The sequence below is a fragment of the Syngnathus floridae genome, chromosome 13, assembly GCF_059516105.1.
Source record: "Syngnathus floridae isolate MCC-2025c chromosome 13, RoL_Sflo_1.0, whole genome shotgun sequence".
In the NCBI taxonomy this organism is placed as follows: Eukaryota; Metazoa; Chordata; class Actinopteri; order Syngnathiformes; family Syngnathidae; genus Syngnathus; species Syngnathus floridae.
The window spans coordinates 13,532,666-13,814,086 of NC_142425.1; the positions used below are offsets into that span (position 1 = coordinate 13,532,666).

The 281,421-nt window shown below is 45.0% G+C and overlaps 19 protein-coding genes and 2 long non-coding RNA genes across 40 annotated transcripts in view; 11 read left to right on the forward strand and 10 right to left on the reverse strand.

Annotated features, from left to right (window-relative positions):
• Positions 1-1,213: 1,213 nt before the first annotated feature.
• On the reverse strand, positions 1,214-4,837 carry ptgs2b (prostaglandin-endoperoxide synthase 2b). The gene is made up of 10 exons (XM_088393830.1): positions 4,666-4,837; positions 4,466-4,582; positions 4,243-4,386; positions 4,020-4,163; positions 3,599-3,780; positions 3,433-3,516; positions 3,110-3,356; positions 2,680-2,966; positions 2,445-2,592; positions 1,214-1,979 (listed from the first exon to the last, which is right to left on the reverse strand). The coding sequence occupies exons 1-10, from the start codon at positions 4,742-4,744 to the stop codon at positions 1,567-1,569; spliced, it is 1,845 nt and encodes a 614-aa protein (XP_088249956.1). The 5' UTR covers positions 4,745-4,837; the 3' UTR covers positions 1,214-1,566.
• Positions 4,838-5,267: 430 nt separating this feature from the next.
• pla2g4ab (phospholipase A2, group IVAb (cytosolic, calcium-dependent)) lies at positions 5,268-16,987 on the forward strand. The gene is made up of 19 exons (XM_088393829.1): positions 5,268-5,551; positions 7,145-7,245; positions 7,456-7,537; positions 7,801-7,949; positions 8,036-8,149; positions 8,266-8,303; positions 8,449-8,593; positions 9,086-9,222; positions 9,383-9,605; positions 9,684-9,798; positions 10,727-10,864; positions 10,944-11,033; positions 12,899-12,964; positions 13,419-13,549; positions 13,631-13,742; positions 14,014-14,198; positions 14,355-14,544; positions 15,547-15,704; positions 16,563-16,987. Exons 2-19 carry the CDS (start codon positions 7,228-7,230, stop codon positions 16,719-16,721), a joined length of 2,250 nt encoding a protein of 749 aa, XP_088249955.1. The 5' UTR covers positions 5,268-5,551; positions 7,145-7,227; the 3' UTR covers positions 16,722-16,987.
• On the reverse strand, positions 11,053-23,571 carry LOC148389052 (uncharacterized). The gene is made up of 3 exons (XR_015862064.1): positions 23,542-23,571; positions 16,454-16,556; positions 11,053-11,526 (listed from the first exon to the last, which is right to left on the reverse strand). It is a non-coding gene; the product is annotated as an uncharacterized LOC148389052 (long non-coding RNA).
• Positions 20,812-23,228, forward strand: arpc5b (actin related protein 2/3 complex, subunit 5B). The gene is made up of 4 exons (XM_088394955.1): positions 20,812-21,086; positions 21,658-21,730; positions 21,807-21,983; positions 22,094-23,228. The coding sequence occupies exons 1-4, from the start codon at positions 20,947-20,949 to the stop codon at positions 22,154-22,156; spliced, it is 453 nt and encodes a 150-aa protein (XP_088251081.1). The 5' UTR covers positions 20,812-20,946; the 3' UTR covers positions 22,157-23,228.
• Positions 23,572-24,115: 544 nt separating the features above from the next.
• On the reverse strand, positions 24,116-74,822 carry hmcn1 (hemicentin 1). 11 transcript variants are annotated; one of them, XM_088393285.1, is made up of 110 exons: positions 74,632-74,822; positions 72,083-72,188; positions 66,301-66,377; positions 65,181-65,396; positions 59,837-59,907; positions 59,219-59,377; positions 59,032-59,154; positions 58,455-58,626; positions 58,218-58,324; positions 56,292-56,412; positions 55,626-55,889; positions 55,401-55,545; positions 55,204-55,325; positions 54,675-54,944; positions 53,494-53,635; positions 53,290-53,417; positions 53,099-53,212; positions 52,876-53,034; positions 52,100-52,291; positions 51,933-52,028; positions 50,752-50,879; positions 50,540-50,684; positions 50,130-50,242; positions 49,370-49,529; positions 48,933-49,098; positions 48,666-48,793; positions 48,341-48,592; positions 48,109-48,204; positions 47,854-48,048; positions 47,652-47,782; positions 47,353-47,500; positions 47,021-47,147; positions 46,794-46,948; positions 46,406-46,684; positions 45,952-46,233; positions 45,767-45,875; positions 45,539-45,708; positions 45,206-45,360; positions 44,965-45,088; positions 44,779-44,880; positions 44,131-44,307; positions 43,838-43,989; positions 43,628-43,751; positions 42,311-42,486; positions 42,139-42,235; positions 41,906-42,028; positions 41,680-41,835; positions 41,154-41,435; positions 40,917-41,084; positions 40,735-40,848; positions 40,571-40,657; positions 40,285-40,476; positions 40,043-40,216; positions 39,825-39,938; positions 39,598-39,743; positions 39,358-39,508; positions 38,994-39,182; positions 38,818-38,931; positions 38,555-38,742; positions 38,376-38,472; positions 38,138-38,299; positions 37,957-38,070; positions 37,683-37,885; positions 37,529-37,610; positions 37,318-37,449; positions 37,067-37,216; positions 36,830-36,989; positions 36,628-36,752; positions 36,370-36,553; positions 36,206-36,303; positions 35,849-36,127; positions 35,582-35,778; positions 35,372-35,453; positions 35,152-35,288; positions 34,924-35,065; positions 34,715-34,859; positions 34,509-34,636; positions 34,265-34,421; positions 33,989-34,110; positions 33,744-33,908; positions 33,531-33,638; positions 33,314-33,451; positions 33,112-33,246; positions 32,766-33,035; positions 32,496-32,686; positions 32,205-32,418; positions 31,774-31,908; positions 31,510-31,700; positions 31,324-31,405; positions 30,983-31,252; positions 30,755-30,925; positions 30,508-30,678; positions 30,267-30,437; positions 30,007-30,177; positions 29,770-29,940; positions 29,529-29,699; positions 29,315-29,461; positions 28,916-29,053; positions 28,637-28,758; positions 28,264-28,501; positions 28,064-28,126; positions 27,875-27,994; positions 27,673-27,807; positions 27,295-27,408; positions 27,058-27,183; positions 26,852-26,980; positions 25,802-26,128; positions 25,391-25,510; positions 25,182-25,308; positions 24,116-25,074 (listed from the first exon to the last, which is right to left on the reverse strand). In XM_088393285.1, the coding sequence occupies exons 4-110, from the start codon at positions 65,293-65,295 to the stop codon at positions 24,708-24,710; spliced, it is 16,683 nt and encodes a 5,560-aa protein (XP_088249411.1). In that variant the 5' UTR covers positions 65,296-65,396; positions 66,301-66,377; positions 72,083-72,188; positions 74,632-74,822; the 3' UTR covers positions 24,116-24,707. The 11 variants fall into 11 exon arrangements, with proteins under 11 accessions (XP_088249411.1, XP_088249412.1, XP_088249410.1 ...); XM_088393286.1 differs by lacking the exon at positions 72,083-72,188; XM_088393284.1 differs by lacking the exons at positions 72,083-72,188; positions 74,632-74,822 and adding an exon at positions 67,209-67,453.
• ivns1abpa (influenza virus NS1A binding protein a) lies at positions 73,044-81,884 on the forward strand. The gene is made up of 14 exons (XM_088393298.1): positions 73,044-73,275; positions 75,375-75,665; positions 75,782-75,916; positions 76,069-76,238; positions 76,334-76,409; positions 76,507-76,680; positions 77,466-77,591; positions 79,015-79,125; positions 79,461-79,602; positions 79,677-79,901; positions 79,993-80,114; positions 80,224-80,482; positions 80,555-80,728; positions 80,817-81,884. Exons 3-14 carry the CDS (start codon positions 75,806-75,808, stop codon positions 81,077-81,079), a joined length of 1,953 nt encoding a protein of 650 aa, XP_088249424.1. The 5' UTR covers positions 73,044-73,275; positions 75,375-75,665; positions 75,782-75,805; the 3' UTR covers positions 81,080-81,884.
• swt1 (SWT1 RNA endoribonuclease homolog) lies at positions 81,677-91,634 on the reverse strand. Of its 3 annotated transcripts, none has more exons than XM_088393295.1 (17): positions 91,569-91,634; positions 91,094-91,150; positions 90,833-90,885; positions 89,844-90,735; positions 89,652-89,781; positions 89,299-89,400; positions 88,971-89,162; positions 88,678-88,771; positions 88,329-88,564; positions 87,723-87,859; positions 87,413-87,551; positions 85,944-86,083; positions 85,733-85,863; positions 85,054-85,200; positions 84,701-84,767; positions 84,538-84,605; positions 81,677-82,805 (listed from the first exon to the last, which is right to left on the reverse strand). In XM_088393295.1, exons 2-17 carry the CDS (start codon positions 91,145-91,147, stop codon positions 82,706-82,708), a joined length of 2,682 nt encoding a protein of 893 aa, XP_088249421.1. In that variant the 5' UTR covers positions 91,148-91,150; positions 91,569-91,634; the 3' UTR covers positions 81,677-82,705. The 3 variants fall into 3 exon arrangements, with proteins under 3 accessions (XP_088249421.1, XP_088249422.1, XP_088249423.1); XM_088393296.1 differs by having other exon boundaries at positions 91,518-91,605; XM_088393297.1 differs by lacking the exon at positions 91,569-91,634 and adding an exon at positions 91,282-91,467.
• Positions 91,635-93,766: 2,132 nt separating this feature from the next.
• On the forward strand, positions 93,767-108,350 carry anos1b (anosmin 1b). The gene is made up of 15 exons (XM_088393994.1): positions 93,767-94,100; positions 98,642-98,689; positions 100,790-100,852; positions 100,980-101,187; positions 101,368-101,552; positions 102,543-102,672; positions 103,576-103,645; positions 103,798-103,999; positions 105,247-105,385; positions 105,479-105,709; positions 106,190-106,284; positions 106,790-106,952; positions 107,083-107,315; positions 107,406-107,535; positions 107,619-108,350. Exons 1-14 carry the CDS (start codon positions 93,924-93,926, stop codon positions 107,532-107,534), a joined length of 2,073 nt encoding a protein of 690 aa, XP_088250120.1. The 5' UTR covers positions 93,767-93,923; the 3' UTR covers position 107,535; positions 107,619-108,350.
• Positions 108,351-108,445: 95 nt separating this feature from the next.
• Positions 108,446-114,516, forward strand: LOC148389058 (uncharacterized). The gene is made up of 10 exons (XM_088393620.1): positions 108,446-108,569; positions 109,302-110,854; positions 111,005-111,113; positions 111,193-111,340; positions 111,659-111,706; positions 111,801-111,878; positions 112,020-112,157; positions 112,370-112,453; positions 112,591-112,641; positions 112,815-114,516. Exons 2-10 carry the CDS (start codon positions 109,570-109,572, stop codon positions 112,923-112,925), a joined length of 2,052 nt encoding a protein of 683 aa, XP_088249746.1. The 5' UTR covers positions 108,446-108,569; positions 109,302-109,569; the 3' UTR covers positions 112,926-114,516.
• On the reverse strand, positions 114,114-116,583 carry LOC148389059 (uncharacterized). The gene is made up of 3 exons (XR_015862016.1): positions 116,196-116,583; positions 115,573-115,689; positions 114,114-115,477 (listed from the first exon to the last, which is right to left on the reverse strand). It is a non-coding gene; the product is annotated as an uncharacterized LOC148389059 (long non-coding RNA).
• Positions 116,052-167,047, forward strand: pde4ba (phosphodiesterase 4B, cAMP-specific a). Of its 3 annotated transcripts, XM_088393616.1 has the most exons (16): positions 116,052-116,644; positions 120,272-120,352; positions 122,712-122,950; positions 143,441-143,635; positions 143,951-143,987; positions 144,450-144,520; positions 144,820-144,875; positions 154,575-154,687; positions 160,736-160,829; positions 162,123-162,406; positions 162,485-162,649; positions 162,859-162,958; positions 163,041-163,195; positions 163,279-163,401; positions 163,558-163,740; positions 163,819-167,047. In XM_088393616.1, the coding sequence occupies exons 2-16, from the start codon at positions 120,311-120,313 to the stop codon at positions 164,254-164,256; spliced, it is 2,295 nt and encodes a 764-aa protein (XP_088249742.1). In that variant the 5' UTR covers positions 116,052-116,644; positions 120,272-120,310; the 3' UTR covers positions 164,257-167,047. The 3 variants fall into 3 exon arrangements, with proteins under 3 accessions (XP_088249742.1, XP_088249743.1, XP_088249745.1); XM_088393617.1 differs by lacking the exons at positions 116,052-116,644; positions 120,272-120,352; positions 122,712-122,950 and adding an exon at positions 124,670-125,537; XM_088393619.1 differs by lacking the exons at positions 116,052-116,644; positions 120,272-120,352; positions 122,712-122,950 and adding an exon at positions 141,254-141,391.
• Positions 167,048-170,432: 3,385 nt separating this feature from the next.
• Positions 170,433-191,639, forward strand: sgip1a (SH3GL interacting endocytic adaptor 1a). Of its 3 annotated transcripts, XM_088394159.1 has the most exons (23): positions 170,433-170,940; positions 176,985-177,048; positions 177,265-177,289; positions 177,804-177,866; positions 177,978-178,041; positions 178,206-178,381; positions 180,070-180,081; positions 181,011-181,032; positions 181,139-181,214; positions 181,453-181,544; positions 181,995-182,075; positions 182,755-182,829; positions 183,020-183,745; positions 183,827-183,942; positions 184,345-184,495; positions 186,037-186,096; positions 186,849-186,960; positions 187,246-187,401; positions 187,815-187,950; positions 188,038-188,240; positions 188,317-188,381; positions 188,533-188,697; positions 188,785-191,639. In XM_088394159.1, the coding sequence occupies exons 1-23, from the start codon at positions 170,931-170,933 to the stop codon at positions 188,805-188,807; spliced, it is 2,673 nt and encodes an 890-aa protein (XP_088250285.1). In that variant the 5' UTR covers positions 170,433-170,930; the 3' UTR covers positions 188,808-191,639. The 3 variants fall into 3 exon arrangements, with proteins under 3 accessions (XP_088250285.1, XP_088250283.1, XP_088250284.1); XM_088394157.1 differs by lacking the exons at positions 170,433-170,940; positions 176,985-177,048; positions 177,265-177,289; ... (2 more) ...; positions 178,206-178,381; positions 186,037-186,096 and having other exon boundaries at positions 180,001-180,081; XM_088394158.1 differs by lacking the exons at positions 170,433-170,940; positions 176,985-177,048; positions 177,265-177,289; ... (2 more) ...; positions 178,206-178,381; positions 181,995-182,075 and having other exon boundaries at positions 180,001-180,081.
• Positions 191,640-191,753: 114 nt separating this feature from the next.
• insl5a (insulin-like 5a) lies at positions 191,754-193,537 on the reverse strand. Its single transcript, XM_088394160.1, has 2 exons — positions 193,245-193,537; positions 191,754-192,311 (listed from the first exon to the last, which is right to left on the reverse strand). Exons 1-2 carry the CDS (start codon positions 193,414-193,416, stop codon positions 192,157-192,159), a joined length of 327 nt encoding a protein of 108 aa, XP_088250286.1. The 5' UTR covers positions 193,417-193,537; the 3' UTR covers positions 191,754-192,156.
• Positions 193,538-195,277: 1,740 nt separating this feature from the next.
• pars2 (prolyl-tRNA synthetase 2, mitochondrial) lies at positions 195,278-197,613 on the forward strand. Its single transcript, XM_088394378.1, has 4 exons — positions 195,278-195,546; positions 195,711-196,062; positions 196,251-196,496; positions 196,636-197,613. Exons 2-4 carry the CDS (start codon positions 195,718-195,720, stop codon positions 197,515-197,517), a joined length of 1,473 nt encoding a protein of 490 aa, XP_088250504.1. The 5' UTR covers positions 195,278-195,546; positions 195,711-195,717; the 3' UTR covers positions 197,518-197,613.
• A 146-nt stretch (positions 197,614-197,759) lies between these two features.
• On the forward strand, positions 197,760-201,841 carry ttc4 (tetratricopeptide repeat domain 4). Its single transcript, XM_088394379.1, has 10 exons — positions 197,760-198,121; positions 198,495-198,612; positions 198,708-198,869; positions 198,961-199,038; positions 199,192-199,316; positions 199,394-199,480; positions 199,585-199,829; positions 199,931-200,015; positions 200,105-200,187; positions 201,284-201,841. The coding sequence occupies exons 1-10, from the start codon at positions 198,014-198,016 to the stop codon at positions 201,381-201,383; spliced, it is 1,191 nt and encodes a 396-aa protein (XP_088250505.1). The 5' UTR covers positions 197,760-198,013; the 3' UTR covers positions 201,384-201,841.
• LOC148389065 (cornifelin-like) lies at positions 201,802-203,851 on the reverse strand. Its single transcript, XM_088394385.1, has 4 exons — positions 203,482-203,851; positions 202,827-202,910; positions 202,565-202,752; positions 201,802-202,489 (listed from the first exon to the last, which is right to left on the reverse strand). The coding sequence occupies exons 1-4, from the start codon at positions 203,528-203,530 to the stop codon at positions 202,268-202,270; spliced, it is 543 nt and encodes a 180-aa protein (XP_088250511.1). The 5' UTR covers positions 203,531-203,851; the 3' UTR covers positions 201,802-202,267.
• A 143-nt stretch (positions 203,852-203,994) lies between these two features.
• Positions 203,995-205,402, reverse strand: LOC148389066 (cornifelin homolog B-like). Its single transcript, XM_088394386.1, has 4 exons — positions 205,311-205,402; positions 204,771-204,842; positions 204,515-204,702; positions 203,995-204,439 (listed from the first exon to the last, which is right to left on the reverse strand). Exons 2-4 carry the CDS (start codon positions 204,838-204,840, stop codon positions 204,230-204,232), a joined length of 468 nt encoding a protein of 155 aa, XP_088250512.1. The 5' UTR covers positions 204,841-204,842; positions 205,311-205,402; the 3' UTR covers positions 203,995-204,229.
• A 1,252-nt stretch (positions 205,403-206,654) lies between these two features.
• Positions 206,655-208,534, reverse strand: LOC148389067 (cornifelin homolog). Its single transcript, XM_088394387.1, has 4 exons — positions 208,399-208,534; positions 207,820-207,890; positions 207,429-207,616; positions 206,655-207,330 (listed from the first exon to the last, which is right to left on the reverse strand). Exons 2-4 carry the CDS (start codon positions 207,887-207,889, stop codon positions 207,202-207,204), a joined length of 387 nt encoding a protein of 128 aa, XP_088250513.1. The 5' UTR covers position 207,890; positions 208,399-208,534; the 3' UTR covers positions 206,655-207,201.
• A 156-nt stretch (positions 208,535-208,690) lies between these two features.
• Positions 208,691-211,996, reverse strand: ttc22 (tetratricopeptide repeat domain 22). Its single transcript, XM_088394377.1, has 8 exons — positions 211,553-211,996; positions 210,634-210,934; positions 210,474-210,529; positions 210,291-210,406; positions 210,086-210,204; positions 209,824-209,985; positions 209,484-209,636; positions 208,691-209,385 (listed from the first exon to the last, which is right to left on the reverse strand). The coding sequence occupies exons 1-8, from the start codon at positions 211,813-211,815 to the stop codon at positions 208,849-208,851; spliced, it is 1,707 nt and encodes a 568-aa protein (XP_088250503.1). The 5' UTR covers positions 211,816-211,996; the 3' UTR covers positions 208,691-208,848.
• A 796-nt stretch (positions 211,997-212,792) lies between these two features.
• Positions 212,793-218,221, forward strand: lurap1 (leucine rich adaptor protein 1). Its single transcript, XM_088394380.1, has 2 exons — positions 212,793-213,420; positions 216,458-218,221. The coding sequence occupies exons 1-2, from the start codon at positions 213,196-213,198 to the stop codon at positions 217,265-217,267; spliced, it is 1,035 nt and encodes a 344-aa protein (XP_088250506.1). The 5' UTR covers positions 212,793-213,195; the 3' UTR covers positions 217,268-218,221.
• A 5,677-nt stretch (positions 218,222-223,898) lies between these two features.
• LOC148389070 (dnaJ homolog subfamily B member 6-B-like) overlaps positions 223,899-281,421 on the forward strand; it is a 61,065-nt gene continuing 3,542 nt past the window's right edge. Inside the window, exons 1-17 of one of the 4 annotated variants that reach the window (XM_088394382.1) lie at positions 263,124-264,265; positions 264,337-264,420; positions 264,609-264,708; positions 265,538-265,663; positions 265,721-265,874; positions 265,946-269,800; positions 269,940-269,981; positions 270,062-270,502; positions 270,785-270,899; positions 271,000-272,279; positions 272,345-273,795; positions 274,443-274,512; positions 274,764-274,902; positions 275,685-277,065; positions 277,257-277,574; positions 277,772-277,826; positions 277,894-277,948. In XM_088394382.1, the coding sequence (XP_088250508.1) occupies positions 263,852-264,265; positions 264,337-264,420; positions 264,609-264,708; positions 265,538-265,663; positions 265,721-265,874; positions 265,946-266,054 (987 nt within the window). In that variant the 5' untranslated portion in view covers positions 263,124-263,851 and the 3' untranslated portion in view covers positions 266,055-269,800; positions 269,940-269,981; positions 270,062-270,502; ... (7 more) ...; positions 277,772-277,826; positions 277,894-277,948. Of the gene's footprint in view, positions 225,109-225,467; positions 225,673-227,147; positions 227,270-229,240; positions 229,365-263,123; positions 264,266-264,336; positions 264,421-264,608; positions 264,709-265,537; positions 265,664-265,720; positions 265,875-265,945; positions 269,801-269,939; positions 269,982-270,061; positions 270,503-270,784; positions 270,900-270,999; positions 272,280-272,344; positions 273,796-274,442; positions 274,513-274,763; positions 274,903-275,684; positions 277,066-277,256; positions 277,575-277,771; positions 277,827-277,893; positions 277,949-281,421 lie in introns of those variants that run through there. The other 3 variants (XM_088394381.1, XM_088394383.1, XM_088394384.1) reach the window with 3 other exon arrangements.

Below are 281,421 nucleotides of genomic sequence, written 5' to 3' on the forward strand. Positions count from 1 at the left end.
GAGATGTTGGTTAAGGGGTAAACTGGTCATCTCGAATCCCCTCAGTCCAATCCAAGTGACCAGTTACTCGCCATGCTGTCATGTTTTGTGAATTTCCCTACTGTGGGGTCATAATCATCCATGACTTTCATTTGACCTTTGCTATTTTCCAGAATCCAGATTGTATCGCTAACCTTAGAATGACTTTCTGGATGATTTGACATGGCTTGATCAACAAATTAGAGAGAATTGAGGTGTCACGCGATGTGGATGGGTCACTGCCAGAGCTTGGAGTGTTCACGGCAGCTGGCATGAGCTCAAAACCCATTGAAGACCACACCTGCAAGGCTTCACGTACTCTAACACCTTTTTGTGGCTCCTTCCCGCCATGCCTAATCTGGTTTCAGAGTTACAGAGAAACAAAATACTCGAGTTTCCTGAGAACCTTCAATTTACAGCCGGCATTTCCTGATCCTGTACCAGAATGCTACGTAACGCCGTGTAATGAAATAATAACACTCTTGGCCAAAGTGACAATCTGGAAAGCCAACAATGTGCACACACACAATTAGGTCATTTTCATGCCGTGATGGAGCAAGTATTTGTGAAAGGGAATCCTACGGAGGACAAAGACCTGCAGGCGGAGGAGGCCAGCGAGGCAGTTGAAAAGACAACCGATGCACATGACTTGATTATTGTCTTTTGTTTTTTTTGCCAAAGTAACAACCCGGAGTGAACGGGAGAAAGTCAAAGTGTTGTCCGTTTGTATTGATGGGAAAATGTGGCTGTCATCGTTTGTGTCGAAAGGAGGAGGCTGGGCCGTGGCCTGACTCACGACTCTGTGCCGACAGTCACGTCAACATACTTTGTTTAATTTGGAGCGAGACCCAAAAAAATAATTGTCTTATATTGCCAGCCCCTGTCGCTGACATACCATTTCCTCTTAGTTGCCGTTTCCTTTCACATCATGTCCAGTAAAAACGATGGAGCATCTTTCCCGGTCAAACGTTTGTCCAAACATGGACTTTTTCGGAAATGTTCCCGAAAGCCTGAATAAAAGGCGGTTTCTTGAAACGTAGTAAGTGCTCCTAAAAATTCAGATGAAATTTGTGTTAAATGCAAATGCATCTTATGTTCAATTAAATACACCACACTCAAAGTAAAAAATTGGATTGACCCACTAACTTGGGTCAATTCGACCCAACTTTGGATTATTATGAAATGTAACTCAAAATAACATCAGAAATATCATTTAATGATGAGAAATACTTTACATCACACGTGAGCCACATTAAAGTGCCACTATTTCATTGTCTACAGTAGCCTCGTGGTCCAGATCATAACATATATTATGGAACAGTAAAACAGAAGAAAAGTCATACAAGCAGCTCTCGGTCTTAAAATACAGTAAAAAACAAAACAAAACAAAACTATGATGGAATTGTAAACTAGCTTTCAAGTATCAGGTTGCAGTTCTTGAGGTCTTTCATTCATTATAAATAGTATAAATACTTTTTTTTTTTTTTTTTTAATTAAATAAATAAATAAATAAATAATTTGTTCAACCAAATACAAAAAATAGAGATGTTATAGTTCACTAGTCCTTTCTTTCAAAACGACTGTGGGGTTCAGGTCACCGCTTTGTGATGGGGATGAGCTGGAGTTGATGACGATGGCGCCTGTATCTTCAATGTCGGGCACGTGAAATGAGGCCACTGGGCAGGGACCCCGCACATTATTACACACAAGCCTCTGCAGAGATGCCGTGTTGACAATATCAAATCCTACACTGCCTCCAAAGGTGCTGGGCTTCCAGTATTCTGGGGAGCAGATGGGGTTCCCCATCAAGCCTTTGAGTGAGAAAGGAGCCCCCATCTCCACCATGGTCTCCCCAAAGATGGCATTGGCTCTGGGTTTTTCCACAAGTAGACCCGGGTAGAGCTCCACGGCGTCGACATCTCCGTACATCTCTTCGAGCACTGCTGCCATTTCTGTTTCCCCTGTAGGAGGCGCAAGGAGGAAATATTGGAATTTAGTAGTCGTCAATCTGGTTCATGGAAGATTGTCTGTTTCATTTTTAGACTGGATACATGTATTTATAGAAAGGAGTGGTCGATTTAGCATTCGGCGTTCCTCCTCCGTTCGTCAAATAACCATGTTAGGTTAATTGAGGAAAATAATCTTTCTGTCTTACTCATGCGTAGTTTTCGTTCCGCTCTAGCAAGTACCCACTTCCTTTTGTTTACATCTTGTTGTTAAATCTGTTTATCTCAATTTGAGATGAACACGGAACTGATAAAAATACTCGGCATACGTAAGACGATGTCGCTAAGCGCGTGGTATTTTCGACTTAGCAAGCGTGTAGTATTTTCAATGCGGCAATAATGTCACCTTGCTTAAGCTTCCTGTTGCTGTAGCGGTCACAGACAACGGTACTAAAAAAAAAAAAAAAAACCCAACCTCACCTGTCAAGTCCTCAAAAGACTTGTACGGAGTCATAGAGAATCTTTTCCTGTAGGCGTTCAAAGACTGGTAACGCATTTGTCTGCTGCCCTCAATGGATTTAACGGCCACGTACAGAATCGGTGCTGGGACGTTACGACCGCCGGCAACCTACAAAAATAGTAACAGAAAAGCTGTTATGCATAAAGTATCATCACTGTCGATAATGATGTCATTGTTGGGAATAAAAAAACCTACCCGTCCAGCTATCTGCTTGGTGAAGGACTCCACCAGGTTGGCAATGCCGTGCTCAGTCACTACCGAGGTGTTGAAGACAAACTGTTTGTAGTTGTAGTTTTTCTCCTCGATGTGGAAGGAGTCGGGCATCAGCGGGTGCCAGTGGTACAAGGTGTTGAACTCGGACGCAATTCGGTTCTGGTATTGGAAACGCTGGCTGAACAGCAGCTCGGGATCAAATTTCAGCTTGAAGTTATAGCCGCTCAGGTGCTGCACGTAGTCCTCGATCACAATCTTGATGGTTTCTCCTGTTGGCCGGACAATCGATTCAGGAAAATTAGATAACGAGGAACATTGTCAAGGTTAAAATAAAAAGCCCCATTGTATGCAACAGAGTCTGAGGTGGGTGATTGGTAAAACCCATTGTATAACTTCAGTTGAATGAGCTTACCTATCAGAATGAGCCGCGAGGTCTGAAAGAGTCTTTCGTCATCCCAATAAGGGTGGACTTGCTTCAAAACGTCACATACGCGGTTGTGTTCCCGCAGCCAAATGGTGGCGTACATCATCAGACCGGGGACCAGGCCGAAAGCCTCGTGACCCACGGCAAAGCGGTGAGAGTCGGGGACATGAGGAGGGTAGTGCATATCGACCCCCACGTCCTTTACTGTAGGAGGATACATCTCCCCATCCAAGATCTGTAGTTAGAGTCAATGAAACGTGAGACACTTGTGCAGTTAAGGGATTCTCGTGACACACCGGCTCCACATGTACCTGATGTTTCAGTTTGCCGTCCTTGAAGAGCCTCAGTTTGTGTTGCTTGTCCAGGGTGTCTCCATAAATGTGGCTGAGGTCCACCTGAAAAAAAAACCCATATAAATATAACATCTGAAACCTGAAGATATTCATCCCACGAGATAAAAGCAAGCTGTAGTCTTACCCCGTGACCTTTGGCCAGTGTGAAGGCAGGGCCTCTCTTCATGTCCGTTTTAAAGAACTGGTGTGTAAAGTGCTGCGCGAAGAATGCAAACATAAGGCTGCTGCCCTGTGGATCAGGGATGAAGTTTCTCCTCATCAGTAGCGTCTCGGCGAGAAGCTTCGCATCAGGGAGCTCCTTTTTACCTGGATGAAGCATGGACACCAGTCATTCAAAGATTCCACTCAAATGCTTTTTTGTTGAAAGAACCTCACTTGGCCAGTTTTTTTTTTTTTTAACCTAATCCCATTCAGAGAGCCCAATTCCCATTTTACAGGATGACTTCTTCTGATGTAATGGGACTCAGCCACCCACCCCTTGCCGAGTATTCAGGAATCTAAGAAAACAGGTTTTCGAGCCAGAGAAAAAAAAAAAAAACACTCACCAACGACTCCCATAGGAGTTGGGCAATCATTTGGAACCGGAGGGAGGGCTCTTGTATAGTAGGAAAGGTTGGAATAAGCTTCCCAGTTTTTATAATCGTAATCCGCGTTGTAGGTTGGAGGGCTGTCGATCATGTGGGAGCGAGCTAGAAGAAGAAGAAAAACAATGGCTGTTAGTCTTGATTTATCGCGATAGCGTCTCCTGGCTCTACTCAATAGACTTACATGTCAGAACATATTTCATGATGGCATTTCGGAGGAATGAGATGTTATTGATGATGTTCCAGAAGCCCTTGAAGTGGGTGAGAAGATAGTGGACTGTGTTGGGAGTAGGTTTCAGGAGCACCTTTAACCGGGTGAGGAATTCAGCTGTAAAGATCCGAGACAAACGTTAGTCAGTCGGAAAAGAAACGATTTCCAAGTCGATGAGATATCTTGATGTACTCACGTGTGGTGCAGTTTGGACCGTAATAGCCGGTACGTGTGCAGTCGCACTCATAAGCGTCAGATCCCAGGGCTGTGCAAACACCTCTGTTCTGGCATGGCTCTGAGCAGCATAGGTTACCTGAGAAACACCAAGAGGGAAAGTCAACCATGAAACCCACAGAAGCACACTCATGCGTTAAATCAAGTCGATTTATGACTTACCTCCTTCACATACAAGACAACCAAGAGACAAGAACACAAGCGTTAAAGTGGATTTGTTCATACTCCAAAGACTTTGCATGAACTTTTTTTTCTCTTCCTTGTCAGCAGCACTGCTCTCCACCTTCCCCGCTGTTCTTCCTCTCCGAGAGTTGAACGTTAGAACGTCCCATCCTGCGCACGGGAGCACCTTTATAGCGCTCGTGGGTGACGTCATTAAACGCTCATGCAGACATCCAAGTCAACCCACTCGTTTGATTTTCAATTGGTGTGAGTCATCTTATCGCATAGTATCGCCCCCTCACTATAATTGAATTATTCAGACAAATAACAATTGTTGTATTGTATTATATTGTGTTTTTCTTGTTTCTTAAAATAAATGGCAGATTTTTTTCTCTTTGCTTTTTTGGATGGCACTACAGATACGTTTGTGTACAATTATGAACTTTCACAGGACAAAAAAGAAACATAAGAAATGCTTGGTATGTGGTGAAAAAGACCTAAAGGCATAGTTGGAGGTGATAACCGTGAAAAGTTCACTAGGTTCGTGTTGAGGTAGTGAATTGATGGCTTTTGGAAGTAGTGAGTCGCGCCCCCAAGTGGATGCAGCAGCCAAGACGCATTGTGCGTAATTGGAGCGCTGCTGCGTACTAACTTTCTCTGTCTAAATTCACCTTTGTTGTCTCACGTCGACGACGCTAGCGTCTCTTTTTCATGATCAATGTTTTGTGTTTTTTGAAAAGTTTCCGTGTCGCTCCCGTTCAAGTGAACGCTGGTTCTCCGCGTCAAGCGCCGCCTCCCTCCATGACTACGGTGGAATGAGTGATCGCTCGATTGGCATGACACTACTGTTTTTCAGGCTTTATGAACTCGTAACATCTTATTTCAGGTATGTTTACTTTCTTTTCTCTCATACATTTATGTTTTTTTTTGGCCATTCATGAGACTGGCGCACTGGTAAAAAGTATATTTTGTGGTTGTAACTGCCGTTTACGCAATTTTGGATAACAAGGAAACTAAAGTTTAGTAACTTCAGCCCCGAATATTAAACCTTTGTTGTTGTTGCCGTGATCTATTTTAGCCCGGATCAGATGATATTAGATGATAAGTATGCACGTCGTTGTTCTTGTTATTTTGTCTAAGAAACTCTTCAACGTCATATGAAGCCGCGTTTTATTATGTAAATAATCTTACAATCTATGACATGTCCAGCCGGGGAAAAAAAGAATCAGACAGAACTTGTTAGAGTGGACTGCAACAGGCGTGAATGGAGTAGCTATGGATCACGAACTTGTACCGATGGCTCGAGGGAATTGCCCAATGCCCAGAACTTGTGTGAAAATGTCTATAATTCATTGCGTTTCTCTTTAATTCGATTTTATTTGCATTGAGCCAAATAAAAAAAAACAAGGTTGTTGTGCTGCTTTTTTTTTTTAAATTAATTAATTAATTTATTTATATGTATTTTTATTTTAGAATAATGACTCATGTTTAGTACCCCAGTGTTTATTTCGTATCAGTAGGCTACTTTGGGGAAAGGAATAATTTTTCCCCAACCTATAGAAACCTTTGAGTGAAGCAATATTTGGTGTTGGACAGCCATCTGCCTCAACTCTTGTGTTACAGAAGAAAAAAATGGAAAGGCATTGTGACGACTTCAACGAATACACACTGTAAATGATGCTTACAACCAATGATGTAGCTGTCAATCAACCAAATGATCAATCAATCAATAGACTCATCTGTACTATGATAAGCCACTAGAAAACATACAGGATTTAAAAAGTATCAGTGTTTGCTCACATCAACGAGCCATGAGTAACAAATGCAATGCGGATACTTTGTCACTTGAGGAAATCCTCGAAGTCGTTAGTGATGACATTTGGCTTGCACTCGCACTTGCTGTGTGGTCTCCTGCTTTAAAAAGCACGTGCTTCACATTTACGATGAGTTCACCACTATGATGGCAAGTGCATTTTTACACATTGTATCTTTAAACATCTTAAATGCTAGTGCATGCTGTTGAGTTTTCAAGATTTGAAGCACTACTGCAAATATTTGAAGAGATCCAAGTATAAATGTGATGCAGGGGACCGACGCTTTTGAAAATTGCCGACTGTGCATTTTTGTTGCCTCTTTTGCGTGATTACTGTGGCTTTTATTGACACACACGCACACGGAGCCCTGCATGCGCTCTTTGTATGCTGCTGAACAAGGGCCAGAATGACCTGGCACTTGTAGAATTTGGATCAGTGAGGCAAAGTACGTGACGGTTTGGATGACCACGGAATCTTCCTACGTGCTCCCAGTCTCATCACCCATGGCACTCTGCCGAATCGATGGGAACTGATGAGACAACACTGAATTTAATTCCCCAGACGCACATACAAATCTGAAATATTCAAATAAATATAACAACAACAAATATAACAAATAACATCTGATGTGTTAAAACATGAAACTGATTGGTTTCAATTTACAGGCTCAAACGGAGTAAACTGAGGACTGAGATGTTCTTCTCCTGAACTCCATCTTGATAAAGGCTTCCATCATTAACTTAAAACCATGGCATCTCATATAATTGTGGGTATTCGTGTTTTATTTACGTTTTTTGTTGTTGTTGTTGCATATGTGATAATATGTGAAATAGACAGACTAAGCTCCCTTAGCATTTTGGGGAATTTGGTAGCTTTTATTGAATGCTTTTTTCATCACTCTTTTCCCCATCTTATTTGATTTTCTTCTTGCTAAGCTGGTGGCATTATATAATATGACTTTGATCCTGCATTTCAGGTGGAGCAACAATTTTCCCACAAGTTCACGGTGACAGTTGTTGGAGCCGAGAGTGTCACTAAGGGAAAACTTGGGGACTTGTGTGAGTCTGCTATGTGTTTTTATGAAGTAACACTCATTCCGCAACAGATACAGTGTATACAGTAGTGAGCACATTTTGGACCAAGCGTCATAAATCCAAAAAAGAGACCACCCGGGATCATGATGTCTATCAATTTCGGTGCAGGCACAGCATTTCAAACCAAAAACACCTTCTCATACCTGCGAGTGAATCATTGTCATTTCACATCTCATTCATGCAATAACAATCTGCTTTACTATTTTCCCGTGTGTGTGTTTGCGCAGTGGACACACCAGATCCATATGTGGAGTTGTTCATCCCAACAACCCCAGGCAGCAGGAAGAAGACCAAGCACATAGACAACAATGTCAATCCAAAATGGAACGAGACGTTTCATTTCATACTAGACCCCAACCTGCAGAATGTCCTTGAGGTTGGAATTGTTTGATATTTTTTGGGAAACAGTCTTGCCATTAATGGTGATCTGAGATAATAATATACTTCGACTTGTTTACTCAGGTCACATTAATGGATGCCAATTATGTGGTGGACGAGACTCTCGGGACTGCCTCCTTTGACATCTCCAACCTCAAAGTTGGCCACAAACAAAAGGAGACCTTGCTCATTGGCAAAGTGAGCCTCAACACGTCAGACTGTCATGTTGGGTTTTGTACTTCTCAAATATGCGTGTTTAAACAACACTTGCACTTGGTGGAATTGAATGACATGTCTTGTTTTTGTTTTGATAGGCAACCAAGGTCTACTTAGAGATGTTCCTGGAGATATGGTAAGGTTTTTCCTTTCCTTTTTTTTTTTTTAGGTCTAGGCCATGCCCATTTCATAATCAATAAAGAGGTTCCAAATGTTGATTTATTTTTTTGACCACAAAAGCATCTTTAGTTTGAGTAAAATGCACGTCTCTGTGCCTCCAGCACCAAATTGGATCTACGGTTCAGCCTGGCTTTGTGTGACAAAGAGAAGCAGTTCCGACAGAGGCGGCGAGAAAGAGTCATGCTGGGCATCAAGAAGCTGCTCCACATGGAGAAGCCTCAATTCCTTCCCAGTTCACCGGAACAGGTGTTTAAAACTAGAATTTGTATCAATATGTCGGATTTTGGAAAGAGGAACAAAACATGACACTGTACAATAATTAACAATATTGCTAATGCCTTAAACATTGTGTTCTTGTTCCTTGCACAAAGTTGCTTGGCCCGTGTGTATTTTCTGTGATGCCCTTGAGGCCGCCTGTAATCTGCAAGTGTTCATCCTGTCCAGGAAGTTCTTGAGGAATGAGATAGCCCGCTGCTGTCTTCACTTGTAGCAATGTCACAACGTGACACCTTTTTTTTTCAGAAGGTTTCTCGGAATAATGTTGGACTTTTCAAACATCTGTTCATGACATCAGCACATTACTGGCACACCAAGCAATGGCCAATCCATCATGAGGAAATAGTGGAATATTTCTGACGGGATTTAGATTAGCTTTAGGTTATGAAGGCAGAGAAAAGAAGTTGTAAGGATGAGATTGTTTGACGCAAACTGATGACGCTCCTCTCGTGTGCGGGACAGGTACCCATCATCGCTGTCTCGGGTTCAGGAGGTGGCTTTCGCGCCATGGTCGGCTACTCGGGTGTGATGAAGGCCCTCTTTGAGTCTGGAGTTCTAGATTGTGCCACTTATATTGCCGGTCTTTCCGGATCCACCTGGTAGGTAGTCCAAAGATGGCCCAGATTTCAATAACAAGCTCACTGACATTTGTTGCCAATAATAACTTGTTTTGGAGCATTCTGGTAACTCAAAGCATCCCTATCTCTTTTGCAACTTTCATGTGTTATATTAAAATAAATGCATCTCAACTCTCTCTAGGTACATGTCCAGCCTCTACTCGCACCCTGACTTTCCAAACATAGGTCCAAAAGAGATCAACAAGGAGCTAATGAAGAGAGTTAGCAGTAACCCATTGAAGCTTTTGCTGCCCCAACACATAACCAACTACATCCAAGCCTTGTGGACCAAGAAGGCTTCTGGACAGCCAGTGACCTTCACCGATATCTTTGGTATGCTTATCGGGGAAACACTCATACCTGCGGTAAGAGTCAATGGATTTTTTTTCCTGGAATATATCATGAACTTCCACTACATCAGTCCATGTTTTTCTTCTCCTTAGAGGATGGACATCAAGCTAAGTGACATTAAGGAGAAAATAAACCAGGCCCAAAGTCCTCTTCCTCTCTTCACCTGTCTGCACGTTAAGCCTGATGTTTCCGAGCTCATGTTCGCAGGTAAATATTGTCTTCGGAGCATTATCAAACTTAATATCCCCTTCAGACATTTTCTTTCTAAAACGTGACGAGCACGCATTACGTCTCGACTCTTCTGACACAACCAAATAGCCTGGTGTCAACGGATGGCTTAGCAATTTTCCATAGCAATAATCACTATAACAATGGTGTCAGTGTACATTTGCGTGCATTTCTGTGTCTATTTTTAGTCACATGCATGCAACGCTTGTTGTATATCGTGCAAGCCTGAACAAATATGTCATGATAACAAGCCTCACTTGACTTTCATGTAACCTGTATGGAATAACCCTCTTTGTTGGCCCCGAGGCCCCTATCAACTAAGAGCCCAACATCAGACATCAAGTCTTCCTGGAAACCAGTGTTACCCACTATTATATTGTCCATTTTAATTCTAACGCAAGAGGCAAGCTCCATCCTTTACCATTCATACCTGTAGATAATTAAAAATCTTCAATTATAATGACGTGTCTTTGGAATGTGAGAGGAAACCGGAGAACCAAACCTTTCTGTTACCGGTACGTCTTCGGCTTCCTCCCACATTCCACAAACATATCTAATGGGCTAAGTATGTATGTGCTCCGTGATGGACTGGCAGTCAATCCAAGGGCGTCGGCTTGCTTTCGGCCGAAATCATCCGAGAGGCACGATAACCAAAAGCACGAAAGCCTCGGCCAGTCAATCGGGTCCAATTTGTAACGTTTCAAATCGGCCACAGTTGACAGAGCAGACGCACAGCCGCCAAACATTGAGACTATTTTGGGGGGGGAAGAGTCATTGAGTGTGCTTTGGCATTTGAACAGACAGTAGCGTTGCACGGTAGCAGCATTTGGGCTGAGTCAGCACTAGCAGACAAACGCGGAGTTCTAAACTGCCCCTTTGCCAAGTTAACTTGGGAATTGACTTGCAGACTGGGTGGAGTTCAGCCCGTATGAAATTGGAATGGCAAAATACGGCACCTTCATGGCACCTGACTTGTTCGGAAGCAAGTTCTTCATGGGGACAGTTGTGAAGAAATGCGAAGAAAACCCTCTTCACTTTCTAATGGGTGAGAAAAGTGTGATTGAGAGTATGCCATGGCCTTTATGACTGAAATTCCAAATAATTGTATGTTTGGATTGTGGCAGGTGTGTGGGGCAGCGCCTTTTCCATTCTTTTCAACAGAGTGCTTGGGGTCAAATACACACCAGGAGGCTCCACCATGGAGGAGGAGTTAGGTAAGCGTTTCCCCTCAGTTACGTCTTTCTCTACTCCTCTCCTGTTTCACTTGAATGCTTTGGCTAACTGCTAAGCAGCAATCCAGACTTTCCAGCTCATGCGAGAAGAAGTCTCAAAGCAGGAAAATAGTGGCGCTGATTTTTTTTTTAATCTTCCAAACAGCAACCAATTTTGTTTACTGCTAATCAGAAAAGCAGTGATCCAACTGTGACAATTATTTTCATTAAAGTAAATAACATTAAAGGGGGACATAAAAAAAAAAGAACATTGCAGCTTTCTAGACCATCTATGAAGATCCAATAGATCCATAATCCGATCTTGCGTTCCGTTCTGGCTCAGTGATGGTGTGAATGGTTGTCTGTCTTGACTGGCAACTAATCCAGGGGTTCACCCAAAATCATCTGGGATGGCTTCCAGCTTCCTACGACCCTGCAGTTGTTTTTTCAGCCATTCGGAGCTCGACTTTCTGGTATGTACGTTGGAGCGTTGAGCCTGTGAACAGATGGTCAGCAGCAGCAGCAGAAGCAGACATCACACTGCCGCCACCATGTTTGACTCTTGGCACAATGTTTCAAAGTCTTTGTTTGAAATGCTACGTTAGGTAGCAGGCCACACACCTTGCAAAATGTTCACATTTTGTCTTAGCAGCCCATCGAATATTTCCTCCAAACGTTTTGGGTATCGTCGTATCGTTTCTCGGAAAGTTCTTTTTCCCACCGTGCTGTTTTATTTGCCTTTGAACCGGCTGATCTTTGCTTTGCGTCACGACCACAGACCTCAAATGAGGTTAGTTGTGGGCGCTTTTTTTCACCTCCCTAATTTGGGATGGCTGACCACTTCTGGGAAGGTTCACCGCTGTTGACAGTTTTTTTCCCCCATGTGGATAAATGCTCTGATCATGGTTTCCTCAAGTCCCAAAACCTTGGAAATAGCTTTCCAAAGTTTTTCAGACTTACATTTGTTCTTGGATTTCTGTGGATCGTGGCATAATGTGATTCTTTTTGATAAATTAATGATAATAATAATAATTCCACTTCAATCCACAAAGCCAGAACATTTCATTCACCAAAATCATCCGAATGAACGATTGAGCGCATTTATGTTATATTTTCTTGTTTCTTCACGCAAGTATTTCCACACCTTTCCGGGGCCTTTGAATGTGTTTGTGTGTAGTGATGGTCTTTGTTGTTCCCACAACAGTTGCGAGGTATCAACTTCCAGGGGAATTTCTGATGTTTGTTTAGGTCCAATGCATTTGTTTAGGATGACCTTTGCATGGAGAGGCACAAAGCATTGATAGTGCCAAACGTGTGGAAACTTCTCCGCCCTGTTCAAGAATGGCTTGTATTACATTTCTGCTTTCGTCTATTTTGGGTGTGAGAAAGAATTGTCAAAGAAATGCCAAATCCTTTGGGCACAGTGTTGATGTGCGGAACAATAAGGACCTAATTTAGTCAAGATTTGCGTGTGCAAACTTGATGCCACTCCAAAGAAATACGAGGCTGATCTAATCCAGGGTTGTGAACATTTTTCAAATGCCAGAAACCTAAATGATTGCGACATCTCTTTTCCGCGATACAATTTGAAAGCTTGTAAAGGATCTAAGCACTGACTCGGCGCCAGGACTCCCACCTTATTGCCGATGACTAAACTCTATAGTTGGTCGTATTTCAACGCTCTTTGACAATTCGAGCTGGCCTCTCCCATAGTAGTTATTCAGGTTTGTTACTCAGAATGCATCCAATTTCATCAAACTAAAATGATCATTTCTTTTCAATTTGAACAATGTCTGTTTGCCTCCAATTGCCTTCATTCAAACGACGCCTGTGGTGCTTTTCCAAATGTTTCGTGTCTTCTTTTACAGAGCAGATCAAACCGCAGCACATCGTCGGAGATGACACCATGGACAACGAGGATGAAGTCCGCAGAGGTGAGCTACGATTTGCCATGCTATTTTTTACAGAGTCTGTTGACTTATTAAGATATAGTACGAGGAAAGTGGAAATCCTGACCGTGTGTTTTTCATATCTGTGGCCAACTTTCCATTTGCATGGATTATTACACTCAAAGGCCAATGTCCACACAACATTGTGTGCCATCTCACCATAAAAATGTGGCATGAATAATGAATAGAGCAAATGAGAAAGAACATTTGGCCTTTGCTCCAAATAGTCTCACTACATACATTGTACATTTCATCAAACCATTCAAATGTTTTGAAAAAGCCAATGAAATTTCTCCCCATATCTTTTGAATAATGGCCACGTTTCTTTGAAAATATCGACAAGCTTTTCAATTTTCTTCTCAAGCTCTCTGTTCTGTTCTGTTCTGTCTCCTGTGGATGTGCTATCTAACTTGACTTTGAAAAACATGCTGGCGGTCAGGTGGCACAGAGAACCAGGAGGCCGATGACGAGTATCATCGCACTGCTCAGGCCAGCTGGGTTCAACGGATGTTCACGTCGCTCTTCAGTGACTCCGCTTTGTTCAACACCAGAGAGGGCCGCGCCGGCAAGGTGACCCAAATCACAATATTGTCACCGTTCCGCCCACATGGCAATAGAAATTTCACCTCGTCACTTTTTTGTTTTCAACAGGTGCATAACTTTATGTTGGGTCTGAACCTGAACACCAGCATGCCTTTCTCTCCTCTCAACGGGCTCAACCGCTCTGCAGCTACACCCGACGAAGAGGTGGATGCTGTCACAGGTTATACAAACAAGCAATGTTTATTTTTCTTTCTTCTCTTTTACCACGCAAATGCGCACGTTCTACATTCCGGCCACATTCGAAATAACCACTCGCTATCTTATTCATTTGATTGGCGATCATTTAAGGGAAAAAAATCGAAAAATCCTTTTTTTAAATTCATAATAAGAGGCTGCTTGTTTTTCAAGTTTGTCCATGCCAACAAATGTGACACTCCTATCTATATTAGGCATTTATTCCAGTCTTGTTTGCCTTAATTGTACCTTTTCAGACCCGGATGAGTTTGACCGTATCTATGAGCCTCTGGATGTGAAAAGTAAGAAGATCCACGTGGTGGATAGCGGCCTGACGTACAACCTTCCCTACCCGCTCATCCTGCGGCCCCAACGTGGCGTCGACCTCATCATCTCCTTTGATTTCTCTGCACGACCGAGTGACTCCAGCCCCCCGTTTAAGGTCTGACTCCACACATTCAATTGATGTTTGTCATGAAACAAATACAGCTAGCTAGATACGCCTTTGGCAGTAAATACGTCATGCTAGCGGTTGCAGAATTTGTTTGATTTTAAATAAGCATGATTTATGATTGAATGTATTCAATGTGCACACCAGGAGATCCTGTTGGCTGAAAAGTGGGCTCGAATGAACAAGCTTCCATTCCCGAAAATCGATCCCAAAGTGTTCGACCGCGAGGGCCTCAAGGAATGCTACGTGTTCAAACCCAAGAAAGGCGAAAAGAACTGTCCGACTGTCATCCACTTTGTCCTGGTGAACATCAACTTCAGGCAGTTCAAAGCGCCGGGTAAGAGCCAGCGAGGGAGCCAGCGAGTCAGCGAGCCAGCGATCATACATATGGCGAGCGAAATTTCCACAGGGAAAACATTCTAACTGCACCCTTTATGCTATTTTACCGTAAGGGCACATGAGGCATGGCTTCCTTGAAGTTACGCGATACTTGTAGACCACCACTAATTATTTCTCGCCACTTGTGCCCCATTGCTCACCGCTGAAACGTGTACGCTCAGGGTCATTGCGGTCGGTTATCGATGGAAACGATGTGTTTTTAAAGCCACATCCATTTTTGCCGTCTGCCGTTTGCAAGAATGATGAGGAGCCAGGTAGGGTAGGGAATCTGTCAGAGCAGTGGGAGAGTTACGCTATGTGTAAACAGGTCATGTATCCTTATCCATTCTCACAAAGACATCCTAACACCTCATTTCCGTCTCCAGTGGCGCTTTACGTTCAGTCAGCCGTGGGCCCACATATTTCCGCTATCTGTTTATGGAAGTTATGTAAGTTTTTTTCTTTTCTTTTTTTTTCTTTTAACCAACGGCATATTCCATAAAAGGACTTCCAGTCGCTATCCAGACTGAATAGTCAATGAGTTTCCTACGGGTTGCTTCACTTTTCCGAATTGCAATTTTTTTTCCCCTCCATATTGCGTTTTGTCTGAGAATTTGTCCTCGAAAACTAGCTAATGCGTCCTGTGTGAATTTATTTGACACATGAATGCATGCTAGGCATCCATCCCATAATAGCAGCATACACTAGGTCATTGTCAGAGTAGAGGTTTACATTGCTGACTTTTGGGAAGCTGCTTTAGGATCAATTCCCAGTCACTGCACTCATAACACTGGATTGTTGAGTAGACCAGGCTGAACTACATAGATCAATAACAAATATCCATCTTTTTATGCAAGCGACTTATACTGACAACTCGTACGACTCAATTTAACAACAACAACAAAAAGTTCTGTTGAAATCTGCTGAGCTCATCACTCCTGATTTGATCATCTGATGACAGGTGTTCCAAGAGAGACTGAGGAGGAGAAAGAGTTTGCAGACTTCGACATCTTTGATGATCCCGAGTCGCCATTCTCCACTTTCAATTTTCAATACTCCAACGAGGCTTACACTCGCCTTCACGATCTGATGGAGTTCAACACCCTCAACAACTTGGAGGTCAGTTTGACATTCAATCCAAATATAAATCTTATATTTTCCTCCTCCTTCTTGTTGTTCTTGCTACAAAATGGTTGTGTACTTCCAGGTTCTTACTGTAGCCCTCTTTCTGTGTGGCCTTTGAATATTTGTACCCATAATCATCACATTGGTCATATTATGGTGCAACTTTAAAACTTTCTACTGTCACTACATGTTTTATCAAGCGTAGTAGTTGTATCACTATGAAAGAGCAGCCTGTAACTGAGTCACTTCCGGCCCGAGTGAGGAGTCAAATGTGACGCAATGGTCCTCTCGTGTGGATCACTCCCAAATCCCTCTGCACCTCCACATTTAAAGCAACATTCATTGTTTTCGATTCCCACGCTCCGCCCACAATTGTGACGTTGAAGCCTCTGATAAAAGTACGCATTTTGATAACCTCTTGCTTTGGGAAATGAGAAGCTTAGCAAGTGAAGATAGATGGCTATTTGGCTGCGGACCAGACAGATGTGCTATAAAGATGACCAATTCCTGCAAATGACCTTCTAGCTTGTCTGAAGACATTGCAAACATTTCAAATCTATTTGAATTGACATAACAAATAGTGAATTCTACTAGAGTGCCTCAGCTCCATTTAACTTTATTCCTAGAGTACCTTGAAGAACAAAAACAGCTGTTATAAAATAGGCTACTGTACACACGTACGGGACTGTAAGCAAATAAACAAACATAAATACAATAAAATAAAGTTTGCCAGCCCTACTTACGTATATCTCGATGGTGAATCAGGTCAGAGAAAGCTTCCATACATTCCAAGACAGACACGTCAAGAAGGCACGACTGTTGAAATGAATCCCCTCCACTTGCTTCCTGTAGGTGATTAAAGAAGCCATCAAAGATCGCATCGTGTCTCGGAAGGAGAATCCTTCAACCCTCACGTTGCCCTTCTCCCTCAGTGAAATCCCCAGAAAGAGGCTTCTCAAAAGGAAACTTCATGCCACATCCTGGGATGGGGACAATGACCAACAAGATTGACTTGCATTTTCTTTTTGGAAAATCATCTTGACTTTGTATCTCGTGTCACGACATTGATGCTGAAAGGGATTTCGGAAACAACTGTGATGTTTACTGGTCCGAATCACACTGACGTTTTTCACCTGGCTTCATTTGCACGTCGTGGGAAAACAGCTCATGGTTGCTTTCCCCCTCGCCGAAACTGGATGTCACCATTTTTATACTGTATGAGCAGCAAGATCTTGTTTCTGTCTCTGTACTTTTTAAAAAAACAACCAAGTCACATATCAATGTGTTTTTATTTCGGTTTTATTTCTGCGTCCTGCACCTTCCAACTGGCATCGATTCATGCTCGCTTGAGCCGACAGCATATGATCTCAAATTAGACTTCTGAACGCACTGTAAGAACTTTGCGTGTACGCTACCTGTTTATTCATCTTCATCACGCCATAACAATATAAAACACTTGCAACGGAACGACTCGTCCAAACGTGTCCTCAAGACTGAAATCATCCGAGTGAAGCTTGTAACCATTTGTTTGATGGTAATTGGTAAACACGCCGAGTGCTGTCCCTCAAACATTTCAATATTGTTTACTCACCCACCCACAGGGAGCGAGCGGGCAGGCGGGCGGGCGGGCGGGGAGTGCCTGATCTCAAAGCGGTCATTGTACATAAACAGCGCCTGTTACCATAGAAACGCCATGACACCTTCTCGACATCAGAACGAAAGGTGTGTTTATGAGCCTGACTGTGTTGTTTCAGGCTACCGTGTCAGATAAAGGCTAGCTTTGTCTTCCGGTGCTCGTTTCCTCCACCTGACTCCTAAAGTGGAGTTGAGGCCAGGTTGCCAAGTGGCATCATAAAAGCATAGTCAGTGGAATTTGCCACACCTACACCTCCAGCGGGGGAAGCCTGGAATCTGACACATTCCACCTCCACCTGCAGGGGCAGTGGAAATTGTTCAGATCCTGGCTCGTGTTACAGCGCTCTCTCTGCTTTGGAAGATATCCGCAAAACAAAACAACCACAAACATTTTTCAACTAAAGGTTCACTCAATGGGCTGTTGCGAAATTGTTTAACTTTTCATGTTTGCTCCGATTACATTTTTTATATTATTTTTTTTTTTTTGGACAAGTGAATGCATGGTTACACTGAAATGTAATTTTGACTGGTGATCGTACTCCCCCCCCCTTTCCGAATTCAAGGTCAGAAGTGTATAAACAAATGCACCTGAGACGACTGCGAATCACTTATTAACGATAGGTCACATTTTTAGATCTCTTTTAAAATGATGACGCTTTACATTGATGTTGAAGTATAAGGTGGAGAGAATGACTGGAATGGCTGGTGAATGACAACTATGTTTAAAGGAATCAAACAAAATAAATATAACGAAACAAAATAATGTTTGTTTCTGAGATATCTTTGCTGAGATTTCAAGTCAACATAAACCTGCTGAATAGAAGAAGCATCATGTCTTCAGATGACACCCTCGTTGTCATAGAGGGAATGGAGCTGGGCGACCAAATGCACCTTGGACGAGGGTTTTTCGGAGAACTCAAAAGACAGACTATAAGAAGCTCGACTAGGGATGAGAATAACTGAACAAAACGACAAGATAAAGACAGGAACGCGAACAACAGACAAGACGAGAGACGTGAACAACCCGAAAAGGGAGTGCCACGCAGACGGGACTTAAATACGGACAGCTAACGAGAGGTAGGTGACTGTAATTAGTACATTGATTGGGAGTAGACACAGGAAGGGAGGGGCGAGCACACGGACACTGACAGAAACCATGGTCAGTCGTGACGGTAGTGGTCAAGCACCACATTGGAAATATTGGATTACCTTCAAGCACACGTGATAAACGTTCTACAGGTCAGACTGTACAGAAAGGTGAAGAACTACAACAAACTATGAGGCTGATTTTAGCATCAGAGTGGAGTACAAAACAACTAACCACAGGAACAGTGACCACCAAACATTTAGAAAGCACCTTGAATGTCCCACCCAACATGTCAAGTCATTAAATTACTCCATTTAATAGGCTGTAATTCTCTATGTGGGAGAACAAATTAAGTGCTTAAGATACTTTAGAGCGGAATTCTTCCCTTCATCTTGCAGGAAGATCGTTTTCAAAGATGCCTTGCGGACACAGCTAGGCGTCTTTTTAGCTCTTCATTTGTCAGCTCATTTGTAGCCTGCTATGCACTTTACACGAGAGGAAATGATGGGGATCGTGCATCGCATTCCTTCGGGGCTTTCACGTGAAGGTCATGTATGCGCACGTCTCCTCACCTTTTGATGTGCTGATTCACACATAACGCTGATGGGCTGGGACACTCCCAAAAGCCCTCACGGTGGATACTCATGACCTATGCACGCAACACCGTGGGTGCGTGCGTGCGTGTGCGTGACTGCTCTATGAATACATCAAATAGTGTGTTGAAATTTATTTGAGTACCAGTACTGTACATGGAATTTTAAACTTTTACTCGCCCCGTGGCAGAAGGCCAACAGTCTAGACGGAGCAGAAAAGGAAATGAAACATTCTTTACTGAACAAGAAAAGTGAGGGAAAAAAAGCCTCGGCTTCAGTGCCCGTTGCCATAGCAACATCACAAGAGTCCCAGTCAATATGTGGGAGGGTCTTGGTGATCAAAAGAGTAAAGGTTCATTTATGTTCTGTCAAATACTCCTTGAGAGTTTTTTTTGGGAAATTCACTGGGCTGAAGTTCAACATGGAAAGTTTTCCCCACTTCCTGTGACAAATATTTTCACCCAGAGCAGGAAAATCCTAAAAGCTGTGGTGGGTGACGCGCAGCTTTCAGGAATCACCAGTGACCATCCACCTGCATGCAGCCAGATAAATACACATTTCTACACCATGAATCAGCAAGTATACACATTGCTTCTCCTACCATGGACAGACAGTATGTACACAGTTACATGATTAGCTGCAAGCGCTGGGGAAGGGCAAAGTGAATTTGAGGTCTGTTCACCTTGGGTACCCATTATACACCGAAAACCAAAGTGTGACATCATTTTTTTCAGCCCAAACTTTGGGTTTTCCCACTCTTCATCAGAATATATTTGAATATGTATGTGAGCACAAAAGAGCATTCACACATACAGTATGCTATTACTCACCCCAAATCTTGCACTATTATTGTTCCAGCAATTTTGGCTTTTCTAGCCCCCTCCCCCAATTCAAACCGTTCCAAACATATTAGCAGTCATTTTCCACAATTTACCAAATTCCGGCTTTTCCCAGAACTACACATTTTTACCACCCAAAGCCTCCAATGCAAGAGGATGAGACATTCATCCAGTAAGGTTCCCATCTTTCCCATTTCAACTACTGATAGATAGACAGATAGACAGATAGACAGATAGATAGATAGATAGATAGATAGATAGATAGATAGATAGATAGATAGATAGATAGATAGATAGATAGATAGATAGATAGATAGATAGATAGATAGATAGATAGATAGATAGATAGATAGATAGATAGATAGATAGAGATAGAGATAGAGATAGAGATAGAGATAGAGATAGAGAGAGATAGAGAGAGATAGAGAGAGATAGAGAGAGATAGAGAGAGATAGAGAGAGATAGAGAGATAGAGAGATAGAGAGATAGATAGAGAGATAGATAGATGGAGAGATAGATAGATGGAGAGATGGAGAGATGGATAGATGGATAGATAGATAGATAAATATCCTCATTTTCCTTTCCACATATCTTGACCGATTAAAATAGTTCAAACAATTCTCACATTCCATATTTCATAAAAGAATTAATTTTTGTGAGGAAAAAGAATTTCAGCTCAGCATTAACTTGCATTCTCTGTAGAAATTACATATCAGAATTTAAATAATGTGTAAAAAAAGTATTAATTGAATAATCAATTATAAAAATGAAAGGATGAGATGATACAACTTTTTTTTCAAAATATAGATATGAATGAATCCTTGAACCTTTGCGATTGCAATTTGAAAACATTTTCAAGGTGCGGTTGCCCTCTAGCGGCCACGTTCCAGACTGCTTGCAGTTCCATTGTTAGTCTCAGGGCGGCGATAGCGTACAATGCGGAACCAAAAGCCACACAAGGAAAGAGACGACGTCAGTCGCTTGGCTTCCTGCTTGTCACTTGACTGCGAAAAGGCCGGAAATTAAGCTTTAACCTTTGCGCTCTTTCATCCACTTCTTGGCACTTTTTTTCCATTCTCAAAATGTCAAAGAACGTCATGTCCGCCCGCTTCAGGCGAGTGGACGTGGATGAGTACGACGAGAACAAATTTGTGGACGAGGAGGACGGAGGGGAGAACCAGCTGGGTCCCGACGAGGCGGAGGTGGACTCCCTCATCAGACAATATCCTTTCCCCCACTCTATGCTAGCATGCGATGCATATTGTGAACATTTCTCGTGTAACATTTCATCGTAAAATAGTCCAAAATGATCTTATTAGAGTTTCCGTGGGCGTCTTTTTCTTGCTAATCGGGCGTTTGCAATGAGGCCAGTCACTGCCCAGACTTGCCTGATAGTCACATTCCAGGGGTTTCTGTTTTCAAGTCTTTCCTTGCTCTATGGCTCGAAGCGAGACCTCCCACCCCCCTTTTTTCCGCCCTTTTAAATGAGATACTTCTCTCTTTTATGCCAGTCATTGTTGACATGCGAGTGAATATTATTTGTTCATTGTGTCACCAATACTGCCGGGCGTGTTGCGATATGCTGCTGCAAAGCAAACGTCCATTCAGGTTGGGGTGGAACGCCTTATAAGGTCGAAAAGTGCGGAACTTCCTTATTGTAAGCTATATGCCACGCCCACCCCGACTTTCATCCAATCAGATGGAAGAATCTTGCATTTTAGTTTGCCATTAGTTTTGCTGATGATAATTTAACACAAAGCAGTGTATTTCACATCCTTAATCAAACCCTGCACAGGAGACAACATGGCAGCTCTACAAGCGGTCCTCAAGAACCCCCCCATCAACACCAAGAACCAGAACGTCAAGGTGGGGTTGGCTCTTTCTGCTATTTTGGCTTCTGTATCAATGTTTACATCTTCACAAGTGTCCAATTTGTCACCAGGACCGTGCGGAGGGTCTGGTGCTGAAGGTGCTCAGCGCCTTTAAGAACAGTGACATTGAGAAAGGAGTTCAGTCTCTGGACAAGAACGGCGTGGACCTGCTGATGAAGTATATCTACAAAGGGTTTGAGAGGCCATCAGAAAACAGCAGCGCTGTCCTCTTGCAGTGGCATGAAAAGGTACATTAAATTTTACATTATTTATGTACATTATTTATTAAATTATTAATTAATATTATAATTAATTTGAAATGTGCCAAGTCAATAAATGCATTTGTGTCCATTTGCAGGCGCTGGCCGCCGGAGGAGTGGGCAGTATCGTACGAGTGCTGACGGCCAGGAAGACGGTTTAAATGTGGAGCACATGTTTGACAGATACACACACACACACACACAATATAACAGATGGCATATGGATTACATACAAGGAAAATCAGTTGAGTGACGCCGGTGGGATTGTGCCCGATCAAATTGCTAGACAAAATCTTTGCTGGGTTCGAAAAGAATTTGGCACATTTATCTTCGTGCTCAAAGTCATGTTTGTTACTAAGTGCACACACGCATCCTCTGTCTCAAAGTGCTTCAGATAGGACTAATGACCCTAGGGACTTTTTTTTTTTTAATAAGGAATATTTTCTTGTCATGACCAAATCCCAACTTCATTCAAAAATTGAAAATGTTTTTGAGCAAAATCTGTCAGTTTTGTTTAATGAGAGAAACCAATAATAGGTGATGCATATTTGGTCTGTGTTTATGCACAGACTTGCCTCCAGGTTTTCTGTACCTGTCTTTTGCGTGCTCTGTACCTAAGTTCCAATATAAAGCACATTGATTTGTCATTCTCATCATTATCCCAAACATTTTGTATAACCAGATGAAACCTGTTGAGGTTTTGTCTGCCTTACGAGGTAGAGCTCATCTGTTGCCAAATAAAACAATTAGATTACTCGTGAGTTTATAGGAATGACTTAGATGCCCTTGTGTAATGGAGAAGAACAAATTAACGGTGTAAGAGCAGCAATCTTTTTCATAAACAACTCGTTTCCTTGGCAGTTTTATTTCCCTGCTTATTTCAGATCACGCGTGGGTGAAGTTTCCTCATTGTTTCACCAAAGCTTCACAACATTTGACTTTATTTTCATTTTCAGAAATGGAGTCATAAAGGTTCAATCTTGATATCTGGTTCTGCATCCTCGGATGCTCGATGTATTTTCTAATGCAGTATAGGCTGTTTTGACATGACCAGAAGAACTGTACAATTATCTTCTTCTGCTTCATGTATTTCTAGTTGCAGGGTAAGGAGTCAAGGAAACATACCAAACTGATGTACAAAAAAAAAACTGCCTTACGACATATTCCTTTTTTATGTTTGTGCTTTTTTTGACAAAAAAACAACAACAATAAATGGTATGAATGCTGGTTAAATATTCTTTTGTGGTCTTTGAGTCCATTTTCTAGCTGACTAGGAATGAGAGGCAAGGTACACGCTGATCGCAGGGTAAATATAAGATATACATACACACACTGCCATTCATAAATCACAGCTTGGGAAGTAGTGATGTGCATTCCAGTTCTTTTAAGTGAACTGAATCTTTAGAATCGGTTCACTCAATAGATTCCTTCAAACGAATCGCCACCCCCACACACATTGATCCTCTTTTTTGTTTTTTTCCTTATAAATCAAATAATCAAAAATCATGGTCAAAGCTTAAATGAAAGTGAAAAGTGCCACACTCACCCTCACTTGCTGATTGGCTGGTTGATCTGTGACGTCACTCGGAAACTCCATTAGGTACACCGCCATTTTCGCCAGCAATCCATTGTAAAATTGCACTAGATATATTGGATAACAATATTTAGGCGTATATATGCATATACGTTACTTTAAAACTACTGTGTTATAAAATCAAAATAACCCAAAGATAAGCATAATCTCCCCGTTTTTGCACAACGGCGCATCCCTTCATGCACTAAAGTTAGCTGTGAGCTTGGAGAAAGTTAGCCGCGCTCGGGAATCATTTGGTGATCTAGCGCCCCATTCCAACCCTTAATGCTGAGTGCCAAGCAGGGAGGCAATGGGTCCCATATTTATAGTCTTTGGTATGACCCGGAAGAGATGGCACCAGCTTCAATGCGCATTACCGACACCTACTGGTTGGAGTTGTATGAACTGAAAAATGAACGATTCACTTTAGGAAGTGATTCGTTCACTTTCGTTCACTGAAACGATCCGTTCCTTTGAACGAATCGTTCACCCACGATCCAACACTATTGGGAAGACATTGCAAGCACAGCAAGACATTGACGCTTAATTGCACCGTGATGCCATTTTATTTTAATTTTTTTTAAAAAAGAGAGAAAATAATGACAGTACATAGCAATACGTGTAACAAAAAAAACCAAAAAACACTTCTGTACAAATCCCCAAAAATAAAATACATCTCGGCATCAATTGGTGGATCACTCGAGGTTCTTATGATGTGTGGTTACAATGGATGATGATACCTGAGTGTGCCTTTGTGCCATGCAATCACATCTTATACATGCCACTTTTCCACAATGTCATTAGATTCAAGAACTTCCCAGTCAGTTAAAAGTTGGAATATTTGGACAAAAACCTTGTGATACACCTCCAAATAAATTAATCAACAGGGACTCAATGTAATTGCTCCTTAATTTTTAATTCTTTCCTGACGTGCTCCCAGACCTGAAGCCCGCTAAACAGCTTTGGAATAAACTATGATTAAATTAAAAGCAATAAATTGTCCTGGACTATTTCAATCCACGTTCCCAATAGCCCCTCACACACAAGATAATGTTCATATTCATTCTCTAAAAGTAAACTCAATGAATCCCAGTGGCGTCGGATGAAGAGGATACAACCTTTTGCCATGTTAAGTGCTCTCAGTAAGGGAAGGCCGAGACAGCGATGTAGACAATGAAGGTGGTCTGGTACTCGATGCCTCCGTCTTGGCTGTAGGAGAGGGCTCGCACCTTCATGCGGTACGTGTGAGGCTCTCGTAAGGGTCGAGTCGTAAACAGCACCCCTTTCAGGTTCTCGTCTCGAATAGCGAAAGGTAACGTGACGTCCTCATCCACCACAAGGAAGTTGGTCCGAGGGTGCATCACTCCATCCTGCGTGTAGGCCACCAATCGGATGAGGTCTTGGTTGGCGGCGATGCCGAACGGAAGAGACAGGAGCTTGTACTCCAGGGCGTAGGGGCTCAGAGCGCATTCCAGGTCATTTGGAGGACAGTTCTTCAGACAGAACCTGAAACATATACAATGAGTTGACCTAAGAATCCATTGAGCATGCTTATTTGCAATGTGAATTTGAAACACAACAACTGTAATGTAATTAATCTTATCTGCATTTACCCCGTGGTGGGCTCTCTCTGGTAGTTTGGTGGACAAGGTGTGTCAATGCATTGGTAACTTCCTCTCATGTTGAAGCACATGCGGTTGGCTCCACATTGGATGTTCTGCTCGAGACACTCGTCGATATCTGGAAATACAACGGGCAGCTTGCATCCAAATGTCTTTTCTATGCTCCAGTGAAGTGGCCCGGAGGCGAGGCGCTCGCTCACCTTGGCACGTCTTGCCGTTGGCCATGAGGTGGTAACCGGCCGGGCAAAGACACCTATGGCTTCCCGGTGTGTTCATACACTCGTGCTGGCAGGAATCCCTCACCTCGCACTCGTTGATATCTGCCACAGAGCGCACAATGCGAGCAGTGTATCATCAAGTTGCGGATTGGAAGGCATAACTCTATTCTGCCTCTTCCATGAGCCAAATCCTAGAAACACCTTTCAATATAATGCAATGGCATTTGACGCCAAAGCTCTCGATAAAGTTTAACTGAGGGGTAGATGAACTTTCCATGAAGAATTATAATCAGTAGCATAAAATAGCAACAGAACAAACATTTTACAGTCCACATTGAAGCAGGTGAACTGTTTTTTTTTTTCCGTGTGACCCTGCCTACTCTCCATAGTTACCTAAGCAGCGGCCATCCTTGGACACAAACCCCTCGCGACAAGCTTTGGGGCCCTGATTTATGGGCAGTCCTCTTCGGCTCCGCCCCCTTTTGTCGGCGGTGTACGAGTGATAGCTGTGCGAAGCCAAGTTGTGGTAGAGGCGCTCAGGAAAGGACGTTCGGAAGCCGTAAGAGTAACTCTCATAAGTCGGCAGGCGCTCGAGCCCGGCGCAAGACTTGCCGTCCCCCAGCAGGAAGCGCCCTGGTGGGCAGGTGCAGCGAAAGCTGCCCCGGGTGTTGACGCACTGGTGGGCGCAGGGCTGCGGAAGCCACTCGCATTCATTTATATCTGCCCAGCGCCGGGAGGACACAATAGAGACAGAGGCAAGTGGAGGAAAGAAAGCAGATGACCAGGAGAGAAAGAAAAGAAAAGAAAAGAAATGTGGTGCGGGGAGATGAGAATGGGGGGGAAAGGGGATACATCAGTTACCCCTATGTACAGCAATACATTTCTATTCCTCATGCAATGGATTGAGCCTTTTCTTCAACTTACAAAAAGATTGATATATCAAGTTTGCCACAGTGTGATTGAATGGTGATATTCAAGACGTGTTAATGATGTTACAGGCAGGAGTGTGCTGTTATGAAGCCCAGCTGGAAACAAAGATTGACAAGTGACAGCAATGTGAAATGAAAAGGTGCTGGTCTTGGTGTGCTTCAAGTTCAAGTCCTAACCACTGAGACGTGGAGAATGGAGCCACTGACTCTCTTCTTTGACTTCTTCTTATGCTGGAGCAAAAAAGACAAAGGCACGCTACCATGCAGTGCATCTTTAAAGGTAAGGCAGTTGGCAGCACTGGAGTTGCGTAAGCAAGCAGCCACCTTTAACAAGGTGGCAAAAAAACGTGTCTGTTTACAAGTAACAGGTGAGTTCGCTTGTAGACAGAAAGAAGCAACGAGCAGGTCCGATAAAAAAGATGAAGAATCATCCCTTTGAGATCTAGCAAATGAACGTAACATAAGCGAGAAAATGAGCTGCTCACTGTTTGAAAGCCAAAGGTGACGTACGTACCGAGACAAGGCCTGCCCACTCCTTGGGATCGGTAACCGCGTGGACACGTGCAGTGGTAACTCCCTCTGGTGTTTTCACAAATCTGGTTGTATCGGCACTGATGGGTGCCATCGCCGCACTCGTCGATATCTACCACAGCGTGTTGCCACTCAATGAACACTGCTAGGATGGATGGCGGACGAGCGCAATGGGCACACCGTACTGACCTACGCACGTCCCGTTGGCACCTTTGGTCATCCCAGCGGGGCACAGGTCGATGCAGTTGTACCCGCCACGGGTATTTTTACACTGCTGGTCGGATCGACAAACCCTCTGTCTGCACTCGTTTATATCTGAAGTGACAATTTGGTTTCATATATGGGAAGATACAAATAGGTGCAAAGCATTGGTAAACATGTTGCTTTTAGAATGCTTGAGTATTTTTTTCTTTTTTTTATGCTCACCAACACAGCGTCGATTCCTGAGCTGGAAGCCAGGCTCACAGGCGCAGCGATAACTACCGATGGTGTTCAGGCAAAGTTGATTGCATGGATTGGATTCCTGGCACTCATTTATATCTGAAAATTTAAAAACACCCGTCACTGGAGAGAAGCTAAATTGAATGATTTTGCTGAGGTGACAATGGCAACAAATCAATTTGACTCTGTCAATTACTTGCATACAATCAAATTCTGGATTCAGACATGTTTTAAAGTAATTGTCTAGTCTACTTAAAAAAAGATGTGATTCAATGTATAGTCTACTGAAGAATGTATCTCGATCATTTTATTTCACTCTACCGCAAGAAAATGGAGTAAATGCAACATTTGATTTAATTCTACCTGTGCAACCGTGGCCGGCAGTTGTTCTCCTGAAGCCGTGGCCGCAACGCATAACGCAGCGGTATGATCCAATAGTGTTCTCACATTCCTGTCCATCGTGACACATGGTCGCACCCAGCAAACACTCATCAACATCTAGCGGGGACCAACGTTTGTTGAGGTTAGGACAATAATGGACATTCAATGGATGAGCTGCGTTTACCTTGACAGGTCTTGCCGTCAGCTGAGATGGCGAGCCCTCGGGGACACGAGCAGTAGTAAGTGCCCATGGCGTTGTGGCATGCGTGAGAACACGGGTTTCCCACTTCACACTCATTCTCATCTGCAATGGATAAACCGTCCTTCAGCCCATCACTATACCGTAAAAAGAGCCACGGGCAAGAACACCAACCTGCACAGTAGGGCCCAGCAGAAACCAAAGTAAATCCATGAGGACACTGGTTACTGCGATCACCTGGAATGAAAACGAAAACTGGCATGAAGATGAGAAAACCATACAGAAGCGCCTGCAACCTACAGTAGGAAGTAAAAGTAAGAAAAGCAGCACACTTGGGTCCCTTCATCTGAAAATAGCACTGGCCTAGATCATACCCTTGGTGATACGAGCTTGGATGGTGTATTCCAGCGCCTCTTCCACGCTGTGATACTGAGCGCTGACGGCGGTGGCATGAAGCGTCTGCACCAAGTAGGGCATCTTGCCCCTGGACACGTCGTAGGAGATGGTGTGGTTCCAAGAGTAGGGCACGCTCTCCCCGTCGATGCTGAACATGCGGGTGGACAGAGCGTAGACCTGGCCCGGGCCTGTTTGGATGTAGTCCTCGGTGTAGTCCTGATAGGAACACAGCATACTTGAGTCATGCTTTATTTTGAGTGGACATCCCCATCTTATAAACTTCATTTGAAAGATAGAAACAATATCATTGTTACAAATGAAAATAAAGGGAATGTAAATTCATTTGTGTACCTTGATGCTGATCTCCGCATGTGAAGGCAGCTGAAGGATTTGTCCATTGATGATGATGTCCACCAACAATGCTCCATCTGCGTCTAAGCCCCGGGCAATGTGAGTCATCCTTAGAATCTCACCTAGGTTTGAGAAGAAACAATGGAGAGTTGAAGCGTTATGTCCTTTTGATCCCTGCTATATATTTTTTTTTATCAATTCTAGTTTCCAGACAGAAGCACATGAACTTTGTGGTTCTTTGCATAGCAGTGAAGTTCATGTAGGCAGCAGCATATCTACCTGTGGCAAATTCCACCTGAGTTTCTCGCCTGAAGATAGCGCCAGTTAACGTGTACCCGTTGACAGCTTCGCCGACTTCCTGAGCAGTGGTCCAGTAGATGGGATTCAGAATGGAAATGAGCTTCCTCATTGCAGGCCCTTCAATGAAAGTTAGAGGACACAGGGAGGGGTTTTAATAGGGCAGGTCCCAGGGAATGACAGTTGAGATTGTCAAGTTCTGGGTCAGGACCCAAAGGTGTATCGTGGGCAAATAGGAAAGTCGGATTATGTTAGAACAGTACTGAGGGATAGCAAGTTTCTACTGAGATCTTACAAGATTGTGTCAAAAATGATGATTCACTTGTTACTTGCTACTCAACTGAGAACCAATCATTCAAATATTTTTTTTCTGTAACTGACCTAATGATCTTGGTATATTTGATATTGATGCTTTGATGAGTTTGCCGCCAGACGTGGTGTCGACGGCAGTGGCATTCAATATGGCGATACCAAAGTCAATGTCATTGATATTCCCTATAATGCTTCCTCGTGCCATCTGCGGCCCACCTGGAAAACACACACAAGGTTTAAAAACGGCTTTTCATGCAAGAAATTGCATATGGGCATAGCTTACCTGGACAGGCCTCAAGGTTACACCTGGACAGTTGGGAGGAGTCTCCCGGGCACGAGCGGCCGCCGTTACTAGGTGACGGGTTGTTGCAGAGACGCACGCGTGTCCTTTGTCCACCCCCGCAGGAAGCAGAGCATTCTCCCCAAGACTGCCATTGTCCCCAGTTACCATCAGCTGCAATGGTGCAAAACACCCTCAAGACACCCTCACAAACAGCTCGAAGGACACAACTCAAGTTACGCACCGGGACATACGCCCGTGTTGCATCTTTGTATTTGCGCGTCTGCGCCTGCGCACGCTCTGCCACCATTGGCCGGCCCGGGGTTGTCACATGTCCTGTGGCGCCTCATCTGCCCTCCGTTGCATGTCTTGCTGCAACTGCCCCAACTGCTCCACGGACCCCAGTTCCCGTTGACTAATAGACAGAATAAAAAACGCTTAACCACAGGGAGTCACACTTAGCAAAGCGGTGAGGACTCACTTGGACAGGGCTCGCTATTACAAAAGTCAACGTGTACGTCGTTGCCTTCGCACTGCCTGCCGCCGTATTGCGGGCCAGGGCTGGCGCAGAGGCGTGTTCTCTGTCTGGTGCCACCCCCACAGGAAACACTGCAGGCTCCCCAGCTCACCCAGGATGACCACTTCCCATCAACTAGTGAACGGAATCATTTGTTGAGTTAGCAGCAGTACATGCCAGAAAAAGGATTTCACTAGGACAAATGAATTCCACGGGGTGCTTACCGGGACATGCTCTCTCTTTGCACACTTGAGTTTGTGTGTCTGTGCCATCGCACGGTGACCCATGGAATGCAGGCGGGGGGTTGTTGCACAGCCGGATTCTTGACTGCATCCCTTTTCCACAGGTCTCACTGCATGGGCTCCAAGGAAGCCAAGGCCCCCAGCCACCTGCCACTGCACAAGTCAAAACGGTATGGGAAAATAAGTAGCATGTTACCTTTGGCAAGATAAGATTAGCCATTACCTGGACAAGGTCGGATGCTACACATGATGACCTCCAGGGCCCTTCCCTCACACGGCCTGCCTCCATGCTGAGCCGGGGGCTTGCTGCAGCTCCGCACCCTGGTTCTGTTACCGTGTCCACATGTGCGAGAGCACTCCTCCCACGAAGACCACTCTGACCACTTACCATCAACTATAAATTGAAATGTACAAATCCTCAAGCCTCGCGTGTAACGTCCACCATCCCCAGCCGTTAACGGTACCCGTACCCGGACAAGGCTTCCCGTGACAACTGCGTGTCTCCGTATCCAATCCTGCACAGTGGCGTCCCCCGTTAGCAGGAAGTGGATTGTTACATTGCCGCTGTCTCTTCTGGGAACCGATTCCACATGTTGAACTGCAAGGGCCCCACTCGGCCCACTCAGAGAAGCCTCCGTGCACTGAGGAAAAATAAATTGTGAACTTTTTGTAATCATGTATGAGTATCGCAGACTTACCTCGAACAGTTAGCCCAACCCGAACCAGGACGGACCCAAGTAAGTTTCTCGCCACGCATTCATACTCAGCTGTGTCCTCCTTCTGGGCACTATTCACCCGGAGGGAGCCGTTTGATAGACTGGAGAAGTGGTCGTTGGCTAAAAGAGGGCGTCCTTGGCGAGACCATTCTATCACGGGGGTGGGCTCGCCCTCCGCCTGGCAATTGAGCATCAATGTAGTGCCGGCGTCCACCACCGTTGTTACGGGCTCTACTGTAAAGGTGGGCGCACCTGGGAAAAAATTTTTTTTAGCACGCTTGATTCTATTGGTCAGCCTGCAAAAATATTTTCACACAGCTTACTCTGTAGGGTCAGGGTGACACTTTTTTGCACAACGCCAGCAATATTTACTGCCACACAAACATAAGTGCCTGCATCTTCAACCTGTGGAAAAATTCAATTAAAACCCACAAGTGGTCAAAAAGAAGCAATTATCCGAGGCAATTTGATGTTGTATTAGACACGCACGATCGAAAGTTCTTTCCTACCACTGTGCCATAGACGGCCAGAGAACCGTTGTCCAGTTGACGGACGCGCTCGTTGATGTGTAAGTTGACTCCATTTTTGCTCCACTGGATGGTAGGAAGCGGGTCTCCTCGAACGTCACAGTTCAGGACGGCATCGCTGCCGAGAGGTTCGACACGATTGGAGTGAAGGTCCCCGTCAATGATGGGAGGCTCTGAATGGAGAACAAGTGGAGAGATGGCATGGGAATGGTTGAAGCTGCAAGTAAATGGGGGATGTCATCTTACCTTTGACATCTACAAAAGCCAAAGATTTGATGCTTCCAACTGTGTTTTCTGCCACACAGGTGTAAGTGCCAGCATCTTCTTTCCTCAATCGCTCAATCACCAACTCACTGTGGCCGCTCATGTGATCATAGTGAACTACAGCATCAAGAGATCAGACACAATGGTAGAAAATTGATCCTCCCCACCTCATGTAAGATCAGTCATATTTTTTTTTTAGTTTATTTCGTAACACAAGTCAACACAACTTAGCTTTAGTGGATTACATCTTAAACAAAATAAAAAGTATTGGGACACTGGGCTATCACAGTCACAATAACATTAGAAAAATATGGTGAAAAAAATATATAGTCACGGCGACTGTATACATTTTTCAAATGGTATAAAGTAAGAACATTTTCTGAAATACTTTTATGGTAGGATTTTGCATGCACCTGGAATGATGTTGTCGTTGAAGGCCCACGTGATCCTGGGCAGGGGGATCCCGCTGACTCCGCATTCCAGCCGGAGGCGCTCGCCCTTGTTGAGGGAGATGTCACCAAGCAATTCGGTGAAGACCGGCTGGGTATGAACAGACAGACTGACTGTCCGACTGTCTTGACCCAAATCATTGCTGGCAACACATGTGTAACTGCCTGCATCGCCAGGCTGATGTCAAAAGAAGGGAGATGATTATTTTTCACAAGAGACAGTACACACCCAATATACGAAGATGGAGTCCTCACCTGAGCGGTATCAATGACAAGCTCCCCAGATGGCAAAATGGTGTATTCCCCTGTTTGCACTCCTAACAGAACACCATCCTTCTCCCAGGACAGGGTGGGTTGTGGGACGCCCTTGGCCACACATGCCAGCTGGGCCTGCTTACCTTCCTCCACAACTACTTCCTGTTCTAAGTCAAGAATAGAGGGGGGGACTGCAAAGGGGACATTTTTTTGAATGAGGTGATTCCAAACAATCCGATAAGCTAACAGTTCAGTTTATGTTGAACTCACTCTGCACAGTCAGGCTCATCTCCAGGCTTGCGCTTCCCGCCAAATTGGCGGCAGTGCAAGTGTAAATTCCCGTATCGGCCGGGTGGATGAATGCAATTTGTAAGGAACCCGAAGCCAGCACCCGCTGACGTACGGACTCCCCGAGAGGCTGCCCGTCTTTGTGCCACGTAACGGAAGGTGGAGGGACGCCATCCGATTGACAATGCAGCGTCACCGAGGAGTCCACGGGAGCCAGGTACTTTTGCCTGTCTGATCTGATGACTGGAGGTACTGGGGAGGATAAAGATCAGATGTCCATCAAGTGAATATGATTTCAAATATTTTGAAGCAGTTATGTCTTACTTACCCTGGACTCTGAGTTTGGTCTTGCCCAAGGCTGTACCCGCTGGGTTTTGAGCCACGCATATATAAGTTCCAGAGTTGGACAGAGACGCCTTGATGATCTGGAGACTCCCGTTAGGTAGCACTGTGAAACTTCCACCTATCGGAGAACAAGACTTTTCTTTGACAATCCGTCACGTAAGAGTAATGGCTGACAAAGTGTTTACCTGCGGTGTGTATATTGATGCCCTCCTTCTGCCAAGTGATTGTCGGCCTTGGTGAGCCTGTGGCCCGGCAGGGGAGCACGATGGGATTATTGAGGATCACCTCCAGGGTGGATGGGTGGGAATGGATCTCGGGAAGCTCTAAGAAAATTGTGAAAAAAGAACATGTGGGTGCAAAGCAAGGCCAATTTGCTCAAACCTCCCTGAAAAGAAGTCTTACCCTGCACAGTGAGCTGCACGTGGCGTTGAGTAGAGCCTGCGGCGTTCTTCGCTGTGCAGGAATAGCGTCCTGCGTGACTCAGCTCAGCTGAGCTTATTTCAATTTGACCTGAACACAGCACAATAGACCAACATCACTGCAAAGTATAGACCAACCTTAAGGTGCATCATGAAATATAAAGGCAGTTCCAACAAATAGCATTAGAACACTGACCCGTGTGCAAGATCCTGTATCCTTGTCCCAGCTTGAGCAGCTCAACGCCATCTTTGCTCCAATGAATTGTGGGATCTGGGATGCCCGAGGCAGTACAGGCAATGACCACTGGAGAAAGTCTCGCTACAACGAGGTCTGTGGGTTCATCAGCTATGGATGGAGGAACTAGGAAGACGACAGTAGCCAAATGCTCACTTTTTGATTCACCCTGAGCAATACAAATGGAGAGTCGTGATGTTAGTCACCTTGGACAGTGAGATTGATGAATCTGGTATCTTCCCCCGCCTCATTGGAGACAAAACATTCATACAAAGCCGTGTCCTCCACTGTGGGTGCTATCACTACCAGTGAACCCGAACTGAGCAATCTACAAAGGACAAATCACAAAGTTCCGTTACGAGGTGAAAGACACTGGAGAGAATTACTGATTGACTTTGTGTAGCGCTTAGAATTTTCAAAATACAGTTTGAAATGACGAGAAGATGATGATAAAACAGAGGGGTAGAAAAACCTGAATCAACCTGTACATATTCTGGTTCTGGTCAGTATTGAGTTCTTGTCCGTTTTTCATCCAGACCACCGAGGGCTTGGGTATGCCACTGGCCTCACAAGCGAGGGTGGTCTGAACATTGACGGTAACCGTCACATTGGTGCGTCCATCAAGAATAGAGGGAGGCACTGAAAGGTGACAGCATATCAAAACAGTTTGGTGATGGACACATTATTTTTTCATGTCTTTGCATGTTTTCTTTTGTGTCCCCCCACCATATACTTCGAGGTCTACTCTCTTGCGTTGCGTCCCGGCCGGGTTCGTGGCCATACACAAATAGCGGCCGGTGTCGGTCACCTGTGCGGAGTGGATGTGTAACGAGCCATCATCCATAAAGGTATGCCTGCACACAAAATAGGAGCAAATATTGATGGAATGCTAGAAAATGCAGAAATCAGCTTTAGAGTTCATTTTTGTGTACCTGGGGTTATTTCCAGCCAATACGGCTCCGTGTTTCCTCCACGTGACCCGGGGTGCTGGCACACCGTTGACAATACACTCAAGCACAACTGGCTTATCGAGAAGAACAGACACGGTCTGAGGGCCGTCTTTGATTGTCGGTGCCACTGAAGAAGACACATTGTTACGTTAACATTGTGAATTGGCATCGACATTAATAAATCGATTTACCATTGACGTTCAGGTTAAACTCGCGTGTGGTCTTGCCAACGATGTTACTGGCCATGCACGTATATTGGGCCTTGTCACTCAGCTCAGCCATGTTGATCTGTAAGTAGCGGCCATCGGAGAGAACACGGACACGTGCAGACACCTACGCAATGGCAAAAAAATCATTCAGGCACACACCTCAGGAGAAGTCAGTGTATGGAAAAAAAATACTTGTGTGATTTTCTCTACCTGCAATGGTTGACCATCTTTAAGCCAGCTTAGAGTTGGAGGAGGAACAGCATCAGACTTGCATTCCAGAGTCACCTGTCTGTTCTGTAGCACGGACACATCCTGAGGAGTGCTCTCCCCCGCAATGTTAGGAGGAACTGAAACAAATAAAAAAAAAACATTTTACAGCCCATTTGAAGGGTGAACATAAAATTACAATGAATTTATTTCTGTTACTCACCATGCACTCGCACTAAGAATTCTTTGTCATCATCGCCTGCTGGACTGTTGGCTAAGCAGTTGTATCTGCCAGTGTCCTCCAACTGAATTAACATTTAAACATACGTCTTAGGTTATTAAATCCACGATGCACCACGCGTGGCATGTACTGCGCGGCGCTGTGAATCGTTTCGAATGATCCACACAAAGTACTCCGAATGGAATTTGCTACCTGTGCCGACGCGACGCGAAGCACTGTTCCTCCTTGAAGGAGTCGCAGGCTGTCTGTTTGTGGGATGGGACGTCCATCCTTCAGCCACGTCAAGGAGGGTGGAGGAATACCCGAGGCCTCACACTGAAGCTCCAGTACATTATTAACCACCACGGAAACTTCGGTTGCTGCATCAGATGCCTTGATTTGTGGAGGCTCTGAAAACAAACCGCACATCAGCACCACAAATCCAATCATAGTTAAACGGCCTTCTATGATTTAACCTACCAAGAACTTTCAAATGAAAATGACGGCTTGCTTGACCAGCGGTGTTGCTGACAATACAAGTGTAATGTCCTGCGTCACTGACTTGAGCCTGGAGGAACTGAATTGTTGTGTTTTGGTTGAGTAGTTTCAGTTGGGTGTCATACGAGAGATGTTCCCCCTCTTTGAGCCAGCTGACAGACGGGGTTGGGCTTCCATCGGCTAAACACAACAGAGAAGCCAGGTTCCCTCTAACTACAGTCACCTCATCCGTGCTCCCTGCTCCATCCAGAACTGGGGGGACTAAGAGAGAGGAGAAAAAACTACAGGTCAAGTCCCCAATCCTAATTCCTGTCCAACGTCATCACATGTCAGACTCACCATTCACATGTAGGTTGTAATGTCTGTTGTCAACTCCCGCTCTATTCGATGCCACGCAGGTGTAGGTGCCACCATCAGACACTTGAGTGCGTGTAATCCTGGTTGACACATCCCACATGTATGAATCATATCATTGACTCGTCATACTCTTTTTGAGTGCCTACCGGAGCAGCTGGCCAGCAGAGAGAAGACGTATGTGTGAAGACACTGGAAGGGGGAGGCCATTTCTGAGCCAATTAAGCTGGGGCGGAGGAGATCCTGTCGCTACGCATTCGATGCTGACCGAGGTGTCCAGGACTGCCGTCAATTCCTCGACTTTTTCGTCGTTGGCCTCAATCGCAGGAGGCACTGAGGGAGCAAGAGAAGCTAAAGGTTATTACCGGGGGAGCAAATACAGTGAGAAACATACGTATTTGACCAACCGTATATATTCAAATTGAATATCCGGTCTTCTTCTCCTGCACTGTTGGAGGCCACACAGGTATACTTGCCACTGTCAGTGGTGTAGGTAGCAGTCACTGTGAGAATGCTGCCATCTGGACTGATCCTAAGCAACACCACAACATCATTGGCATAGCATAGCATAGCAGCAATATCCACATCTTCTTGCTGGCAGTCATGTACCTGAAGTCCTTATTCCCTGTATTGTTAATAACTTGTCCATCTTTTAACCATTGGATGGTTGGAGTTGGCGATCCCTGGACATGGCATGCCAGCTGTATGCTTTCATTTAGCAGGACCCCAATCTCACTGGGTAACTCTGATCCAGAGATACTGGGAGGAACTTCAGAGAGTATTGTTGCTTTTAGCTCCAGTCAGCCAATGTGAATTAGGTGAGAAGATGTTCTTGTCTCCAGTTACCTTGTATGGCGAGGTGGTAGTTTTTCTGCGCTTTGCCTTGCACGTTGGAGGCCAAGCAAGTATAAGTGCCACTGTCAGACAACTGTGAGCGTGCAATCTGAAGCTTGCTGCCTCCAGAGAAGATGTGCATCTCCAAAGAAGCTGAGCTTTCTAAACAAATCACATAGCACATGAAATTGTCATTCTCTAAAAGGAATGGAACAATGCCATTTCATCCACCACGATAAAAGAAGGTCCCGGCATATGTTCACCTATCGGTTGTCCGTTCTTCAACCACGTGAGACTGGGGGGCGGGATCCCGGCAGCATCACAGGAAAAGGTGACTGGATTGCTGATGGTTTCGACAACCTTTTCCTCAGCAGGACCATCAATGTGAGGGGGAACTGCATATGACAGCAAAAGAAGTCTTTACTTCAGAAATTTAGGAATGGAAGAATTTCATCATCAGCTAAACCCGAATACCATAAATATTCAGATGGAAGTTCTTGTCCATCTGACCGGCAATGTTGGTTGCCTTGCACACGTATTGTCCAGTATCGGACACCTGAAAATAAAAGGAGATCAATTAGGAAAACGTAAAAATCAAGATTCTAACTCATTTATTATAAAGTCTCACTTCTGAGGCTCTGATCTGAAGCATCTGCCCTCCACCCAGAATGCTCAAGTTGACAGAGTCTGTCACCATCCTTCCATTCTTGTACCAGGTGATGATGGGAGGAGGAGCTGCATTGGATTCACACTCCAAAGTCACCGATTCCCCCGCAAGCACATTCACCACCACGGGAGAATCCCCGTTATTGTCCCGGATACTGGGAGGAACTGAGAAGAAAACAACTCTCAAATTTGATGCTTTCTTTCTTCCACTCGCTTGACATAAAGGGAGGACTGACCAAACACCGTGAGGTAAATGTTCTTGTAAGCCTCTCCTGCCGCATTCATGGCAACGCAAGTGTACTTCCCGCCGTCTGATACTTTGGCTTTCAAGATTTGTAAAGTACGACCACCTGCGGGCACAAATGAAGCTGCTAAACTAACCCATTCTCCGTCCACGTGATAATGATTATAACATACCCGGCATGATGAGTGCATTGGCGTTGGCCTGAAGTGGCCCCCTGTCATTTAACCAAGTCAAGGTAGGAGGGGGGAAACCCACGGCTTCGCATGACAGGAACACAAAGTTGTTCACCACCACTGTCACATTCTCTTGTTTTAGGCCTAAAATAGTAGGAGGCACTGGAAGAAGAGAGATACGGACATAAAGTTGTAGAAGAAAACTCAACAAATCTATATGATGTTTTTTATGCCTTACCGTGGACATTAAGATTGAAGGATTTCTCAACACTTCCAGCCACGTTGTCAGCCACACACACGTAGCGTCCAGTGTCAGACACTTGAGCTGCCAACAACTGACAGAGAAGGCACGCTTGGTAAGCATTCATTCGATGACATCGTACTCGATTATCTTAAAATTAGATCAGTAACATTCACCTGAAGTGTTCTGCCATTGGACAGAATTTTATGAGGTCCATCCGAGCTGATTGGCTGGTTGTCCTTCAACCAGGTGATCTTTGGGGCGGGGTTGCCATCCGCATGGCATTCCAACAAGCTTGTTTTATTGACCAAGACCGTCACCTCGTCAGGTAAATCGTTGTGTACCCCTCGTAGCGTGGGGGGCACTGATGGAACACACAAATACAGCGCAGTGAAGCAGAGGTTTCAAAATATTAAGTTGAGTCCAAGACCACACTCACATAATACTCGAACGTCATACTGAATCGAATCTTCTCCTGCTTCATTGACAGCCACACATGTGTACCTGCCCGAGTCCTCCGCCTGAGTCCTGGGGATTTGTAACACTCTTCCTCCTGACAGGAAAGCACGGACATGTTAGCACGCACTCGCTGGATCTTTCCATCTGCTCTCTTACCTGGCATGATCAAAATGTTGTCATTGGAGTTCAGGGCCTGGCCATTTTTGTACCAGGTGAGAGTTGGCGGCGGTACGGCATTGGTCTCACAATATAGAGAGATTGGATTGTTGAGAATCACATCACGGGCATCCACCCCAAAATCTGACGGGGACAGTGGATCACCAGTTCTGGTGAAACTGGGAGGAACTGAGAAAAAAGATGAGGAACAAAAACATCATGAACTGCAGATATTTTCAAAGAGATGCGTAGAAGAAGAATCTCATGATGATGAAAAAAACAAAATACAGCAATGATATCAACCCCATCAAATTCACTGTTGGTCTCAGGCACATGATCATCATCATCAGTCAACCCAGTTCACCTTGTATATTTACATCAAAGTCCTTCTCGTCCTCTCCAGCTACATTAGTGGCTATGCAAGTGTAACGGCCAGTGTGGGACACCTGAGCATGTCTGATCTGAACAATCCGACCGTTAGCTGTAATGGACACGTGCTCATCTGCCCGCAGAATCTATGAAGAAGATGAACAAGCATCAGCGAGAGGAAAGCCAGTTTCATTGACAGATATAAAAGCAAACAAGTGAAAAAGAGATGGTGTACCTTTCCGTCCATGTACCACTGCAATGCTGGGCTAGGAAAGGCCTGCGCTGCGCACTCCAACGTCAGCGTGCCATTGACCTTGATCTTGACTTCTTTAGGCGCTAGTCCATCACCCGGGATATCGTTTTTATCGATTTGCGGGGGAACTGGGGTGAAACCAGCATTATGGGTATTTGAATGCGGAGGTGTGAGACTGCTTTAGTGGATGACACACAACGTGAACTCACCGTATACTTTGACATCAAACAGCTTGAGTGTCTCTCCAGCCTCATTCGTGGCAACACAAGTATAACGTCCAGCATCCTCTTCTTTTGCGTTAAGAATCTGCAGGGTTCGCCCACCTGGGGAAGGCGAAACAAAAAGGTATCAATCCGTTTCAATGATACATTACTGACATCAAATTTATATTCTATAATATAGAATATAGAGATTCGATTAATATAACCTGGAAGAACTCTGGCATTAGGACCCGACTCAAATGAAAGGCCATCTTTGAGCCAGGTGATCAGTGCAGGAGGGAACGACTGAACTTCACACACCAGTGAGGTGGGGCTACTCAAGGTTACCGTCACCTCTTCGGCCGAACCGTCCGGTCCTGACCCGGCAATGGTGGGAGAAACTGAAGAGAATACAAGACAGTCAAATAATGGAACAATTTGAATTCATCCTGCGTATGTATGTACGTACCCAGGACATTGAGGTTGAAATGGCGACTGCGATCTCCTGCGTTGTTCGACGCGAGGCAGCTGTATCTGCCGGTGTCAGCCACTTGCACGCCGGAAATTACGAGGTAACGCCCATGAGACATGACATGGTGGCGTCTGTCAGGCAGTAATCGTTTTCCATCCTTTAGCCATGTTATTTCTGGAATTGGGTTTCCTAAAAAACACACACAAAAAACAGACTTGAGTATTTTACAAAGCTTGGTGTTGCAAAAACGTTCCAGGACTGGTAGGACAAAAGATATATATACCAGAGGCCTCACAGGTCAGCGTAACGTTGTGCCTTTCCTTCACTTTGGTGTCCGTGACACTTCCTTCTTCCACGATACTTGGTGGAACTGGTTGCGATGAGGTAGAAATGCATAAAAAGGTCATCAATGTCTTCAGTAACCAATTAGAAGGCCTATTCATTTACCAAGGATGTTTAGGTCAAAATGTTTCTTTTCTTCTCCAGCGCTGTTGGATGCGATGCAGGTGTACCTCCCGCCATCCTCGATGGCTGCATGCATTAGACGCAGGCTACGCCCTCCTAGACGTATTCAATTTTGTTATCATTATTTTGCAATGTTTATTCAGCATAAAATGTAAGAAGTTGACCTGAAAGAACACGAACAGAACTGCTCCCTCTGATGGGTCGACCATCCTTCAGCCAAGCGATGGTAGGAAGAGGAATGCCGGAGGCCTCGCAGCTCAGAGCCACAGGGTTCTTCACCACAACGCTGACATTTTCTGGGAACTGAACCTGGCCCACGATAGTTGGCGGGACTGGAAAAAGCAGGAAAAAGGTCAACTCAAACAAAGAGTGCAATTAGACTCCGGGTTCCTACTTCCTACCGTGCACGCTGATGTCGTGCTTGCTGTCGGCCTGCCCTGCCACATTAACGGCGATGCACGTGTAGCGTCCCGTGTCTGAAATCTTAGCATCTTGAATCTGAAGCAGCCTTCCCTCATTCAGAAGCTTAGCGCCACGCAGCCCTGTGACGGGGCGTCCGTCTTTCAGCCAGGTGAGCGCCGGCCGTGGCAGGCCATCCGCCGCGCACTGTAACGTCACGTTGCCTCCTTTTGTCACAACCACGGCATCGGCGTCACCCTCGCCGTGTCTGATGGAAGGGCGGACTAAAGTGAGAAGAGCATATAAGTTGATTTGAGCAATATGCGTGTTTCTCGGCAGTACAAAATTAAATCTTTTAATATTTATTTCAACCATTATTTAAATCATTCAGTGCCATTGACGGTTATAGACTTCAAAGATTTTAACTGGGCTGGCAGTGAACGAGTTAGATAGACTACAGACGCAGTTTGCAACACATGAATTTGACTCGACTGAAGCTGATAAATGGATGCCTCGGAGCGTACGAACCGTAAACCTGCAGGCTGTACTCCTTGGATGTGCTGCCAGCCGCACTGGAAGCCGTACAGACGTAGTTCGCTGCGTCCGCCTTCTCTGCATTGGAAATCTGCAGCTGACGACCTCCTGATAAAACCCTGAGCCGCTCATCAGACTGGAGCACCACACCTGGTGCGCAGGAAAAGGTGAAAATCACATGACTTTTAGGAGAGTAAAAGCATATAGCAGTTGTATTTACCATTCTTCCTCCAGCTTAGACTGGGAGGTGGTATGCCACTGGATTCGCACACCAGTGTGATGAGATTTCCTTCAACCACTGTGAGCGGTGACACCTCTTGTGAGCCTCGAATACTTGGAGAAACTGTCGTGGAGATAAATCAATTGCATTGGCTTCTAAAGATCTTTGCTTGGAATGGGAGATTTTTTTTTTTAATGATTTCCAAAACATTACGGATACAAAGCAGAACTCACCCCACACATTCACATTATAGTTCTTCTCTGTCTTGCCAGCAATGTTGGTGGCTTCACAGGTATAGCGGCCTGAGTCCTGCACCTGAGCACTGTCAACCTAGCAGAAGAATCAGCTCAATACCAACACAAATCCAAAGGGTCACTTATTTAATAATGAAGAGGTTGATTGAACCTTGAGCAAACTCCTATCCTCTGAGAGAGCCAGACCAGGTTTTCTAAACAGCGGGCGGCCATCTTTGCGCCACGACAGCGTGGGTGGGGGAATGGCATCGCTCAGGCAGTGCAGCTCCACAGGACTGCCGAGCATCACGGTGGCGTTCATCTCCTCCCCCTTGATGTTGGGCGGCACTGGGGAAGATATGGATATTTAGAAACAAAATTCACAATACAGGAGATTAGATCATTAAGTACTAACATTGTGCTCAAATAAAGATAATGATGATGAAGACAGAAAATATCTCACATTAATATAGACAGCTGTTAAGTAGCCCGTGGAGACCTACACGAGTATTTATTTATCTGAGGCCATGATCTAACGTGATACCTGATTGTCCAATTTGGGCATCTGCTTTATGTCTCGGGCTAAGCCGGCAGCAGCAATAACGTCATTCAACTAACATTTGCGTATTTTCGGTCAGGGCAGCCGTTTGACTATACGCCTTCACTATAATCATCATACATATTCCAGGTCATAGGGGGCTGGGGCAACTAAATTAAATAACCTTAAATGCATCTACAACTGCACTGGTACTTGTCTACATTCATGACTTCTTTTCACAAGAGCCTCTGCTTGTTTGTTTAAACGTGTCCTGATTGATAAAATGACTGCAAGGCAATTTCCTCTGTATTCTGTATGACAGAGAGAGAGCAAGTCAGGAAGCTGCTGAAGCATGGTAGCAATTACCGCAGCAAATCTGCCTTTATTTGGTCTTGATCTTTCAGAGGAAACGCACACTGTGTGGATGTTTGCATTGTGCATACATCCAGTGCCTGTTTAAACAGACATGGGGGAGACTTTGTGATTCCCTGCCTGCCTGTAAACTGGGCGCCAAAGTGACATCCGTTTCGATTGCGCTTGTATACGCCATCATGTTCGGCTCCCTGCAGGAAGCTGACAATGTTTATTGAAAAGCTAAGCTTGATCTGGCCGCACTTCCGTGCATTTCAAGACCCCCGTGATACGCCACCGGTGTGATCTGTCTGTCTGCTGGAAGACAAAGTGCAGTCTGAATTTGTCAGTAAAACAAAGAATGGAAGCTTGGAAAAGGAACAATGGAACACGCTGCCTGCTGCTCTCGGCTTGCCAACACATTTATCATCATCAATCATTTTTTTTACTACTTTGCACATTTTATGGCACAAAAAAAGATCAGATCAGGTTATTGTCAAATCCTAAATGAGAAAATGAATAAAGATTCTTAGACGCCACCACATGGGCCAAACTTTGATGGGCACTGTTCAAAAGTAACAAAAGGTACGATGGCCTCACCATAAACCCTCAGATCGTAATCTCGCTGTTGCTCTCCTCCAGCGTTGACAGCGACACAGGTATAGCGGCCCATGTCACTCACCTGTGCACTGCTCAGAGACAGCACCTTGCCACCGGACAACACCTGAGGGACAGCCACAGTAACCAACTCTTATGCGGGGATAATAATAATATTATTCAATTTATCACAAGATGATATGCAAAAATAACCTGTATTCCATGAGATACACTCGTCACTGGGCTTCCATCTTTGAGCCAGGTGAGACTCGGTAAGGGCACGCCAGTCGCCTCGCATTCCAGTCTGCCGGCCTCGTTCACGACGACTGTCACTGTGCCACCTCGGCTAGAGATGACTGGAGGCACTACAAAAGAAATGGGAGAAAAATGCTTTGATTTGATTTACTGCACAAAGCCACAACGGCAGTCTTGACATTCTTACTGATGCAGACAAAGGATAAAAAAAACATCTGTTGTAACTGGCAAAGAAAATAAAAGACACTGACCAAACACCTGCAAGCTGTGGGATGTCTCTGCAACTCCAGCCAAGTTGACTGCTACACATCTGTACAGCCCTGCGTCGGATAGCTGAGCTCTTTCGATCTCCAACACTTGGCCACGTTTCAGCAGAGTCACCCCGGCTGTGCTTGTCAGAGGTCGGCCGTCTTTGTACCACGTTATCGCTAGGACACCAAAGAGCTTGTGTCAATGTCAGGTGCTGATGATATTTTGCATCAACAATATTTCTTGTATGAAAGGGTGCATGCCTGTTTTGCAATTTCAATATTTGAGTTCTAGTTTAGTTCGAGCCAAAAACTTCTGGCATCTTGTTTTCAAAAGCCGAATCGAATCGAACGCGAAACCCGATATTTTTACATTTTCTCATTTGGCAAACCCTGGTCGATCTGGAATGCAACATTAGATCCAAACTACAAACACATCCCAGGAAAAGTCTTCAATTATGCTGGAATGTGCCTGCTTATCAGCACAGTGCACGCTACGGTGCATGGAAAGAATGGCGGTGGGAATCAAGTCGCCTGTAGGGAGTCATCTGAGATCAATTTTCTGCTAATACGTTCACGGAAAAGCGCGGGTCACTTGAGAGTCTTCCTTTGAACTGGTGAAGAAGACAGGAAGACGTTTGTGAGTCTCACCAGGTAACGGACTGCCTGTGGCCTTGCACTCGAGCTCAGTAGAGAAGCCTGACAAGATGGTCTGGTTGATGATTTCCCCAGAGGCTGAGATGGTGGGCGGCACTGCCAAACACACACAAGAGTTTTACAGAAGCTCAATGTATCAGATGAAACAAGAGGAAACAAGATGTGGTATTGTTTCGTTACCATGGACACTGAGCCGTAGGCTTTTTTGAGCTTCGCCCGCAGCGTTGGTGGCCAGGCAGGTGTATTTCCCAGAATCTTCTTGTCTTGCCCCTGTGATCTTCAGCACTCTGCCTGCTGACTCCAGCTGTTGTGCAAAAGCCATGCACAGAAACACAACAAACACGTCTCATTCACTTCCTGTTAAAGGGGATTTTTGTGGGTCAATGACTCTTTGTTGCACTCAAATAATCAATCAAGCCACCTTAAAGTGCTCCTGTGATGTATCGACGGGTCGGCCATCTTTAAGCCAGGTAAGAGTGGGCGCGGGGATGCCACTGGAGATGCACTCCAAATTGATTGCTTTGTGTAGGACGACCGCACGCTCAGTGGTGCCAGTGGAACGAATGGATGGAGGAACTGGAATAGTTCAGAGGGTAGACTCATTGTCTATTTTGCAGAACAGGAGAATAGGCAAAGTGGCAGAAAATAGAAATATTCACCCAAACATTTCCCGCAGCTTGCATTTAGAGAGGACATTTTTGCATTACAATACATATGCACAACAGCTACTAAAAATCTTTCTTTCTACTCTTACCTTGCACAAGCACATTGAAGTCCTTCTCGTGGTCTCCTCCTTCATTGGAGGCCACACATTGAAAGCGACCCGTGTCGGAGACCTGAGCGCGGGGGATGATCAGTCGCCATCCACTGGCCGCAAGTCGCAGCCCGTCTCCAGGTCTGACGACTTGCCCGTCTTTATACCACCTGAGGATGGCCAACGTCAAATTGACTTTCTTCATTCTGAGGTCAAACTAAATCTTACGTTATGGTAGGTGCCGGTGTCCCGGTGGCGTGGCACTCCAGCTCCAGAGGGTTGTGTATTATGACAGTGCTGTCAGTCATCTCATCTCCTCCATCAATTATGGGCGGCACTAAGGCAAAGAATCATTTTATAGATAGTTACAAATACTCTGCTATTTGGAATGGCAATTTGGAATTTGTGCGTACCCAAAACTATGACGTCATACGTGACTTCCGTCTCCCCGGCGATGCTCGTTGCCACGCAAACGTAGCGTCCCGAGTCCGACACCGTGGCTGACAGGATTTCTATTTTCCTCCCTTGGTCGAGGACTCGGACATTGTCTCCATGCTGGACTGGAACTCCGTCTCTCAGCCAGGTAAGGGAAGGGGGAGGGTAGCCACCAGCGTCACACTCCAAGATGAGAGGCGTACTGAGGACCACCTTTCTTTCAGATGATCCACTCTGTCCCCCTGCTATGGAAGGAGGCACTGCGGGTGGAGGACGAAAAATGAGAGACTACAGAAAACAACTCAGATGACCTGATATTATATTTCCACTTCAGCCTCACCAAACCAAAGTGTAAAATGACTTTAAATCTCACTCAAAATAGGCTTAGTCAACAGTTGAAGTAACTCAGCATAAGAAATATTGATATCTTACAGTAGACATCAAGCTCAAAGCTCTTTTCAGCAGTCCCGGCCACGTTGGTCACCTTGCAGGTGTACCGGCCGGCATCTGATGCCTGCGCCCGAGGGATCTTCAGGTAACGACCCTGCTCCACGTACTGCGACTGGCGGCTCGACAGGACGGCCTCTCCTTTTCGGTACCAGGTGACGACGGGGAGTGGGACTCCCCGCGCTTCGCACTCAAGCGTAACTACTGTGTCCAGCAGGGCGCTAACTTCTGTTGTTTGGTTACCGCCTCGGATAGATGGGGGAACTTGGAACACACAAAATGACATTTGACTTTTTAGTGTCTCATTCCTCTGCTGTTGAGTAACATTCCTGAAATGTTGTCCTGCCATCTGATAAAAAGAGATTGCCTTTACCATACACTTTGAGATTGAAGTCCTTGGACTGTTTCCCAGCCGTGTTCATGACACTACATTGATACCTCGCCTGGTCTCCAAGACGGGCACTCTTAATTCTTAAAACTTGACCATGGTCGAGGACCTCCAAGTTTGGATCCCCAAGAAAAACAACCCTGGAAACATGACAGAGAATAAGTGAAAGGGACTGATTGAAGAAGGACTTTCTAATATTCTTGGGTACTAACTTTCTGTCCTTGTACCACTGGATTGTGGGAAAGGGCACGCCTTTCACCTTGCACTCCAATCTGATCTCTTGTTTGAGAGTGCCAGACAGATCTTGAGGAGAGTCGGACCCTGCAATGCTGGGCGGGACTGTGGCACAGAGGGAATGTGGTTAATGAATCAGCCGTTCCTCCCATCGTGTATAATAAATCCTGTCCGGGACAATCACATGGACTGACACCTTCGGATGGACAACCATTTATAAGAACACAAAGTTGAAGTAGGTGGAGTGAGACAAAAACTCCACACAGGAATTCACAAGGCAAGATTTCTTCTCCTTTCTCTTTGGACTCACCCAATACATTGAGAAAGAAGTCTTTTTCTGTGCTGCCAGCAATGTTGATGGCTTTACAGGTGTAGCTGCCCGCTTCTGCTGTGGCAGCCTTCAGTAGTTTTAGGATTTTCCCCTTATCCACAATCTGGATACTGTTACTGGCTTCTACCTATTAAACAACATTAGGATGATTCAAAAAAGACATTTTCCAACATCTCAGACCATACTGATGGAATGCTCATAAAAGTCTGTTTCCAGTAAAAACCAAGACATACTCTTGAAATATAACAGATGAGTTTGTTCAGGTTGAGTTAACTTACGAGAATTCCATCTTTGTACCAAGTGATAACTGGGGTGGGGCTTCCTGTTATATCACAAACCAAACTGGTGGGCTGGCTCTGAACGACAGAAAGGTTTCCTGAAGCGTCACTGTCTCGAAATGTTGGGGGAACTGAAAAGCAATTGATTTGATTACAATAGGAGAGATGCAGTTTTAGTAGTATAGTGAACATGAATCGTCACCATTGACTTTGAGCTGGTACTTCTTCTCTGTCGAGCCGGCATCATTAGCAGCAGTGCAGACATACTCTCCGTCGTCCAGCGGTGATAAAGATGCGAGAATCAATAGAGTGCCATCCTCCAGGATAGACACGCCGGGCTCGTTGCCGGTCAGCTCCTGGCCGTTACGTAGCCATCGAATCACTGGCTTGGGAAGGCCTGCGGCAACAAAAAAAATATTTAGCAAAACGGATGATCAGTAAATGATGAGTGATGTACCTTTGGCTGGGCAGGGGAAGGCAATTTGTTGGTTTGCAACTCTCTCCTGTAAGGGGCTATTGAATGGGGGCTCCAAGATATCAACCACAGGGGGAACTGAAAATACAAAAGAATGAATCAGTGAGCGACCCTTACGACATGAGCAGAGTGTGAGATGGCCTTGAAAATGGAATTACCAAACAATAATGAATACAGTTTGAAAAGCAACATCCTCAGAATATTTGAAAGCAACCTTGGATTAGTAGTTGAATTTGAGCTTCATCGCTGCCTGCAATGTTGACTGCTGTACACGTGTAAGTTCCTTCATCGTCCAGGCCCACTGGGTCCAAAGTGAGAGTGCCATCAGGTGACATAGGATATGTCCGGCCATCTTTTGTCCAGGAAAGGGCGGGCTTCGGGACACCTTGGGCTATGCACAGAAGCTCCACAAGATGACCCATCTGGACTTTCATGACCTTGGGACCCGCCTGGATACTCGGGGGCACTGATGGGGAGAGGTTCACGATATAATATGCTTTATTTGCTCGTACTGTAGTTGAATGTTCATGCAAACTTACCCAGAACACTCAATTCTATGGATTGAGTTAGGTTGCCAGCAATGTTGGAGGCAAGACATACATAGAGGCCACTGTCTGACAATTTGGTCTCGAAGATTTTCAGTGACCCTGAGGAGAGCTGATGGTGCCTGGAAGAAACACATAGAATAAATATGAAAAGCTAGTGCAGTTGAATGGCAGTGACAATTCATAGTTTCTATCCTAGTCTGTCCCAATAGACACAGAGGTTTGGGACTGTTGAAATATTTTCCAAAATGAGTGTTTGACCTCGGGGAGTAAGGAGAGATGAGCTGCCTCTCCTTGGCCCAGCTAATGGAGGGTGGAGGGACACTCTGGACTTCACAGGGTAAAATTGCATCCTTGCCCTCAATCACCGACATCCTTGTTGGGTCAGAGGAGCCTCTGGCACCAGCAGCATTGGACCTCGGGCGAACTGGAAATGCAAAGGATAAATGGGAAAAGGTTTCAAGAAATCAAATAATGCTAATTCTCACAATTGGTTCTTCATCCCTTTTTTTAAAAATGTAAAAAAACTCTCCAGAGATGTACACGCATTGAAAAAAAAAAGAAAAAAATCTGTGATTCTATAGTTACATATATAGCTCACAAGAGCCATTCCAAGAAGACATTTAAAAAAATGATTTAAAACATATCATTGTGGGGTTTCCCAAAATGTAAGAAATCTCATTTTGCATATGCATTACCATAAACGGTAAGCTGAACTTTTCTTGAGGTGTGACCAGCAGCATTGGCAGCTGTGCAGAGGAACTCTCCCGTCTCATTTCCAGAGGGTGAGGCAATGAGCAAGCTGCCGTCAGAGTCCAAGGAGAAGGCTGGACCACCCAAGTTAATAAGCTCCCCGCCCTTCAAAACAGATCGCAAAGGGTGAATGGAAGCGGCAAAACACAAAGCATTATATGTTATTAGTAGTTAGGCAGTAGCATCTAACCCAACGCATAAAAGCAAAGGTCATTGTGGCGCCGACTGTACGAGCCAGTTCACACAGGTAGTTTAATGGCGCAAACACATGGAGGACAAACATGTGGCCTCACACAGACACGCACGGAATATTGAAATTCCAGAGTCCATTTACAATGTAACTTGATTTCCAGGCATGTGACACTAAACAACCCCTGGAATTCTTCAATCGTGGCTTGAGATATTCAACACACACAATATCCAAAAGCATATGAGTGTAACCTAGACAAAGCTCATCACATATAACAAGGAAATGGTATTACTCCCTAAGAGGTGTGCCTGCGTGACATGTGATTCCAATTGGGAAATGATGTGTCATAAAATGCTTCTGCTTGTGGATTCATGTTTTGGAAATGATTTCATGTGACTGAGTGTGTACACAGCCCAGCAAAGTCATATTAGAATTCATACTGGATGTATTCCTTTGCCTTATTTTGTTGAGCACAACTCTAACTTGAATATGTCATAATAACATGATCTACAGACCTTGGACCAGGTGATCTGAGGCGTCGGTATCCCACTGGCACGGCAGGGCAGAGCGATGGGCGTCCCCTCGATAGTGCTGAAGACTTGAGGGCCATGCTGAATGGATGGAATCACTAAAAGCCAAGACAAAGTTGGAAAGTCATTGCAAAAATGTGGTGGATGAACTATTTGAACATTACCGGGTTGTCTTGCATCTCAGAAGCATCTGGAGAATGTCTTTCCTTCACTCAAGACATACTATTGGCCAAGCTAATGCATTTTCCTGTTCTCTTCAGCTTGTTGCTATGCCATAAAGGCAACCTGTTTTATTTTTCTACACTCACAGGCCAACCAACATAAATGAGCCTCAAAACAATGCAATATAGAAAATACATATTTGTGTCGTTGTTTTTTTTATCTTGTCTATCTACCGTGGACGTTGACAGTGGTGGTGTGGTTGGTGGCCCCAACGAGGCTCTCAGCCAAGCAAGTGTAGTCGCCGGCATCGTTGAGCTGAACTCGCTCAATGTGCAGACTGCCATCCCTCCGCATGCTCACGTACTCATCTGAAGTCACCTGAAAAACGGCATCTTAAATTAAACTTCTGTTGAACTTCTATTTATCGAGGTTATGTTGTACTCACAAAGCCGTAGTTATGGAGCCATTGTCTCTCAGGCAGGGGATTGCCAGCCAATAGAACGCAGGGTAAAGTCACCTGCTGGTCCTTGATCACACTGATCACACTTGGGCTCATTGCAATGACAGGCGGCGCTGCAGATGACATTCATACGTTAAAGCCCTTGCTCATAAAAAATGTTTATTCCGTTCATTAGTGAAGCATTTTGGCACGCATCACATGGTGAGACCAACACCTCTAAAAACCATCAACGATTAGTTGCTGTAAACACAATGCAATATAAACATGTGCATTTTCCACATCTACTTTGGACACTCACCCTTTGTTTGTAATCATACGTAGTTGCAAGGAACACTTTGTGAACTGGCTAGAATTACCGAGATTTCGGGATAAATTAGTCACAAAATCTGATCTTCATTTTAGTCACAACAATAGATAAACAGTTTTCTAATCAAATGTTCCATACTTTTGCCAAACACAACCTTTAAAAATCACAGTGCATTTTTTTGGACAAAGCACAGTTTGTGAACTTTTGGCTTTAATGAGCAGTCCGGGCTCCTTTGGGAGCAATGACCTCAACCAAACGTTCTTGCAGTTGCACATCAAACATTTGCAATTGTCAGGAGGAATTTTGTACCATACCGCTTTAGAAAACTATTTCGCTTCAGTTTACTCACACATCACAACACATCGTTTACATGACATAGTTTACAACACGCTTGATCTATTTGGAGATTGTATATGATCACATTAACAGCAATGATGTCATCTGTGAAATTTAGATATACAAAAGGGTGTGGACAGAAGATGAGTCCTTGGCAATACAACCCCCCCCACACACAGATTGTGGCCACTGATGTCCAATCATTTTGGTAAAAAAAAAGAAAAGAAAAAACTCGGATGCTCAGGTTTTCTTATGCCTGTGTTTGTGTTTATACGTGTGAATGTACTTTTTGACCTGTGACCTACATATAGAATGTTTTCACACAGCCAAACGGAAACACTTGTTAACAAGGTACATGTGTTGGAGCACTAATGAAGTAGCGCATGAAAGCGACACATGAACAATTGTGGCATTCATTTTGTTGGTGTTCTTTTTGATTATAGTCATTATTCTCCGGAAACAATGAATGACATAAAACAAAAGTTACAGTATGAACATATTTCATATTGAATCTCGGACTTACCCAGTCCTGTCACAGTGATGCTGGCTTGGCTTTGGATCTTGCCAAAATGGTTTGATGCCTCGCAGACATATTCGGCCTCATCCTCAACCCACAGGTCTGACAAAGACAAAGAAACCGTATGTAAACCCAAAATAATATTTTTCTCAATAAGTAAATGTGACACTCACTAGCGATATGAAGACCTCTCTTGTCTTGAGTAATGATGCTATGTCCACGGTACTTATTGAAAAGGGGCAAAGCGTCCAGTCTCCTCCAGGTGACTTGAGGAGCTGGATAGCCTTGGGCTTGACACGCCAGTGTCACGTCGGAACCGATGTCCGCCGCCGTGTTTAATGGCTCCTGGGTGAACTTTGGTGCATCTGCAATAAAGTTGAAGAAGACAGAGGTCATTCAATGTCAGCCGCCCATAATGTAAAGATTGAAGCCACATGAAAGAGCGACTGATGCGTCACTTCTATGCCCTTATTTTTGTATTTGTGTGCAAAATATCCAAGTCAATTATCTTCCTCTGAAAGCTTACAGTGAACCACACAGCGAATTAAAATCATTATGTGTCCTTGATCTAACCAAATGTCTCATTGACTGCCAGGACAAAAAGACCTTTGTTTTATGCACCCACCCAGAAGTTGTGGGTGCTTCACTAACATGTCACACATTGCTAGCTGTCCCGACACCGTTTCCTCTGTCTGTCTGTCTGAGAACAAACCAAATGTTGTCTTTGATAACATTTGTCTAGCCCAGTCGGTTACCGTGAAGTCATCCAAATAATATCAAATAAGTGGAGCTTTTATTTTGAAAGTTGTGTTTGGTATCAAGACTGAGATTGTTGAAGAAAGACATTTACCGTTCTGGAAATATCAACAATAAAGTGGGCTAGTTGCAAGATCTGCATTCCTATTATTGTGATTTTATGACTTGACAAAAGAAATAATGCAGTACATACCTCCCACGTCAAGAGCAACCTTTCCCGTCGAAGTACCGGCAGTGTTGGTAGCCACACAGGTGTAGTCTCCGGCGTCAACTTCCTTAGTATTCTTGATGGTCATTGTACCTGCCAGTGCATCGATGTCTAGCGAAGATGTCGATTGCAATTGGAAGTCACCTGGACAGCAAGCCATTCATTAGCTTTACACTTTATAAATAATAAATGTGCTCTTTGTTGTTACCTTTGTACCACCAGATCTCCGGCCGAGGGATTCCAGATGCAGAACATGCCATCACGGTGGTTTCTCCGATACCACTGAGAATCTCATTAACAGCCACCGTCACCACAGGAGATTCTGCGGGTATGGTTCATGTTTTTATTGTAAACATCTCATACGTGTTTATTCAGAAAAACTCTGTGTGCATTAATCACCGATGTAAGCGAGGATAGAAACAGAGGAATCAGTTCCCGCTTGGTTGCTGGCCAAGCAGCCGTAGACGCCTTCATCCATCTTCTCCATGTTTCTTATTGATAGTGTGCCATCCCCAGTCATTCTGTGTCTGAAAAAAATATATTTATAGTTTAATAGAGCTCTAATAAAATACCAGGGCTTTTCAAAAGACTATTGAAGCAAACCTGCTTGATGCCATGATAAACATGCCGTTGTGCGTCCAGGCCAGGAGAGGTGGAGGGTAGCCGCTGGCCGAGCATTTGATCTTCACTTCTTCTCCTGATGTAAAGGTCTGGTTGCGAGGCGCCACTGAGACACGAGGCGTTTCTAAAAGAAAAATGAAATTCTGGATTTATAAAGCATACGAGTCCAAAAAGAGTTAGTCTGTTTCTAGTTCAGGCACTCATGAATTGAATCAAACTGGAACTCAACTAATAATCTTCCACAACCGGACCTGCTCAAAACTGTGCAATCTTCAGAGATGAGCCAATTGATTCATGCCGTGAGCGTCATCCCTTTAAGGGTGTGCTCCACTCTAGCTGCCAAATTCAGTCATTGAACATTGTTTGTAGAAACGTCAGCGTGGGAAACTGTGCTTCCAATTCCAGTGTGCATCAAAGATGTCAAAATGTCTTTTTTTTTTTTTTTTTCTTGAAGACAAACTAGGATCCAAACTGCAATAACATTCTGTCTGTGTGCACTTCAAGTATGTTTTGTCAACTTAATGTGAACCTACTGTCACATCAACTATATTCTGTCAGAGTGTTGTGGGTCATCAGACGTGCCCCTCTTCAAAGCCAGGCAAATGACTAGGATAGCAAAGACCAAGGCGTAATTACAACCCCCCAGGGCTTGCTAACAGCTGTTTGACAGAGTGAGTGGGAAGGAGATCAAGCACGCACACAAAATAGGTCACGACGGATGGATGGATCCATCCATCCATCCATCCACTGTAGAAGGAGGAATTTCGGTCATTGGATATGGCCTGGGAATTAACTTCTAACAAAGTAAACACGGTCGAGAGTCAGATTGTTTCTCTTTCTTGTTCTTTCTCGGCCTCCTGAGTCTGGGATTATCTGCTACTGGCAGATCTAATGGCTGTGCTGCATTAACATTTCCTGGCACGCACTGAGGTGCCACTGATCCTTTTCTATCATTAGTGCTACAAGCATTCTTGAAATGTGAAGAGCAGAACTCTCTAGGAATGTAAACTCCTGACTTTGGAGCCACCAAGGGAAGCATCAATCTTTCTCGTGTCTAATAAAGCATCAGCGTGAATTGTAGTGAGCCAAAGAGGGAAGTAGGGCAGGTGTCTCCATTTTGACAAAACCGAAAAAAGACATGGCTGTAGAAAGAACCTCGTTACCTTGCACAATGAGGTTGACCCGCTTTGCTGTCATCCCTCCTTCATTTACAGCGATACACTCATACCAGCCCGAGTGATGGGGCGTGACGGAAGATACTTGAAGTGAAAGGTTAGTCAAGACGCGTATCCGAGGGTCCAGACGGGCATCGAGACCCTCTCTCAACCAAGTCAGGTTGAAGCTGACTGTGCTGGCAACGTGGCAGGTGAGGACAGCTTGGGATCCGGGAGAACTTGTCACATTGCCTTCAACTGTGATGGCAGGAGGTGGCTCTGCAGAAGGACCAGGAGTTCATATGATCAAGTAGGAAACAAAAAGATGTTCTTGCAACATATATACGAATTATATTTACAGAATTATCTTGTATAATTAATTAAAATATGTTAAGGGTAACATTTTTCAAAAACACAACTGCACTGGGTTGTTGGGACTGAATACTGAAGTACTACTCCGCACCTTTCGGATATATACTCATTCATTCATTCATTCATTGACTGACTATAAAACTAAGAAATGAAAGTATGTGCTTACCCGATACATCCAGAAAGGTGCGAGCTCGTCCTGTTCCGGCGCTGTTGATAGCGATGCACTCATAGTAGCCTTCATCCTTTGAAGTTACCACTTGTATTTCCCATGAGCCTGTGTCAGACTCCCTGGAATTCAATTCTAATTTAATTCTAATTCAATTCTACAACGTCAAATTCCTTTTTGGCCTTTTCAGTTACTACCTGAATAGCTGATCCACCCCAAGTCGTCTTCCGTCACTGCTGAAGCGAAGAGTGAAGGGAATTAGACTTTCCACTTGACATGTAACAGTCCCTTTTTGGAGATAATAACCATGGGTAATGGCGGGCATCAGCACTTTGGGGGCATCTAAGAAGAAACATCAGAAAGAAAAGTCAGTTGTTGATGATGCCAATTTATGAAGAGCCCAGCATGGCTGCATCACCCACCTGGTATAATACTTGAGAAGGACACACTGGAGACTCTCTGGAAAACAAAACCATCCCGGTCATATCCCGTCACCCGCAGAAAGAACGCTTCATCGGGTGGAATAAAATCGGTGATGTTCCAGAGGCTGTATGGCTGGCGTTCAGGGTAGTAGCGGATGGGCAGAGTTTTAATAACTTTGCCCGTAATCGCCAAGAGCTCAAGCCTATCGGGCCGAGCAGGTGGAGAGAGTCCAGTTATGTTCAGCAGGATGTGGGTGGGAATACCTGCAAAAGTTCCAAAACTTGTGAGATGGTGGCACAAAATTGAAAATAATAAGTTAAAGTTAAAGTCCCAATGATCATCGTCACACACACATCTGGGTGTGGTGAAATTTGTCCTCTGCATTTAACCCATCCCCATGTGATTTTAATCCATCCCCTGGGGGAGAGGGGAGCAGTGAGCAGCAGCGGTGCCGCGCTCGGGAATCATTTGGTGATCTAACCCCCCATTTCCAACCCTTAATGCTGAGTGCCAAGCAGGGAGGCAATGGGTCCCATTTTTATAGTCTTTGGTATGACCCGGCCGGGGTTTGAACCCACAACCTTCCAGTCTCAGGGCGGACACTCTACTACTAGGCCACTGAGCTTAATACATGAAAGACTAAAGAAATATTTGCTCTCACGAACCTTGAACTGGACGACTCAACGTCTTTTTGAAATCCATTGTGGGCTTTCGGGAGAACCCGGCTCGGAAGTCTATGCTGCTGAGCCCGGAGATACGAACTGAGTGTCTTCCTTCGCTAGAAGTCTGCAATTAAAAGAGAGGATGGGACAAATATTATTTGTTGTTCCTTTGACTGACAACCAAAGCTGTACCGTGACGTGCAGAAGGTATAACCGAAACTAAGATTGATCAGCACTTCAACCTATCATTACAAATCCTCACACTAAGCATTTTAACAGTTGTTAGCGATGCCTTCATGATAACAAAACAGATTGGCAGTCTTCTGTGTGCCTGCAAGTGTAGACAAGCCAAAATGATTTAAGTGTGTGACATTCAAACATCTGATCTTATAAAACCTCACCAATTTGAAAATGACCCAATCGGTCTGACATTCATACTTTAATCAGACACACACAAGCACTATAATCAAAAGCGTCGCTCATAAAGTGTTTGATGTCTTGCCCACATGGAGGCCAAGTCATTACTACCAAAGTATAGCTTAGGGAAAACACCTTGGAGGTGTCACAATCTGTCAGAAGAATTTGCCCAACATGAAAGAGAGCACAACACATGCAAGATGATGAAAGTCCATCTCCAATGAATGCTAGTCCACCAAGTAGCTTCTACTTCTGGGCTAAGAGAACATCTGCTACAAATGATGAAATCTGCCATTTGAACAAAACGGCAAATATTCAAACCAAGCGCTACAAGCTGCAGTTTTGGAAGATAAAAAATAATACTAATCATCATATGAATGATTTCAGAGAGACATTCTACATGAAAGACAGCTGCTTAAGGACACGGCAACAACTGGGTGACACACTTTTCTCCATTGCGCTGTAAAATGTTTGATTAAAAGCAGATTAAAAAGGATCCAAGTCAAGTCCACTGTCACAGACTATTCGGATGATTGAAACTCAGCATGGCAGCAGAGTGAAATCCCCATGAAGTATGTTTCCACACTTCTTTTGAATGTCCTGAGAAACATATGGGAAAGACCTATTTTTAGTCTCGCTGTGGAGGAGTCGAATTTGGAAAACAGCTCCATTGTCAGCACCCTGGACAAGAAAGCATGGTGGGCTTATTCTTTATTATTACTGGAGGGGGATCAATGGGAATACAAGAAAGATACAGTAAGTGATCAAGTATGACAGAAGCCTTTGGATGAAAGAAATCAATGTGATTGTGTTTCCAAGATTGGACTCCTAGTGGATTACACATTTCTGTGGACACAGTAGTGCTGGAACAGAAAAGTTGAGCACAATAAATTGTCCAAAAAAAAAAAATCTTGGTCCGCTAAAGCGGTAAGATTTAGGAGCAACAGCAAGAGCTCGTTATTTATGAATTCATTGGCGTGGCTGGGTGTTCCAAATCCTTTTGTAAAACATTGAACTTGAAGAAAATGTTTGACTGGAGAACTTGAGTCATTTGGGACCAATCTTGAGTGATGCCACAGTCGTTCGGTTCGTACGTTTCCTGATAAATCAAGAGAGCGCTGACATCATGAAGCGTCACAGCAGAGACTGCACGGCTTCCTCCACAAATCATTCAGGTAAAAATGCTTGTCATGTCCCAACATCTGCACTTTAGCGTCCCGTTTGGCATTACTTTGACGGAAGTGAATTATGCAAGTGTGGTGCGATATGATGTCTGCACAAAAAAAAGAAAAGAAAAATGTCTGTGTTTCAGCGTATTGCCTCCATCTCTATCGACCTGGACTGTTTGCAGAGAACATGCATGTCAAATGGATTTATTATCACTGAACACAATGATATATTATTGCAGTAATTCAATTTAAGAACCTCTCTCAGATATGATTTGTGACCTCATCAGAAAGTTGCAGAATTGTTTAGTGCTGGGATTCAACATTTCCAGACTGTATTTTCTACCTTGATAACCCACAAGCCGGTCTGCGGGTCCTTGATGTTGACAACTTTGGCAGAGTTGGGAATGTGCAACAGCTCAGTCAGACCGTCACTCTTGCCCACCATCCTTCCTGAAATGAACATGGGGCAATGATTCAGCTTTTCCACCATCACACAAATTCATTTTACTCAGGTACTCAGGTTAAATAGTACTACAGTATTGCAGTAAATTATTTTAGGAGATCATAACAGTTATCCTACCCTGAGGGTTTATAATTTGGATGTCTGGATTGGGGCCACTGAGGGAAACAGTGACTTCCTTGAGACTGGGGTCAAAGGGGATCCGCCAGGTGTTGCTGACCCCATTGGAGTGATCGGTTGACAACAGGTGGACCTTGGAGGACTGCACAGCTTCTTCCACCCATTTCAAAACCTGTCACATAAAAAAAAAAAAAAAAAGACACTGTTACTGATGATGATTAATATCCATCTGCAATCTTTCTGTCCATCATCCATTGGCTGAATTTCGAAAGAACCATTCATCAATTATGTCCAATTTTAGTAAGAGTCCAAAAGCCATTTTGAACGCATTAAAATAATTTGTAAAGATTGACACTAACTACATGTCTAATAATTTATGAACTGACAGCATTGCAGTTCTGCTGCTTTTTAAATTCTGTAGCTCGACCATGACGGACTGCTTTTAGCACTGTAGCCAAGGCACGTGTTTGTGAATCCAAATATTTTACTCGTGACTCAGACAATTTGAAACTTGGACTTCAAAGTTGAGAGGAGTACAGAAATGCACTCCTGAATTTCTTTTTAGTAGCACCCTTACCTCATTGACCTGTTTCTTGTCTAGATGAAAAACCTGTCCAGAGCTGGTGGAAGCAATTTCCTCATATGCCTTGTAGCCAATGTGAGTCCTGTCATCGCAATCCCCCGTCAACACAAACACCACCTGCAGCCACACCGCAGAAAAGGCTCAGCAAATATTGATTGTGAAGAATATCAGCCGGCCAGACCTGGGACTGTTTCTGCTGAATGAGTTGAAGGACGTCGTAGGTGAGCTTGTAATCTTTGGAGCGGGCATCTGTGAAGACGTAAATGAAGGACCCGGGCAGTGAGATCTCCAGGGCAATTTTGATAGCGCCGATGCTCATCTCTGGACAGTCACCGCCACCCTGCCAATGAAAACAATTGCAAAAGTGTGCAGGGATGATAAACCAAAAACAACGGTATCCACCTAAATGTGGGTAACCCTTGACCTATGTGAAGCACAACACTGCCTCAAGACATTCTAACTGACTAATCACGTTTCAAATTGTTGCAGAGCTCAAATCTTGCGGAGCGTGCAGCCGGTCGTCACGTAACCGAGTGATAAGAAACAAAGCGAGTCGATTAGAAAAGCATGTGATTGCCCTTCTTGCTCATTATTCTTTGCTCATATCTGTGTCTGGCTGCCTGCTGAGGTCAAAGAGAAACATCCTCTCTCTGCAGGATTCCAAGGCATGAGACGGACAGACAGACAGACAGACTACTTTTGGACTTTGACATGGACATTTTGTTTTCTGCACATTGAAGAAATGTCTCAGCATGACATCAGTTCAAAGGTCTTTAAAGTTGATGCCTGCTCAACTCACCTGAACATACAGCTCCCTCAGCTCATACTGGAATTTCTTTGGATCTGTTGTGATTGTTACGGGTCCGATTTCTGCAAAGAAATATGGAAAATCAATCACACAGCTCAGTGAAAGTCACTCCATCTGAACATTTGTGACGATTTTCAGGGCCTTAACTCGATATACAGGTTGTTTGTGTTTGTAGATGAAAAACAATGAAATGATCTGAAGTTAATTATGATCCTCATCATCAACCTTTGTGGCTAATATTTAACAAATCAAATGAATGACCTTTTCATGACGCACGCCATGTGTGCATGACGACATACCGCAAAGGAGGAACCTGACTACAATCCTGGCTGGAGCCAAAAGGAAAGGACAGAAGGAAACGAAAAAGAACACATAATTGGCATGAACAAAGCGAAATGAATGAACTCAGAGTGAAAGAATGCTGGTAAAATTGTTAAGAGCGACGGAAAAGGAAAAAATGAGCAGCATAGATCAGACAAACAGATACATATAAAGATGTGCACCTCTTCCTTTTGCCTGACTTTACTGGTCATGCCAAGTTGACGTCAGTCATCAAAGCTTCAGGTACTCTTACAGCATCCTTCTGCAATGCTGCCAATGCAGCCCACATCTGCACATCACGTGCAAAATTAAAAACACTCCAATGGTCAGCTAACGAGGCAGAGCAAAATGTCCACTCGGGATCTCATTCCGACAAGCAGCCGGACGGAGTGGCCATCGGATTCAGTGGGGTGTGACTTTCTGCTTCCTTACAACATCAACGGCACACATTATTTTGTCAAGTGATAAAGTATGAAGATCATTTGGGGAAAATAAATCTTCTTTAAGTAAGCTATATGGCACAGCAGGCCAAGCCAACTGAAAACAGCAATATAAAACGTTTTTAAAGATAGAAAGGAGTTTTACACTTAGTATTATGATTTGGTCTTTGTTGTTCTGGAACTAAATGCGCACAAAAGAGTTCAACAAACAAAACAAAAAAACCCACAGTAACCTCTGAGATTGAACACTTTCAGTGCTGCTTGTCAATTGCCGGCAGTCAGGGTCTTTTTTTTTCTTTTCGCCCACACACTCGTATGTTCAGTTCTCAACAAGTAGCTGTTACAGCACTTAAAAGGGAGCAGATGCTATAAAGCCCTGCTGAGCACTGTCATTCTGCTAACTCAGGAGAAAATGTGCCAGTACAAGAGTGGCTGTCAGTGACCATCAGCTATAGGGTGGAATTCATTCCATCACTGGCTCGCTGGCTCACTCGCTCGGTCCCACTGTGAGAACACATGTGGAACTGCACACTGTTTAGCATGCATTAGTGAGCATGTCGTGTAAAATGTGCACATGTTCACGACTAGTATTTCACTTTGCGGATTCTTAAGTTTTCATCAGAGCCATCTATCAAACAGTAAAATCCCTAGATGTCGGAGTAAAAGAAAATTTCAACCCCACCTTGCCTTGGCTCTGATGCCTTCTTGTATTTTCCAGACCTACAGCACATCCTTAATCATCAAGTTAGGACTTTTTCCTTGGGGGACCAAATCAGAAAATACTGATAAAGATTCTTTATATGGGTGGGGAAAAAAATCCAGTCAAAATTGGAAAATACCCAAAATTATATTTTCGGGTCTGGCATATTTTATTCAGTGCCCCTAGGGCTCCGCCCCTCGCTCCGTCATTGCAGCAAAGTTAGTATAATTTTTCATCCCCTGTTGACCCATGTTTCCACAGCTGACCCTTGACCTTAATGGCTGTTCAAGCATGCACTTGAACTCCACAATCCGGGTATGGCCCACACATCTGGATCACATTATCACCATCAACTTTTATTTGTCCAAACTCATGCGTACGCAGGGGAAATTGCATTCAATTAACAAGCCTTCCAATTTTAATCAATATCAAAATGGATGGATAAATCATTCTGACGTGACTTTAATGACTGTTCTAACCATAAAAGGTTTGATGAGGCAATAACTACGCCGCTCTGATGAATTCCAGATGAACCTTCTTGGAGACAAGCAAATATAGATTTCTCCCTTGGCTCGCTCCGAAAATGAATATGAATTTGGTAGTATTAAGCTTTGCGGAAATCGAAGGTGCACATGAGCAAATACATAATCCAGGAAGAGCAATGTCCAACAAGCCAGAAAAAAAGTTCTGAGAAAGTTCATGACCCCGGCTGGGTCTTTGTGATAGTGTTGTTCCTTTCTCAGCACAACTCTATGAACTTTTCCAACCAAAGTTTAAAGACCTAAAAAGTGACAGCTTAATAAAGCGCCAGTGTTGCTCGCTTATCAAACGGCTTAAGGCTTCTCACCGAAAGGTCACAATGAGCGTCTGTGACTAAGCCTCAGCACCGTTTTATGAATCATTTGATTCGCTTAATTGCCCAAATTGCTTCGTTTAAGTTGAGGCTCTACACTAAGTGGCAACATGTCTGCAAATCTCCTGACTGAGCACTTTGTAACGAGCGCATTCAGCACTGACTATACGGCACAAAGTCTCTTGTTTGTTTTCAAAAGCAAAGCGTCATTATAAAACTGACAAAGAAAGCCAAGATGCAGCAGATTAGCAAAGTAGACCACACACACTGATACTTATTAAGAGATTTCCAGTCTGTGCTCCAGAGCTTACTAAAGCAACTCTTGGCTTTGCCTGACTGTGATGCAAAAAAAAAAGGACATTCATGAAATGGTGTTATCCTTTCCTGTTGCCCCCATGATGAAAATCGCTTCGGGTGGTCAGTCGTGACAAATAGACACATGGGAAGAGTTAGACGGCGCTCAGATCAACACGTCTGGCCCCAAGGCACAACATACCTCAAACAAATCAATTAACGCGGTCATTGGTTAGAGGTCACTGGAATTCTGACATCTAACCAAACGTCGCAAAACAGTTTAGGCTATTCGCTTACGGTTAACACAACACAACGCTTCATGTTGATTGTTCAATTTCCTCGCTGCAGTTTCACACACATTGGGCTCCATTTTTGTAGCTTGATTGTCAAGCAGATTTGCCAATTTGGAAGATCTGACAGAGCTTCGTGGTCTGGCACAGCAGAAGAAGTCTCGGTGAGAAACAGAAATATTTCATTCATAAATATGTCAACAATGGGGATCTAATTCTACATTTTGTTTTTAAGTCGGTCAGCTGTGACAACTTGCAGCCCACCCTCTAATAGAATTGCTGACATCGGGTCAATTTGACATATATTAAAGGTACACCTGAATATTTTCAGTCTATAGCATAAATAAAGAAATTACCCTAATTGTTTCATCTTTACTTCTCTGACTTCATCACAACTTTTTTTTCTTACTTAATCAGAATAGGATAGACATTCCCGTAAACCTCGGGTATGTTCCCTTCCAAAATAAGAGGGAGATAACCCTTGAGCCGGTGCTAATTACAAAGCTAGATGGAGTAGAAGGCACTTTGGGAAAGGCTGTAAGCCAATTGAAATCTACTGTAGCAGGTTAAAAGACTCACACACTGTTCTCCTCCAGCTCCTTGACTATCTTCTGGCATTCCTGTCTAATGGCATCATTATTATTAACTGGGTCCAGCTCCTTGTAATCTAAACGGCTGCTCTAAAATGAACAACACAAAGGGGATGGATGGATGGATGGTGGACAATGAAGAGCAACAAAGAGATGAGTGCCTTTGAGCTTTCAGCTAAACCATCATTTCATCGTTCCAAACTTGCACAGTCCTCTAACTAAAGAGAGCCAGTCGGTCAAGTCAGGTCAGGGCAGAACCAATCTCCAGAATGCACCCAAAGAAAAAGTGCCAAATGGCCGAATCTGAACTCTAGCGTTCGTTTTCAAGAGATTTCATTTTGCTTTCTCACTCTGCAGGATGGAAAGGTCAGGGGATTTGGGGGGTTTCCTGGCTAAACCAAATATCCACGCATCCTCTTGACACTCGCTTGACACACACACATATACACACACAGCAAAGCACACAACACAGGGCGAGTGAAACAAACACACTGTTGGATGTTTACCCTCTCTCTGATTTAAATGGAGCCAAGTCAAACAGGAGGGCCGCTTGTATCATACTGGGTCAGCATTGCAATCCAAAAGACACACTTTCTAATCATAAAAAAGATTCTTTGGGAAAGTCAAATTCAAATATACGGCCAAGGAAGAACAACAGACACTGGGGAAGAACGTTTGGGGAAATGTTCTGCTACTTTGGCTGCGCTCCTCATCCTCCACTTCCCCCAAGGTTTTGGAGAACACATTCGCATATCCTCGTAAAAGTTTTGGGAAAGAAAAAGATGTCATATGGCGGCGGGCGGGCGGGCGGGCGTGCGTGCGGACAAACGCCCAGACAACAATAGAGCTTTTGTCTGATCAAACAGTTGCTCAGCATTAAGCCTTAATACGCGACACTTGCCTCCCTCCTTTTATTATCTACTAATGATCTGACATTTTTGCCTTTCCCCAGGGCCACCAAATAATCAATTCATCATTTGTGTACACTGTGCATAGTTTCTTCCGGAAGATTATTATTCTAGGCAACACAACCGCTTGCTTAAATAAATGATTGCAAAAATGCGCTTCAATCAAATGTGTGTCATGCGGAAATTTTGTGGTGGAAAACAAACATCTGGAATAGGAATTCTATAGACTATCTCCTGGCTTACTGTTAAATGCATTAAACTAAAGTCTTGAAGCCAACATTTGATTTGATAGGAGACTATTGAAGATTTGATAAGAACAGTGTTCCATTAATAAAATAATTGAGAGGAACTTGGTTGGTTTGTCTTGAGGCAAAATGCAGTGACCTACTTTGCCGCAATCAAATCGAAACTCTTTTGCAGTTTGAGGAGCAGAAACAACTCCGCCCGGGACCGATTGGCTGAAGATCCAAAGCCACTTTCAAGCAATGGTCCAGACTACACTGTCAGACATTTTTCACTTCAACTTCTTATATCCAGATTGTCGCAGTAAACATAAACTCTTGTGATGCAGAAAACCTTCAGAATGTTTTGAAATTTCCACATATTAATAGTCGCAATGCGCTATCGTCCAATAATTAGCCTTATGGGGTATATTTGTTAACTGAGAGACATCCAATATATAATACAGCCCTATTTTTCTGACAGCTCAATTTTCTCATTACTTGTCTTCATGAGCAAGCACAGTGCACTAAAGCTGGCACAGTGTGAATGATGAACATCTGTGTAGACACCAAAGCTCATCTGGAGACTAGAGGTGTGAGCAACACAGGCTTGGGTGGATCGTGAGCAAACTATTAAATTTCTCACTTTCCCCTCTTTCCCAAATAATAAAGCAGCAGCCTTTAAATGCAAGATGAAGATGAACTTCATTTGTCAGACCTGGATCATGGAAGGGGACCAAAGCAAAATTGTAGAGCGGTCGAGTTGGTCTACTCAAGGATGTCTCCAGAATCTTGGACGCCCCCTCTATGACTTGGACTAGGTCGTCGTACATGGAGCCGGTCACGTCAAACACGAATGCGAGGGTGGATGCTCCCTCCGGGATGTCCTCTTCTGCGGCTTCGTTGCCCGTGTCCTGCCCGTATGAGAGCGCCACTGAAAGCGCAAAAAAGAACCACCCGAATCGGGTTCCCATTTCAAATCCTAAAATATCGCCTCTTAGAAAAAAATGTCAGTCTTGGTAGCAGGGCGCAGACATCGAGCGTTTAAGAAGACCCCAAAAAGATTGGCCAAATCAAAGTATTGCGCATTGAGGCAGCTTTGGTGCGCGTCCGTGCCTCCTCTTTTTACGCAGCGACCTGCGGGCTTCTTCCTCGCTCCAAGTCGCTCTTGTGTAGTGAGCAAAGTGTGCGGGGTCAGTGGTCTTTGCTGAACTCTTAAAGACCACCTCTCAGCTGAGCCTCCAAGACGCACACGAGCTCGAGAAGAACAAGCAGCAGCGCTCTGATTGGACGCGCTGCTGCTTTTTTGGATCAAGCTTGTGGAGGGGATCGCTGTGTGCACTCTTCTTAAACACGCATGCACACGATCATCACATGATCTGTAGTGATGTCTACTTTGCGATCTGATAATATCCAACTGTCAACACCACAATCAAAACGATTTAATATCGACTGCGGCACATTAATTTTGCATATGTATAAAACACGAGCACTGGCTTTTGCATGTCACAACTTTTGGCATTCAAAAAAGGAACTACTGCATATCAGAGTTTTTTTTTAAAGCACAGATCTGGCGCCATCTAGTGATCGCAAACTGAAACACAGGTGGGCTTACTGCCAGAGCCAAAACGGTTTTGAATTCGTTTTTATGTTCATGGTTTGTTTTTATATGGTTTATAAATTATATAATTATAATGATTCAACAAAATAACAGGGGATAATATTGTGAATAAAATGCAAATATTGATATGTTGCCCTAAATTTTTTATAATTGTTTTCATACAGCAAATAATATGGCCAACACAAGAATAAAGACTCATCAGTCCTCAGTGTCTTACCTTCATCCTTTAAAGTCCAGTGAATGAGCTCAGGCTCCAAACTCCTTCATGTGCTTTCATTGCTGTCCTTGCTTGACCTGCAAAAAAGGAGGAGAAATGCACATGTAATCATATTCTACAAATAATTATGATATAAAAAATTATTTTGTGAATATTTAAAGCCTATTCTTACGTCACACCTTGTCTTAAAATCACCAAAACTGCACAGCATTGTTAACTGATGACTGCAGCCATAATGACTGTTTATAGACGCTAGAGGGCGCAATTACCGTATTTTACAGGTATGTATCTCAAATAACATCAAGTCAAAACAACTCAAATTTGGAACTTTGTGCTGGAAAACCTTGGAAAAAGATTCACAAAACACAGTTTTACAATGAATCTGAGTATGATTAGGGTCTTTTTTGTGTTGCTCCTGCTTTACTACTTTGTTGCTTTTTAGGAGGAAAGCCAACAGCAGCAGAGGTCGCATAAATTTCCTCGCTGAAAGCAAGCTGGAAATGTCCATGGAAAGATTCAAATGGGAATCCAAAGCTCACTGACCAAAACGTTCAGACATTTTGCATGGCAAACAAATAAGGAAGGACAGGAAAAGGCAGAGTGAAACTTCACCTTGTTAAATGTGCCTTTCAGGATGTGATTGCATAAGAGATTTCTTAACATCAATAAGTCACATCACTTTCTCAACAAGAGCCAGAGGTACATCGAGTTCCCACCGAGCTTATACAAGACATATCACCAGATTTCACTTGCATGCTGAAAGATGAGCTTGATAGCCACCGTCTAAGAAAACATGAGTAATCTCAGAGAAATGTAGGTTGATCAAATAGTGTGGATCTGCGTTCCTGAAAATTGACTCAGAAAAAAAAGATGAAATGAATGAGGTTAACTGTTTTGGAGAATATTACTTGAAGAACATTTCGGAGGTCAAAGGTCACTGGCCTAGTTCCTTCCAAAGTTACAAAAATGTTTGCTCAAAGTACGGACACAATCATGCATCGAAATGAAAAAAAGGCTTCGATTCTTGGGTGCGGTGATACTAACATTCACCTCAATGAGTACAGCATGCAGCAGACTCACTGGTCCTACGTGACTCAAACAGCGGCCTGTTTGTGAGCCAGAGAACATGTGTGACATGTCATCCCTCCAGCTCCAGTTAGCAAGCACAACACCTGCCCTGCCCTGGAGCTTGGAGCCTGGCCCACATGATTAATCCCTGGAGTCATTTCCTCTTATCACTGGAAAGTTTGTCTTTTGTTATGAACACAACTAACTCATATGATGCACGCCACCAGCATGTCCTTGCTATTCTACCGTTTGACCCTTGGCTGCCACTCTTGCTTATGTCTCTATCAGTCTCTTTTCAATGTTAACGAGGGATTATTTTGAATATCAGATGAGAATAACACAATCTGTTGTGTTGTGTTGCACCTGTCTGGCTCAGTTTACCAGACACACAAATACAATTAGGGGAGTGTTGCTTAAAGAGACTCTAAATAACTAAATGGAAAACAAAAAACTTTTGCAACTTCCTCAAAGATGGGGTTTCATTCGCCAAGTTAAGGGCTGGGTCACGATTTGTTTGTACCAACCCAGAACACGGTGTGTTGCCAAAACAGTAAAGCAGTGTGGGTGCTGCGGGTGTGCCGGGTTTACGGAAATGTGTCAAGGTGACAGATCGAACGAGGGAGAAGAGCATGCACAAAGCCTTTCAATGGCCACCCACTGATTCTTCATTTACATTTGTCATACTTTTGTTTATAGTCATCCACTGCCTCAACCTGTCTGCCAAGTGGGTGGGTGGCATGGTTCACAGTTTTATTATTATTATTATTAAATAGTATATATTATTGCTACTATTAAATAATTTCATCCTTCTCTTCCTCACTGCCATTTTTTGCCACTGTTTTCTTTACCACCAAATTCAGCATCCATATTTTGCCAAGCGTGACTTATTGCAACCTGAGGGAAATCAAAAGCAGACTTCACCCATCCGTCACACTTTGCGGGCATGTTTGCACTGGTATGTCATTAGCACGATATCCTTTGTGAATAGAACGTTGACGGTGCAAATGAAATGCTATCTGCGGCTGCGGTTTATTCTTTGTCAATTTGATCCTCAGTGGTTGGCTCCTTTGCTTCAATTGAATTTACACTATGTTATCTGATGTCATTCTGTCTGGCACGTGGTTCTACGGAAGTGATCTCGTGTGTGTTTAATGGATTTTCTGTCCAAATCAAGTTTGAAGTGCTCATTGGGTGAAGAAGACTCAGCAGTAATAACAGCAACCACTAGTGATGTGGCAGAAATGATGACAAGCTTGTGGAACAGATGTTGGGATGATGGGGATTTGAGTGGAAGACTAGCACGTCATGGAGAATAGGGAAAAGGAGAGTGGGTGGACATGCATTACGCAACAATCTCAGTCGTCTTCTCCGAGCGAGCCTTTTATGTTAAGCCACGAAGCAGCAGATGCACAATCCTATTCAACGCACTGGAAACATGCAAGAACATCCCAAGACGACCCACACGTTGGAAATCGTTCCTACGCAAAGTATATCATGACTGTCAACCGGAATGAATTGACAAATGAAGAGTGGAGTTACCATCCATCCATTAACCAAAACCGCTTATCCTCACCAAGCATATATATGAAGCACACTGTGGATTAGTCAAAGCACTAAAGGTTCGAATGGGTGTGGCATTATAGAGATATAGCACTTAGTATAGTAGAATGTATATTTTTAAATGATACAATTTTGTATGTTGTTTTTCTATTTTATGCGACACTAGAGCAAAGACGATCTCACTCCAAAGTAAATAGGAAGGTAAATGCCTCCAGATCTATGCAGTTGCTGGCATAACAAAAGTACTTGCAGGAAAGAGAAGGTCACGGTCCCAAAAATAGCATGAAAACAAGATGATCATGTTTACATATTCCACATGATAAGCATTCAAACATTGCTTGAGGACAGAAAAGTCATGTTTTTGGCTGCGTCATGTTAAATGTGTGGCTTTGCATCACGGGTCTTGAATCGTAAATAATTTGTCAGTAAGCATGAAATGAAATGCAAATGGCTGTAAAAACTTAATGGGGTTTTTGAGCTACCAAAGTCCAGCCAACAATCATTCATTCGCATTCCAGTCTGCAGCCTAAATACTGCAAAGAACTGTTGCTTAGAAACACAAATAAATAAATGGCTGTTGTACTTTTAATCCCATAAAATATTTCAAGTTAAATTCGGGTTGACCTGCATTATTCACATTTGCTATACAAGAACCTACTGAGGAGGTCTGCGTTGCAACATCAGGAGCATTTTTGCTCTCTGAAGGTCGTCTGGAATTTGAGTCAAACAATTATTAACAATAATTGCCCTCATATAAATGGAAGGTGGACTTTGGCTACTGCTTCCACATTTTCAGTGTCACAAAGCTTGTCGTCTTTGGCAGTTCATAACATTTCTGCACACATTCCAAGGTTAACTTAATAATGTAAGGATTTCATTTGGGTATCTCAAGCAGGGATGCAAAATCCTTTTTTTTAAATACAGTCAAAATTGAAATCAATTTTGCTAGGCCGCAAATTACTGTTCAAAACAAAACTCTTCACAGCCATGGAAAAATATACGGAAAAGTATCACACACTCCAGAAGAGCCCCACTTTTGATAGTTTAAGGATTAGAGCCGTTTTGCAAACTCTGCATTTCCAGGCTCCATGAGCATGACACGCTTTTTGGGTTCATGTTAGATGATGCAGGACAGCACTTTTGTTTGTTATTTTTGATCTTCTGTTTTGTCGGCTTGCTCATGCAGAACAGAGGCTCTTTATGCTGGAACATTTTTTCAATTTGGGAGTATTGCCGCACCAAGCGACTAAATCCCACAGGCACGTACGTACGTGTCTGCTACGTGCGTGCGTGCGTGCATGCCTGTGGAGCATGAACATGGCCTATATGACATATTAAAGGTGGCATCATAAAAGGACAAAGCATATGATATTCAAAGAATCAGGCCGATATGACAGAATAAACACAAATTGAACTTTTGTTCTATACGCATGGTCACTATACGACAAAGACAAAGGAACTGTCGGGAACTGTATGTTCTCTTTCTCAAAGCAAAACCCCTGAGCAATGTGTGATGAATCGACAACTGTTTCTGCATTGAAGAAAGCGCAGCATTGTTATTTGGATTTTCTAATGAATAATTCAGCTCCACAGATGGTGTGCTGTAAACATCTTCAGTGACAAATTGCGGTTATTTCCATGTGACGATCACCATTGATGAAATTTGCTTATCTGTGGTCTGGTTATTTATATCGTATCATTTTTCCACAACTCGGGATTACATTACAGATTCCCAAGCAAGCAGGTTGCATAACAAGGAAAAGACAAATAAGAGTTGATAGCTGATTAAAATTACAGAGAGAGCCATGATGACTTGTGTTTTGGAAACGAGAGCATCCAAGGCAAGGAACGAGACGACGAGACTGATTCTCTCAAGTTTTCCAAAGATTGAGAATGTTGAAAAAAACCTATTGGTGAATTGATCTAAATCTTCTGGCTCGAGCTGTCAATTGATTAGGTGAGCACCTAAATTTGACATCTTGCGTTTGCATTTATGTCCATGTGGCACCTTGAAGTAAAACTTGAACAGAGTTGCTCTCTGTGAGGCTGACCATTTATTTCCATTTCCACCAAATATGGTTTGAGTGTGTCTGCGCAATTGCATATTTATTATTTCTACAATGATTCATTTCCAGCAGCAGTAAAACAGGAAGGGCCATTTTAAAAATAAGGGATGACAAATGTACTCAAGTATGAAGGGCCTTTTCTGTTTTTACATTAGACATATGCGTTCTTTTAAAAATCTTGTGACTTTCTCGTGACTCTTGAACACTCCTTTGTTCTCACAATAGTGTATGATAATTTATATAGAACAGTGAAAGAGAAAAAGGTGGGAAAATGCTTGAGTTTGCAGGCAGTTGAAAAGAAGCTACAGCAAAATTGGTTGTGATTGTAATGGCTTATTACTGTTAAACTACTCAGACATGAAAATAAATATTTCCTCGGAGAAACCATCCGCAGTGGGTGTATTGCCACATTTTTGTTCTGTCGTGGTGGGCGCCATGATTTTCCACACTGCAAAATAGCTTACCACCTACACAATGTTTGACAATGATGTCATTATAATATTCCCCGCAAGAGAAGAGGAATTTATTAATTCACTGGTTACAATAACATGTAATGTTATGAGAAAAAAATATTATTTTTATGGTGGAGCTACAGACTGCCATGCAAACAACTGGCCTCAGAGGGAAAACAATATCAGTTCAATTTGCTTTTCTTTTTTTTAAATGTTCATCTAAAAAAATAACAATTCAATACTACTAGGGAAAAAAGTATTGTTGTCCCAAGCAAAAATAAGAGTTGGCCTCACTATTCAAACACATTGGAGGGCAGCGCAGGTCAGTCAATCATGAGGTCAACTTAATCAATTTCGCAGCCTATCGGAAAATTGATTACCACATTCACGTGGCACGCATTCAGTTTTTTTTTTTTTACATGGTTCATCTCTTTGCTGAATAGTGGGGAAGCTCCAAATGGTTAAGAGCATTTAGAGAAACATTAAACTGAAAGGCCAACCTATCTGTTTTCCTTAATTAGAGGAACCTTTTCAGAACATCTTTAATGTTTAATACATATCCAATATTCTATTTGCTTCCAAGCTTATACACACGGACAGCAGTACTAGCCACATGTTACTGCTGGGCCCAGTTACCTGAAATATTCATAGCTTTCTTGTAGGAGCAGATTTTTGCAGCCTCACTGAACAAATCTTTGGAGAAGCGGTGGAGGGCAGAGGGGGACAGGCACGCTGCCAGAGTCTACAACACCACAGAGCAAAATAAAACATTTCAAAGCAGAGGGCAGTCTCAGATGTACACAAATGACACGCACTTTGGATTTATGACCATTTCAAATTTACAACATCGAGAAGCACTGCACCTTTTGGCCAATCTTGTTCTAGCATGGAGTTATTCTTGTAGCTATTTTACGTATAGACTACACATAAATGAAAGTTTCCAACCAGACCAACTCATCTTTGCATAAGAATTAATTTGTATTAGAGTGAGTCGTTCATTTTAATCTTATTAGTGATGCATGAACTTAAGACTGTTTAGTGGGGGTAATAGGATGTTCCTTCACAATGACGTTTGTGCACTTGTGTGCAGCTTGGGGCGTTCCTTCAAACATCAGCCTCAAGGTTGCTGCAATGGCGCTTCGTCACAAGTAGTAGAAGTGACAAAGGGAAAGTCATTTCAGTACAGTAGATTAAAGCAGCCAAGTGCGCTTATTAGTGAATAATAGAACTGCACTCTGGCATGAATTGCATTTTTTTTTTTTTTTATAGTGGGTAAAAAAAAAAAAGATAACTATCTTTTAAAGCAAAATGTGTTCTGCTGCTGATAAGTGAACGTTTGCTTTTGCTGCTGATAAGGGAAAGTTTCTTTTTACATTTTATATCGTTGATTACGTGCAATACGTGTAACGTTATCTCAGTCTTGGCAAGAGAAGACGTGTTTTCACCTGGTGGCGTTGCAAGATTACCTGGCTGTAATTCTAATCTTTGTCATACATTGGAAATTGCATCATTTACCATCCAGGGGGCGTGCGGAATATACACGCCCCTTTGTGACGTCACTTAGTACGTGTCTCCTACGTACAAGTCGGGAGCGCGCCTGGCTTACTGGCAGTCAGTCAGTCAGTCAGTCTGAGAGCGTGAGTGGACCAAGACTGGACGAGTCACCCCTGCAAACCGCAAAACGAAGCAACACCCAGCCGAGCCGAGCAGAGCAAGCAGCCGAACAAGCAGCTCCTGAAGCCGTCTTGCCTCCTTTCTTCAACCACAAACGACCAACTCTTTAATTCTCATTAAATATGTCTAATATCGTCTGCTGTCAAACACCTCAGGTAAGACAAAAGAAATTTTACTACTGTGACGTCATGGTTGCTTTTAAATTTAGATTTTTTTTTTTTTTAAATGAGCAGTGCTGTGCGTGTCATTTCTGAATATGTATCGCCACGCTTTAACGGATGGAAATGGCTGTCTTCAATTCTCTGCTGCTGGAAATGGCCGCCCCCCCCATCACCGACAATATCCCGCACTAAATAAAGGTTCATTTGTCCTTCGTCACCATCGCGAATTTTCTGGTGGCGCACATGGACAAAGGGTGCAATCATGCGCCGTCCGTTGTCTGCCTCTAAATCGATCCCTGTTAGCTAGCGCGTGAGTCTCGTGGCTGCCATCCCAGCTCAGCAGGTTGTAGCCACCGGAAAGCTAACAACTATGCGCTATTTGCGCGTCACGTTTCAACGGTGTCGTGTTGCGTCTGGATTTGGCGCCCGAACCGCTCCCCGGTGGCGGGTGAGCCGGGCGGGATGTATGCCGCGGCACAGGGCCAAGCGTCAGCAGGGTGTTACACATTCCGCGATCGAGATTAGGGGGAAGACGCACAAGGACATTTGTGGCTAAAACATAAAAGCTTTGACACGCGTGGCCTCCTTATAGTAAAAAAAAAATCTCACCATGCAACAGCATAATTTCCGGCTGAATATTGCCGTTCTACTGTAGGCCCATCACGACAATCGATCGCCTACTAAATGGGATTGTATTCAGGGTTAATGCGTCGAGGGTTGTCGAGTGGAGACTTCCTTTCGTGCCAAATCCGTCCTGCTGCGCTAATAATCCGTTACGGAAACCGGTGGCCAAAAAGAGCTTCCTAATTGGAGTAATTCTCTAACAACCTACCTAATTACTCATTACAAAGAGGGAACAAACGTTTTTTGTTTTTTTTTTGCTGCAGGCGAATAATATAAAAATAATCTATAATGCATAGCCTATAATTAATATGAACGGTTGTAATTGCAATCAATTTATAGAAAAAATGCAATGTAAGAAAAAGGAGATACTGCTACACTTGATTGAAGCCTTCGTTGAAAATTCCATTTGCTATAGGTAAATCGATGCAGTACATTTCCATCGGAACTGTGCGACACCTCTTGCAGTAGACTATCATCGCCACAAGAGGGCGCGCTAACGTGTTAAGCTTTTCGATGTCAGACGTGCACTCAACCGGTCACATGGAAACATTGAATTTCTGCTCTTTTTTCCTATGCTCCCTCCCTTCAGCATAATCGTCACTACTTCAACAAACCTCAATTGATTGCATAATTGCACAATGTAGATGTATTTCTGTGTCAAGTGGTAATGTGATACAATGCTGACATAACCCCATGGAGCTGTGGGTGGGGCTGGGGGCTACTTACTGGGTGGAGGGAGGCACGAGGGTAGTAAGTCAGCAGACAAAGTGCAGCTTAGACCATTCACTGGGAGTTGCGTAATCAGTCAAAAGTAGGTCAGTGTTCCCACCATCAACGCAAACTGGGAGATTTTGAACGCCAGTGCAGCTCTGCTTGTGCTTGAGTGGATTCTAGAAGGAATGCAGCAATGAAAACTCATTTCTTGAACACTTTTTAAAAAATTCTTATTCCTCTAAATTTTTGCCAACCCCAAAGAAACCCCGCCCCCCTCCCCATAATCATGTCCTGGTACACTTTGTCCTTTCCATGAATTTTTTTCAGTTGGGATGGTGTAGGTCTTGTTTTAGTCACATTGCACCGTGTGGTTTTGCTTTATTTCCATCTTTGGTCATCTACATAATTGGTTTCCCCATCTGACTAGTTCAAGTTCTGCATTTGTATATTTATGTATGTATACATTCTCAATTCCCGACACAGAAAATTATTTTTTTTAGTGTTGTGCTCAGGGTGAAGAGGGTATTTAAAGTACACTTAATATTGCTACTGCGCTGACTAGTACATTGCACACATAACGCATCGAATGTCAAGCGCTGAGAGTAAGTCTATTTGCGAAAGCGCGTTTTCTATTTCCGATTGAGCCAGCTGCCCTAGTCTATCTTCAGTCGGGTTTAAAATGTGGACTTCTTGATTGATGAGATCAAAAATTCAGCCTTTGTTCATTCATGGCTTTTTTTTTGTCCCTCCTCCAGGTTATGATGTACGACAAACACAGAATAAGTACAGCTCTATAGCCAACGGGTTCACGAGGACTTGATTACAGTCGCTTCAAGCCTGATAGTTTGCTGCCTCTGTCCCTTCTGCTGCCACCTGTGTCGTCCACTAGCATTTCTTCTCACAACTTCCCCATCCCACCCACTCTTTGGGTGAAGAAGACTGGAGTTTCCCCAGACACTCTTGCCTGCTTTGCCTGTTTGACTACCTTCAGCTCCCGTTCGACTCTTGGAGCGGCGTTTCCCCAGATTTGACTTATTCTTCATTAGGTAAGACGACATTCAAGTCATATATTTAGCTGCTAACAATGATATTAAAAATAACACTTGTGCTGTGTGGTTAATTGTTTTTAAACCGCCTGTAACACTTGTGAACTTTCCAACAGGCAGACAAACCAAATTGCGCTAAAATGATTCCAAACGGTTACCTGATCTTTGAGGACGAGAGTTTCCTGGATTCCACTGTGGCCAAAATGAATGCCCTGAGAAAGAGTGGGCAGTTCTGTGATGTTAGACTGCAGGTATGATCTAAATTCAAACACACACGTGCAAGCGCATCAAGTCAATGGTGCTTTCCAGAAAGAAACACAAATTCTGCTATGAAACAACAAAGCTTTGATGGGCCAAGAAAATGGAGACCATTTTTATTTTTTATTTTTTTTTGTGGGGACAGGTATGTGGCCATGAGTTGATGGCCCATCGTGCTGTGCTGGCTTGCTGCAGTCCATACCTGTTTGAAATCTTCAACAGTGACATTGAACCTCATGGAGTGTCTCATGTCACTTTTGAGGACTTGGACCCAGAGGCTGTGGAGATCTTGCTTAACTATGCCTACACTGCCCAGTAAGTACCAGTTGCTGACTTTTTATTGAGAGATGTTCTCCCATGAGAATAGTACTGCAGGATTGTTTACCAAACTTTGTTTTCTTGCATCCCAGGCTCAAGGCAGATAAGGAGCTAGTCAAGGACGTCTACTCTGCTGCCAAAAGGTTCAAGATGGAGCGAGTCAAGCAGGTCTGTTTTCCATCAAATACTTGAGATAACTTGTGTTTGGTGGAACCATACAAAGTGATATAATTCCACGTCTACATTTTTATTTATTTTTTATTAGATTTGCGGCGACTACCTGCTGTCTAAAATGGGTTCCCAGAACGCCATTTCTTTTCGGAACTTTGCCAGCTCAATGGGAGATGCCCGAGTTTTGGCCAAAGTGGATGCCTACATCCAAGACCATCTACTGGAGGTGTCTGAACAGGATGACTTTCTCAAACTACCCCGCCTCAAGGTGAAACATGTGACAACACATGCACGACTAATGTCAGACTTGGCATGTGCAACCAAGCTGGTCAAATATAGTTCCAAGATGACTGGCCTATTTCTGACTCTTTTAGTCTTGTCCATTAAGTACACTACTAGCCAGCAGCTGAGTCTTACTTGGACTAACACTGGATAAGATTAGTATTTACTGGCTACCCTTTTGACTTTTAACCAGATTACGTGTCAGTTGTATTTGCTAAGCGAGTAGATTTGGGCCAAGGCAGCTCACACATTTTTAAATAGCATGATGAATTGTCTTTGAACTGTTGCTGTACACACGAGTTAACCTTTTAATGCAACCTTACCCAGTACACCTAATGTATAATAGCACACAACAAAAGTATCCCGCAACAAAAGCCGTTCATTGCTTCTGTACTATCAGGGAGCGATGATGCGACACGGTCACGTTGCCAGGTGGCAGTTTGCCGCGCCTTGAGTTGGAAATATAAAAATGTTCTACTCGGAACCTGCTTTGCAGGGGCGTCAGATGACTTGCCCAATAGGAGACTGGGTTGGCCGGGTGATCTAATATTGAAGTTACGCTAATACAGCAAACATTGCGAAATGCATCCGTTTTACTTCCTGCTCGGCCGCTAACCAATCCCTTTCGGATAAGTGAAAGCGTGCCCTGGAGTGCCGTCGGCCATGCCCGAGAAAATTAAGCGCGGTACAAAAAGGCGTTTAGAATATTTCTAAATTGGCCTAATTAACTCCGGCGTGTGAACTAAACTCTCCTTTGCTGTTTGTCCACAGTTAGAAGTAATGCTAGAAGACAACCTGACTCTGCCCAGCAATGGCAAGCTTTACGCCAAGGTGCTCAACTGGGTGCAGCGTAGCCTTTGGGAGAATGGAGAGCAACTGGAACAACTCATGGAGGAGGTCAGTAGGCTGTGTGTGCCCTTTGAACTCTAAGCGCAATTGTCATCCTTCCCCTCCCTCCCTCCCTCCCTCCGTCCCCCCTTTGATTCCTCCTGTTTTTGACATTGAGAAGGCATGAAGGGGGCTCAAATAGAGCTAGCATGCTGTTGTCATGCTGCTATGTCAGGATTGTTCTTTTCCCTCTGATTTGTTGAGGTTTTGCAGTAAGAAACTGTATTCCTGAACCATGCCACAAATTAGAGGTGAGACCAAAAGAGCCCCTATTTGCTCTTGGTTCTTTTTTTTTTTTTTTTCTTTTGTTTGCTTTGTTTTCACTCTTCTCCTTTGGGTTGTGGTTGATTTTCTTATGATACCATCTAAGCATTACAGTGCTCTTCTGCTGTGAAACGCAGAGAAAAGATTCTTGAAGGTTTGACCCTTGATTCATCTGTTTACTGCCACTTGACTATCTGAACAGGAGCATATTTTTTGTGTTCCAGAACTAACAGGCACTCCTCCCCGTTGATTTATCTCTCCTGTAGGGTTATTTGCAGCAGCAAGGGACCAGACTGAGGAGCCGGGACTGAGCCGCCAGGGTAATGAGTCAGAGAATGGAGAAGCGCTACTGCCTCTTAGCAGCCTCTCTTTGCAGCCAAGCAACACTGCTACCATCTGTCTGTCCGTGCCTATGGCACACATGCGATTCTCACTACGGAGGAGAACCGATAGATTTGTTCCACTACTGCCGAAATGCAAGCTAATACAGGCTAACCATGCAGATCCCCGCAAAGGCAGCCAGCCAGCCATCCATCCATCCATTTGGCTACTGAGCCTTATTGCCTTTTACAGATATATTTTTCCACCACCCCTCACTACTTTTCCCCCCACAAAAACACTTTTTTTTTTTTTTTTTTTGCTAGATGTCCTTACTCATGTGGCAACAACAGAAAACACGCAGACCTTGAAATTTTTTTGTAACTGATAACGGCGCCCAGCGATTAGGCCACAAATGTTTTGCCTCGTGTGTTTGACTGCCTATTGTGACTTCCGTCACAATGAGCAGCTTCTTCAGCTGGGGGAAGCAGCAGCCTGGAAAATGTGGGGACAAATAGAGCTCCCGCTATTCTTCATCCTTCACAGAAGATCTCGCTGACCGGAGCGCATCGTTCTTCACCCGATCCCTTTTTTTTTTTGTTTGTTTTTAGATGCATTTTATAGGAAGAGTACTCTTGCCAGGCTCTTGGCATCTTCTTGAGCACAAACGTTGACGTCTATGTGCCGTGGATTCAGTTTGTCTTTTAAGGAAACTCCTCATCCCCTGAAGCTCCGTTTCAAGGACTTATCCCTCTCCGCTTTCCTCCTCTTATCCCCATTATGGCGGGGGGGTATACCGCGTTACCATGGAGACAGCCACATGGGTGTGTTGTTCCTGTTTGTCTTCCAGGTGCAAATGCTGTACTACTCATCTGACCACAAACTGGTGGATGGAGGGCTGGTGATTGAGGGGCATACTGAGGTGTTTGGTGGCGAGGAGGACCACCTTCAGTTTGTGCAGGTATTTAAGAAGCGTGCCTCGTCGGCTTCGCTGCAATGACTTCTCGACCACGTTTTGATCTGCAGAAGGCTAGAAGGATTTCGCATGTAGTGGGCGGGCTTAAAAAGTTGGTGGTTGTCAGTTTGAGTTAAGGTTCATCTGAAGACTGGACTCTGAATTGACTTAGGCAGCGTCTGTGTCAGAATTGAGGTCAGGTGTGAGATTATATGGGTCCACAGTAAAGCAACTGGAAGAGAAGGCAGGCTTAAGTCCGATTAGCCGGCATCAGTTGGCTTTTGGTGTCTGCGTGCGCGTGGAGCAGGCATGGCTTCTGTAGCTGCGCTATGCTCTTGCAGAAGAAGCCGGTCAGAGAGAGCACCCAGAGACCAATGAGCGCCAGTTCCTCAGGAAGCCTTTCACCCTCCAACCAAGCAGCAAATGCCCCCAAACAAACCACCGTGAGAGAGTGGAAGTATATCGCCTCTGAGAAGACAACAAGTAAGCCCATTTAGAAGAGAGTGGCGTGTACGCCATTCTGTCCTTGTCTCTAAGCACAATTTCTTTGCCCACAGACAACATCTACTTGTGTCTGGCTGTGCTGGACGGGGTGTTGTGCGTGATCTTCTTGCACGGCCGCAGCAGCCCCCAGACGTCTCCCACTGCCACCCCCTGCCTGTTGAAGAGCCTCAGCTTTGAGGCCCAACCCGAGGAGCTGGAGGAGCACCAACTACCCCCCATGAGTTACGCCCGCGCTGGACTGGGCACGGCCGCCATCAACTCGAGGCTTATTGCAGCAGGTTGGTACACACATGATCCCAAGGCTCATAGATATATTTTTTTTCTCCTTTCCGTTGATTGTCTTTGACTGTCTTTTTGACCTGGTTGCAGGGGGCTACAACAGAGAGGAATGTCTGAGGACTGTAGAGTGTTACGACCCCAAAGAGGACCGCTGGACCTTCATTGCGCCCATGCGAACTCCAAGGGCTCGTTTCCAAATGGCTGCGCTAATGGTACGCTGCTTGTCTTGATGCCGCTCGGGCTTCTCCGATGGGGAGCTCTTGTACTTAAGTCAGGGTACCTGTGCCTTGGAGCTAAATCTTCTCCATATGTACCTGACAGGGACGGCTTTACGTTATCGGAGGTTCAAATGGACATTCTGATGAGTTGAGCTGCGGGGAGATGTACGATCCAGTCGCTGATGAGTGGGTTCAGGTGCCTGAGCTCAGGACCAACCGCTGCAATGCAGGTGTCTGCTCCTTGAACAACAAACTCTACGTTGTGGGAGGGTCAGACCCCTGTGGGCAGAAAGGACTGAAGAACTGTGATGCCTTTGACCCCGTCACCAAAACTTGGGCTAGTTGCACTCCCCTCAACATGAGTAAGTATTATTTTACCCTCTTCTCCAGTTCTGGTGGTATCCAAGCTAAATGAGCGGTTGCTTCGTTTTCAGGACGGCACCAGGCTGCAGTGTGCGAGTTGGATGGTTTAATGTACGTGATCGGAGGTGCCGAGTCCTGGAATTGTCTGAACACCGTGGAACGCTACAACCCTCTTAACAACACCTGGGGCCTGATAGCACCCATGAATGTGGCCCGCAGGGGGGCCGGCGTGGCTGTCTGTGATGGTAAGCTCAAGTTGCACCCACCCCCCAATTCGATTTCCATTTGTTGCCTACTTTCTAAATGTAACCGATTCCCACCTGCGTTACCCAGGCAAACTGTTTGTCGTCGGCGGCTTCGACGGCTCCCACGCGCTCCGCTGCGTGGAGGTCTACGACCCAGCACGGAATGAGTGGAGGATGCTAGGCAGCATGACTACATCCCGCAGCAATCCGGGCGTGGTCATGCTGGGCGACAGCATCTACGCGGTGGGCGGCTTTGACGGCAACAACTTCCTGAACACAATGGAGGTGTACAACCCAGAGGCGGACGAGTGGAGCGACTGCATCAAGGCCCTCTTTCCATTCCCCGAGTGACACAGCGCTGCTGCACCTAAACCAAACTAACAGGCTTAGTGACATAATCGTGTTTCGTGATATCCTATATATATATATATATACGTGTGTGAGTGTATGTATGTATGTGTGTGTGTGTGTGAGCTGAGTGGATGTTGGGAGGGAGAATCTTTGACGAAGGGGTCTTCAGTGAAGACTGGCTTATATTAGGCGGGGCAGGGCAGGGCAGGGCTTGTTGCCCAAAGCAACACAAACAAAGCCTTTTCATATTGCGTACATTGTTCTACGTGCTGTACATATTGTTAGTCTGTCATATGCCAACATTTAATACACACATACACATAGTGCTTTTCTTTTTCCTCTTTAGACTTGAAACGTGAGGGTTTTCACAACTACTGGTTACTATGAAAGTACAAGTTTGATAAGAATTGAAGTTTTTTTGTTGGAATGTCATTTTACTCGGAAGCCTTATATGATTTAACACCGATCACGGATTCCCCCTCATTTTAAACAATTTGGTTTGTGTTTGGAATCTTAAATAATGGCCTTTTTATATTTTTATACACAGATTTCTCAAAAAGTTGATAGCAGACAGCTTAAGTCTTCAACCAGTGCCAGTTTTGATTTTTTTCTTTTTTTTTTTTTGTCTGCTCGTGTCATGCAGAGCCAAGCTTCTAACTTAGTTTTTGTGATTGTGGATGCAGTTACTGGAAAAATGTCTGCTTTGGCATTTGTCAAACCATGACAGTTTTTTTTTTCCTGGAAGGAGTGTTATGAAGACAGTTCTCACATTTATAATATTTCTTAATAAATCATTTCAATTTGATTTGTGTCCTAATTCATTTACTTTTGAGTTCAAATGGGAATCATGAGATGGAGATGGCATCAGACAAAGTTGCCAGACTTGATCAGTAACGGAACAAGACACTGCAAGCCTTGATTGTGGCTTACTGTATATTTAGCACCTTACTTCATCCACAGGAAAGGTCAAGTCTGATCTTTCATTGCCACCAATTTCTCAAGACAACCACAGATGTGCCTCCTACTTAGATGTCTTAGTTGACCTCAACAGAATGCCAGAGCAGACAGCAGATGCGTGACCTTAGGATTACGTGCGGAACAGGATGGCACTAGCAAATCGACCTCAATTCTCAATCTGTCAGATATGCAAGCATGTATGCTTGGTAGGTATTTCCCTACACGCTCGTATGCATGCTTCTGATTTTATGACACTTTCTAAATAACGCGCAAGCCAAATTTGGCATAAAATCGAGGTTCATCTGTATTTAAATCAACAAAAGCACATTCATAGTTCAAAAATACAAACTTCTTGGAAACTTTCCGGACTGCGTTTTTGTCCACATAACTGAAACAATCCAATGTAACTGATATTATTTTATGTACATTTTTTTAAAATAACTAATATAAACAAATATTGTGGATGGACAAGGAGGACAACAAAACCTGTAGCAGACTGGTTGCTATACACGTGAGTTATCCAGGTGTCCAGCTACAACAAGAACTGACTTTGGATTCCTTTTTGCATCCCTTTTTGAGCTCATTGCAAACACACCAAGCACTCCCACAGTTTCGCATATTCTTAACATTGGTCAGTCAAACCTGAGTGGTGAGCTGGTCCTGTGAAGGCTACATGTTTAGGTTGACGTGCTGAGCTGTGGTCTGAACACAGTGGTCCAAGGCTTCCTTTAGCTCTGTCAGTTGGTTCACACCAATGCTCAGCTTCTCTCTGGGGGTACAAAAGAATTCAAAAGAAAGTTAGCCAGAATCTCTTTTGCCACCCCCTGCATGAAGAAACAAACAGAAGGATTATACACGCTTGGCAAAGCGGAAACGGAAACCCCTAAATTCTTGACTGAAATGACTCACTAAGGTGCTGTAAAATGTATTCCTGTGATTATTGTTCGCCCATGTGTCAAAATGTGTTGCTCCACCGTTTGTGTTGATAAAAGTTAATCAAATCATCCATGAATGCAAGTGCTCTCATTGTGTTCAAAGTGGGAAAAAAAACACTGAGCTGTGGCACGTAATGGGAAGTTACTCATGAACCAATTTGAGGTTAGACATTGGCGCCCTACTGCCATAAGACAAAAGAGCGGCAATAAAAGGTCACCTTGGCTGCAGTTCAGTGTTGGCAACGGCTGCTGAGCAGCGGGCGCAGCGAGGGAACACGGTGTTTGTTTGCTTTCTGTCAAAGTACACCATTTCAGCTTGCCTTCCATTGTCAATTTATTTAGCCTTCCATTATATGCTTTAGTAAAATAGACCAATTTTGAGAGACCGGTTCTACAAGCAGAAGAGTGAAAGAATTCCCAACACAAGCAAAATGTCACTGTCACAGTCACTGGACTTGATCAACAGTGCGAGCGCACACAAAAAGCTGGAGTGCCTCGGAGCCTCTTGTGTTACGCAACAGCCCAAACGTGACAGGTAACCGTAATGACAGAACATTGAGCCGCATGAGACACCGGAGAGATGACGTAACTCATTCAAGTATCCCCCCCCACGGGGTAGGGTGATCATCTCCATGGCCACCATCTCTTCGTCAACACAAAGGACTGCTCCCTACCAACACCAAACACCACCATCAAATGTTCAACCAACCATGTTTTTTTAAACAGCGTCATTATTTACATTCATATTATTAGCCAACAACAATAATACAAATAAGCGATATACTATGATAAAGAAAATACTTTATCTCATTAGGCAAGCCTTGTTTCATTCTACTCCCCTTTCAGCCACTTTTGTGTCTATAAACTGCATTATTTTGTATGTGAGTTGTGAGAGTCAAATAAATGTGTTCAATTTTGGAATGAGGCTGTAACACAGCAAAATGTGGAAAAAGTGAAGCACTGTGAAGATTTTCCACATACACTGCACATTCGCTCAGGCTCAGTTACAACTTGACTTCTGGGCAAATGCCTAAATAAACAGGAGGCCTCCAATGCAACTCCAAAAGAGCCATCAACAGATATAATGGGTGATATAACTGCAGCTACTCATTCATCTATTTTTGTTTGTGCCAAAGTATAACACTTTAGTCATTGTTCATTAACCCCCTGCAAAGCTGCTTGTGGCTATGTGCTGTTTTGGGAAAAGAAGTAAATAAATGGAACTTTAGACCTTGAGTAAACAAGAACATGGTTTACTCAAGCTTGGTTCAACATGTTTTATTAGTCTGGTTCTGCTTAAATTACTCGGATTGTTTTCTTTGCTCAAACGTTCCCCCTAGTGTTGTGAAGTGTCATCTCTGTTCAAATTAACGAGTGCTTTCTTGCCTTGACGCTATTTTAGGCCGTCAACTATTCCGGGTCATTAAGAGAAAACAAACTTGTTTCACTGTGCATTTTCACGAGGTCTTTTGCTATAATTGTTGGGTAGCACAAAGCATGTTCATCCCTGGCTCACAGAACTCATCTCCTTCCTCAGTGATTTGATGAACGGTATTTGTGTCCTACCTATAGTCTGTTTGTGAGAAACAAGAGAGTAGGTCCGTGTCCGCCAGTGGGAAATTAACATCAACCATCTGAAACAAAATGCACAAGTATTCAAACTAACTTTAAAACTCAAGCCAGACCAAATCTAGACAACTTTGCAGTGACAACAAAAATAGGCACTGACCTTATTGGATCTGATAGTGCTGAGAAGCTCCTGCACTTCTCGCAAACCGGCAGAAGAGCACAGAACACTAAAAAAAAAATCAATGAAAATAAAAAAAACGTCCATGTGACATTCAGACTTTTACTATTACAAATTTTACATCACAATCTTAATTTAGCATAATTTGCACAACCACATTATCTCAGTCTGCCTTATTTTTCTTATTGAAAAGATTCTAACTATAGGCTATCGATCATCCTAATGGTGGAAAAATTAAAATAATTGATCCTGGTCTCGTGTTTTTGATCACAAAAATATGAATATAACGATTAGAGAATCTGGATTGTGACAGTGAGGCAGGTATGCGGAAATACCTGATAAAGGCTTGGAGCAGCTGCGAGACCATGGAGGATATTTGGCTCAGACAGACAACGGCATCCTGTGGTGGAGCAGGACCTCCAACTGACAAGGCACTCTGTCTGGTATGAGGGTCAAAGGCCAGAGCTTTGAACACTTCCATGCTGGGATAATGACAGAAAAATAGGCAGACAGACAGTCAATTTCACATTTCAGAGATTTTTTTTCTTATTGGTGCTATTGCTGTCCAGATGATTTACAGTAGTAGAACTTAATAGCGTTGCCCTGGCTGCAGGAAACTGTGTGTAAATGCCATAAGCTCCACACACGGATACGACAGTAACACCTTTGCACACTACTATGTGGATCTTCAAGGTGAACAAGCAGAACAGAACATTCTGACAAGACAGCACACATTTTTGTCAAGCCTCAAAGCTTCAGTGCTGGGCAAAGTTATGTGCTCAAGGGCCCAAGTTCATCATTAAAAGTGACACATGGGACAGGTAACATGAAGATGAGGTCGGGGAAAAAAAATGTGTTGGAAATTATGTAATCATACATTCTTTTAAACGTATTTATAATTGAATGAAACAAATTGAATAAAGTATAAATATTAAACATCCAAACTACTTTATTTGACAAATATTTTTAGTGTGTGAATGAAACACAAAACATGGTCGCTGCCACTACGCTCACCTTATTTCACAGACTTTACACCAAATGTTCTCAAACATGGCCCACACCTCTTGGTGAGGGACATGAGAGGACGGTGGTTGTTTGGCGTCGTCATCCTCGTTCATTACAACATCACTGACGGCTGATTCAGGCTTGATGAGAACATTTGAAGAGGAGACCTTGTTTATTTGTAGAACAACAACGCACCTAAAAATGAATGAATCAAGCAGACCTGAGGTTGTAGCTTCTGGATGATGTTGTTCATTGCAGTTAGTGCCCTGGGAACCAGGCTGACCCTTTTCCCAAATTCCTTGACAAACTCCTTTGCTTCTTGAACAGTCACCAAAATAGAACTACGGTCCCTAAATTTACCTGCGAGAACAAAGAAACACATTTATGCCATTTAAGGTCTTCTCATCCACATTTAAGGCAACAGTCATGACATCCATGTCCAACTGCAATACATCAAGAAGGAAACGCAAAATGGACGATTTGCTTATTGTGGAATCAATACCAAATATAGTAACCCAAATTATGCTTGAGATGAATGTTCAGTTTGACACTCCTGGAAAGGTATTTAATAATGCTAGGTATTGCAGTTAAAGTTTATAGTGTTGTAGCACTAACCGCAGTGCAACATACCGCTGTGTTCCCAACATGACTTTATATAGCTACAAGAGACAATCAACAGCAGGGATGGGCAATTTTTTATTGATGCTACTCGGTGGCCAAACAGCACCGCGCTCTCCTAATCGGATGCCTCATAAATATGCCATTTTAAATATGGACAAAATATGTGCACGTGTGCAAAATACATGCTCCTCATATATTTCATTTTTCATACTACATTTCACTATCCTAACCCAACAACAAGGTCTTTGAAGCCAATAACAAAATAACAACATATTCTGATGCCCCGCTTGCACAACATTTATCATTCAAAGATAACTTCGACCTATTGAAAAAAATAAAATAAAAAAAAAAAAGCATAGAATTTTTCCACCACTCAGCCTTCAGAGGCAAGCTACATATTTTTTCCTTTTCTCTACCTTCTCCATTATTTGCCAGCTCTTTTCAACAGGAATGGCACAAATGGACCAAGGACACGAGCAACAACATATGAGACGAAAAGGATGAGTAGCTGTGCTAAAGTACACGTCCCCACCCAGATGCACAGTTGGAAAAAAGGGGAGGCTGATTTTCTGCCCAATTGATGTGATTAAGGGGTCATTTCTATAGATTACAGTAAAGGGATCGAGAGCCCGATGACGAGGCGCCCGCCGCAGAGTGACTCAGCAGTGCACTGGCCCATATTTGAGAAGGTGACCTAATTCCGTCTGTTGTTCTGGGGAGTTCTGCTGCAGTGCAGAGCAGCCAACGTCATTCCCCAGTGGACCGAGGCTTTTCAGCAGACGATGGATGACTCAGTTACAACTTGTGTTCACTGAGAAACCAGTCAGCTCTTTATAGTTCGCATGCATTAGCATTTCACTTTGTAAGATAATCATCACCATTTTGGAAACATATCACATTACAGGTTCTACCAGTCCTATTTTTTTTTTTTGTCACCCCATATTAGCCCTTGCATGTATGTTATTGATGGATCATGGAATGCTTATTTTCTACCATCATTTACAAATAAATTGTCTAAAAATGTGAGTTCCAGATTTTTTTTCACTTCCTGTTGTACAGACTTCTTACCTCGTTTAAAGAAGGCGATAAGCTTTATAACTGTTTGCAGCAAAGGTCGTGGGACAATGAAGCCAAATACAGCTATCCAGTGCTTTTTCAAACAATGTAAAATGTCAAGAAGATCCCAGGGCGGCTTGATGTAGATGATCTATGGAAAAGTACACAAAATCCCATATTTGAATGCATGTGACACATTTGTGTGAAAACAAACAGACCAGCAGGTGCAATTAACTTAGAATTGAGACGACATTAAATCACTCATTCAAATATTTGCACATGTTCTATCAGAAGTTAACATGTTCCTACATTACATTCATACCTCTTGCCATAAGTCACCATAAGAAGCTTTCATCTCCATCTCAAGCACATTGGACAGCACCTCCTGCAGGCAGCCCTTGAGCTCAGAGACACATCTTTCTATATTCTTGTCCTCTTCCACTCTGGGGCTTTTGCAATCTGGAATGAGATGCATGTGTCTACATGAGTGGAGGTACAATCATGAGAACAGAAGCTAAGCTTTTCTCCAACACGTATGTACATGTTAACATGACAGAAATGAGTGAACATACACTGCAATGCAATGTCAAGTGTATTGGAGCACCTAGAGAAGTCACAGTTTGTTTAAATAACAAACCAAAAAATTCATAAAAGGGAAATATTGTGTAACAAATCAAACAAGTGTGTAAAATATGACACATTCAACTATTGGTAACTATTGGAACACATAACAAGGATTATCATCCTTATAACTTCGTTGATGAAATGAAAATTCTGTTTTGAGTTGATCCTAAATGTGTATGAGCATTAGGAGGGGGAATGATAGAGATCATAAGAAAGGTGAACATGGAGTGTGCATGGCTGGTACAGTATGTGCTGTTGCCATTTCTTGTTTATTTCTTGTTGTTCATGAGGCATACTGTCTCACCTTCCTTTGGGAGACATAAAGACAGACGTTCTTGAGTAAGCGACGGCGCTGCTGTGCAACTGCTTCCCGACATTAGCGGGGGCATTGGCGCGTCCATTCCAGGAAGCCTCTGGAGCACATTGCTTTGTAGGTGCTTCAGGTTGTGTCGTGATCTCTCAACCTCCGCCTCCAAGTCGGTCTTGCTCAAGGCCCGAACTCCACTAAGGACAGCCTTGGTGCATAGATTTTTATCATTTCTAAAGTAGCAGGAGAAAATGAGAAGAAAAGATCACATGATGCATGTGCATTATATGCAGTGGACACAGGGCTGCTGCAGAAGCAGTGTCGCGAGGGGGAGGGGGAAACTCACGTGCACAGAATGAGAGCACAGTCTGGGTACAAACTCTGATACTGAAGGCAGCACTGCAGCACTTTGTCATCATTATTCTCAGCCATAAGACTATCTGAGGGCAATGACAGAGACAGAATGAGACTTTCACCTTCGGAAAAAAAATAAAAATTCCAGCACACAGAAGGCAAAGCACAATATGGAGGTTGAAGTTTTTACTTATTATTGCCACATCATGAGCGATATAATGAATAGCGATAAAAATAGCAGAGTAATACTACCACTTAGTGGACATACGGTAGTACTGTACTCACTGTTACTTTCAGCAGCCTGCTGCATTGACTGCCCCCAAAGGTGTCTTTCTCGCTTTTTCAGAGTGTTATAAATGTAGGAAATGGCGGGACAAGCCAGATAAGCCACCGAATTTGTGAGGCCTTTCCTATTTTTGAGAGAATCCAGCTCCTGAAGCACCACCCAGGGGATTAGGACAATTGGCAAACCCAAAGCTACAAACACAGAAAATAAAGAGAAAGCTCATTCAATAGTTATCTCAACATGGCCAATATAGCTTGCGATAACACAATTCCAACATTTATGGCAGGGTCTTTTTAAATTGTGGCATAATTTAAAAATTGACATCACCTCCAAGGCCCCGATGTGGCATCTTTTTCACATAATCCAAATGACTAAGGAGAATATTGGTGTCCAAAACAAGGATGACATTTTGCTGAGCAGGATGTGCACCTGAAAAAATACAAGTAAACATTCATGAGGTGAAATGACAACAGTTTAGACATTTGGATCAAATATTCCCATCTCTATATCATAATATAGAGTCCAATTTGTCATAACTAAACTCACAGGACACTTTAGCGTGTGATGCAGTAAGTGCAAAACCCCTGCAAACTGCAACCATATTAACAAAAATACTATTAAAACGCAATTGCCGATTTTTTTTTATCTCTCCCATTTTATCAGTCAGTGCCAAAACTCACAGAGAGTACTTGTCGCTCTCTCTTCTGGGGGGTCTATGTCCATACAGGTGAGCTCTCCATAGCTCTGCATGACATCCACCTCTAATCTCTTCTCAAAGCGGGCAAGGTGAAGCTCTTCTGCCACTTGCATCTAGAATGGACAACAAAAATCATGATTTGAACTTAACTTTCAGGCCTCATATGCGCACTCACCTGCTGTGCCAAGACATCACTTGTCGTGGGAGGGACATCTAACAAAGATGAACTCTTGTCTTTTTTTTCCCAGCTATGAGGATGTTTCAAGGTGTTTGTGGCTGCCTCCGAAACACTGTGTTCAGTCACATATGTGGCTGTCCTGCTTGTAGCCGCAACATCATTCTTGTTGTCTTTTGTGTTTGCCTCCACTAGCTCTGGTTCAACCTTCTTTGGAATCTTGAAACTAGAATGTAGAATTGTTGGTATTTTGGGCCGAGCAATTGACGCCTGAGCAATTTTAAAGGACACTTTGGGCTTGGATGAATGAGACAACTGTTCTTCGGATTTCCTTCTATCCAAGATTACTTTTTCTTTCAAGGACAGTTCGGGACTTTTCTTAGAGGTCTCTTGGATTATCTCTGTTTGCTTGTCCCTTATTGAGTCCTTGGCGTGAGGAAGGGTCTGGCTTTGTTCTTCGGTCTTGATAGTTTTGCTCTCCTTCTGGTTCTTGTGCAATTCTTTGCATTTACTCTTCAGCAAATCCTGGCACTGTTTTCGTTGCTCAGCTGAAACATAAGTGGGACTCGTTTGCTTCTTTTTTAGTCTAGGTGGGCTCATGTAGTGAGACTTTTCATCGGAATCATATTTGGAGTCTTTTTTTTCTTTCCGATCATCTCTAGCTCGCTTTCTGATGTTCCAGGATCTTGATGGACTCTTTTCCTTTATTTTACTAGCACTGGTGACCTTATCTTTGTTTGCAATTGGAGGCTCCGCTTTGTTGGCCACATCTGCCTGAGACACCCGTCTCTTGTCTGTCTTTTCTGTCGTATGGAGTTTGTAGACAGCCTTTTTGATTTGGCGACTTTCTTCTTCAACATGAGAAGTACCTTCTCTGTGTTTTGTACATTGGCTTTAAGTGGAGGAAGAAATGCAACGACAAGGACAGAAATGATTAGCAAAACGTTCATCATTCAATTTTCATTAAAGATGCAAGGATTATATCTCACCTTTCATTGTCCTTTCTCTTGGATGTGTCATCCTTTCGTTGATCTTTGGATCCCTAAAAGAAGAGTAGATATGGAATCACATTTCAACACATCTGTTCTTGACTTTGAATCTGTACCAACAATTTGTTTGTGAAGATCTTAATGGTTTATTATTTGATCCATCCATTGTTCATCACTTTACAGTCAATTCATTAGTCTAAAATGTAACTTATTTACATATAGTCTAACAGTGCACACAAGATAATAAAAGATGAGTCTTACCTCGTCTTCCTTGGAAGACCTCTTGCGCTTTCTTTTTCTTGACCTTCCAGACATATTCTGCAGATGTATTTTAATCTTTAGGCATTACATACTAAATCCAAAATGACAGGACTGAACTACAATTGCACCATACTGTACTAGAACTGTATGGTAAACATAAATTGTAATATTTTGGTTGACATTCTTACCTACAAATGGAATTGCTACTTTCCTTTCAACACACAATTTAACATTAGAATGTTAATAGTACTTTTAACTGCTTTGTTTGAAGATAGCTTTCCAAAGCATTTAAAAGATGACAATGTTCGCTTTTGTTATGCTAGCCATGACAGTTGAAACATCGCAGCCGAAAGGCGGTACTGCCTTTTTTTATTCATATAAACCGTTGCTGTATATTAAACAATAAATATAAAATACGCTTTACTTGGTTAAAATGTGAAACTGTCAGAAATTCCTCAGAAGTGTCGTGACATACCAAATCAGCTGCCTTGTCTTCTTCTCCCACGGCTTACGTTAATGTTTTGGTTTTGTTTTACCCCCGGCACATTACTGCCTCTATCGGTTGTTGTGCGGAGGTACAGGTGGGACCCCAAATTGCACGAATGAGTTACTGACGGCATTGATTAACTATTAACATGCAATTTAAGACGCCTTCAAATCCTTTGGCTTGAAAAATATTGTCACAAATGGGAGCGGAAGCGGACAAAGCGAGGGCGGAGGCAGCTGAAGGTCAGTGGGAGAAAAGAGTCAGTTTGAGTTCGTCTTGACATTTTGTTCTGATTATTATTATTATGTCTAAGACACTTGTGTTAAGCAAATCACACTTGCATTTGACTGGTTGCTTTCCACATTGGTGACCTGTCCTTTAAAAATGGCTCTCTTGCAATGATGCGTACGTGCCACATAGTGGCACTGTAACTCCACTGAGATTTGCTCCCACGCTTCCAATTTGCGAACCTGGCGAGAGCCAGATTGAGGCAAAGTTACTAATTTCCACCAGAATATAATAACCCGCCATTAGCGGACCACATTCGTCTTTTGAAACAAATCCTGAAAAGCATTTTTATGAAGACTTTGAAAGTGACATAGTGATTTCTGATGTTTTGCATATTAGCTGTCTTGTTCCAGATGGTGAGGATAAACTTAAAATGGTCTTGGACTGGAATACAAATACTTAAAAGCCCTTGAGACAATTGCATGTTAAATGTTTATTTAATTAAATCAGTGGCATGTTTAAAAGGGGAAACACTCTGTTTGGTGGTTCATAAAAAGGGACAATGTGATATGCAGTGACATTAAAGAGGCCACATCTCCCATGATGAAATTCACTTTTTTCGTGGAGACAATTCAAAACAGTCTTTGCACAACCGCAGCTTCGCTGTTGGCAACCGTAGACTGAATCAGATACTGAGGCAAAATGGAATTGTTTGTATGAAAACACAATAAAAACAAATGAATTGCCCCTCAGTTCATGTTCTTGGATAGCTTTTGTTTTGAAATTTCCTAATTCAGTGCAGAATCCTACCGGGGGCCTCAAATGTCCTGAACAACGGAAATACCTTGAAGAGGCGCATTGAAATGCCTAACCTGCCTGATCTGAACCCAATTCAAACTTAGCCTTTGGAAACCTTTGCTACTCTCGGAATGGCAATGTTAACCACCAAGTTCAACATTAAAATATATTGTACGAGAATACTTTCAAGCGCAGAACATTGAGTGAATTTATTGCTCTCTAATCAGCTCCAGGTAGAGAAGGATCACATTCCTCCACACCTGGTGAACAATTTTGCAAGGATGCTTGCTTGAAAGAAGGTCTGGTCTGGTCTGGTCTGGTCCTCCTGGCCATAGAACTGTCAACGTGCTCTTTCCTCTCTACGCTTTTGGTTTTTGAAGTTTGGCGAGAATGATTTGCGAGAGAGTATACCTGTATTTTAGCAGATCCAGCTGCTACCTCACAATTTTACGACACTCATATAACTGTAGCATGAGTTGTGCATGCGTTTGTACTTATTCCAATTCATAGTTGATAATGAAGCTTCAAATTGGCTTCACGAACCAGTTGTACTATTTTTTTACCCCTCAACAGATGTTCCCTTAAGTACTCTGTGGCGGCAGCTTCAAACTCATGTGCAGATAGCAATGATCTGCTTTTTACCAATTAAATATGTTTAAAAAAAAGTACACTTTAAATCTGCTTATCAAATCCCTCTGGTCTTATTCCGCTGCCTGGATGTCCTTCGTGTTGTCTGACACGCTTGTTGAAATGTTGCCCCCTTTCAAGTTAATTCAACAACATTTGGCTTCAATAACGGAGCAAACTTCAACAGACAGTAGATGCTTTAGTTGCGTGTATGTGAATGATCTCAAGCCCATGCAATGTTGGATGTATGTGTGGGGAATTAAGCGTCTTTGTGCCACTCATAGTTTAGTCACAAATGGAAGTATTGTAGTTTGAACTGACCATGACAATATTCTTTTACACTTTTGGATTGACTTCAAAATATTATTTTGCAGGTAAATCCTGAAGCAAACTTTTAGTCAACCATAAAAACATCTCCAAAGTCCTGCCAACGTTAGAATGTGGTTAAATCACTGCTCTGTGTATTTTATGGTCCCAGTTGGTGGACTTCTGTCGAACAGGTGTGCGTGAAAAAGCCCGGGGGCTGCACTTGCCTCCGTGATGGGCGTGTCCACGAGGAACCGCTTCACTCCCTCGCTGCGAGCTGGCACTGGCGCGCATTAAACACCCAAAGAGATAACGGCAACAAGAAGATCTAGACAAGCGGACTTGCCACTTCCAATTGAATCATTCCAATCTGCAGTCGGTGTCATGTCACTTCGTGGGGTCGTCTTGGTGATCCTGTGCGCGGTCCTGGCTGTGACGCGCGCTCGCCGGACTTCTACGGAGCACGAGGATGTTGAGGAGAAGATGAATAGCGCCAGATGCACCTCCAGGTGTCTCACTTTGCATATGACCCAGATTACCGCTACCTTCAGACACTTCCAGGTCAGTAGATCGATCTGATTCCCTCATCAATTCATGTCCAAAGCATGAAGCTTCATTTATACAGTTGTTGATCATGCAGTTTGTAGAGGTGTATTTAAAAAAATATATATATTTTTTTATAGCTGACAAAATGAATCATCTATATCAAATTTCTGCATTGCATCCTTTATTGTGTGGAACGCAAGATGAACAGCAATATTAGGACATGACCGAGTTTGAAAAGCCACTTATTGTTAACAGCTTCAACATGTGCATATGATGTGTGTAGTGGGTGGGAAAGTCATTAACCACAAAGTTCAGCCCAAATGGCTCTAATGGTGGGGTGGGGGGCACATGTTGACGTATAAAAGCATGTTTTGGCCTGCACCCCCCGTCCCTTCACAATTGACTTTCACCACCTGTGTCGTGGCTAATGAGCGTGGCCCTGAGTTGACTCTCCAACTAAGTTGTGGATGTGTGTGTTGGGGTATGCAAGCTTGTATGTGTGTGTGTGTACTGGGGTCTTTGATATGGAGGTGTGCGAAAGGGACTCAATGATGTCCACCAAGAATCGGCCTAGTAACGCTGCCCGTGTGAGTTTGTTTGCTGTTTTTAGCTCCTGTCCATAATGTGCTTTCACCACCACCAGGATTTCCTCACTTTGTGCTGCTAACAATACGCTTCCAGAACTTTTGTTTACAGTCTGTGTAGCGCTGTGTGAAATCATGCCACGTTTTCTGTATACTCTGCATTTATCCTCTGTCATTTGACTTGCATGTATCCATCCGCTGCCCTCAAATATTCTGCCATGGAAATAATGTGATGCTCATGTCATGCACAAAATCCCCCAAATGCTGCTGAGCCATATTTTACATGTTAACAAGCGTGATATAGTCACTATAATTACAAAGATATATGACCTTTGAGTAACTTGTTAAATATATCTTGTATTCAACAGTCCCCATCTGAGGGCGATGACTCGATCATGTGTAAGTTATGATCTGTCAATGTGTGCAGTCCCCACCCTGAAAGAAATCACGATCATAACATTTGAAAGGACTTTTGATAACATGACTCGAAAGTCTGACAATAGCAGGAGAAAATGTCCTTTTTCTCATTCTCCTCTGTCACCACACATTGACTGAAGCTCGCATTCTTCCTCCGGCTTGATGTCGGTGAACCCTGTGTTTGTGGCTTGCTCAAGTGTGTGCGGCTTGACTCTAGCCAATAGAATGTGAATCTCGCCACCTCTCTTTCGGGCGCCTCTGTGGATTTTCCAATACTTATTTTCTAGTATGTTGTCATCGTTTCATTTTAGCTCTTTTGTCTGTGCACATTCAAATGCTGCGTTCATGTAAACTCCTTTTTAACTATAACTCCACAAAACAGCCTCGATGGCCGGATAGGCCGAGCCGAGGCCCGCAGCCCGTACAAGTGAATGAACCGTCTGTCTCATTTATGTGTGTCCATGAGTGGCAGTTTGTCTGCGGTAGGTAATCAGACCAAGCAGTCATGCTCTGAAAAAAGACCAGAGACAACCAACGGTAAGGTCAGGTTGCACCGATTCAGGCTTAGTCAGGCGAGAAGACAGGATGGAGTGAGAGAGAGAGAAATGGAGCCACGAGCGGTGCTTTTGTCTTTCTGTCAGTCTTTTGCGCTAGCTGTCTTAAAATCCATTTGGATGTCAAGAAAATATCTGTACTCCTTTATCACTTATTTAACATTTGGTATCTTTCTGGTCTGGGTTGTTTGATTAATGTGAGTGCGTCGTACTTTCCTCTGGCTTGCTGCGCTTCCCTGCTGGAAGAGCTGGAGGTAGCCTGGCACAATATTTCATGCATGTAAACATCCACAGGTGCCCTAAGAAGTCAACATTTACTTTAAAATAAGTTGTGTCTATTTGTTGTATTTGTTTCTGTTAACTACACTTTTAGTCGTATTTGATAATTGTTTGTGTGCAGCGGCCCTTGACTAGTGTCATTTTTTTCCAATGCTAATGCGTTCTTTTGGACGATGTATCATGACTACAGACATTTCGAATCACATGCCATCGTTTGGCAATGGTGCTCGTCCACGTAAATACACATGGCTTTTGTCAAAGAATGACTGAAACCATAATCCACAGTCAAAGCCCAAAATAAACTTGTTCTTGCATGAGCATGAGTAGACAATGTAGCTGTAATTACGTATGTGAACATTGCGAACAATGTGAACAATTATGCGAACAATGATAACCGCAGCTTGTCACAATGGAAATGTACACAATGTTTGTTGAAATCATTGATGGTCTACCTTGCGAAATACATTGCAGGGAAAACACAGCAGACAACAATGTTAGGTTTACTGTATCACACACGGCAAAGAAGATGATTTTGAAATCATACAAAGACTTTTTTCATTTACCTAAATCAAGGAGCAGCCTGCATAGACTTTCCAGTCATTCGATCGGTCGAGAGGGTTGAGAAATCTTTTGCTGATGTGGGGGTGACTGTCACCTGAAACCTAGATAAGACATTCCAAGACGGTTGTACAATTTGGAATTCAGTTACTATAATAGGGCTCGCTAAATCGAGATGCACTAAGAATTTCTTCTGGGATTTTTCATCTTAATTTGAGTGGCTCCTCTATTCGTTTTCATCCATATAGGCTGAAACTTTGTGATGCTAAAGTCGAATACTTCAAACTAGTAGAATTCCAACTGTTGTGATGCTTTTCAGGATGTGGCCTGACTCAAAACGTGTAACGAACAATTAGGGGCTTCTGTCGGGAAAGGTTCCACCTCAGAATTGTGATTTTTGGGAAGCACTGGTGAGTGGAAGCTAGTCATGATGCATTTACAAGCATTGGTGCTCACACACTGTTTTGTCTCTGGTCATCTGTGACTGATTAGCCGAGTTAATGCCGCATGTTAAATGGACTTTTGACTGCAGCTCACCACAAAGAGTAACCGCAACACCCACATGCACCCTTACTTTCCTTTTCTCTGGCAAACACTTTTTTTTTTTTATTGATGCATCTGGTTCAAGTGTGATTTATATCGGTCTTGTTGCGTGTCCACAGCTTAACAAGGGTTACCCGTTTAGACACTTGTGAAATCATAAATTCTTCTTGAACATTATTGAACAAATTAATCATTTCAGCACGATTACTACGATTGATAAGAACACGAATCAACATTTAATATAGTTGCTTTTATATTCAACAGTTTGACAACAAGGCAAAGATGGTTGCTGAATAATTGCAGCCAGCGTCCTCATATGTTTGTTTGTGTTGGTGTTGTGGTGTCAGTCTGGGATTTCTTTGTTTTTTCCCCTCTTTGGATCACTATGACGTGAGCAATTCTCAGTTTTTCCCCTAGTTATGGGTGGCCATGTACTTATGTTATGGCACATCTATGATTAACTCCGCTGTAGACTTAGCATTCTACGTCGTAGTCGTGGTATAAATCAATCTTTAACTTTACGATTGAAATCACACATTGCATATCTCCATGTGTGAATGTTTATGCTTCAATTTGAAATGAAATTGAAGTGCAATTAACTGACAAAGCAACCAGGACCGGGCCACAGTCTTGACTGTATTTGGATCAGGAACAGGAAAAAAAGATTACAGTAGATCAGTCCAAAGATAAGGAGACAGTCGTCGAACCGCAAGTCATCTTGACTGAGCATCGCTGAGCATTTGATTGATAGAATTCCAGCGTGGAGTTTAAAAGGCTTCTTAATACAAGGTCGACTACGTTCATCTGGCAGCACTACAATGGCATTCTGCAAAATGAAAAGAATTGGAAACTCAAGCCAAAAGCACTAAAAGCACTCCGTTGTTTTGTTCCATCATAAACTCGATCCCGATGGAGTACAGTGACATGTTCTGGAGAAGAAATATTTGTGTCAGTGCAGGTGAGGGGAGTTGAAGTCAGTTGTATTTACACCGCCACTATCATTCAGTCTTAAAAGTTTATTCAACTTGAAGCTCATAGCCCTTCACAATAAAGGAGAACCTGGCCAAGAAAAGTGTGTGCACATGGGTGAGTTGAGTTTTAAGCTAAATGCAGCTCACTTAGGAGAGGGTTTAGTCGTCATTAAAAGGGCTTAGCTTTCCGGCACATAAGCGCACAGACAGGCAGGCAGGCAGGCAGACAGACAGACAGGCTAATACTATTGAGGCAACAGACAGGTACACTATGTGCTGTCATAGGGTTGTTTGGATGCTCAATGGCAAATTCACACAATGATGGTAGCAAAGCATTTCATAGGCAACAAATTATGTGAGTCTGCAAAATAGTATCTATATATATGAATAGCACTTAAAAAAATGCGACATCACTGTTGGGTTTGGAGTCTAACGTGACTTGCATTTGAACTTTTTTCTTCTTTCAACAAATTTGACAAACTGTATTTTATATTAAACTTTATTATCCTTTTCTACAAGAAATTTGTTTTTTTCTATCAACTGGAGTCTCCCCCTTGTGGCTACTACAGAAAAAGACATGGTTAAGTAAAGACTAAATGGAGACTTTATTCATCCTTCTAAATTTGAATACCTCTTTCTTGTTGCCCTAGAATGACCAAGTTCTGGTTTGGTGTGAGAACCACAGGCGCTGTGCACAGGTAAGTACACCAATGCTGTTGAAGTGCAAAACTGAATTCACCTCAGTTGACGTCATGTTGTTTGAATTTCTGTTGCTCTTGTTATTTGGTGTCTGAGCAACTATTGAGCTGTTTTGAAAATGTGTGAATACTGTAATGCATAGTTTCATCATGATGTTGGACTACTTTAATAAATATTATTATTCTAAACTCCATCCACCTTTATTAGAGTACCATCCTTTCCAACAGTTCCAGTGTCTGTGCTGGATGTTCAGTTTTACAAGTTTTTTTCTCAGCTGGAAGACATATTTCATTTTTGCCATTTTCCATCTTGGCTACACGTTTGCATCATTCACTAAAGCAATATGTAAATTTCAAAAGGAATATGGAGGTCAAAATGGTTTTGTGTCTCTATGAACCACATAATCTCACACATTGTATGTTAACTCAAATGCAGCCATAAACTATTCTGTGAACACAAAAGAGCATTAACCAATGTCAGGTGTGATCAAAATGTTCTCACATCTTGTCTTCTGGGCCAAATCACACCTCATTGGTAGAGTTAGTTACCAAGTATGGACAAAAACTGCACACAATCATGCACTGCTTGTTGGTTGCCATGGTCATTTAGAAGAGGAAATGCCCTTTTTTTGGAGTACTTTAAATTTGTCATCAGTTCTCGACCATTTTCTTATGTTGGCAGAAAACCACTGTAAACACAACAGTGTCATTTTCATCCTAACGCGTATAAAATTAATTATAGTAAAGTTACTGTCAGGTTCATCCAATTCATTTTTTTTATTGAAGCTCTCATAAAGCCTTTTGGCAATAACCTTTGGAGGAACATTTCCACAAAGTCTTGGAGAAGGTAGCCCCAGAGGAGCCTCATATATTATTGCCACATTATGAGACATTTGTAGCAGATCTTATCTCCACTATAGCACAAATAGCAGGGCATTAGGAACATAAATACTTCATATTACAAAGGCTGGAGTCCATTTGAGCCAACAAGCGGGAGACAGCTGATATTGGTAAACTGTCGTGTTTTATCTGTTCTTTGATGACATGAACTTTCTATATCAAAGACACACGTCAGACAGATGTTGCAGCAACACATATGGTTTGTGTCACATCACCAGCAAATCCATGGAAAACTCACTAAGCAGCAAATTCCTCTTTTGGGTTCTACTCCCATTTTATCTCCGTCCTTCTTACAATAGCAAAATAAGAATAGGTACCAGGTGTGAGGCTGTGGGATGTCCACTAACACATTGTGGCGCCTTAGAAAAGATTTTATTTGACACCCGTTCCGTTGGCAATTTACACATGCTTACAAAAGCAACAGCCTACATATACAGTATCTGGTTTACGGAATTGGAATTTTAGCCTAGGGCGCGACAAAAACAACGCTCTTTAGTTTTAACTCAACTTAATTACAATCATCTAATTTAGAATTTTAAAAAAATCAAATAATTTAATTACTACTACAATTCAAAATTCTAATAGATAGATACAAGTTTGTTTTTTCCCACATATGTACATTATAGTGCAACTTATTTTTTTTAAAACAGCTCAAGTAGTTGGAAATGCCATTTATATCTATAAGTATCTGTTTAGTTGTTTAAATTGGACTTTTTATGGATTTTTCTTCTGTTTGTTCTCCTTAAATCAGTAAGATGGAAGAAATAATTGAAGCCAGAAACAGTGGGTAGCTGAGGGAGATGGACAGACAGACGGAGAGGGGATGGGGGGGGGGGGGGGGGCTGGAGGTTGGGGCCGAAACCTCGGTTTTTATATGCTGTCTGGTTGTGATTTGCAAAGAGCCATCATTCAGCAGTTCTGTCAACCTTCTGTGTGTTGTCTGAGCCCTTGAAAAATACGATCTCCTTTATCCTCTCTCGCTTCTTGTTCATCGAGGGCCGAGAACCAACATTTTATTTGATGATATTCTCCTTCCCAAATCTGCACATCTGCAACATTTGCACTTTTTAATTCCCTTTCCCACACATTACTAACGCTCCTTTCAAGTTTCATGGAAATGCCATTTGTTGGACGTGATCATTTCAGAAATCCAAATAAAAAGTGACATTTATTTTCTTCTTGCTTGTGTTTCACATCAAGTGCCTTCAACCATGTAAAGAGCTTTGGGACACCAACAAGATGCGTTCTCTGAAGTTATGTGAGGTAAAATACTACAACATATCAGCACTGTTTGATTGAATTTCTATTTTATTTCTTTATTTTTTCATTTTCATTTGTTTTATTTCCAAATGAATGAATTTCCCATTGCTGTCTCTCGTGCATTGAACAGAAGCAGACGGAGTGTATGACCAGCAGCGAGTTTCTGACCTCTCTGAGGTCATCCAGACAGGGCGACTGCCCTCCGCCACAGCGTGCCACCGGTTTTGCCGCAGCCTGCGTGGAAAGCTGCTCGCTAGACCGACATTGTCCGTCCCCTAGGAAGTGTTGCTTCAATGGATGCGGACACACGTGTCAAACGCCAGCTAATCTTTACAAAGGTGACCCCTGACCTCATGATGTTTGTTGATTAAAAGTCATTCCTGTTTTATTATTCACAAATTTCAATGGGTAAAAAAACATCCCAAAAAGAAATCAAGTTAATATATAAAATCAGAATTGCAAAGCAGTTGTGCCATGTATGTAGGAATAATTACAAAAGTGTTCTCTTCCACCTGCAGGCGTTCCTCTGAAACCCCGCCGAGATATGAGCTTCGCGGAAGATCCGATGGGTCGGCTCAAAGTGACGTGGGTATCCAAGTTCAACGTCAGCGTGGAGCCGGTTCTTTATGTCCTCCAGTCACGCTGGAACACGGGCATTCACCCCAGTGAAGATAACGCGTCCCCGTGGATGACAGTTGCCATGGTAAATAAGCATCTTTTTCTCATCCCAGGCCAGCCTTGGGGGATTTGATACTGGCGCAGGTTTTGCCATTTAACAGTTGAACAAGCTCAAAAGCTCGTGCAACGTATCTCATACCTCATAATTCACTGCGGAGATGATGGAGCCTTTCCACCTCATCAGTGGACTGCCTAAACCTTTTCCCCAGCCCAGTCTGACACACTGGTATGAACGTTTGGGTGAGTGTGCGTGGAGGCTGTTTGAGGTTAGGTAAATAAGCAGAGCTTAAAAAGGAACCACTGGTAGCCACAGTGGTTCCAGCGACTGACTCTGAATGACTGAACATTCATTATGGACTTAAATAGATGACGGCTCGTGTCTGCGTGTGTGCTGTTGTGTCGCTGAGCCAGCTACTGTACACAACTGTAGCAGTTTGACACAGATGTGTATTTTAATTACTATTGCCTGTCTTCACGTAATTTTAATCTTATTTTACAAAGGGCAGCACTTGTGAGAGGAATGTTTATTTACAATAGTGGGCCACAAATGGCCCCCGTGCCGTAGTTTGTCTCATTTTTATAATTGGTGATTGTATCTGACCTCATTTAAAATAGGTTTACCGAATGAGCACAAGTAATTTATAGTAAAATATGGATGGATGAGTAATCTATTATTTCATTAGCAACACCATGATTATTTCCATCCCGTATTCGGCACTGTCAGATGAAAATGACAAATACCACACTTGATGGTTTTCGCACTTCATTTGCATGTGCTGTTGAAAGAAGTTAGCCTTACAACCTCTGACAAAAGTTTTTTTCTAAAACTTTTATTATGAGTGCCTCCATTTGCTGCCACAACTGTCATTAAAAGTACACACTTCCAATTTATTCCACACGTGATGACAGACAGTCGTCACTTTGGTTTGATGAATCAAGTGTTGACAACGAAGGACCATGAATCATTTTGAGCATATTTTTTCACTCAACTGCGTCTTGGTTTTGTTTTTTTTAGACGCTTTGTGAAGATGCGCTACTGTCAGATCTGAGACCTCAGCGTTGGTATCAGTTCAGAGTGGCGGCAGTCAACAGTCAAGGCAGCAGGGGCTTCACCACACCGAGCAAGCACCACATCTCCAATAAAGGTCAGGCGAGCACACTCACGGAGTGAGCTGTGCTTTACTCACCTGACCATAATATCAACAAAAGTGCAATTCATTTGGGTTCTGTGTCAAAGGGTAAAGACACACACACACCGACATTCCAAAAAGCATCTGATAGCAGTCAGAGTGGTGTGTTTCTACTTCACTGGACTGATTAGTCAGGGGTGAGGGGTCAGGGGTTAGAAATCAGGAAGCTAGCAGATGTCAAGCAGGTTCCTCGTGTGTTTTCTAGCGTGACCTCACCGGTCGACAGTGCCGCTTCTCTTTGGTAATCACAGGAGAATGTGGAATTCAGAACTCATCCTGATGTCTTGCAAAATACTCAAATCCATCTGGCTGATGAGCAACAAAATAAACAAAGGCCTTGGAGAAAAAGGAAAAACATGACCTAGCCCATCAATTCTAATATTAAACTTTGGCCTGTGCATGAAAGGCCATCCGGTGGTCTCTGGCCAGTGGGAGCGCTGCCATGGGGGGAAGTGCTTTTAATCAGATACTTTTTGTAGTTGTAATCAAATACAGCGAGGGACTAACGAGACACAGGCTCTGTGTCCAAATATCAGCGACCTCACCACTTGTACTTCGATGCAAACGTAGATGTCTACGTTGCGGTAGCTACTGAAAACCTTCTTGTCACGCTCGCTCACCTTTGATGCTATTAATCCAATTGGCTGAATGGACGTCAATCAGATGAAGAGGAAATGAGCCTTTTCCCCTTGCGCTTACCCTGATCAGGCTCAAGTCTAGAGAGCTCTTATTTCATTGCATTTTTTAATTGAAACATATTTGATAACCGGTTGGCACCATGCGTGGCTAAAGATAAAGCAATTCCATGTGGCTAAAGTCCTAAATAAAATGTCGTTCTCGCTTTGTCTCTTGCTGCAGATCCGGCACCTCCGCATGCTCCGGTAAATATACGAGTGAGCAACCAAACTCTGGTTGGGATGACAGAAAGGTACCCAGCAAATAATAATAATAATAAAAATACAGATTGTGAATCTTTTTTGCTGCACTGACCGAAAGGTCATTATAAGGTTCCAAAGGTACCTTGAAGTTGCTTGACTTTTATGTTTGCCGTGTTTTGACATGTTGACCTGGTCTCCATAGGTCAGGGGGAAGCGGGATCACCGTGGCCGCCTTAATACACTGGGACCCCCCTGAGGATGGAGACTTGCCAGTCCGCAACTACAGAATCACCTGGACGTCTCGACATAGGAGACAAAAACACACACAGGAATTACATCACAAAACGAGCAGCCACTTTATCAAGGAGAGTAAAAAAAGAAGCAACAGCAGAATGACTCAAGGGGTAAGCAAATATTCTTTTCAATTCTACATGAACTGTGTAGTTACAATCAAAGTTTTATAATTGTGACCTTTTGAGCCTGGAACTAATGAATTGACTTATTTCATATGGAAACAATTCAAATGAAAACACTATTAAAACTTGGAAGCCATTTTCTGTTTAACTTAGCCTTTTCCGTTCTATATCGTTTGATGGTAAGTTAGCAAAGTGTATCAGGGCCTTTGACTTAATCTATGATCTTGAAAAATATAAAAATGAAGGGCATAACATGAAGCCTTTTGAATGTAAGTTTGCTCATATGGTTTTAGCCATCCTAAGTAGTGATGGCGATCCCAGACTGGGCCCTTTGGAGCCTTTTATCTTTAGTCAGGTCCTGTGTTCTGCTTGGCTGGGAGGCCTGGAATTTAAATGAGGCCTCTTAACAAGTATTTTTTTTTTTTTTTACTTGCAGCTGCATCAACTTACTAGGCACACGAAAAGACAGGAGCATCACAACAGGTTGCAAGCAGCAAGAACAGCACAAAAGTTAATATAGTGGCCATCACTAAAGATGATGAGGTTATTTTTTAAGAGACCTTGCGGGATATGCGGCATTAAAATTGCCGTTTAAAAGGAAATGGAAGGACGCTTCATCAAACATGAAAACTGGAATTAGTACTTATGAATATATATTGGTTTCTTTCATATATCATCTGACACCCATCGCTAAAAAAAGAAATCCAAGCTTTTCTTTTTGAATGTCACATACACACACGCACGCACGCACGGCCATATGTTTTTTCAATCTTGGTTGCACTAGAAATACTTGAAGCTCATTTTCTCTGCCAGTCACCAAAGAACTGCTTTTAACTCAGGTCTGTGATATTTTGTCTTGTACACACACTCATAGGCACTAACATGTTATCATCCAAGCATCTCTTTGTTGTGGCTGGTTCGGGTCCACACGGGCAGACAGACTTGATTGACTAAGAGTTAGTAATGAGCTGTCAATCAAATAGTGGTCTAATGCAGAACAGGTCTTGCCTGTCAATCAAATGAGAGGAGAGCAAACACATCATCACTGTGTGAAGAGAAGAGGATCGAAGAATATAAAGAATGATGAATATAACATTAGCAATGACTGTGGTGGTGATGGTGGTTTTTCAAGCCACAGAGCATTGGCGTATTTTTTGGATAGGACCCGTCAGGAACCTGCAAAAACATTGCAACCCACCTAATGGTGAAAATTCCATTTTTGTGTTGTGTTTTAGGTGCAGTGTGAGCTGTGGCTCCAGGGCTTTCACCCAGATACTTCCTACTTCCTGTCTGTACAGTCAGTGGCCTACTGGGCTCAGAAGAGACTCAAGAGCCCAAGAGCTCACATTGCCTTTACTACAGTCCCTAGTAAAGGTCAATTATATACAACACCCTTTGTTATCTGATTTTTCCATTTCATTTGTTATATTTTAAAAACATCTCCCCCCTCCACCTCCTCGCCATTAGAGTCTACGAAAGGAGAAGCCTTCTCCAATGAGCTCCCCTCGGCGTCTTCCTCATCATCCCCGTCATCCTCTTCCCCATCCTCCCCTGAGCTCCCCCATTTGTCTTCTCTTCCTCACCCCGAATCCCCTCTTGACCCCGTCGTCCCTAGTGACCTTCGCCTGGAGGTTGCTGCCCCCCATTACCGCGGCGGTCAGCTACGGGTCAAGGTGTTCTGGAAGAGGTCCAAGCATGGTGGGTTGATCAAGAAACACACAACTGCTAAGGACGTCACAATGGTGGAATGATCATGTCCCTCTACTGTGGTGCAAATAGAAGGGATTCATAGAAGATAAAAAGGGTCACACCTTTTTTATGACACAAATATTTAACTTTACTATGACTAATTCTTCCATGTATTTTTTTTAAAAGAGCTTTGGCTAAAAATGAAACGTGCCCCTTATTGTATTGAAAGGATGATAGCAGGGCAGGGATTTTTAGCCCTGAGTTGTTCATGCAGGCTTCCTCTTCTGATATCATCTAGAACAGAACCAAATGTAGCATGAGAGACAAAACCCAAGGGAGGCTCTCCACGCTCATCTGCCCTGTAGATTTTGGCAGCTGGATAGTAAGAGGAGATTTATAAAATGAATAACATCTCACTTTGGACTGTCATCAAAACGAATGTAGAATAACAGGATTTTGACATGTTGCTTTTGTTTTTTTGTATTGCAGCCAGGAATGGTCACCCTGGTCCATACGTTTTGCGGTGGCGCCCGCATACTTGCAGCGCTAACGTTACAGGAAGTCAGGGCACAGCGAGCGTGCAGGTACATTCTCATGCTTGATTAATGATGTGTCAGTTTTGCTGTTACATATGTGACTCAGGGAGCTTGGGTTTCAAAACCATAACTCAACCATTGGAATGCCCCCATCTACTGTGTTAGTGTAAGCATGTCTCTTGGCCATCATCACTTTACTTTTGTCATCATCTCTGTCTCAGATTTCTTAGCTTCTATTGAAGTGTGTCTTGACCAATAACTGAAAAATCCATGCTCGCTAAAAATATACACTTGCAGCATTTTTATATGAAAATGATGCTCTTTGAAAGTGATTTCTTTTGTTCAGTGCATCTTTCAATCTTTATTAGACATCTTTCATTCTTTAATAGTGCCAATATACTTAACTGCCAAGTTCACATTGTTGAAAGTGATCTTTATTGCATTATGAAATACATTTTCTAAAAGTTTCCAAAAGGGGAAAAAACAACAGCAATATGTCACTTCAATAAATCATGGCTTACCTCACAACTCTGGCCGTATTTTCACCCTGCAGGGTACCCATTACACCATTACGGGCTTACTGTTTGCATGTAAGTACTGGCTAGCTGTGGCGATGAAAAGTGATCCTGAGTCAGAAGCCGTTGCCTGGGTTACCACCCCAACTTGCTCATCCGTCAGGGTCAAAGGAGGCAAAGCCTTGGCCTGCAACAATGAAGGTATACGGACCATACTCAAAATGATTGTTTTCATAATACACATTTGAATGTTGTAATTGTTCTATTGCACAGCATGAAAACAAATACCAAGTCGATTTTGAAACAAAATCTCCCATATTCTTTTGGTCAGAGCGCCGTCTAGCAGGCAGAAAGGTGGTACTGCGCCCAGAGCGCCTGACGGCAGATTTTCAGCAAGCCAACGGTACACTGCTGGCCATGTTTCGCTGGAGGGTCTCTCAACATGCACTGGACCTGGCAGAGATTCATGGCTTCCAATTCACTTGGACCCTGCAGTCAGGTGTCACCTTGGGAGCAGAAGGTCACGAGGACACGCTTATCTCTCAGACACAGACAATTGCACCGGTGAGACAGAAGTCCACGTGCTGTTTATTATTTTAAGCAGCCACTCATGAGTCATCATTTCCATTGCTGAAAATGTTTCTTAACTCTCAGTCTCAGCGGGCGGTGATAGTTCAGGGCCTTCAGAATGACAGCCTTTACCAGGTACAACTTCAAGTTTTAACAGCCGCAGGCAGCAATGGAACTGCAGTCTCCAAGACTTTTCACACTCCTGCACTGTGAGGTACTATTTCTTTTCTTTTCTTTTCATGCTGATGTGTTTAAAAACGTGCATCAATTCTTAACCCTCTAATTTTTCCCTTTCAGGTTCAAGTGCTACAGAACTCTGCTGCACCACTTTTGTGCAACATGTTCTTCAAAACCAACTTTTAAAAAACAACAACTGGTTTTTATTTAAGTAGTGAGAGTCGCAGATAAAGGTTTTCCCTCTTGTCTTGATTACTTTCCCCAATACCATACTTTTCACTATAAAATTAAAAGATACACAGTCTACATACATACATTGGTGGACTAAAGCTGTACACTAAATATTCAATTTAAGAAGGCACTCTTCGTCACTGAAACCAGATGACATCCGTAAAGTGGTATTGGACAGTGGTATTTTTATGATGTAGACATCCCAGTTAGAAAATGTTCTAGCACTGACCTCAAGTACGAAATGTATAGCTATGGATTGTGTTTATCGCAGTGGGACTGCAACACTGTCTTTTATGTGTAATCGCAAATAGTCTGTATTTCAGGTGTTTTTATTTTTAAACCTTTGCCCTGGAATGTGTATGAATATTTGTGTTTTATATATTTTGGGTCTCTTCCAGCAATAATAAGCATCATGACTTTTCCACACTGTTTTTGCTGTACTTGTGGAAGAAACAGAATTTATGTTGAAAAATCCTTCATGTTGCCTTGTTTTCTATGTTTATGATTGAAATTTTATTTTACTGATGTTAATTTTGTGCATAATTCCTTCTGTTCTTCAGCTGACAGTTGTATTTATTGTTTTTATTTCTTTATATTTGTAATTAAATTGAAAGTAACCAATGCGTTGTGTTAATGGTCTTTATGTGTGCTATGTTATGTTATTGTGGATTTCTATCGAGAGCGAGAGAGATATGACTATAGATCGGCCCTTCGCTCGTGTGTCTCCGGAAAGAGCCGAAGGGAACTGACATCGTGACCGTGACGTCATCGATGTGCGCCGTCAATTTGATGCTCGTATCCTCACTATATGATACAAAACTCTTGCATCCCAACGACAAGGTAAATGATATGATTGTTTCATGTATGCGTTGTCTCAACCTTTGACAATATGCACAGTAAGAATCGAAAGTATCCACTCAAAACTTTCTCTTTGTCCACCGTCGCCTCGCCTCTGTTTTGGCTGGCTCTAGCTAACGCCGTTAGCTTCAGGATGGCGACCAACTTTACAAGTCCACAAAAATAGCTTACTAGCACATGCATCCAGAGGTGTGAATGCTAAAATATATATAGATGGATATATCATAACCGCTTATGTGATATTTTTAGTTTGGCTGAATGATTTGACCATTGGTTTTACATTAGCAGACGCTATAACGGGGAATCATTGCACTGTTTGCAAATGATCCAATAAACTCGATTTAATGATGACAATGTTTTTGAGTCTATCAAAAGCTGTTCTGCGTGAAGGTAAGTGTAATCTGGTAAAATTCAGTTTATTTTGCAACACTCACCTACAATTGTTCACCAAATAGCAACTGTGTCACTAAACAAAATACAATACTTTTCACAAGCATGCAGGAATGCAAATAACTTGATTGGATTTAGTTCATGATTAGTGGTCATGTAAGTTTGCTGCATAACCACAGAAATGTAAAAATGTCACAAGTACACCATATTAGTAAATCATATTTTCCAGAGAAAATATACTTTGTAAAATATGCATTCTGTGCTGTATGCTGATGTTTCTTTCTGTATTTCACACTTGAAACTCTTGTTTTTGTTCCTCATTAGGAGTCACTTGTGGAGTAATCCTGATCCAAAGTATGATATAGAACTGCAACTGAGCCACACTCCATACCACCAATTTGTGTTCTGCTACCACCTGTAACATTGTCTGGGAATATCCAGAGGGAAAACTATTATTTTTGTTTTGGGTCCAGTTTAAAAGAGAGAGCAAGAATATTCCTCACCTCACCACATGGATAAAAAGAGCAATATGGGAGAAGAGATCAGAGTTTGACGTCTCTGGGATGGGGTTAAATGACCAAAGGAGTACGTCATGGTTCACAGCAACTCTGCTTCCCCAATGAAAACATCTCTTACACCTAATATAACAGAGGCAGCACCTCCTGACCAAGCAGCACCTCTTCCAGTGCTGCCTCTCATAGAAACTTCTGACAAGGACCCATCTCATATCCAAGCTAAAGCACTTGACTCAAATGTTACCTCCATTCCAAATATCCCCCAGCCCACGACTCAGAATCTTGCGGAAGCCGGTTCACTAGTTCTAACCCCTAAAACAGCACTTCAAGGTAACTCAAGTCCGGCATCGGACTGGTCCTCTTCACACCCAGCAACCCGCGCCCATAGTACAATTAATGGCCGGACATCAGGCAGAAAGCGGACTCCCAAGACCTGTGACTGTTGCGGCCCCAACAAAAGGGGACATGATGTCACAACCTCAGGTCGAGGGAAAGGGAGGGGAGGGAGGGGACGAGGCAGAGGAAGGGGCTCCGGAAGGAACATCTACGACACCCCGCAACCCAAAAGTGGGGACAATATTATGAGAATTATAGACTTTGACCTGACAGGGGACGTGTTGGAGGATGGTGAGGATCAAAATGACATGCATGAAGGTATGAAAATATCAAATACCCAGCCAGGCTCAACTGTTCCTTCACGTGTCTGTATCTCGCTACTCGATGGGAAAGTCTTGGACAACGGCCAGACGAGTTTGCCACAAATGAGCGTGCCAGCGCCAAAAGAGGGAACTTTCATTGGAATTGAACAAGGTGAAGAAAATGACAATTCTGAAAATGCCCAAACCCTGTCAGATTCAGAGTCTCACGTCAACAGTACATCAGATACATCGCAGGTTGGAAACGGAGATTCATTGACTTTGTCTGAAACAGAATCCAAAAGGGAGACACAAACAGGAAATGGGACGCTTTGCTCATCCGGAGGCTCAGCTTCACCTTCAAGGCCAGCAAGTCCTCAGAACCACGACTCAGAGATGCACGTCGAACTGGAGCAGAACAGAACGGACTCGTCATCTCTTTGCCTCTCACCTCTTTTGTCCAACGGAAACGAAAGTTCACCTGCCGAGCGCGATCCCGGCGCCACGCCCATGGAAACGGACTGTGCAAATCCAAGTGCGCTTTCTACTTCAAACCATGATCCTATCAGCGTATGCAGCACGCAGCACAGCTACGCGCTGATAGACCACCGTTTGTACTGTCACCCCGCAACGTGGGAGAAGAACCTGTCAGAAGAAACAGACGTGCAAGAGATGGATGGAGACACGCCAAGTGATAGCCTAGAGAGACTTGTTATTCTAGTCCATGGTAAGCTTGATGTTTTGGAACATAAACGGTAGTCTTCACATTATTTAACATGATAGAAATCAAATTTTCATCAAATTGCACGTACATGTGAGTCGTAAGTATTGAATTGAATCTGCTTCCATCATGAAAAACCTCTAATCTTGGCTTTAGACTTTTTGGAGGGCTTCTACATCAAATACGGCAGTTTCATTCCCCTCAGCGAGACTGATGTCCTGGAATACCTGAAGACAAACGGCGACTGTGGCGACTTCCGAAAACTGTTAGTGCACGCAGAATGCTCTTTTAGCTTTCAACTTTTGAATGCAATCTTGTGCTAGTGTGACATATTTTTGTTTTAGGGGTCTGAACATCCAACGGGAAATGGCGCGCTATAAGGCGGCGCTAGCCTCTGCACCTGTTGCCGGCTTCATGGTTATCTATAACAAGCATACGTTGAGTCTGGAAGATCTTGGAACGCTGGAGGACCAGAACTGGATCAATGACCAGGTGAGGGGAAATCAAAAAATTTGATAGAAAGAGAATCGATTCATTACGTTGTTGACTTTTTATCCAAGCCATTTTATTCCATTGCCCTAAAACTGTGCGCAGCAGCCACAAAAGAGCAATGACTATTATTAGGCCGACGAGTGGCACTTTTCCATTAGTCACAGTCACACACACCACTCCACTTTACTCACACATTTGTCAGTAAACTTGAGATGTGTTCAATGACCGCTCACAAAATAGAACATTTTGTCATTTATTTGAGCAGCTCCGTAGAGACACTTAAATCATCTTTGACACTGCTTCTCTTTGTTTCATCAGATTATCAACACGTACGGAGACCTAATTATGGAAGCTGCCCAGCACAATGTAAATGATACTCGGAAGTCAGAGCATAGTAGAATCTGAATGATGCTTTTAGATCAACGAAATCATTTTTATTTTTTGCATTTCTACTTTCTAGGTCCATTTTTTCAACAGTTTCTTCCACAAGCAGTTAGATGCCAAAGGCTACGATGGTGTAAAGAGATGGACCAAAAAGGTAAGGACACCATTAGACTTTCAATCATCATATTGCAGCTCAGCAAATAGAGCACCTTTCTGTTTTGCTAACATTTTACTTTCGTGCTAACACTGTCAAGAAAATGCAGCAGTGTATAAATGTTTGTTTTTTTCCTTTCAGGTGGATTTATTCTCCAAATGGCTACTGCTCATTCCCATCCACTTAGAAATCCACTGGTCTCTGGTCAGCGTGACCATGGCAACTAAAACCATCAATTACTTTGACAGCCAAGGCATTGTCTTCCGACACACTGCGGACGTGAGTGTTGTGTTGATACCATTTGATGCCAAACGCCGCTAATGACACCAGATGATTTGTCGTCAATGTTGTTTCTGAAGCGACGCCCATTCTTGAGTTTGTGATGTTGAACATTTGAGCTCGGCATCTATTCCGATGAATATTGTGTTTCTTTTGCTCAGCTGTGCATTATCACATCGCTTTAAGAGAAAATGTCGTTGTTCCTCTATTAGAACATTATGAAGTACCTTCAGTCCGAAGCTCAAGAGAAGAAAAAGACGGAATTCCTGAAAGGTTGGAAGATTGCGATCATCAAGGTAAGCAGTTAAGAAATGTGAAATTGTAATCTACGAGGCTTGAAATACTCCTGCCTGTTATATCTTTGACTTCATTTGAAATGAATAGGAATAGAAATGAAGGATCTGTTATTGAGCTCGACTTGTTGACTCCTCAGGGGATTCCTCAGCAGAAAAATGACAGCGACTGTGGCGTTTTTGTCCTTGAGGTAAGGACTTCTTCCCTTTCCATTTAAATGTGTGTCTCATCACATGCATGTTTCATTGTCGTTCCGTAGCCTGGTCTGTTTTCCGTCTTGGCAGAATGACATATGAAGAAGGAACGTTTGCCATCCGAGCCAGCTCAGGTTCTCACGTGTCTTTGTCTTTGTGCTTCCGCCAGTACTGCCGCTGTCTCTCGCTGAAGAAGCCTCTGTTGTTCAGTCAAGACGACATGCCTCGCATCCGCAAACGAATCTATAAGGAGCTGTGCGACAGACACCTCAACTCTTAAAAGTGCGATCACTCGCCTATTTCCGTACACAAGTCCGCCGTGCTTCCCGGACGGATCGGAGCATCTGTTACACGGCGTTAACAAGCGACTGGGCCGTCTGCGGATTTCTCCGGTACGACTCGGAAAGAACTACTGACGTGGCTTCCTACTGATGCTGGACTCGTATGTTTCACGTTGCCTTTCCTTTTTTTTGCATTTAACATGGCCAGTTGATCGAAACCTGCAACTCTCGAGGACAGGATCTCTCTCTCTTGGACTCCTACCCGCTCTGACCAAAACCAATGGCCATTTTAAACATTTTAAAGTGCATATATTATGCAGGACTCTGGCGACATGTTTGCGTCATCCAACGTGTAAATCAAGGACGGAAGCGTTCACCTCAAACTTGATTTCTGTTTTGGACTGCTAACATTTGCACGGATATCGGAGCCTCTACTTTGGAGTTTCGAATAACAAGCGAATGTACCTACCGCCTGGGTATCCTTCCTTTCTTCCTTGCAGGGTTGTGACTTGGCTCATTTTGGCTGTGGCCCCCAAGAAAGGGTTACAGAGTTAACTTGGTTTTGAGCGTCGTGTCTTTATCCTGCGAAACCAAATAGTCGCTTCTTCATCCGTCCCCCTGCACCCCCCAAATCTTATTTTGTCTCGACCAGAATGTTCAGCTAGCAAAACGTTGATTTGCAAAAACATTCACGTGTCCATCCCTTTGAATTAATATATACGTTGTCATTGTTAGATGTGCGGATAAAGCTGTCCATGTGAAGGCCACAGTTGTAGGTGTTAGCCTAGAAGATGAACTTGAAGGTGTTTGTGTCGACGCATTGATGGCGCTTTATAAAGACGTACTTCCTCGGTTACCTGCCATTGACAAACAAGTGGACCTCGCTTCTTCGTTCCTGGGCGTCTTTTCCATCTCGCTGTTACTGTTGTATCCTGTTGAGCGGACTTGGAGAATTTAGCTCCTATAATTGCTTGGTTTTGTTGAACACCACAGGAGAATCTTTGTTTTGTTTTTTTAATTCAAGACTGCTGCCCACGTGATGCTTTTCTCTTTGTATATCTTTGATAAGGTAACATTGACGCAACAACATGCAGTGACTGGATTGTTTGACCTGTACTTGAGCTCATAACCCACCGGCATGTTTTTTTTTCTTTTTTAATCAGATGAAACGTTCCAGATAAATACTCAACTGTAGTTGGTGAGTTGTTTTATTTTATTTATTTGAACTATTTGTTATTTTAGTGGTCTGATCTTCACAACACATCAAATCAACTTTATTTAAAGGGACAATGTGTATTTTCTTGTCGCCATCTAGTGGTGAACTAATAGAATGTAATGACTTGAGTTTGAAGCTTGTGCATTTTGAAGCACATGCACTATGGTGCCTCAAAGACGCCACACTTGCAAGCCCACCATCCCGTTTTTCAGCAGAGGTGCTAGCAAAATGTCTTCACAAATAACTTCTAGTGTTCCCTCAAGTCATGAAGTAGTTTGCTGTAGTCATTGATGCAGGAAATTTGTGATAAAAAATACCCATGTTATATCATTCACAATTATTATGATTATATTAAAAAATGTACCTTGATGTGACAGAGCATATATTTTTTTGCATACTATTGAAAAATACTGTGGGTTTTCAAGTGAACATTAAAAATGAATCCATGTTTTGAGTAATCTCAGTAACTTTAACTGCGAGGAACTAAAATTCAAAAATATAAAGTGTTCTTATAAGTCAATTAAAATAGACAAATTATAGTTCCAAATTAAATTTATAGTTACAAAATACAATATTATTTTTTGCAATGCTCAATTCAGGTTTCCTCTTGTCATTTACTGGATTTCTTCTGAGCCACATTTCTCAGCGTTACTGCACTACCAACAGTGCCCACGAGAGGTCGCTGTTTATTTTCTTTTTTTCCCCCTTTTTTAAAATAGTCTCTTTATACCAAGGGTCACCGACCTTTTCTTAACATTGCCTACCTCTGGGGTACTAATTAATGTGAAGGGCCACCAGTGTGGTGCACACTTCTAAAATGACTGATTCACTCAAATTACCTTTGTGTTATTAAATATTCATTTACGGGAAGACTCTAATCACACTAATGATTTGCTGCTTTGGAAATGCAAATCGCCCAATCCACCCAAATATGAATTCATCATCAGTGATTTATTCATTCAAGCAGCGTGGTCCGTCTTTCTGCTATTTCCCCTGACATCAGCGAGCAAGCAAGCAAGCAAGCAGGCAGGCAGGCAGGTCTTGCTATCTCTAATCGTCTCCTCCCGCCCGAATACTGCTCAACTCTCTTTGCTCTTTCACATTGATGACACTAAATGAGGTATTTTTCCACTGAGCTCTGATTTGCCGGTTTATCTTTCCCCATCGAGACACGTAAATCCCAAATATTTTGGCGGAGATGCGTCAGCTGCCGGCCGTCCGGCTGGCCTGATCGGAGCTGTTTATCAACAGATGGCCATCCTAATCTTCCTCATCTGCCTCACCACAGCAACACTTCTGCTGTTCTAATAGTATGTCATCTCAGATGTTTACAAGCTGGAGAAAATAGACAAGCAGTCATTTGACAATGGAAAACATTGTATTGTGGAGGATATATATGTATGTAATCAAACGTTGAGTGCCTGCCTGACCTGCCTGCCTGCCTGCCATCAGATGTGATTGTTGATGTTCCTTTTCTCTCCAAATCTAGCGCAATCAGCGGGCACTTTGGCTCATCTCCCTCCTCATCACCATGACAATAGCCTTTCCTTGAATGAAAGCAAAGCGGCACGTTTCTGTCATTTAAGCCTTTATGTTGTTTACCTCCGCCACAACATTTGTTTTACTATCTTCTGCTAATTCCGAATATTACTTCAGTATGACACAAATCCAGGTCCAAAAATGGAACATGCTGCCACAGTTTGTCTTTTGCCACAGGTGTTTGGGATCATCCGGCAGGTGAACAAGAAACTTTTGACATCATTGCAGTTTCTGTATGGTCCCACAATTACAAAGCCTGCCTTTGAAGCATCTTTGTTATGGGCCAATTTTTCATCATTCCATTTACTCCTTCAGTTTTCTATCAAGTCCTACGGGAGCCATATATGGAAATGCCCCGCCTGTTTTCCATGCAACACACCTGAAATGATCACGATCGCTTGCTGATGAGCTTGGTGATTATTTGAAGCGGGTGTGTTGCATGCAAAACAGGCTCTCGTAGGAACAGAGTGTTGTCATCCTTCAGCTGACTGACACATGTCGTTGTCCCACCAACCTGAGCCGTGCTTCTTCAAGTCTCTCAATTGGTCCACGCAGCGGAGGAGAGAGAGAGAGAAGGAGGGGGGCGGATACAGGACCGAGGGGAAACACCGACCCCCGAACTCACGCTGATGGAGCTCCGTGTTTGCACGGGACAACTTTCAACTGGGGTTCACGATTTGTCGTTCACACTCTTTTGTGGAATATTGCTGTTTATATAATAAGTGGCAGCGAAGCCCAGAAGAAGTGGATCGAAGCGCACGGATCAGCCAGCCAGCCCGCTGCTGAGGTAGCAAGCTGTCAAGTACAAAGAGGATGGCACAATCATCGAATATTGCAAGGGGGGAAAGACGTCAATGCTACGGTAACTAAGATGCTCCTCACCGTGTAAAAAACAAACAAAAAACAAATCGTCAAAGCACCGGGATTCCCTTTGTCCCCACGTGTGGAGGAGGCTCAACTGAGGTAAGCAAGACTCGCTTTGTGTCCGCTTAGTAAATTGCATAACCATTTGTTGTTTCCAAAAAAGCCTCGCTAATTCAATAGTTCAACCTTTCAAAATACAAATAATTTGAAAAAGTTGCACGGGGATTCATTTGAAAAGAAATGTGTGTATATGTGCGCGTGCGCGTATATTTACTGTCAAATGGAGCTTTGTCCGGAAATCCACTATCTATTGATTGATGCCGAAAATATTTTGCATTGTACATTTAATGCTACGTCTAAATATTTGGGGTTAGCGTGTTTTGGTGAAGATGTAAAAAAAAAAAAAAAGTACATACAACTATGTAACACAATGGCTGTTCATAAACAATTATTTTTTGGGGCGAGCGGGCACGAAGTCACTTAAGTGTGTCTCCATTATCTTTCTCCTTTCATTTTGGCACAAAATATACCTCGGAGTTAGTTTTTCTTCACTATAGATTGTAAGCATTTATCCTCTTCTTAACGTTGTATATTTTTAGTTGTTAAGAACTGTGATTTCAATCACAGATGAGGAATCCGGGCCCAGAGAGTAAAAGAAAATTACATTTTAAAACTTAAATAATAATAATAATTATTTTAAATTCCTGCCACAGTTTGGCTTTCGACACAGGTGCTTCTATTCAACCAGTTGTGCTTTTCTACCTGTCAGTGGCAGCACCTGTGGCTAAAGCTAAAGCGTGGCAAGGATCTGGTGGATCTGGATTCCTCATCTGTGCATGATTTATATAGAATAGAATAGAATAGAATAGAATAGAATAGAATAGAATGGCCTTTATTGTCATTTTACAGAGCAATTGTTTAACGAAATTGAAGAGCTTCTCCCTTTCCAGTGCAAATAAGTATGAAGGAAAAGAAATCCCAACAATAAACACTACAAAAATTAAGAAGTATAAAGAATAAAAGTATCTTATTTACATGTTACTCTTTATTGTGATGTTTTTGTTGACCAATGATTATGGCTTGGATGACACGGAGTTCCAAGCAATGTCCACCTTGCGTGATGGCTATTGGCCTTTCACTTTCTGATGGATTGAATAATTGCTTGGTCATGCCTACATTTCTGCAGGCTAAGTGGAATTGACATTTAATGTAGAGACAAATGTGTGCGCATGCATTCATTTTTGACTGAATTGTGGCCACAAATGCAAACTGGGTGCTCCACAGGAAATTGTAATCGTATCACTGATAGTCTAGGCACATTTTATGATAAATGGCTGAGTTCTGGTTTTTTTTTATTTTTAAGATAACATTTTAGCCATCTCTCTCAGATAATTTCATTTTGATAAACAGTATTCGGTCATATTTACTTGCACCAGATGTTCCTTCTAAACTTCTTTTTTGGAGTATAATAAGTGTGTGTGTCATCATGTGACATTTTATTTCAAATTTTTAGTTAACATTAACAGGTTTAGCGTTTCCTGATTTGTATTTCGTATTTTTATTTTTCCTGATGGAGTCATCAATCACAACCAATTTGCAACTGCAATGTTTATGGAAGTCGAGCTCCAGGCTTGGAGCCCGATTTGAATGGCATGGATTTAGAAGCAACAGCAGCCTGATGATTGTTTGAAATGTAGGTTGATCACATGCACATAATCCTCTGCTAACCATGAAGGCTGCGTGTGAAAATGGCATGCACAAGTGCTTATCTTCCATGTTTACGCGGCGACAAATGTGCGAGCGAGGCTTTGCTTTGTCAAATGCCACTTTGTGTGTTTGTGTGTGTGTGTGCGTTACATAGAATCACAAGTGTCAATCAATATGAATGTGTACAATTCATACAAAATAATACAATGCAAATACAGCGCTGAATATGTTCACAGCAAATCCATCCAGCCATTTTTTTCTGCCGCTTATCCATCCACATGAAGGCCCTGTTGCACAAAAACATTTGAGTATGTGCCAGTGATTAGAATCTACTGGTTTAAAAAAGTCTTTTATGTTGACTGAGCAAAGATAAACACGTAACGGAAATGTCTATTTGTTTCTTTGCAATGTAGGTCAGAGGATGGTGAAATAATTCAATGCAAATGAGTTCACCTTTTAGATAGGAAAATTATTCTCTTCAATATAGTGTGGCCCCCGGAAATCAAAGCAATGTATGTATATGATTTTTATCTTGTTCATTCTCCCTTTTTCTAACGTGGGCGGCTTAGAGGCTATATAGGCGAGTGATTAGCAGGATATTTTTTTCCCGTGTGTGTTATGAATGACATTTTCCATTTGAAGGGTTGTTGAGTGTCGCTGTCGCACTCCTTAGGCAATTTTGACACTCATTTAAATTTGACCTTGTTAAATGCCATCTGCACGTCAGCGTTTATCTGTTGAACTTCATAGAAATGCTTTATTCATAAATATTCATAGCATCTGGTGCTTTCTATGCTAAATGACAGTTTACCCATTGTAGGGCACTCATTGAAATTGCTGAATGTTCCTAATTAAATGGTTTACTATACATGCTGTATGTATGTCAGTGATGTATTTTCATTTTTATTTTTGATGTTATCTACATGAGTGAAGCTGTTGTATCCTGAAATTGTAGTCTAAGGGCTGCAAATGTGTTGACAGTAAAGCAGCAAAGGGTAAGCGTATGCATGAAAGGCTTATCTATATGGCCAGTGACATTTTCATTTATGGATTACTTCATACTTAAGTCCGAAGTGGTACACACTGTGATCGGCGACTAAGATTCCCTGCTGTTGAAGGTGAATGGAAAAATCACTCGCGACGCCTTCAAAATAATTTACTGAACATGAACTATTTTCATATATTGCATAGCAACTGTGACATTTACAGTGGTTATGTTACCTGCACCATACTTTTTTTTTTTTTTTTTAAATATCCTGTCCCACTGGGCCAGTCAGTCAAAAGGATGCGTGGGCTGATCTTGTTATCTTCACTCCATTAAACTGATTCACAACTAAGTCTCCAATGATGCATGTGACCGACCTTGACATGCACCACAGATCGGAGCTGAAATGTGACAGGGTGCCATGCTCTCCATGTCTAAATGACAGATTGAAAATGAGGGGAAGCAAACTCACATTCTGTTACTAATTTCATCCTGTTAAAACAAATACTCAGTGAGAACCCCGAGTGCCCTGACGCAGTTATTTGCATAAAATGAAACCGTATTTTATAATTTGAGTATTCTTTTTCAATGCCTTGCCGTCCTTTCAGATCACCATGGATGAAAATGATTAAATCTGTTCTTCATTCATTGAGTAAAAAAAAAAAAAAAAAAGAAAAAATCAGATGGTAGGATATGTGCCGTCTAATGACTAAAACCATTAAGTCTGCGTCAGGTCTCATTAGCTTGCTGATTCATTCTGAGAATCGAGATTACAGGGAGAAAAGAATCCAACTCATTTGCCTGTGATTAAAACAGTCACCGGGAATATGGTCAAGATGGTATTGTTTGAGCGTGCCCCTCAAAACACATTTGTAAGAGCCTTCCATTTGCAACAAAATGAGTTACCATTAAATATGGCCTCATCACAATTTGTACTGTATATTCAAAACCATCGTTCTTCTCTGGCTCTCTCTGACATGCCATGTGGCTAGTATAATATTTTCCGTAACTGTGTTTTTGTATTTGTTTTGCAGGTGTGCATGCCAGGATACTTTGCTAGACAGTGACGAAAGATGAGGAAGAGCCGAAGTGTCCTCACAGTGTCGCCAAACAATGTAAGACATTCAATCACTACAGTACAGAAAATCAATCTTTTCAGTAAAAGAATTTTATTAATTGAAGGAAAAGTCTGATTAATTGAAAAAAAAATAATTGACTTGAAATAATTGTTAATTGCAAGTTCCGGAATACGGCCATGCTGGAGTTTGCTCCTGGCCATTCATCTCATTTTCATATTCTTCTGTTAATCTTATTGAGTCCGACCCATCTTAGTGCAAGTAGTCGTGCAACTGAGCTATTAAAACATCCAAAAATAAATGTCTTGCCCATAATCCAACCTTAATCCTTTGAGACTCACTGCAGTTCTTTGAGATATTGTGTGACATCAGAATGGCTTGAGTGCCAACTTTTTTGGCTGATGGTCACTATCTCGTGTCAAATTGCCTTTTGCCTCCCACAAAGCTCTAATGTATAATTGCGCAATGTGTCATGTTTACACATTAGCATATGTTTCCCTTTAGAAAAATGATCCTGGGTATTTTTAGGACGTACAGCTGTACTTTGTGCTGCACTCTCCTGTGCTTGTGGGTGTCTAATAATGTTACTCAAATAGTTTTTTGGGCGGAAAATGTGGGTGTGTATTACTCACTCACTCACTCGCTCAATCTCCTGATGCAAGTTTGAACATTATGTGCGTTTCATTTCGCGTGATAAACACTTTGTTCATTTGTTTTGTATCAACTATTGTGAATGCACTTCCAATTTATTGCTTATCTGAATACAGGGCTATGAAAAAATATGAATGCTCTTATTGTTTTGGTATGGTTTCCCACTTCAAATGCTTAAGGTCCTTAAACAAATGTAATATGTCAATATAAGACTGTGTATGACCTGGGTGAACAAAATGCAGTTATGTTTTTTTTTTTTTTTTGAAGAACATACAAAGCTATCTAGTCCTGTGTGAACGAGTAATTCAGGCTTCCATTTCTCTATTCCTGGAGACACCTACACTCACTTGCCCCAGCACGCACGTACACTCTTACTCACCCAAACAAGCCATTGGACTGAATAGAAATATGATATTTGTACATTTAAAAAAAAAAAATACTCGATCACTAATAGTTTACACTAATTGTCCAGGATCCTCGTCCACAAACACATTTCTTTTTCCTCCCTCCCTATTTGACATCTGACTTGAGCTTGGACATCTGCTCTGCACGGTTGTCAGCAGCTTCCTGCTGAGGTAATTGGGCTTGTATTTACAAAAACCAGAATACTCTCAGAACAGAACAGAACCGGGGTGTCTGGCATAAATGATCAGCCACTATTATTATGCATTTGGCACCGGCAGTGCAAGCAAACGTTTTAGTTGATTGGTTGGGCTGTAAATACATATACTGTGACATTATTTACATAACGTGGAAACATTTATTTGTGTGTGTGGGGGGGGGCGGGCGGGCGGCTCATAAAATCGTTCCTGAGAGACAATAGAGGAGAAGCTGTAATCTGTATCTCATTGTGTTGTTAGCACTCCCTGGACAACAAACACAAAAGCATGGAAAGCAAAGGCATCAAATTGAAATGACTTCAATTGCCTTCAGCCAATTTTGCTGAAGGCACTTTTATATTCAAGCATCAGACTAGCCAAATGCATCAAATGTCACATGTTCTGCTCTCCAGAGAAAGTGGCCAATTTATTTTCTCGTCACAGGCAAGAGGGGCTCTGTCTGTCTGTCTGTCTGTCAGTCCAGCACTGACTCACAGGCCACACCCTGAAGATGCATGAGACTCTCACTTTTCTTCCCCTACCCTAGCAACTCATCCATCTAGCAATCTTCCTGGCCACTCTTGATCTTTTTCCTCTCAATGGCTCTTCCAGGTGTCGTTTTCTCGGCTCATCTCGTCATTTCCCTCCCGTGACTATGTTGCCTTTCGGAGTGATTGGAGCCTATACGTGCCCTGAAATCTGACAAGAACGTGTTCTAGAATCTGAAATACATTTGAGATTTGAAAGCATCTAATTGTTCTGCCCCGTTCATTAGATATTGCTGGCGTAAGATAGCGTTGTGATTAATGACTAAAAGCAAATTTGGTGTGACTGAATCATTCATCACAGTGATGGCACCTTTGATGATTTCATAAGCAACCAGTGGCCGTCAGACAAAATGAGATTCACTCCATCTGTCTTCACCTTCTTTGGTCATCTCCCTCAGAGCAATGTTCTTTTCAAACCCCAACAACCCACCCTTGAGTGAATATTAGTTCTCAAGTACATCCCTACTCTTAAACAAAGCTATAGCGCCCCTCAGTGGGAAGACTTATGACATGCAAAAAAAAAAGTACTGCAATTTAATGAGTGCTATATAAACTTCATGTAACCTCATTGCTTGATCTCTCTTTTTTTTTTCTTTTCAGGATGGCAAAGAGGTGTCAGATTGTTGCCTCAGCGAGTCTTTCACGTCCCCGACATGCACGCTGGGGGTGGACCTGCGCAGAGGCCGCAGGCGCTTATCTGGCAACCTGCAGCTGCCACCGTTGTCGTGGCGTCAGGGGGAGAGGGCCCGGACACCCGACAATGAGGTCATGTCTCGGCCTACATCATTACCTTTTGGAGCCCCTCCCAGGATAGACATCACGCCTGTTGATGGTGAATGGTGAGTTCATTTTTTTCTAGAATTGAAATGAGCACAGTCTTAGAAGATGCATGCTATGTAGTTTAAATTTGAGTACATACATATATTATGGTACGTGTATTGTATTGGGGTTCGAGCCCGACAAGCAATATTGAGATTTGTGCATGACTTTGAAGTATTTCATAACTAGAAGAGAACATTGAAAAATCCCAACATCGACTTTGTAAAACGTTGAAGTGAATGTAAGACGCAGCTGTTTATTCCAACTATTTGGCATCAATCAGATTGAAATGGTGCTGTATTTCCTGAGGATTTTTTTTTTTTGTGACTTGCAATGTCACTTTCTATCACAAGAGAGCAGTAAAAACACACTTTGGTTTACATCATCATCATCATCATAAAAAGCAGCGTTTATCCTTCTTGTTAGGTTATGAATCCTAACTTGGTTTGGAATGAGGACGATGTAATATAAATAAGTCTAGGAAAAACATGTATTTGCAAAGCCCCCCCCCTCTCGGATGGACTCAGGTCTTTTGAGGATGATGACGTCCTCGTTTATGTCGTCATGTCTTTTTTGAGATGCAGTTCGGTCCAGTTTGTATTGTTCACGGCAGGCCAGGTGTATGTTAATCCCTGGCAGATATTTTGGGTGTTTACCAGTGACCTTCCTCCATTAGGTACATTTCTCAGTGCACACAGTGCATGTGTCCATATAATGTGTGCAATTTTAGTACTTGCCTCTCCTGCTTTTCCACTCTATTTATTTTAAGTTCTTTATCAATAATCGGAAGGAGAGAGATGGTGGTTATTTTGGCAATCAGTGATTTCTCTTGCTGAGCAACTTAATTGTTCCAAAGCTGAGTGGGCTTTGCAGACTGATTGCTCAAATTATGCAGACATTGGAAGAGATTTGTTTTTGCTACCTGATCATGAAAATGAATGCTTCCAGTTGAAGCTTTGCTTGTTCTCCCCACTCTCCCTGGGTTTCCTCCCATTATCCAAAATCACAAAGACACTTAGTTGGCCATAGATGTGAATGTGAGCATTTTTCTCTCTCTCTGGTCGTTAAACAACAGAGGACTTTCAGAGAACAATAATGAAAGGAAGACACATTTCAAGGGGAGGAGGGCAAAAACAACGGAAAGCTTTAAAAAAAGAAATGCAGACTCAAAAAATACAGTAGCGTAGTAGGCCCAAATGTTCAGTTGACTTTCTTTGCAACCGGAGAGCAGCAATGAAGATTTATTTGGGGAAGCGCACTCCTAGAATGACTTTTATAGTCTAGACTTGAACTGAATGTGGGTTCACCCTAATATTAGACCAACGTCAAGGTGTGTGTGTTTATGAATACAGCGTTTTAATGCGTGTCTTATTTCAAGGAACTTTTTTCTAGCATTGCATTCAAAACCTTTTTTTCTCCAAATCATCTGCCCTTTTGAGACCTTTTGTGGTTCAGTTCCAGATACCCATTAAGCCTTAATCGCTTGTGCAAACATTTTTTTTTTTACTTGGCCTACACTTGCCGCTCCCCTGCCTCGCTAAAGGTTACGACATCATCAGAATGACCACAAATCCCCTGAAAAAAAAAAAAAAATAAGCCCGACAACCTGTTACCGAGCATGGCAGCTTGTCGTCACTCCAGCGGCCAGCCAATCATTTGCAGCGGAGGCGCGGCTTGCGCTCGCTGCGTGTGCCCGCCCGCCCGCCCGCTCTCGTCCCCGCACTTGTGTGTATCCTGAATGAAAGAGCAAGTGAAGCGTGTTGTGTTGCGCTCGCCACTCCGCTTGTGAAAGTGACGCGCCATCTGACTCGGGGCTCTGCATAGTTGGAATCACACCGGGAGTGCCTTCGGGGACCTCTGAGCTCTTTCCCCCACCAAGGAGGTCAGTCCAGGAGGAGTTGATGGAAAGAGCAGAGCAAGACAGGAGGAGGCAATTCCAAGCCCCTTTGAATTTTTTATAAGGGAGCTCTCCAGCATCCAACTGCGTGGATGGACTGCCAGAAAGAGTTTGAGCCAGAGTGACACGTACAGAAAGACAGCAAGGAGCAACTTATGAGTCATCCTGGTCGGAGGGGAAGAAGCAGCAGCAGCAGCAGCAGCAGCAGCAGCAGCAAATTGTTGTGTCCTCCAAGGAGTTGGATGTAATCCTGCTTGCTGTGCGTAGATGAAAGGACGAGCAGCAGAAAAGCACATTGCAGCAGAGAAAGGGAGTGGGCATGACTGCTGCTGTCTGGCTAATCCCTAAAGCACGGAGGAAAAGCAACCCCAAACAACGCAAAGCCACTTTCTGCTGCGTGACTTGTATCTATCTATAATCAAGAGGAAGACTAAACCTGCTTTCTCTGAGCAGCTGACTTTGAAGCCACATTTGAAAGTCATCCAGGCCACAGAGATGTCCTCAAACGAGCTGAGCGTGGAGATGGACTCGTGCATTCGGACGTTCAAGGAGCATATGCATTTAGAACTGGAGCCTCCCAAGGTGGTGGGAGGGAAACGGGGCGCCACGTCCCCCAAACTTTCCCCGCGGAGCTCGCCCAGGCTCTTCCGGAAGCTGATGGTCAACAAGAGCATCAGACAGAGGCGACGCTTCACTGTCGCTCACACCTGGTAAGCAAATGGGCAAGGGATGGATGGGCACGAGAAACTAAATGATGGGCAAACTGGGTAGAATCGAGAGAAAGATTGCCTGCAGCCAGCGGATGGACAGACAAAGATAAGGGAGTCCAAAAACATATGCGGGGGAAAGACAAGTGGAGCAAACGTACACACACAACAAGTCAAGAAAAATGCAGTCAATAATCTTCCATACAACAGCTAATTAGAATTTCCAAGTAAGGCCAAACTAAAAAAAATGACACCTGTCTGGTGATGTGCCACTGGGATAAAAATGATGTCATCTAATACTACAGATCATCAGATGGAGACTTCCCTGTGGATCTCCATTTGCTCATGACCTCGATGCATTTTATTTTCTTGCGCACGAATCGGTTTTAGCTGGTTGCGTTTGCTGCATCTAAGCGTCAATTTGAACCTGTAGCCCGACGACTAGACATGATATACAGCGCACATGATTTGCCGAAGCATTAACTTCTTCCATCCTGACTTTATGAATGGATGTCTTTGGCATTTTCTATTTTTAGCATTTCCACCCCACCCCCCATTGCTTTTTCTGCAGTTAGCTGCTGCCACCAGTGAGAATGCGAAGGGAGTGTTTGCTGGGTTATGCAATGTATGGATTAGTGGCATGGAAGGGGAAGGCGGGGGGCTGTCTACTTTTCAGCCTCAAGGTGACTTTTGCCCTTACGAAAAAAAAAACCATCCACAGCCCCTAGTTTAAACGGGAGTCCTAAAAACAAAAGAGCATATGACCAAGTGGGCTCGTCATTGCAAGGGAAGGGAAGGGACGGACGGATGATGTGCGTAGAAAGGAAATGAGTCCAGATATGAATCTGTTTGTGCATGTTGTATCCACAAGCTGCACTGTTTGGATGATGGAAAGGAGATAACATGCTCTGCTCTCTGTGGTTTTTTTTCTTTCTTTATGGAAATCGTATGCCTTTGCTGACTCTGACACCTTATACACATGTACATGCATGTGTCGAATGATGCATACTGGCGGAACGCTATGTTAGGTCTTTTCATTCTTCTGCTCTTCCTTTACTAGCTCCCAGGGACTCATATCGCTTTATCTCTTTTTGTATAGCCTGTTTCTGAGCTAAGCGGGATTTTGGGGGGGGGGGGGGGGGGGGGTGTTGGGATTCATGTACGAGAGAATTTTTTTTTTTTAAATCATCATGGTACCCTTTGTGTTTGCTCCACATTTTATGAGCTTAAGTTTGGCATGGAACAGCACAACACATTAACTGGCGCCAGTTTAGCCAATTAACAGTCTAAAATTCCCTTAAGTGCATCTTTCTGTAACTGAAAAGACAATTAAATTCAAGTAAATACACATGGAGTACAATTCCAAAAGGGATGAAATACACGTTTCACCTTGATAGGAAATCCAGTATTATTCAACAGCCTATTCCAGTCACGTCAATATTATGGCTTCCCTCAGAGGTCCACTTACAATACAACAGCAGACGTGGGAATTCTAGAAATCATTTTGCGGACGAGCGAGCTTAAAAGAAAAAAAGAAAATAGAAAAGATGGGACTGACAACAGATAGAAGTGTCCTTCTGTGGAGTACACTATAATCCATTGAAATATTTTGGAGGGTCCTCGGCCTACTGAATGGGTTTAAGACCAATTAACACTGACAAATGATCGCAAATTGTCAACATATAATCAAGAATATATTGACATGTCTTTGAACCCAGACATTTTCGAGCATTGGAGTCACTTATGGTTTTGCCTTGAAGCAAGTCTGTCGTTGCTATTGCTTATGCTAACATGATTTGTCCCATGTGAACTCCTGACCCACTGGCACTCAGACAATGAGTGTTCTGTTTGAGCCAGTCAGCTGTTCCCCCGTCTCTTTCTCTGTCTGTCTGTCTGTCTGTCTGTCTGTCTGTCTGTCATTTTTACGCTCTTTGTCGTCTTCGGTGTTTTTTGTTTTGCTCTCAGTCTGAGGCTTTCTTTGTGCAACTTCCATACTCGACAGTGCCTGGGTTGAGCGTGTGTCTTTGTTTCTGCCGGTAGGCTTTCTGCTTTCTTTCTGCTGTGGCTCCTGCTTTTGTAATCCAAAGCACCACATGAGTAAATGTTTGATGGGCGGGCGGTTAGCTGAGGCGTATAATTGCTCTGTTTTCCACTCACACAAAAAGCATGTCAAGACGGGAGAAAAAGAAACGAAAGGAAAGTAACCTCGCTAATATCGCAGGAGCGAAGGAGAATGCTGATTTTTGTTCCAAAAAAAAAATTGGAATTGCCAGCGCAAAATGGTGGCAGCAAACCTTTATGTTATTTAGTTATTCATGGGCAATCACAAAGTACAATATTGTTGAGTCCATTTTCCCATCAAAAACATTTTGTTGCTGTTTTCTGGTGGAACGGATCAGCGACATTTCCATTAACTTGGCTAGGGAGCGATGATTTGAGATATGAACGGTTTGACCTACGAGCATGATCAAGGCAAATGAAACATGTCGCCATTGCTTGAATAAATGGCAACATTCAAGTAAGTGTGAATTAAAGTTTGCTTTGCTTTAGCTGTTATCAGAATATATAATAGTGAAAATGTTTTCGACTTCCTTTGAATTATTTGGGCTAGTTCATTAAAAACACATTTGGATGAGTTGACCATCATATTGGCTCAATCCACCGCACATCATCTTACTTAATGGAGTGACAGATAAAACGTTCTTCCACCTGCACCTGCACCACCATCCTCATCTTCTTCCTCTTCTTCAATCTCCTCTCATGACCTGGTTCAGCACCCTCCATTTCTATCTGCTGCTTCCTCGCTGTGCTGAATCAGCCAAGCACAAAGTTAACTATTAGGGATGGCTGAGGGCGCGTGATGACTCTGTGTGTGTGTGTGTGTGTTAGTGTGAGAGAGAGAGAGAGAATGCATTCCTATGTGTGTAATGTGATTATCTTGGCAACGATTGGCAAAAACACTTGTGAGCAGGTTTCAGTTTGACACGTCAATGAAACACATGGCACATTACATTTGTGTTCATTTCTTCAAATATCGACCCTGCACAACTGTTTAAAAGTTCAGTCTTTGCATGGCCACTGAATTAAGGGAAGACTTTTGTTCCCTTCTGCTCTTCTGGTTGCTTGGCTATAGAACATATTGTAGCATATATACTTCAAGTGCTGTCATTTCCAATCCAAGTGACGGAGTGGATTGGTCCCTCACTTCACTCTTGCCCTTTTTGTGCTCTTCTCTGCGATGTACTGCAGAGAGAAGCAGGAATTTTCCATACTGATGTAAAAAAAACAACAAAAAAACAACAACAACACTTTGTCCAGTCATAGAGGCTTAAATAATACACTTAGTCTCCGTAGTGTCTCATGTATCACTTTGTCTTCTCAATTACGTAACTGACGTGAACTTTGGTTAATATTCTGTCAAGCTCACACAAACAGCTGACTTTACCCTGACTGGGTAATCCAAGTCATGAAATAAAAAAATATATATATATATTGACATTAACTGAAAAGAAAGTGCAACATCAACCATCTTCTACGAACTAATTCTAACGTGCACCAATGCAGAAGTGAGGCAAGATCTTCACTATTCATCTCCTTATGTGATGGAATGAAGTTTACAGCGAGACCGGAGTGACTGGAGCAGAAACTCCAGACATTGTTTCCGCTATGCTCGAATAGAGAAAGTTAGGTAGAATTTGATTCTTTTTCAATTTACCACAGCAAATGTAACCATTTCAGCATGGCTGCTTATTTCAAGGGTGTACGCAAGCAAGCCTTCGCCTCGCCTTGCCTCGCCTCGCCTCGCCCAAAGTCAACTGGGGGCGCCGCTTATTTCATATGCCTTTGCATACACCTGAGTGTGTGTGTGTGTGTGTGTTTGTCACATGCGTGTATGCTTTCAATGACTGCTTCTGCATGCACTTGCTGTCTCTTTGACTCATTGTCACAATGACCCTTTGGGGAACCACCACCCACCCCCGCACTCCGATTCTTAGTGCGATGCAGTGTGCATGTTCATGTGTGATGAAGTGAGTACAATTGGATTTGAAGTTTGTGCCGTGTGTGTGTGTGTGCTCGTGAGAGCAAAACGTACATTAGACTTGCTAAAATTTTTGTCCCAGTATATTCTGTGTAAATATGAGTGGAAATAGTTTTGTCTTTTTTATTGTGAATAAGTTGTATATGGCACCTTTGTCTTTTTTTGTAAACCTTTTATATTTGACATATTTTTGTATTATCATGTTTCATTATTTGGATGATCCAGTCTGTAAATAAATGATTATTGTCGTTATTTTTATTATTATTTTTATGTTGTTGCGGAAGTTTGTCAAGTTGGAGACCAATTCAAAGTGTTGAAATGAATGTCTCCAAAGAGCTGTGATCATCATGGAATGTGACATTTGAAGGATTTCTTCTCATGTGTCAGTTTGACTTAACCTTGAGCGGATATGACGTGCAAAGTAACCTACTAAGTCTCTCCGACTATTTATCCTGCTCTTGGGCGGCCAAGAAAAATCCTGCAAATCCCCAAATCTGTCATCGGTGTTGGCAACAAAGTCAGTAGATTAGACAGTAAAGGAGCAACGAAGGTTACTGGCTATGGGCTGAGATGGAGAATCTGCTTCAGCACCTCAAGTGTCCTTGTCTTTGATTATAAGAATCATACTGATGAATAAGTCTGCACCACCCCAGAAGATTTAATTAGAGAGTTGTAGATGGAGCTGTTTTCATTGAGGGACTCCCAAGTGTATGGGGGACCCTCCATGCATTTATCATTTATTAAAAGCACTCAGTGTGGGCACAGCCAATGGCCATGAGTCTCTAAAGTCTGCAATTGATGACTCATAATGAGGACCAGCTTTATAAAAAAAGAAAAAAGACGGATGAACGTGGCTGTTCGAGCCTGGGAGATCCAGATTGATGGTTTAATGAAAGCCTCAATGGGGGCAAAGCTTATTTTGAATATGTTAATAGTTTGCAATGATCTCGAGGTCATCTGTTTGCAACCGGATTAAAACCGAAGGGCTGGTTAGCATAATGGTTATGATAATGCTAATGCATTGTCCCTATTGGCAGGATGTAAAAACAATTTCAGGAAATGGAAAAGTTAGTTTAGAAAAAATGAAATTTTAGGTTACAAAAGGTTTTTAAGCTTTTGCAGGTCACAGATACGAGATTATTTAGATGCGTACTTGTGCTGAGGATGTTTGGGGTGGTTCATTCTTTTTTTTTTTTGGTCAATTTTCTCCCTCGAGCCATATTTTCTGATCTGCCTCCCCCTCTTCTGTGTATTCCTGTTCTCACCACGCCAGCCTTTTCTTTTCTTTTCTTTTCTTTTCTTTTCTTTTCTTTTCTTTTCTTTTCTTTTCTTTTCTTTTCTTTTCTTTTCTTTTCTTTTCTTTTCTTTTCTTTTCTTTTCTTTTCTTTTCTTTTCTTTTCTTTTCTTTTCTTTTCTTTTCTTTTCTTCCTCTGCTTCTCATTTGTCATATGACGAATGGTGCCTGAAGCCCAAACGTCTCTTTCAGATGCATGGTGTTATTCAATCACATTTGTAAAGCCTATTCTAATTGCTGGCACAAAAAAGAAAGCTACCAATACGTATTCCTGTCAAGTTGACTTCGAAGCTGAGTGTTGAACAATTTGTGGAATTGTTTCTGCGGGCTGCTTGTAGTGTCAACTAACTGTAATGGATGTCTTTCACTAGGTATTTTATTTTTCGCTTGCATTCAATCTCACCAACCTTTACGTCGCCTCCCGTTGTCAATTTATCCACCGGTCTAGATTTTCTCAAGGCTTTAGCTTGATGTCGTCGCTCACTCTGCCGCCTAACAGTTATCTTAATTAAAATCATTAGTGGGATATTTTGAATTGGATATGGCCAAGAGGGACCTGGTGGGGGTAGCTTAGGATGCTCGGCTCTTGTTGTGCAGTCCGTGTCTCCGGCACAGTTCCAGAAGTAAATTCACATTTCCCAAATGAAGCCTGCAGCATCACTCGGTTTTCGCTCCTTTTTTTTTTGTCCGTTTGGCGTGTGTGTGCAGGGACAGACTGTCAGGAAAGATGGCATGGAGGCAGAGAGAAGGATAGGCACTTACACTCTGAGTCATCGCAGCTGCTACAACACCGGGGAACCTAGCGTCAGGGCTGTGCTTAGATGACTAACCAGAAAAGAGTTAGAAGACCATTAATAGCCCCAAATTATACTAATTGCCTCTCATCAAAATGGAATGATGGAGATGAATTAAATTCTGCAGCGAGCAACTTAAGCGTAAACGGCTCTGAAAATAAATCAATAAAAATTACTACTACTTATAATTGACGTCCACCGATATGACATTACAAAAAATAATAATACAAGTAAACCCTAAAAATTCCTCAGAAATGGTGAGTCTATTGGCGTAAAACTTTTAAGTATGCAGTGGACTCCACTTTTTTTTGAGGCCCTAAATTGTCAAAATATTAATATAAATGTGTGCATAGTGAAAATAAAATAGATTGGACATTCTGTAATATTGCTCAGCGTCAAAAATGTTGGTGTCAAATTCCATCTGTGGTCATTTGATGGAATTATTCCTCATGTGGCCGAGAGGTCAAACAAATGAACCAGTCAGTTTGGACATTGGGCCTTGTGCGATGGCCACTGCAGACTGAGCAAATGATTCCGCAAGCTGCTCGCGTCCTGACAGCCAGCCGGCAAGATAATTGGCGATAAAGTGACATCTTTCAGGCTGGCTGTAGGGGAGCTAAACAGGTCTTGTCAGACAAATGGTGCAGTTTGCGTGGCCGAGAGAGAGCAGCGCTAATCAAGAGTCCACTTGACATGTGTCCAAAGTTCGAAAGTCAGTTTAGTATCAACCAAATCAAGTCTATTTTTGCAATACATAAATTAGAGATGTTAAAGAGATTACTTCTATACTTTATTCAATTGTGGTGCAGAATAACCAAAAACAAAGGGACATTATTATGACATTTTATTATTATTATTGGCAAACATCTTAACTGTGCCATACCTAATGCTCATTTTGATTTTTAATCGATTATTTGGGTAGTCTGTGTTTATTTATGAGAAGGCGTATGTGAAGTTCAGTCAGTAGCAAATGTTGGCGAAACCACTCTTGGTCATTTGGTCATTTCTCATTGTAACGAATGCACTGCTATACTTCTTGGCATGCAGACGATTCTTTCCCGGGCGGGAGCCACACATGCTTCCAGTGATATATGGCCTTGGAAACAACAAAACAAAAATGAAAAGTAAAACTTGTATATGAGTGGGATGGCGTCGTGTTCTCTAGTGACTTGCTTGCAGTTGATCTCCCCAATATTTGGTGTTGCGTGAAAATATGCAGGGCATCTATTTGCATGATGATCAACATATTCCATGTCAGCCAGATGGGCCGGAGCCACGTTGAATACAGAGTTGTGCTTTGCCTGGGCTGCTGTTTACAAGCCGAATGAAACAATAAATACAAATAGACGAGCAACAACATCCAGAGCAATGAGGTTCATGTATGATGCCAGTTTGAATATTCACCTGGCGGCTTTCCCTGCAATGGGGTCACACCGAGGGGAGGGAAGGGAGGGGGGGAGGCAGGGAGGCACACCTTCCCTTTCCATCTCCATCTCATCACTCCTCAAGTCTCCTTAGTCAATCAAGTAGCATGTAAGTGTCCAGACATTTGCTAGTGATGGAGGGTGAGTGAAATGACTCTCTGTGTGTGACAGTCGTGAAATGTCATGGGTGATAATGGCTCTTGTCAACCCAGACAGCTGTCACTCCGTCACCACGGTAACCGCGTGAATCATGTGTGGCTCGACATTTATAACCAGCGACGTGTCTGTTTCGAAAACCTTCAAATAGAGAGGATCGTGAAATGGCATTTCATTTTTTTTTTTATAGGATTTTAAAATTTATATAGGAGTGCTGGGCAATGTGGAAAAATTATTCTATAATGATTTTTGGACAATTTTTTTATCATGATAATATACTACAAGTTAGTCTCTGAAAAATGATACAGTATGACTGTTTACCTTGTGTCATTTGATTTTGAAGTGGTATTAAACAGACACGTATCAAATGAGAAATGCTTCCAGTAGTACAGCTATAGAAAATGATCAAATGTAAACAAAAGCATCTTTTTGCAGAAATGAAGATATCAATCGAAATAAAAATGCTTGACAGAAATTGTTTAAAATAAAAAACAGATCTTTTTAAGAACTTTTACTGCGCAGATCTCAAAAGTCAAAATCAAAACTCAAACTGTTAGGTATGATTTTGCACCCTACGTTTGTCATGCATTCTTACTACTAGCATTTTACAATGCAGGTAATAAATGAGTCATCGCAAGCAGGCACCAAATCCAAAATATGACCAACTGGTGTTGATGAGATGCGCCCCTGCAACACGTGTTGAACGTCGTTGACCTGCGGCTCTAGACAAGCCCCATGGCCATTGCACTGGCAGGCAGGCAGGCAGCCGTCACACGCCATTCAGTTCCCATCTTCCTGCCAAGTCTTGCCATCTGCCAGCGTCTTTGCACTGCTTCTTGTAAGGAGGCCAGACGCGTTGCACAAAACAACACAACCCTCTGGAACACGCCAAAGTCACACGACGGCACGCACGCACATACACGACTTCTCTGACACCTCCTCTTGCTCATAAGTGACTATTTAGGCTGATGGGTGCTAAATGGCAGTGACTCTCAGCAGCCTTAATTGGAATGACGACACTCGGCGCTGACAAAGACGCCAATTATTCCGAGGTCAGCGAAAAAAGGTCGCGATAGTGAAGATGATGATGCCAGTCTCAATTAGGTTATGCTGTTTTGCCACCGTTAAAAGGTGTCAAATTGAATTCTCAGATTCGGCATCATACTAATCAGCGACATAGTCCCTCCGAATACCCAAGTGAGGCAAATTTAACGCCGCCTCAGAGGTAACGGCACAAAGACGCCATCTCATCCGCCGCAGCTATCGAGGTACATCAATGAGACTGAGAAATCAATTCGGTTTCACAAGGGAGACACAAAAGCAACACACTTTTAATTACAGCCTTGTTTACTGATGTCATTTTTAGCATCCCAGATGGGCTCTGTGTCATTTTGCGGGCCAACTCAAAGTGCTTAACCCTGCGTTTGCTGCAGGAGCGGATTAAATCGTTTAATATCAACTTGCTTCCAGCTTTGTGTGTTAATTTCTGCTCAAACACATATGTCGTAAAGTCTGCTAAGCAGTGAAGATGGCAAATATTAGCAAGACAGGTGATTGTGTTAGTTGCCCATATGTTATGGAAGCAAGAAGAAAACAGCTGTTTTTTTTGTTTTGGGTCTGCCGTGTCGCCCTCCCCTTCCTCCAAAGATGTGTCTATTTAAAGCTGTAAACCAGTTTTGTATTGAGCCGCAGTCATTTGTCCTGACGTTAAAGTAGAACGAGTCGGAGGGCAATGTGTGTCTGAATTTGATTTGAGCAAAGTGGTTTGATGCTGATGACAGTGATTTTTGGCCAGTGCACTCTGAAATGTTTCCTGTGCCAGCCAGGGCTACTCATTGTTTGTAATAGCTCACAACAGGATTTCTCACGCTGAGCGTGGGACACCAAAGTAGTTTGATGACTAACATGAAGAAAATACTTTTTTTCGACACTTATGTGGAATGTGTGTGTGTGTGTGTGTGTTGTTTTGGTCATTCACCAGGGGCTATGTTATTGCTGTGACTTCGTAGCACTTGCACAATCACAATTGTTCTTTGTGAAATGCATTGTGCTACCAAAAAGAAGGAAGGATGACAAGGCCTGAGGAGGAAAGTGTACCCAGTGCATGGTATCTTTTTTGGAGACAGCATGCGCATGTCAACTGACTCATTACACTGTGAAAGCTTTGGTTGCTTTTGGGTGGTGAGCTTTTTGGTCAGAAGATCCCATATTATGCAGCCTTCTAAATGGTACCTTGATGATTGTGGTTCTTTTAGCAAAATGCTTTTCATGGTAGGTGCGAGCGCATTTAAATGCAGACACCACGACTGTGTCAGTCTGGTCTTGTTAGGCAGCAGCTGCCGCCGCCGCCGCCGCTCTGACTGATCATTTATCTGTGGCGTGGCGTGGCGTGCCGTGCTGTGCTGTGAACTGAATATTGGCAGGACCAGACAGAACAGAGGTGGCTCGGCTCGGCTCGGCTCGCCTTTGCTCTGCGGCTGCTCTGCGGTGAATGACTCAGCTGGATTTCGACCTGCTCGTCCCTCTCTTTAATGTTTTGTTTTTTGCCACTTTTTAATATGCTGCCGATTGTACTCGTGGCTCATGTCTATGCTCCATGTCCAACCTAGTACTCGTACGGAAAGGAAATTGACTTCTGAATTTCTTCCATGTTCATTTTAGGCCATTTTCATAATGACTTAATCATAGTTGCAGCAGCAGCAGCATCATCATTTCATTTCAGTCAATCAATAAATCCAGTTACATTCGGAGAGCGCCAGACGCCGTGCTGATACGTGAATGACGCACGTCCGTTCTTTCCGCAGTGCCGATGTCAAAGGCATTGTAAGGCTCCCTTTCAATCCATCGAGGCCTTTTGTTCAATTGCGACCCCTCTGTTTGTTTCCTATGCATGTGCGTGGAGCAAAGGACAAGGCTTCCGAGCGTATGAGAGAGCTTGGAATCTGATTCCTGCACTCGGGTTGCAAACTGCCCTGTCTGTGTGTGTGTGCGTGTGTCTAGGGACACACACTGTTGTAGCCGTGAGCACAAAGAGCACTTTTAAAGGAAGAAGTGCCCCCCTGTATGCACGCAGGAAGTATACCTCGACACACTTTGACGTCACCGCACTACTCTAATCATGTAACTGGATAACCGAGGATCTCCAGGAGAGCCTGGCCTGGAGCTTGCCTTGCTCTCTATCTTCTACTGGCATCTTAACTTGACCCGAGTAACATATAAAACGAGACACACAGTTTATTTTACAACAGCAGCCAGACATGGTAACTTTCATATATTAGAAAGGAAGGAAACAAATATGGCTAAAGCTTGATCACAATAAAATCATTCGCAGAAGAAATAAGATGGAAATAAGATGCAGGAAGTGATTGGAAGCTTTGAGCTCACAGGAAACAATATTTATGGTGTTTGGATGACCACACGACTGTCGCTAAAAGCATGTCGTGACATTTGAATTGAGAGGCAAATGGCCTTTTTTTTTGGGTGCTGATTTGAGAGCTGTCTGGTGTCTCCCCTGCAAGGGAGCATACAAAGCCTGTCAAAGTGAAAACAGTGTGACATCAATGCAGCTTCCCGTGAGAAGACGTGGAGCCCACGGGTCGATGAGCGCGCTGTCGGTGGGCTGCGCTGCCGCCGCCGCCGCCGCGCTTTCTTGGTGCAATGTTTGACCTGACACCGAAACGTCTGTCAACAATCCAAGCACACATCTACTTTGCTAGCTCACCACTTGATCGTCACTCAATTAAGTGAATTTGATCATGTCCGTTCCAATATAAATGAACTTTGAATTGAATCATGTCCGTATTCACTATATTATATTCAGCAGCTCCAACATCCTAGCACTTTTTCTTTTTTTTTTTTAATCCACTTTTTGCTTTGCACTTTCTCGATGGTCCACTTCAACAACGGCACTCGAAATGGTCCAACAAAGTTAGCGGCAGGTGCAAATAAAATTCTGTTTGTACTTGGGGAAAGCTATAGAAGCCGTGTTAAGCGTCAAGAGGAAAAACAGCCAAACAGGCAAATTGAAGTGTTGACCTCTGAAAATGGGCAAAGAGGCGTTGGATGCAAACTCAAGTCATGATTGTTGTCCTTATCTCCTTTGCAGTTTGTTGCTGCTCTACTATCGGCAAAAGTAAGAGCACATATTGCTGTGGTGAGATAAGCGGACAGAAAATAAACGACTTTGTAATTTTGTGGCTGACTGTTTAACTTCGAATAGATAAAAAAAAAAAACGACTATTAATTTCGGCTAACTGTTGTTTTAGAACCTGAAAATGCAAGCGCTTACCGACACAAATGTTTTTAAAATAATGTTTAGATGTGACAATGAAGGACTTTACTGCTAATGTGCCATTAAGTTCTCATTTGTGCAAATCAAATTTAGCCATGCAGGGTACACATATACGAGGTGAATCAGTTCTTTGGTTACTTGAGGCTCAGAGATCATCCATGAAATGTGACCTGTATGTGGTCCACAAAAACCTGAGCTGAGGCCAGGACAAGAAAGTGTCCATTTCAGAGAGACGCCCAAAGAAGTCGTACAACACGACAAGCAGTTGAAAGGACAATTGGAATGGGATGGATGCCCTGACCAAAAATGGACTATGTGGATTGTGTTTGATGAAATGGCCATTTTGTATTGAGCACCGCGAGACTTTTCTAAACCTGAATGGGGATTCTTTCTTACCTTTTTATATGATGCTGCCTTGATGAGACAACCATGTGATGATTAAGCAAAGACTCCAGGATGCATCTTCATCATGAGAGCTGCTCATTAATAACTTGCCAAAGTCATGAATCAAATCAAGTAAGTGACTGAGCCCAGACTTTGGGCGCAATACACAAAGCAGAAACAGTTTTGTTTCGGAGGCTAATCAAGATGATGACATCATCCAGTCTGGAGCTTCCGTTCTGCTTCCGGCGCCACTCCTGGGTCGGGTATGTGAACTTAAACAAGACATGATAGGTGGCTGGCTTGCTCGCAGAATTTTTTTATTTGGTTATTTTTATTTATTTTAGATTTAAAAAAAAAAAAGTCTTTATAGGTAGAAGGTTAAACAGGCAACGTTTTAGGGAAGGTCAATGTTTAGTTTGTTCCGGATGTGTGGACTGGTTGTGTCACGTGCTCCCTGAATCCTTTTCACACACACAATCTCTTGAAGTAGGATCGCAGGATAGCATGAAATGTTTATGTGGGAAGCAATTAGCCTATTGCCGTTGTGTGCTTTGTATTACTAATTTGCTTCAGGGCATTCCAAATCAAAAAGACGTGAGCTATTTTGCTGTGGTTGGCTTACTATTTACTTCTGCTTTAGATTCTTCATTTCCATGTCCGTCTTTGGTTTTTCGGCTGGCTGCCAACATCTCGGCACTCGCATGCAATTTTCAAAGCTCATTGCAATTTCAAGTCGGTTTCTCTCATGCAGTGCTTTTTTCCCCCCCTGCATTCTTCTTTTGCAATGTTGTTTGTGGGTTTTCAACTTAGCCTCTCTCACTTGTTTTGTTCCGTCTTGTCGACCAGTGTAAAACTTGCAATTCTTCTTCAATGTTTTTGACCACATTTTTAGCCCGAGTGTCAAACTTGAAAACATTTTTCATTCTGCCAAAGGACAACATGACACATGCAATTGAGAATGTTGTCATCACATGAAGGATTCCATTTTGCAGAGTGTCTTGCTATGTTCTGTTTGAATGTGTCGATTTTCTTTTTGTTAGCTTAATGGTTGATTTGTTTAAAAGATGAAGGCTTGCAAGCCCCCCTGGTGATGTAAACCACAGCCTGATTGGCTCTGACGTCAATTTGAATGGAGTGTGTTGTGATGCTGAAAGGAGCAGCGCTCCACTGGCACAGATGACATCAAATATCCATTTTTCAGAGAGACCCATTAGATGTATTCACATTGTTGGAGGACTTTTTTTCTTCCTTGTCTTTTCAGAATGCTTTTTCTTTTGGCCTCCTTTTTCCAGTTCATTTATTCTCTGTCATATCTGTAGCTTGCTGAAACGAGTCGAAGCCCCAATCACATGCAAATTAGATTGTCTGAATTGCGCAACGTTCTTTTTCCATTCTTGGAAGATTAAAGTGGTTGACGTTACATGATTTCAATGAGTTTGGTCTCATCTGGCAAATCTAGCAGTATCATGAAAGATGATAAATAGCATTTGCATACTTGACACCCAAGCAAAAACTATTTCTACTTTGAGTTTTTTTTGTTTATAATGTGAGTTAGATACGTTTGTAGTGTGATAATAGACTGGAACGAAATCTTGGAGCAGCACATCAGGAAAATAATCCTTTTTCTTCCCTTTAAAAATGACAACAATCAAATGAGAGTTGTTTGCAGTTGTTGTTGAAAACACATCATTCTTTTTTGTCCCTTGCTATTTTTAGCTGCTTTGAGGTATCACGTCTGGCTTAGTGTCGACACTGTATAAAAATGGCCGACATGAGAGCAGCGCTTTTATGTCACGGCTTGTACTAATAATGTGGCAAGATGAGTGGCTGGCGCACTCAATCACTGCCTCCAGGCATGCAAACTTGTTCCATTATTCTGACCGTCTTGTCAGGCTATTAAAAACACCACTTGATAGGTAGCTTCTTATTTTTTCGACATCATGTTCATATCAGTCCCCTGCAGTTCAGTCAGGTCAAACGTGCAGATCAAAGCTGAGACAATTGCAATTTGACAAAAGGACAGATGATAAAATATGCGCTGTCCTCTTGCATGATTTCTCAATACATAAAGCAGACACTATTACTGTGCATTATTATGAGGTACATCTTAAAATAGTGCCACTGTGCTTGCTCTTGATTGCATTGACATTTATCCACTTAACATTTAAAGAGGTGCAGTCAAATTATAACAAGGGACACAGGACCCCATTGCTTTACCACGCCTGATAGATCAAATGTGAAGATCCATTATGGCTGTCACATTATTAGGGTCGCGTTTTCCCCCATATCTTGCGTGCCACGTGAAATTCATGCATGCATGCATGCCTGGCTACTTAACACTAGATGCAGTAAGTCACTGCCATCTTGTGGCTGCAAATTCCTCTCTTGAGAATGGTCATGGCGACCTCTAGTGTTTACACGAGTGTGGTGTCGCTGTGGTTTGAAGCTGTCTGCTGCAAGATTTGTGGTTTTTAGATGACTGACGGCGGTTTACTTGCCTTAACAGGATATACTATATAGTCCCAATAGTTTGTGTGTGTCCAAAATGCAGCAATATGATTATCATTGTTGTTTGGATTGGTGTTGTAATGCTACACTTTACAAAGAGAGATGCTTCTAAAGTTTTGGATTGGTGGTTTGGGATATTTTGAAACAATTCTAAATTCAAAAATGTTCCATCACTTTCACTCGTGAGCTATTGAAAGAGATTAGGAGATTTGTTTTCTAGAAGCTTACAGTGGAGTGGCATCGGGCACAGTGACCCCCTGCAAGCATGCCAGATGCCACCAACACAAGCAAGAAAAGGTGGAGACCTCAAGACACAATTCAATCCGGCACTTTCATTTTGAATTCAAGAACATTTATTTTTAGCTCCATTGAGGTTATCTTCAGCTCTGACGTCAGTGAATGTTACTCCCCAAACACCCATAAATAATGATGACGAGTGACTCCACAGTCCACAGAGTCCACTCCTGATCTTGAAGGTTTCGCTTTACGCTGACAGGCTGCACTGAAGGGAAGAAGCACTCACACACACAACATGAGGAGGAACTTAGTCTTTGCCAAGCAGAGTCCAGATTGAGCTCAGACAAGAATTGCATGATGTGATTTGACATTAGCTCAAGAGTGAGGGTCAGCAGGATGTCTGAATATTTGTTTTACAGCTGGATATGCTGGCTAACTTTTTGGAGCCATGCTTATGGTGTGTGGCTTTCATAGGCACTGCATGGGTGAGTGTGATTGAATAGAATGGCAGGATGTGTGTATTAATGGCTTGCTGAATTGTGTGACAGACTAGCTGCTTGTCTTGTGTGTCCGCGGTTCCATGTGTGCGCCAGGTAGTGTGTGTGTGCATGTGTACGTGTGTTGGGGCAATGTACCGGAGGTCACCTTGTGCCAGAGGAAGGGTTCATTTTGACTTCAGCGAGGAAGTCATCAGGAAACTCCATGCCGCCAACCAAGGCCACGCTAACAGGTTAGGACCATTGACATCAGTCATGTGGCCTCTCGTCTTCATTTACAAGCAGTTTGATGAGAAAGCGCCATGTCTACTTTTGTCTTAAAGTACTTCAGGTTTCTGCTTGCATCTCTGTTTACCTGGAAGCTGTGAGACCTTTTTGAAAATTATTATTTTACATTATACAGAGTCAAAAGCAGTGACTTCATGTTGTATTGTATGAAATATTTGAATTAAGGCTTCAAGTTGTGATCCAAAGTCCCAAAAAATGATGTTAAAGTGTATGGCCTGTGAAATCATCAAAAAATACTGAATTCCTTAACATAATTGTAGATTTCTTTTTCAACAGGGTTAGAAAAACTAATTCTTAACTGCAACTAATGACTTTGTTCTTTAAAAGCAATTTGCCCAACAGTAGTCACATCATCAATAAACACCGGTGAGCTAATTCCATTGGCAATGAAATCAATTGGAATGCATACATAAGTATTGGCATCTTGTTATATGTTTTTTCCCTCGCACAAGTCTTTTCTTGGCAACTGCAAATCATGCTTGTGTTTTACTACGGTGACATATGAGACGGCAGTGACATATGGTAGCTACTTTGTGCCGATTCTACTTCAGGATGTAATGCATTGACACGTGAGCATTTGTGTTTACCCAAGAATGTCTGTTTAATCAGGTTATGGAATAAATGAAATGTGAAAAAGTAGGCTAGGCCTCCCCCCGTGAGGACTGCGGGTATTCTGCCTCAGGTGGAGGAACATGAGATGGGAAAGAAAGGCTTTGGAGGGACTCATTTGGCCTTAACAAAAGTATCTATGCTTTGCTACAATTGTAGATTGCCCACACAAAAGTGGCCCCGAGTATTCTTTAGCTGCTTCCATAACAAATTGAGGCTGAAAGAAGAGAAATCCTGGAAAGCATTCTCATTTTTAAGTGCCATTGACAGTTGTAGATGTCAAAGATATTAACTGGCTTGGCAGTGAATGAGTTAACAATACAGTATTGTCTGCATAAGCACTTTGGTTGATTTGATTTTCATTTAGTGCCATTTCTGTTCCCAAAACTTGCTTGTGAGCCACCGTTTCGTGGACAAAGTGATTGTGGCAATGTGTCAATTCTGTAGCTGCTAAGAATCCAATTTATTTTTTTCAGATTGAAGCTTTATCATGAAAGTTTTGGCCCGCTGTCTTCCCGAACAGTCGTGTGACACTCGACAGTGTTTTTCCATAGATGAACTTTATGCGAGCGAAAGCATGCGCGAGTAATATGAGTAAGAATGAGTTCCCGGACAAATCCAGCCGATTACACAGAAAAGACTCTTTGTTCCCAAGAGCTGTCTTTGTGCTGTTATTCTAAGTAAATGCTTGGTTATCCTTCTTTTGTCTGCTTAAGCACACTACAGGGCAAAATGCAGCCACAAGATCAATGATTATTTTTCTACCTTTTGCTAATCACCGAACAAGCGCAAAACTATTCGCTAACTGTAAGTGAAAGAAAGAGCTGATGACTGGATGGTTAGTATCACTGATGATTTGGTTCCAAAAAATGTCACGCCCAACACAAATGGTCTTGAAATGCAAACACACTCACCGTGTGAGAGCCTGAGTCACAAATGCATCATAAGTCTGAGGTGTAATCTTTGGCGAAGGAACCTCTCACACCAGTAAACAAAAAAAAGTATCCTTTCAGATGACAAAATATTTCTTTTGTGGCACCGAACAATACAAACCCATTCTTGATCCCTTTCAAATGCTCCCTTCGCATTTTCTTCTCATGCCAGCATCCATATTTGTGTCATACATGAATGCATGGCTGAGCGAACGTGTGTAATATTTAACCGAGTAGTCTCCATGCGATTGTCTGACATAAAACAGGAGATTGAGCTGGCAGCCAGGCAAGGCAGCCAAGCGTGCAAAGTGTAGGCAGGCATGCATGCATGTGTGAACATGTATGTACTCTATTGCACCATTTAAAGCTATCCAATCAAGAGAAACAGCAAATAGTATCAAGGTCAAAGCTTTTTGTTTGGAAGTGACCTGAATGATCTTGTTGTCTTTGCAGTTTTGATGTGGAGAATGGCCCCTCAGCCAGCTGCAGTCCTCTGGACCCCCAGGCCTCCCCTGGCTCTGGACTTGTCCTGCACACCAACTTCCCAAATCACAACCAGCGCAGAGAGTCCTTTTTATATCGCTCTGACAGCGACTATGATCTGTCACCCAAGTCCATGTCACGGAACTCGTCCATTGCCTCTGAGCTGTGAGTAGAACCATTCAAGTATTGACCACAGTTTTGCTTCATCTTATTATCATGATAATTCTGTCTTCTTTTGACTTTGGATGTTAAATAGATGGGTCATTTTACAAAATGCCTTAGAAGGCCCCCAGAACTGAAGAACTTCCTCCCCAGATGCTTTGAAGTCCATCTTTCCCTGGTTTATTATAGCCATGGGACTCGCCGGGTCATTTTAGCTTCTGTCCAAGGCTAACGTGGAAGTATTTCAAAAGCCATCAACAGCAAAAAGAAAAAAGCATTCCAACACATTTCTTAGTAGACATTTGTGTGTCCTTCCAGACATGGTGATGACCTGATCGTGACGCCTTTTGCTCAGGTAAATATTTCCCCATCTGTTGTTGCAAATTCTGTGGAAACTGAGGAACTTGTAAGCTTGAACACATTCAATTGCAGGAAACTGCTGTCATTTCGTAACAAATGTTCCCAGTAGAAATAATTCAAATTCAATTCAGCCGCTCAAACAGCAAACTTTGAGACGAATAAAAACAATCAAGTGTGCTTTTACAAAACATTTGATAGAGATACTGTAAAGTTGGAAAGGAAGGCTGAAGTCAACTATTCGCACCATTTAAAACTCTTATCTGTCATCAAGTGTAAAGTTAAGTTTATTGTAAACTTTAAGTTTATTAGATTTGTGTAAAATATTTGGTGTAACTTCCCCTTTAATGAATGTACTGTATCACTAGATACTCCAATGGACTTCAACCTGAAACTATGAATTAACCAGCGCTAAATAAATGCATGATAACTCATGAAAATATACATCTCATGTGTCCAGGTCCTGGCAAGCCTTCGAAGTGTGAGAAATAACTTCACTGTACTGACCAATGTCCAGTGTGCCTCCAGCAAGTAAGTTATTCTTTCTTTCGTTTATTTATTTTTGGGAACATGTCAAATGTACTCCCTCCCCAAAAGACCTGCTCATTGTAAGAGTAACAAGGTTACCTACCATAAGATGGCACTATTGGCCTTGTGTTGGCTTCTGCTTTAGTTCAGCTTTCAGCTTTCAGCTTTCTGTCCCTCCGCAGACACATGGACAGACTTCACCTCCAAATGAGTTTGGGGAGAGTTTAAAGATCCCAATATTAGAGTCTACTTACTCATAATATTGAATGTCATCTATTTTGAAAAATAATTGCTTTTTCCAGGAGGTCTCCTGCTGCCACCACAAATCAGCCTGCAGTCACCAAAGTGTGCCTCCCAGGTAAGAAGCTCAGTGGAGAATTTGGCATGAACTCCTCTTTATTTATCTGCGTCATTTTGACATGCTGTTAGTTATTATTGATGATTTTTTTCCTCACTTTGTGACAACTTGAATCCTATCGGCGTGTATTTGTCATCTGCATCATGACTACAGCAAAACTATCTGGAGCGTACGTAGTGATGCGATAAAGCAGCCGACTGAGCGATAAGAGAAACCTCCCTCTTTCAGCATGTGATGTTTTTTTTTTTTTGGGTGGCATTTACGTGCGTCAGTGAAAGGCAACGTCACATGTGTGAACATGCAGCTGTAAAAAAAAAAAAAGAAAAAAGCTCATCAGCTTTTGGAGGTTCATGAGTTTTACATTTATAACTCGGCAAGACATTGGCAGGAAGTATTTTATTTTCTCCTCCTCTCAAATCCTTTTCCATAAATGTTTCTTTAATGCACTGGAGATACTCGAATGTGTATGTGTGAAGTTTTTAGTATTTCCTCGAATGAAGCTGTGATGCTTTGAACCCTTATCTGAGAATTTGTGGTTGCTTTGGCAAGATGGGCCTTAAATGTGAGTGAGTGCTTATTGTGACACCGTTTGTGTGTGTGTGTGTGTGTGTGTGTGTGTGTGTGTGTGTGTGTGTGTGTGTGTGTGTGTGTGTGCGTGTGTGCATGTGCGGTGTGAGGAGGTGTTCCTGTGGCTCTGCTTGACGTCAGTGTGCCTTTCTGCGGCTTGTGTTGACTTCCTGTCAAAGCAGATGGAGCAAGTTTTCACTTCCTCCATCAGAACCGCAGCTCATCAGGTGCTGTGTGTGTGTGTGTGCGTGCGTGTCACACTTTTGTGTTCAAGCCTGCTGTAAAGACAAATGAGGCGCTTTCTTAATTATGTGTTGAGCATATCTTTATTGCTTCCTCTACGAAGGATAGATCTTTTCTTTTTTTTACCCAAATTAAAAGGCTGACACACAGAATTGGGTGAGTGGGTGTAACATGAAACAGGGAAGTTCAAGTTTTGAAAGTTTCATCATGTATGTACATAGACGTATGTATTGAATTGACTTCATTCAAAGATGGAGGCATGAGTTGCATAAGATTCAAATGTTTGTCAGAAGAGGAAATAATGGGAAATGACATCATTTCAGCACATTAGAATCATGTGCAATGAAGTCTTTTTCTTTCAAGCGCCCCGCCGGCATCCATGCGCCACAACAATGAACAACAACAGCAAACACCTGCTGAAATCAGGATATGTGAGGAAATCCTTCCACCATTCCAATAAACACAGGAGGTGTTCAGCTTTTTTTTTGTTGTTGCTTTTGCGGGGTCGCCATTTGGATTAAAACATTTTTTTAGTTACATAAGTTAGTTATTTATTTTTCGTTATATTATGAGGCTAATTTGGCTCTGGGTGAAATTGAGTTGTAAACAAAATGAAGAGCTTAAAGATGCACGTTTATTCTGATGATTGATGGTGGGAAAGTTGCTCAACATTCCGGCTTGAACGCCATCTGATCGTCGGTCATGCCCAGCTCAGCTCAGCTCAACTCAGCATTTCCGTTTCACCCTTGCTGTTTGCACCAGTCAATGCAAATACACCGACATAGACCGCCTTAATCTCTTTTCCGAAAATCGTGCTTCTTTTTTCTTATAAGCCATATATCTGTTGGAGGAGGTGGGCAGGAAGTGTCAGACAGGAAGAGAAGATCAGATTGTTCCTGTTTTGTTGTCATTAACTGTTGAGACTTGACGGAAGCGAAGAGGAACTGTGTCTAGATTAGTTTTGTGTGTGCGTGCGTGCGTGCGTCTGCACGTTTGTGTGTGTGGGTGTGTGTGCATGCGTGTGTGTAGACATACGTATATGGAGGTGTTTGTGTCTACGAATGTGTGCGTCAGCGCTAAGTAGAAAAATAGGATGCAGTGAGACAAACGTTCATTGTGTCTGCCCACACAATGCACACATTAACACAATGTTATCATACGTAAGTGCACAGGTGAATCACATTCCAACTCTCTCGGGACACAAGTCTTGTTCTTGTATAAGCACAAAGAAGAAATACTAAACTGCTCAAGTTACTACTACTAATAAATAATAATAAATAAATAATATATAATAAATAAAATAATAATAAATGAAGTCATAAATAATATTGATAAATAAATAAACAATGCAAATTCAGGGAAGAGAGGCATACCAAAAGGTTTTCTTCAAACTCTACACTACTTCCGCAAGACCGGAATTGTGCGGTGATGTCGCCACATGGGCTTGTGGTGGTAAAAAAAAAAAAAAAAAAAGATTTTGTAGCAGGGAGCATGTACCATATGTTGTGTGTCAAAACAGATTCACTTTTTGACTCACTTCATGCTATACATGTCCTGGTGTCCCTCTGTAGCCTGAAAGGATAATGTGCCGCGCTTCATAACAGGATCAGGAAAACATTGTGCTCCATCTCCTCCACATTTCTGTGTGTGTGTTGTGTGAGAACCTGTCAGAGATTTGACCTAACTTCCTGATGAAGTCATCCTCATGACATGAAATGCTCTCATACAGGATACTGTATGCTTCTCTTCACCTAGCCTGACCTTCATTCTCAAATGGTCTTCATGCTGTACTTGATGTGCCGCTTGTATTTGTCAAGTGTGTCTCTTTCAAGTTTCTATGGCAATCTCTCTCTCTTTATCACATTTTCCGCCACGGTAAAGATGTTCTGACACGAATCTTTATCCACCTGTGTAAACACTTAACGCTATAGTCAATACATGATGTGTTCGGCCTTGCTGAAAGTATACTTTGTTCTTAACACTCTATGATAGTACGTCTACATATGACATCCCTACAACATTTACAGATTTTGGAATTCGGAAGGCACGCCTTCTTAAAAGATGCACTTTTGGTTTTGGAGAAAATGAAAGGCTTTTAAGTGCGCCTCATGGTGCGGAAAACACAGCATAACTCCATATTTGTTTTTAATGACTTTGCGTCTCAGAACTGGTGAGTGGGTCAGGACCAGAGTTTGCCTGCTGGCTTCACTATTCAAAGAAGGTCACAAAGGTGAACGCGGGTTCGAGTCAAACAAACTCAAGCGCCCGACTTGAAAGACTGGAATGACGAGACTGGCATTTGCTTAAATGAATATTGACAGGCCACAAAGTTCTAGTGGAAGGTCCTTTGGACATTTAAGGCAAAGCTGGAACATGTTGACAGGTTCTATAAGTTCTGTGTGTACCCATGCTTTGTGTAATATGGATGAGGTTCACCTTGTGTAAATCCTGAGACTTCTTTGCTCTTTAAGGAACATCTCCATTCATAGCATCTCATTTAGATCTGTTCATATGTCCGGAGAGAAAACATGTGAGCTACTTGTTGAGCCAGATAAGGGTTGTGCACCATCTTTACCTGACCTCTCCCTTATCTGTTCCCAGCCACTTCACCTTGAGCTAAACACCGTAGGTCAGCATGAAATGGACAGGAATGTGTGTACGTGCTGAGTGTCAGGCCATCTTTTTCTTGATGTACTTTTTTTTCTTTTTTTTTTTAAAGCTGCCTTCCACAGTAAACAATTGTATGGAAATACATATTCCATACATCATATATCTATTACTATAACATTATTCTCTATTTTATCTGCAGAACTTGATTATACATACACTCTCAATAGTATTCAAGTAATTTCAGAAGACTACTTTTTAATTTCTTTCCCTTGTTTTAAAGTCTTGGTTGTCGGCAAATGTGGTTCAATGTTGCCAGTGTATGATCTTTTACTAATTTTACAAAGCTACTTTTGTTCTCCTTACATTTTGACCGTTTTCAGTCATTCTCTTTGTTAATGCGTTTAGATTTAGGTTGCGTTTGGTTGGTGCGGAATAATTAAATATTAGTAATAGATATTAATAAATGAATTCGCTACCTCCTTATAAAATTTATAAATACTTTTTTTTTCTTCATTGGGGGCTGGGGGTGTCTTGACAAGCAGCTGCGGTAGTAGTTGACACTCACCCGACAAATGAAGTGTTGATAGACTCGTCTGCTCCGTTGTAATTTATGCTAGCGTTGGGCAAACGAGCAGTCTTTTCAAGTCCAGAAAGATGGTTGAAGAAGAGCGTGAACCTTGGCCCGCACAAGTCAAGTCATCAAACTGCCCTGTGTGTGTCAGCACTCTTCTGGCTAGGCCTCGCAGGTAACACAGATGTGCTACGCTGAAAAGTATTGTGTATACAGCGCAGGTTGCTTTGCAAAATGCACGTCTCTCTGTGTATTCACATCCTCAGGGGTGCCTTTGTGTGCGTGAATGTTTACAGAAGCCTTGTTTGCACAAACGGTGCCTCCTCGTTCAAGTTGTGAGGCCACTTGTGTTTGGACTGTAAATAAGTGAGAGCCTCCCATTTGTGCGCGCATATAGATGGATGTGTGCGTGTGTGTGTGCATGCACACTTGTGACAGATGTGGGTAGCTCTGTGTTTGTTCTCAGAGAGGATGTGAGGAATATCTCATCCCTCCTTTAAACCGCCTGCTCTCTGGCGCTGGACAGATCTAAGAAGTTGTTGATATGTTCTGACTCTTGGCAGCAAAGTGACATCATCACCACCACTTCTTACCGGACGGAGGGAGGGAGGGAGGGAGCTTCTTGATGCTACGAGCTGCAGTATGCGCTTGTGTGTAAAATGCGTAACAGTTTACCGAGTCACAACTTGAGTCCATATCACCCAGCTGTCAGATAAGAAATGTTGGGATTTGTTTTGGAGACCGTGATGGGAATATGTTATAGCTAGTACAATAAATCAATAAGAGAAAAGAATATTGCATCGTCACCTGCGTTCATAGACCAGTTGAGGATGACAATGCTGTGTTTTTTAAGGGGAAGCAAGTCAAAAAAAATTCTTCGCATTTATATAACCTAGAAAGAAAAAGACGAGGCCCGTGATCAACATACGCATTTGTGTTTACTTTTCGTCAAATCACTGGAAAATACTCGCAGGGTATCATGAAAAGATTCCTAGAAGATTCAAAACAACATCACGTGTGATTTCATGTGGACAGACGCCATAGACGTTCTGTTTTATGATGGCGTTCCCACGTGCTTTCACTTTCATAGTAAGGGCGAATAGATACGGAAACAAAACGCCGGTTATGTCACATCACCTTATCCACAAATCTTAATTTGATTATCAATTTTCCATGCCCAAGAGAGGTGTGTGTGTGAGTGTGTGTTATTATTAGTAGTATACAGTTCGTGGTTTAAGCGGATGTAATCCCAGCGGCGAAATGTGAGCAGCAAAAACATGTCTGGTCCCAAGTCTGCAATGTCATAAACAAGCCAAGTTGCCAAATAGCCAGCCTCCTCATAGCTTTCAATACATGTTGACACCAAGTCCATCCAAGTGTAGGGAAATCCAGAACAAAGACAAAAACAAATCTTAATTATGTTCATTTGAAAGATTCCTTTCAAGCCAACAGTCATGGAACGAGGTAGCGAGACATCTCACATAATTAAAAACATATTTGGGCCATTTGAATTTCAAAACATTTTTTTAAAATTTGAAAAAAATAGTGACTCAATGTTTGACTTTGTCATTCAATTGAAGGCAACGCACAACGGTGATGGAGAAATCCACGTCAGGTTTTATCGGCGTCCCTCCCCGAAAGAGAGCGAGGACAGCCTCAGTAAGCTTTCCAGCCTGTATTCTGCAACTATTTGAATTATGCCATTGACGTCAGCACAGTCATAAAATAGACGGCAGTTCTTCCCCTCAAGTATTCCCTTGCCAGCAGGCCTGGCCTAGCCTGGCCTAGCCTGGCCTGGCCTGGCCTGTTCAGCCCAGCGCAAATGCTCGCAAACACACAGACAGAGCCTTTTGTTTGGGTATTTTGGAAGCATCACTCCCCTCCCCCTGAGCTCACCATTATTCTTTGTGGGAAATGACAGAAAGGTGACTTCCAAATAAGAATGAAAAGACATTTGACTACTCAAAGTGATCTGCATCTGCATGTAATGACCTTCATCGAAATGTGCTTTGTGTTTAGGCCGGAGGGGGGGGGGGGGGGGGGGGGGGGGGCAGTCCACGGTTTTGAAGCAATGGGTGCCACATGCCCGTTTTACAAGAATGTTTAATATGAGATCAGGAAAGTTCGCTGGCAAAAACAATCATACTTTGCAGTGCCAAAAAATCCTTATTGCTTCAATTTGATTATGCGATGCTCTTATGTGGTGGACAGCATGCAGGGAGAACCACATGGGCTCTCACTTGGGTTCTCGTTTGCTACGTAAAGACTCATCTTGTTTGAGGTCACTCCAGGCTGGCGGCCTCAGCTGCTCTTCATATGTTTCTGGATCCTCCTTTGCACGCAAAGCCCCAATGCCTCAGCACGCCACACTCGACACACAATTACATCTCATCCTTAATAAGTGTCATGTTTCTTAAGAACATATCCAAAAAGCATATTTTGGAAAAACAAAGCAAAAACACATATCAAACCAAATTGTCACGTCATCATTTTCTTTTCTTAGCAACATAGTACTTCAAGAAGCTCCTTTGGCATTTTAATTTGGCAAACACGGGGGAGGTCCAGAGTTTGAGTCTCTCTTGTTGCAATGAGTTCTGCGAAGTACTTTGTAGATAAGAGGGAGGAACACGAGTCTCCGCTGACCAGCATCGAGATGCCCAAATTAGAATCTCGTAATGACAGCGTGCATGGCGTCACTCGTTGGCTGCGAGCTCAAGTCTGAAAGTAAACAAACACACAAATAGTACAATCATAATGTGTGTTTGTGAATTGCACTGATTCGAAAACGCGTCAACAAAGCGTGCTGCTGTCCATATCGCCTTTTGCTTACCAATGTGCCCCCTCATATGATCACATATACAGAACAGAGAGCTTTGCCACAAAAATGAGTTGCAATATCTCACTGTCATTAAAAGGAAGACAATTTCCAGTTTTGATAATTTAACATGAAACATTGAGTTGTCACACATGATTTACCTCTGCGGGCCACATCAAATGATGGGCCGGATCTGGCCCCCGGCCTTGTGTTTGATTATAGCAAGACAATGAGGGATTTTTAGCTGGTCAATTTTGTCTTTCCTAACATAGTTCAGCTCAGCTAACACAGACATACACTATGACAGTGTGCGACGGACTGTATTTGAATGAACTAAGTAAAAAACAAGTCATTTTGGTCGCAGGACTCAAAGCAGACATCAGCTCAAGGCCAAGATGGCGTTCAACTAAGCGGTCCTTCGAGCAGAATCTTTGCTAGGACACACAAAGAGCTTCACTGACGTCTGTTAGCTTATCAGAATGAGTCAAGATGTCAAAGAAAACATTTTTGTGATAGCGGCAGATGCGAGACTGACACTGACGCCTGTGGGCCTTGGAGGAACCCCACTGAGGTCAGCCTGTCCCGTAACTGTGTTCTTTCCCGGCTCATGTGCGTAAATTCCCATGTGTATCTATCTGTGTGTGAAGAACGCACAGTGTGGGAATGGCATGTGTGTATGTGTGTGTGTGTGTGTGTGTGTGTGCGCAAGTTGTGGGAAGAGCTACAGTTTTGGTTACTTTTGGTTATCAGCATTTTTATGATATGAAGATGGTGATAATGATAGTTTGAAGCGCTTTCTTATATTCTTTTAGGATTTCTTTTTTTAATGTGTATTTTTACATGAAGTAACCTAAATACTGAATTGTAAAAAATCTGTCAAGCCCGTAGTTTTTGTTACAGCTCCTACTGTGTGTTGGGTCTTTTGAGTGCAGAAATTTTACGCGTAACATTTTCTATTCAGGCAGCTTGTTTAATTTGTGCAAAGAGTGCACATTAAAGGCCCCTATTCCAAAATGATATATAGAAAAATGTCTTCAACACCGTGCAGTGTCTCTCTCAAGCCGGTTGTTTTTTTATTGCGATTCATTGTCTTCCTAATTGCAATCCCGCTGTGTTCTATAGTAAATCCAAGTGGAATGTGTACATGTGTATGTTATGATAAGGTCGACGGGGAACAATTTGTCCCAGCAGAGCATGAGTGGGTGAGCAAAGGAAAGGTGACACAGTTCAATGTGGCTTTATCACACACCAATCGTAATATTCAAGTTGTATGCATGCACGCATGCCCAGTGCATCTTTCACAAATATCTCCTTTGCAATAGTTAAATGTGTCCAATTTGTGACTTCCCATAATTCAGGCTGCATCTCCCTGAATGTAGTGAGCCATGCCCATCAGAACTTTTTTAACATTTGGATGATCGATTTTGCAATACTGTGTAATTTGTCATGAAGTCATGATTTGGTTTGTAAAGAGTTAAAAAAAAAATAATAATCCAACCAACCGCTATCACCGTCTTTGGTCTTTGTTAGGAAGTGTTGTGTAACCGCATGTTGGCTTTCAATAATCTTGCCGTTTCTCGTAAAAGCACATGTTGCACATCAGCCCCAAAATCATCCCATTTTAAAGACAATTCGTACATGTTGGAAAGCAGCGGCCCCCACATTTCAGCAATAGTACAGAGTCATAGCATTCCAAAAACAGTAACACCATGTAGCCAAAAGCAAAGAAGACTCGTCCCTCTGGAGCTGTTGTCGCTCCCCCCTGTTGTCTTTTTGTGAGACCAGAGATTACTGGCGTTAACTCTGTTCAAGCTTTTTCCAAATGTGCTCGATGGACTTGAAAAAAAAAAAAAAGGAAAATCTAAGAATGAAGAAACCTCTGGATCAATTGTTTATTATTTTTTGATCTAAAAGTTTTTTTATGCTCATTTGATCTCCATCCTACATAGAGAGGTTCTACTTGAGCAACTATGAAATGAGGTTTGATGCAAACCACAAAGCCTTTCTTGGACAAAAATTCATGTTTAAACAGATTTTTCCAATTTGGTCAAATGTTTCAGAGAAAGAAAATTGCTCCTCATAAACACAAACCACCTCAACCGCGTCAGTAATACCAGGAAAGAAAAAGGGGAAAAAAACATTTCCAGTGCAGTTAGTTAAAATATCAGAGGCATGTGGTGTTCAACTAGTTGCACAGCCTCCCTCTGTTTCTCTGGCTGGCCTCAGCAGCAGCAGCAGCAGCAGCAGCGGCAGCGGCAGCGGCAGAGCCTGTGCACGCACGGACGGACGGGCAGGCTGCCAGGTGCCTCTCATGTTTGGGAGAGCAAACAGCCTCACATCTTTGATGGCAAGAAGATCAGAGTGGGGGACACATTCTACGCAGCCACGCTAAGGTCGGCGCAATGCGGACCGGCCGCCGTGTTGTGCTCTGCAGCTAGGAGACCCCGAGTATACACACCATACACACGCACGCACGTGTGCACGTGTGTCTGCACTTGCAACTCTTGAATAGTTGGACTGCCATATTGGCAGAATAGTATTGCCGGGATCTTCTCGGCTTGACCTACACAGCACAATTGGTCAGAAAAATGTTTGTCCATCTGGCGATGCCAGTGATGGACGTAGTATAAAAATTGGATGTTGTTACACGAGCAGAAGGTGCCTTTGAGCGAACTGTCCTCCCATACACAGAAAAATGTTGACTCGGGCTCTCTGGCCAAGAACTCCGAATTCAACCATGGTTCCACAGCTATTTTTTTTTTTTTGAGACAAGAGAGCGCCACTCTTGGGTGCCACCTAATGACTCAGCCTCCTTCGAAGCAGCTAAGCAAGGGTGGATGTCATGCAGCTTTCTGCTCACTCCGTTCTGACTGTGCTGCTTGCTTGATGACAGATGAGGCGTACCAGAAGCTGGCCACGGAGACTACGGAGGAGTTGGACTGGTGTCTGGACCAGCTGGAGACCATCCAGACCTATCGCTCTGTCAGCGACATGGCCTCCACCAAGGTAGGGCAACTTTGCTCCTTTTACATTCAGCTCAAGAAAATATCTGCCATGAAGGAAAACATTGAACAAAAAAAAAATTCATTTGTCGCACACACATTTGGAATTGTACATCTTTTACAAGTTTATCTTTTGGAATGAGCCTCCAGTTCATCTCCATGGTCACAGCCTTTTCAGTGTACACCAGAAGGTGCTTCAAACCTTTTTTTTCTTCACAATTCCTTTGCTGTATGATGGCGTGATGTCGGTCGTTTCCATCTGTGCTAAGTTTATGAGGGTATTCTGAAGAAATCCAATCAAAAGAGATGGAAGACATGACTCACTTTTGAGTTTTACACATTTGGGAAAGGCTGCAACTGTAACTAAGGTAATAGCTAGCTATCCTTTTCAAAATCGCTCTTTCTGTGGTCACCTAAATTCAACAGACAACCAGTTCAACTTGTTTTTTTATGCAATATATTACATCACAGTTATTTAATCACAAGGTGAAACATGAACGCTAATCATATTGAAATGAGCAAACATTTGTGGAAGCATTTTTACACAAACACAGACACAGACTTTCAAACTGTTGATACACCTGATGTAACAGTGGTGTCCTTTTGTAGAGTTCAAATTCTTTTCTTCATTCCTTAAACGGGAAGACAATCTCTTCTTTTCAACACTTTTACAATCTGATCCAAATAAGATTCTGTCATGCACAATTCTTGAACAGTTTCCGTAAGCAATATTTCAGGTATACCACTTTGCGGTTGTTGTTGATGTGGGACTCGGAACTGCCATGCTGCATCCCAGCACGTAAGCTCGTGTGGATCCAACAAGCTGATAAGCAGCCATACATTAAACGCGAAATATAGTAACGCCGAGACATTCCCTGTCTTCCTTTGTTTCCACTTGAAACTAAAAATTATACAACTTCTACTCGGCTTACGTCTGACCTGCTTTAATTACTACCAGTCAGCCAAAATGCCCCTCATGACCTCTTGTTTTTACCATCGAAAAACTGCAGTGTCACAGAATCCTTGCACATCGTCGCTAATAAACTTTGCAAAGTGTCATCGAAAGTCAGTCTTGGCAGCTTTTTGGCAAGCAAGTCACAAGTCCTAAAAATGGCAACTGGAGTTCTCTGCTGCTTGCATGTTGACAACAGATGTGTCTCGACTTGTGCTAAGCTAAATTTAACATCCTACAAATTGTTCGCACACCTCAATATGATATCTACTGGACAAAAAAACAAACATCCTAGTGGATATGCTAGACGCCAATTCTCAGCCATTACCAAACTCCCATCAAAATTTGTGGGATGCATAGACTATGCCAAGGTCTAATCATTGTGGCAAGCCGTGCCCCTAACATGAAAAATCTTGTAAACTGCAGTGTCAGCTTTCCACGAATAGAGCGGGGTTTTTTTTTTTTTGGGATGATTGTGTAGACTGAATCCAATTGTTCCCTGGGGCAAAACCATTTCTTGCATCAACCTATTTTTGTGATTGACTTGGCTGCCTTTTTTTCCCCTTATTTTGCATTGAAATGTCTTTTCAATTGCTTGGTTGGAGTGAGTGGCATCTTTGAAGAATAGTCAATCCCAAAAATGTTTTCTGGCTATCAGAATGATGTTCCCAATTGAGTGTGTCAGCTGCAGAAGGGTTGAACAGTAAATAGGATGATGGACAGACAGCAGTCCTGAGGCGGGACTACACTCGAGAGGGGAGTGTGTTTGGGTCGGGCAGAGGTCTGACTCTCTCACACACACGCATAAAGAGACAGCGGCGAATGAGGTAAAGCCTAGTCAGACCTCGCAGTCACTAGTGAGTCATTGGAGCTGTGGCATTTCCCAGCGTCAGTTCTTGCTTCTTTTACTCATGCTCTAGTCAGATTGAGCCACTTGAACGAACAAACGGGCTGCTCAAAACTCAACGGCAACATGGGAGCCTGCTATTTTGACAAGAAAGAGAGGAAGTTAGGGAAGCTGAATGGCTGGAGAAAGGTGAGTTTCCTCAATAATTTTGGCTTTTTTTTATCCTTTCTGTGGATTTTACAAATGTAGTTTAAGTGGACTTCACTTGTGCTGCCTGCACGTGCTGTGCTTAGGTCGAAGTTTCGTGAGTTTCTTAAGTATAGCCCACAGTCATGAAATTGATATTTTCATAGCTCGGTTGTTCACAAAACTTGGATGTGAATATTGCATGATAATGAAGTGAACTTATGATTTGGCCACACATTTGAATATACTTTACATCCACCCATGAGGAAAAGCTTTTCAAGATTTTTTTTTTGGACTGTATTGGGTATTGCTGAATCAATTATTTACTTTTTGACAAATTGTTCTGTTCCATTTACTGCTTTTCAAATTTGATACAACTCTGGTGTTGTACTTTTCAGGCTTTTCACTACACTACTATTATTAGGGTCTTCCAACCCCCCAGAAAGGTGTTGGACCACCTGTAATTCTTTGTTTGCCCTCCTGTTTTATCTGCAAGTGTTCTACTTGAGAAAATGAAGGTCCAGCCACACAAATGACATCATTGCCACTTGTAACTGCCTTAACTGATTTGACTTGGGTGCAGCGTAGTTGACACCAAAACTGAATTGGAAGTGCTGTGATGATTGTATACGCCATAGGCAGTATATTCTTATGTAATCTTAACATGAAAAACAAGTCGTGTCCAAAAGAGAGTGACAGGAGTTAAGATATGATCTGAGATTAAATTCTCCACTGTAATTTAAGATTTTACGTGTCTGTAATTTTGATAGTCTCTAAATTGGGAGATGTGTAAGGATGCAAGGTTAGAAAGGTCAGTCAGTCCCGGCATACAGCAGCCTTAACACGGAGCGCCCACTAGTGGACGTTTAGATTTGTGTTGTTAAGGAGATGTTGGAGCGATGGATGATTTGGATGGATGGATGGACCGACAGACTGATATTGCATTTGGGCATGTGCGTGGTTAGTTGGTAGACGGACGGACAGATAGACAGACGGGCAAAGAGAAAGTGTCATGTTCAAGGGAGGGAGAGGGAGGGAGACTCCACATCTCCCTCTCAACTACCTGTGCGCCTGGCTGGCCTCCACATTGAGCTGTCCAATGGGATCATATCTGAATGGAGGAGCACAGTGGTTTTTTTTTTTCCCCCCCCACTTCTACTCTCACTGAAATGCCACAGGCTCCCTTCACCTTGCAGCAGCTTTCTTAATCAAGGGGAAAAGGGAGACAGAGGGAAGATGTGCTTGGAGAGCAACAAAATGACAGACATAATAAGCAATTAGAACATCACATTTCATGCACTATTGAAAAAAAATCCATGAAGCAAAAAACGAAAAAAAAAAAGATGACTAATAAGCTGTAAGCGACTTATATTGTTTGTGTCATATGGCCAATAGAAGTTCGAGTGGTGCTAAAGCATAAAAGGTCAGACATGTGAGCATTGGTAGGCGCAGATAACTGCATTGTAGGCTTGCCTCTGTCTGTTTGTGCACTCGGGAATTTCTTTCAGCCTGTGGGGAAGGAAGCACAGCTAGCTCTTCACCACACTGCAGAGAGACATCATCAGTCATTTTGCCTTTCTTTATATCTTCTGCACTGCAGCATTATATAAAGCACTGTCTCGCACTTTATTCCTATTTGCCGGCTCTTGGTTCTTTCTCTCTGAATTCTTTCCCTCTGTGGGAGGATAATCTGGAATCCTCTCGGGGTAGGCTTTGATTTGCCTGCTCGTCTTTATCACCTATATATGCATACGCACGCATCTGCAGCCAAAAGGGATCTTCCCATGGATTGAGATCAAAATATTTAGCAGGAGGGGATCCCTGCAAAACCTTGCCGATATTGCGGAGCGCATTGCATCCATACTGGTAAGGCTAGATTCCAGTCAGGTGGCCCGATGGAGCCCTCTACAATGCGGCAGTGTCCGCCCGCATGCGCCCAGGACAGCTCATCGATTGTGCCCGTGAGGCAACCAGACAGCGATTGATGGCTGTGTTGCCAAGTGGCAGTAGACAAATGGACATGGAAGTGAGCCAGAGACGTTTTTGACTTTGTATGGCTTGGATGTGAGCTGAGGCGACGTGTGTGGTGTGTCCTCGTGACAGCTCAGCAGCTCGAGCACATGTCTGCCTGCAAAGGAGAGAGGGAAACCTAACCTCCTTCTCTCCTCTCTCCCGCCTCCCGCCTCCCTCCCTCCCTCCTGAAAAGAGGCAGCCGCATACTGTCTCCCTGATGTTGTTGCCATGGTGTTTGGGTGTTCTCATTTTTGGGACACGTGGCACAAACAGATATCAGTGGGTTGATGTCAGCTAAATTGGAAAAGGATGCAATTATCTGTCATCTCCTTCCTCATTTTTTTGGTTCTCGGCTGAAAATAAGCCTCCACGCCGTCGAACATGGGATGTGCCCAGTGATGGGGCTAATGAGTCTTCTAGGCTGGCTGTCAGAAGCACAACAACAGAATTAAAGACGAGGAGGGCGGGCGTGGAGAAACTGATAATAGAGCTGGTGATAAGATGCTGCGCATTCACGTTCCCTAAAATGTGAGCGCCATTCATTGTCACACTGGGGCACGCCTTCCTTCCTCACAATGGCTGCCTTCATCACACATGAAGCTTTATTGATACCTGCAGTGTTTGCGCGGATTGTTTTTCCTCCCAAAGTTATCTGGGGGAAGAATGTAGGACAGTATCCTACAGAAGAAGAAAACATTTTTTTCCCTCCATATACAGAATTATAGCACATGCCAATCAGAAGCACATCGCCCCCTCCCCTTTTCTTCACTTTCTGTCAAATCATGTGTTCTGCATGGAACGTGTTGCTTGGGCTGGCAAACTACATCAAGGGGAAAGTGGAGGAGGGATGAACATGCTGCGAGAAAGAGAGAGAGAGAGACAGGGTGGTCAAGGGGAGGAGGGGGGGAGGCACTAGCACGACATTGGTGAGTGCATCGAAGCGAGACAAACCAAGCAGAGGAACCCCCCCTCAAGTCAGATGAACATCGCAGCTTCCCTCCCTCCCTCCCTCCTGTCTCCATCGCTATCCCCCCTCCCTCCCTCCCTCCTCCCACGCCTCCCATAGTCATTTCTTCTCCATTATTCATTAGTGCACTGTGAGTCCCTCTGCTTACGGCTCACAGCTGCTGCCGCTGCTCCAGCCCATCGAGCAGCGCCCATTTTGCCCTTGCATCCATCCATCCTTCCATCCATCCTTCCATCCATCCATCCACAGGCATGGAGACACCAAGCTGGCTTGTTTGTCAGCCACCATCAAGCTGCTCTCTAAGCTGCTAAAAAGGAAGAAGACGGGATTTTATTTTGGGAGAATTCTATATTTTTTTCCTCATTGGATTACAGTTCTGGCTTTGATTGGGAAGGAGAAAACGGGATCCAAAATGCCTGAAGCCAATTACCTGCTCTCTGTGTCTTGGGGTTACATTAAGGTGTGTGATTCTTAACTACGTACTGTGTTGCGAAGCCTAATTCTTAATTTGAAAGTCGAATAGTTATCTTGGAGTTTTGATGGACTGATATATATATTTTTTTTTTTGTCGCTTCGTCTCTATCTGCAGAGCTATGTTTGAAGTGTGTGTATGTGCGTGCGTGCGAGCGAATGCATCAGTCTGTCAACAGCTGCTTCTGCAGTGCCCTGGCCGGATCTCCGTGTACTCATTCAAAATGGTCAATGTTAATTCATGTTCAAAGGGAAACAGCATTGAAATGAACAAAATGTATTGAAGTGCAAGCAAAGGTGTTCCTGCTTGATGGTTGCAAAAAAAGTGACGCATGTAAAAATGACAAATGAGGGAATGTAAGCAAACTGTTCCAGAAGGACAATTTGGAGAGTTTCAAACATTTGGGCAGAGGTCAAAGAAATGATGATTATTTGGAGGAAAAGTGGAGGTGGGCTGCTATGATTCCTGCACTTGTTCCACGACTGACATATCTGAAAGTGCAGGATTTTCCATCAAATTCACAGAGTCGCCATTTTCTCCTAGGTTTTCCCTGGAAACTGACGCCATTGTTTCTCTCTCAACCCCCCCCCCCCCCCCCCCCCTTCTCTCTTGCAGTTTAAGAGAATGTTGAATCGAGAGTTGACGCACCTATCTGAGATGAGTCGCTCTGGGAATCAGGTGTCCGAATTCATCTCCAACACTTTCCTAGGTAAAACACAATCAAATACATCAGTACATACATACAAGCAGAAAATTGGATTTTCCCCTCAATATTGACCAAGATTTGCACACAACAGGATAAAATAAAATTTCCTGACATCCAATAAAACCAAATGTATCCCAAAAGTACATTTTGCTGTGATGCTAAGCTGTTTTGTACGAGTTGCTCTGGTGTGGGGGCGTAGCATAAAACACTGCGCCATCCAATTTGGTCTCCAGGTTTATTGCAGCAGCCTCAAAATACTCAGTGACAAATTCAAAAATCATGTTAAATTGAGTTGGAAAAAAAGAGTTAGTCGTTGTAATCCCATTCAATGTGGCTTGAACATCCAAGAGAAAATTCTGCTGTAATAATATAATGTAGGTTTCGCAATCAGATGACATTAATTCATTTTAACAGTCGACAATCAACAAATGATCTCAGAGAGGCTTCGACTTTTCCTCAAGAAAGGATTTGTGATATATCTGAATTTGGAAGAAAATGTGGATGAGGAGGTGATTGGGTCTATTTATAAACACTATGCTTGTGATCGATCGGCATCCTGCTCCGCGTAGTGTAAATGGCATATCCCTCCATGCTGGATCCCTGGCAGGGGAAGGGGGCGGGGGCGGATTAGAGGGAGGGAGGGAGGGAGGGAGGGAGAAAAAGTGACTGCAGTGAAGGAGAAAAAAAACAAGAGGTATAGAGGGAACCCCCTTTGCTGGCTGGCTGGCTAGCTGGCTGGCTGGTGCTTACCAGATTGGGTGAGTCATCTCCAGCTCAGTGCATTTTCACTGCAGGAACGCCTTCCTAAGAGAATCAGATCAGAAAGTAACTTTCCTCGTTAGGAAAGGAAAGAAAAGAAAAGCACTTGAACCGACGAAACAAAGTCTTTTCTGCAGCACAGCAAATACCCATCAGCGTAGAATATGAAACATTAGACGTAGAAGCTTTCGAGACAAGCTCTCAATAAAAGCTGTCTGAAGCGAGTCACAATTGATCCCCAGTGTTGTGTGATGGGGGGGGGCAAAGGCTGCTGCAGGAGATGGATGAATGAACAGTTGAGCGAGACAGCAGGTGGACAACACAGGACACACTCAGCCAATGAACGTGCAGACGACCTGAATGAATGAGCTCGGCTAATAGCTTGCAGGTGTTTCCATGCCAGCTGCCTTCTCAGGTAGCAATTCCAAGGAAACAAAGGCCTACTATGAAAGCTTCAATGGCCACCTTCACCCACACACACAATTGTCTTTTGATTCCTATTGAGAGCATCACCATATGTTGTTGTTTTTTTTGCAGACAAACAAAATGAGGTGGAGATCCCATCGCCCACCTCCAAGACACGGGAGAAGAAGAAGCAGCACAAGCAGCAGCTGATGACGCAGATCAGCGGCGTCAAGAAGATCTCCCACGGCTCTTCGCTTTCCAGCTGCAGCATCTCGCGTTTCGGTGTCAAAACCGATAAGGAGGAGTTGCTGTCCAAGGAACTGGAGGACCTGAACAAATGGGGCCTGAATATCTTCACCGTTTCCGAGTACTCCAACAGCAGACCTCTTACCTGCATCATGTACGCCATCTTTCAGGTAGGAAGCGTCCACCTTCTCCTCATGTTGAAAGTGATTCATCTCTACTAACACGTCTCCCAATCTTGTGTTTCGTAGGAGCGAGAGCTATTGAAAACGTTTAAGATTCCAGTGGACACATTTGTGGCCTACATGATGACGCTGGAGGATCACTACCATTCCGACGTGGCCTACCACAACAGCCTGCATGCGGCTGACGTCGCCCAGTCCACGCACATCCTCCTTTCTACTCCAGCCCTCGATGTAAGTTACAACACAAAGAATCGCACAAGCGACACATTGGATGAAAAGAAGACGAGACGAATGCCACAGAGCTGTCATCTTTTGTTGGGTGCTCTCAGAATACTCGGCAAACCTTTGTCACTTATGAAATGGATCAGCAAATTAGATGTGCCGTAGAAATGATCAGTTGATCTATTATTAAGTTTGTGCTTGGCTTCCGATTTCTCCAGGCTGTCTTCACCGACCTTGAAATCCTCGCCGCCATCTTTGCCGCTGCCATCCACGATGTTGATCATCCCGGAGTATCGAACCAGTTTCTCATCAATACCAGTATGTTTTGTCAATTGGCTCCGTCCCTTAAGTGTCTTTTTGGGAGAGAGTGACTCATCACTGATTTTTCACTTGCGAGCAGACTCGGAGCTGGCGCTGATGTACAACGACGAGTCCGTGCTGGAGAATCACCACTTGGCTGTGGGATTCAAACTCCTGCAGGAAGAAGGTTGCGACATCTTCCAGAACCTCACCAAAAAGCAGCGACAGTCCCTACGCAAGATGGTCATCGACATGGTACGACACCTTGACACCATTCCTCATCTGCGTCCTTTCTGATCGGCTTCACATTAAAAAGATTTATTTTGTTTTCCTCCTAGGTTTTAGCGACCGACATGTCCAAACACATGAGTCTGTTGGCCGATCTGAAGACAATGGTGGAAACCAAGAAGGTGACGAGCTCCGGAGTGCTGCTGCTGGACAATTACACAGACAGAATACAGGTAAGGACTCAACCTCTCATTTACTTGCTTGTAGTGGCTCCAGTAAATTGAAAGAAAAGAAAATTTAAAAAAAATCAGTTTACATCTTCAAGGTGCCTCCACCATTTTGTAGTTTTCATTGCCAAGCTAAACTGTTTTGGGTTTTTTTGTCCTTAGGTGCTGCGAAACATGGTGCACTGCGCCGACCTGAGTAACCCCACAAAGTCCCTGGAGTTGTATCGTCAGTGGACCGATCGGATCATGGAGGAATTCTTCCACCAGGGAGACCGGGAGAGGGAACGAGGCATGGAGATCAGTCCCATGTGCGATAAACATACAGCTTCAGTGGAAAAGAGCCAGGTGAGGTGGAGCGTGATAGTTGTTGAGAAAAGAAAAAAAGAAAACAGGCACACCTAATCCGCATCGCTTTTCTTCTAGGTGGGTTTCATCGACTACATCGTCCACCCTCTGTGGGAAACTTGGGCCGATCTGGTCCATCCCGATGCCCAGGACATCCTGGACACGCTGGAAGACAACAGGAACTGGTACCAGAGCATGATCCCCCAAAGTCCCTCCCCGCCCTTTTACGATCAGGGTTCTCATGGACATGGAGGAGGCGCAGGAGGCCAGGGACCAGGGGACAAGTTTCAGTTTGAGCTAACCCTAGAGGAGGAGGAGGACTTGGACGGAATAGAGAAAGACGGCGAAGCGGAGGAGCAAGAGGAAGAAGATGAGGCAATCGACGAGGAGGAGGACAGCCTAGGAGATTGTCGATCTCCTCCTCCGGACTATCGGGAGCACGACGAGGGCGACCCGATGGAGCCCACGTCCACCATCGAGATCGTGACGCACGAGGCGTCGCCCACAGACACATAGGGCTTCCGTCAGCAGCAGAAAGAGTTTTTGGAAAAAGAGGGGCGATCCTCACGCAGCTGTGCTTTTTAACAAGGCCTCAGAAGCAAAGGCTTAGTTTTGGCCCGCACGGGGCCCTCTTGCACTTGGGTGTTTGAAGCCAGCCAGCCAGGCACGGATAGTTTCGGAGAAGCAGCTTCAGAGTTCTCAGGAAATATTTACTGCAAACATCTCGATGGTCACGCAAGAACGGTGGTAGAAATTGAAGGATGTAGGCCAGTTTGGGAAACGGGACTGGCAGTAAATGGACATTGACACTACTGAGAGAAATTTTGTAACTTAAGACTTTTTACACAGATATAATATAGAAGTAGCATAGAATAAGATCTACTGATGGAGACCTGTTTGTAGAGCAAGAGAAAGTGTTGACTTTTTCCTGTACCATTTGTCGAAGAACTTTTGTGTGCCTTTTTTACTAATGTCTTTATATATTTTTTTTATTTATTGAACACTCTAGTACAGTATGTCTGTGAAATGTTTTTCTTATCTGAGAGAGTAAAATCATTTTTGTATGTCAAAAGGAGAACAGTCTTCCGTGTATTGGGCAATAGAGAAATCCCATGTCGACAAACGACCCACCCTTGGATGAAATTGGGGAAAGTGAATGAATGCGTTTTGTCACAATTGTTTCTTCGTCGGAGCGCAACATTGTTTCGACGCCGCTCCATTTCATGATGACATTCCTCCGTATATCTTTTCATACTTCTCAATGAAATATCGCTCGTCTTAAAATAGTAAGAATACAGTGTGGGCTTCCTAACTTTTCAGGCCAAAACTGGAATTTTCATGCACAGTGGAGTCATGAATGATGGAAAACTGGAGTAATTCACTTTGTTTTGCCTTTTTCATCGTTTTTCCATACGAGCATGACATCCAAACTGCCACAAAATGACGGCAAATAATAATTTCAATATATTTTTACCCAAATTCTCATCAGAGGCAATTCTATTTTGAAGTGGCAGGTATGCTGCAGTCTTAATAATCCTGTTAGTTGGAACTGCTGGTGACCCCAGCCAGGCCCATCTGATGCAATGCCCTTCTCCCCCTATGCAATCAAGGCCCTGCACATTTAAGGTGCTCTTCCAGCTGCCACCTTTGCTCTGCTCTCATCTCATCAGTGCAACATAGTTGACAAAGCCCTCTCTCCCTCCCTCCCTCCCTCTCGCTCTCTGTCTCTTGCCACCAAGGACAGCAGCCAAAACAATCAGGCCAGCTATTTCTTTCTTGTGATGAAAATCCCTCAAGTGCTGCTTCCGCCCAATGACGTCATTTAAAGGAGCGCATTAAAAAAAAAAAAAAAGCCCCTTTGCTGTTTTGGGTTTCTAGGACAGTTACAAATCGACTCGCATGGAGTCAAGCAAATTGGAAAAGATTTTATTCCTATCAAAATTTCCAAACAATGGTTTGAAAAGGGTTGTCGACCTCACGTTTCATCAGTCAAAGTTTGTTTGTCTCGTTGGTGATCTTACCTTTCTTTGTTTACTAAAACGGTACTTGGTCAAAATTCACTCCAGGATAGTTCACTGGCAATCATGTGTGAGTGTGTGTGTGTTTGTACGGTGGAGTGTGTTGACTTTGCCATTGGCCTTATACTTCTCCCCATCACGCCTCACCTTTGTCTCCAAGTGTTTGTCGCTAAAAGCTCAAGTTGGTCTCTCTGCTGTTTATAACAGTGTATATTTATTGGATACGTTAAGCATGTAAATAAGAAATTCTGGTTGAGTGTAAAGTGAATTTTCTAATTTATATGCACTTGCATTACCTGGAAGTGGTGGTGTCTAATGTGTAGAAGACTCTGGATCGGAGTCTTGTTTTGTTTTCTATATTGTTCTATAGATATATTTACACAAAACACAATTTGACATTGTGTATATATATAGATATAAAGTGCACACTGTTTTCCAGTGGCCATCAAAGCAGGAGCTAAAGGAAAGTTGTCATATGACAACCTTGTAACGACAAAGTGACCAAATCACCAAAGTTTTCAATGCGTTGAAAATGATTGAACGAAATCGTAAACCAAAAATGATATCATCGCTTTAACGACAAACTGATGTACTGATGTAATTTGTTTTTTAGCTGCATGCTAATTTGTCTTGATTTGTCTTTGGTTTATCAGGACCATAATTTTCAAAGCTACAAGGTTGTCATGTGACAGCCGTTGGGTGACCCAGATGTGAACGCTTCTTGGAAATAGGACACATAAGCAGAACAGACATTTCCTATCCAAATATACCAATTTCTTATTTGATCTCAGCAGCTTGTTCATGGCAACTGCTCATTTGTAAGCTGCAAAGTTTGAGAATCACAAGGCTAAATGATCTCGTGCACATCATGTAAAAGTGGATGTCACTGCAACGGTCTTGGTGGCATGCGCACGGCACGGCACGGCACGGCACGGCACGGCACACGCGCGCAGTTGATCTGCGATAACAGCAAAATGGTCTTATGTAACTGTGCTACTGTGTAAACTATTCCTGACCAAACTTGTTAGCAGTTTTGGAGAAACAATTTTGTTCAGTATTAACATTGTTTATCTCTATGTTGATGCTTTTTGGTCCTAGTTGTCCAAATGGTTAGCCTGATTTAGCACTATCTGCATGACAGGTGATTTTTTCTTATTCTACATTTAGGTCCACCCGTTGTTGCAGGTGGGTTAATAAATGTTTCACACAATGTATGGCATTATATTGTATATTGTGTTTCAAAAGAAATACTTTTTCTAAGAAGAGATTAAAGGTAAAGCATGAATTGATTTCATCTGCTTCTTGGTTTTTTTTCTGACTTATTAGTTTCTAGGGTGAAATATAAGTTCTTCATTCAAATATGTAGACCCTGTGGTTTATGTATCAGTGATCAATTATCTGTAAAATATCACATTAATGCTCATTAAGTTTTTACTGCAATTCTCAAAGCACCAATGAGGTATCCTTCCTGTATCGGTTTGAACATCGGCTCTTCAAAAGATAACCCAATGACCCGCTTTGGGTCCCTTGGGGCTGCATTAACCTTGCAAGTCAAGCAAGTAAATCAGTCTTGTGATGGCGGTGGCTATTTATACCCTCTGAGCCAATTAGGGGAGTGATAATGAAGTGGCCCACAATGCAGAACATTCTTCACAAAAATGTACGGATGTCGCAAAATGTGACTTCAGTATGCCGTGCGGGAAAAAAGGAGGAGGTATTTGTCGGAAATACCAAATGACAAGGAAGACTTGTTGGATTTGAGCAGGGCCTCTCTCACGCAGTGACAAGGACGAGCAAGTCCTCTCCGTCACGTTGCCATAGCAACTGTGCCAATGTTAAATACCGAGACACATTTTCCAGACATTTCCCTGTGGGATAACGCCAGCGTCATCATTTGCAAGCGACATTTCCACAGGCATTTTTGCTCCCTTTTACGCTTCAAATGTAGAAAACATTTCCTTCAATAAAAGCACAACTGAATTGAAATGATAGAAATAAAACAACCTCAATCAAATCCCCTTCTTGTCAAATACAGAGGTCATATTTCACAAGTCTTGAACAGGATGATACAGAAATTGAGAATTGGATCATTTTGTCTAATCAAATGTTGGATGACTTTGACTTCTCTCATTTTAGCCTGAAAGCAGCGAGTATTAATGTTGTGGCAAAGTGTACATAATGATCTCATTCAGGTTGATTAGTCAAGATCAATAAAGGATGACAATATGCTTGGGGAATTATTCACCTGTTTGATAAGTTCTGCTGACCGTGTTTTGTAACATTATGCCTGGGGATGCTTGAATAAGACTAATCAGGTAGCAAGATTGTCCCACCCAACAAATGGTTTTGTTTTTTTCATCCTATGTGATGATTGGTATGCACCAGCACTTGATTTTGTGTGTTTGTCCCATCACGTTCATCGCTTAGCACGGTTCCTTTGTGTCTGTGTCGTCAGCTAGCGCATATCCCTGAAAATCCACACACCTATTTTAAGACGCTTCATGAATTATGGGGGACAGAATTAAATGCGTCACTGGGAGGCCCGGGCAGACTCCTACTTGAGTGTAATATGGCGCACGTACACTCACTGGTACGAGTGTCCTATATGAGCAACACTCGTGGGTGTTGGAGGTGGATGGAAGGCCTTGATGTCATCTTCATTTTACAAATTCCTCCGAGCTCACTTGGCTTCATTCTATCATTTCGTCCCGGTTCGCCAGTCTCCTTGTAGTGGCACAATTTACGATGCACCGTTTCTTTATATAGCTGGAACTTTAGAATAAAAACTTTCCATGTCTCCTAAAATAATATATCTACTTGCATTGATTGTTACATTTCAATTCCATCATGGCTGTGATGCATAGAGGCACAATTATATATATAAAAAAAAAGAGTTACAGTCCAAATATAAACTGGGTGTTTAAAAAGTGGTCTCAGTGGCATTAGACTAAACAGACAAAGTCTGCCTGACAGGCATCAGCCGCCCGCCTCAGCATCATCCAATAATTAGTCAGTGGGTGTTGTTTGTTGTGGTGTGTATGTATGCTTGAGTTGTGTCCCTCTGGGCGGGCTAATGACAGAACAGCGCCACTGACTGACTGGCTGCCAGCCCAAACAGACAGTGCATCCATCGAGAGTGGCCGCTTGGCACGTAGGCCCTGGAAAAGGCATCCTGCCATCTTCCCGTCTTATCATTCAACATGTCTTTCCCTGCCGTTGAGTGGAATTTTGTTTTGCTTTGACTGCCCTCACTGCGGCTTAATCGCTGGGTGGGTGGGTGCTACCTAATCATCACCCCTTATCAGTAAATGCTTTATAAGGGGCGGTGGGTGGAGTGGGCTGGTGACGAGTTTGCTTGGAAGTGGCAGAAGGTCTTGGAAAGAAGACGTGACAGATGCAACATAAGTCAGGGGAAGACGGACAGAGACAAAACAAAATGTGTGTTTGCCAACTCAAGATAAAAAGCAGAACTGCAGGTAGTTTAGTTTTGGAGTGCTGTTTAGTTTTGTCACAATATTTACTGGCTTACTCCCCATAGAGAAGTAAATTGCCATTTTATATGGTTATCTAAGTGGGCCCAACTCGAATACATTTATTACCCCGCAGTATTTTCAAATGATTTTCTGTCTCCAGTCTGCATGGCAAAAATGTCAGTGTGTGGCATACACTTGTAGCATTTTCAAATTATTTTCTGTCTCCAGTCTCCACGGCAATAATGCCATACACTTGTGATCATGGGAAATCCACTTTTTTAGCTTTTATATACATTTTATTGTGCACTTAGAGTCTCCAGGATTTCTGACGGTCTTATAGCACCCCCTACAGGCCACGGTGCAACATCACCCTTACAAGTGTATACTGAAGGTCAAGATTGAAATACAGTACAGGCTTTATTTGGTTCCTATTTTTATACCCGATTTTAAATGAGTTGCGCCACCAAGAGAAAAAGGCAAGAATGAAAAGTGAAAATGTAATGCGCTTAGTCTAGTAATATCAACAGCCAACAGGAGATGGCGTCAAAACCATTCATCAACTAGTCTTTTTGTTGATTGTGTGGAAACACATTTTATGCCTATACAAATACGCACTTAAAGAGGCAATTCAAGAAAACATGTAGTTTTGCAAATGCTCTCTTTAATTTAAATGTACCGTATGATGAGTCCCTTAAATAGCACAAGAGGACATTCGAAGATTGTGTATGGACATAAGCAAGTAAATCATTTGTAAGCAGAGTGAATTTGTTTGTAGAAGTGAGTGCTGAGTTTTGAATTTCACTTATGAGATTTGCACATTAAACGTCATCAACTTTAATTTTCTTTTTGATTATTCTGCCCTCTTTTTTTTTTTCCTTTCTTGGCAATGTATGTGCGCACGCGCTCGAAGTGTGGGTGGTCCTGAGATTCTAATAGCAGTTGTCTGCCTCAAAGGAAATAATTGACATTCTCCACTAGCACACTGCACTGGCAAAATAAGGTAGGCTGGTTTGCAGCCGCTGACATTTATTTTCATTGTATCTTTATCCATCTCGACCCATTGCGTGTGTATTCGCTTTTCTCCTTAAATTGCGCACATATCCAAATCATCATTCGTTAAGGAAGAGGGCGTTCTATGAGTCAGGCTGCAGGCCATGTGACGCCTCACAGGGATTGGCTGAGCCAATATGACGTCATCCCCCTCCTCCTTTGCAAACAGGCATGCACACAAACACAAACCTACCCTCGCTCCCTTCTCTCGTCTGTATTTATTATAACCTCCAGTTATATTTTCCCCTCCTCTTAGCATCCTTTGCCGAAAGTGTTAGTTTTCGCCGCAGAAGCAGCAGAGGCAGGCAGGCAGGCGGGCACCACCGCAGCGGCATGCATGCATGCATGCACGCATGCACGGATTAAAGCCCCTCGCGCATATCTGCAGCTAGTCTGACAGGCCCCCCCACCTCCTATCTGTCTCTATCTCTCTCTATCTCTCTCTCTCCCTCTCGCTCTCCCTGGCTGCTTGACAGGCGACTGCTGAGGGTGTTCTCGGCTCAGTGTTAGCCAGGGCGTTAGCCACACACACACGGCCGCTGTGCTGCACATCGATTCCGACGAAGCTCTGCAGTAACTGGGGTCTCTTCTTCTCTTGCCCGCATCTCGTTCAGACTCCTTGGAGGTAGAGGAATGCAAATCTGCAACCATGATGGAAGGTAAGTCTTTTTTTCTCTCTCCACCAACATGCTACGCACGTTCCTGTTCCGATTCAGTGTTAATCCCCTTTTACTGTATGTCCTTGTCCTACACAGTTTGGGATGGCAAAGGTTCAAATGTCATAAAGTGTCATGCTATTTTCAGTGCATGCATTCCAATGACTTGAATTCTGCTCCCAGGAAAAAAAGGGCACAGGCACTATATCAAATAGGCATAATGGTGACACTAATTGGACCGTGTGTACCTTTTGTTTAGTTGTGTATGTTTTTGTACACAACAGCCCCCCCTTCCCCTTGTAAAGGATTATTTGGAGGTATTGTGCAAGGGAGGCTTATGTGCCCAGCTGGCACTCTTCTATCAAATCTATGTCTACATATAATGTCTTTGCTCATGTCCATGTTTCAGTTAAGCCATTTTAAGCATAGAGAACGCAAGAAGAAATTAACCATGGCTTTACGACTCCAGAATGACACCATTAGGCCGCAGCTGCCACTCAAGTACCCCCCACTCCATCTCTCTTCTAGTTAATATAGTTCCTTTGTTGTATTTTATGTCTAATAATTAACATTGGTTTCATGTGTCTGTGCTTGGCTGTTGACCAGTGGCGAGTGTGATCGCTTCTCGCCCAAATTCTGCTCAGGATAGGCTGCAGGTACTGCAGCCCGAGTCAGGATAAGAGCCGAATGGACGTTTAATGTGTTAGTTTGCAAATCAGGACAATTCTTGCAAATGTGGCTGTGGTGGTTCTGAATCCTTATTAGAGCTGTATGTTTGTGTATCAAAATGACTAGCGTCAATACTTGATATCTGTGACTACTCAAGAATGGAGTACTCGTATTGCTCTTGAAAAGGTGGTATCAAACATCCCTAGTCATGTCATGCCAAGTTTTAAACGTTCACACTCCAATATTATTCCTATTTCTACAGAAATATATCGGTGGGTGGGAGCCACTGCAGTGAGTGATAAATGACACACATTGTCAACATTCCACATTGCCTAAAACATACAGCACACTTACCTGGGAGTCAGAGTGAAAGCCACAAACCACAAAGTTCTTTTGTAAAATACACAGTTAGACAGACATGTTGATTTGTTGAGACTTGAGTGTGATGGCTCAGGAATTCTAAAATAATAATGGCATGCCCACCATCCATCCATTTTCTGCCACAGAGTTCAGTGAAAGCCTATGCAAGGCTGAGGGTAGCATAAAAGCTGATTCAAGGCGCCAAAATAAGATTGAAGGGTAAGCCAACCCCCAAAAAGACTTCACAATATTATGTTGTATGTGCACCCACTAGTCCAAACACAGTATTTTGCTTAATTTTGCGATTGTGGAACATGAGTTAAGACGTTTTTACCCATCAAAGGGGTGGCCATTTTGCTGTCAACTTAAAATGACATCACGGATGCTCACGACCAATCACGGTTTAACTTCAGAAAACCGGTGAGCCGCGATTGGTTGAAACCTGAGACCTGTGATGTCATTTTCAGTCGACAGCAGGTGGCAATATGGCCGCCTCCTGAGGTGGATTTTGCCTGTTTCATATTTCACACAACTTTGAGGCAGATGATCTAATCAAGTGCTCCATGGTGCTACCAAAAATCAGTTTTTTAGTAATAGACAGGCAAATATTGTACTTACAACAGCACAACTGACACAATTTGAAAGACTGATAATAAATGAGGTTATGTAAAGCGCCCCTTCTTTGACCAGATTTTTCACAAGCCAGCCTGAGTTGAAGAGAGAAAAACAGTCTGTCCACTCTACTTCTATTTGCATGGGTAGCTCAGGCTTAGCATGGCCTCTGTGATTGTAGGATTATAGTCAAGTGTTAAAATTGGAAGCTAATCCCTGTTAGCTTTGCTGCTTTTTAAAGCTTCATGCCATGGCTCGTATGGGTAATACATGAGCTTGGAGACTTCTAATCATTACTTTATGCCGGTTACAAGGTACGGGAGCAAGTGTTCAATAGTTAGTTAATGTCTGACAAGCTGACCTCTTTCTATCTCCAAATATTTGGCAAATACAGGAATGATGTGTTCAACTCTTTCTGAAGCAACATTTCTGAGAGCAACAAAACACTACATAAAAATATTCATTTTCAATGTAGACGCCAAGGTGTCAGACCTAAAGGTCAATAAAGTCGAGGTGCAATATATCTTAGTAATAACCGACTTAAAATGTACAATACATCATTATATTCACACACCGTCATGCAAAAATGATCAAACCCTCGAAAATGTTTTTGCTTACTATGCTCAATTAATCCACAGTCATTTCGAGGATCTCTGCAGCTACCATCTGGTTTCCTTGGCAACATGACTCATGAATGTTTGGGGAATGGCTTTGAGAAGAATGCACGTAATCCAAGTTGTTCATACTCTGGATGTATTTTTCCATTTCCATTTTGCCCACTTTGGCAGCATCAAAGAACATTAGGAACTGGTTAAATTGACTCCAACTAGTTAGAGTAACATGGCAGATGGTGCATCAGAAATGACATTTAGTAACCAGCCTGTCAGCTTCCTTGAGATTGACATGAACATTTCATGCATCTTGTCTGATCTGGTGGCTCAGGTCAAACTACTTTTAAAACCTTGTGTCATCTCGTCCACGTTACATCACAGCCCAAAAAGTTGCTAACAAGTCGAACTGCTCAGGTACGGATGGAAAACTCATTTTGATCTGGATGTAGTTGACATGAGCATGCTGACACACTCTCAAGAGTCTTGTGCTTTGATCTTGTTTGCACGTTGTTAGCGCTCCTTTGTGAATTTATTCAGTGACAGTACAGCCTTCCTGAATGACATCTTGTTTTTTAAAGCAGACACACCCAGTCATACTGACACATAATAAACAGACATGCTGGGGGAATTCTGTGGCAGGCAGCTGACAGGTTTATTCTCAAGTGTCTTTTTTTTTTATGGGTGAGTGTGACCAGGGACGCTATGTATTTGTAGTGTATGGCTTTAGAAGCAGACCCAATGCAAACAGATGTCAGTTCCAATCAACAAAGGGTACAGTGTTGCAAAAACACAGCCACAGGAAAAGATTAGACGTACGTATTTAGTTGATACCAGTCGGCTAGTCAGATGCATGAGAGGGGGAAAGAACTTTTGGACAATTTCAAATTTAAAAAATGTATCTCAATTATTAATCAAATTATTATCGATTCATTGTACCTCCAACCACTTATTTTGCATACCTTTCAAAGACTTATTGTATGCAAATAACAGACTCCTAAACATCAATGGTGACTTGTGTTTAAGGTGAAACAGTGATAGAAGATGGATTTTGATAGCATAGAATCTTTCTTACTGGCCTGCGGGGGAGATCTGTCTTCTGTCTCATTCTCCCAACAGCTCTCCAATGGGTGACTCATCTGAATTGAGCAGCTTCTCTACAGAACAGCAGCCACAGCCGCACATTTTATGAGAAAAAGTCAAACATGGGAGTCAAATCAAGCACAGCAGTGTACTAATTCAATCTCATGACAATCCCCACTTTCACTCTTAAACACCTGTAAGGGACACTCTGTGCGATTTTGTGTGGACTGTATTCAAACAAAGCTTGCAAGTGAATCTCCCGTGGTTTTGTGGAGGTGAGGTATGCAATTTTATTCATTTTAATATCTAGACCCCTAGATGAGTGTAGAGGAATTGCATTTTTTCTTGATGGGTTGCTAAGGTCTTGTTGTCCCACATGCCCCACACATTATTGAGTTTGGTTTGTTTTTATGTTGGACAACTGTTGGCAGTAGCGAAGCAATTCAATGGTGTCGAATGCTGATTGCAGAAACTGCCACTGGCCACAATGCGGTTGCACAAACAAAACAGCAAATCCGGTGAGCCACCTTTTTTTTTTTTTTTTTGCTTTTCTTTTCTTAATATCTTGGTGGAGAGCTGCATTCTGCTACATGATTTGTATGTATTTATTTATTTGTTTATTTTATTTATTTTATTTCCATTCATGTTTTTAGTTATGTAATTTAATTTATCACCCACTCACTCCAAATGATGAATAACATCAACATGCAAATGTGTTGATTATTGTCTTCAGACCAAACATAAAGGCGTATGTACATTTTTGTTACTTTTGAGTATTTGTTAATTGGACTTCTTTTAAAAAAAAAAAAACAATATCATTTAATACCTCAGTTTCACTCTAATGATTCAAATGAATATTAACAGAGCAATTGCACAGATGGATGCATCATGAGTTTGTAGCATTTCCAAATATCTCTTGGTCAGCTCCACAGAAACAATTGTGATGCTGTTATATGCTTTCTGGCACTGACCCACTTTTGTGAATGATGTGCAATGAAGCAGCTCGAGTACCCCCCACCCACCCCAAAGAACATCTGTAACCAAAGTGGCATCCAATGCGGATGTTTCTCAACATCTTTGAGTCTGCACTAAAAGCATTGTTCCTGCAAGTTGATAGCTTGCAGTGGAGCCACCTGGATAGTACAACCAGGGCCTATTTTTAGCATCCACACCAAAATGAACAAACAGACCGTTTCGCCGCCGCCGCCGCCACATTTCGATTCTTAGACTGGAACTGCACTGAAGCATGCAGCTATAGTGAATATAGGGCTAGCAGTCTTATGCAGTGGCTTTATATTTTCAAGGGTTGGAATAAAAATAGAATATTTGGCAAACATCCATACATTTGGAGACTATTTGTGTGTGCCAAGCCCTCCCTGTACGTTCAAATCAGCTTTAATGATAACATACTCCACTGCTCTGAGTAATGTTCATTCTGTGGCTTTTTTTCCTCCACCAATTGACTCTAAAAATGAAGGAAAGGACCCGATTTGTAACCCCATCAAATGTATATTTAAGGTTTGACGTAGGGTATAGTTGAACGTCTACTTGGATTCATCTTGCATTTTCCAAAATGAAATTACGGCTTCTCAATAGGACACTGCCAAATGACATTAGCACGTTTGCCAGCATCCTTCTGAGCAGATGTCATTATACAATGTGTACATTAGTCTCTGTTATAGTACACAAAATTCATTTATGTACTACTGTGCTACTTTACGTTATTTCACGTGCAATTGGATTTAGCTGTGGTCTTTACAGTTACATGCTCTTTGCAAATAGGCCCACAAATGTCAGAATTTGTTCATGTCCAATACAAGACTGCTATGGCCAATCATTGTTTTCCATCTTGTATTTTTACAAATTCGTTTTTATTGCACGCATGGATTAACTGCTAGTTCACTTGAGTGCAAGACGGATCGAGAACAGGAGTCGTGACTTTGGCATCGTGTTATGGTGTGTGTGTGTGTGTCTGGGTGTGTGTTACAGTACAGGTTTGTGTGGAGTGGCATTAGGTTGCCTCGTTGCAGTTCACAGTGTACTTGTATGTACATGCGTGAAGTTGAGTAGGGAGGGATAGCTTGACGTTGGGCAGAATGAGAGCTGTAGTAGCAGCAAAGAAGAGAGAGATGGAGGGTGACAACTGGGCTTTCATCTGGGGTATGTAAGTAAGAGTGTGGCCCTGGGGCATTCATGCCGACTCATCTTCATGATGATGGAGATGATACATTTAAAACATGAAATGACACTTAAAGTGGGATTCTCACCACTCGGCAAAAATGTGGACGTGCAAGTTATTATGTACTTTCTGTTGTGTACCGGAAAAGCATTTAATTGTTTTGCCTGTTACTATTTGTGGTTGGCACGAAAAGACGAGTTTCCAGTTTTTTTAATTAGGGATTAAAAAAAATAGCTTTGTCAAAATAAATAACAATATATTAATTCCAGCGGCACACCAAGCCATCTAAAAATCTTTATTCCATTGATTCTTCTAATAGCAATTGAGGTTCTATTTACAACAACCTTGAGTTTCACAAGGCTGGCCATGAACATACACTATATGTAGTTCGGAGAAAGAAGAGTGCAAACGATCAATAATGTCATTGATGAAGCATAAGTCCGTAAATACATTGTATACAGAGGGTATTTGATAAGTGTCAGTTAACAGTATTTTTAGTTGTTGATCCTACTTCATTGCCTCTTCTTCCTTCTCAGGATTGAAAAAACGCACCAGGAAGGCCTTTGGGATACGCAAGAAAGAGAAAGACAATGACTCAACGTAAGTTACGGCCGTCATTATGCATTATATCATTACATTTTATCGTTTGCCTCCACAAAAGACAAGTGGGACCAAAGGAATTACTTTTTTTTTTTTCCCAAAGTGATAAAAGTATGTTTTAATAGGTTTGCATATGTGATACTTTGTCATTTGAAATGTGTTTGGGACAGAATAAAGTTGAGTTTTCTTTCTTCTCTCATCTTTCATTTCATACAGGGGCTCCCCAGACAGAGAGGGGGGTGTAAGTACACTTCAATTCAATTTCATTTTTTTCATCAATTCTTTTATTTGACCATTGTGATGCAAGCTTAATGTTGTCAAATTGTATCTTTTTGATTTGTTTGGAGGAATTTTATGAATCTAGTGCTCACTCCACTTGGCATTGAAATTCATCGTTTGAATTTTCTTTGTCCTTTTCACTTGCCAGGATTCCCAAGAGGTTGAATCGGTACCGAATACAGTCAAGTTCTAGTCCTTAAAGTAGACTAGCTTGTAGAATAGTTTAGTGTGACATTAGTTTAGTATCTTTTACATTAGCGGACTCTCAGGCAGCAAATAACACACAGGCGATTATTGCTGATGTTATTTTGTCAAAAATGACAAATTTCACTGGCATACTATGTTTATTTGCAATCATTAATAGAAAATAAACCAATTAGTTTTGACCTCAATGAAAACAATATAAGCAATGTTTATTCAATATTATCACTAGTGAGGAATAGTGACATGCTTGTAACGTCACTCTCTTTTCTCAGTCTCAGAGGAAGACCAATGGAACCCCAAATGGATTCTATGGAGAAATTGACTGGGAAAGATATGTAAGAACTCATTTAGCAATTTTGGCAGATGAACTGAAAGTGCCCAAAGTGCCAATTGTACAATTTATACTTCCCAATCATGGAGCTTTACATTCATTTGTTGCATTTCAGAATTCTCCTGAGGTGGATGAAGAGGGTTATAGCATCAGACCTGAAGATGAGGCAGAACAGGAAAATATCCTCAGACAATGCTTGATAAATCCTAGTTTGCTGTGGACGAACATCATTCATGCTCCTTTTTTCATGCAATTTGAAGTGCATCACACATGGGGAACCTAGATGTATTTCCGTTAAAAGGTCACATTATTGCTTGAACACTTTTCCTTGACACCTGTCTCCCACATTGCCCCAAATCCCATTTCTTCTCTTCTGACGAGTCGGAAGGAGAGGAAGAGCACAGGAAAAAGTTCAAAATTAAGATTAAGCCGCTCCCGGCCGATCAAGTTGTTTCAGTGCCCTCAGTTGAAGAACTCAAAGCCTCCATAGGCAACATTGCTCTCTCCCCTTCGCCTCTGGTGAGTAACATGGGCCACATTTTCCATTCTCATAAACAGTGTGCTGCATTCGTGATGAGCATGTGCAATTTGCTCCTGGTTTTTCGCATTTTCATCAGCTGAGAGGAACTTGCCCCCTCTGTGGAGTGGCTGGCGTCAGTGTACGTCAGCCGTGCGGCAAAAATGTATTTATAATTTATTTTGGTTTCATTACATTTTGCATCGGGTGCCATTTATAAAAGTCGTCCATCGCTAAACAATGATTCAAAATGGTAGTCTGGATTCTTAGAGATGAATAAGTTATAAGAACTATAGACGACGGATGCACCCGGTGTGTAGTTGATTAAGTCCTGTTCCTGAATTTAAATTTTTGTGAGAGAAAGTTCATGTTGTGATTACAGCAAGTTTATTTTTTCACTCCGAATTATTGTGTGACCTCAGCCTTCTCCTATTCATGGAGCATCTGTCACACAAAGCACTCCCGCCACAACATCGACCATCTGGTGATGACACGCTGCCAAAACAGCACAGTGTGAAAATGGTGCTTCTAATGAGGGCCAAAATTAGGAATGCCAATTGTGACATGAGTGTTTCTACCTCTATTTAGCAGTGATGACAGGTAGCTTGGGTAACCACCCTGAATAATTCACTTAGGAAAGCGGGCACACACAACCTGTGAGTCATTCAGGTTGCCAATAGTCACACGAGCTCTGGATCTCAATAATTAATAACCAGTATGACTGTATCGTTGTCGAACTGATCAGGTATGAAAGTCGTGCAGGAGACTGCTTCTTGCACGAGAAGCTACTCTGTACTGTGCATTCCGTTCGGGTTTTGTCTTCTAAAGCGGCGTATTTGTCTAATGTCATTGTTTTCTTTATGCACAGCAGTTTTAAGTCCAAATCATTTCTCGATAGCAATTGAAATGGTATCTGCGCTGGACACTTCTAATGATAACCAAAAGGTCATAGTGTCATCACTTCCTGTTTACATTGTGAGAATGACACTCATTGGCTATGGTTGCAGTTCCACAGCATGCAATGAAAGGAATGGTTTCCATCAGGCCCCTCCCCCCTGTTGCGTCACCGTAATCGCTCACGGCTCACTGCACAACTGGAACACGCACTAGACGAGAGGGAGAAAAATGCTTCATGTGACGCAGGAAGATGGGCCAGACTTCAGTGTCAATTAAAGCCATGAAGACAAAAAACAATTCATGGATGCGAAGAATATTCGGCTTTCAACTAAGTTGCTTATCAGATAAGAACATTAAAATGTACAGCCGAGGAAGCTTACCCAATTGCTCTCACTATTTTCTTATTCAACACCCTTGAAAAACATTTTTCCAGGCTACAGTATTGATGGGGCTAAAATGCACACTAAAAGGTCAAAATCAGTTTAAATCAAACAATCCTCAGCGACTTCTATATTTATTTGAATGAATTGGGGTGTTTTACTTTTGCTCAAGCCTTGCTTAACCGATTCAAGCCGTTCCAACGTTCAACTGTTCATCTTTTGCGACACTTAATAAAAGAATCCTGGAGAGTTGAGGCTAACATCTTATTTGTTGCGCTGTCATCCTCACGCCGCCCCGCACATGTGAGCCGCCTCAGCAAATTGCTGCAGCTCTGATTCACGTGATGTCTGTGTTACTGATTTGTTACTCTCTGACCAGGTATCTCTTCTCTCTTCCTTTTTGCTGGTCACAGAGACGTAGCCCGGTAAGTGCCTCCATCTCCCTTTGCTCACATTATACACACACTACGTCATATAGCTCCACTTAGAAGAGAATATATGTAGATATAAAAAAAGATGTATTGTAGTCATATAGTATGTAAACGGACGGGGTCAGTGGCTGAGGTCAAGCATTGAAACAATATGGATAGAAATTGTGCAGTCATTTGACTCTCAAGGTCATTTCCCTGCATGTTTTTTGTTTTCCCGTCATGAACCGATTGACGCTTGCTCCCAAATATTTACAATCGATTCCAACAGCTGAACTCTTTGCTGTTTTACTTCAGTCACTACCCACGGTGTCATCCTTTGCTCTGCGCCCACGCTTTAACCTTTCAATCGTTCTCCTCATGTGCCCTCCTCTCTATGCCGCGCTGTGGTCTGCCCATGCATGCACATGCAGACATGAGCGTTTAGCTGCAATGTCATTTCTCTCCTGCCTCTACAACAAAAGTTCCTTTTCCTTTTCCGCCGTTTTGCTTGGAGCAGGCATTGAAAGCTTTTCAATACGGCCTCCTTCCTTGCCATGTTGCTGCTTGAGCAATTTGAATTCATACAATTATTTCTTAACTATTAGTATGGGTTGTGTCGTTTAGTCCGCATAGACAAATATTTGCAGTGGTCTCTGCTTTGCCATGTCTTAAATGTGCTTCAATATGGCCATGATGTATGGAAAAATAAACATTTTAATTTGAGTGGAAGTGGAAATAACATTTTGTACATTAACACTATGTATAAGGTTAGTTTTTTTCTAGTCATCCTTGGTTTACTGCTTGCTTGTCTTTCTTTTCAGTTTTGTGCTTACTCATTGCAACTTCCTGTTTTTTATAAATGCAATGAGTCAGTAATTGTACTTTTTGCATGCTATATTTGAGGGTTTTTAGGGTTTTAAATGATATTTTTGTTGTTGTTATAGGGATTGAAAAGGAACCCCTCCAGTAAGTCTCGTTTTCTTTTCTTTTTTTTAAGCCTCCCATTCAGCTCACTCCTGCAGAACTAGTTGAATGCCATGCAAAATGTATTTTGTACCAATGTTATGTCCAGGTGAAGAGATTGTCAGACCAAGACGAGTTGTTGCCACCGTGGCCCCCGCACCTGCGCTTGCATCACAAGCTCCCAGGTATCTCCATCTCAGCAACCTTGTTCAATACAGGCAAATACTAGCCGTCATCACGACTGGATTAAAAAATATGGTCGCAGTGTCTTCAATGCAAATAATGAAATAGTAATTGCGGCGGGGCTGATACTGTATTGGAAGCACAGTATAGGCTTTCTCGGTTTTATCCAATCTAGTAGTTCCTGAATAATGAGAGGACATCATTTATACGTATGTGATTTTTTTTTCTTCTTCCCTGCAGTAGCAGCAGCCAGCCAACATCAGCCTCTGAAGAAACTACAGATTTATTTGGACCTCCTTTGGAAACCGCATTTGGAGAACAGAAAATAGAAGGTATTTGATCTTTCCACTGATCGTACTGTATTTGTGTGGGTGTGAACCAAATCCTGCTCCCCCTAGCGCTGTTTGCCTTTCTATTGTCACCGATAGTGGAATGTCCTTCTTCACGATGTCACTTTGTCTTTGCTGTGGTCATGTTCAAGTGGCACTCAGCACCCTTGTTATTTGCACGCTGTAGCTTGTTTATATGCAAAGCGTGTAGTCAGCTGCTCTTATTCAACCTGTTGGATTTATCGATGCCGACTGCAGGAGAGCTCTTAGCTGTTGCGTAACTCCCACATGTCATCTATTTATTCAGGGAGGGGAAAAAAATGCAAAAACCCATTTCTTCATACAAAAAAAAAATCAAATCCAAACTTGGCATTTATGGTACTATTTGTGCATATTTTTACGGGAGAGTGTTTAACTGTGGTGTTTTGGTGTTGTGTCTCCTCCTGAATGAAGTGGTTCTGTCTGAGTCTGACGTGTGGGGGGCTACTGTGTCAGAGCCCGAGTCTTCTTTGACAAGAGCTTTCCCCACAGGAAGTAAGTTTAGAATTTCCTGCTAATTTTGCCTTCATCTCCCTGGTGACTCCACATCCGTGCGTCAAGTCATCTCACAAGCCCCCTTCATCTACTAAAACAAGATTACTAGGACTGAAACACTCACTAAATGTTTTCATTTGCTAACAACAAGTTTCTTCCTTTCATGTTCACTACTATGATAAGTTTGAGGACCGACCGACCTTTCTTGTTTTCTTCCTAGCATGGTGGTTAATGGATGTGCAATGTTGCATGGGTAATCTTTCCTGGGTCACCTTTTGTCCGTTCCGTTTTTCCATACATGTAAGGGTATTATTAATTAAAGATATTGATTTGTGTCCAGACCTGGAGGGATTTTAAAAAAGGCACTGTCCAGTGTGACTTACAATGGCGGCAGAATAATTGTACGTGATAATGAAATAGGCAAATCCCATTTCCAGTGACGTTCGTAGTATTTGTGTAAATTGGAAACAAGCTACGCAATATGCTGACAGCCTAAATTGAAAAAAAAACACATTGGACATTGCCTTATTTATTGTGGGTGTTGTTTACTCATGATTTTTTTAACATAGAAAATCAGATCACATCCTCACATCAACAAAACTGACATGACCTCTTTCTTTTTTTTTTTTTATTAAAAACGAGGAGTGTGTGTTAATTGTTTCACTGGCAATATCTGCAGCTCCACCCCCACTTCCACCCAAGAACGTCCCGACATCGCCTCTGACAACTGACCCTGTCTCTACAGATGACACAGGTAATAATACTTTTTAATATTTCATTACATCAGGGATTTTTTTTTTTTTTTCTCACTCGTCTTGTTCGTTGTGGACAGTGCTTAACAAATGTATTTATTTAGTCCTAAGGGTGCTTCCATTATCTTCTTGCTTCCTTGCGTATCGGGAATATTTTATCGTCTGGGATTAAAGAGTGGTTGTCTGTCTCAGATTTATCAACAGAAGCTGAGAATTCAACAAGAAAGAAATCCATAGCTGATTTGGACAATCTTTTTGGACCAGAGCAGGCTGCCCCTGTAAATGAGAATGCAGGTGACACCTGGGTGTGCTTTGCTGAGCAGTCTTCTGACGGGCCACATCTACCTGCTGAGGCTGCACCTCCGCATAATCTTTCGCCCCCTCCTCCAGAGGAGGCAGCACCTCCATTACCAGCTTCCCCCCCACCCCCTGAATCTCCTGCCCCACCTTTACCTGCATCGCCACCTCCAGCTCAAGACACAACATCTCATCCCCCTAAACCTCCTTCTCCAAAAGAAGTTCAGATATCCCCTCTACCAAGTTTAGAGGAGCCTTCTGTCCCATCAGGGCCTTCTACACCCGAAGACCGAAATCCTCTCTCGCCTACCGCTTCGTCCCTCCCTTCACCCAAGGAGCTTGCGTCTCCTCCGACTTCAACTCCCGATACAGCAGCCGGCAACCCCAAAGCCAGCCCGCCCCCTTCAGCGCCTTTGCCTGAAAAGGAAACGGCAACACGCTCCCTTCCACCGATCCAGACAAAGAATACAGATGACGAGGATGAAGGTGAAATTGCCACTTCCCCCAAAGATGCAAGCCAGGGTAACCGTACTACACCTCCACCACCTCCTCCCCCAACGTACCGGACGGTGGTGTCATCCCCAGGCCCCACATCGGCTGCGCCTGGTGTGACAAAAAGCGGTGGGTTGACAATGTCGTGTTTCCAAATTCTGTCAATTGGGAATGTCCTTGTCTTTACCATGCAACCAACCCGTTTTGTAGGTTCCTCCTCTCCAGTAAGGCCTGCCACTCCTTCAAGCGTCAACCCGCCTCCTCCTCCACCTCGACCCCCTTCACGACCCAAACTTCCACCAGGAAAACCAAGTGTAGGAGATACTGTAAGTCCATTTCTGTGATTTTTGTAACACACTAAATGTTACCTCATGGCACTTGGATGAGCCTATTTACTAAGCACAAAATCAATCTACATGAAAATCTGTTGGGCTGTACAAAAAAATATAAGTTGAATGGGAATCCAAGTTGATTTTTTTATTTTACAAAAACTAAGTTCAAGTACAGTAGAGAATTTGGGTGCCAGTCCAAGCTCTAATTTTAAACTGTCGTCATAGGAACTATGAAAAAAACGTCAGACGACTCGTCTGATAAATACAAATATAGTTCACTGCTATGTTTTGCGATAAGTACAAGTGTAGAAGTCATTTAAAGAAGGTTTTTCCAAGCATAGCAATCCACCTAAACATGTTTACTTGACTATTTGTCTTTTTTTGTTCATGGTTCAGAATCGTCCATTTAGTCCACCAGTTCATGCAGCAGCCAGTCAGCCTCCAGTTGCTCCTCTGGCCCGGGCAGAGAGCACCTCTTCCATCTCCTCCACCAACTCCCTGAGTGCTGCTACCACTCCCACAATCAGTAAAGACCTCTCTGTGTCAGGTTTGTTTTGCCTATCCCTGATCCTTTTAACATATTAGTATTTCTTGCAAAATCTAACCTTTTGTCCCCATTGTGGAGTTAGATCATTCAAATACTCACATCAGAATAGAAGCACCCCATCCAGTGATGGATTAAAGAATTGAAAATGAAAATGAAAGACTGTCCTGTCTTTGAAAGACATTTCATTCCACTTGTAAGCAAACATTTCGTCGGTGTCCTTGTCATTATATTTGAGTCGACTTGTTCAAGTTTTGCTGAAAAAATGATCAGGATATTATACAACAAATATTTTCTGCTGTACCATTTGCATCATTTTTCTTCATTGGTTTGCTGTTGTCATCCCAGATTTTCATATTGGCTTTGGCATTCTTTCCCCATCACTGTGACGTGTTGTTATCTTTTGGCCCACATGTCGCATTTTTCATGCTTTTCATGGTCTGTAATTTGACATAGCATTCCACCATTCCCAAGTTTGGGCGGCTTCTCTATCCACTCACCTTCGGGGCTTTTCTCTCTGGTTTATGACTGTGCACTACAGGCTGTCTCACAATGTCGCCATGGAAACCTCTTGTCTCTTTTTTTCTCACGACACGCATTGTATTTTGCGTTGGCTGAGTGCTGCGCAGGCACCCAAGGATACCTTGACTGTGTGACTGTGACTGTGGCACACAGTATGCTAATGTCCATGTCTCAGTGGAACCTGGCGGCCATCATTTTTTTTCCATACTGTACTCACTCACACTATCCGAGCAGTTTGGCTATTCGTCGATTGAAATCAGGCATAAGGACGAAACCAAATTAGGAAGGCAAGCGGCTGCTTAGTATTCATGCCAGTCTCTATCAAGCACTTTTGGAGCATGACAAAATGAAGCAATGGTGACTGGCGGCCATCTCCTCCTACACTTGAACTCTGACTCCACTTTCTTTCAAAGTGGTCACTCTAAAAAAAATACAGCTATCTGAACACCTGCCATTTTATCTTCATGAGTTGCTGCTGTTTGGCTGTAGTCCACCGTTTTCATCCCAATCACAAAACCAGGATTTTTTTTTTACACACTGTGCCAAATATAATTTGCTTTCTGGTCAACATTCCAAAGTTCTGCAGCAGCCAGTCCTGCTTTTCCCACACCATGCAATGCAGGTCTCACGAAGGCCTCCTGCAGGATGTCTCTCAACATTGCACGCCTCTTTTATTTTATTTTTTTTGTCGACCAGCACCGTTTACATGAGGCTATATTTCATATTAGAAACTATTAGTATTCTACTGGTGGCAGCAAAATGTATTGCTCACCTCCATAATAATTGTGTGTGGGTTTGCCGTGGTCCTTTCTCCCCGCATCCACATGTCACCCGGCTTCCACCTATATGTTTCACCCCACAGTGATGTGAGCAACCTGCCATGTGAGACTCACGCTACTTCCTTCTCTCCTCTCCCCCTCCGTCCCTCCCTCCCTCACCCACCTCCTTCAATCCCGTTCATCGCCCTCCTCTGCCACCCGCCCGATGTCCCATCCCCACTTCTGCCCTTTGACCCGACACAGAGAATGACCAGCCATCCCTTGTATGGTTTGACAGAGGGAAGTTTTATTTAACCTTTGAAGGTAAGTTTGATCGACAACAGTAGCGGCTAATTGAAGTGTTCACACACACACTCGCACACACATACTCTTTGAGGCTCATTTGTGCAAGCTTGGTTCCTGGCCTGCCCCCAACTCTGCTCCCTCCTCTACTTCCTCTTTCTTAAAAAAAAAAAAAGACTCCCCTATCCCATCAGCAGCAAACTAACATCTGGCTGAGCCCCATCACGACTAACGCTGTGGTCAATTTGTCTTCCTGACATTGCTCATCTTCATTTTGTTTTCTTTCCCGCTTAAAGGATCATCATCATCATCATTCATTGCACATGATACTTAATGTCTTACACCGTTTCCTTCCGCTGTTTCTCTTTTTGGGTTGATCTTTGCACTTTGCGGTCTTTTAACTCAAAAAAAGCTTGCACATGTTTGACAGCCTCTTTCTAACATTGTGTGCATATGTTTGAGATACTTTGATTCACAGTCAAAGAACAGAGAGAAATGAGTCTATATGTTGTCTTTGACTATTATGTATTGTTGTAATGTTTTGTCCTTACTTACTGTTGTTCCTCATAGTCACACACGCTCAATATAAAAATGACCGTCAACTTCCATTTGCCACAAAAGCTAATGAATAACCTATTTTACACTCTGGGAATTAACTCATTCCGTGCCATTGACGGTTATAGACATCAAAGATATGAACTGGGTTGGCAGTGAATGGGTTGAGTCAAAGTACAAATCTATTTGTGTGTTCATACATGTGTGTTTGATGGTAGGCTGCTCCAGAGGGCCAAGTCCTCTCACCATGGGGGCTCAAGACACTCTCCCTGTGGCTGCTGCATTCACCGAGACAGTCAATGCCTTCTTTAAAGGGGCCGACCCTGGCAAGTAGGTCAAACAAAAGCAGTCTCTCCCTCATTAGGGAAAAAGATGGGTTGTTGCTGACTCAGCAGTCCAATCTTGGATGCATCCGTTGAGTCTGGCAATCGGCTGTGTGAAGGAGGCCCTTTTTAATGATGCCATTGTTTCTGCAGTCAAACAAATTGTATCACTCCCATCCTGAACTGAGTCTTTCAAAAGTATATTGTTTGATCGTGTCTATGACTTTGTGGTGTCTCATTTCCTTTTTTTTTTTTTCTTTTTTCATCAACTCTCCCTCTTGTCTCCCCTCAGATGTGTTGTCAAGATCATAGGTGAGATGGTTTTGTCGTTTCCAGCGGGAATCACAAGGCACTTTGCCAATAACCCGTCCCCCGCTGTGTTAACCTTCAGCATAAGCAACTACAATCGACTGGAGCATGTGTTGCCTAACCCCCAACTGCTCTGCTGGTAATGACACTGCCGCACACTCGGAAATTCAATCAAACCTCTCCCTTCATTTGACAGTCAAGCCGAATGCCCTCACTTCTTCTTGTTAAATATATGGAGCTCATTCATTTCAATGTTTAATATCTTAATGAGCATGGGGAATCAAAAGCATGACATCATTTTCAGTACTGCCAGACATTGATTGATTGATTGATTGATATAGTCCTTTATTTTTCAAACTCATTTCAAAAATATTTCATGTACAGTATTTGTTTTCGCTCACTATCACTATTTTTCTGGAAACCTAATACATTTCTTTATTATTCTCTGCATGTAGCTCCACTGAACTCAGCCAGATCCTATTTGTTTTCAAAACATGCATTTGAAAAGTCGCTTGGCTTTTGTTTCCCCCCCCCCGTGTGCCTCGTCATCAGCGACACCGCCACGCAAGCCAAGGCTGATGCCAAGGACTTCTGGGTCAACATGCCCAACCTGATAGCGCATCTCAAGAAAGTATCGGAACAGAAGCCACAGGCAACCTACTATAACGTGGACATGCTGAAGTATCAGGTGAGTTGGAAAAAGTACACCAAACAGGAAAAGCGATGCTCATAAATAGCATTGCAAAACTGTAACCGTGCTATTTACCTTTTCCAGGTATCGGTGCAAGGTCCCGTGTCCACACCTTTAAATCTGGCCGTGAGCTGGCGCTGTGAAGCCACCAGCACAGACCTGAGGATAGACTACAAATATAACGGCGAGGCCATGTCGACGCCCATGGCGCTTAACAACGTCCAGTTTCTCGTCCCAGTTGATGGAGGCGTTTCCAAACTCCAGGCTGTGTTACCCCCAGCGGCATGGTAAAATTGACAGCGATAGACCAAAAAGCCTCTGGCTGTGCTTGACTGGACTAATCATGCCACCTTGTCCTAACAGGAACGCAGAACAGCACAGAATCCTTTGGAAGATTCCAGATATCTCACAAAAATCTGAAAATGGAGGTCTGTACAAAGATTTGGATATCATTTTGATCACAAACTTTCTCTGAAGTGGTGTCTCCTGATGGATTCAAAAGTATTCCATCTTGATCATCTTAAATTGCCTCCCCATTCTCAATTAATTTCCAGCATTTTTTTTTCTTTTTATCCGCAGGTGTTGGATCTTTGTTAGCCCGCTTCCAGCTCACAGAAGGCCCAAGTAAACCAGCTCCACTAGCTGTGCAGTTCACGAGCGAGGGCAGTACACTGTCAGGCTGTGATATTGAACTGGCCGGGCCTGGCTATCGCTTCTCGCTCGTCAAAAAGAGGTTCGCCGCTGGTGAGTTTGCAATCGTTGAGCACCATCCATAGTCGTGATTGTCGTTTTAGTACCTGCGTTATTTAACCAACCTATTATGTCCTTTAGGAAAATACCTGGCGGACAACTAGGTCCAGAAGCGCACTGATGAACACTAAAGTCCAGCAGATAGAAGAAGATGACGACCCACATTCTTCCCACACCAGCCCAGGACAGCAGCCTACCCAGCAGTATTGTAAAAACTTTCATCTAGCTTGGTGGAACCATTTAAGTTCGTTTAATAATGGCGTTTGTATTCATGGTGGTATTATTTATTTATTGCATGACATCAGAATTGCTGGTGTCGTGCTCCTGGACTCTTTCCTTCTTTTGGAAGTCTGTGTGGTGAGTCTTCATTGCAACTGCCTGACCAGCCAGGATTTAGAAGGTGACGGAACCTATCCGACTTTGCATAAGACTCCGTTTGTTCAACTCAATGACAACAATTATAATCTGTGAGTGAGATTGGCTGATATCATTTACAATGCTGATTTTTAAATTTTAGAGTTGCTGACTAATGATTATTTTAATTTGAAGAATCTGATTTTATTCGGTCATTCATCTTCAACCCGCCAGGCAAAGTACGGCTTGCGGGTGATCGGCAATGAGAGTCATTGATCGACATACCGATGATCACAGTTTTCCACAGGAATCGACTTATCGATCAGAGCACGGCTAATACGGTATTCATGACTCATCTAGTGGTTCAATAGAGTTCTCGTACTGTGTTGATGTATTCAAAACGGGCTGAACAGTCGGTCCAATTGCTGTTCTATTTCTTTGCAATGCTACAAATGTTTTAGCCGGTAGGCAGCGGCAATGACAAACTAATCTGCTGGCTCTGACAATTTAAAAAAGGATTTTTTCCCCAAGATCCCAGGTGTATAAAGTGTCATTTAAGATGAATAATATATACATCTATATCTTAAAGGGCGTTTGGTGTTTAACTTGTATGGTCACATAGCCTTTCTGTTGTTCCCAGGACAACTCCAGATGACATGACAGCATCTTATTTTTGTCATTCATGACATGATTTGTTGTAGAAAATGTGCTTCTGTATATTATTAGATTTGGAATGGTGTCACCTAATTCAATACCCTTCAAGGTATAAATATTTGAACTCTTTCTATTATCTGTGTAGTCGAGTAATGTGTACAGTATGACGTATAATTTTTTAATTTGTTTCAGATATAATTTTTTAATTCAAGTGCAACGAGTTTTGAGCTATATGTATATATGGGTGGGTGGGGTCAGGGGTCAGGTAACTTCAAATGATAAATATCATCCAGGATGCTGTGTTTTTCTTTGTGAAAGCAGTGGCAATGTAGACTTGGCGAGGGTTCACACGGAAATGCACATTTACGTTCGTTCACGCTGGAGGTTAGGCGAGGATGATGGATCCATGGCATCCATTCTGTCTGTGCCAGCTGTCAATCAATAATCCCGTTTAGATGTTGTTAGGACAATATTTTTAATTCAAGATGAGGGAGACGGCTTTTCGGTCATAAAAGGATATCTGCCTGCTGACCTTTAAATCAATAAATGAATGAATAAAGGGAAGTCCACTGGTCTCCGTAATTCCTCTTCCTGTAGCTCGATCCTTGTTAACGCTACAATCTTTCTCTATGCTTTGCTTTTTTTTACTTCAAATGTGACTTTCCCTAGTCGCATTTCAGGCAGCGGCCTGGTCGTCTTGCCCCGCCCGCTTGAATCCATAGCTTTATTTGACACAATTGTAATGGTCTCTGTGAGATGACGTAATGAGGTTGCAGATGGAGGTTAAGTTGACCAAAATGCTTTGTGTGTGTGCGGCGTGTGTGTGTGTGTGTGTGCGTGTCCTATGAATGAGAACAAGGGGAATATTTTCAATGCAGAATTCAAACAGAAAAATATTTTATTGTGGGGGAGAACACTGTGCCGATAATGTCTATCTTTCCGAATGCTCTTTGACACGCCTTCTGAACATAAAAGTGTGTGTGTGAGTTGTTGCCCAAGCCCACGATACTGTATTGTATGTTAATATTGTGCTAAATACACCCAAACTTGGTCTTGTAAGATGTGTTGTAGAAGCATCGTAAACTGGGCTTAGAGCGGTCAAAGAAGTTATCCTGACATCAGTGTTCCCTATGTCGTTGGGTTTGTTTTGTTTTGTTTTTAATTGCCAGTGGGAACAAACAAATAGAGAGTTAATTTCCTGTCTTGTCTAGATCTGATGGTAAGTTGTAATGTTTTTGGTAACTATCAAAGCAATCAGAGGAAATGTTCTGAAATGATGGCCCTTTGATGCGTTGCTTTCTAATGCATACCAGTTGCCAGTCATTTATCACTCACCTCAATCCTTTCGTACAAAAGTGTTTCCAGACTGAAAAAAACATTGGATGAACTTGAAAAAAATATGCATTATGTCACACCCAATATTTAAGCTTTGACAATTAATTTAGTGCTACCTGAAATGTTTTTTACTTGACGTGAAGTTTTTTTTTTTTTTTAGGGTGACGCAAACCAATTATTATTTCACTGGTCTGAAATTCAATTAGTCCTTTAAATTTGTTTTCATTTGAACCATTCTTGGAACGCACCATTTTTTTTTTGCTCCAAGTGAATTAATGACATCAGTCAATGCTAAAATATTAACTGTGACAGATGATTCAATATTCAGATTTTTTTGGGGTGCAGAGGCTCATCTGTTGTGAATGTGTCTGCAGTAAGTCATCATTGCTTGTAGAGCATGCAGAAAAAGCAGGTGCGGAATTTCAAATGATGTTTTGTGCTGTGTACTCACCTGTATTACTGTCAACAAGATCAGATTTTTTGCTGTGTTGTGAGTAAGAATGCTTTAACATCAAACCACGTGCAAAGTCAACACTAAAATGGAAATTAGTTTGCTTCCTTCCAAAATCAATAAAACTTCTAACTTCATTCAATTCTTTGGATTTTTCTGTACTGTTTGTTTGTTTGTTTGTTTGTTTGTTTGTTTGTTTTGTTTTAATTCCAGTACTAAAAGTGCTTTTTTTTTTTTAACTCATCAAAGAGTAAGAGTCTGTGCAATAACATTTATTTGACAAAACAACAAAATGAAAGCATATTCCCTCCATTTAAATAAAAAGCAACATATCAAAGAGTGCTTTGGACTCAACCAAATTGTCATTTTTCCTCCCTATGGTTTGACCGTGCTATGACATGCAACACTCTCAATTGAAAATTTGGCAAAGTAAAAATATTGGTATCATTGTTTAACAAAAATAAAATTACACTTAAATTAAAGTTAAAAAAATGAACCCCATCCATAACATTTTAAAAACAAAAAACAGCAATTATGAAATGAATTTATGTAAATGAGAATTGTAATTCATATTATCAAGTTGTCTTCAAGCATTTTTGAGATTGACTGATTAATTTTTGGTCGCTTGACGACGAGGATGCTCAGCAGGATGGCGGCGCTCAGCAGAGGAAGGCCAGGTCGCTCTTCCTGCAGCCAACCTGGCAGCACACCGTAGTAAGGATATTGTTCATGTCCCGCCTGCTCAAGTCTGAGCCTGGGCGGGTTGTGATACTTGGCAAACTTTCCAAAGTGTTCTCCTCTCCTGTGGACACACCTGCATCAATAATGCAAGGACAAAGAATAGCTCAGACAACGCTTGTGTGACATAGAATAGACTTTTTTTTTTTTTTTTTTTAATATACAGAGTGGTTCTATCGTGATGCTCCCATTAAATATGAGCCTAATGATAGATTTCCGCCCTGCAATTTGTCTTGTGCAGCATCTTTTTCCTCTTGGTGATCGCCCCAGTTGATAAGACTAACTGAATTTTCTTATGTGTAACAGAGTGAGAGCGCTTCTAATCTTGATGTGTGCTCCAGTGGCTTAATGATGTTCACATCATGTCCTGGTCTGCCCACACATGCATGGAAAAAAGGGCTTGCATTGCTCAAATATGGGGCAATGGCTGACGCTTATTCCCTTTTGATTCTGTTATGTTGGCAACCGTGCACTGCATTATACAGTGAGAGCTGATTTAAATATTTTGGTGAATTTATGAGAATAAAAAATGATTCTCATGATTTGATGTGCTTCTACAACATTGTGACGGTGTCCATTCAAATTGAGCATGACTTTTGTATCTTCAAATCTTAATGTCTTAGTCATGCAAAATGGTGACAGGAAATTTTAAATGCTATTTTTCAATTTATGTTAAAAAGGAATTGACCGGGTGGGTGCTTTTCATTTATGTAGAAAGTGAAGGAAATGTGCAATTCCAGATTTTCCGATCAATGGCAAGAAACATGAAGTAAACCTTATTTGCTTTTTACAGGGCCATAAACATGTGGCAGGTCAGATCTGGCCTTGAGTTGTGCAAATTTGAAACCCCGCAATAGATGCATAAATAAATCAGCAAGCAAGAACATTGGATATTTCTAATTGGCTAAATACTTTTCACTTTAATTAAAAAAAAAAAAACGTTATAAACTAAAGAAGAAAAATCTGTATTCATAGGTTCAGGGCAAACAAAATGAAACAGTTGCCTCACCATCCATGTCTGACTCTGCTTGGAACCTCCTCCAACGGGATCCCCCGCAAGTGTACACCACAGCTCTCAGGAACTCCCGGCCGCACAGTTTCACGGCTTTGACCTCGGTTTTTGCGCTGCCAACCCACGCGATGGCACAAAGCAGCAGAGGCAAGACCACAAGAGCACGCATCCTGGATATTGTACCTGAACTGGCTTTGTTTTTTTTAAATCTGAACGGGATCTTATTTGTGAGTGGATCTCCTCTCCTATGGATGCTCTTGTTTGCGTTCCTCACTATATAGCCATCCACCTTTCAGTGGCAGGGCGCCGAGAATCCCCGCACCTCCCACTTGCTGCTCCTCGGCCCATCCCAGTTCCACACATCTATGTTTACATGGCCGCCCACCGTTTCCGCTTTTTGGCCGCTTTAGCCATTCTTAGCGCTTCCAAATGGCAATCAAATGAAATGAGGGCAACCCTTTCTGCTCCAGGTGATTACGTGGAGATTGCGCTGACCTTTTACGATGGCGCATGGATAATTAGGTAATGCAAAGTGACCCCCTCCCACTCCCAAGCAGATGTTTGGAGCATTTACATACTTAGAAAGCCGGGATGCCCTCTACTTTACAGCATTTTGGACCATACGAGAGGAAAAAGTCAATGTTGACAGTCCATCAGGCAGGTCATTATACAGCTATTCATGGTGCAGTGTGATAGTCTGCATGTCATTTTGACGCGATTGTTATCAGCAAACACACTTATGTTGCTCATGCTGTCGGACCATGCTTGCTTGGGAAAAAAAAAAAATAGTTCAGGGTGCAATACAATAAATAAGTCCAATACAAACGCGTAGCCAGAGATTGTTCAGTGGGGTGGCCAGGGTGACAGATCGAACCCCCAAAGAATCTTCAGGAAACACTGATTCACTATATGTTCGCAGCAGAGAATGCGTGGAAATGTTGAACAAAATTTCTGGAATAATCGGTAAACACCCAAAGGTCAAATAAATGGCCTGGCACGACCAGGTATGTTTTTGTTTTTTGGGGGAAGAGGTCAGTGCTCCCTCAGTCATCCCCCTCTAGCTCCCCCAGTGTTATTGTTCATCATACTATCCACTGTCAGAGTTTCATGAAAGAAAATATATCAAAATATTTTTTTAAAGAGTGCTCATTATTGTACTTTTATGTTTTTTCTCCTCTTATGAGATTTTATTTGTTCTGGAAATATGGAACCAATTGTTATGAATCGAATCAACTCATTGCTTTTTTGAAGATTGAATCTGCGCTCAGGGGATTGTTTTTATCTAACCGAGACAATTGGTCGCCTGTTTTCTATGGGAACAGATGTTGGAACAAGTCATGACGACAAAGTCACGATACGCCCGTTTATGTGTGAGTGCGTTTTATCTCAGGTCTGGAACTAGAATATGCATCATCCACCATAAATGTTGGGCTAAAAGACACAAGTAAGATAAAGAACCACAACAGCTGACAGTTAGTAGGTCCCACTGACTGACGGCAACATAAAATGCTATAAAGCCAAGGAGGTGCTAATGATGATATTGCATATTGTAAAGCACTGCTGAGAGAAATGTGTATACATTATGTGGTGCGCAGGACACCTCGTTGGAAAGAAAAGCAATGGCTGTGATCCAGAGGTCATGCATCAGTGGTTAAATGACACTCGAAAAAGGATTTCAAGCCACTTAGTGCCTAGGCCTTTTGTTCTCTTTTAACTCATTACTATATTGAATTACAATTATGTGCTGTACAAACAATTTGACTCTATTAATTACACAAGCAAAAAAAAAATATGGGTGGACAAAATCATGGACGTCTTCAAATAATCCTGCTGTCAGTTCAAAGAACTATTTAGTAAATTTACCTCATTTTTAAAGCTCAATAAAATAAATGAAATAAAATAAAAATAAAGTGGTCCGAAAGCAGGCGTGAAATTAAAAAAAAAAAAAAGAAAAGATGCTGAGTTTTATTCTTCCAGGCATGTAGGTGGCAGTATAGTGCGAGGTTCTGCTTTATACCTCCAGGCCTGTAGGTGGCAGTATAGTGCGACGAGCCCAAGTCAGCAGTCCGACTTGACAACATGGTATCGAAAGCTTCCTGTTTCCAAGGCTTATTAAACAACTCGACACGCTAGTTTTTAGGTCACTTGTTTATTCGACGGACTGCAGCTTTTGCGCCTCTAATGGAAGTCTTGCTATCGTCATTTGGAGCGGCCCTTTGCTAAGTTGCGAGGTTAACTATTTAACCTCTGCTGGGTGAGCAGGTACAGCTACAGCACCATCCAGGAAGTGAGAAGAACGGTGGGTAATACCGATCATCCTTCACTTTTAACACCAGATCTTATTTATATTTGCTATATTTTTAAATATGAGCCACTTGGTAGTCAACATTCGAGTTTGTACATGAATTCTGGCATAACACAATTATCAGGAAGGTATCTCATCATTGACTTTTTGTGAACTAGATCCATCATGGAACCTGTAACGCATCGAATTCGACACAAAGTCTTCTGGAGCCTCCAAAGAACAGGGTTCCTTTGCCGCAGGAACCGCTCGGTCTTTGCTGAGCCGACTGCTCCTCCCGCATCATCATCATCATCCCCATCGCCATCCCACGGCAGGCAAATGAAAGTCCCTCTCCTGGTCTCTCGTCTCTATCAGCCGTCAAACCTGCGTGACATGGGCCCCGACAGCCGAATGCATGGAGAAGTTACCTGTAAGAGCCAGCGGCTCATGCAGCAGGCAGGACTCATTCATCCTTCTAATCCAGGATGCTACTACTACCTTCCTGCCGCTGTGCGCTCCATGGAGAAATTGGTGAGATGCAATGATATTAGCAGTATTTTAGCCATTTTGCATAATAATAATTATATAATTATAGTACTCTTCCTCAATACTGACAAATACAATTTTCAAAACGTATAGTGGCGGCTCAATTATGCTAAAACTTACCAGTCCTATCTTTGAGAAAGAGGTGACATTTTACACATTATTCCAACCACCAGGTGAAAGTGATCGACCAGGAGATGCAGCAGATAGGTGGGCAAAAGTTGGACATGCCCAGTTTGTGCTCGGCTGACCTTTGGAGAACCAGCGAGCGTTGGGACTTGATGGGAAAGGAGCTGTTCCGTCTGAAAGATCGCCATGGTGTCGACTACTGTTTGGGACCCACGCATGAAGAGGCCGTGACCAATCTAGTGGCTCACCAGACCACTCTGTCCTATAGACAGCTGCCTCTACTCTTATATCAGGTTAGTTTGAACTATTGCGGGTGGAAAAACGCGGTTTAAGGTCCGTGGGTCAGCTGGAGCTGAACCGAACTGACTTGACTGAACAGTAAAAGTCAATCATAATCAACAGCACCTTTTTTGTACTTTTTGGCTTCAACAGATCACCCGCAAATTTCGAGATGAACCAAAGCCAAGGTTTGGTCTCCTTCGAGGAAGGGAGTTCTACATGAAGGACATGTATTCTTTTGATGTGAGTGAGGAAGCCGCTTATGAGACCTATGAATCTGTGTGCCACGCGTACGCTCGGATCTTCGGGCGGCTGGGCCTGCGTTGCGTGCAAGTGCAGGCCGACACAGGGAACATTGGTGGAAAACTCTCCCATGAGTTCCAGCTGCCCGCGGACGTCGGTGAAGACAGGCTTCTGGTCTGCGGGAGCTGCTCCTTCTCTGCCAACGTAGAGACAATGGTGTCCGACAGAACTGAGTGCCCACAGTGCAAAACTGGTACCCTGATCGAGTCCAAGGGCATCGAGGTGGGCCACACCTTTTACCTGGGCAAAAAATATTCCGACATGTTTAACGCCGCTTTCAGCAACGCCCAAAACAAGCCGAGCGTTGCGGAAATGGGCTGCTACGGCCTCGGAGTGACGCGCATTCTCGCCGCGGCCATCGAGGTGATGTCGACAGATGAAAATATCCGCTGGCCAGGTCTTCTAGCCCCGTACCAAGTTTGTGTTTTACCCCCCAAGAAGGGCAGCAAGGCAGCTGAGGCAGCCGCTATGGCTGAAGAGCTCGTTCACACATTAGGACAGACGTTGCCACATCTGAGAGGTGAGGTTGTTTTTGATGACCGCACCCAAATGACCATCGGCAAGCGGCTGAAGGACGCCAACCGACTGGGCTACCCGTATGTGGTTGTGGTTGGACAGGGGGCGCTAGAGGAAACACCCAGGTTTGAGGTGATCTGTCAGCAGACTGATGAAACATTGTCTTTAAGTAAGGATGAGTTATTCGGTCTTTTGGGAAAAGTGGAAATCATGTGATTGAAATTTGTTCTGAGCTGTCTTTTAATGGCAATTTCACGAACTGCATAAAAGTGTGGTGTTATTCCACGGAATAAACTTTTTTTTTTAATTTTCTACCATGTTTTGAGTGTGGAGAAGATTGTAGGAATGACAACAATTCGGTGAGATTTTTGGGGGGGGGGTTTAAACCTATTCTATGAATGGATCACAAATTCACATATAAGTCCTCACCCTAATTAACACAATTGCTTCCCCATTGGAAGATTTGTGAATACATTGTCTATTTAAATTACGCATAATTGATATTTACATTTACATAATAAGTGTGTGTTCATGTTCACCTTGTCCGATAAGGTCTCTGAGGCGGAACTTGTGGTTCGTGGCTGTTTCCGCACGGATCATTTGACCAGTGGACCAACGTCACACGTGCAGTCTTCAGGTCTCTTAAAATTGTCACTTACTTTGACGGTTCTGACTTGGGAAATAGGGTGTCAAGGTAATTGACTGACTATTCATGGCTTCCCCCGCTAAACAAAATGACAGTGACGATGACGACGTTTTCGCGGAAGCGTTCAAGCGTCATAAATACAAAAATGCCTTCAATGAAGACAAATGGGAAGAGGTAAGAACATGCGCCATCCTGTGTTTGTAAACACGACCGTCATTTTGTGTTGTGCTGATTTGTTTTTAAATGCTGTAGCGTAAAAACGTCTTTGTGTGAATGTAGACTTTAAACGAGCAACAATGCAGTTTGGGGCAAGGACACGTGACAGCGAAACATTAGATAATGTTTGTAGATGTGTGACCCCGACATTGATAAGAATGTTGTATGCCATTCCACCACATTGAATTGTTGAGTGACATGCACATTGATTACTAAAAATATTTGAGCAACCAGTTGCACGTTTACATACATTTGTAATTGAGGGATCTGTTTACATAATCAACCATGGAGCTGGAATTCCGTGCTTCACAATGCTGTGGTCTTTATTTAGGAGTTTGATAAAATACCCATGTTCATGAAAACGGTACCCGATGAGATCGACCCCAAAGACTATCCCGAGCTCGCTCATCTCCAAGCTATCATCCACGATGAAGACAGGACCCCAGAGGGTAAGTGTTATGTTATCCTTTTGTTAATATGAACTGAGATATGGTCATGTCATGTGTGTCCAATATGAAGTGATGCCGATTGTTTCATCCTCCAGAAAAAGCACACAGTTTGAAGAATGAGGGCAATGAATTTTTCAAAGAAAAGAATTACCAAAAGGCCATAGTGGCATACACGGCAGCTTTGAAGAATAAATGCGGTGACCAAGATCTGGATACTGTTCTTCTCACCAACCGAGCCGCTGCACACTTTCATCTCGGTACAATGTTCTCCTTTAGACACCACAAAGAAATCAATTTCCTTTGAACTGATTTTGAGTATCCTTTTGGATGTGATCTGTTGACATGTAGGGAACTTGCGATCTTCACTGAATGATGCTGCGGCTGCAAAGAAGATCAAACCGGACCATCTTAAAGCCTTGATTCGAGGTATGGAGTACACTAATTAGGTTGGTGATAGCCAACTTGCTTCAAATATCACGCCAACGATAACTTGCACATTTTAATATAGTAATATTGCAGTGATTGTTATCTCCTTTCTTATTGGAGTAGTTATACGGAGATATCATTTTGTGTGTCCAGGTGCTCAATGTTGCGTTGAGTTGCGGAAATTCTCGACAGCCATTCAGTGGTGTGAAGAGGGTCTTAAAGCTCATCCTACAGACAAGAAGTTGCTGGAGCTGAGAACAACTGCAGACAAACACAAAGTAGCATCAGTCTTGAAGTTACATTTGGGTAAATGTATGTAATTCACTGTTTTTATTCTCGTTCTTCTTTCCCACAGAGGTCAGCAGAAAGAGATGCGAGAAAGGCCAAGGTCAAAGAAAAGAAGTTGAATAATGAGAAAGAAGCTCTCATGGCTGCAATAAAGGTCATAAAATGACATATTAAGCGACAAGAAATCTTCTGTCTTTGACTGAAGGAACCTTCAAACATATTCTTCAACCTGTGTGTCACATTGTGATTTTGTTACAGGAACGAGGCGTCAAGCTCCTCAAGCCTGCGAAGCCTCATCAGTCAGGTTCAGACGGCGACAGCGACCATGACGAAGGGGCCTCGACTGAAATAGCCGAGCTGAGCTTGGATGGTCTCAGCTCTCACAAGGCCACGGGAGCTCAGGTCTTCCTAGATGAGCAGCGTGTCCTGCATTGGCCCGTGATGTTCCTCTATCCGGAACATCAGCAGAGTGACTTCATCTCTGCTTTCTGCGAGAACAACAGGTACACACCATGTCGACAATAGCCTTTGTGGAGCAAAGAAAAAAAAAAACACCAAACATTATTTATGTTTGTATTTTGTGTTTTTTTTTTTTTTGCACCAGCTTTTTAGATCACTTTGCTGTCATGTTTGGGGATGAACTCCCACCTTGGGATGTGGACAGAAAATATCACTTGCAAAATCTGCAGGTTTGTTCTCTTATTGTAAAAAAACAACAACTCATTATTATTGGTGTAACAAACACCATTTGCTTAACCACCTTCTCCTCCCTCTGTAGCTGTTCTTTGAGGATGAAGAGAAGGAGACGCTCTACAAAGTTGACCCAGAAACGTCACTTTTAAAAGTATTACAACACAAAAGGTAATTATGGCCAAACACTTGAGAAATGTAGTACAGCTTTTATGAGATAAGTCAGAAAGGTTCCAGGACTGAAATCCCAAATAAGGTAAGTCACACAATCAACCAGCACACATAAGAACAGATTCTATGGCGTTTGCTTCCGTTTTTATTCATTTTGTTTGTTTTTGTCTGAGTTATATGAGTGAATTTGTCCCTATTATAGGGCCTGAAACAGGTTGCTCTGACAATTTGAAAATGTGTTCAATTGATGATACGATTGTACCAGTAGTCCATGTAGCACTCATTGTAGTCCTTGCATACTATTGACATTTGACATACTTAGCATCTATTTTACACAAAGTTTGTCACTTGGAAGGTGCAGCCATAATTCATTACCGAAAAAAACCTAGTTTACACATGTGCATGACTAAGACCTGTAGCAGGAAATAGACCCATAATTCCCATGCCGCAATTATAGTGTGTGTTATGCTTCATGCATGTGTTATGAGGCAAGCTTGTTTCATGTCTTGATAATTAGCATGACTTATTTGTCAACCCCGCATGACTCAGCTACCAGAATACCGACACTTAGCCTGAGCTACTGAAAACATTGTTTCATTTTTGCTCTCCTTTTCTTGAACCGGTGCAACTTCAGCTGTCAATTGCTTCCATGTCGAAAGTATCTTTCAGAGTGACTGATGAATAGACTGAAGATAATTGAACATAAATACCGCCATGAACAAAAATGAATCTAGTTCGCACCCATCAAGCGTTTTCCCCGGATCTGCAACGATACCCAAATGTGTTGACATTGCGCCAAAAGCATGGCTAGCCAAGGACGTGCATAACCAGAGGCTGAGCCGCATTGTTTAGTGCATAGTTCCTTTCCCATCCACAAAATAGTTTGTCGAGGGAACTAAGTGTGGTAGAGGCGTGTCGATTATGAATATTGTAAAAATAATGAGGACAGCTTTTTTTTTTTAACTAGCAGTTCACAAACTATACACAGCAGTTTAAAATGGCGGCCATAGCGTAAACGATTTTCTGCCATCATTCTGACCGCGTGTTTAGACCTTACTTCCTTAAAGCCCTTGACAATGCGCTCTCTTTTTTGCAGGTTTTTTGTCAAGGTTGGCACGCCCAGCTTCATCATTTTAGTTAATGGCTCGACATTCTGGAAGCAATATTTAACGGGAAAGAAAATCTCGGCGTTGTGAAAATGCTGCCCTTCCATTTTTATCTGATGTAAGAAAATTGACTGTTGTGCAAATGGGAGCAAAAAGGGCTCTTTCGAAACTGAGTGAGCACTACTTCATTGATAATGATGTAAAGCTTTGCTCAAATTTTGATCATATTCATATTGATCATGTTTATGAATACTCAATAATTAGCCTGATCAGGGAATGTTGATCTAGATTTGTCAAGCCCTTTGAGACGTTTCTGTGATTAAGGGCTAGAGAAATAAACTTGACTTTCTTTGAACCTGCTAAGAAACTGATAAATCATGGAAAAAAGTTCTTTCATCACACAGTTTGCCAGGCAAAATTTGCATTTTGCACCTCATCAAAACACATGAATAGCAACATTTGAAAATCCCAGACCGTCCCTCCACAAAAGTCACTTGTTCATTCACGGTATTGTTTATAGATATTGTTTAATAAAATCCCAAAACATATTCCAAGCCTTGTTTCAAGTATCAATGTGAAATACTTGCGTTCCGTACATTTCTGAAAGCATTTTTAAACGGTTATGTCTACAACATCCCTCGGAAATTAAAATGTCGTAGGCAACATGGAGTTGCGCAATAAAAAATATGTCCTTCATGCCAGATTGGTCATTGTTACACAGTAACCATACTAAATAAATAAATCCATAATGACAGACCTACCACTAAAGACAAATGACCAAGTGTTCTATTTCATACAAATACGTAATGTAAATAACAGAAAGTGATGAATGATACAATCATAGTTTGACTTTTAAACCAGTGCCCCTCCCATAGGTAGATTAAGAGGTGACCCGAGATGGTTCTTCTTAAATGAGTGAGGAAGAAAACAAATGAATCAAGTACCGGCTGACGGTAAAGGAAGGACAATCGGCCTCAGCTCTGCAGAAACTGCGACGCTGGGTGAGGAACGTAATAGGGGGGTGGAGAAGGCTCTTGCATGGTCATCATCAGAGGAGCAGGCTGAGAGACCACCGTTTGGTTGACCACGTTAATGATGGTTGGAGCTTGGCTTCGGTGTTTGAGCTCACGGTGCATCTGACACCAGCTGCACCACATGCAGAAGCAGGAAGCAAGAATGTCCTTACAAAGGGAGCCCTGGGACAAAAGTACACCATGCATTCAAGTTGGGGATGAATGGATACAAATGGCGTCCGTCTTGAGCCACCTTACCTTGATACCAAATTTGCTTCGCATATTTGCTCTCAGAGATAAGACTGCGGGGGGCACAAACAGAGGGATCTCGCAAATGACACACAAGGCAGGGCTAATGATGTCACACAAGGGCAGACATCGGTTCTCTCCGTATCTCCCTGCCACCGTGCATGCTAAGCAAGGGCAACACCAGAAACCGTAGCAGCCTGAGCAAAAACAAAAACCATATTAAAAAAAAAAAGAATTGGCAGTCTGGTGCTGTTTTGTGTTTGGATCTTACAAGTACTGGCACTTTCAAAGCAGTCCATGAGGTCAGTGTTCCACTCAGTGAGCTCTAGTTGCGATTCCATCTTCATTGACACGACTTGAGCACAAGGAGGAGAAAGCAAATGACTACATATCGTCACTCTTATTGATATTTATTCATTTATTTATTTTTTTCTTTACTTATTTGTTTATTTATTGATCTATCTTTTTAGTTTCTTTTTGTGGTGTCCACTGAAAGGTAGCTTTCACTGCCACTGTTCCACAAATTAAGTGTGAATTTAAGTGTTAAATTGCGTGTCAGTCTAGTGAATGTGTCAAATATTTTTATGATAGTAATATTAGTCGTAGTAATGCACTTTGGAATTCGCAGGCTGCTTAATGAAAGCAAAGCGTGCCGCATTGCCGTCAGGTTTCAAAGTAAAATGCACGTATTATCCATCATTGTTTTTTGTTCGTTTCCAAACGAGCTCATCTTTATTTATAGTGTGTTTTAAAAATAACCACAGCTACCTACCAAGTGCTGAACATAAAGTAAAAATTCAACAGTTAAAACAAGAAATATAAAACATAAAAAGAGTCACGCTAAGACCAGAAAGAAAGGCCGAAGAATAGGAGGTGACAACCTATAGCTGTGAAAAATGTCAAAATATGTCATTTTACAATCTTACCTGATAAAGGTGGATGTGGCCTTGGTGAAGGTGCAGTGAATAAAGTCATGGAAGGAGTGTCACCTTGAGTATTATGGGTCAGCTAACCTGAGAAATGCTGCCAAACTTGAATGCGAACAGGGAAACAAAATTCAAACTTGGCAATTTAACACAGCAACTTTTAGATGAAAGGTTGTCAGAGCATTTATGACGCAGGATCTACTTTTCAAGCAATCGACCAATTATGTTTTTGTGTATTACCTTTTCCAGCCTACCGTAATTAATTGCACAGCATTTTTTTTCTTGTTGTGGGGCGATTTATTCATTCATTAAAAAAAAAAAACTACCAAAAGTCAGAACCTTAAAACTAGCATCATAGCCCTACGCCCATTCAACCATGCGCAATGAACGCTTAAGTTCTGCTCAACTATGTTTTTTCTTGGATCTGAATATTTCTAGGATCATCAAAATCACAATTAAAAAACAAAAACTAATTGCTAGAAAAAATTAAGATTGACCTTTTAACACCTCGGATGAACGAGCAGGAGAACAATCGGTGTTTATTCTTATTCATGGTGACAAATCACTTGTATACTTCTAACATCATGTTAATTCTCATCGATGCTCGCTAATACATTGCTTGTCTGTTCCATCACAAATATGAAGCAAAAAATCTCTTAAAAAATGTTTCATTTCGTTCAGTCGAGTTCATGGTTATCAAATAAGCCAGGATAAAATAATCGAAAAGTCGACCTTGGAACACGGCATCTTATTTTTGAACGACGTATTGATAAGCAGGAGGAGGAGGTGCTGCGTTTTGGATGTTCATCATCATAGGAGCAGGCTGAGTGACCACCGTTTGGTTGACCACGTTAATGATGGTTGGAACTTGGCTTCGGTGTTTGAGCTCACGGTGCATCTGACACCAGCTGCACCACACGCAGAAGCAGGAAGCAAGAATGTCCTTACAAATGGAGCCCTGGGACAAAAATTCACCATGCGTTCAAGTTGGGGATGAATGGATACAAATGGCGTCCGTCTTGAGCCACCTTACCTTGATACCATATTTGCTTCGCATGCTTGCCCTCAGAGACAAGACTGCAGGGGGCACAAACAGAGGGATCTCGCAAATGACACACAAGGCAGGGGCGCAGATGTCACACAAGGGCAGACATCGGTTCTCGCCGTATCTCCCTGCCACCGTGCAGGCCATGCAGGGGCAACACCAGAAACCGTAGCAGCCTGAGCAAAAACAAAAGTGAAGAGAGCAGCGGTGGAAAAGCGGTGACGCGACGAAACGTAGATCTTACAAGTACTGGCGTTTTCAAAGCAGTCCATGAGCTCGCTGTTCCACTCTGTGAGAGCTGGTTGGCTTGCCATCTCTGCATTTAGTGGGGAAGGGCAAAAAGAGCAAATTACTCTATGCCATTCACAAGTGTGATTCAAAACACCAAAAAACAGAAAGAAAAAAGAAATCACAGGAATGAAATCAAATATAAATATAGAATAAAAAGAAAGGAAGGGGAAAAAATACTCCATTTAAAATGAATATAAAATCATGCAAATTTTAGTCTGGTCTTATTTTTTAATAGTTCCCCTTTTTTGAAGTGACAGGTCCCAAGTAAAAGGGTTTAAAAGTGACGTTTTGCGTTAAATTGTCAACATTTGTGGAATTTTTTTTTCATTAACCTGATATGTCATCTACTTTATAGAGGGAAGGCTCCTCGAGAATGAAGTCAATTTGAATTGTGTTACACTCCCAATTCCAAATAGAATGCACTGTAATTGGTCTATTAGTGCAGCGTCTCACCTTCAAGGGATAAAATATTGTCTTAATTGTTCAATCTTACCTGAAGAAGGTTGATGTGGTCTTGGTGCACTTGCGGTGAAATGGCAGCTGTTTCACTCTGAGTGATATAAGACTAGGAAATTGAAAAATGCTGCCAAACTTGAATCCCCAGGGGGAAACAAAAAGGAAAACAACAGAGGTATCAAACATCAAGTAAGAAAAAAAACGTGTTTCTCTTTCTCTCAACGTTGCCTCTGACAGGGAATTGTCTGTTGATAATGCAGTTTTACAGAACACCTGCCATGAAGTCCTGATTGTCTATTTAGTGACCCAAAAAAAAGAGGATTTTAATGCTGCAATCTATGCAAATCCCCCAAATGTACAGTAACACTATACAGGCACACATCAATACTCTGCTAATGGTTAAAATAGGATTTCCTGCAAATTGGTCAGAAAATTAGAGCCAGTTTTTGTACTACTTATCAGAGAGATGGGTTGAGTTTTTAATCGTGCAATTCTTCCTTCTAATTTATCTTTCCCATTGTTAACTGTTTTGCTGTCACAGTGAATGGCTTCCTCTGCTGTGAAAAACATTCCATCCCAACTTGAACTTGTGTCTAACCACGTCTGAACAATTAGAATAATACAGGCACTATTATGTACAAAATGATGTAAGCTCAAATAAGTAAAGGCGTCGCCTTGAAAATATCCGGAAGCTGCTTACTGATAAGTGAAACTGTGCTGCGTATCGTTTACCAGTAACAGAAACTGATGATTTGAAAGGTCCGATGTGATTTGATCAGTTATCTAACATCTGTTAAACTTCCCTATTGTCCTCACGATATATATAGTACAAGTGCGGTTCCATTCTGTAAGAATTCGATCATTTTCCATATTTAAAAACAGGATGGATTGTGTGCTTTCAAATGACTCAGTAATGACAAACTACACAGAAAGAAATACATAAGAAATGCATGAGGGGGTCCTAATTATTATTACCCTATAAACCATTGCATGCATGCGTGGCTTGACTGCATCAATGCAAACACACGCTTTTAACCTGCTTTGTGGCACGATCGGTGACTTCCCATTAGATTCAGATGATGGATAGAATTGGGAATTGTTGTTATTGATTGGTCTAAGTCTCATAGTTTATAAGTCAAGGATTCAGAATATATATATTTTATATTTTGAGGGGGAAAGGCATGAGATAATAAAAATACTTTCGCAGATTTAGTTACCATTTATTTGAGGGGGCCACGCCCTCCCTTGCCCCTGCCCTGATTCCTACATATAAAATGCAAGGGCATATTTCACTTGCAGCTTATATCCACTAGGGGACAGCATGTATCCAAGGAATGCACTACTAAAGCAAATGAATCCAAATCAGGTTACAGACACAATGTTGGGTTTAATCTTAATTTTTATTGTGTTTGGAAGTCGTCTGTCGCATGCCAGTAAAAATGGTCAAATGAAAATATTTTAAAAAATATACATCGACTAGCTATAAGACCGTCCCCCGCCCTTTGCCCTCCAAAAAATTCCTTATACCTAAACATTGCAGGACTCTCCATGTGACAAAAAAGCTCAGATTTATTAATGTAGCATAAAAACACTTTTTTCAAACCACCCACATAGTTTTTAACCCAGCATTTTTCTGTCATCGTGATTAATGTATCAAATGCAATGTTATGCCTGAATATGAATATAAACAGGTTGTTGATCAATATTAGAAACCTTTAGAAGCGTGCTCATTTAGTATACTCTCTCTTTTACACAGTTAAGTACAATTTAGCCCGATGGATTTCACTGTCGCCTGCCGTCAATTTTGTGCCCAGTTATTTTTCTCGCCTGGTTTCTGTACCCACAATGCTCATCTGTATAGCTGCAACTTCATCACACAAGTACTGACTTGCTCACACAGCCTAGATTTGGTTGGGTGCAAGACCCGATTAGAGGGGTGCAGGCTGCATATTGACCACGGTGGGGTTTTTCTTGCGAAACTTCAGTTCACGGTGCATTTGACACCAGGTGCACCACATGCAGAAACATGACGACAAGATGTCGTTACACATTGAACCCTGTCAACAAAAAGTGCTGTTATTTGCATTGCATTTGATAGTCATGATTGTTTTTTTTTTTTTTAAAGATCTCCTCCAACCATCATCTCCATAATTACCTTGACACCGTATCTATTGCGAATCCCCACCCTGAGGGCCAAAGCTGCAGGGGGTGCAAACAGAGGGATCCCAAAAGCCGTCAAGACAGCCGGGCTGAGCATGTCGCACAACGGGAGACATCGGTTCTCTCCAAATGTTCCCGCAACTGAACAGGCCAGGCAAGGGCAGCAAAAGAATCCATAGCAGCCTGAAAATTGAGATTTGGATTATCGATATGATTGAACCCTCATCTGGCTTGTGTTGACAAAACACATAGTGTGCAGGCAGTAAATAAAAAAAAAAAAATCATCATAGTACTTAACCGTGCGGTGACATAAGCAGTCACACCCAACCCTTTCTGGTGAACACTTGCCCGGGTTTGGTATTATTAAAGCGAGAAACAAGTCTTACATGAGCTTTTGTCTTGACAGCAATCAAGAAGGCCACTGTCCCATTCTGTCAATTTCTGCTTTGGAGACATGCTGAAGGATCAAATAAGTCAATTGGTAAATTCAAAAAGTTGCACACGATGTCATCATTCAGCTGCTGAGATTCAATCGTACATGTGTAATTCTTGAAATTGGGACGTCGAAATCCAAAAAGTGTTTTACTGCTTTCTTAGTCTAAATCGACTTCAATGAAGACAAGTTAAAAATGAGAGTTTTTCCTATAACCACCCTGCCACCACCTCCTCGGCTGTAAAAATGTTGCTTTGACAAGCATATTTTTAAGACGAGATTCAGAAATACTTGTGCCAAATATTACTTTTCTCTTTGCAATATTTTGCCATTGCGCAATCCGCATTGCTACCTAAATGTGACTCTTTTGTTTTTAGTATTAACAGCAAATTAAGCCCGCCATTATGCCGTTTCAAAATATTGCTGGTTGAAAACAATTTAGTTCAACAGTCTTGTGTATTTACAAATACAATATGACCTTGCATTATCGGAATTCAAATGACTTCTAATCAGAAAGAGAAATATTTCTTACCTGCTTGATCTTGTGTCTTATCACAGGTGAAGAAAGCAAGAAAAGACTGACAGTGTGAGACTCTTGTCCAATAAAACACAGAGCAATGCAGCAGAACCTGAATACATAGCAGCAACGTGCATCTCGTCAAGTGGCCATTGTTTCATCACGCAGGTGTGTCTCAACTCTGGCCTGAAAAACTTTTCAGGTTGCTTTACAAGTTACTCAGCTGGCTACTATCTCATAATATTAATTGCGTTAACAACATGCAAAGGTTGTGGATCGCACTAAATGCAGAACATGTATGACTCTATTTATGTTTCTTATATTTTTAATGACTTGGGAGTATATTAGTCATGGTGAGTTCACAGTGTAAATGTTATGTTGAAGTCAAACTTCATTACAGTACAGCCTTACTTAATAGTATGTCATGCGAAACGCAGTTTTTCAAGTTGCTCATTTTTGGGGGCTTCACGCAAAGGACAAAGATCTGGCAAGTGTTCTTTTCTTGTCCATTTGTTTTGGCGCCACAGTCTGCAGTAGCCTTCTGACCAGCTGCATTCGTCCCGTCCTGATGAGGGCTCGAGACAGCTCCGTGACCTCCGGAGTGTTTGTCCGGTACAGGCACCTCAGCTCGGCCTTCACCACATCCTCGGGGTACTTCTCTTCAGCCCTCTGCAAACACTGCTCCATCTGGGTGATAACGTGGTTGACCTCCGGCCCTCCCTGAATGAACACCGCCAGCAAGGCCTGGAGGAGGCAGCGCAGGGCCGTGGTGTCGCTGCTTGATGCTCTTTCTAAGTCCAGAGCGCATTTGAAACTGTCTGCGGCGTTTTGTTCCTCGCCCTTCAGTAGGAGGCAGCGTCCTTTGAGCAAGTGCAGATCAGGCAAGCTGTCTCCCAATTCGTACAGTCGGGCCTGGGACAGACTCACCAAGGCGTTGTTTATTGCCCCCTCGTCCACTAAGAGGCTCTCCTGCAGTGCATCGACACCCATGTAGTAATACACCTAATGGAGAAGATATTGTAATACTGAACTCGTTGTAAGCCAGCGTCATTCATTGACGTTGTCATCCACTTATTTTATTAAGAGGCGGGGCTGCTTACCTGTGCCATCTCCAGGTGAGTCCTCAAGCAAGGACACACAGCCAAGACTTTATCCAGGTTTTTCTGGGCCTCGCTTAACATTTGTCTGTCTGGGACACCGCCTTCCCCACTTTTGGCCCTTTCTAGGTCTCTGATGTAAAGCATTGTGTTGATCTAGATCAATCACAATTGGTTGATATGAACGTAAGGCGATGGAGACATCAGCAAGGAATTGTTATTGTTGTTGTTACCAGTCTTGGCGAGAGAAGAGCATTGAATTTTTGTTATTGTGTACCCCCAGTTTTTTTTTCTTTCATGAATCCAGTTTGAAAATGTTTGGGCCAATGTGGTTGTCTGATACCTTGGCAAGGGTGCAGTAGGCCTGCCAATTGAGCTCCGGGTCAGGCAGCACATTGAGAGCCATGTTGCAGATCCCTGTGGCCATCTCATGCTTGCCCAGCAGAAAGAACAGCTTGGCCAGGAGGTTAAGGATGAACGCGTCATCATTAGCCAACTTTATAGCCTGCAAAACCAATTATAGACATCGGGCTCATTGAAGTTTTTGGACTCTACAGCGGATGGTAGTGCTCTGCATTTTTTGGCCTTTGTGGAGCGGAACTTACATTTCCATAGCAGGACAAGGGATCGGTAGCTGAGTAGCCGCAATTGTGTATGGACATGGGTACTGTGGTGAACTCATCCTGTCTCTCCAGCATGATGCCAACATAACACCAGGAAAGAGCTAGAAAGGACGAATGGGGATACGATACGATGTGATACCATCCGATCCGATGTGATACGATAACGATACGAAACAAACGCGTTTACCTTTTTGTTGCGTTTTCTCCGATTGAAGTGTTTCCGTGAGAAGACTTAAGCCCTTATTATATTGAGAGAGTCTGGAATATTCAGCATCCCCTTTGGTCTTTACTATGTCATCTAGTCTGCAGGGAAGAGAGACAAAGAAATGAGAATTGTGTCAGTACCTTTGTGAGTTATTTTATTTTATACCTGATATAAATGGTCGCCATCTTGAAGTACCAGCTTCGTTTTTCTTCCACTGGTATCTGAAAAACAGTGTTTGAAAACCTCGATTCATTATTGATCAAGAGTGAGCTGCCAAATGTGCTTTTGGCATGAATTGATTCTTAGGTGTATGTTTCCAGCTCACCAGGTGCCCGCCGTAGTCCAGAGCTTTGTTAAAGAGCATCAGGGCTGCAGTCAGTTTCTCCCTCAAGTCATCGTCTCTTTCCAGCTCCACATCATAGGGGTAAACGTAGGCCTGCTCTGCCAGGCAGCGGGCCGCCATTTGCCTGCTGTCTTCCTTGGTGGGCTCCTCACCATCTAAGCCCATCAGTTGGGACACTTTGTCCACACATTCCCCGGAATCCAGCTCTCTTCCCAGCTTGTCGTACACGTAGCCAAGGTTGGCCCAAGCGTTGAGGTTCCCCGGATCTTCTTTACAAATGCCCCTGGGAGATTTAGAGACAAAATCGATTGTTGCATATTATGAGGCTTTTTTTTTTTACCCAACCTTTTGCCACTTGGCATTGTTGTCGGTATATTTATAATAATGACGTACAACTAGTTTAACTGCTATACATGTAGACTACATGCAAACAGACTACACCCTAAACTACATTTGTAAGTCCGGTCTAGGGAATTTGCATTCAGACCAGTAGAGACAAGTAGAGATCTGTTGTTCTTGAACTTCATTAACTTGATAAGTAGTGGAAGCACTTGATAAAACAACAACTACTTTCAATTCACGTGTCACGAACCCAACACCTTGCCTTGGATACATGCCATTCAAACCCTGACAAACGAATCACGCGAGTAACGAGTTTTAATGACCAAACTGCTTATACCAATACGTGCAATTTAAGGAAGCACATTCTTCATTTGACAGACTTGCACCTTACGCCATGCATTCTCGAATAGATATCATATCCGAGATTTGGATTGGCAAGATCACATTGGTCTTTATATCCCAAAACGCAGACAACATTAATTCCAAATTTGTAATTGCAGTCAGAGTGATTTGTGGTCATACAATATGTGAGATTTTCCACAAATGTGCACATGATCACCTGAATATTTCCTCTGCAGTTTGAAGGTGGTCCAGATGAAAAGCCAGTAGTCCGAGAAGATTGCGAACAGCATACTGTAAATATCCAGATTCAGCCTCCAGCTCCCCCTTGAGACTCTCCTGTTTCAGGTAAGTGTCTCTGTGTCTCAGTTTCAAAGGTCCAACGGGATCACAGTTGAGGTTTAGGTCCAAGTGGAAGTGACCAGGAATGTAATCCATGTCCTCCATCAAGGACTCAATGTCCTTTGTTTTGTCCGCTTCCATGAGCGCCCTCCTCCTCCTCCTTCTCTCTCCTACCACCCTACATAAGCTTCATTACAACACATGAAAAGCTCCGGTTAGATCAAAATACTGCATGCGTTGCCACTGAATAGTGCAAAGATTATATGCTCAGTCTGCTGCTCTGACATGACTCAATGGCAGCGCTCACCTGTTGCAGACAGGTTGAACAGGTTGGACTTGGGAGTGACCACGGAGCCCAGAAAGGAAAGTCGCATTTACCAAACACCAGCTTCCTTTTCACGACATACGCGTTTGTGACTGCTCCAATGAAAGTGCCAATTGATTAGTCATTTCTCATCAGCACCACGACATTAAGTTTATTCTGACAGGGATCCTGATTATGTGATATTTATTTTTAGGAGTTGGCTTGTGGTTTATTTGTTGCACCAGTGAAGGTTTTTTTTGTGAGGTTGCATAATGTGTGTTTCTAAGCACAGGTATGTGTGGGCAGTACACGGGGGTGTTAAAAACAAACTGGTTTCACTGTTCCCATAGTGGTCATCATGGTAACCAGAACAATTGCATGAAAAAGAAATATACAGGAGAACAAATTTTGAATTACGATCTTAGTAAGTAAATCAATATCTATTCAATAGTTTCATCCATCCTATCAAGCACATCTCAACAATGACATTAATACAGTTTCACCTTGATTTATTAGGATTATTCCCAATCTTAAAATGCTTTTCAGGGTTATGGAATCTTATTTTAATTACTATCAAAATGACCACTTTACTTATACGGATATATAAAGTAAATGTAACCGAAGTTAGTATTACATTACTATTCTAATTATAAAAAGTTGATATTTTTGGACAAAAATTTTCTCATTGGGAAAATCATCCTTAAATGTTTTTCTTGCTTCATTATGGAGTGAAAAAAAAATTAAAAATGTGCGTTTGCCTTTGTAACGCTTATTTATGTTATTTCGGTAGTTTTGCATTTCGATTGTCCAATTTTGAAAAGCCTTACCGGAACTAAAGTGACGTCATCCCTGAGTGACTTTGACAGCCTGTGCTGTGCTGCAGACGCGTTCTCAGCTTCTCTGCGGTGCGGCGCGGCTGCTGTCATCATGCAGGTGGAATGTGCGCACTTTAGCAGCTGCTAACGGGACTTCCAGCCGGGACGGGAGCCTGCCTGCCTGCATGCCTGCCTACCTGCATGCCTACCTGCATGCATGTGGCCGGCCGCACGCATCCCGTCCGTCCTACGTGGCTGAGATGAACACTCGTCGGTTTGTTTTTCTAGGTTGGCGCAGTCCACCTCAGCTGGACTCGCATGTGATGTACTGCGGGAAGTCGCTCTTCTAACAATTGCGGACAAAACAACAGGAGTCTCGCAATTCTTTTCAACCAGCGCTCCATGACCATGATGGATGACGGAACTTCTTGTGAGAACACTCCGGACCTAAGAGACATAGAGGCGAAAATCGGCCGCAAAACCCCCGAGGGTTTGCTCAGGTGGATGCGGGATGAGGCAGCCTCTCTCCGGGGAGAAGACAAACTGGCCGCCGCCGCGCAGGAAACCACGGAGGAGACTGGAAAGAAAAGCCTCGATGAAAAGATAACAATATTGAAGACTGAGATGGTGAGTGTACAGTTGCGCGTTGGGTGTGCGCGCGTGCGCGCCTTACAGTATGGCTCATGCGCAATATTCTATCCAACTTGCATCAAATGTGTTCATTTCATGTCATATGCAAATGCAGCGAGCGCCTGTGTACTTCTGAACTGCATAAAACATATTTAGTGACTCTTGTGCTAGTTTAGATTGGTAAAAGGACAAATGCCAAGAGGAAACAACTGGATGGATTGATTCACATTTGTGGCCTTTGGTAATGTGGCATTGAGACACTTGCAAAGAGAGCACTACTTCTTGTGTTGAAGTAAGTGCAGGAGTAGACTTGACCACCGTTGCACTTTATTAGCACCCTTCATAACCCTATCCTGAAAACGTCCCAACTCTTGCGTGTTAACAAATGATGTTGTGACTATGTGTGATTTTCCTCACTTTTCTGAGACATTGAACCTCTTCTCCATCTCGTTAGAAATTAACCCTGTAAAAATAATCGCATACATGCTATACAGAGAAATAGAATATCAGTTGGTGTACATCTTCTGTACAAATTTCTGCTAAAAAGCTACATATATCAATGAATGAGTCTACCATCTGTCCCTATGTGGATATTGGCAAAGGGCTTCCTCAAAGGGAGCCAAAGCCATATTGTCGTTGCATACAAGAGGCCCAATCTGTTATCTTAAATTCTCAATTTGTTTTATACACTATTGATGAATTTGGATGATTCTCAAGATAGCAAAAAAAAAAAAAACACTGCTTCACCAATCAATCACTGATTGCAAAAGCACCATTTGTTTGTTACATCAAAATGTGCTGAGTTGTGCAGTATGTCAAAGAGGTTTTATGAGCTTGAAAATGGGTCTCATGGTGAATGCAAGGATGTCAAGAGTCTGCCTGGGTTGGCTTGGCAAGGTGAAACCACACCGCCGGGGTGGGGGGGGGACATGCAGAAAGAGATGGGGGTGGGCGAGCGAGTGAGTGGCTGCTGTATTATTGAAAGCCCGGCCGGCGCTGTGTGTCTGCTTTTTCTACTCGCAGTGATTCAGCACTTAGAAGGTGACAGGCGGAAGCATTTGCGTCATTTATCAGATCAGGCATTTGCATTTTTAAGGTGTCTGTTTAACAAGAGACACGCTGTAGCTTGATACACGGGTGTCAAACTCAAGGCCCGGGGCCGGATCCCGTCCGCCACGTCATTTCATGTGGCCCGCAAAGGCAACTTGTGTGTCAACTCAATGTTTCTTGTTAAAATACTAAAATTGCAAATTGTCTTCCAGTGGGATATTGCAATTTTTTTTAAGAACCCCACTCTGAAAATAAATTAGAACATTCTTACTTTTTTTAATGCTGGATTCTGTTGTGTTTATGTGATAATATAAGGTAGTCACACGAGGGAAACCATAATTACCATGTGGCTCGCAACAAAAAACGAGTTTGACACCCCTACACTGTCATTTAGTTTGTTTGGTATATTATTCAAGGAACGGTCTCGTCATAAACACGTTGCATGTAATACTTGTTAGTGGTTGAAATAAATGACATTCCCTGCTCCTTGGTGTCAAAGTGTATAAGCTAGGTTTGTCATTTATAATTCAAACATTAATGAGTATCACATGCTGTCTACAGTTTCCTTCCCTGGGCAAACTTTATTGCATCGCTTCGCTCCCAGGCTTGATTTTCCAGCCACAAGTTGACTGTTTGGGTTCATTCGCGCATGTGCCAGTTGGCTAACATGAAGCTTGTTATGCTGATGAAAAAAAAAAAAAAAAAAAAAAGCCACAGTATTCATTTTTGAAGATGAGGAAAATCGTTAATAATGAGATATTTATAGATTTTTAAAAAAGTTATTCTTCAGCAGTATTGCCTAATAAAATCAACCAAGCCTGTCCTTTCTCTGGAGATCTCCACCAACATTCCAAACTCCATCTAAACCACAATTTCTTTTGCCATGAGTTTAACTAAGAAAAAAAAAAAAAAATCAGAACGTGTCCAAAGAAAACTGCACTCAAGCAGATGTCCAACAATATATCCATCAGTAAAAATGGCAGCGCAAACTATTTGGAACGTTTCTTCTCCAGAAGGTTTAGCCACAAGCTTTGACTACTATTGCTTGGCCCTTTTTTGCTGAGCAGGAAAACCGAAATGTTATTGGCACAAAAACAAGTCCATTCCACATCTTGCAGCTATCGCTCTCATCAACCTTTGATGCTATTTGACTTTTTCCAAAGAAAAGTCCTCTTCTATTTTATAACCAGGAAGCTTCACTCCATAATGAAGCAGCAATGTGCAAGATAATTCACGTTGTGCTAGCTCAGCGCTGACGAGGCCTGAAGAACCTTTACTGCCACTCTCATTAGGCCTTGAGTGTCTGCCAGGGCTCCAATCTCAAGCCCATGCACCTTTCATGTTTCTCAACCCACCGACTCATAGACATGCTGCGGTGGCACCGTTTTTGGAAGTGCTCACAAAACGCAGCACCAATTAAGACTTGTTTTGGCTCGGGTAGAGTGAAGCAATGTTTCATCTTTTTTGGATACAAGCTCAAACAGGTCAGGAAAATATTGCAAACTATGGCCCTAGGTGTATAATAAATCCGTTTTTGAGTCAAGATTAGAAGAGAGATCATTTAATTTCTTGCCTTCTCACATTGACACGGCGGGGCAATAATGACGCACTAGAAGAAACGAGACATAATGCATACTGAGATAGAACTCAGACAGTCGTGGGGGTTCTGCAGCCACATTTGGCTTTTTCAAGAGCAGGCATTCTCACATTTTGAGGCTAAATATACCAAAGTCTCATTGCCCTACCACAACCATTTTGAGTCGTTAGGGAGAGTGATAGGCTTTTTTTAAATAATCCCTTTCCAATGATGAATGGGAGATATGAGAGTTGTGAGGAATTTTAAACATAGCAATGGAAGGTGCCAGATAAACATGAGTATGAAAAGTTGTTAGACCTTACTGACTTGGTCTCACCCAATTTATTCTCTTGTGTTGTTGAGCTTCAGAAAAGACAAAAGCTATTTCCATTTCTTCTGTTTCCACAGGCACATTTGCGCTCGGTGGACATTAAGATCCTACAGCAGTTGCTGGCCGTCCACGAGGGCATCGAGGCAGTCAAATGGTTGCTGGAAGAGCGCAGCACGCTCACCAGCCGATGCAGCAGCCTGACCAGCAGCCAGTACAGTCTGGGCGAAGGCCCCGACACCTCCTGGAGAGGCTCCTGGAGCAGCCTTCATGACTCCAACGACAAGCTGGACAACATTTCCATCGGCAGTTACCTGGACACCCTGGCGGACGATATGGATGAATACTGTCCCTCGAGCTCGGAGTCGGTCATCTGCTCTTCCACGCCGCAGGTCTCCGAGGCTCCTGCGGGGGCCCGGACAGCGGAGGTCTCCTCGGCCAAGGTCTCTGCTACGGCGACCGGACAGAAGCCTGCAGAGACTGGCAACGGAACTCCGATTGACATTCACTCCCGATCAAATGAGAACGTTCTCAGTGATGTCAATGGAAACGGGATAGCTGGAGGTGAAAGTGGAAAGATATTCATTGCCACCAACATTCCAGAAGCCAAGCGAGACGCTTTAGTTTGCACCAAGGTGGCGGAGGCAGGCTCGGTTTCTTTGAACGCTACCTTGAGCCAGAGCACTAAGGCCAACGGGAACGTCGAGAAGACGACGACAACAGCGACCGGCAGCCGCGCTCGCATCGCCCTCAAACAGAGCCCCAAATGTAAAGCTTACAAAAATGGAAAGGTTGACTTGGATACTTGCAAACGAAACGGCAAAATGCATCTGGAGTATGATGCTCACTGGCGCTGGGTGCAGTCACAAGAAGATGTGACGTTTTTGTGAAACTACTGAGCGGCCGGCCGATCATGTCTACAAGTGGGCTGCTTTTCTCTGCAATAAAGAAAGAAAGCAACTTTTCTTTGCACACTATACATGGGATAATGATATTATTTTCAGTTTGAAGTTACAATGGTACCAGTCCTGTGCAGACGTGTTTTCTCAGGCTACCTTTTAGCTTATACGTATTTCAACCCCAAGCACAGTGGAAGGATTTCCCTGAAACATTATTGTTGCCGTTCACCCCAAAACACTCCTTGACTTTGTATTTAACAGCTTAACAACAATTTTTCTCCTGGCTATAAATGATATATCTTGAGGTATTGTGATCTTTCAAGGTTGTCTAAACCATGTCAGTGGAGTAGACCACTCCATTGGGCTCACCCAATTTTCAGTCAGTATGCTACATGCTAATACAATGAATGAGTGTGTTCTGATCTGTGAGCATGATTGTCTCAAACAAGTGGCGCTAGTTACTTGAGCTAAATGTCCCGGGTGTTCCCCTCATTCTCCACATTATGCAAATCGGTGTCTTCTACTGTACGTGGCGCTACAACCCTCAGTGCTTCACCTCCTACCATGGGCCATCCGTTGATGTCAAAGTACTTTCCATGGCTCGTTGGAGGTACATTTGGAATATGCCTTCTCTGTCAGACCCAAAATGTTGACCTCCTTATTGCAAGCAGATCTGTGCCTGATTGGTGGAAACCTTCAATATGATGTACATGCTTGTTCCTTCCTTTCCTTCCTTTCCTTCCTTCCCACCTTCCTTCCTTCCCTCCGTCCCTCAAGATGGATGCACTATTTTTGTGGTATCGGGTTATCAATGTATTTTGCCTGCTCCTGCCTTCTGCTTGTGCGTTTAAAGAAGCGAGACCGAGACTGAGATGAGCGTTTTGACTGGACAGGTGAACGCATGACTTTCAAAATAAAACTCCGTTAACATTCTGATCAATAAAATATGTTTTGGTCTTTTGTAAACAGCAGGGAGAGATGAGTAGTCTTCCAGACAGTTGGTGCTATGCAGAAACCACGTTCCATTCACGCTGCGGGGGCGGAGTCGCTGGTTAGCCTCAAGATTGTAGACCGTAAATTTCATTGTCAAAATTGGCACATTGTCATGATGGAATCTTGTACTGAGAACTTGCTTGCTTCATTTGGAGAGTCGACATGACGTCATCAAATCCCTCCTTCCTCTTTTAACATATGTGCTGGCTAGAAAGTAACAGCGCATGCCAAAGAGACTGTCTGCTCCACTAGTTTGTGGTTTTCCTTCCAAATGAGCCCGACCATATGTCAATGCAGAGAGCAAAGCTGTAAAAGCCATTATAGCAATGTCCACGATTTGATTGTATAGATATGAACATTGTTTCACGACAAAATCCCAGCAGGCTGCTGAAATGGATTGTTTCGCTCACAACTGTTAGAAAAAAGTCAAGTGAATTTCTCTTAATCATCCCGAGCCGACCACAGACAAGTCGGATGAGACGTCATATATTCCGGCTCTTGACTTGAAGGGCTTGATTCACAATCGCTTTTCCTCCTCGTGCTCATCATTCTTTTGAGTAGCGGCCATGAGCTACCTTGTATGCACTCCAAATGCTTTTGCTTTGTCCATTTGTGAGGAGCTCAAAGACAGACAGACAGACAGACAGACAGACAGAAAGAGCGCTTCTTGTGGTTTCCCAGGAGGCTGAAAAGAGAGCTGAAGAGTTAGCAGCTGAGAGGAAGGAAGCGACCTGCTGCTTTCTTCTCAAAAAGCTATGAAAGAAACCTTTCAGACAGCGAGTCCAAATAATGTGGAAGAGCCAAAACCTCTTTCTGAAAGCAAATAGATCACATGAATGGCGTTCACTTTGTTTGAAGCCTTCCTGGAGTATTGATCTGCTTGACCATAGCCAGGCTCTTATGTTTGTTCTTCACTTCAAGGTCTCTGGCGGTCGATATTACTTTGAACATCTGATGGCAGACGCCTGCAGACGTTTACCATCATCTCGATATAGATGAGGCAAACATGAGAAGGTGTGACAGTAATTCAATTTTCATTGACATATACTGCACAGACCTGGAGATGGTGCCTTCCTTCCAGCAATGTTCTACGTTAGTATTCAGAAAGCCTTCTCTACATTGCTGATGCAGCTCATAGAAATGTCATGCGCATTTGGACGCATGACTACACACATGCACATATTTCAAAGTCAAGTGGCGACGCAGTTCACTTGACTTTGGTGATCTGACTAGGTCAAGTTATCATTCAATGAAGCGTAAGAAGGTTTGCCTCTATTCATGAGGCCTGATGCCAAAGACCCCGCTTGTTCATACATCAAAGGCATATTTGAAAGAAGCGTCGCCACGTAGCCCACCAATTAGGCTTTAATTGAGCGGCCGAGTGAAAGGGGGCCTTTCACTTGCCCCCCTTTCACCCCGTTAGCCAGAGACAAACACGCTTTGTGACACCCGCACCGCAGCGCACCGCAGCGCAGCGCAGCGCAGCGCAGCGCAGCGCAGCGCACCCACTGATCTGAAGGCATTCCTCTGGCCCAACCTGACCCGACCCGATCCACTTATGTCCCTGATTGCTGTTAAAAACAGCTCCTGATCTAAGGGTTAAAGCTTGGAATCTCAGCTGTGTTCTTCCTGTTTTCTTCTTCTTATTCTGTGCGAGGGCCGGGATGCTTCTGTCTGTCTGTCTGTCTGTCTGCCTGCCTGCCTGCCTGCCCGTGTGTTGTTTGTTTTCCACCAAATATTCCCATGATGTTTGTTTGACTCTGACACACTTGCTGCTCCAAACCGCATTCCAACAATGTTTTTGTTTTTTCGGTCAATGTTGTCCATATTCACATTTTTCATCTACATTTTTTCTTTTTGTGCACCCTTGTGAATGTAATGATGTATTTGCACACAACTGAGCTGCATTTGAGCTAAGATTACAGATTACAGGGCGAGAGAGAATTTACATTCCCTGGGAGCCAAAGTGTGTCCGGCATGAAGTAGTGCGGTGCCAGGCAACCAAAGCCCTCTGTTTACTGGGGGGGAAAAGAAAAAAAAAAAAAAGGACCGATGTGAGCTTGCAGCACTCAGTCAAACACCAAAGGAGAATTCCCCCTCATCTCCTTTGTGGTTGTGGTGTTTTATCGTGAACTTGCCACCATCTGACCTTTGGTCCAAATGTTAAGACCTTCAAAGCTGCCGTGGAAAAGCATTGGTAGCGAAAGCCCGTCATTACTGCTCCATCAACTGACATCAGGCGATCAATGAAGGATTTACAATGTCAAGCTGCTGAAACCTTCCCATTAGCAAGGAACACCAATGCCACAACACACAACGTTGACTTGATCTCCTGAAGCACATCAGCTGTTTGTTGGTATTTTAGCTGTGTGTGTGTGTGTGTGTGTGTGTGTGTGTGTGTGTGTGTGTGTGTGTGTGTGTGTGTGTGTGTGTGTGTGTGTGTGTGTGTGGTTCCATCTATGTAGGCTCCAGTCCAAGCTGTGACTTCTCACTGACCCCCCCCTTCAAAATTGCAGGTAAGCGGGTCCTTCTAGCCAATGCATATTTTCACTTGGCTTATCTTTTATTCCCAGCTCGTTGAAATGGATTCATTTGTGTCTCTCACATTTGGACTCGATGACATTCTTTCCAAGGCGAATCAGGAAAGTATCCGAGGTCCATGGTTGGCTGTGTAATGACAACAAAGCCGCCGTCTCTCTGAGCCTTTCTTTCCATAACCATAGCTGAACAGAGCATGGCATCATTTGCACTGCCTTTGCCAGAGCCAGTTGCTCTTTGCACCTTCATGTCCATTTATGGATATCGAACACCAGTACGAGCTAGTGTTGGCTCGTGAGTGAACGATGATTCGTTCAAAAGAACAAATGTTTTCAGTAAACGAGTGACTTTTTTCAGTTCATATGACTTCAACCAGTAGGTGTCAGTAATGCCCATTGAAGCTGGTGCCACCTCGCCGTAAAACAAAACGAAGAAGAAAATGACGTCACTTCCCGTACACGAACGAGTCGTCGATTGCATTTCCCGTTCCCCAACAGAACGCATCTTTGAGTGAGTGATTTGCATTTCCAGGTCATCGCGAGAACGGATCAGTGAGGGAACGAATCGTTGCGTGAAAACTTTTGGCTCCTTTTGAACGTGAAAGAAGCTAAAACTTTTCACGCAGATGCGCTTAACGAGGGTCACTTGGAAAACATGTTGGAACGCGGCCTCGAGGACTAGAGCTTGACACCTGTGACCTTTGACCATGATATTTCCCTAATAAAGTGGCCTTTTATTAGGTAGACTTGAAAATGGCCGTGTAATTCCCTCGTTAAGTGCAGGTGCGTGAAAACTTTTAGCTCCTTTTGAACGTGAAAGAAGCTAAAACTTTTCACGCACCTGCGCTTAACGAGGGTCACTTGGAAAACATGTTGGAACGCGGCCCCGAGGACTAGAGCTTGCCACCTGGGACCTTTGACCATGATATTTCCCTAATAAAGTGGCCTATTATTAGGTACACTTGAAAATGGCGGTGTACCTAATGGAGTGTCCGCGTGATTCCCTCGTTAAGCGCACCTGCGTGAAAAGTTTTAGCTCCTTTTGAACGTGAAAGAATGTATTGAATGTGTTGTTAACATTAACAGGTCATTATGAATCAATAAAAGCCTGCGACTTTGTATTCGTTGAACGATTCGTTTGAACGAATCGTTTGAGTCAACCTGATTCTAAAGATTCGTTCACCTAAAAGAACTGGAATGCACATCACTAGTCCGAAGCAACCCTTTCCACAGCAGTCACCATGACAGCCGACCACCTGGTGGCGTCAGTGTGCCGAGCGCCGTTGGACGATCAGGAGAAGAAGATTTGAATCGACGGATGTGACGTCAGGTCTTTAGGTCAATTCAAGGCAGGTGTGCTCGCTCAAGGGGAGTTATCATATGCAGGTGCCACCGAGCGCGTGGCGGCGCGGTGCGGCGCGGCGGACGGTTTCTCAGGTAAGCGAGCATGCTAGCAAATGTTTGTCGTCTCCTGCTGTTTTTCACGACGGACGCCGTGTTTGTTGCACGATTGGCACGCTTTGTTGCCTTTTCCGACAAGCCGTTTTTATTTATTTCTTTATTTTGTTTGTCGCAGGATTGTCGTACTCTCGTGACTCACGCGACGGTGGGCCTGGAGGTAAATTGTAGGCCGCAGGCCATTTAGCCCGTGAGCAAATGTTTGCAGTTTCTTCTTGCCATTTTTTATTTCTTGCAGGATTTTCGCTGTCTAGGGAGTGCACGCCACAATCGATTTTGCGTCGCGTCGTTGCGCGTTTTGGTAGTTTTGCCGCTACGGTATTTCAAATGTCTTTCGCGTTTTTTTTTTTTTTTTTTTTTAATAATGCTGGCCAGCATTTTTTCATTCGTTTGTTAAAAGTTCGTAAATGACGCCGGCGATAAGCTCGTGTTTGTCCGACTATAGGAAATGTTAGTTTGACTCTAAATAACTGAACACTTTTTTATTATTTTATATCATGCGTGTGCCATTTCCGTGTTATGCAAACTGATAAATGTAACGAATTTAAGTCATGTCCAAATCAGAGGAAATCCATTCAAAGATGGCGCCCGCCCGCTCTCGTTCCGTCACGCAACAAACATTTGCGCGGGTTATTTTCTCCCGTTTTGGATGCCGCCAACCTGGGTCATCCATCTGTCCAATGTGAGGTGAGTTGTAGATGATGAAATTAAAATATGAATTATAATCTTTAATTATTCTTGTAAATTACCACAATGTAATGATTATATATTTTTTCAAATGTAAAACTCTACTTAGAATGTATAAAATTAAAATATGAAATATAATTTTGATAAATTATTATAACTTACTGCAATATAATATTTTTTTTCTCAAATGTAAAACTCCTAGTATGTATAATTGTTGGTAAAAAAATCATGCCATTGGCACTCTACTCAATGTCTATTTTTGTTGCAATAATTTGCTTGTCTTTTGTAGCACTAAAAAAGGCCGCCCAGCCAGCATCCTTCTATAAAAAGCAAGCAGGAGGCTCTTGAAGGAGCCCTTTCAGTGATGTTGAGGACACTAAGGAGAAAGAGTAGTCCTAAATCAGGTGAAAACCTGTTTTCGTCAAGTTTCAGCTTCCCAACACACAATGGTTGTCGAGTTTTAGCTTCCCAGCACACAATTAATGTCTGTCTGTGTTTTTGTAGGCTGCAAGAGGAGCCGAATGGGATAAGTAATTCCACATGAAAAGGCGCAATGGCCTATCCAAAGGCGCAATGGCCTATCCAAAGGCGCAATGGCCTATCCAGAGGCGCAATGGCCTATCCAGAGGCGCAATGGCCTATCCAGAGGCGCAATGGCCTATCCAGAGGCGCCATGGCCTATCCAGAGGCGCAATGGCCTATCCAAAGGAGCCATGGCCTATCCGAAGGAGCCATGGCCTATTCGAAGGAGCCATGGCCTATCCGAAGGAGCCATGGCCTATCCGAAGGAGCCATGGCCTATCCGAAGGAGCCATGGCCTATCCGAAGGAGCCATGGCCTATCCGAAGGAGCCATGGCCTATCCGAAGGAGCCATGGCCTATCCAAAGGAGCCATGGCCTATCCAAAGGAGCCATGGCCTATCCAGAGGAGCCATGGCCTATCCAAAGGAGCCATGGCCTATCCAAAGAAGCCATGGCCTATCCAAAGGAGCCATGGCCTATCCAGAGGAGCCATGGCCTATCCAGAGGAGCCATGGCCTATCCAAAGGAGCCATGGCCTATCCAAAGGAGCCATGGCCTATCCAAAGGAGCCATGGCCTATCCAAAGGAGCCATGGCCTATCCAAAGGAGCCATGGCCTATCCAAAGGAGCCATGGCAAGCAGGAGGCAGAGGAGAGGAGACGGCTTGACGAAGAACGCAGAAAGGAGATGGAGCGGGTGGAGGAGGAAAGGCGGAGACAGAGGGCATCCCAGGCAGCCGTCCGAGACTCTGAGGAGAGGAGGAGGTTGGAGGAGGAGGAGCGAAGGAGAAAAGAACAGCAGGAAGAGGAGAGGCGAAAGAGGGAGGAAGAGAAACGGAAGCTTCAGCACCAACAGGAAGACGATCGGAGGAGGCGTGAGGAGGAACGAAAAAGAGCAGAGGAGGATAGAAAGAGGAAGGTGCAAGAAGAGGAGGAGAAGAAGAGAAAGGAGCATCAGTCAGCATCAGTTTTTCCATCTAGTATTTTATTTGACCACTTTATTTAATTTCATGTTTGTTTTATTCATATGGTTCATTTAAATCAGTAATTAACTGAATACTAGGTTGGGCAGGTTAGTGATGTGCATTCCAGTTCTTTTAGGTGAACAGATCTTTAGAATCAGTTCACTCATAAGATTCGTTCAAACGAATCGTTCAACGAATCCCCCACACACACAAACACACAAAATGATAAGCCTTTTTTTTTTTTTTTAATATCCAGTGGAAATAACCCATACACATTAAACAATACAACTACCCCCAAATTATTATATATGATAATTGGCTGGGTTAATTAACACATTTCTTTCTATAATACAACACTTACACACTGATTCGTTGGCAACAGTCTCTCACCCGGTCGATCAGCTGATTGGTTGATTTTCTTCTTCGTTTTGTTTTACGGCTGGGTAGCACCTAAAACCTAAAAATCTATTTTTTTTTAAATATCTAAATGAAATCTATTGGCGCAGGCAGCAGATTCAATTGGCATTACTGACATTTACTGGTTGAAGTTATATATGAAAGGAAAAGAGTCGTTCCTTTTCCTTCCGAATCGTTCACTCACCGGCCAACACTAGCGCAGGTGTAATCGCATGCCGGCTGTCTCCATTCTAAATTGCGGTGAAAAGCATGAGGTAAGAACGATGTATTGTAAATTAACTACTACCAACAATCGTAATAATATGGAGAGTTGAATAATAAACAACTTTATTAAATGATGTGATGAACTATTGTACTAATATTGGTAGTATTGTAGTAATTGTTCTCGTTCGCGCGCAGCTTAGCGCTAACATAGCATTCGGAGCACCACGACGGAGTTTTAGCTCGTAGCTTGGCCTACCATCCTTCACGATTTTTTCCCTCTAAACTGCTCTACAAATGTGTGGAAATGGTGTGTACTGTTAGAATGGTTTATAGACTTGCCCCTGAAAATGGGCAAACCTAAAGGTAAGTCTCGTTAAAAATGTGTTTATCTCGTTTATTTGAAAATATGATGTGCCGTGTTGCTTCGTTTTCAATTGGTTGATGTTAATAAAGTATTTTTGGTGTCTTTGACTGCCCAAAAGTGTTAATAACCAGCTGGAATATTCTAGAATATTAATATTGCCATATTGTGGCCGAGTTTAACTGTGAACTGCGCAGGTGTGTGTAATCAATTGGCGGCTGTCTCCTTTTTAAATTGCGTTGAAACGTATGAGGTAAGAACGATGTTAACTACTACCAACAATTGTAAAAATATGGAGAGTTTAATAATAAACGACTTTATTAAATGATACGATGGACTATTGTACTAATATTGGTAGTATTGTAGTAATTGGTCTCGTTCGCGCGTAGTTTAGCGCTAACACAGCATATTCGGGGCAACACGACGGAGTTTTAGCTTGTAGCTTGGCCTACCATACTTCACGAATTTTTCCCTCTAAACTGCTCTACAAATGTATAGAAATGGTGTGTAATAGAATGATTTATAGGCCTTGTCCTTAAATATGGGCAATCCTCAAAGTATGTCTCGTGAAAAAATGTTTATCTCGTCTATTCGAAAATATTATGTGCCGTGTTGCTTCGTTTTCAATTGATGTTCATACAGTATTCTAGTGTCTTTGACTGCCCAAAAGTGTTGATAACCAGCTGGAATATTAATATTTCCATATTGTGGCCGAGTTTGAGGGTTTAAGCGTTTTAGAGAAGTAATGTTAATCTAATTTCATATTACTGTATTGGCCCAAATATAAAACGACCCCGATTACAAGACGACCCCCTCTTTTTCAAGACTCAGGTTTGAAAAATTACTTTTTGAACACCAAATTTAATTTTTATTTAGAATATAATTACATTTGAAACAAATGATTATACTAATATATTTGAAAGAGTAAGCATATTATTTTGCCTCTTTCAAATCGTGCAAAATCTGTGTCACATCTTAATATCTGAACATTTAAATATGTAAACTAAAGTGCAATTATATTTGTAAATGAATGGCTATTGGCTTTTAAAATGTAAATAAACCAATCTACTGTGATAAAACAACAAAATTGCAATAACTGCATTAAACATTAAAGTGAAGTCTAACTGTAACTAATCTTGAAACAAATCTGAATAAGGAAAAACTTTGCAATAAAATAATGCAAACTGCTACCGCTATTGTTGGGGAGCCTGAGGACTGTATCGGGGGTTGGCTCGGATGGTTATGCTCTTTTTACCCCCGGCTGTTGGTCAGAACACAGGAGGGAAAACGTGGTTTAGTTTTGATTGCTTTACCTTACTAGTATACTATTTCATGATATTCTAATATTTTGACAAAGGATATTTGAGTTTTCTTAAGCTCTATGCCATAATCAGCAACATTAAAATAATGAAAGGCTTGCAATATTTCAGTTGATTTGTAATGAATCCAGAATGTACGACATTTTTTGTTTCCTTAATTGCATTGCAGAAAATAAAGAACTTTATCACAATATTCTAATTTCCTGAGACAGTCCTGTATATTATGTATACTAATAACTGATTGAAGTTTAGTGGCTCAACTCTTTGTATTATACTGAAGCATGAAATCATTATGTACAACCCTTTCTGTAATTCTTTACATTCTTTTCAATTATGCTATTACTGTAGGTTTTTATGAAGTAAAAAACAAACAAAATAAACTATTTTTGTTTTGTATTGTTTTTTTTAGGGGCCTGCGCGAGTTGCATTTGCCTGCATTTCAATGGTGTAGTGGATGCTCCATGTGTGTTCATTTGGAGTTCCAAAATTACGTCAGCCATTATGATCTGAATACTTGAGAACAGCAAACAAGTAAGTCATTATCACTCATTTACAAAAGTCACACTTTACGACAAGTATTTTAGCATCTCCCAGATGTTTTAGTTTTGTCTGAGCTTAATGTTAACATACAATGCCAACAATTATAGATCAATGTTGCAGTTGTTATAACTCCAATATAACACCAATATTTGATCACAAACTTTGCAGCAACACTTATAGGCAGAAAATATAACAATACTCACGCGCATATATTATGTATACTAAAAATTGATTGATGTTTAGTGGCTCAAATATGCTGGTGACTGCGAACCACCCAATACAGATTTGACACAGTATGTGAAGAAAATGTGATGAATGCTAAGCTTGGTTAGCTTGATGCTAACGCATTATTGAAAGCACCATCGACAGACTAACACAACCAGCATCAGTCTTTTGTTTGCGGCTATGTCATGTGCCTGCATCTGGTTGAAACTGCCCACCCCTGCCCTGCCCTGCGCCTGCGTTGAGATCAGTGTTTCTCAATCATTTTCTGAGATGCCCCCCCTAGGGAGAAGAAAACATTTTACGCCACCTCCAAGCTTGTACCCTTATTAACATTAAACTTTAATGTTTCTTTAATGATTAAAGAAAACAAAAAATAAATAAAAAAGAAAGATCAACTTACAATAAAGAATAACATTGTTTTTTAGTTTGTAACAGAACAGATTCAATGTGCATCACTTTGCCTGAAATTAAGATAAATTATGAACATAATTAACTAAACTAAATAAGAACTAAACATTCTTGACCAACTGCCATTTTATGCTAAAAAAAATACAATAAAATAATAATTAACATATATAATATTAAATAACAGCAATAAATAATATTCAATTCAAAGTAATTAGCACCATTAACTCTGGAGCACAATATATAAAACATTTTAACCTACAAAACAAAAATAAATAAAACAATTTGTGCTGTTTTTTTTAATGAAAATAAGGCAGCATGACGGAGACCATATATCCACGGCTGCAGGTAGTATCAGCTTTTCTACAAAAGTGTTGATAACCAGCTGGATTATTATTATTGACATATTGTGGCCGAGTTGAAGCGTTTTAAAGAAGTAATGTTAATCTAATTTCACATGTTGTATACTTTTGCTTAATTTTTTAATTATTTTTGTTTGTTTATTTTCACATACAAAAACATTTAAAATGTACATAGATTAAATACATGTGAAAAAGAATGTCTAAAAAAACTCTCCAGGGGCTTGCAAAGTAGCATTCTCCAGAAATATGAATACATTTAAGGTAAAATTTCAATGGATAGAGAAATATGCATCCTAATACATGTCATACAGATGAAAAAAGAAACATTAATAACAGGGATAAGGCATACAACAATAGGGAAAAAGCACACCAAAACTATAACTAAAGAGAATAATGAATGGATCCAGCCAGGTTCATTTAGCATACCATATGGAAAGTATTTAGTGTCTAAGATAAGTGATTTCAGAGCCTTCTTAAATTGGTGAGAAAAGTCCCATAAAAATAGTGGAAGCGAATTGTAAATCTTTGACCCTCTGTAGCCTAGTATGTTAAATTGAGTTTGGGCTGTACGGGCTATTGGTGGTCTGAGGTCATTTGAGCTGCATGTGGGGTAATTATGGACCTGAGAATTCTGTCTAAATAAGTTATGAAAAAATAGGGGAAGGGTTCTCCCCAATGAGCCATGAAGCAAGAGACCAATTTGAAGATGATTGACTTGAAAAACAGTGAGGATACTTAGCTGAGTAAAAAGAGGCTGAGATGAACGTTTCGGATGTACACAACATATTACTCTTAGAGCTCGTTTCTGCAGACCATATATAGGCTCAAGTCTGTTACAAGCATGAAATCATTATGTGCAAGCTGTTTTTATTTAATTCTTTACATTCTTTTCAATTATGCTATGACTGTAGGTTTTTATAACGTAAAAAATAAATTAAATGAAATATTTTCCTTTTGTAATTTTTTTTAGGGGGCTGCACGAGTTGCATTTGCCTGCCTTTCAATGGTCTACTGTAAATTCCATATGTTCATTTGGAGTTCCAAAAATTACGTCAGCCATTATGATCTGAATACTTGAGAAGAACAGCAAACAAGTAAGTCATTATTTCTCATTTACAAAAGTCACACTGTACGACAAGTATTTTAGCAACTCCCGGATGTTTTAGTTTTGTCTAAGCTTAATGCTAACATACAATGCTAACAATTCTAGATTAATGTTGCAGTCATATAACTCCAATATAACTGATATTTGAACACAAACTTTACAGCAACACTTGTAGGCAGAAAATATAACTAAACTCAGAGGCATATATTATGTATACTAAAAAGTGATTGAAGCTTAGCGGCTCAAATATTTTGGTGATTGCGAACCACCCAATACAGATTTGACACAGTGTGTGAAGAAAATGTGATGAATGCTAAGCTTGGTTAGCTTGATGCTAACGCATTATGGAAAACACCATCGACAGACTAACACAACCATGCTAACAATTCTAGATTAATGTTACAGTCATTATAACTCCAATATATCACTGATATTTGAACACAAACTTGGCAGCAACACTTGTAGGCAGAAAATATAACAATACTCACAGCATACAATATATTATGTATACCAAAAACTGATTGAAGCTTAGTGGCTCAAATATTTTGGTGGCTGCGAACCACCCAATACAGATTTGACACAGTATGTGAAGAAAATGTGATGAATGCTAAGGTTGGTTAGCTTGATGCCAACGCATCAATGGTGGAAAACACCATCGACAGATTAACGCAACTAGCATAAGTCTTTTGTGTGCAGCTATGTCATGTGCCCGCATCTGGTTGAAACTGCCCACCCTTGCCCTGCCCTGCCCTACCCTGCCCACCCCTGCCCCGCCCTGCCCTGCCTTGCCATGCCCTGCGCCTGCGCTTAGTTCACTGCTGCTCAATCAATTCCCTGATGCCCCCAGGGAGAAAAAAACATTTTGAGCCCCCCACGCTTGTACCCTTATTAACATTAAACTTTAATGATTCTTCAATGATTAAAGCAAACGAAATTAAATAAAAAGGAAAGATCAACTTACAGTAAAGAATAACTTTATTATAACATTGTTTTTGTGTCTAACAAAACAGATTGAATGTGCATCACTTTGCCTGAAATTAAAAAATAAATTATGAATTTTTAAACTCTAAACATTCTTGACCAACTGCTGAATGCTGAAGAAAATACAATAAAATAATGAGCAAACATAATATAAACATAACATTGCCCTGCCCTGCCCTACCCTGCCCACCCCTGCCCTGCCCTGCCATGCCCTGCGCCTGTGCTTAGTTCAGTGCTGCTCAATCAATTCCCTGATGCCCCCCAGGGAGAAAAAAAAATGTTGAGCCCCCCACGCTTGTACCCTTATTAACATTAAACTTTAATGATTCTTCAATGATTAAAGCAAACAAAATTAAATAAAAAAGAAAGATCAACTTACAGTAAAGAATAACTTTATTATAACATTGTTTTTGTGTCTAACAAAACAGATTGAATGTGCATCACTTTGCCTGAAATTAAAAAATAAATTATGAATTTTTAAACTCTAAACATTCTTGACCAACTGCTGAATGCTGAAGAAAATACAATAAAATAATGAGCAAACATAATATTAAATGAAATAACAGCAATAATTAATATTAAATTCAAAGTAAGGGGCACAATATTTAAAACATCATATCCTACAAAACAAAAGTAAATAAAATGATTTCTTTTTTAATGTAAATGAGGCAGCATGACGGAGACCATATCCACGACTGCAGGTAGGTCTTCTGCAATGGTGTTTTTTTTGTTGTTGTTGCACTGAGCAATTTGGTACGCTGCCTTGGAATTTCCTGGATGAAGCCAGGACTGCTTCGAATGCGTCAGAACTGCCTTGGATGAGCCTTGAAATTGCCTTGAATGCGCCTTGGATGTGCTTGGACACTGGGATCGCCTTGGTCACGCCTGGACGACGCCGGAGAACCACCTTGTATGCGCCTGGACGACGCCGGGACCCCCTTGGATGCACCTGGATGGAGCTGGGATCGCACTGGATGCGCTTGGACGACACCGAGTCCGGCTTGTATGCGCCTGGACGACGCCGGGATTGCCTTGGATGCGCCTGGACAATGCCAGGACTGCCTTGGATGCGCCTTGAATGCGCCTGGGCGAGGCCGGGACCGCCTTGGATATGCTTTGGATGCGCCAGGACAACGCGGAGACCGCCTTGAATGCGCCTGGACGCCGCTGGGACTGCCTTGGATGTGCCTGGACGACGCCGGGAAAGCCTTGGATGCGCCTGGATGACGCCGGGACAAACTTGAATGCGCCTGGTTGACGCCAAGCTCAGCTTGGATGCGCCTGGACGACGGCGGGATCACTTTGGATGCTTCTGGATGACGCCGGGATCACCTTAGATGCGCCTCGACGATGCTTGGACCACATTGGATGCGCCTGTAAAACGCCAAGACCACCTTGGATGCGCCTTGGATACCCCTGGACGACACCAGGACCACCTAGGATGCCTCTAGACGACTTGAAATGTGGCTTGAAATGTGCCTCGGATGCACCTTGGATGCACCTAATCGACGCCAGGACAACCTTGGATGTGCCCAGACGATGCCAGGACTGCCCTGGATGTGCCTGGAAGACGCTGGGACCACCTTGTACCCGCCTAGACGATGCCGGGATCACTTTGAATGCACCTGGACCATGCCAAGACTGCCTTGGATGCAGCTGGACGAAGTCGAGACTGTCTTGGATGCAGCTGGACGAAGCCGGGACTGCCTTGCATGCGCCTGGACGACGCTGGGACGGCCTTGGTTGCGCCTGGACGACGCCGGGACCGCCTTGTATGCGCCTGGACGACGCCGGGGCAGCCTTGTGTGGGCCTGGACAAAACCGGGAGCGCGTCTGATGCTCCTGGATGACTCCGGTACAGCCTTAGGTGTGCCTGGACGACGTCAGAACTGCCTTGGATGTACCTGGACGACGCTTGGACCGCCTTGAATGCACCTTGGACATGCCTGGAAGAGGAAGGGACCATCTTGCATGCGCCTGGACGATGCAGGAACCGCCTAGGATGCGCCTTGTATGCGTCTGGATGGAGCCGGGATCACTTTGGATGCGCCTGGATGATGCTTGGACCGCCTTGGATGCGCCTGGATGACACTGGGACCGCCTTGAATGCGTCATGGATGCGCCTGGACTAAAGCGAGATTACCTTGGATGCGTATGGACGACGCCGGGACCGCCTTGGTTGCGTTTGGACGACACCTGGACCGCCTTGCTTGCGCCTGGACGTCGCCGGGACCGCCTTTGGTGCGCCTGGACGATGCCAAGGCGCCTAGATAATTCTGAGACCACCTTGGATGCGCCTGGACGACACTGGGACCGTCTTGGATGTGCCTGGACGACGCTGGGATTGCCTTGGATGCCCTTTGTGACCTCTGGACTGCCCTTGATAAGCCTGGAACACACCGGGACCGCGTTGGATGCGCCTGGACGACGCCGGGACCGCCTTGGTTGCGCCTGTACGACGCAGGGACGGCCTTGGATGCGTCTGGACGATGCCGGGACGGCCTTGGATGCGCCATGATTGCGCCTTGGATGCGCCTGGACGACACCAGGACCTCCTTAGGTGTGCCTGGATGATGCCTGGACCACCTTGGATAAGACTTGGATGCGCTTGGGCAACTTCGGGACTGCCTTGGATGCGCCTGGACGACGCCAAGACTGTCTTGGATGCGGCTCGGATAAGCCTTGGATGCGACTGGTCGACGCCGAGACTACCTTGGATACGCCATCTATGCGCCTTGGATTCGCCTGGACGAAGCCGCGACCGCCTTGGATAGGCCTGAAAGACGCCGGTATCACCTTGGATGCGCCTGGACAAAGCCGGGACTGCCTTGGATGAATCTGGATCACGCCGTTACCTGCTTGTATGCACCTGGACGAAGCCCGGACTGCCTTAGATGTGCCTTGGATGCGCCTGGATGATGGAGGGACTGACTTGGCTGCGGCTCGGCTGCGGCTCGGCTGCGGCTCGGCTGCGGCTCGGCTGCGGCTCGGCTATGGCTCGGCTGCGGCTGGGCTGCGGCTCGGCTGCGGCTCGGCTGCGGCTCGGCTGCGGCTCGGCTGCGGGTAACGCCTTGGACATACTTCGGATGAACCTGGAAGACGCCGGGACTGCCTTGGATGCACCTGGACGACGCCGGGACTTCTATGGATGTGCCTTGGTTGCGCCTGGACGACGCCAGGACCGCCTAGGATGCACCTGAAAAACACTGCGACTGCCTTGAATGCGTCTTGTATGCGCCTGGACAACGCCGGGACTGCCTTGGATGCTGCTTGGATGCGCCTCTGATGCGCCTCTGATGCGCCTGTACGACACCGGGACAGCCTTGGATGTGTCTGGACGAACCTGGAAGACACCCGGACTGCCTTGGATGCGCCTGGACGACGCCGCGACTTCTTTGGATGTGCCTTGGTTGCGCCTGGACGACGCCAGGACCGCCTAGGATGCACCTGAAAAAACGCCGGGACTGCCTTGAATGCGTCTTGTATGCGCCTGGACAACGCCGGGACTGCCTTGGATGCTGCTTGGATGCGCCTCGGATGCGCCTCTGATGCGCCTCTGATGCGCCTGATCGGCGCTAGGACAGTCTTGGATGTGCCTGGACGATGCTGGGATTGCCTTGGATGCCTCTAGTGACCTCTGGAACGCCTTGGATGTGCCTGGACAACGCCTGGACCTCCTTGCATGCGCCTGGACGATCCTTGGACCGCCTTGGTGGCGCCTGGACGACACTGGGACCACCTTGGATGGAATGAGCCTGGACGACGCCGGGATCACCTTGGATGAGGCTGGATGACTCAGGGACTGCCTTGGATGAGCCTGGATGAGGCAGGGACTGCCTTGGCTGCGCCTTGGCTGCGGCTCGGCTGCGGCTCGGCTGCGGCTCGGCTGCGGCTCGGCTGCGGCTGGGCTGCGGCTGGGCTGCGGCTGGACTGCGGCTCGGCTGCGGCTCGGCTGCGGCTCGGCTGCGGCTCGGCTGCGGCTCGGCTGCGGGTAATGCCTTGGACATGCCTCGGATGAACCTGGAAGACGCCGGGACTGCCTTGGATGCGCCTGGACGACGCCGGGACTTCTTTGGATGTGCCTTGGTTGCGCCTGGACGACGCCAGGACCGCCTAGGATGCACCTGAAAAACACTGGGACTGCTTTGAATGCGTCTTGTATGCGCCTGGACAACGCCGGGACTGCCTTGGATGCTGCTTGGATGCGCCTCTGATGCGCCTCTGATGCGCCTCTGATGCGCCTGTACGGCACCAGGACCGCCTTGGATGTGTCTGGACGAACCTGGAAGACACCCGGACTGCCTTGGATGCGCCTGGACGACGCCGCGACTTCTTTGGATGTGCCTTGGTTGCGCCTGGACGACGCCAGGACCGCCTAGGATGCACCTGAAAAACGCCGGGACTGCCTTGAATGCGTCTTGTATGCGCCTGGACAATGCCGGGACTGCCTTGGATGCTGCTTGGATGCGCCTCGGATGCGCCTCTGATGCGCCTCTGATGCGCCTCTGATGCGCCTCTGATGCGCCTGTACGACACCAGGACCGCCTTGGATGTGTCTGGACGTTGCTGGGACCGTCTTGGATGTGCTTTTGATGTGCCTGGATCACGCCGGGACAGCGTTGGATGCGCCTTGGATGCCCCTGGACGACCCCAGGATTCCCTTGGATGAGGCTGGACGACTACGGGACTGTCAAGGATGCACCTTGGATGCGCCTGGACGACGCCGGGACTGCCTCGGATATGTCTTTGATTAGCCTGGACTACGCTAGTACCACCGTGGATGCGCCTGGATGACTTCGGGACTGCCTAGGATGTGCCTCGGATGTGTCATGGATGCGCCTGGACTATGGCAAGACCGCCTTGGATGCTCCTGGACGACGCAGGGACTGCCTTTGTTGCCCCTAGACGACACCGGGACCACCTCTGATGCACTTTGGATGCGCCTGATCGGCGCTAGGACAGTCTTGGATGTGCCTGGACGATGCTGGGATTGCCTTGGATGCGTCTAGTGACCTCTGGAACGCCTTGGATGTGCCTGGACAACGCCTGGACCTCCTTGCATGCGCCTGGACGATCCTGGGACCGCCTTGGTGGCGCCTGGACGACACTGGGACCACCTTGGATGGATGGAATGAGCCTGGACGATGCCGGGATCACCTTGGATGAGGCTGGATGACTCAGGGACTGCCTTGGATGAGCCTGGATGAGGCAGGGACTGCCTTGGCTGCGCCTTGGCTGCGGCTCGGCTGCGGCTCGGCTCGGCTGCGGCTCGGCTGCGGCTCGGCTGCGGGTAACGCCTTGGACATGCCTCGGATGAACCTGGAAGACGCCGGGACTGCCTTGGATGCGCCTGGACGACGCCGGGACTTCTTTGAATGTGCCTTGGTTGCGCCTGGACGACGCCAGGACCGCCTAGGATGCACCTGAAAAACACTGGGACTGCCTTGAATGCGTCTTGTATGCGCCTGGACAACGCCCGGACTGCCTTGGATGCTGCTTGGATGCGCCTCTGATGCGCCTCTGATGCGCCTGTACGGCACCAGGACCGCCTTGGATGTGTCTGGACGAACCTGGAAGACACCTGGACTGCCTTGGATGCGCCTGGACGACGCCGCGACTTCTTTGGATGTGCCTTGGTTGCGCCTGGACGACGCCAGGACCGCCTAGGATGCACCTGAAAAACGCCGGGACTGCCTTGAATGCGTCTTGTATGCGCCTGGACAACGCCGGGACTGCCTTGGATGCTGCTTGGATGCGCCTCGGATGCGCCTCTGATGCGCCTCTGATGCGCCTCTGATGCGCCTCTGATGCGCCTCTGATGCGCCTGTAGGACACCAGGACCGCCTTGGATGTGTCTGGACGTTGCTGGGACCGTCTTGGATGTGCTTTTGATGTGCCTGGATCACGCCGGGACAGCGTTGGATGCGCCTTGGATGCCCCTGGACGACCACAGGATTCCCTTGGATGAGGCTGGACGACTACGGGACTGTCAAGGATGCACCTTGGATGCGCCTGGACGACGCCGGGACTGCCTCGGATATGTCTTTGATATGCCTGGACTACGCCAGTACCACCGTGGATGCGCCTGGATGACTTCGGGACTGCCTAGGATGTGCCTCGGATGCGTCATGGATGCGCCTGGACTATGGCAAGACCGCCTTGGATGCTCCTGGACGACGCAGGGACTTCCTTTGTTGCCCCTAGACGACACCGGGACCACCTCTGATGCACTTTGGATGCGCCTGATCGGCGCTAGGACAGTCTTGGATGTGCCTGGACGATGCTGGGATTGCCTTGGATGCGTCTAGTGACCTCTGGAACGCCTTGGATGTGCCTGGACAACGCCTGGACCGCCTTGCATGCGCCTGGACGATCCTGGGACCGCCTTGGTGGCGCCTGGACGACACTGGGACCACCTTGGATGGAATGAGCCTGGACGACGCCGGGATCACCTTGGATGAGGCTGGATGACTCAGGGACTGCCTTGGATGAGGCAGGGACTGCCTTGGCTGCGCCTTGGCTGCGCCTTGGCTGCGGCTCGGCTGCGGCTCGGCTGCGGCTCGGCTGCGGCTCGGCTGCGGCTCGGCTGCGGCTGGGCTGCGGCTGGGCTGCGGCTGGACTGCGGCTCGGCTGCGGCTCGGCTGCGGCTCGGCTGCGGCTCGGCTGCGGCTCGGCTGCGGGTAATGCCTTGGACATGCCTTCGATGAACCTGGAAGACGCCGGGACTGCCTTGGATGCGCCTGGACGACGCCGGGACTTCTTTGGATGTGCCTTGGTTGCGCCTGGACGACGCCAGGACCGCCTAGGATGCACCTGAAAAACACTGGGACTGCTTTGAATGCGTCTTGTATGCGCCTGGACAACGCCGGGACTGCCTTGGATGCTGCTTGGATGCGCCTCTGATGCGCCTCTGATGCGCCTCTGATGCGCCTGTACGGCACCAGGACCGCCTTGGATGTGTCTGGACGAACCTGGAAGACACCCGGACTGCCTTGGATGCGCCTGGACGACGCCGCGACTTCTTTGGATGTGCCTTGGTTGCGCCTGGACGACGCCAGGACCGCCTAGGATGCACCTGAAAAACGCCGGGACTGCCTTGAATGCGTCTTGTATGCGCCTGGACAATGCCGGGACTGCCTTGGATGCTGCTTGGATGCGCCTCGGATGCGCCTCTGATGCGCCTCTGATGCGCCTCTGATGCGCCTGTACGACTCCAGGACCGCCTTGGATGTGTCTGGACGTTGCTGGGACCGTCTTGGATGTGCTTTTGATGTGCCTGGATCACGCCGGGACAGCGTTGGATGCGCCTTGGATGCCCCTGGACGACCCCAGGATTCCCTTGGATGAGGCTGGACGACTACGGGACTGTCAAGGATTCACCTTGGATGCGCCTGGACGACGCCGGGACTGCCTCGGATATGTCTTTGATTAGCCTGGACTACGCCAGTACCACCGTGGATGCGCCTGGATAACTTCGGGACTGCCTAGGATGTGCCTCGGATGCGTCATGGATGCGCCTGGACTATGGCAAGACCGCCTTGGATGCTCCTGGACGACGCAGGGACTGCCTTTGTTGCCCCTAGACGACACCGGGACCACCTCTGATGCACTTTGGATGCGCCTGATCGGCGCTAGGACAGTCTTGGATGTGCCTGGACGATGCTGGGATTGCCTTGGATGCGTCTAGTGACCTCTGGAACGCCTTGGATGTGCCTGGACAACGCCTGGACCTCCTTGCATGCGCCTGGACGATCCTGGGACCGCCTTGGTGGCGCCTGGACGACACTGGGACCACCTTGGATGGATGGAATGAGCCTGGACGATGCCGGGATCACCTTGGATGAGGCTGGATGACTCAGGGACTGCCTTGGATGAGCCTGGATGAGGCAGGGACTGCCTTGGCTGCGCCTTGGCTGCGGCTCGGCTGCGGCTCGGCTCGGCTGCGGCTCGGCTGCGGCTCGGCTGCGGGTAACGCCTTGGACATGCCTCGGATGAACCTGGAAGACGCCGGGACTGCCTTGGATGCGCCTGGACGACGCCGGGACTTCTTTGAATGTGCCTTGGTTGCGCCTGGACGACGCCAGGACCGCCTAGGATGCACCTGAAAAACACTGGGACTGCCTTGAATGCGTCTTGTATGCGCCTGGACAACGCCCGGACTGCCTTGGATGCTGCTTGGATGCGCCTCTGATGCGCCTCTGATGCGCCTGTACGGCACCAGGACCGCCTTGGATGTGTCTGGACGAACCTGGAAGACACCTGGACTGCCTTGGATGCGCCTGGACGACGCCGCGACTTCTTTGGATGTGCCTTGGTTGCGCCTGGACGACGCCAGGACCGCCTAGGATGCACCTGAAAAACGCCGGGACTGCCTTGAATGCGTCTTGTATGCGCCTGGACAACGCCGGGACTGCCTTGGATGCTGCTTGGATGCGCCTCGGATGCGCCTCTGATGCGCCTCTGATGCGCCTCTGATGCGCCTCTGATGCGCCTCTGATGCGCCTGTAGGACACCAGGACCGCCTTGGATGTGTCTGGACGTTGCTGGGACCGTCTTGGATGTGCTTTTGATGTGCCTGGATCACGCCGGGACAGCGTTGGATGCGCCTTGGATGCCCCTGGACGACCACAGGATTCCCTTGGATGAGGCTGGACGACTACGGGACTGTCAAGGATGCACCTTGGATGCGCCTGGACGACGCCGGGACTGCCTCGGATATGTCTTTGATATGCCTGGACTACGCCAGTACCACCGTGGATGCGCCTGGATGACTTCGGGACTGCCTAGGATGTGCCTCGGATGCGTCATGGATGCGCCTGGACTATGGCAAGACCGCCTTGGATGCTCCTGGACGACGCAGGGACTTCCTTTGTTGCCCCTAGACGACACCGGGACCACCTCTGATGCACTTTGGATGCGCCTGATCGGCGCTAGGACAGTCTTGGATGTGCCTGGACGATGCTGGGATTGCCTTGGATGCGTCTAGTGACCTCTGGAACGCCTTGGATGTGCCTGGACAACGCCTGGACCGCCTTGCATGCGCCTGGACGATCCTGGGACCGCCTTGGTGGCGCCTGGACGACACTGGGACCACCTTGGATGGAATGAGCCTGGACGACGCCGGGATCACCTTGGATGAGGCTGGATGACTCAGGGACTGCCTTGGATGAGCCTGGATGAGGCAGGGACTGCCTTGGCTGCGCATTGGCTGCGGCTCGGCTGCGGCTCGGCTGCGGCTCGGCTGCGGCTCGGCTGCGGCTCGGCTGCGGCTGGGCTGCGGCTGGGCTGCGGCTGGACTGCGGCTGGGCTGCGGCTAGGCTGCGGCTCGGCTGCGGCTCGGCTGCGGCTCGGCTGCGGGTAACGCCTTGGACATGCCTCGGATGAACCTGGAAGACGCCGGGACTGCCTTGGATGCGCCTGGACGACGCCGCGACTTCTTTGGATGTGCCTTGGTTGCGCCTGGACGACGCCAGGGCCGCCTAGGATGCACCTGAAAAACACTGGGACTGCCTTGAATGCGTCTTGTATGCGCCTGGACAACGCCGGGACTGCCTTAGATGCTGCTTGGATGCCCCTCTGATGCGCCTCTGATGCGCCTCTGATGCGCCTGTACGGCACCAGGACCGCCTTGGATGTGTCTGGACGAACCTGGAAGACACCCGGACTGCCTTGGATGCGCCTGGACGACGCCGCGACTTCTTTGGATGTGCCTTGGTTGCGCCTGGACGACGCCAGGACCGCCTAGGATGCACCTGAAAAAACGCCGGGACTGCCTTGAATGCGTCTTGTATGCGCCTGGACAACGCCGGGACTGCCTTGGATGCTGCTTGGATGCGCCTCGGATGCGCCTCTGATGCGCCTCTGATGCGCCTCTGATGCGCCTGTACGACACCAGGACCGCCTTGGATGTGTCTGGACGTTGCTGGGACCGTCTTGGATGTGCTTTTGATGTGCCTGGATCACGCCCGGACAGCGTTGGATGCGCCTTGGATGCCCCTGGACGACCCCAGGATTCCCTTGGATGAGGCTGGACGACTACGGGACTGTCAAGGATGCACCTTGGATGCGCCTGGACGACGCCGGGACTGCCTCGGATATGTCTTTGATATGCCTGGACTACGCCAGTACCACCGTGGATGCGCCTGAATGACTTCGGGCCTGCCTAGGATGTGCCTCGGATGCGTCATGGATGCGCCTGGACTATGGCAAGACCGCCTTGGATGCTCCTGGACGACGCAGGGACTTCCTTTGTTGCCCCTAGACGACACCGGGACCACCTCTGATGCACTTTGGATGCGCCTGATCGGCGCTAGGACAGTCTTGGATGTGCCTGGACGATGCTGGGATTGCCTTGGATGCGTCTAGTGACCTCTGGAACGCCTTGGATGTGCCTGGACAACGCCTGGACCGCCTTGCATGCGCCTGGACGATCCTGGGACCGCCTTGGTGGCGCCTGGACGACACTGGGACCACCTTGGATGGAATGAGCCTGGACGACGCCGGGATCACCTTGGATGAGGCTGGATGACTCAGGGACTGCCTTGGATGAGCCTGGATGAGGCAGGGACTGCCTTGGCTGCGCCTTGGCTGCGGCTCGGCTGCGGCTCGGCTGCGGCTCGGCTGCGGCTGGGCTGCGGCTGGGCTGCGGCTGGGCTGCGGCTGGGCTGCGGCTCGGCTGCGGCTCGGCTGCGGCTCGGCTGCGGCTCGGCTGCGGCTCGGCTGCGGCTCGGCTGCGGCTCGGCTGCGGCTCGGCTGCGGCTCGGCTGCGGGTAACGCCTTGGACATGCCTCGGATGAACCTGGAAGACGCCGGGACTGCCTTGGATGCGCCTGGACGACGCCCCGACTTCTTTGGATGTGCCTTGGTTGCGCCTGGACGACGCCAGGACCGCCTAGGATGCACCTGAAAAACACTGGGACTGCCTTGAATGCGTCTTGTATGCGCCTGGACAACGCCGGGACTGCCTTGGATGCTGCTTGGATGCCCCTCTGATGCGCCTCTGATGCGCCTTTGATGCGCCTGTACGGCACCAGGACCGCCTTGGATGTGTCTGGACGAACCTGGAAGACACCCGTACTGCCTTGGATGCGCCTGGACGACGCCGCGACTTCTTTGGATGTGCCTTGGTTGCGCCTGGACGACGCCAGGACCGCCTAGGATGCACCTGAAAAAACGCCGGGACTGCCTTGAATGCGTCTTGTATGCGCCTGGACAACGCCGGGACTGCCTTGGATGCTGCTTGGATGCGCCTCGGATGCGCCTCTGATGCGCCTCTGATGCGCTGGAACGCCTTGGATGTGCCTGGACAACGCCTGGACCGCCTTGCATGCGCCTGGACGATCCTGGGACCGCCTTGGTGGCGCCTGGACGACACTGGGACCACCTTGGATGGAATGAGCCTGGACGACGCCGGGATCACCTTGGATGAGGCTGGATGACTCAGGGACTGCCTTGGATGAGCCTGGATGAGGCAGGGACTGCCTTGGCTGCGCCTTGGCTGCGGCTCGGCTGCGGCTCGGCTGCGGCTCGGCTGCGGCTCGGCTGCGGCTCGGCTGCGGCTGGGCTGCGGCTGGGCTGCGGCTGGGCTGCGGCTGGACTGCGGCTGGGCTGCGGCTCGGCTGCGGTTCGGCTGCGGCTCGGCTGCGGCTCGGCTGCGGGTAACGCCTTGGACATGCCTCGGATGAACCTGGAAGACGCCGGGACTGCCTTGGATGCGCCTGGACGACGCCGGGACTTCTTTGGATGTGCCTTGGTTGCGCCTGGACGACGCCAGGACCGTCTAGGATGCACCTGAAAAACACTGGGACTGCTTTGAATGCGTCTTGTATGCGCCTGGACAACGCCGGGACTGCCTTGGATGCTGCTTGGATGCGCCTCTGATGCGCCTCTGATGCGCCTCTGATGCGCCTGTACGGCACCAGGACCGCCTTGGATGTGTCTGGACGAACCTGGAAGACACCCGGACTGCCTTGGATGCGCCTGGACGACGCCGCGACTTCTTTGGATGTGCCTTGGTTGCGCCTGGACGACGCCAGGACCGCCTAGGATGCACCTGAAAAACGCCGGGACTGCCTTGAATGCGTCTTGTATGCGCCTGGACAACGCCGGGACTGCCTTGGATGCTGCTTGGATGCGCCTCGGATGCGCCTCTGATGCGCCTCTGATGCGCCTCTGATGCGCCTCTGATGCGCCTGTACGACACCAGGACCGCCTTGGATGTGTCTGGACGTTGCTGGGACCGTCTTGGATGTGCTTTTGATGTGCCTGGATCACGCCGGGACAGCGTTGGATGCGCCTTGGATGCCCCTGGACGACCCCAGGATTCCCTTGGATGAGCCTGGACGACTACGGGACTGTCAAGGATGCACCTTGGATGCGCCTGGACAACGCCGGGACTGCCTTGGATGCTGCTTGGATGCGCCTCGGATGCGCCTCTGATGCGCCTCTGATGCGCCTCTGATGCGCCTCTGATGCGCCTCTGATGCGCCTGTACGACACCAGGACCGCCTTGGATGTGTCTGGACGTTGCTGGGACCGTCTTGGATGTGCTTTTGATGTGCCTGGATCACGCCGGGACAGCGTTGAATGCGCCTTGGATGCCCCTGGACGACCCCAGGATTCCCTTGGATGAGGCTGGACGACTACGGGACTGTCAAGGATGCACCTTGGATGCGCCTGGACGACGCCGGGACTGCCTCGGATATGTCTTTGATATGCCTGGACTACGCCAGTACCACCGTGGATGCGCCTGGATGACTTCGGGACTGCCTAGGATGTGCCTCGGATGCGTCATGGATGCGCCTGGACTATGGCAAGACCGCCTTGGATGCTCCTGGACGACGCAGGGACTGCCTTTGTTGCCCCTAGACGACACCGGGACCACCTCTGATGCACTTTGGATGCGCCTGATCGGCGCTAGGACAGTCTTGGATGTGCCTGGACGATGCTGGGATTGCCTTGGATGCGTCTAGTGACCTCTGGAACGCCTTGGATGTGCCTGGACAAAGCCTGGACCGCCTTGCATGCGCCTGGACGATCCTGGGACCGCCTTGGTGGCGCCTGGACGACACTGGGACCACCTTGGATGGAATGAGCCTGGACGACGCCGGGATCACCTTGGATGAGGCTGGATGACTCAGGGACTGCCTTGGATGAGCCTGGATGAGGCAGGGACTGCCTTGGCTGCGCCTTGGCTGCGGCTCGGCTGCGGCTCGGCTGCGGCTCGGCTGCGGCTCGGCTGCGGCCGGGCTGCGGCTGGGCTGCGGCTGGACTGCGGCTGGGCTGCGGCTCGGCTGTGGCTCGGCTGCGGCTCGGCTGCGGCTCGGCTCGGCTGCGGGTAACGCCTTGGACATGCCTCGGATGAACCTGGAAGACGCCGGGACTGCCTTGGATGCGCCTGGACGACGCCGGGACTTCTTTGGATGTGCCTTGGTTGCGCCTGGACGACGCCAGGACCGCCTAGGATGCACCTGAAAAACACTGGGACTGCTTTGAATGCGTCTTGTATGCGCCTGGACAACGCCGGGACTGCCTTGGATGCTGCTTGGATGCGCCTCTGATGCGCCTCTGATGCGCCTCTAATGCGCCTGTACGGCACCAGGACCGCCTTGGATGTGTCTGGACGAACCTGGAAGACACCCGGACTGCCTTGGATGCGCCTGGACGACGCCGCGACTTCTTTGGATGTGCCTTGGTTGCGCCTGGACGACGCCAGGACCGCCTAGGATGCACCTGAAAAACGCCGGGACTGCCTTGAATGCGTCTTGTATGCGCCTGGACAACGCCGGGACTGCCTTGGATGCTGCTTGGATGCGCCTCGGATGCGCCTCTGATGCGCCTCTGATGCGCCTCTGATGCGCCTCTGATGCGCCTGTACGACACCAGGACCGCCTTGGATGTGTCTGGACGTTGCTGGGACCGTCTTGGATGTGCTTTTGATGTGCCTGGATCACGCCGGGACAGCGTTGGATGCGCCTTGGATGCCCCTGGACGACCCCAGGATTCCCTTGGATGAGGCTGGACGACTACGGGACTGTCAAGGATGCACCTTGGATGCGCCTGGACGACGCCGGGACTGCCTCGGATATGTCTTTGATATGCCTGGACTACGCCAGTACCACCGTGGATGCGCCTGGATGACTTCGGGACTGCCTAGGATGTGCCTCGGATGCGTCATGGATGCGCCTGGACTATGGCAAGACCGCCTTGGATGCTCCTGGACGACGCAGGGACTGCCTTTGTTGCCCCTAGACGACACCGGGACCACCTCTGATGCACTTTGGATGCGCCTGATCGGCGCTAGGACAGTCTTGGATGTGCCTGGACGATGCTGGGATTGCCTTGGATGCGTCTAGTGACCTCTGGAACGCCTTGGATGTGCCTGGACAAAGCCTGGACCGCCTTGCATGCGCCTGGACGATCCTGGGACCGCCTTGGTGGCGCCTGGACGACACTGGGACCACCTTGGATGGAATGAGCCTGGACGACGCCGGGATCACCTTGGATGAGGCTGGATGACTCAGGGACTGCCTTGGATGAGCCTGGATGAGGCAGGGACTGCCTTGGCTGCGCCTTGGCTGCGCCCTGGCTGCGGCTCGGCTGCGGCTCGGCTGCGGCTCGGCTGCGGCTCGGCTGCGGCTGGGCTGCGGCTGGACTGCGGCTCGGCTGCGGCTCGGCTGCGGCTCGGCTGCGGCTCGGCTGCGGCTCGGCTGCGGGTAACGCTTTGGACATGCCTCGGATGAACCTGGAAGACGCCGGGACTGCCTTGGATGCGCCTGGACGACGCCGGGACTTCTTTGGATGTGCCTTGGTTGCGCCTGGACGACGCCAGGACCGCCTAGGATGCACCTGAAAAACACTGGGACTGCTTTGAATGCGTCTTGTATGCGCCTGGACAACGCCGGGACTGCCTTGGATGCTGCTTGGATGCGCCTCTGATGCGCCTCTGATGCGCCTCTGATGCGCCTGTACGGCACCAGGACCGCCTTGGATGTGTCTGGACGAACCTGGAAGACACCCGGACTGCCTTGGATGCGCCTGGACGACGCCGCGACTTCTTTGGATGTGCCTTGGTTGCGCCTGGACGACGCCAGGACCGCCTAGGATGCACCTGAAAAACGCCGGGACTGCCTTGAATGCGTCTTGTATGCGCCTGGACAACGCCGGGACTGCCTTGGATGCTGCTTGGATGCGCCTCGGATGCGCCTCTGATGCGCCTCTGATGCGCCTCTGATGCGCCTGTACGACACCAGGACCGCCTTGGATGTGTCTGGACGTTGCTGGGACCGTCTTGGATGTGCTTTTGATGTGCCTGGATCACGCCGGGACAGCGTTGGATGCGCCTTGGATGCCCCTGGACGACCCCAGGATTCCCTTGGATGAGGCTGGACGACTACGGGACTGTCAAGGATGCACCTTGGATGCGCCTGGACGACGCCGGGACTGCCTCGGATATGTCTTTGCTATGCCTGGACTACGCTAGTACCACCGTGGATGCGCCTGGATGACTTCGGGACTGCCTAGGATGTGCCTCGGATGCGTCATGGATGCGCCTGGACTATGGCAAGACCGCCTTGGATGCTCCTGGACGACGCAGGGACTGCCTTTGTTGCCCCTAGACGACACCGGGACCACCTCTGATGCACTTTGGATGCGCCTGATCGGCGCTAGGACAGTCTTGGATGTGCCTGGACGATGCTGGGATTGCCTTGGATGCGTCTAGCGACCTCTGGAATGCCTTGGATGTGCCTGGACAACGCCTGGACCTCCTTGCATGCGCCTGGACGATCCTGGGACCGCCTTGGTGGCGCCTGGACGACACTGGGACCACCTTGGATGCGCGTGGACGATGCTGGGACTGCCTTTGATGCGCGTTTGATGCGCCTGTGCGACACCAGGACCGCCTTGAATGTGCCTGAACGACGCCGACATCGTCTTGGATGTGGTTTGAATGCGCCTGGACGACGCCTGGACCGCCTTGGTGGCGCCTGGACGACACTGGGACCACCTTGGATGGAATGAGCCTGGACGACGCCGGGATCACCTTGGATGAGGCTGGATGACTCAGGGACTGCCTTGGATGAGCCTGGATGAGGCAGGGACTACCTTGGCTGCGCCTTGGCTGCGGCTCGGCTGCGGCTCGGCTGCGGCTCGGCTGCGGCTGGGCTGCGGCTGGGCTGCGGCTGGGCTGCGGCTGGGCTGCGGCTGGACTGCGGCTCGGCTGCGGCTCGGCTGCGGCTCGGCTGCGGCTCGGCTGCGGCTCGGCTGCGGCTCGGCTGCGGCTCGGCTGCGGCTCGGCTGCGGGTAACGCCTTGGACATGCCTCGGATGAACCTGGAAGACGCCGGGACTGCCTTGGATGCGCCTGGACGACGCCGGGACTTCTTTGGATGTGCCTTGGTTGCGCCTGGACGACGCCAGGACCGCCTAGGATGCACCTGAAAAACACTGGGACTGCTTTGAATGCGTCTTGTATGCGCCTGGACAACGCCGGGACTGCCTTGGATGCTGCTTGGATGCGCCTCTGATGCGCCTCTGATGCGCCTCTGATGCGCCTCTGATGCGCCTGTACGGCACCAGGACCGCCTTGGATGTGTCTGGACGAACCTGGAAGACACCCGGACTGCCTTGGATGCGCCTGGACGACGCCGCGACTTCTTTGGATGTGCCTTGGTTGCGCCTGGACGACGCCAGGACCGCCTAGGATGCACCTGAAAAACGCCGGGACTGCCTTGAATGCGTCTTGTATGCGCCTGGACAACGCCGGGACTGCCTTGGATGCGTCTGGATCACGCCGTGACCTACTTGTATGCGCCTGGACGAAGCCGGGACTGCCTTAGATGTGCCTTGGATGCGCCTGGATGATGCAGTGACTGCCTGGCTGCGCCTTGGCTGCGGCTGGGCTGCGGCTCGGCTGCGGCTGGGCTGCGGCTGGGCTGCGGCTGGGCTGCGGCTCGGCTGGGCTGCGGCTGGGCTGCGGCTCGGCTGCGGCTCGGCTGCGGCTCGGCTGCGGCTCGGCTGCGGCTCGGCTGCTGGTAACGCCTTGGACATGCTTCGGATGAACCTGGAAGACACCGGGACTGCCTTGGATGCGCCTGGACGACACCAGGACTTCTTTGGATGTGCCTTGGTTGCGCCTGGACGACGCCAGGACCGCCTAGGATGCACCTGAAAAACGCCGGGACTGCCTTGAATGCGTCTTGTATGCGCCTGGACAACGCCGGGACTGCCTTGGATGCGCCTCAGATGCGCCTTGGATGCGCCTCTGATGCGCCTGTACGACACCAGGACCGCCTTGGATGCGTCTAGTTACCTCTGGAACGCCTTGGATGTGCCTGGACAACGCCTGGACCGTCTTGTATGCGCCTGGACGATCCTGGGACCGCCTTGGTGGCGCATGGACGACACCGGGACCACCATGGATGCGCGTAGACGATGCTGGGACTGCCTTTGATGCGCGTTTGATGCGCCTGTGCAACACCAGGACCGCCTTGAATGTGCCTGAACGACGCCGACATCGTCTTGGATGTGGCTTGGATGCGCCCGGACGACGCCTGGACCGCCTTGGAATGAGCCTGGACGACGCCGGGATCACCTTGGATGAGGCTGGATGACTCAGGGACTGCCTTGGATGAGCCTGGATGACGCCGCGACCGCCTTGGATAGGCCTGAAAGACGCCGTTATCACCTTGGATGCGCCTGGACAAAGCCGGGACTGCCTTGGATGCGTCTGGATCACGCCGTGACCGACTTGTATGCGCCTGGACGAAGCCGGGACTGCCTTAGATGTGCCTTGGATGCGCCTGGATGATGCAGGGACTGCCTGGCTGCGCCTTGGCTGCGCCTGGGCTGCGGCTGGGCTGCGGCTCGGCTGCGGCTGGGCTGCGGCTGGGCTGCGGCTGGGCTGCGGCTCGGCTGCGGCTCGGCTGCGGCTCGGCTGCGGCTCGGCTGCGGCTCGGCTGCGGCTCGGCTGCGGCTCGGCTGCGGCTCGGCTGCGGCTCGGCTGCGGGTAACGCCTTGGACATGCTTCGGATGAACCTGGAAGACACCGGGACTGCCTTGGATGCGCCTGGACGACGCCAGGACTTCTTTGGATGTGCCTTGGTTGCGCCTGGACGACGCCAGGACCGCCTAGGATGCACCTGAAAAACGCCGGGACTGCTTTGAATGCGTCTTGTATGCGCCTGGACAACGCCGGGACTGCCTTGGATGCGCCTCGGATGCGCCTCGGATGCGCCTCTGATGCGCCTGTAGACACCAGGACCGCCTTGGATGTGTCTGGACGTTGCTGGGACCGTCTTGGATGTGCTTTTGATGTGCCTGGATGACGCCGGGACAGCGTTGGATGCACCTTGGATGCTCTGGACGACCCCAGGACTCCCTTGGATGAGGCTGGACCACTACGGGACTGTCAAGGATGCACCTTGGATGCGCCTGGACAAATCCGGGACTGCCTTGGATGCGTCTGGATCACGCTGTGACCTACTTGTATGCGCCTGGACGAAGCCGGGACTGCCTTAGATGTGCCTTGGATGCGCCTGGATGATGCAGGGACTGCCTGGCTGCGCCTTGGCTGCGGCTGGGCTGCGGCTGGGCTGCGGCTCGGCTGCGGCTGGGCTGCGGCTGGGCTGCGGCTGGGCTGCGGCTCGGCTGCGGCTCGGCTGCGGCTCGGCTGCGGCTCGGCTGCGGCTCGGCTGCGGGTAACGCCTTGGACATGCTTTGGATGAACCTGGAAGACACCGGGACTGCCTTGAATGCACCTGGACGACGCCAGGACTTCTTTGGATGTGCCTTTTTTGCGCCTGGACGACGCCAGGACCGCCTAGGATGCACCTGAAAAACGCCGGGACTGCCTTGAATGCGTCTTGTATGCGCCTGGACAACGCCGGGACTGCCTTGGATGCGCCTCGAATGCGCCTCGGATGCGCCTCTGATGCGCCTGTACGACATCAGGACCGCCTTGGATGTGTCTGGACGTTGCTGGGACCGTCTTGGATGTGCTTTTGATGTGCCTGGATCACGCCGGGACAGCGTTGGATGCGCCTTGGATGCTCTGGACGACCCCAGGACTCCCTTGGATGAGGCTGGACCACTACGGGACTGTCAAGGATGCACCTTGTATGCGCCTGGACGACGCCGGGACTGCCTCGGATATGTCTTTGATACGCCTGGACTACGCCAGTACCACCGTGGATGCGCCTGGATGACTTCGGGACTGCCTAGGATGTGCCTCGGATGCGTCATGGATGCGCCTGGACTATGGCAAGACCGCCTTGGATGCTCCTGGACGACTCAGGGACTGCCTTTGTCGCGCCTAGACGACACCGGGACCACCTCGGATGGACTTTGGATGCGCCTGATCGGCGCTGGGAAAGTCTTGGATGTGCCTGGACGATGCTGGGATTGCCTTGGATGCGTCTAGTTACCTCTGGAACGCCTTGGATGAGGCTGGATGACTCAGGGACTGCCTTGGATGAGCCTGGATGAGGCAGGGACTGCCTTGGCTGCGCCTTGGCTGCGGCTCGGCTGCGGCTCGGCTGCGGCTCGGCTGCGGCTCGGCTGCGGCTCGGCTGCGGCTGGGCTGCGGCTGGGCTGCGGCTCGGCTGCGGCTCGGCTGCGGCTCGGCTGCGGCTCGGCTGCGGGTAACGCCTTGGACATGCCTCGGATGAACCTGGAAGACGCCGGGACTGCCTTGGATGCGCCTGGACGACGCCGGGACTTCTTTGGATGTGCCTTGGTTGCGCCTGGACGACGCCAGGACCGCCTAGGATGCACCTGAAAAACACTGGGACTGCCTTGAATGCGTCTTGTATGCGCCTGGACAACGCCGGGACTGCCTTGGATGCTGCTTGGATGCGCCTCTGATGCGCCTCTGATGCGCCTGTACGGCACCAGGACCGCCTTGGATGTGTCTGGACGAACCTGGAAGACACCTGGACTGCCTTGGATGCGCCTGGACGACGCCGCGACTTCTTTGGATGTGCCTTGGTTGCGCCTGGACGACGCCAGGACCGCCTAGGATGCACCTGAAAAACACTGGGACTGCCTTGAATGCGTCTTGTATGCGCCTGGACAACGCCGGGACTGCCTTGGATGCTGCTTGGATGCTGCTTGGATGCGCCTCTGATGCGCCTCTGATGCGCCTCTGATGCGCCTGTACGGCACCAGGACCGCCTTGGATGTGTCTGGACGAACCTGGAAGACACCCGGACTGCCTTGGATGCGCCTGGACGACGCCGCGACTTCTTTGGAAGTGCCTTGGTTGCGCCTGGACGACGCCAGGACCACCTAGGATGCACCTGAAAAACACTGGGACTGCCTTGAATGCGTCTTGTATGCGCCTGGACAACGCCGGGACTGCCTTGGATGCTGCTTGGATGCGCCTCTGATGCGCCTCTGATGCGCCTGTACGGCACCAGGACCGCCTTGGATGTGTCTGGACGAACCTGGAAGACACCCGGACTGCCTTGGATGCGCCTGGACGACGCCGCGACTTCTTTGGATGTGCCTTGGTTGCGCCTGGACGACGCCAGGACCGCCTAGGATGCACCTGAAAAAACGCCGGGACTGCCTTGAATGCGTCTTGTATGCGCCTGGACAACGCCGGGACTGCCTTGGATGCTGCTTGGATGCGCCTCGGATGCGCCTCTGATGCGCCTCTGATGCGCCTCTGATGCGCCTCTGATGCGCCTCTGATGCGCCTGTACGACACCAGGACCGCCTTGGATGTGTCTGGACGTTGCTGGGACCGTCTTGGATGTGCTTTTGATGTGCCTGGATCACGCCCGGACAGCGTTGGATGCGCCTTGGATGCCCCTGGACGACCCCAGGATTCCCTTGGATGAGGCTGGACGACTACGGGACTGTCAAGGATGCACCTTGGATGCGCCTGGACGACGCCGGGACTGCCTCGGATATGTCTTTGATATGCCTGGACTACGCCAGTACCACCGTGGATGCGCCTGAATGACTTCGGGCCTGCCTAGGATGTGCCTCGGATGCGTCATGGATGCGCCTGGACTATGGCAAGACAGCCTTGGATGCTCCTGGACGACGCAGGGACTTCCTTTGTTGCCCCTAGACGACACCGGGACCACCTCTGATGCACTTTGGATGCGCCTGATCGGCGCTAGGACAGTCTTGGATGTGCCTGGACGATGCTGGGATTGCCTTGGATGCGTCTAGTGACCTCTGGAACGCCTTGGATGTGCCTGGACAACGCCTGGACCGCCTTGCATGCGCCTGGACGATCCTGGGACCGCCTTGGTGGCGCCTGGACGACACTGGGACCACCTTGGATGGAATGAGCCTGGACGACGCCGGGATCACCTTGGATGAGGCTGGATGACTCAGGGACTGCCTTGGATGAGCCTGGATGAGGCAGGGACTGCCTTGGCTGCGCCTTGGCTGCGCCCTGGCTGCGGCTCGGCTGCGGCTCGGCTGCGGCTCGGCTGCGGCTCGGCTGCGGCTCGGCTGCGGCTGGGCTGCGGCTGGACTGCGGCTGAGCTGCGGCTCGGCTGCGGCTCGGCTGCGGCTCGGCTGCGGCTCGGCTGCGGCTCGGCTGCGGGTAACGCTTTGGACATGCCTCGGATGAACCTGGAAGACGCCGGGACTGCCTTGGATGCGCCTGGACGACGCCGGGACTTCTTTGGATGTGCCTTGGTTGCGCCTGGACGACGCCAGGACCGCCTAGGATGCACCTGAAAAACACTGGGACTGCTTTGAATGCGTCTTGTATGCGCCTGGACAACGCCGGGACTGCCTTGGATGCTGCTTGGATGCGCCTCTGATGCGCCTCTGATGCGCCTCTGATGCGCCTGTACGGCACCAGGACCGCCTTGGATGTGTCTGGACGAACCTGGAAGACACCCGGACTGCCTTGGATGCGCCTGGACGACGCCGCGACTTCTTTGGATGTGCCTTGGTTGCGCCTGGACGACGCCAGGACCGCCTAGGATGCACCTGAAAAACGCCGGGACTGCCTTGAATGCGTCTTGTATGCGCCTGGACAACGCCGGGACTGCCTTGGATGCTGCTTGGATGCGCCTCGGATGCGCCTCTGATGCGCCTCTGATGCGCCTCTGATGCGCCTGTACGACACCAGGACCGCCTTGGATGTGTCTGGACGTTGCTGGGACCGTCTTGGATGTGCTTTTGATGTGCCTGGATCACGCCGGGACAGCGTTGGATGTGCCTTGGATGCCCCTGGACGACCCCAGGATTCCCTTGGATGAGGCTGGACGACTACGGGACTGTCAAGGATGCACCTTGGATGCGCCTGGACGACGCCGGGACTGCCTCGGATATGTCTTTGCTATGCCTGGACTACGCTAGTACCACCGTGGATGCGCCTGGATGACTTCGGGACTGCCTAGGATGTGCCTCGGATGCGTCATGGATGCGCCTGGACTATGGCAAGACCGCCTTGGATGCTCCTGGACGACGCAGGGACTGCCTTTGTTGCCCCTAGACGACACCGGGACCACCTCTGATGCACTTTGGATGCGCCTGATCGGCGCTAGGACAGTCTTGGATGTGCCTGGACGATGCTGGGATTGCCTTGGATGCGTCTAGCGACCTCTGGAATGCCTTGGATGTGCCTGGACAACGCCTGGACCTCCTTGCATGCGCCTGGACGATCCTGGGACCGCCTTGGTGGCGCCTGGACGACACTGGGACCACCTTGGATGCGCGTGGACGATGCTGGGACTGCCTTTGATGCGCGTTTGATGCGCCTGTGCGACACCAGGACCGCCTTGAATGTGCCTGAACGACGCCGACATCGTCTTGGATGTGGTTTGAATGCGCCTGGACGACGCCTGGACCGCCTTGGTGGCGCCTGGACGACACTGGGACCACCTTGGATGGAATGAGCCTGGACGACGCCGGGATCACCTTGGATGAGGCTGGATGACTCAGGGACTGCCTTGGATGAGCCTGGATGAGGCAGGGACTACCTTGGCTGCGCCTTGGCTGCGGCTCGGCTGCGGCTCGGCTGCGGCTCGGCTGCGGCTGGGCTGCGGCTGGGCTGCGGCTGGGCTGCGGCTGGGCTGCGGCTGGACTGCGGCTCGGCTGCGGCTCGGCTGCGGCTCGGCTGCGGCTCGGCTGCGGCTCGGCTGCGGCTCGGCTGCGGCTCGGCTGCGGCTCGGCTGCGGGTAACGCCTTGGACATGCCTCGGATGAACCTGGAAGACGCCGGGACTGCCTTGGATGCGCCTGGACGACGCCGGGACTTCTTTGGATGTGCCTTGGTTGCGCCTGGACGACGCCAGGACCGCCTAGGATGCACCTGAAAAACACTGGGACTGCTTTGAATGCGTCTTGTATGCGCCTGGACAACGCCGGGACTGCCTTGGATGCTGCTTGGATGCGCCTCTGATGCGCCTCTGATGCGCCTCTGATGCGCCTCTGATGCGCCTGTACGGCACCAGGACCGCCTTGGATGTGTCTGGACGAACCTGGAAGACACCCGGACTGCCTTGGATGCGCCTGGACGACGCCGCGACTTCTTTGGATGTGCCTTGGTTGCGCCTGGACGACGCCAGGACCGCCTAGGATGCACCTGAAAAACGCCGGGACTGCCTTGAATGCGTCTTGTATGCGCCTGGACAACGCCGGGACTGCCTTGGATGCGTCTGGATCACGCCGTGACCTACTTGTATGCGCCTGGACGAAGCCGGGACTGCCTTAGATGTGCCTTGGATGCGCCTGGATGATGCAGTGACTGCCTGGCTGCGCCTTGGCTGCGGCTGGGCTGCGGCTCGGCTGCGGCTGGGCTGCGGCTGGGCTGCGGCTGGGCTGCGGCTCGGCTGGGCTGCGGCTGGGCTGCGGCTCGGCTGCGGCTCGGCTGCGGCTCGGCTGCGGCTCGGCTGCGGCTCGGCTGCTGGTAACGCCTTGGACATGCTTCGGATGAACCTGGAAGACACCGGGACTGCCTTGGATGCGCCTGGACGACACCAGGACTTCTTTGGATGTGCCTTGGTTGCGCCTGGACGACGCCAGGACCGCCTAGGATGCACCTGAAAAACGCCGGGACTGCCTTGAATGCGTCTTGTATGCGCCTGGACAACGCCGGGACTGCCTTGGATGCGCCTCAGATGCGCCTTGGATGCGCCTCTGATGCGCCTGTACGACACCAGGACCGCCTTGGATGCGTCTAGTTACCTCTGGAACGCCTTGGATGTGCCTGGACAACGCCTGGACCGTCTTGTATGCGCCTGGACGATCCTGGGACCGCCTTGGTGGCGCATGGACGACACCGGGACCACCATGGATGCGCGTAGACGATGCTGGGACTGCCTTTGATGCGCGTTTGATGCGCCTGTGCAACACCAGGACCGCCTTGAATGTGCCTGAACGACGCCGACATCGTCTTGGATGTGGCTTGGATGCGCCCGGACGACGCCTGGACCGCCTTGGAATGAGCCTGGACGACGCCGGGATCACCTTGGATGAGGCTGGATGACTCAGGGACTGCCTTGGATGAGCCTGGATGACGCCGCGACCGCCTTGGATAGGCCTGAAAGACGCCGTTATCACCTTGGATGCGCCTGGACAAAGCCGGGACTGCCTTGGATGCGTCTGGATCACGCCGTGACCGACTTGTATGCGCCTGGACGAAGCCGGGACTGCCTTAGATGTGCCTTGGATGCGCCTGGATGATGCAGGGACTGCCTGGCTGCGCCTTGGCTGCGCCTGGGCTGCGGCTGGGCTGCGGCTCGGCTGCGGCTGGGCTGCGGCTGGGCTGCGGCTGGGCTGCGGCTGGGCTGCGGCTCGGCTGCGGCTCGGCTGCGGCTCGGCTGCGGCTCGGCTGCGGCTCGGCTGCGGCTCGGCTGCGGCTCGGCTGCGGCTCGGCTGCGACTCGGCTGCGGCTCGGCTGCGGGTAACGCCTTGGACATGCTTCGGATGAACCTGGAAGACACCGGGACTGCCTTGGATGCGCCTGGACGACGCCAGGACTTCTTTGGATGTGCCTTGGTTGCGCCTGGACGACGCCAGGACCGCCTAGGATGCACCTGAAAAACGCCGGGACTGCTTTGAATGCGTCTTGTATGCGCCTGGACAACGCCGGGACTGCCTTGGATGCGCCTCGGATGCGCCTCGGATGCGCCTCTGATGCGCCTGTAGACACCAGGACCGCCTTGGATGTGTCTGGACGTTGCTGGGACCGTCTTGGATGTGCTTTTGATGTGCCTGGATGACGCCGGGACAGCGTTGGATGCACCTTGGATGCTCTGGACGACCCCAGGACTCCCTTGGATGAGGCTGGACCACTACGGGACTGTCAAGGATGCACCTTGGATGCGCCTGGACAAATCCGGGACTGCCTTGGATGCGTCTGGATCACGCTGTGACCTACTTGTATGCGCCTGGACGAAGCCGGGACTGCCTTAGATGTGCCTTGGATGCGCCTGGATGATGCAGGGACTGCCTGGCTGCGCCTTGGCTGCGGCTGGGCTGCGGCTGGGCTGCGGCTCGGCTGCGGCTGGGCTGCGGCTGGGCTGCGGCTGGGCTGCGGCTCGGCTGCGGCTCGGCTGCGGCTCGGCTGCGGCTCGGCTGCGGCTCGGCTGCGGGTAACGCCTTGGACATGCTTTGGATGAACCTGGAAGACACCGGGACTGCCTTGAATGCACCTGGACGACGCCAGGACTTCTTTGGATGTGCCTTTTTTGCGCCTGGACGACGCCAGGACCGCCTAGGATGCACCTGAAAAACGCCGGGACTGCCTTGAATGCGTCTTGTATGCGCCTGGACAACGCCGGGACTGCCTTGGATGCGCCTCGAATGCGCCTCGGATGCGCCTCTGATGCGCCTGTACGACATCAGGACCGCCTTGGATGTGTCTGGACGTTGCTGGGACCGTCTTGGATGTGCTTTTGATGTGCCTGGATCACGCCGGGACAGCGTTGGATGCGCCTTGGATGCTCTGGACGACCCCAGGACTCCCTTGGATGAGGCTGGACCACTACGGGACTGTCAAGGATGCACCTTGTATGCGCCTGGACGACGCCGGGACTGCCTCGGATATGTCTTTGATACGCCTGGACTACGCCAGTACCACCGTGGATGCGCCTGGATGACTTCGGGACTGCCTAGGATGTGCCTCGGATGCGTCATGGATGCGCCTGGACTATGGCAAGACCGCCTTGGATGCTCCTGGACGACTCAGGGACTGCCTTTGTCGCGCCTAGACGACACCGGGACCACCTCGGATGGACTTTGGATGCGCCTGATCGGCGCTGGGAAAGTCTTGGATGTGCCTGGACGATGCTGGGATTGCCTTGGATGCGTCTAGTTACCTCTGGAACGCCTTGGATGAGGCTGGATGACTCAGGGACTGCCTTGGATGAGCCTGGATGAGGCAGGGACTGCCTTGGCTGCGCCTTGGCTGCGGCTCGGCTGCGGCTCGGCTGCGGCTCGGCTGCGGCTCGGCTGCGGCTCGGCTGCGGCTGGGCTGCGGCTGGGCTGCGGCTCGGCTGCGGCTGGGCTGCGGCTGGGCTGCGGCTCGGCTGCGGCTCGGCTGCGGCTCGGCTGCGGCTCGGCTGCGGGTAACGCCTTGGACATGCCTCGGATGAACCTGGAAGACGCCGGGACTGCCTTGGATGCGCCTGGACGACGCCGGGACTTCTTTGGATGTGCCTTGGTTGCGCCTGGACGACGCCAGGACCGCCTAGGATGCACCTGAAAAACACTGGGACTGCCTTGAATGCGTCTTGTATGCGCCTGGACAACGCCGGGACTGCCTTGGATGCTGCTTGGATGCGCCTCTGATGCGCCTCTGATGCGCCTGTACGGCACCAGGACCGCCTTGGATGTGTCTGGACGAACCTGGAAGACACCTGGACTGCCTTGGATGCGCCTGGACGACGCCGCGACTTCTTTGGATGTGCCTTGGTTGCGCCTGGACGACGCCAGGACCGCCTAGGATGCACCTGAAAAACACTGGGACTGCCTTGAATGCGTCTTGTATGCGCCTGGACAACGCCGGGACTGCCTTGGATGCTGCTTGGATGCTGCTTGGATGCGCCTCTGATGCGCCTCTGATGCGCCTCTGATGCGCCTGTACGGCACCAGGACCGCCTTGGATGTGTCTGGACGAACCTGGAAGACACCCGGACTGCCTTGGATGCGCCTGGACGACGCCGCGACTTCTTTGGAAGTGCCTTGGTTGCGCCTGGACGACGCCAGGACCACCTAGGATGCACCTGAAAAACACTGGGACTGCCTTGAATGCGTCTTGTATGCGCCTGGACAACGCCGGGACTGCCTTGGATGCTGCTTGGATGCGCCTCTGATGCGCCTCTGATGCGCCTGTACGGCACCAGGACCGCCTTGGATGTGTCTGGACGAACCTGGAAGACACCCGGACTGCCTTGGATGCGCCTGGACGACGCCGCGACTTCTTTGGATGTGCCTTGGTTGCGCCTGGACGACGCCAGGACCGCCTAGGATGCACCTGAAAAAACGCCGGGACTGCCTTGAATGCGTCTTGTATGCGCCTGGACAACGCCGGGACTGCCTTGGATGCTGCTTGGATGCGCCTCGGATGCGCCTCTGATGCGCCTCTGATGCGCCTCTGATGCGCCTCTGATGCGCCTCTGATGCGCCTCTGATGCGCCTCTGATGCGCCTGTAGGACACCAGGACCGCCTTGGATGTGTCTGGACGTTGCTGGGACCGTCTTGGATGTGCTTTTGATGTGCCTGGATCACGCCGGGACAGCGTTGGATGCGCCTTGGATGCCCCTGGACGACCCCAGGATTCCCTTGGATGAGGCTGGACGACTACGGGACTGTCAAGGATGCACCTTGGATGCGCCTGGACGACGCCGGGACTGCCTCGGATATGTCTTTGATATGCCTGGACTACGCCAGTACCACCGTGGATGCGCCTGGATGACTTCGGGACTGCCTAGGATGTGCCTCGGATGCGTCATGGATGCGCCTGGACTATGGCAAGACCGCCTTGGATGCTCCTGGACGACGCAGGGACTTCCTTTGTTGCCCCTAGACGACACCGGGACCACCTCTGATGCACTTTGGATGCGCCTGATCGGCGCTAGGACAGTCTTGGATGTGCCTGGACGATGCTGGGATTGCCTTGGATGCGTCTAGTGACCTCTGGAACGCCTTGGATGTGCCTGGACAACGCCTGGACCGCCTTGCATGCGCCTGGACGATCCTGGGACGGCCTTGGTGGCGCCTGGACGACACTGGGACCACCTTGGATGGAATGAGCCTGGACGACGCCGGGATCACCTTGGATGAGGCTGGATGACTCAGGGACTGCCTTGGATGAGCCTGGATGAGGCAGGGACTGCCTTGGCTGCGCCTTGGCTGCGGCTCGGCTGCGGCTCGGCTGTGGCTCGGCTGCGGCTCGGCTGCGGCTCGGCTGCGGCTGGGCTGCGGCTGGGCTGCGGCTGGACTGCGGCTGGGCTGCGGCTCGGCTGCGGCTCGGCTGCGGCTCGGCTGCGGCTCGGCTGCGGCTCGGCTGCGGGTAACGCCTTGGACATGCCTCGGATGAACCTGGAAGACGCCGGGACTGCCTTGGATGCGCCTGGACGACGCCGCGACTTCTTTGGATGTGCCTTGGTTGCGCCTGGACGACGCCAGGACCGCCTAGGATGCACCTGAAAAACACTGGGACTGCCTTGAATGCGTCTTGTATGCGCCTGGACAACGCCGGGACTGCCTTGGATGCTGCTTGGATGCCCCTCTGATGCGCCTCTGATGCGCCTTTGATGCGCCTGTACGGCACCAGGACCGCTTTGGATGTGTCTGGACGAACCTGAAAGACACCCGGACTGCCTTGGATGCGCCTGGACGACGCCGCGACTTCTTTGGATGTGCCTTGGTTGCGCCTGGACGACGCCAGGACCGCCTAGGATGCACCTGAAAAAACGCCGGGACTGCCTTGAATGCGTCTTGTATGCGCCTGGACAACGCCGGGACTGCCTTGGATGCTGCTTGGATGCGCCTCGGATGCGCCTCTGATGCGCCTCTGATGCGCCTCTGATGCGCCTGTACGACACCAGGACTGCCTTGGATGTGTCTGGACGTTGCTGGGACCGTCTTGGATGTGCTTTTGATGTGCCTGGATCACGCCGGGACAGCGTTGGATGCGCCTTGGATGCCCCTGGACGACCCCAGGATTCCCTTGGATGAGGCTGGACGACTACGGGACTGTCAAGGATGCACCTTGGATGCGCCTGGACGACGCCGGGACTGCCTCGGATATGTCTTTGATATGCCTGGACTACGCCAGTACCACCGTGGATGCGCCTGGATGACTTCGGGACTGCCTAGGATGTGCCTCGGATGCGTCATGGATGCGCCTGGACTATGGCAAGACCGCCCTGGATGCTCCTGGACGACGCAGGGACTGCCTTTGTTGCCCCTAGACGACACCGGGACCACCTCTGATGCACTTTGGATGCGCCTGATCGGCGCTAGGACAGTCTTGGATGTGCCTGGACGATGCTGGGATTGCCTTGGATGCGTCTAGTGACCTCTGGAACGCCTTGGATGTGCCTGGACAAAGCCTGGACCGCCTTGCATGCGCCTGGACGATCCTGGGACCGCCTTGGTGGCGCCTGGACGACACTGGGACCACCTTGGATGGAATGAGCCTGGACGACGCCGGGATCACCTTGGATGAGGCTGGATGACTCAGGGACTGCCTTGGATGAGCCTGGATGAGGCAGGGACTGCCTTGGCTGCGCCTTGGCTGCGGCTCGGCTGCGGCTCGGCTGCGGCTCGGCTGCGGCTCGGCTGCGGCTCGGCTGCGGCTCGGCTGCGGGTAACGCCTTGGACATGCCTCGGATGAACCTGGAAGACGCCGGGACTGCCTTGGATGCGCCTGGACGACGCCGCGACTTCTTTGGATGTGCCTTGGTTGCGCCTGGACGACGCCAGGACCGCCTAGGATGCACCTGAAAAACACTGGGACTGCCTTGAATGCGTCTTGTATGCGCCTGGACAACGCCGGGACTGCCTTGGATGCTGCTTGGATGCCCCTCTGATGCGCCTCTGATGCGCCTTTGATGCGCCTGTACGGCACCAGGACCGCCTTGGATGTGTCTGGACGAACCTGGAAGACACCCGGACTGCCTTGGATGCGCCTGGACGACGCCGCGACTTCTTTGGATGTGCCTTGGTTGCGCCTGGACGACGCCAGGACCGCCTAGGATGCACCTGAAAAACGCCGGGACTGCCTTGAATGCGTCTTGTATGCGCCTGGACAACGCCGGGACTGCCTTGGATGCTGCTTGGATGCGCCTCGGATGCTCCTCTGATGCGCCTCTGATGCGCTGGAACGCCTTGGAAGTGCCTGGACAACGCCTGGACCGCCCTGCATGCGCCTGGACGATCCTGGGACCGCCTTGGTGGCGCCTGGACGACACTGGGACCATGGAATGAGCCTGGACGACGCCGGGATCACCTTGGATGAGGCTGGATGACTCAGGGACTGCCTTGGATGAGCCTGGATGAGGCAGGGACTGCCTTGGCTGCGCCTTGGCTGCGCCTTGGCTGCGCCTTGGCTGCGGCTCGGCTGCGGCTCGGCTGCGGCTCGGCTGCGGCTGGGCTGCGGCTGGGCTGCGGCTGGACTGCGGCTGGGCTGCAGCTCGGCTGCGGCTCGGCTGCGGCTCGGCTGCGGCTCGGCTGCGGCTCGGCTGCGGCTCGGCTGCGGCTCGGCTGCGGCTCGGCTGCGGGTAACGCCTTGGACATGCCTTGGATGAACCTGGAAGACGCCGGGACTGCCTTGGATGCGCCTGGACGACGCCGGGACTTCTTTGGATGTGCCTTGGTTGCGCCTGGACGACGCCAGGACCGTCTAGGATGCACCTGAAAAACACTGGGACTGCTTTGAATGCGTCTTGTATGCGCCTGGACAACGCCGGGACTGCCTTGGATGCTGCTTGGATGCGCCTCTGATGCGCCTCTGATGCGCCTCTGATGCGCCTGTACGGCACCAGGACCGCCTTGGATGTGTCTGGACGAACCTGGAAGACACCCGGACTGCCTTGGATGCGCCTGGACGACGCCGCGACTTCTTTGGATGTGCCTTGGTTGCGCCTGGACGACGCCAGGACCGCCTAGGATGCACCTGAAAAACGCCGGGACTGCCTTGAATGCGTCTTGTATGCGCCTGGACAACGCCGGGACTGCCTTGGATGCTGCTTGGATGCGCCTCGGATGCGCCTCTGATGCGCCTCTGATGCGCCTCTGATGCGCCTGTACGACACCAGGACCGCCTTGGATGTGTCTGGACGTTGCTGGGACCGTCTTGGATGTGCTTTTGATGTGCCTGGATCACGCCGGGACAGCGTTGGATGTGCCTTGGATGCCCCTGGACGACCCCAGGATTCCCTTGGATGAGGCTGGACGACTACGGGACTGTCAAGGATGCACCTTGGATGCGCCTGGACGACGCCGGGACTGCCTCGGATATGTCTTTGCTATGCCTGGACTACGCTAGTACCACCGTGGATGCGCCTGGATGACTTCGGGACTGCCTAGGATGTGCCTCGGATGCGTCTTGGATGCGCCTGGACTATGGCAAGACCGCCTTGGATGCTCCTGGACGACGCAGGGACTGCCTTTGTTGCCCCTAGACGACACCGGGACCACCTCTGATGCACTTTGGATGCGCCTGATCGGCGCTAGGACAGTCTTGGATGTGCCTGGACGATGCTGGGATTGCCTTGGATGCGTCTAGCGACCTCTGGAACGCCTTGGATGTGCCTGGACAACGCCTGGACCTCCTTGCATGCGCCTGGACGATCCTGGGACCGCCTTGGTGGCGCCTGGACGACACTGGGACCACCTTGGATGCGCGTGGACGATGCTGGGACTGCCTTTGATGCGCGTTTGATGCGCCTGTGCGACACCAGGACCGCCTTGAATGTGCCTGAACGACGCCGACATCGTCTTGGATGTGGTTTGAATGCGCCTGGACGACGCCTGGACCGCCTTGGTGGCGCCTGGACGACACTGGGACCACCTTGGATGGAATGAGCCTGGACGACGCCGGGATCACCTTGGATGAGGCTGGATGACTCAGGGACTGCCTTGGATGAGCCTGGATGAGGCAGGGACTACCTTGGCTGCGCCTTGGCTGCGGCTCGGCTGCGGCTCGGCTGCGGCTCGGCTGCGGCTCGGCTGCGGCTGGGCTGCGGCTGGGCTGCGGCTGGGCTGCGGCTGGGCTGCGGCTGGACTGCGGCTCGGCTGCGGCTCGGCTGCGGCTCGGCTGCGGCTCGGCTGCGGCTCGGCTGCGGCTCGGCTGCGGGTAACGCCTTGGACATGCCTCGGATGAACCTGGAAGACGCCGGGACTGCCTTGGATGCGCCTGGACGACGCCGGGACTTCTTTGGATGTGCCTTGGTTGCGCCTGGACGACGCCAGGACCGCCTAGGATGCACCTGAAAAACACTGGGACTGCTTTGAATGCGTCTTGTATGCGCCTGGACAACGCCGGGACTGCCTTGGATGCTGCTTGGATGCGCCTCTGATGCGCCTCTGATGCGCCTCTGATGCGCCTGTACGGCACCAGGACCGCCTTGGATGTGTCTGGACGAACCTGGAAGACACCCGGACTGCCTTGGATGCGCCTGGACGACGCCGCGACTTCTTTGGATGTGCCTAGGTTGCGCCTGGACGACGCCAGGACCGCCTAGGATGCACCTGAAAAACGCCGGGACTGCCTTGAATGCGTCTTGTATGCGCCTGGACAACGCCGGGACTGCCTTGGATGCTGCTTGGATGCGCCTCTGATGCGCCTCTGATGCGCCTCTGATGCGCCTCTGATGCGCCTGTACGGCACCAGGACCGCCTTGGATGTGTCTGGACGTTGCTGGGACCGTCTTGGATGTGCTTTTGATGTGCCTGGATGACGCCGGGAGAGCGTTGGATGCGCCTTGGATGCTCTGGACGACCCCAGGACTCCCTTGAATGAGGCTGGACCACTACGGGACTGTCAAGGATGCACCTTGGATGCGCCTGGACGACGCCGGGACTGCCTCGGATATGTCTTTGATACGCCTGGACTACGCCAGTACCACCGTGGATGCGCCTGGATGACTTCGGGACTGCCTAGGATGTGCCTCGGATGCGTCATGGATGCGCCTGGACTATGGCAAGACCCCCTTGGATGCTCCTGGACGACGCAGGGACTGCCTTTGTTGCGCCTAGACGACTCCGGGACCACCTCGGATGGACTTTGGATGCGCCTGATCGGCGCTGGGACAGTCTTGGATGTGCCTGGACGATGCTGGGATTGCCTTGGATGCGTCTAGTTACCTCTGGAACGCCTTGGATGAGGCTGGATGACTCAGGGACTGCCTTGGATGAGCCTGGATGATGCCGCGACCGCCTTGGATAGGCCTGAAAGACGCCGGTATCACCTTGGATGCGCCTGGACAAAGCCGGGACTGCCTTGGATGCGTCTGGATCACGCCGTGACCTACTTGTATGCGCCTGGACGAAGCCGGGACTGCCTTAGATGTGCCTTGGATGCGCCTGGATGATGCAGGGACTGCCTGGCTGCGCCTTGGCTGCGGCTGGGCTGCGGCTGGGCTGCGGCTCGGCTGCGGCTGGGCTGCGGCTGGGCTGCGGCTGGGCTGCGGCTGGGCTGCATGATGAGGCTGGACCACTACGGGACTGTCGAGGATGCACCTTGGATGCGCCTGGACGACGCCGGGACTGCCTGAGATATGTCTTTGATACGCCTGGACTACGCCAGTACCACCGTGGATGCGCCTGGATGACTTCGGGACTGCCTAGGATGTGCCTCGGATGCGTCATGGATGCGCCTGGACTATGGCAAGACCGCCTTGGAACAAGAACCCCGACAACAAGGTGGAGGCTTAGAAAAGGTTCAAAGAGCTGGCCGGAGCTTACGAGGTGCTCTCGGACGGTGAGAAAGACGTCCAAGCGAACGTGCCTAACGCATTGTTTGCTCCAACCTTTGCGTCTTTTTGCTCGTAGAAAACAAGAGGAATATTTATGACAAATATGGCAAACAAGGGCTGCCTGCGGCGGGAGGAGGCGGCGGCGGTGGCAGCGGAGGCGGTAAGGAGCTGAACACTGCCTCACTGTCCTTCAAGCAAATGATTGTGTTCACCTACTATATTCAGACACGTTTGACATTAAATTGACACACAATCACATTGTTTTAGTACAGACATACTATTATGCAAGAACATCAAAGAAATGGCTCAAATTGGTTGATTTTTTATTTATTTTTTTCTGTCGCGCAGGAGGCTATAACAATCACTTTGGCCACGGCTTCACATTCCGAAAGCCTGAGGATGTCTTCCGGGAATTCTTTGGCCGAGATCCCTTTGCGGATTTTTTTCGGTAAGTGGCCAAACATTTTTTTGGAAACAAACAGAAGCCATAAACTAAAGCCATAGACTAATCCGAGAGCAATCGGAGAATTATGTTTTAAAATTCCCCAAAAATTCCACCCTATTAAATTGGCTGAAAATAATGGAAGCAGCAGCAGCATCCATTTGATCCATGGATGGGACTTGATGGCTTTGGCAGCCTTCCCAACTCAACTCTGGGACCTGTTGTGAGGATGCTGCCAAAGTATCTCCTCTGGATGGAGCGCCATTTCATTTGCCTTGGCTTCAAATCATCCGGCTGATGATGTCACAAGCTGCGTGGAGGGAGGTAGGGAGTCTGCCGCATGAGGGAGGGGCCGCCTCCTTCGCATGTGCGCTGGACGGCAGAGCAGAGCAGAGCCCAGCTCTAAATATGGAGCTGAATGCGAGCATCGACATCATCCGGCTGGAATGCTGTCCAAAATAGCCACCCGGAGTCGAGTGCATGGGGAGGAAAAAAAAACCTAAGCCAAAAAAATCATGTTTGACGTGTTAAGAAGAACACATGTTGGATGTGTAGAGAAGAAATGACTCCTAAAATCAACTCATCTGCATACATTTTGGAGCAGTTGAAAGTGGGATGTCTCTGGCGCCCTCCAAAGGGAGCACACAGTTAATACAGCTGTTCGCAGGTCTTTTTAGTTTTGAGAGGTCGACCGCGTGTCTTTCGGCTTCAATTTGTGTGCCTTGTTTCGTTGAAAACTAGCTGAATTCCAAATCTCCAAATATGAACACTACTGTATATCAAATTTGAAAAGAACACCAAAGAGTTTGTCACGTGACTTTTGTTTGGTTTTCAGACAACGACCCTTTTGACGACTTTATCGGGCACAATTGCCACTTGGGGGCTCCCCGTTCCCGAACAAGAGGCTGCGGCGGCGGCGGTGGCGGTCTCTTTGATTTCAGGGGCTTGTCATTTAACTCAGGTGCGTATATCCCAATGGCAGAATCCCTTTGAATGTTTTAATGTCCATTGTGCCAAGGTTTTAACGCATTCGGCGACATGGGCAGCGCCAACGGCGGCTTTGCCTCCTTCTCGTCGTCGTTTGGCGGTGGCGGCGGAGGAGGAATGGGCAACTTTAAATCCGTGTCCACTTCGACAAAGTTCATCAACGGCAAAAAAATCACCACCAAGCGGTACGTATTCCCTCTTGTTTTTTTTGCATCACTTGGTGCGCCGCGAGCCCAAACGGCGTGCTGGTGTACAGGACGGTGGAGAACGGACAGGAGCGCGTGGAGGTGGAGGAGGACGGCCAGCTCAAGTCGCTAACGGTTAACGGTGAGGAGCAAGACAGACTAAGACTGGATAACAAGTAAAGTTTGCTTTAGCAGCTGCAAAAAAAGCCGTGCCACTCAGCCGTGTATTTATTGCAGCCGTATTTCCATATTCTGTGACGTATATTTCGATCCCGTACGGCCCGATGACATTGTTGGCATGTCGAAAGCTTCAACACATTAAGTCAAGGTTGGGCAACCTGTGGTGGGTGGGGTACTTACATCTACGGGGGGGGAACCCAAAAGCCAAGCCTCCCCACAAATGGTTCCTCAGCGCTGTCTTAAGTCTTCTAACGGCACCTTGCTAACCCGTTAGCCGACATCATGTAGCGTGTGATGAATGAACATGTGACTAACGTTACATTTGGTTTTTCATGATAAACACAGCGCATGTTGAAATTCCGCTAGTACCTGGAACTCCGTTGATTAACACCAGGACCAGAATGTTCAATAAAACTTCATTTTATGTTTGCGTTGTCGCGAGTTGCACTGTGTGTGTGTTTTCTTACTTCTCACTCTTTGGTTTTGTCTGACACATTGCTTGAAACCTATTTGCCAAAACGACACTCATTGTTTGGTTCTAATGCTCATCATCGTGAGTGAGTGAGTGAGTGAGTGAGTGAGTGAGTGAGTGAGTGAGTGGGTGAGTGGGTGAGTGGGTGAGTGGGTGAGTGGGTGAGTGAGTGAGTGAGTGAGTGAGTGAGTGAGTGGGTTAGTGGGTGTGTGCACAACATAACTCATTTGGTTATCTCACTCGAGGTGACTCACCTTCACCGCTTGGCCACAACTTTGACTGCCTGCTCTTTCTATCCCACCCAGCAGCCACTTTATTAGGTACACGGCAGACAGCTGTCCAACAATCTAGTTGTAAATCAATTTGCGAATGAATCACTTGTCAGTTGAGTAGTTGTCCACCTCAATACTCCATTGTTCAAGTAAAAAGTGCTCGCCCGTACCACTGAAATAGTAAGACTACATAGTCAGTCAAAGTAAATGAGCACAACTCAATGCAGGCAGTATTTTCAGTAACATTCGTTGTACTATTGCTTCTTTTGAATTGATGCTTCTGTTTATTTCTTCTTTTGGATGACAATCCTCAATAACCTACATGGAATCTTTTTTTTTTTTACTTTAATGTGATAATGCAATTTTGCTAATGCTTCCAAATAAACTTAAAACTTTTGTTAAATTTGGAATTTTATAAAGTTATCTTAAAACAGTCTCTGATCTGTGGCTCGCCATTCATTCAACAATCTGGACTAATTGTATTGACAATTGGCATCATAAAACATTTGAAGATGTATTCACTTCCACCACTGGCACTTTTCACTTTCACTAAGCTTTGTCCCTAATGAAGTGGCCTGTGATTAGGGACACCTCATGGACACTTCAATAGGTACACTACACGAGGTAAAAAAATGAATGAAAAATGAATTGTTTGAATATGCATCCGCTTATACAAAGCGATGTTCAAATTCTAAGAGCACAACAGGGTAAGTGCTCACACGTGGGATCGAACCAAGTTCCTACCGAGCAAGAGCCCGTGTCACTAACCAGTCAACTATTTCGACCCATCAGACTTTGGCCGTCCGCACTCTTTTGTACTAGTCATGTGCATTCCAGCTAAGAACTGCAGCTTTAGAATTAGTTCGCTCAAAAGATTTGTTCAAAAGAATCGTTCACCGAATCGTTCGCTACACTTTATTATTTTTTTTTTTTTTTTACCTAGTACCTAATAACAGGCCACTTTATTATTTATTGAAAATGGTGGCGTACCTAATGGAGTGTCCATGTGATTCCCTCGTTAAGCGCACCTGCGTGAAAAGTTTTTGGTCACTTTCACGTTCCGCAGGAGCTAAAACTTTTCACGCAGGTGCGCTTAACGAGGGAACCACACGGACACTCCATTAGGTACACCGCCATTTTCAAGTGTACCTAAACACAGGCCACTTTATGAGGGAAATATCATGGTCAAAGGTCACAGGTGTCAAGCTCTAGTCCTCGGGGCCGCGTTCCAACATGTTTCCCAAGATTCCCTCGTTAGGTGCAGGTGCGTGAAAAGTCGTGTCAGTCGTATCATTGTGTGTGTGTGTGTTAAAAGTCCCAAAAGTCCCAATGATCATCGTCACACACACATCTGGGTGTGGTGAAATTTGTCCTCTGCATTTAACCCATCCCCATGTGATTTTAATCCATCCCCTGGGGGAGAGGGGAGCAGTGAGCAGTAGCGGTGCCGCGCTCGGGAATCATTTGGTGATCTAACCCCCCAATTCCAACCCTTAATGCTGAGTGTCAAGCAGGGAGGCAATGGGTCCCATTTTTATAGTCTTTGGTATGACCCGGCCGGGGTTTGAACCCACAACCTTCCAGTCTCAGGGCGGACACTCTACTACTAGGCCACTGAGCTGGTGTGTGTGTATCACTACTGCAGTGTAGTGTTGGCTCGTGAGTGAACGATGGGTTCAAAAGAACGAATGTTTTCAGTGAACGAGAGTGAACGAAAAGATCTAAAGATCTTTGTAGCCATGAGGGAAAAGCTTGTTTGGACCCGTTTGAAAATCATTGATTTGATATGACTCAAGAATTGTCTCTGTGCAACGGTGTGGTGTTTCTTAGCAACTGACTTGAAAATGAGTCCACGGGCGCACTGCAACGGCGGCAGGCAGAATTTTTGCAAGAACAATTCATTTTAGGATGAACTCTCGATACAAATATTTTCATTTGATTGAAGGCAATGGGGTTAACCACTCGACCAGAGCTCTTGCTAGGGTTAGGGTTAGGGTTTGTGTTAGGCTTGCTCTCGCTTTTGCTGTGCTTAGGGTTAGGCTTGCTTATGCAACCAAATCACCTCAGTTGTTTATCACGTCCTCTGATATTTTTGAACTTACCGTAATTTTCGGACTGTAAGTCGCACCGGAGTATAAGTGAGCAGCAGGGGGGGGCCCCATTTCAACCCCTTCCACTGAGTGCCAAGCAGGGAAGAAATGGGTACCATTGTTATAGTCACTGGTATGACTCGGCAGGGGTTTGAACCCACCACCTCCCAGTCTCAGGGCGGACACTCTCCTCTTAGGCCACTGAGCTGGTAAACACTTGTGTCGTAGTATAACACTTATAGTCGTTTTTAAATAACGTGTATACCTATATACGCCTAAATATTGTTATCCAATATATCTACTGCAATTTCACATTAGATTGCTGGTTTGAAATTTGCTTTTGATATTATTATTTTTAATAAACATTTATGTTAAAACGTGTCTGGCGTCTTATTCCTTGTTTTTATATTCGCCAATTAAAACATAAAAATCTGACATTTTATATGACAATATGTGTAGGTACACTACACGAGGTTAAAAAAAAAGAGAATAAATAAATAAAGGGTTAATTGCACAACAAAAGCACGTTTACAAATATACAATACAAATATACTCGATACAAATATTTTCATTTGATTGAAGGCAATGGCGTTAACCGGTCGACCAGAGCCTGCTCGGGAACCAAAGGAGATTTGGTCATATTGATAGGGTATCCTCCATCCAAACATGTTCGGTGTTGAAAGTTTCAACGGATAGTCCGAAGCAAGCCTTTCCACAGTAGTCACCATGACAGGCGACCACCTGGTGGCGTCAGTGTGCCGAGCGCCGTTGGACGATCAGGAGAAGAAGATTTGAATCGACGGATGTGACGTCAGGTCTTTAGGTCGATTGAAGGCAGGTGTGCTCGCTCAAGGGGAGTTTTCTTATGGAGGTGCCACCGAGCGCGTGGCGGCGCGGCGGACGGTTACTCAGGTAAGCGAGCATGCTAGCAAATGTTTGTCGTCTCCTGCCGTTTTTCACGACGGACGCCGTCCGTGTTTGTTGCACGATTGGCACGCTTTGTTGCCTTTTCTCACAAGCCTTTTTTATTTCTTTATTTTGTTTGTCGCAGGATTGTCGTACTCTCGTGACTCACGCGACGGTGGGCCTGGAGGTAAATTGTAGGCCGGAGGCCATTTAGCCCGTGAGCAAATGTTTGCACTTTCTTACGATGCCATTTTTTATTTCTTGCAGGATTTTCGCTGTCTAGGGAGTGCACGCCACAATCGACTTTGCGTCGCGTCGTTGCGCGTTTTGGTCGTTTTGCCGCTACGGTATTTCAAATGTCTTTTCGCGGGTGTTTTTTTTAATAATGCTGGCCAGCATTTTTTCATTCGTTTGTTAAAAGTTCGTAAATGACGCCGGCGATAAGCTCGTGTTTGTCTGACTATAGGAAATGTTAGTTTGACTCTAGTTAACTGAACACTTTTTTATTATTTTATATCATGCGTGTGCCATTTCCGTGTTATGCAAACTGATAAATGTAACGAATTTAAGTCATGTCCAAATCAGAGCAAATCCATTCAAAGATGGCGCCCGCCCGCTCTCGTTCCGTCACGCAACAAACAATTGCGCGGGTTATTTTTTCCCGTTTTGGACGCCGCCAACCTGGATCATCCATCTGTCCAATGTGAGGTGAGTTGCAGATGATGAAATTAAAATATGAATTATAATCTTTAATAATTCTTGTAATTTACCACAATGTAATGATTATATATTTTTTCAAATGTAAAACTCTCCTTAGAATGTATAAAATTAAAACATTAACTATAATTTTGATCAATTATCATAACTTACTGCAATATAATATTTTTTTCTCAAATGTAAAACTCCTAGTATGTATAATTGTTGGTAAAAAAAAATCATGCCATTGGCACTCTACTCAATGTCTATTTTTGTTTTGCTTGTCTTTTGTAGCACTAAAAAAGGCTGCCCAGCCAGCATCCTTCTATAAAAAGCAAGCAGGAGGCTCTTGAAGGAGCCCTTTCAGTGATGTTGAGGACACTAAGGAGGAAGAGTAGCCCTAAATCAGGTGAAAACCTGTTTTTGTCAAGTTTCAGCTTCCCAACACACAATGGTTGTCGAGTTTTAGCGTCCCAGCACACAATTAATGTCTGTCTGTGTTTTTGTAGGCTGCAAGAGGAGCCGAATGGGATAAGTAATTCCACATGAAAAGGCGCAATGGCCTATCCAAAGGCGCAATGGCCTATCCAAAGGCGCAATGGCCTATCCAAAGGCGCCATGGCCTATCCAAAGGCGCAATGGCCTATCCAGAGGCGCCATGGCCTATCCAAAGGAGCCATGGCCTATCCAAAGGAGCCACGGCCTATCCAAAGGAGCCACGGCCTATCCAAAGGAGCCACGGCCTATCCAAAGGAGCCACGGCCTATCCAAAGGAGCCACGGCCTATCCAAAGGAGCCACGGCCTATCCAAAGGAGCCACGGCCTATCCAAAGGAGCCACGGCCTATCCAAAGGAGCCACGGCCTATCCAAAGGAGCCACGGCCTATCCAAAGGAGCCACGGCCTATCCAAAGGAGCAATGCCCTATCCAAAAGAGCAATGCCCTATCCAAAAGAGCAATGCCCTATCCAAAAGAGCAATGCCCTATCCAAAAGAGCAATGCTATATCAAGTCAAGAATCAAGCAGCACGCTGCAAAAGTCGACGTGTGCGGATCATGTGCCCAGGAGGGGGCAGTGTGGTTGCCTTTGGTTATGGGTGCACGACGGAAAGGTTGCAGGTGTGGACAGTGTTTGGGGTCTGACGGTTGGTCTTGCTTAAGAGGTTGTGGCTTATCTGGATCCAGCGGTGTCTTGTGCTTGGTTGCCATTAACGGCTCACTTAGGGGAGGACGTTGTGACTTGCATGGAGACAAAACTGAACTTTGACGCGGAGCCCAATGTCCAAGCTTGCCATATGACTTGTACCATTTTGTGTCTTTTTCTAACCTGCCACTGTCGTGCTCGCTGCGTTCTTTGTTCTCCCCCATCGGTGTAGGGCGGCGCTGGAGCGAGCCGATCCCGAATGTCCAATTTTGCAATTTGACTTGTACCATTTTGTCTTTTTCTAACCTGCCACTGTTGCATTTGATCTAACCCTAACCTACCACCACTGTGGTACTTGCGTTCTTTGTTCTCCCCTAGGTGTAGGACAGCATTGGACGGTAACATTTTGTCTTCTTCTAACCTACCGCTGTCGTGCTTGATCTCAGCTGTGTGTCCTTTGTTCTCTAGGTGTAGGGGGCGGTGTTTGGGCGAGCCGGTCCACGAGGAAGACGTAATGATGCGAGCAGCGCCCAACTCATTGCGTGTTCTGCCATTTGCAGGCCGGACGCAAAAGGGGGGGGGGGGGGGCGCACGGCCCGATCCGACCGGGCGACGCTCACCAATAGTAGCTAGCCGCTGTGCTCAAGTAAGCAAGTGACCGACAACTTGGGGTGCTCTTTGAGTTTCTAACATTTGTTTCTGTTTCTGCAGATGGCGACCGGGATGTGACACGATCTGATCAGAGGTGAACGGAGCGCTGTGGCATCGCTCTGAAGTCGCCGACTTCTGAGGGAGACCCGCTTCCCTGGAGGCGTCGACCTGCGCAGCTTCAACGTGTGAAATGGATTTTATTAATTTTTTTTTTTTTTTAATAACACCAGCGGTGTCCCAATGTCTGTTTGAGGGCTGCATACTGAAACAAATTCAGAATTCTTTGACACCAATTACTTCAATCAATCAATCACGAAATGTTGCCATTGACATTTTGTGCTACAAAGCAGTGTTGCGTTCATTCATGTGGTGCGTTGATCAAGTTGCCCCGAGGCTGCCATTTGGACACCAATGGTGACGTGTGTAGGGCTGCACATGTATTGGAAAACTGCCATATGGTGGTCTAGGTTATTGACATGCACTTTAAGACAGCAAAGATTTGTTTTTTCATGTCTCAAATGAAACATGTTTTCTTGCCTAAGTATTTGTAATGAGTTAAGACGATAAGTCATTGATGTAAGTTAAAGTTAACTCATCTAACTGATCTCATTGCGATCAAATAGTTAACCTCCATCCAAGAATTTTGCACAACTTGCCTCAATGCAGTGGTCTGGCCCAATACTGCCATATCATTGGTTTTCCAAAATGTTGTGCAGCCCTCATTGAGTGCCTAACGCACAGCGACGGCAAGCGCAAGCGACCGCGCAGCGACGGCAAGCGCAAGCGACCGCGCAAGCGACGGCAAGCGCAAGCGACCGCGCAAGCGACGGCAAGCGCAAGCGACCGCGCAAGCGACGGCAAGCGCAAGCGACCGCGCAAGCGACGGCAAGCGCAAGCGACCGCGCAAGCGACGGCAAGCGCAAGCGACCGCGCAAGCGACGGCAAGCGCAAGCGACGGCAAGCGCAAGCGACGGCAAGCGCAAGCGACGGCGCAGCGAGACTTTTGTGCTTGTCTTGCAAGGTGGAAGAGACGATGTATGAAACGAAGAGCTGGTGGACGGAGGCCACCAGACCCGCGATTGGTGAGCGGGTTGCAAAGGAAGGAATCACCCAAAGAAAGGAGTCGCTAAGTGTTGAAGAGGAGCCTGATGCATGACTGGCCAAGGCTGGCCAGAGGCGGTGACATGGCAATCCAATCTGCAAGCGTAGTGTACACACTTGTTGGTTTTAATTTGATTTCCTTATTTTTCTGCCTTTCAGCTGGCAGTGGATGGGGCGAGCGCCAGCCTGCACCGAGAGGGACTGGGCTGCACCCACAAGACCAAGGAGGGGGCAGGTAATGAGTACGTTGACAGAAGTAAACCGCATGCAACTGAGTGCCGTTTGTCTTTTTGAGCTTGTGCGAGGCGAAAGACGAGTCCAACACCGGCCGGAGCAGACCCGGACCTTGGCCCGTGACGAGCGGCCCACACGAGACTGATGGGTGCAGATGCAGCCAGCGTTTCGGGGGAGTATGACTTTGTTTTTTCTTTTGTGCTTTCCCTACCCCTGTCTGTTTGAATAGGGTAACTAGTAGCACGCACGGGCATTTGGGTTGCTGTGACCCTCTAGATACGAATCGGCAAAGTAGACACCCCCTGCCCCCCTCCCTCCCTCTCTCGCTCTCTTTCTCCAACGCGCCCGGCAGTACCTGCATGGCCTGGTGCACTCAGGGTGGAACGTGGCTATACCTTGCCCTTTGTGGAATACCAGGGTATAATGTCTGCCAGACTGGGTCCCAGTGTCGTCGACGGTGTCGAGGACAAGGAGATTCTCCGTGACGCTCTCCGTGACGTCACGTTTTCCTCTTTTTTTTCCCCACTCGGGGCCAAGCCAGCTCTACTCAGGGGGAACTGGCCGGTTGCGCTTAAGTGCGCACCAAAGCCTCTTATCTCCTCTCGCTCTCTCCCTCCCTCCCTCCTTCCCTCCCTCCCTTTTTGTAAGGGGTTAAACATTTCATAACCCGGATCGCTCCAATGCGGGAGGGCCGTATGAGACATGCGCCAGCCCGTGCGTGCCGCTAGTTACCTGATTCAAACTTACCTTAGTCAAGGTTGGGGGGGGTGGTGCTAGTGAAAATGTTCCCCTTGCAAAAACCACCACAATGTCTGCCTTTCAGGATTGCTGGGGCACTGGATCTGATGAGTGCCTGCACAGAGAGGGACTGGACAGGACCGCGAGACCAGAGGGTAATAATAAAAAACTTCATTTGTAGAGCACCTTTCATACAAGAAATGCAGCTCAAAGCACTTTACAACAAAGAAAGAAATTATTGAATTCTTCATATAGGAACAGACATAAAAAGAAAACAAAAACATTCATGTGTACATACGCTATTAATAAAGGGAGCTTAAAATAGGAGCACGCTTTAATAGACAGGTAATGAGTACGTCCACAGAAGTGAACCGCGTGCAACAGAGTGCCGTTTTTCTTTTTGCAGTGGCACGAGGCGGAGGATGAGTCCAAACGTCGAATGCCGGCCGGGGGGGAGCCAACCTTCGCCCGTGATGAGCGGCCGACACGAGACGGACGGGTGCGGATGCGGCGAGGGCAAAGCGCCCAGCCAGCATTTAAGGAGAGTATGACTGCGTTTTTTCTTTTGTCCTTTCTTTCCTTCCCTCCCTCCCTCCACTTTTTCACTGGGTGTGCACACTGGCTATCTGCATGATGCCGCTTTCTTTCTCTCTCAGCGCCGCGTCATTTTGCAATATTGTTGTTTTACTGTTGTTTTTTTAATCATGAAATGAACTGTTTGTACTGTAATTGTGTGTGTGTACCACTGAACTGCAATTAAACTGTGAACTGAATTCAAGTGGTCCATTTTAAGCATTGGCAGTCTATCGTGCATACAAACTGGAATCATTTGAGACATTCTCAATGACAAGACAATTGTAAAGTTAGGCTGAAACAAAATTGACTTGTTAAATATGCAGTGTCAGGCTTTTTATTTATTTTTTTAACTACACAAAGAAAAGCTGGATGCATTCTAAATTGTTGACAAACGCCAAGTAGCCAGACACCCATAGATGCAAACGACAAGTGTACAAACGGTCTCTGTTGCGATCAGTAAGTCATCTTTGGCAACCCTGCTTTAAAATGGCCACCGAACTCAGAATCTTGCAGAATGTTGGTACATTGTTCTGTACGAGTAAAAGCTGTTTTAATGTGGTCAGAGCCATTTTTTGGTTTGTTTTGAATAGTCCTGCATCATGTGGGCATTCTTGTGAATAAAATCAAGAGGTGTGTTTGCTTCCTGTTGGTGGTCTTGTAAATAAAGTCAACTTTGGTGTCATCATTCGCGATGTGCCTCAACCGATGGTGCATCTCTTGAATGTGAAACTTCTTGCATGTTTTGTTGCAGGGCTTGGCATCCCCATTGGCTGTCTGACTACAAAGAAGGCTGCTGCTGTCCAGTCCAGGTTGCTGCTATAGTCAATTGAATGTATAAACATAGCGTGTAACTTCCAGGACCTTAGCTTTCAATTCAAAGCAGTTGCGTAACTACACGGCCAGCCTCGGTACATGTACTGGGTGGTACCACTTTTCAAGGACTTTTCAAACTGAACTTTGACGTGGAGCTGAATGTCCAATTTGGCCATACGACTTGTACCATTGTGTATCTTTTTCAAATTCCACTGCAGACCTCAATCGGAAATCAAATTAAGGGGGTTTTTATTTCAAAGTTTGTGCCCCTAGTTGTCTCTCTATGTACAATAAAAGAGTCGAGCACGAACTTATTGATGCTGCACTTGCAGCTTTTTTTAAATAGTAATTAAAAGGTCGAATTTCCTCCAATATATAGTTTTAAAAAATGTTACTGAATGGGTGAAACGTATGAGAGTTTAAAAAATAAATAAAATTAAAAAAAGGCTTGTGGAACTTTTGTTAGCACTGTAGTGCCAGCAAGGGGGGGCTGGGCAGGGTGGTGGGCGACTGTTCCATAAAAAAGAAATGATCAGACATGTATACATTATGGCACAAGTCCTGCACAACTTGATGTATGCTTCAAGAATGTACATTAACATTATGATTTGTTTATTGAATTGAATTACATCAAAATTATATGTCTGTGGAAATGTGAAATATGGTGATGTCTAAAATCAGTCCATCCCTTCACTTTGCTATTGTCTTCTTTCCCCTCTGAAGGTTTTTATAGATACTGATGATGGTGTTACAAATACTTTCATGTACAGTGTAAATCCCCTTCAAGGAAATTTAATTTATATACGTGTGTATATATATGATAAATCTGAATCTAATGGTGACCTCAAGTGTTTTTAAATATTTCCATCTGTTAATTTCCTTTGGGCCGAGCCCCCTCCGGCCTGCACCTGTAAACTCCTCCATCATAATACATTTCCAAGCTATGTAAAAATGAAAAAATATTGCCATTTAAAAAAAAAATCCTCTTTTAATATTCATGATTTCCTTATTTCTTAAAACTGACCAAATTTAAACGGATGTCTTCCTTTAGTCCAGCTCGTTCCAGCGGCATTGGTCTTGTGTATGTATGATTTTGTGTGTGTTTTTAAATAACGTTTTCATACTTTATTTTATTGTATGTAAATAGCTGTTAGTCACGTGACCCAATGTGGAGGTACTTGTGGGCGGGGCCTGCTAAAAGACCAACTACGGAAGCTCCCCAAGTACTGATGTGCATTCCAGTTCTTTTAGGTGAACTGAATCTCTTTGAACGAATCGTTCACTCACGAGCCAACACTATTTGGGTTTTCAGTCTTGAGGTGAGCGTTGGTTGCCCTTCTGTCACTGTCATGGACACGAGTCTTTGGTCAAGTGGTAAACGTCATTGCCTCTAACACGATGGAACCATGGTTCGGGACCCGACCTTACCCACGAGCTGTACTTTGTCGATTTTCACTCACTTCTGCATAAAGTTTGTGACTTTTTTTTTTTTTTTTTTTTTTTTTTGAAGGCAGGTTTCAGTCTTGCCTGTCGGAGAGGTGGGCGTGGTCAAGCCATTTTCAGTTGTGCTGTGATTGGTCAGACTGAATTTGGGCAGAGGTAGGAGGCGGGCAAAGTGGCACTTAGGTTTTTGAAGGCAGTTTTCAGTCTTGAGGTGAGCGACAGGTGCAACCGCCCGCGTGTCAAGTGGCCTGTCACGTGGTACGCTAGTGTGCAAAGCACCATTGGACGAGCAGGCGAGGAAGATTTGAATTGACGGATGTGACGTCAAGTCTTCGGGTGTTGTCAAATACCGGTGCAATCACCCGCGCAGCGGGCCGTTTCTCAGGTAAGCTAACATGCTAGGAAATGTTTGTCGTTCATTGGCGTTTCTCACGACGGACGCCTTGTTTGTTTGTTGCAGGATTCAAGGCGAGTTATCAAATGCAGGCGCCACCGACCGTGTGGCGGTTTCTCGGGGAAGCTATCAAATGTTTGTCGTTCATTGGCGTTTCTCACGACGGACGCCTTGTTTGTTTGTTGCAGGATTCAAGGCGAGTTATCAAATGCAGGCGCCACCGACCGTGTGGCGGTTTCTCGGGTAAGCTATCAAATGTTTGTCGTTCATTGGCGTTTCTCACGACGGACGCCTTGTTTGTTTGTTGCAGGATTCAAGGCGAGTTATCAAATGCAGGCGCCACCGACCGTGTGGCGGTTTCTCGGGTAAGCTATCAAATGTTTGTCGTTCATTGCCGTTTCTCACGACGGACGCCTTGTTTGTTTGATGCGAACAAATATCTTGAAAATCTTTTCACACTCGTCCCGGCCACCGCGACTGTCGTTTTGCCGCTACAGTATTTCAAATCTCTTTGGCGTTGTGTTTCGTCAAATTAACAATGTTGCATTACATATAGTGTGCTATTTCCGTGTTATGCAAACTGATGAATGTGACAAATTTGTTACGTCATGTTCAAATCTATTCCAAGATGGCGCCCGCCCGCCCGCCTTCCGTTATGCAACAAACATTTGCGAGCGTGATTTTCTCCCGTTTAGTCGACTGCTCGATTCATGCCGACATTTTTGAGTGAGTTGATGGATGATAAAATGAAATTATTATAATTCGGATACTTTTGTAATTATTATAACTCATTACAATATACTGATAATTGTATACATATTTTAAATATAAAACTGGAGTTGGTATGTGTAATTGTTGCAAAAATATCATGCCATTGCCACTCTACTCAATGTCTATAATTGTAACTCCCAGATGCAGAGCATATAGTATGGTATGATATTGTATGGTATTGTATTGTATGTATTGTATTGTATGCATTGTGTGTATGGTAGCGTATGGCAGGGTATTGTACGTGTTCTATGTCAATCCATCCGTCCGTCCGTCCGCCCGTCCGTCCATCCGTCCATCCACCCACCCGTCCATCCAACCCATCCATCCATCCAACCCACCCATCCACCCAACCCATCCAGCCACCCACCCATCCACCCAACCCATCCAGCCACCCATCCATCCGTCCATCCAACCATCCATCCGTCCATCCAACCCATCCATCCATCCATCCATCCATCCACCCACCCACCCACCCACCCACCCAACCCACCCAACCAATCCAACCCAACCCACCCAATCCAACCCAACCCACCCAACCGATCCACCCACCCAGCCCACCCACCCATCCACCCACCCATCCATCCACCCAGCCACCCACCGCTTATCCGGACGTCGGATTGCGGCGGCAGCAGCTTTAGGAGGGACTCCCAGACTTTCCTCTCTCCAGCCACTTCATCCAGCTCAACCCAGGAAATCCCAAGATTTGTATGTATTGTTTGTTTTGTTGTGTTTTTTGTTTTGTTGTTTTTTGTTTTTTTTTGTGTTTTTTTTGTTTTGTTTTTTGTTTTGTATGTATTGTATTATATGTATTGTATGTATTTTATTGTATGTATTGTTTTTTTTTTTTTGTGTGTTTTTTTTGTTTTGTATGTATTGTATTGTATGTATTGTATTGTATGTATTTTTTTTTGGTTTTTTTTTTTTTTTTTTTTTTTGTATTGTATGTATTGTATGTATGTATTGTTTTGTATTGTTTGTTTTGTTTTGTTTGTTGTTTTTTGTTTTGTTTTTTGTTTTGTATGTATTGTATGTATTGTATTGTATGTATTGTATTGTTTGTATTGTATTGTATCGTATTGTATGTATTGTATTGTATGTATTGTATTGTATTGTATGTATTATTTTTTTTGTTGTTTTTTGTTTTGTTTTTTGTTTTGTATGTACTGTATGTATTGTATTGTGTGTATTGTATTGTATGTATTGTTTTTTTTTTCTTTGTATTGTATGTATGTATTGTATGTATTGTATTGTATTGTATGTATTGTATTATATGTATTGTATGTATTGTATTGTATTGTATGTATTGTTTTTTTGTTGTTTTCTTTGGTTGTGTTTTTGTTTTTTTTGTTTTGTATGTATTGTATTGTATGTATTGTATTGTATGTATTGTTTGTATTGTATTGTTTGTATTGTATTGTATTGTATGTATTGTATTGTATGTATGTATTGTATGTATGTATTGTATGTATTGTTTGTATCTATTTTATTGTATGTATGTATTGTATCGTATTGTATGTATCGTATTGTATGTATCGTATTGTATGTATCGTATTGTATGTATTGTATTGTATGTATTTTTTTTGTTATTTTTTGTTTTGTTTTTTGTTTTTTTTGTATTGTATGTATTGTTTTTTTTTTTTTTTGTTGTTTTTTGTTTTGTATGTATTGTATTGTGTGTATTGTATTGTATTGTATGTATTGTTTTTTGTTGTTGTTTTTTTTGCATTGTTTGTATTGTATTGTATGTATTGTATGTATTGTATTGTATTGTATGTATTGTATTGTATTGTATGTATTGTATGTATTGTATTGTATGTATTGTATTGTATGTATTGTATTGTATGTATTGTATTGTATGTATTGTATGTATTGTATGTATTGTATTGTATGTATTGTATTGTATTGTATTGTATGTATTATTATTATTATTTTTTTTGTTTGTTTTTTGTTTTGTATGTACTGTATGTATTGTATTGTATGTATTGTTTTGTTTTTTGTTTTTTTGTATTGTATGTATGTATTGTATTGTATGTATTGTATTGTATGTATTGTATGTATTGTATTATATGTATTGTATGTATTGTATTGTATGTATTGTTTTTTTGTTGTTTTTTTTGGTTGTGTTTTTTTGTTGTTGTTTTCTTTGGTTGTGTTTTTGTTTTTTTTGTTTTGTATGTATTGTATTGTATTGTATGTATTGTATGTATTTTTTTGTTTTTTTTTTGTTTTGTTTTTTGTTTTTTTGTATTGTATGTATTGTATTGTATGTATTGTTTTTTTTTTGTTTTGTATGTATTGTGTGTATTGTATGTATTGTTTTTTTTGTTTTGTTTTGTTTTTTTTGCATTGTATGTATTGTATGTATTGTATTGTGTTGTATTGTGTTGTATTGTGTTGTGTTGTATTGTGTTGTATTGTGTTGTATTGTGTTGTATTGTGTTGTGTTGTATTGTGTTGTATTGTGTTGTATTGTATTGTATTGTATTGTATTGTATTGTATTGTATCTATTGTTTGTATTGTATTGTATGTATTGTATTGTATTGTATGTATGTATTGTATGTATGTATTGTATGTATTGTTTGTATCTATTTTATTGTATGTATGTATTGTATCGTATTGTATGTATCGTATTGTATGTATCGTATTGTATGTATCGTATTGTATTGTATTGTATGTATTGTATTGTATGTATTGTATGTATTTTTTTGTTATTTTTTGTTTTTTTTGTATTGTATGTATTGTTTTTTTTTTTGTTTTTTGTTTTGTATGTATTGTATTGTGTGTATTGTATTGTATTGTATGTATTGTTTTTTGTTGTTTTTTTTGCATTGTTTGTATTGTATTGTATGTATTGTATGTATTGTATGTATTGTATTGTATGTATTGTATTGTATGTATTGTATTGTATTGTATGTATTGTATGTATTGTATGTATTGTATGTATTGTATTGTATTGTATGTATTGTATTGTATTGTATTGTATTGTATGTATTATTATTTTTTTTGTTTTTTGTTTTGTATGTACTGTATGTATTGTATTGTGTGTATTGTATTGTATGTATTGTT

Bases quoted from the DNA above. Each gene is read 5' to 3' on its own strand.
- ptgs2b (XM_088393830.1), bottom strand. From the start codon at position 4,744: ATGCAAAGTCTTTGGAGTATGAACAAATCCACTTTAACGCTTGTGTTC. The intron at 4,583-4,665 runs GTAAGTCATAAA...GGTGTTTCTCAG, and splicing joins TTGTCTTGTATGTGAAGGAG to GTAACCTATGCTGCTCAGAG. The intron at 4,164-4,242 runs GTAAGTCTATTG...TTCTTCTTCTAG, and splicing joins CATGAAATATGTTCTGACAT to CTCGCTCCCACATGATCGAC.
- pla2g4ab (XM_088393829.1), top strand. The intron at 8,304-8,448 runs GTAAGGTTTTTC...CTGTGCCTCCAG, and splicing joins GAGATGTTCCTGGAGATATG to CACCAAATTGGATCTACGGT. The intron at 13,550-13,630 runs GTGACCCAAATC...TGTTTTCAACAG, and splicing joins GAGAGGGCCGCGCCGGCAAG to GTGCATAACTTTATGTTGGG.
- arpc5b (XM_088394955.1), top strand. From the start codon at position 20,947: ATGTCAAAGAACGTCATGTCCGCCCGCTTCAGGCGAGTGGACGTGGAT. The intron at 21,087-21,657 runs ATATCCTTTCCC...CAAACCCTGCAC, and splicing joins GTGGACTCCCTCATCAGACA to AGGAGACAACATGGCAGCTC. The intron at 21,731-21,806 runs GTGGGGTTGGCT...ATTTGTCACCAG, and splicing joins CCAAGAACCAGAACGTCAAG to GACCGTGCGGAGGGTCTGGT.
- hmcn1 (XM_088393283.1), bottom strand. From the start codon at position 65,436: ATGGGAACCCGATTCGGGTGGTTCTTTTTTGCGCTTTCAGTGGCGCTC. The intron at 49,530-50,129 runs GTCTGTAGATCA...TCTGTTTTGAAG, and splicing joins CTCAGATCACCTGGTCCAAG to GGCGGGGAGCTTATTAACTT. The intron at 36,990-37,066 runs GTAACTGGAGAC...TACTCTCTGAAG, and splicing joins CTACCACCTCGCCATACAAG to TTCCTCCCAGTATCTCTGGA.
- ivns1abpa (XM_088393298.1), top strand. From the start codon at position 75,806: ATGATTCCAAACGGTTACCTGATCTTTGAGGACGAGAGTTTCCTGGAT. The intron at 79,902-79,992 runs GTTGGTACACAC...ACCTGGTTGCAG, and splicing joins CTCGAGGCTTATTGCAGCAG to GGGGCTACAACAGAGAGGAA. The intron at 80,115-80,223 runs GTACGCTGCTTG...TGTACCTGACAG, and splicing joins TCCAAATGGCTGCGCTAATG to GGACGGCTTTACGTTATCGG.
- swt1 (XM_088393295.1), bottom strand. From the start codon at position 91,147: ATGTCTGGAAGGTCAAGAAAAAGAAAGCGCAAGAGGTCTTCCAAGGAA. The intron at 86,084-87,412 runs GTAAGAAGTCTG...TTGTTCTCGCAG, and splicing joins TATCGCCTTCTTTAAACGAG to GTAAATTTAGGGACCGTAGT. The intron at 85,201-85,732 runs GTGAGCGTAGTG...TCATTATCCCAG, and splicing joins TGTAAAGTCTGTGAAATAAG to CATGGAAGTGTTCAAAGCTC.
- anos1b (XM_088393994.1), top strand. From the start codon at position 93,924: ATGTCACTTCGTGGGGTCGTCTTGGTGATCCTGTGCGCGGTCCTGGCT. The intron at 102,673-103,575 runs GTCAGGCGAGCA...CTCTTGCTGCAG, and splicing joins GCACCACATCTCCAATAAAG to ATCCGGCACCTCCGCATGCT. The intron at 107,316-107,405 runs GTGAGACAGAAG...CTTAACTCTCAG, and splicing joins AGACACAGACAATTGCACCG to TCTCAGCGGGCGGTGATAGT.
- LOC148389058 (XM_088393620.1), top strand. From the start codon at position 109,570: ATGGTTCACAGCAACTCTGCTTCCCCAATGAAAACATCTCTTACACCT. The intron at 111,114-111,192 runs GTTAGTGCACGC...TTTTTGTTTTAG, and splicing joins TGTGGCGACTTCCGAAAACT to GGGTCTGAACATCCAACGGG. The intron at 111,879-112,019 runs GTAAGGACACCA...TTTTCCTTTCAG, and splicing joins TAAAGAGATGGACCAAAAAG to GTGGATTTATTCTCCAAATG.
- pde4ba (XM_088393616.1), top strand. From the start codon at position 120,311: ATGAGGAAGAGCCGAAGTGTCCTCACAGTGTCGCCAAACAAT. The intron at 143,636-143,950 runs GTGAGTAGAACC...GTGTCCTTCCAG, and splicing joins TCGTCCATTGCCTCTGAGCT to ACATGGTGATGACCTGATCG. The intron at 162,959-163,040 runs GTATGTTTTGTC...ACTTGCGAGCAG, and splicing joins CCAGTTTCTCATCAATACCA to ACTCGGAGCTGGCGCTGATG.
- sgip1a (XM_088394159.1), top strand. The intron at 181,215-181,452 runs GTATCTCCATCT...TCTTCCCTGCAG, and splicing joins CTTGCATCACAAGCTCCCAG to TAGCAGCAGCCAGCCAACAT. The intron at 183,943-184,344 runs GTAAGTCCATTT...TTCATGGTTCAG, and splicing joins AACCAAGTGTAGGAGATACT to AATCGTCCATTTAGTCCACC.
- insl5a (XM_088394160.1), bottom strand. From the start codon at position 193,416: ATGCGTGCTCTTGTGGTCTTGCCTCTGCTGCTTTGTGCCATCGCGTGG. The intron at 192,312-193,244 runs GTGAGGCAACTG...TTATTGATGCAG, and splicing joins AGCAGAGTCAGACATGGATG to GTGTGTCCACAGGAGAGGAG.
- pars2 (XM_088394378.1), top strand. From the start codon at position 195,718: ATGGAACCTGTAACGCATCGAATTCGACACAAAGTCTTCTGGAGCCTC. The intron at 196,063-196,250 runs GTGAGATGCAAT...TCCAACCACCAG, and splicing joins TGCGCTCCATGGAGAAATTG to GTGAAAGTGATCGACCAGGA. The intron at 196,497-196,635 runs GTTAGTTTGAAC...TGGCTTCAACAG, and splicing joins TGCCTCTACTCTTATATCAG to ATCACCCGCAAATTTCGAGA.
- ttc4 (XM_088394379.1), top strand. From the start codon at position 198,014: ATGGCTTCCCCCGCTAAACAAAATGACAGTGACGATGACGACGTTTTC. The intron at 199,039-199,191 runs GTATGGAGTACA...TTGTGTGTCCAG, and splicing joins TCTTAAAGCCTTGATTCGAG to GTGCTCAATGTTGCGTTGAG. The intron at 199,830-199,930 runs GTACACACCATG...TTTTTGCACCAG, and splicing joins GCTTTCTGCGAGAACAACAG to CTTTTTAGATCACTTTGCTG.
- LOC148389065 (XM_088394385.1), bottom strand. From the start codon at position 203,530: ATGACTTTATTCACTGCACCTTCACCAAGGCCACATCCACCTTTATCA. The intron at 202,911-203,481 runs GTAAGATTGTAA...CTTGTGCTCAAG, and splicing joins GCCACATCCACCTTTATCAG to TCGTGTCAATGAAGATGGAA. The intron at 202,490-202,564 runs GTAAGGTGGCTC...CTTTTGTCCCAG, and splicing joins GAAGCAAATTTGGTATCAAG to GGCTCCCTTTGTAAGGACAT.
- LOC148389066 (XM_088394386.1), bottom strand. From the start codon at position 204,840: ATGGCAAGCCAACCAGCTCTCACAGAGTGGAACAGCGAGCTCATGGAC. The intron at 204,703-204,770 runs GTAAGATCTACG...GTTTTTGCTCAG, and splicing joins CTTTGAAAACGCCAGTACTT to GCTGCTACGGTTTCTGGTGT. The intron at 204,440-204,514 runs GTAAGGTGGCTC...TTTTTGTCCCAG, and splicing joins GAAGCAAATATGGTATCAAG to GGCTCCATTTGTAAGGACAT.
- LOC148389067 (XM_088394387.1), bottom strand. From the start codon at position 207,889: ATGTCTCCAAAGCAGAAATTGACAGAATGGGACAGTGGCCTTCTTGAT. The intron at 207,617-207,819 runs GTAAGACTTGTT...CTCAATTTTCAG, and splicing joins CTGTCAAGACAAAAGCTCAT to GCTGCTATGGATTCTTTTGC. The intron at 207,331-207,428 runs GTAATTATGGAG...TTTTGTTGACAG, and splicing joins GCAATAGATACGGTGTCAAG to GGTTCAATGTGTAACGACAT.
- ttc22 (XM_088394377.1), bottom strand. From the start codon at position 211,815: ATGGAAGCGGACAAAACAAAGGACATTGAGTCCTTGATGGAGGACATG. The intron at 210,530-210,633 runs GTGAGCTGGAAA...ACTGTTTTTCAG, and splicing joins TGGACTACGGCGGGCACCTG to ATACCAGTGGAAGAAAAACG. The intron at 209,637-209,823 runs GTATCAGACAAC...TGATTGATCTAG, and splicing joins CCTACTGCACCCTTGCCAAG to ATCAACACAATGCTTTACAT.
- lurap1 (XM_088394380.1), top strand. From the start codon at position 213,196: ATGACCATGATGGATGACGGAACTTCTTGTGAGAACACTCCGGACCTA. The intron at 213,421-216,457 runs GTGAGTGTACAG...CTGTTTCCACAG, and splicing joins CAATATTGAAGACTGAGATG to GCACATTTGCGCTCGGTGGA.